The sequence below is a fragment of the Sturnira hondurensis genome, unplaced genomic scaffold (genome assembly GCF_014824575.4).
Source record: "Sturnira hondurensis isolate 20B ecotype Veracruz unplaced genomic scaffold, ASM1482457v3 Scaffold0004136, whole genome shotgun sequence".
NCBI lineage: Eukaryota > Metazoa > Chordata > Mammalia > Chiroptera > Phyllostomidae > Sturnira > Sturnira hondurensis.
The window spans coordinates 34,810,438-35,098,795 of record NW_028076767.1 but is presented as its reverse complement, the minus strand read 5'-3'; the positions used below and the strand labels follow the sequence as shown (position 1 = coordinate 35,098,795).

Here is a 288,358-nt window from a genome sequence, read left to right as displayed (position 1 = left end):
AGCAGAGTGGAATCTCAGACCCTTCACAGTTCTGAACAACAGATTTCCGTTAGAACCAAGTAACCCAAGTAAACATAAAGAGCTTAGAAGAGTGTCTGGCACATAAAGACTAAAGACTGAGTAACTGTTGCTTGTTAATATTGTTGGATAATTATACTTGCTGAATGTGCATGACTTATTAGTGGAGAAGCCAGGACTAGAATCTAGATCCGTAAAAACTCAGTTTCATGTTCTTTTTATCTCTGCATTCTACCAACCTTTCCTACCCCAACATTATATTCTCTGCATACTTAACTTACAATTAGTGTTGAAAATAATGGAATTTAAAAGGAAGAATTAAGAATTGTGTACCAACTTATTTGTTGAATGTGTTAAAATCACTGAGAGACAGACAATAAAGCACTAAAGTGTTATTTTAAGAGAAGAGTGGCCAAAACCATGAGAGGCTCTGATGCATAGAAAAAAAATTAATTCACTTTAAATTTTACACAAGCAAAATTGGTAAATTTTAAAATTCCCCAAAGGCAATCAATATTTTTAGTATGACTAAGTTTTCCCTCCCAAATCCACTATTAATTTTTGTTCAAGGCTCAAAGTAGGTTTCTAAAATGTATAAGTCACAGATAGAAATCTGAAAACAATAGCACCCTAGTACTAACTGCTGAATTTTGAAACCTTTCCCTAAGACATTTTCTACAAGTCATAGTTCAAGATTTGGTACCTGTATTTACCACAGGAATGAAAACAGCTTATATTAATCAAATAATTGCTTTATAGCTGACCTATACTTAGTATTTTGCGTGTTTTCTTTCACTGCATCTTCACCATAACCGTACATAACCATTGGTAACTCTGTCTACTGATGAGAAAATGGTGCGTAGAGAAATTCAGTTGTGTACCTACGTTACACAGCTAGTAAGATCGAATAGACTAAAGTGAGCTGAAGTCTGAGTACCAGTGACCCTGCTCCGTGAAATCCTAGTTATTACGCCATAAATCTTTGGTTGGATTTACCGAGTAAATGAAAATGGTGAGATGAAATGTTAAAATTAAGACACTAGCCTTTTCATCAAACAACAAAACAACTCTGGAATACTTATGGTAGACTGACAATTGCGAATCACAAACCAGCCCCACCCCTTCAAAAAGCTACTAATGGACAGCCTGGTGCCAATTGTTCACTCTTAGACAGAATGTGACGTTTTTGAAAAAATTGATTCATTTCATCTTAAAAGAAACACAGTTTTATAAATCAATCAATTTTCTTCTAGAGACACCTTGAAGATAATATTTTTGTTGTAAAAACAAATATTGCATGAAAATAATCAGCTTTCACAAACTTCTTTGCTTCCCTCGAACCCACTCGCCCTGCTTCACACACTTGAACATCACGTTTTCAATCGTGAGAAGATTAAAATCAGTGTGTCATGTGACTAGTGTTTACATTACACTAGAAAATTCAAAGCCTGCTCCAGTATTGCCGCCTCATTTTCAGTTACTCCTTTTCTGATTCACTTAGTTCATCACTGGGGTTTTCCCTCTATGTGTCCTTTATCCTATTTCCAGAGCTCTGTTTTCTATCTTTACATCTGTCAAACATAGTTACTCCATTTAAAAAAAAGAAAAAGCAGCATTTCGCCTGTTCTTTTTCTTTTCTACAGTGCACTTCATGCTTTGGAACATCAGCATGACCGTTTGTATTCCCGATCCACACTTGCGGTCTCAGCTCCCCCTCCCGCTGCACCCCAAAGGGAAAGAAGTCACTGAGGCAGGCGACAGGCAGAGTGATGAGCATGCGGGGCCCTAATCTAGCCTGATGCCCGATGGAGTCCTTGGCCACCTACTTTACGTAATTTTTATGGAATTCAGGGTTTTCAAAAACCCACACATTTCCAGATCTTTTGAACATTGATTCGCCATGATTCTGGTTCATCTCAGTTTAGAGAGGCAGGTCTTTGCCATTAGTTCACCGCTGGTGAATCACAATTATGGCTAGAAAAACTCCTTATCAACTCAGGCTATGAAGATAGAATATTTCACTCTGTAGTAAGAAAACAGAAGTAAGGAAAGAACATGTCAGGGGTGAGATCTCTATAGTAGCAGAAGGCAGGAAGGCACCAGGCTAGAGAGGTCTAGAGTTCTGCAGGGCCTAAGAACTTGGAAGGTGCTGGTCCTTTAATGGGGCGGGCCCTGAGAGGGTGATAATAAAGATAGAGAAAGATAGATAGGGTGCAGGCTCTGCCTTTAAAGCACTTCCCATCTAGATGGGGCGGTAAATCCCACACGACCTGTGTAGAGCACTGTATATAATTACTTTATTATGCCTTAAAGACAAAACTGTTATGAGTTCAAAGAAACACACTAAATACTTCAAGATTGCTAACAGCATTCTCTAGCGATAACAATGAGAAATTAAAGAGGTGAGGGAGAGTAAAGAGTTCCGAGCGTGTTTAGAGAAGAAAATAGCAATGCATCAGCAATGCGTCAGCAATGCACTCCACTGTCAGAAGGGCTGCATGGAAACAGTTCCCCAAAATTTTAGGCAAAACAGTTTTTTTCAGCACAATGTGGCTTTGAGCTGGAGACATCTTAGAAGGGAGGCCTGGATCCCATGTGTGGCCATCACTTATACAAAACTCTGTAATTCAATGTCTGTATTTATAAAAAGAAACTGAATGGAATTTGCTTGTTGTACCCTCCTCGTTTATAATGTGTTTCTCTCCACTGGGTTGTAGCAGGTATTATCTAGAAGCAAATTGGCAGTTACAGAACAATCACAGGGATATAAAACACAGAATAGGGAATACAGTCAGTGATTTTGTAATGACTATGTCTGGTGCCAAATGGATAATAGACTTATTGGGAGAATCACTACCTAAGTCATATAAATGTCTAACCACGAGGCTATACACCTGAAACTAATTAAATGTCAACTGTAATTGAAAATAAATAAATGAAATAATAGAAAAAATAATAATAAAGGCATATATTAAGCACCAGTTTTGGCATGGCATTGAGGACCGAATTAATAGAACCCCGTAAACCCCGATCTTGCCCGGCAGATCGTTATAATATAATACTGTAACCCAAGGAAACATTGATAATGGGAATAGCATCAGCACAAATTTTCTAAGGTAGCTGGAAAGGAGTGGCCTGCTCTGAAACGCCTGTGTTCTCAGCGACTTTCTCTTTGTTCCTCATCCTTTTCTTCTCGAAGTTCTTATTCCTTCTCAGACTTCCTAAGGGCACCTTGGCAGAAAATTTAACAAGCTATAACTAAGAGGTGGTAAAAGAGTGTCATTTAGCGACATGGAAAACCTTGACTTTGGCTTTTTTGAATCCTGAAGAAATATTGTCTTAAGGAGTAAAGGCCACCTCTGTTCTTGGAGCCCATGCCTGGGTAGCTGCGTTTATGTTACAATGGGACCAGAGTTTTCCAAGTTGGTTAGAAGCAATGAGGGGGTTCAGGGGGTTTCTATCCATTCCCAAAGAGCCTTCTTTCTCCGGGAAGTCATTGCCAGCATTGCCATGCAGAGGAATTGACTGTTATTTCATTAAAGAAAAAAGTCTCAAACTATGGAGTGAAAATTACGAGAACCAGAGACGGCTCCTCTCAATTTTGACTTGTTATTTTGCTGTTTAATGTAGAATTTTGGCTAACCTCTGGCCTCAGTGCAATGAAGAATCATCTGGTGAAGTGAAGCTCCAGCAAGAACAGACTTGACTTAGAAATCACCCGCTGGCTCATAGGGAGTCATCTACAATATCAACTTTGGAGGCTTAATGAGGCAGGATATTCCTGCTTGTTGTGTTTGTTATCTGGACTTCATTTGTGCAAACTGAGGTTGAATAAAAATGTCTTTAATATGAAAGCTCTGGTATTAACATAATTAGCTGGGAATTTAAATTTTATTAAAACAAATACCTTTCACCAGTTCTTTTTTTAAATATTTTTATTTATTTATTTTTACAGAGAGGGGAAGGGAAGGAGAAAGAGTGGGAGAGAAGCATCAATGTGTGGTCACCTCTCATGTGTCCCCTACTGGGAACCTGGCCTGCAACCCAGGCATGTGCCCCGACTGGGAATGGAACCTCGATCCTTTGCTTCACAGGCCCGCGCTCAATCCACTGAGCTACACCAGCCAGGCCCCTTTCACCAGTTCTTGCTTTGAATGTGTATATGTGTTTAATGCTTACTTGAGAATTTAGGATCTTGTTCACTATTGTTTTTCAGGATACTTTGAAAAAGTATTCTATGAATACATGAAAGGTATTAACATAGCTAATTTCCTGGGTGTTTTGTGAATATTTATGCATGAAGAGGCAAGCCTGTTTGAAATTTATTTTTACTTTTTTATTTTCTTAAATAGAGATTTCTTAATCTTTTTAAAAGACTTTACTAATTTTTATTTTAGAGAGACAGAGGAAGGGAAGAAGAAAGAGAAGGAGAGAAACATCGATGTGCGAGAAGGACATTGATCGGTTGCCCCTAATACTTCCCAAACCAGGGATCTGCCCTACAAGCCAGGCATGTGCCCTGACTGGGAATTGAACCAGTAACATTTTGCCTTGCGGGATGATAACCAATCCACTGAGTAATGACAGTCAGGGCTACACCCAGATCAGGGAAACATATTGAGGGAGAAGGATATCCAAATGAAGTGTGGGAAGAGACTCAGTAGGTATTTTCTGTAGACATTGAAGAGATGATGTGCTGGACTACTCCTGAAACATGGCTACAGCTTTCATGTTCCTGTTTTTGATTGATAAAATGGTTGTCCTTCAGAGTCAGAAGTGAACGTAGGATGTGAAACGTCAATAAATTCTGAAAGAGCAGCTTGTACTGCAGCATCTAATATTCTTTCTCTGACAGCATCGACCCCCTCATCACCTACCCCCCTCCCCATTTTCTAAAGTCTCCTTGTAGTTAGTGTGACGAAGTGTCAGGAGGAGGGAATAATGGGGTGCCTGTCATGGAAGAGATGAGATGAATTTCACATTCATGAGACGTGAAATGGGTGGGGCTCAGAGTTGGAAGCAAAAATTGACATGTGCCTTGTCAATTAACTGCTTGAGAAAAGTAGTGTACGTTGTGGGACTGAAAAAAAAGCAATATAAGAAAAGTAGAAGTGAAATTTGGGGATTTAGATCCAAATTGTACACACCACCGGCTTCTCCAATATCAGCTCTGTGTTTCCAAGCTCATGGCCAGGAAGAAGTTAGTGAGGATGTCAACTCATTACTCCCTCACCTGGGCAGCAGGAACGCTAAGGAGAAAAGCAGTAACTGTCTCCTGATACTGCATATCCCTAAGCTTTTCCTGCACTCTGATTTTTCTGTTCCATGGTAGGGTGGAGGGGCCCTTTCTGCGGTGAGGTTAGCTGTTCATGAACAGCTAGGAATCGCTAATTATTGTTATAAACTACCATTAAAGCCTAACAAAAAATTCCTTTGGTCAGAGCTTTTGGAAAACCAGAGTCTAATGCCAGCTTTATAACGAATGGGATATGTGAGTTATTGGACAGCAATCTGTGTGTGTCTCAACTGCCTCTCTTAATAAATAAATCTCCACTGATGTCCTGCGGCTAAGGCTAAATGAAACCAAAGAGTCCTTTGATAGAGGACCGGATAAAGAAGATGTGGTTCATATATAGTACAGAATACTTTCTCAGCCATAAGAAAAGATGACACACCACCATTTGCAACAACGCGGATGGACCTTGAGAATATAATGTTGAGTGAAATAAGTAAGTCAGAAAAAGTGAAGAACCTATGATTTCATTCATGTGAGATATAAAACTGAAACTCATAGGCACAGACAACAGTATGGTGGTTACCAGAAGGGAGGGAGTGGGGGGTAGTAGAGGGAGATAGTGGCAAAACATACGGCGACAGAAGATGACCTGGCTTTGGGTGGTGGGCACACAATGTAATATACAGATCATGTGTCATAGAAATATATGCTTGACATGGTCTTCTTAATCAATGTCACCCCAGTACATTTAATTTAAAAAAAGATTAAATGACACCAGATATGTACAACACTTTGAGAGGAATAAGAAGCAAGATGTGTGCCTGAGCTGTACAATTTATGCTATGCTTAGCATGGAAAGGGACTTGCCAGTGTATCTACACATAAATTCTGAAACAGGTCCCATGTAGGAAGCCCATCTTAAGTCTTGGTGCCTGTATTCATTTGTGGGAGGTACAGGGAGAGGGGAAAGAGTACAGGAAATGGCAAAGGGACCAAGTGCAGTAAAATGACAATGGAGACCAAAGGGTCTTCATAAGGGAGTTTCTTAAGCATTGTATCTGATTATACTTAAGTTTTCTATATTAAAATAAAATGGATCTTTAACGGGAATGCTCTTCCTTGTGACATAGTTATTTATGTCTATGTCTCTTTTTTCTTATTTACTTATGGACTCCTTGATGGTAGGAACTGTGTCTCATATTTTCTACTTGTATAAGATACAGCCTAGAGCTCTGCATACAGATAACCAAAAAACATCTGGTGAGTGGATGCTATTGGTTGATTTTCCAATATGATTTTCCAGATGTTATATGGAGATAAAGTTCTTTTCCCGTGTTATTAATGATACCTGTGGTAGCAGATAATTAAAGAGACTAGGTAGATGTTTTAAAGGGGTGGGACTTCATTTCCAAAGAAGTGCTTTGAAAGACAAAACATTTTAGTAGGTGCCTAAAAATTCATCATTTATATCTGGCCATCAAGCAAGTTTCCGAGAATTAAAAAAAATATTCAGGTGGACTGGGATGGGGTAAAGAGTAGGAGACTGTATTTGAACAACAATTAAAAGGAAAAAGAAAAAATATTCACAAGTATATGTTTCTCAACAATGGAGCCTAGGTTTCATTAATAGTAAGGCATAGAATGCCAGTTTTTAAAAATGCCTTTGAAAGACAGCCTGTTATGTAATCATAGTTGCAAAATTGTATCTCCTAGTTCAAAGGGAACTGTTGAAAGAAAAGCAGCTGCCTTATTTATCTAGAATGTCAGTGTATTATTTTTATGGGATGCTTCTGAGAAACACTAACTTGTGAAAGAAAAACATCCTGGAAGGCAGATTTGACTATGTAGATTCTGAATGTTATGAGGATCGTAATTAATTGAAAGATAATGAAAACAGAACCAGTGGAGTGACTCGGAATTAAATTTTCAGAATCTGAGAGAAGAAAGCGTGCTATGCTTTAGACAGGAAAACATAGGCTGATTAAGAAATCACGAAACGCTGATGAGCATTCCAAAGGCATTCTGGTGCGAAGTTCACCGGTTCTAGGCTGTCAGGATAAGCCAGACCCCTCCCCACAGTGAAAAACACGGACTTGGCGTTCCATTTTTGAGACAGACTTAAATATCATGTTGGTTTATGATTGCCTGAAAAACGATGCCAGTGAAAAGCTGCCATTTGGCCTTTTCGAAGAAATCAAAACGTAATCTTGTCTCATTGTGCATCATTTTCGGGAGGCTTAGAAACTAAATCAATTTGTTGGCAAACCTTAGGAAGTGGGATCTGCAATTTACACTGTGGAAGAGTTTCAAGAACCCAAATGCTCCTCCGGTTAAAATCGAGGAAAAACTGTGAACTTCAAGAACTGGCCTCTGTTACATGACTAGGATCATTTATTTTTAAGGGGTTTTGGTGGAAAGAGAGTATTTTGGACTTTTCTCTTGTTATTACTGGCCCTTGCTTCTCACCTCACCGATACCCATGGAAAAGAAGTAGCACTTTTTTGGAGACATTTAACTTTGGAGAGAAATTGAAGTTGAATTATCTTATGTAGATCAAGACAGTGTAGGGAGAAAGTTAGTTGTAGTAAAAATAACGTCAGTAGGAAACAGTTGGAAGAAACCAGCTTGAGTCTGAGAAAAATCTCTGAGTATAGGCCTTGCTAAAGCCATGGGACTGTTTCCATTGGCAGAAGGGGGAGAGGGCTACACAGCGACCACTGGGTGGGCAGAAGCACTGAGGTTAGGGGGCAGCGAGTGTCTGGTCAGCTGTTAGAGCTGCGGTGTGAGAGGATTTCGTTTACTCTGAATATGTATTTTCCTGAAGGAAATGACCATTGATAGTACCTTGCAAAACAAAGGTGATAAAAATGATAAGTTCAGTGAAGGAATAAGTGAATGAATAGAGACACCCCCCCACCTGCCATGGAAATTCAATTTTCTTCTATTACGACAATTTCATATAGTCAATCTAGATGTAGAATGTAACTTAAATGTATTTATTGACTTTCTGCATGCTCTCTCATATAGTTTGGGAATTCATTCAGTATGGATACGTTACTAAGGGAAACCCGTGGGTTTTAAATTACTGACTTAAAAACAGGATTTTATAAATAATAATAATAATCATTGTAATAACTGTGATTTGAATACTTACAGTCTCACATATTCTGTGATGCCTTGTACACGTATCACCTCTTTTTGTGCTCACACAGAACCAGCGCAGTGAGCATGAACACCCCTGCTTTATACACAGAACAGAGGCTCAGAATGTTAAATCACAGGCTCAAAATTGCACGGCTGTACGGGGCTCGGCAGGGGCTCTGTGTAAGAGACTCTTATGGAGTGGGACTCCAAGGCACACCTTACTAACCTCTAATTGGACTTATGAACACAGTCAATGAACACAGTCAATGAACTTTTTAAAAAAGATTTTATTTATTCATCTTTAGCCGGGGGAGGGAAGGAAAGGAGAGAGGGAGAGAAACATCAATGTGTGGTTGCCTCTCATGCATTCCCTGCTAGGAAGTGGCTTGCAACCCAGGCATGTGCCCTGACTGGGAATCGAACTGCGATCCCTTGGTTCATAGGCCCACGCTCAGTCCACTGAGCTACACCAGCTAGGCCTCAATAAACGATTTTGAGACATAAGCCCATTTCAAAATATAGATCCCCTCCTGTGACTAACTGTATGTGTGTCCAGGGCATGTAGACATACATTCTACCAACCCCCACCCACATTATTAATTGCATATTTAATCACATAAATACCAGACTTAAGAAGCCAGAAAATCTACCAAATCCTGTAGAGAATTAGAAAGAAATATGAAAATTGCAATAAAAGAAACTCTTAAAGGGCTTACCACAGAAATAAATATATGCCAGGCACTGTTTTTGGTGCTTGTGCTCCAATAGGAAAAAAAGAAAAAAGAACAAACACACAGTCCTCAAGGAGCTTGCATTCCGGTTGGAGGACACAGATGATAAAAGTAAACTAGCAATGGAAAATACATGGTATGATAGAAAGTGATATATGCTATGGGGAAAAAATGGGCAGGATTGGCACTATGGGAATAACAAGGCATGTTACACTTCTGAATAGGATGGTCCAGATAGGCCTCACTAAGAAAAGCATATTTAAACAAAGGTTTAAAGGAGGTGAGAAGGTTAACCCTGTGGCTACTGGGTAGGAGACTTTTCTAGACAGAGGTGCAGCCCCTGAAAAGCCTGAGTGTGCAGGTTATGCTTGAATAAGTGTGGAGGCTGTGTGGTGAATGCAGTGGGGCTGGGAGTGGAACTGGGAGATGAGGTCAGAGAGGCACCTGGGGCCAAAAAGTTCAGGGTCAAGTCGGCCTGTTAAGGTCTTTGATGTTTATACTAATGTTTAAAATGAATAGCCAATGTAGTATTTTTTAAGTGACATGATCTGACAGGATTTAAATAAATTACTCTAACTACTGTATTAAGAAAAGACTCTAGTGGACAAGTGTAGGTTCTGAAATAATCCAGGTGAGAAAGCAGGATGGATTATTATGTAAGACTGAGATGTAGTTGAATTCTGAATGTATTTTTTAATATAAGACTTAATGCTATAAATTTCCCTCTAAACACTGCTTTAGCTTATCCTACAAATTGATGTGCTGTGTTTTATTTTCTTCAAATTAAAAATATTTTCTAATTTCCCTGGTGATTTCTTCTTTTGGACCATGGATTATTTCAAAATAGTTAATTTTATTTTCTAATATTTGAGGACTTCCTAGATATCTTTCTGTTACTGATTTCTAGTTCAATTCTATTAAATCCTGAAACATACTTTATATAATTTGAATTCATTTACATGTATTAATGTATCCAGATTCGTTGTATGACCCAGAAAATGGTCTATCTTAGTGAATATTACTTGTGAACTTGAAAAGAATGTATATTCTACAGTTGTTGGGTAGAATGTTCTACAAATGTTAATTAAGTCAAGTTGTTAATAACATTCAGGTCCTTTGTATCCCAAGGATTTTCTATATGTGCTATCAATTATTGAGAGAGGAGTGGTAATATCTCCAACAATAATTGTGAATTTGTTTCCTTTTATTTCTATCAATTTTTACTTTTTGTATTTGGAAGCTCTGTTCCTAGATGCATAAACAAAAGTGTCCAACCTGTGGCCCTCAGACCACATGTGGCTCAGGAGGACTGTGAATGCGGCCCAACACAAACTCATAAATTTACTTAAAACATTATGAGATTTTGTTTGTGATCACATGTTGCAATATATTTAATAAGAGTTGGTCCAACACAGCTCTTCCAGTGTGGCCCAGAGATGCCAAAATGTTGGATACCCCCAATTATTGTAGAATGATGGTGTTTTATTGGAGAATTGACCCATTTATTATGAAATGTCCCTCTTTATCTCTGGCAATATTTATTATTCTAAAGTCTATTTTGTCAGTTATTAATATAGCCACTCCAACTTTCTCTTAGTATTTTCATTGTATATCTTTGTCTATCTCTTTACTTTTAACTTATCTAAGTCCTGTATTTAAAATGGGTTTCTTGTAGGCAGTATAAGGTTGGGTCTTACTATTCTCTGTGTGTACTAATTGGTGTGTTTATTTTATTTACATTTAGTATAATTGTTCTATGGTTAAGTCAAACTATTTTCTTGCTAGCTGATTTCTAATGTCCTATCTGTTCTTTGTTTCTTTTTTCTCCTTTTGCCTTCTTTTGAATACACTGAGTATTTTTTGTTCTAGTTTATTTGTAATATGGGCTTGTACCTTTTCTACAAATTTTTATGGTTTCTGTAGGTTTTAAAATATACATGTTTAAGTGTCAGGATCTACCTTAAAACTATATTATATTACTTTAAATGTAGTGTAAATGCCTTAAAATAGCATAGGCCCAATTCTTCCCTCTCATCTGCTGTTGTGTAATATATTGTAGTTTTATATTTGCGATAAAGATACACTATTTTTCTTTTTACTTTAGACAGCCAGTTATCTTTTAAAGTAATTAAAGTAATAAAAATAAATTTACATTACTTTGCTATATTGCATTTCCAGTGCTCTTCATTTCTTATTTCAGATCCAGGCTTATGGTTGGTCTCATCCTCCTTTTTGCCTGAAGAACTTCCTGAATTCTTAATACATTGTGAAGGTAAAGCCAATGAGATTTCTAGATGCATCAGATGTAGAGAAAACATCTGAATGCAGAAGCAAAATGCATCTACATTTTGCTTTTCTCTTGAAGAGAAAGCAAAAATGACATTATAATAGAAATGTTGATAATCACAATGACAATAGCAAATAACTAAAAAGAGAAGAATACATTTAGGAAGAGATACTACTGCAAAACCAAATTTGAATACAACTTGATCTACCTAATATATTTTGTAATCTAGGTACCTGCCATGAATTTTTATGTCCCTCAAAGTTTCAGTTCCAAGACCTGTAGAGGACTTGAGGGGAAACCATAGATCCTATGTGTGACTGCTGTATCTCAGTGCTTTCAACCTTTATCATCTCATGCACACATAAACTAATTACTAAAATTTTGCAGTACACCTAAAGTACTTTATATTTTTTGCTAATCTGACCAAAATAGTATGATTTTGATGGATTCACAAAAAATAATAATGATAATTATCAACTTTTTTGCTCCAAGTGACTTTTTTTAACTTTGAGGGTTTTTTAGTAGCAAGATTTTAGAATTTTTTTTACTGTATTTTTTCCATTACCATTTATTCTCCCTGCAGCTTCTGCTACCTCCACTATACCTCTTCCCCCAGCAATCAATCACCACGCTGTTGTTCGTGTCTGTGCCTTATTCGGTGATGTGAACAGGAAGATGCAACTCTAGTATATGATCTATATATTTATGGTTCAAGACAGGGCAATCATTCCAGATGGCTATCATTATTTTTTTAATTTGACAACCTAAAGAAAAAGAGGTCAGTGCTTCTGACTAAATAGTTGTGTTTAAAAAAATCTTGCATCATACCAGTTGAAAATTGCTGCTGCATCTACATATGCCCACCTCCTCTTCCCCTTGTTGACCTGGGTGTAAAACTTAGTCCCTTCACTGGGTTGACCAAGGAATCTACTCCCCCAACACACACTCCCACATCAGATTTGCTCATTTGTTTTTTTGGTCCCTCATGTAGTTTTTATTCTCTCCCTATGAAATTGCTTCCTGTGAATTCCAAACCCTTCTCCTTATTTCACGTGCAATGTAACTATTACTCTCTCCTACACTCAGCACTGTAGACACCAAACTTCTCAAGAAGGTTATCTCAATAAAGGAAGCTTTTGTCAACTGGCCACGTTATTCTATATGGTTATTGAATGCCCTTTCAATAGCAGAATCTTTTTGGCGGGAACTATGATGTGAATCAAAGATATTCACATTTCATGCCCAGATATATGTGTCAGTTCACATGCCTATTACTCGGACATCTTTGTTTCAGTCTTTTAATTTTTCTCCTGCCAAGCCTCTAACCAATAAGTCAAACCATTTGTCACTGCTGAGTCCGTAGGTACTTTTATATCAACATACTTTTCCTTCAACACAAAATCGATAATCATGCACACCTTGCAAACCTCTGCCATTGAGAAGATTGCCCCTCACTACTGTCTTTCAAGACCACCCCTGAGTGAGGCTATCATGAGAAAGTCCCAATTGTCTATCAGTGATCTGCTGTTGTGTAACAAACCACCCCAAACTAAGTGTTTTAAAACAACAACAGACAATTATTTCTAAAAGAGAAATGAAACAGAGCCAAGAATGGAGACATGAAGTGGAATGAAGGTGAAAGCAATAAAGTGAGATTGTCTACAATAGTGACTGTGATATTACTGTCAGGAAATGAGATAAAGCAACTGTGAGGTAGCTTATCAGGTTTTTAATAAATATGGGAGAGACAGTATGAAAAATGTTATTCTTTCTACTGCCCAAAGTAAAAATTCCTTACCTTGGTCTTTAGACCTCTCCCCATTCTGGTCTCCATTTGCCTTTTAAATATTCTCTTCTGGCTACAACTTTACATGATCTTATTAGAAAGTGTTGTGAGAAAATATTCTTCTATTTATTGCCTTCGTGTTGTTACTTCAAGCTGGAATTTTCCTCCTACTCCATCACATGCCAACCCTTTGTGAAATACTTAATTGCTTCTTATGATCCAACTCAAATTATTTTTGGAAGTCAGGGAGGACTTAAATAAACAAACAAATTGGATCTCCATGAGAAAATTGTTGAGAACAGATACTCCTTCACCTGAACACACTGAAATCCTTACTGGTGGGGCCCACATGTCACTGATCTTGCTGTGCAAAATCACACTGCTGCGCAAAGCATACACAGGTGAAGGTATCCATTCACATCGGATGAATGAATGCCTTAGCACCGTGCACTTAGGCCACACAGTATTATACTTTGGAGTCATTTATCATATGCATAAGTTAAACTCTCTTCCACATTAGAGACCACATCATGATTTTGATTTTCATAGCATCTACCAAGTTGTCTGAACACCAAGTTAGTATCACAATATTTAAGTTCATTGGTTGAGGAAATTGCTGCCAATTCAGAACATGTGAGAAGCAAAGCGGATCGGTGATGTAATTTCAAGAGCAGACTCCGTGCCATGAGGATCTCTGAAGGTGGAGTGGCCCTTTGTGGATGTCCTGGGTGGAGGCAAGGAGGGCCAGCATTGGGCCGAGGTCAATGCCTGAAGAAGAGCACAGTTTCAAGCCATCGGCATCCAAAATTCTAGTCAACTAGGGGGATGACTACTTTCATTCTAAAGGGGGATCTGGATGGCACACAACAGCATCAAATACGACATCCCCAAGAGGGAAAATGCAGTCGTGTTTACTTTCTACAAAAATCCTTTTCCTGAGGTATGGGTGAAAAGACAAGACAAAATTTGCTTTTAGTACACAAGCCCCCAAATCCTCCTCTAAGCTCCAAACTCCTTCTTTTCTTTGAGGATTTGAATTGGCACCTGAGGTACCTATTCATGGCTTTGTTCTGTGTCTTGGATAATGGGAAAGTTTCTCACGTTTCTCACACAGTGCTCACCACACAGTGCTCAGCACACCTGTTAGCACAGCCACTGCCCCAGCCTCCTCAGACAGGGTCTCCCTGCATCAGCTGACTTCTCCACAGCCTGTGACTTTCTGGGGACTATGTCACTGTCCCTAGCTTGAAGATTGCAACATTAGAGGATATGCCCCTGAGAAAAATTCTCACTAGTGTCCTCTATCACTTCCTCCACTCTCAGAATCAAGATTTCTGAGTTAATGATGCATACCTATTGGCATATCTCAGAGATACTGCAGATTCAGTCCCAGACTACTACAATAAAGTGAGCATCGTAATTAAGCTAGTTGTAATCTTTTTTATTGGTGCAGGATCTTGCCTTGAATTTGCAAAAACATGCAACCTCTGTGAATGAAGCTCAACAAAACGAGGTGTGTTTGTACAAGGAAGGAGCATCAGCTTTTGTTCTGTTCAGCCCCTGAATGCTTGATCTCTGCCTCCTACAAGTGGGAGCTAGAATTTCTATTGGGCAAGTCTGCTTGCAAGGATGCATTGTCTCTTTGGTTGCTCCTTGTTTTCTGATCTTGATTTCTGGAAGGCTAAAAAAAGTCTCCCATAACAAGTTGCTATTTTCTAGAAAATACACGTCCTTCTATAAATAAAATTTAAAAGGAGAGGAGAAGGAGATAATTTCCTTTCACTGGGTAATCCAATACATTGCATATACGTCATATAAATGAGTAGATCCCAAGTAAAGTGTGGTTTGTACTTTGATGGTCCCTGCTGTTCTGATATCAAACCTCACACACTAAAGATAAATTAGCAGACACAGTGTCTCAACAGGGCTCCCACTTCAGCTGGGTTTCAGACCACAGCTGGAGGTTGGAGACTACTTCCTGTGACCTTATTTGCAGGGAAGTTGATTTACTAGGCAGGCCATTAAACTGTCATGATCGTCTGTATTTCCCAAGTCTCAGTTAAGTCCTACAGTCCAACTCTGCCATTGGTTGGGTTTCATAGACACATCTGCCACCTTTCTCTTTTCTTTTCTTCCATAAAGCTTTTCTAAGAAGAATTTAGATCTCTCATGAATTCAAAAGCTTCTTGAATAATGCCTTACTCCCTGTTGCTCTTGTAATAACATGCTTTAAGTGCATCTGATTTTCCAAACTGTTCAATAGCACCTTGTCTTTTGGCTCATTGCAAAAGACTCTCTAGTATTAACACATTTCCAGGGAACATTTTCTCTTTCCTGTTGGTGCGTGGTGGGAGCATGGATGTACGAGTCCCAGCAACTCCCCACCATTATTATCAAGTACACTTTTTGGTGCTCTCAAGTATTTCATCACAGAGATGAAGTTCTGGCAGGACTGAGGTCATGTGTACCTACTAATGCCAAGCCCCTATTCTTTAATCTTCTTCACATCTCTGCCTCTGAAACCTGCCTCTATGGCCACCCAGCATGTTCTCTTCAAATTCGAAATCTTTCTGGCTGGTCCCTATATTAGACTGTCTGAGAAGGAAATCTAGTGTGTGATTAGTAAGTTAGCAGCCTCTACAAGGGTTCCCGTGCTTGCCTGATAACTGCTTCAACAGTAGATGTCCTGCATTCGACTCAGTCTCAACAAATGGAGCTTGGTAGGGGCGTTGGGTCAGGCAAAATCACAATGGCCATGTACACATTTCTGAAGAGAATGTTATATTATAGAGTCTAAAAAATTTCTCACCTATGACTTGGGATGGTTTTGGCTTACATAATAAGTCAAAATACCTTTCTTATTGCTTAAAATATTCAATCTTGGGTAGTGTATTCTTCTGCAAAAATTTAAAAGTTGACCTTTTCCTTGGGTTCTCTGAGAGATTGTTGTGAATCTGCTCCCTTACGATTCTTAGAAGGCTTATTGTTCATTTGAAAATAGAGGGTCTATGAGGTACATCCTAAATATTCATAGAAGGTTTTTTTGAAAAATTCACACTGAATCTTTTGATGTCTTAAAAGAGTTTTGCAGTCATACCTTTTTGCTTTATATTTACTCCAAATTCCCTTTATCTTCCTAACAGAAAGGGAATCTTCCCTTTATCTTCCTTCATATTTATCCTAACATTACCCTAAACACTTATCCTTCATACTTACCTGTTTCATGACGGCACCCTGGATTTAATCATTGCCCACAGGCTCTTTCTTACTTTTGAGAGTCTTCAGAATCTTATTTTTGAACAAGGGTTGTTGTTATTTGTTCTACATTTGGCTTGGAAATGGAATAACTTCTTCTTTACCTCATTATCTCTTTATCTTCATTTTATGACATGCTGCTACAATAAATTGTCACTTTCAACAGTTAGTCTAGAAATGTCCTTAGCCAGATTAGTTCATTCACAAACACACTTCTACTTTCTGCAGGTGATGGTTTTCCCAAATGTCCCACCACTCCGCATCTAAGAGCTTCCATCTTCTAGCCCGCACTAACGTGTCACTTACTCTGCTTTAAGCCTTCACTGACAGCCACTTGGAGGCTCACTGGTCCTGATGACACCCTGCCTTCAGGTAACAAAATCTGTTACTCTTGCTGCATAGTAAATTCACCTGAAATCTTCTAGTTTAAAACAACATTTGTTTTGTTTTTTCTTGTGACTTTAGCAGGCAGTAATCTTGGGAAGGGGGTCAGCTAAACAGATCCTATCTGAAGTCTCTCGTGTGGATGTTGTTGGGCAAGACTACAGTTACATGAAGGCTGGACTAGGCTGGGTGGCCAACAAGTCTCACTCTCACGGCTGGTGATGGCAGCTGATGCTGGTTGTCAACATAAACTCAGCTCAACCATCAGCCGGAGCGTATAGAAGGAGCCCCCACATAGGGCTTAACTTCCTCACATCTTGGCAACTTTGGATGGTTGGATCCCCAAAGTCCGTATCGACTCAGGACCCCAGATGGTAGTGTTCTTATGAGTGAGGTGAAAGCTGCACCACCCTTTATGACTTGGTGTCGGAGATCATGTCATATCAATTTTCTGGTACTCTTACAAAGCCACCCAGATCCAAACTGAGGGAATGAATACCCACCTCTCAATGGAAAGAATGTCTAACAAGTTGGCTGCCAATTAAAAAAAACTCACAGGCTTGCTTGCTGTCTTGCTTTCTTTTGTATCACCAGCCCTTGTGACAATGCCAGACACACAGAGCATGCTCTAGAAGAGCTGAAATCGTGGATTGTGGCGGGGAAGGGAAAGGAATTCTGTGGGCGATGCTAAAATGGGTGAGGCAACATTGAGGTCATTATTTGTGGGGTCTTCGAGACAAGAAGAGACACCTCTATTGGCTACTTTGGGAGATGTAAGCACCCCAAAAGGGTTTGCTTTTATTTTTCTAAAAGCTGTACCTTTTGGGGTCCTTTTCATTTTTTGATTGTTCTAGGCCCAAAAGGAATTCATATATTACTAGAGCTTTTATTTGCATTTTTAAACAACACTAAGGGTCTCATACTCCCCCAATGTATAGTTATGACACCCTTACAGCCGTCTCGAGAGCCATACGGCAAGCGAGTGGCCTGGAGGAACTGTGGATGCTCGCCGAGTGCTCTCCTTCAGGGCACCATTTTGGCCACACAGACATCCCACTGCCTGTCTTTCTCTGATCCGTGTTGGTCTGAGTAAAGAGTAGAGTGTTTTCATTTTCTTGTGCCACAGGATACAGAGAGATTCCTCATGGGGATGGGAGGAGCTATAGGAATATTATATACCAAGATCAAATACCCAGACACTAAATGCCTAGATCAAATGCTCATCCTAAACTAGGATGAAATTCAGTAAAAGCTGTTCTTACACATCATACAACATTGTAAACAGGACGAAAGCCTTAAAATTTGGGTTATTGTCCCTCAGCACCCCCACCTGGCATTTATTATATTTATTAGCGGAAAAATCTCTGAGCAAGACCGCATCTTGTTTGAATCCTCTGAAACAAAACGATTTCTGTGACCCATGCATCATGATGCCAGGAAGTCCATCTGCCAACCAGAGTTTTAGCCTTCAAATACTTGTTATGGCAGCATAGAAGAAGACAATAAATTTTGTTTTGAGTGTCAGTCTTCCACCCCTGGGTGAAAAGGATTAAGTCTAAATTGCATCACTACCTAGGACAGCATGAAAATGTTTGTTTCTTCAGACTGACAGCTGTAAGCAGGGAGCGGGGAGGAGGGGACTGATTGAAAGGCGGTGAAGGGATTAGTCAAAGAACATGTATAAAGCACCCATGGACAGGACAATGGTGAGGAGACTGATAATGGAAGTGGGGGAGGGTGGGGTGGGTGGGGGTGAAGGGGGAAATGTGGGACAACTATAATAGCATAAACAATGAAATAAAAAATAATAAAATTAAATTTTAAAAAGTTTGTTTTTTCTGTGCTTAAAAACTACCTTATGGTATAAATAGCCAAAAAATATTTATTGGACTAAAAATTTAATTCAAAGGATCATCAACAGATTTGCCAGGTATTCTAAGTTATGTGATTATTTTCTTAATTTTTATTGTATTTTTTTCATTGTCAGTTTAGTCCCCTTGCACCCCTATGACAATCACCCCCCCCCATTGTTCATGGCCATGAGTCCTTTTTCCTTTTTGCTCAATCCCTCCACCCCCTAACCTCCCCCCACCCTTAACTGTCATCCTGCTTTCTTTCTACAAGTCTGTCTCTGTTTTGCTTGTTGTGGGTGGAGTATGTGATTATTTATTTTACACGCAAACACCAGGGGACTTTTCAAGCATGATCATTTGTTGGACTGTGCAGGGGCTGAGGAGAAGCCACATAGTATGACGGTTAAAAGCATGGATTTTGGAGGCAGTCAGATCTGTTTCAGCCTCCCTGGCAGTAACCAGAAAGGCTCATTGTTCTCATTTGTAATGTGGAGATAAAAGTATTCACCACCTAGAGTTGGTTGAAGGGTGAAATGGAATAATAATAACATAAGTAACCACCTTACCTGTACTTGGCACAGAGTTGCACACATGAGAGTGAGCATGTATTTTTATACAGTGTGTGTGTGTGTGTGTGTGTGTGTGTGTGTATGAGAAAGAAGGAAAAACAGAGGTTAAGGGAGAGGGAAAGAGAGAATATATTGGGAAGGGCATATAGAGAACATTGTAGGGAACAGTATAGATACGATGGTTATTTGTTGATGATAATTTATTCAATGAAGGGATTTTGAATTTTGAATACGTTGTGATGGAACGTGAATGAAATGTGAGGAAACATTCGGAGATTTATGTTACTTTGAGAGAGTCTCTTGTGTCTTATACACAGAACAGAGCAGAAAGTCAGAACTATTTTCCTGCTCCCCGTTCTGCTCCCATTTCAATTCTACTTCTGCACCCCTCGCAGTGCTTGCTTGCATCCAATGTTAGACGTTTGTCCTTTGAACAAACCTGAGCTGCCCAGAAGGTGAAACAGTTGGAAAGCCACCAGGACAGAACAACGTCACTGCAAATAACAGAGGTATTTTCATGTTATTATGGGTGGAAAGCCCAGTGTAATATACACATAAACATAGACTGTACTGAGAAACACGAGTTGGGAAATGAGTGAAAAAAGTTTTGAGGTCAGCAAGGCCTCTCCTGCTGTTTTACTTTGAACTGGTGAGGTCATTCCTATTTCTCAACGTTCATATGTTAAAGCATTTGAAAAAATACATTCAGTAATAGAATATAGTAATCCTGACATTATTAATTATAATAATGATTTCCTTAAGAATTATTTCTCTAACGGTTTTGTTCAGAAAATTATATTCAGGTTTAGCCATGTGCGTGAAGAAATAGGGTACCGACAGCAAAGTTCTGGGCTTTTTGATTGCTTTCTCAAAAAAACCCATTTTTATATTGCCTTAATGCAAGTCTGTTTGAAAGCAATTCTAACACCCTTCAAATAACCTTTTACAATATTACTCATGAATCCAGGCACCTCAATAAAATGTTTCCTGTTTTTCATTTCCCTAAGGCTAAAGGGACACAATCATTAGCTTTTGATAGGGTTAAACAATAACTACCTATGCTTACGTTTGTGAAAGAATGGAAAACAAATATACTTTGAAATGTTGTAACAGTTGAAAAAATTCCCATACTTCAGTTCTTTCTTACTTTTCTTTTTTTCCTGGAAGAGCACAGAGGGATTAGAAACAAATCTTTTTTTTTAATAGAAAATATTTAATCTGAAAAAGAAAAAAATTGAAGAAAAATGAACAGGAATGAACCTGAGCCCTATGGAACAACATCAAGTATATCTACTGTGTGTAATAGCAAAGAAGAGAAGAAGGGTATCAAAATCTAAAATGAAAAAATAGAAAACTATCTGAAGGAATAACAGTCACAAAGACTTCCTGAATTTGATAAAATCCATTCATCTACATACTTGAGAAGCTCAACAGAAACAAATCTTTTAAACAAACTTTTTCTCTACTTCTAGCGCTGAATAAAGTTCTTTCTTTCTCTGATTGTTCAGACTACCATACTTTCTAATGGGGCCCTCTTTCATTCTGTGTAGTAGAAGTTACAATGTGCCAAGTAACATTCTACATGCTGAAATGTTCCAATGAACAAAACAGATCAAAATCCCTGCCATCACACGGAGTTCACAGTCTAGTGGGAGGAGACAGAAAGGGAACAATATTTGTAAACAGAATGTGGTAATCAAGGATAAGGAAGAATTTAAGGCAGGAAGGGAATAAGGTGTACCAGTGGGGCTGGGCGGGGGTTGTGTTTTCGGATAGGGTGGTCAGAGAAGGGTTCGTGAGAAGATAACGTTTAAAGAAAGATGTAAAGGGAGGACAAGGCAGTGTTTTAAGAAACAGCAGGCCAAGTGGAGCCAGCTGGGGGGAAAGAGTGAGAAGTGAGAGGTAAGGGGGCCAGTCTGGGAGTCTCTTGTAAGAGCTTTGGCTTTTATGCCATTACACTAAACGGCATTACAAGTATGAAATGAGAAGCCATTACAGGTATGCCCACCTCTTCTGTTTGTGTCAAGGTTCATTCACCAAGATTCATTCTCCATCTAGTTCTCTGACCTGGGGAAGCTGAATTGTATTTTTCTGTTTTTCCCCTAACCAATCACAGTTCTTCCTTTTGACAGCCTTCCCCTCTTTCTATTATCCAAGTGTTCCCTCCGGCAGAGGAGAAGAAGCTGAGCCACCTGTGTTCCTCAGCAGTTGTTAACAGTGGGCCTGAGCTCGCCAGAATGAGTGCCAGGAACCAACTGAAATGCAGATTCCTGGGCCCCACTTAAGACATTCAATCAGGGTCTCTGGGATTGGGGTCCAAGGATCTGGATGTTTAAAAATTTCCAGTGTCAATTTTTTCTTAATGTTAGGCTTAAAAATTACAACCCTGGGTCATAGTAACAGTACTCTTCCAATGGGCTTCCAATCAAAATAGGCTCAATATTTTTCTCAGCTCCAAAAAATAGAAACCCTTGACTTAGCGCTACTATATTTTGACTGACTATAGTCTGCTAAACTGTATTTATATTTTTATTCCATGCATATAAATATTTTATTTTGTGCAATATGTCATCATTAAATGTACCTGCAAAAATCATTTTGCATGGTTCTCATCAGCTTGTGTCTTATGAGACTTAATGTCTTGTTTCCAAATTTATAAACTGTGAGAGGATTTTCTATGACTTCTATGTATTTTTGTATAACAGTACTGATTTTGTTTTTATTTATGGTAATTCTAATATTTCCCATGATTAATCATTTTCAACATTATACTTGAATTAGAAATAAAGATACCCCAAAGTTACTTCTTTTTCCTCTTTTTCATAAAAATATTTTATATTTTGTTCAATTATAGTTGTCCCCATTTTTTCTCCATTGCCCTTCCCCGCCCTGCCCACCTCGCTTCTCCCACATTCAATCCTTCCCCCCTCCCCTGTTCTCCTTGTCTTTGGGTCCTTTATGCATGTTCCTTGACTTGACATACAGAGGGCCCACAGACGTATGAAAGGATGCTCAGCATCACTAGTCCTCAGAGGGATGCAAATTAAAACCACAATGAGATACCACTTCACACCATCTGGAATGGCCATCATAAACAAATCAACAAGCGCTGGAGAGGATGTACAGAAAAGGGAACAAAAGCCACTTCTAAGTGTATAGCATAGTATGTCTTTGTGCTGTTCAGCTTGGTAGCCCTAAACTCTGAGAACTACCTCAGAGTCATGGAAGGAAAATGCCTCCGTGACTTCGATTGCCACGGATCCGTGAGGAGGGATGCGCATCTCCCAGCAGTTTGTGCAGCGTTGCTTTCACGTCATGGCCCATCTTCTGTGAAGAGACCCTCAACTGGTGCTTACCAGACTATTTTTGTTACAAGTTTCAGAGTTTGGTGCCTTTAAACACATACTGTCCTTTCAGGTTTTTGCAGATTTCACAGGTTAATTTTCCTGTAGCAGAATTTGGTATTTCAAGATCTTGAGGCAACAAGAACATCAGAAATCAAAAACAAGGAAGGCGCTGCCATGTACTGAGCAGATAATAGTAAATATCTACCTGAGTAGCTGAATCTAATTCTTCGGAAGAAGATTGGTTCATTTGGCCTCTTACTAACAATTTGAAATTTTTTTCTGAGCAGAGAGAGGGTGTAGTATTTTGACTGAGGGAGCTGCATAACGGATTTGGCTAAGACCGAAGGCTACACCTGCCTTTTAAGCTGGGAAGGATCAGATGGAATCTTCATGGCCCATTCTGCTTGGACTGTTTACAACAAATACTCAAGAGCATGCATTTCCTCTCAAATATTAGTATTTTGCAGCTGCTGGTTAAAGATACACCAAAATGGATGCTAAAAGCTAAAACAAATGGTCCATACATTTTAAAGACTATAAAAGGAAAGGCTTGTGAATCCTTTAATAATTACATTGCAAGTAACAAAATATCTTATAATAAAAGATTCTTGCAGAATTTCTGCTTCCCTATGCCTTTGGTTAAATTGTTTAAGTCAATGCGTTTAACATGAGTGTATTTTTCAGAAAGATAAATAAATTTCCCTTTTTTCTAAGTAACTGTACATTTTCTTTTATTAGTGAAAGGGCATATAAAAGCTCTAAGTATTAGATGTATTGGATGGTGGACAAGAATCTATACAAAAAGGAAGAAACAGAATTTAATAGTATGTTCCTCAAGAGCCCTTGTTTATATTAATTTATATTTACCATAAAGATTATGTAGGATTTTGGAAATCCTAACCCTGAAAAGAAAGCTGAAAATCACTTAGTTCAGGAACACTGATGACAACAACCCTAATACTGTGCCTAACCTTTGTGCACTTACCATCTGCTGGGCCCTGTTTCAAGAAGCTTTGCCTCTGTAGTCAATCCCCGCAACAACCCAGTGATGTAAATGTTATTAACTTCATTTGACAGATAAGGGAACTGAGACACAAAATGTTTAACCAATCTTAATGAAGTCAGAGCTGGCAAGTTGAAGAGTCAGTACTAAAACTGAAAAAAAAAAACCACTTGTAAAACTATCCCAGCCAGTTCTATCCACAGAAAGTGTACACAGCTGTCCAGAGTGCGGTTGGACTGTGCCAGGTCTACCCAAATACAGCACCTACCACGGTTTACAGCACTTCTTCAAATTCCTGCCAACAGAGAGTACCTTGTAACATGAAGATAATACCTCCCAAAGGCTGAATCTTTAAAATCTTACCTAAAAACTGCCCATTAACCATAGCAAGACAAGGCTGACACACTTTAGGGAGATCTGGATGATAAAAGGAGAAAAAAACCCTGAGAGAGTTGTTGAGGGCTTTACCAGCCCTCCACAATACTTCCCTTGGCAAGTGGAGGGCTGGTAAAGACAAAAATCATCCCATTGGCTTCAGGTATATAAGTTACCCATGTTAAGCTGTCTTCTCATTTGGGAGACAGAACACTAGGTAGTTAAAACTTTACTAGTTGCAATTGTGAAATTTGGTTAACAACAAAAATTATGTAGAATGTATTTTTCTAATCACTTCCCTTTTTGAACAAAGATTTTTAAATAGGTGTCTCCTATTGATATGTGAGATTTCTGATATATGTGTGAAGATACCGGCACCCGAAGAACTGTCCAAGCAATATGAATTGCTTCATATTCTCATAAGTATGTATGAACCCAGAAAACAGCTAAGTTAGCACAGAATGAAACTAGCCTAGCCGCACTTCTTACATATCATCTAAAATGGGTGCTGGAGGTGGTCTAATTTAGCAGCTAAGAAAATATACAACTGCTTTGAATCATGTATCCTAATGAACGTCCAGGGCTACTTTCAAGCCAATATTTCAGAAAGCCAAATATGGTATGCAATATGACCAAGACCAGGACAGCATCACATACCCCAGTTTTGCTAGATGTATCTTTCACATCTTCACTGTGTTTCTGAAACAATGGATGCAACTATGCAGGCGTGGAGTTTTGAGTAAACAATACACAATGAGGAAGTGAGACAGGCATGTGGATAAAAGTTCTTGGGTTAGGTCATTGGAATGGGTAGTCAATGAATCAAAAATGCTTTTCAAAATGATTAAAAAAACTGATCGGACACTCTGGGTGAGCTATTAGTAGTTTTATTTGAGTTCTTAAAACATTTTCTTCACTCTGTGTTTTACAACAAATGTGGGCCAATTGCTGTGAACTAATTGAAAAGGATTGTTTTCTTGTTGCCAAGGAACGGGCACTTTCTTACATTATGCAGGCCATTATGCGCACGGATCAAGCTTCCTGATGTTTTTCTGAGGATGTAAGAATATAGGCTCCTGTGCTTTAGCTGTCCCCTGAGGAAGAAGTACAAGTCAAGAGTGCCTTTCAGGAGCGTCCATTCACCAGGTAAGATTTGGATTTGAGAGTGCTGCTTTCTTCCTCATGCTTGACTTTTCCTAAATCACTTAATGCTTTTATGTTGAGTGAATGAGTGAATCTAAAATGTTGATTTACTGGGGATAGTTCTATGTAAAATTTTTCTAAATCGATTTTTTTCCAACTGAAGTTTCTAAGAAAAAAAGTTAGAGACGAGAATAGACATCTGTGAAACTGGCTCTAGAGATTGTTTCTTCTTGATTTCAGAGGAGTAAATGCTCACAAATCAAGAAGTTGTGAGTGTGTTTAGGGTTGAAATAGTAAAATTTTTGCTTTGGAAGCAAATGTTATTTCTATTTGGAGAAAAGATTTCAAATCTTGTTTGAATAGGTCCAACCAAGAAATGAGTTTTATATTTGTTAACTGCTTAAGGAAAATTATTAATCTAATGTTTAAGTACATTACTTGTCTGTCTTTAAAAATCTGTATATACTTTTACTGGCTATTTCCTTCATGATCTTTTCTTAAAGATGTAGATAAAATCAGGACCCTTGTATTCCTATAGTACAGGGTTCTTGCACTCTGTCCTTGGAGCTTACTAATAGGTGTCATACAGACAAAAAAGTTGCCCTTCTTCCTGAGAAAGCATAATGGCATTTCTTGATTCAAAGTTAGTTGCTCCCAGGTTCACCAGTGTAGTGCTTATTCTGGGTACAAGTGCTTGAAAATGACTTTAAGGGCTGACTCTGTTGGGTCAAATCATCCTTCCACTCTTAGTAGTTCATATTCTCTTAGGCTTAGGTCGAACACTGCACTCTCACGAATTTACACTTACAACATCACCCAGTTTACATAGACTCTGTGTTGTAAACAAGTGTTTTCAAATTTGCAGAGGGAATATTTGAGTGTTGTTATCGGTACTTTCTTTCAAAGTCATATTTTATTTCCTCTCTTCTGTGACTCTGGGTTTCCTAGGAATATATATTTTCTCTATGGGGAAGATCATCAGAATGGATACAAGCCAGGTCAGATATCTGTTGTCTCATTAGGTAAGTTTCCATTTGTTCAGAGTTTGAAGAAACATGAATATACATATGACTTGTGTAATATGAATACTAGTTGAAGTTGGAAAGAAATTATTGTTGCATGCCTTTACCTGATGATATGATTTGGGTTTTCCACAGTGAACCCATATTCTGGTAAGCAAACTATTATGTGGAATGATGTCTATGAAGTAATAGTTGAATAGGTCATGTAATCCATCCATTTATTTTTAACTTGTCAAAGTGCAATCTTCTTTCTTGAATTTCTATACATTTTTAATTAACTGAAATAATCACAGTATCATCAGCTATCACAAGTTAATTTCACTGTATTTTCTATTTACATAGTAGTAAAACTGAAGCACCCCATTTAAATAAATGCATAGTTCATAGGTATGTATACCTGGTGTGACTTATTGCCATTTTTGTTGGAACTGTGTATTTGTTTCCAGGGAAGGTGTAATTAAACAATTCTCTTCTAGTTTATATCCCTTTCTTTACCTTTTCAAAAAATGTCCTTTGCCCTGAAAATATGCTTTTGATATTATTGATACTATGGTGCTGGAAATATCTATGCTGATAAAATATTTGCTGAGTCAGTTTTGCAACTATTAGAGAGCCAGGTGGCAGGTGAATACGTTGATGGGTGGAGTGGAGCACAAGTCAGACTGATACAGTGTCTTAGAGGCAGATTTCTTCCTGCATCTAGCACATCATTTCCTCTTTCAGTTATAAAGTAACTATAAAGGAAATACTTAATAGTGACCAAAAATATCTTGATTTTATGTCAGTGGTATTTTTGATTGAACAAATACTAGCTATTTGTTAAAATATTAATTTGCTTCTCTGCGGATTAAATATTATGCAAGAAAAATGATGTCCATCTAGGTTGGGATGAAAGTCAGTCTGCAACATTTTTGTTCAACCTTCATTAAGAGACTGAATTGCATGGATTGTAGATTATAGTGACTGGAATACTGTGACATGATAGACTTTCAAGGGTGCTTTTAAGGGCACAATAGTTACCTCTGATGCTAACTTCCTTCCTGGAACAGAGGGAAGATCAAAGATTCTTCCCGAGTCTTCTACTGTTCTTCCTTTTTAAAAAAACCACATGCCTCTTGTACTTTTCATTTATTTATTTAAAGACATGGGAAGGGAGGGAGAAAGAGAGGGAACGAAACACTGGGGTGAGAGAGAAGCATCTATCAGTCGCATGTCCCAACTGGGGACCCAACCTGCAACCCAGGCATGTGCTCTGACAAGGAATTGAACTGGCAATCTTTCACTTTGTGGTACGATGCTTAATTAACTGAACCATAGTAGTCAGGACTATTCTCTCTTTTTGAACACTGGTCTCAGTTTGGGAACATCTGATATATTTTTTGGTTGCTACAACAGAGGAAGTTGGGAACTCCTGGCACCTAGTAGGTAGAGAACAGGGATGCTGCTAAACATCCTGCAACGCACAGGACACTCCCCCGACAAAGGCGGATCATATTCCAAGTGTCAATAATGCTGAGGTTGAGAAACCTCATTATCTTCAAGCTCATGGCATGTCCATATTACTGAATAGTGAGTGGTTTGTCTGAATGACTCATAGAATATTTCCCTCATTGCTTTTAGATGTGGCTAAAGAAGGACTCATTAAGGCAAGACAATAGCATTTTCTGTTTAATTGTTGTGCTCCTGATTTCATGTCCAAAGTCACTCTTCAATCACCACTTATTTATTCTGTAAATATTTATTCAACACCTACCATGTTCCAGAAACTGTTTAATGCTGGAAATTTAGCAGTGAACAAGAAAAAAACCCTACTTTCGTAGTGATTACCTGCTACACTACACTTCTACTTTGTAGTGGAAAGCAGAAAATCTCAAATCCCCTTTTCCTTGGAACTTCTATCTTGGTCCATTATATGCTCACAACAAAATAAAACAACAGAATCTGGTGCATGATAAATAGTTGCAAACCTTTTCTTTTTTTCATACAAACCCTCTGTTTCTTGGGGAGTACCAAAAACCTTTTCATTAATTTCTGAACTTCACTTTCTGGCAGATGTCTCTACTCTTCACTTGCTCAGTGTGCATTCTAGAGAAGACTGACTTTGAAGTAAATTTTGAATGCATGGAAATATAATATTTGGTGAATTAAAATGAAGTAATAGTATAAAAAGTTGATCTGTCATTTAGGGGGGAAAAGACAAAAAAGTAAAGATGGAAAAGTGTGAGAGGAAGGCCAGTTGTGTCTGAAATTTATCTTACTTACTGTGCCAAGAAAAAAGGGAAAAGGAAAGAAAAGAAAGGGAAAAGAAATGAAAAAAAAAGAAGGAAAGAAACTTCCCAGTTTAACTGTAATTCTGAGTCATTCTTTTCCTCCATTGGGTATCTGTGTCTCTGGTGAATTCTGCAGAATGCCTTAACTCTTTTATAATTTATTCCTCAGTAGTTAGGTAATAAGAGGCACAGATGAAGCAAAGTGTTCTATTTTAATATTCTGATTTGATATTTCTTTTGATTTTACTTTGTAGTTTCTTTCCTTACTTAATGCCTATTTTCTCAGCATGTGCGGAATTGCTTTCTTAGTACGCACAGGAGTTAAATGTTCTACTAATATGTTAAAATGTGAAAAAAAAAGAATTTGTGCTCTAAATTTCAAGCTGTGTAGATTTATCAGTTTTAAGTAATCATTTAGCTCATCAAGATTACATTTACTAAAAGCTATAATTTCCACATTTCTCTTCTCTTTCACTGAAAATTACATGAAGATCTTACCAACTAGGGTGTTTCTGGTATAAAAAAATTTCCAAAGAGGCAATATAATGAGGGCTATATAAGATGTTTAAAAATTATGTGAGTATATTTTCTAGGGTTTACTGAGAATGAAGAAAATTCTAATACAGTGGCTTCGAACTGATTTTCTAGTGATGAATTTGAAGATAAATTAAATTTATCTTCAAAGTCTTAGTGGTATTGACAGATTGTAATGAAGCCATGTCTGCTGTCTCAGCAAAATAAAGAAGAATCTTTTATTCTTCCACTCTAGGCTTTCTCATCTATTAATACTCTGAATACAGGCAAGTTATACTTAGTCTCTGGAAATCTACACTGCTTCGACCAGGGTAAAAATGCTTATCCACAGCATCCTATGGAAAGTAAGTGAGGTAATGTAGTACAGTACTGGTCACAGAGAAATTTTGAAGAAACACAATGTGTCCATTTCCTTATAACTTTAGCCCTCAACTACCAAAATTTGCTTCACAGAAAAGATTCTAAAGGAAGCTGAAAGATTATCTGGTGTGTCACACTTCTGATGCTTGAATTATTTATATAATTTCCCCCTTGTCAGTAGCCCATGCTTTAATAGCGCTCATAAAATGAGTGTCACCTCCTCAGGCAACAGACATTTATAAATATTATGTCAAAACCTATGGAATTGCTACTTTTATAGGTCAAACAGTTCAATATTGGCCAGTTTCATACGATTTAACCTATAGTGTGTGTATATATACATATACACACACTATATATATACATACATAGTGCATACATATATACATATACATATACACATATATATACATATATATTCTTTTTATATATATACATATATACATACTATAGTGTATGTATATATACATATATACACATACACTATCAGGGTACATACCTAGGTTGTGTGTTTGCTCCCGGGATGGGGTACATATGGGAGGCAACCAATCAATGTTTCTCTCTCACATGAATGTTTCTCTCTCTCCCCCCTTCCTTTCTCTCTAAAATCAATAAACATACTTTTTAAAAAGACACTACTAGAAAAATAATATAGTCATTAAGAGCTCTGAGCAGGGGTCAACAAGCTATTCAGTGGGCCAAATCCAGCGTACCACGTGGTTTTATACAATTCATAGGGTAGGAATTGTTTTTACATTTTTAAAGTGTTGAAAAAATCAAAACAAGACTACCTTGTGATATGAAAATAATATAAAATTTAAATTTCAGTGTCCATGGATGAAGTTTTGTTGGAACGCAGCATGCTGGCTCATTTGCATGTTGCCTTCGGCCATTTTTCTTCTGCAAAGACAGAGTTGAGTAGCGGCAATGCAGACTTCATTGCCTGTAAAGCATAAGCTATTTCTGCTCGGCCCTTCACGTTTGACCACTCTGTCCTAGAGTCAAACCTTGTATATTCAAATGCCTGAGCCACCCCTTCTTGGTTCTCTTCTTTAAGTAAGTTACTTAACCTTTGTGAGATTCAGTTTACACATCTTAAAATAGGCAAACTTATAGCATGCACCTCATATGGTAATTATGCGTGCCTGGTCCATCAAAAGTACTCTATAAATGTTGCTATAATGAGTTATATTCTTCCAGGGTGCCATTGTACATGATTGAAAAAAGTAAAAAAAAAAAAAAATCAAAGCCCATAAAGCTCAGATGGGCAACAATTCTTGCATTACCATGTCACAATATAACAACAGTGTCAGCATTATGTGGCCTTAATAGTGAAATGCAACCATTTGCTCACATAAGTGGTTATAATATTTATCTCTCACTCATGCCACATGGACCATTTCAAGTGAAAAATATTAAAGTTTCTAAATTTGCAAGTGTTAAGCTGCAAAGTAGAAGCTGTTTTCTCCCCAGGATAATGAACATCTGCTAAAACAATTTGTCCAGCAGCCCATTTGCCTCTGCTGGCTTTTTTTTTTTAAGAAATGGAAAAAGGATCATTGTTTAACTTCAACTCTCTTCATCTTCTAAACCAAGAAACAGTTTTCTTAGGACTAGATGTTTCTAGGACTTAGAAAAGTCAAGGAGCCTCAAGTTTTTATTTCATTTTTCCTCCTTGCGAGTAAGGGTAAGTAGGATTTTGTTGAGAGTGCCATATTCATTTTTCCCCTTCTAATTTGAATATTGTCTGAAAGACCACAGGCTTTTCTAGATGATTTAAGATTTCTGCAGTGACTTGAGCTCTGCAGCACTTTCTGAGAGACTGAGAGGTGGGGTACTGGTTTATCACACAGCAGAAAATGGGTCAAGCTTCAAACTCAAAAGGCTTTTCAAGAATGGCTGAGATCTGTTACTTTTTTTGTATTCAAAGTCAGAGGGGTCTGGAGGGAAGAGGATCCAAAATCTTGAAAATGAAATAAAATGCTCCCCAAACTAAAATCCAATAGCATCCCAGAGATAATGGGTGGTTAAATAGCACTGCTGATAGACTTCAAGTCTAAGATTTATCAGTCAGGTTGGCCTCTCAGCTTTTGTACACTGGTTTCCCCCGGGAAGGCGGAAGAGAGGACACTTCGGGCACTCAGCTTTATAATGTGTACTTAAGAAGTCAGTGAATAATAATTATTAGCATTGTCTGGATAAACCAGGTCCAAATTAAAGGTGCTTCTTTTGTTTCCTTACTTTTAAGTAGAGCTTCTGGTCCCTGGGGGATTAAACCAAGAGCAATGAGTCATATCTGAAATGAGGAAGTAAAGTGTTGTCAAATTTCATGTTGATTCATAAGAATAAATGTGAGGGGCGGTTCACAGTATTTCAGTGCAGCAGGGGGACACGGGGGACACCAGATAATCAAATATTGAGCATTAAAGAGTTTCTATTTGCTATAAAAGATTGGAGAAGCTTGCTGTGTTCATACAGAGTGAATTCTATTTTATAGAAATTATTTCTGATTTTTTTTGTTTTCTGATTACTGTATTTGCTTATAAAATGGTCAAGTATGGCCCTGGCCAGGTGGCTTAGCTGGTTGAAGCACCATCCTGTACACCAAAAGGTTGCCATTTCGATCCCTGGTCAGAACACATACCTAGGTCGTGGGTTTGATCCCTGGTCTGGCTAGGGTGAGTATGGGAGCTAACCAACGAATATCTCCACCACCCCCTCTCTCTTCCTCTACCCACCTCCTTTCCCCCCTTTCTCTCTCTAAAGTCAACAAAAACATATTCTCAGGTGAGGATTAAAAAATACTCAAGTATGTAAATAAAAAGAAGAGGTTCAGCTACCAAGCGCAAAATATTTTGCCACCTGTTATGCGCTTTGCCAGCCGGTTAAAGGCTTTAGCATTCTTTGGTACAAAGCTTTGAGGTGCTTGTGGAGTGGAGGGAAGTTTTTGTCTGTTAGAATCTTTTGGATGATAGTCCAACACTTCTGTAATTTCCTTCACCATTTTTGACTCCTTTTGGCATAACTTATTTCAAGTATGCCTCTGAAATGGCAAAAAAATGCCAGGCATGATTTTGATGTTATATTTTAATACAATATCTATCTAAAGTTGTTCCTAGAGACTTCAGAATTACAGTGTGTCTTTCATACTTTTTAACTAAAGGAAAAACTTTAATTAAGAACCGAATGGAGCTTTTGGTCAGTCTCCTACCGGTGAAAGCAGATTAGAAAGGAATTTTTATCCTCCGGCGGCAGGCAGTGACAGATTTACGTGTGTGGGCATGAGGAGGGTTGGGGACTGAGGAAAACCAGAAGCCAGGATTATTGCTTGTTATCAAATGGCCCAAATATTTGGTTCAAAGCCATGACTTTATTGGAATTGTTTTGTGCTGGATATTGGCATTTGAATCTTCCTCATTCAAACCATCTAGAGTAATGCTTCTGGCAATACTGCAAAATACTTTCTATGGTTATTTCCCCAGTTGAGTCAGTTTACAATTAGAAATTCTGTCATTGCTGGATATTCTAATTCTCTGAAGCAAGCATGTAAAGTTTGTTGTGTTGGCACCAATGGGGAAAGGGCAGGGAGAGGCCTCATGAGATAATAGAACTCATGCTATAGTCATTCAAAACAGATAGCTCTTTAGTCAGAGGTTTCTGAGAAATTGTTTCACCAGCAATCGCAGAATGACTAGGCCCGTAACCAAAAGAGGCTTGCTTGCTTTGCTGATCAAGAATCAATATCAAACAAAGGATAAATTCTTTCCTAAGAAGCTTATGACTAATTCAGGTCTCTACAAGCATTCCAGGAACGAGATTCTTTCTGATTGGTTACCAAGATCATAAATATGATTTTGGCCCTGAGGCTTAAAAACCAAAGTGTGCTGCTCTGTTGTGGCTCACTTGTTCTGTGGGTCATTTCTCTTTTCAGTCTTATGTGGTAGGCTTTTTCTATCCTTATAATATTGAGAAACATCAAGTACAAGTACTTTTAGTTGGTTTACCTGAATTCATCTCTTACAGGATCAACATATTTGAACTAATAGAACACAATGAAAATAAAAAACTCTGCCCTGCTCTATATTTTATAGCTCCTATCTCATTATCTTTTTTTTAGCTTTGTGACCTGAGAAATGTCACTTAATGCCCTGGGCCTCAGTTTCCTCTTCTGTATAAAATAAGAGAATGAGTCTAGATAACTGAAACGGTCACTTTTAGCTCCAAGGGTCTATAAGCCAATCTATCATAAAGCAAAACTCTGACCTTTATCGTGAAGAAAAGACAGTGGGAAGCAGACATGTTAGGAATTTTTCCCATTCCTCCCACTCCCACAAATGCTACAATGACTGAAGTTGGTGACTTGAAACTGTATCAGATATGTTCATTATCTGGGTAACATTTCACACAAAGCTGATGTATTTGAAGCTGAAAGGGAGAGAGAACCTAAGCTATAATCTTATTTTTTACATTTTTGACCAGTTTCAGGACTTGAAACCTGTTCTATTTTAGAATAAAATGCTGAATAACATATCATGTGTTAGTTTCTCAGGAAATAACAGCTAACTGAAGTTGACATTAGTATTGACATCTTCCTTCTAATTAGTAAAATACAACTTTTCATTTTCTTACAATAAGTGTGCTTATTCTGTCTGCAAATGTCCAGTATTTCTTCCTAACACTTCTTTGTTGAAATCCTCCCCCAAAGTTCAAAAACACTCACACTCCAGGGAGAAAATATTACTAAAGATGTACTTTTACTGATTTCATTCCATATATACTCATAGAATATTTTCTCTGAGACTCCAACTCTTTATCTATGACTTTGAGGGTGGAGAAAAGAGAACACTTTATGATAAACCTCTTACTGCTATTCTTGACATTTGCTCAAATTCCAGACAGAACTGTGATATGAAAAAACTCTTGGAGAGGTCTGATAATAAAATATTCACTTTTGGTTGGACAGTGTAATTAATAGACTGGGAAAAGGAGCTAATATTAAAAAAAACATGTTGTGTTTCATTTCCTGAATTTTGATGTCTAAAAACAGAAACATTGTCCACTTCCCATTTTGTAAAGCTATTGCAAAAATTTTCTGCCAATGAACATCTTAGAGATAGTGAGTTTTACTTAAAAGCTGTATGTGGAAAGCCTGCTATATTTTTAGCTGAGTGTCGAAGTAGATGTGGTCTCCTGTGAAAAATCCAGGAGCGTATCTTTTCTGTTAGATGGTTCAGAACCAGCCTTGGTGACAAGTTGCATTTTTCAAAGATAAAGATGTTTCATTTCAGTTGTCACCTGCTCAGTAGGCCAGGCCATTGTAGGTTTGGGCTGGCTCAGTGACACCACTGACCTTGCAGATAATGGTGCGTGGGCGACAGGTAATATCTGCAAGAGCGGCTGTGGACCAATGGCCGTGTAATTAGGTTTATACTTTCAGCGGTAGAATATACAAATTCTGAGGACACTCTAAACCAAGCCTCTGCAGCTTTCAACTTAAAAAAAAACCTCTCACTTTCCAGTTTGTTTTCATGGTAAATTCTATTAAATCTTATTTGACATTTAAGAGAATATTACAGATCACATTTAGCTCCACAGGAGGAGAAACAATCTAATTTTTCATTAGAGTTGCTGGTGGTAACCATAGAGTTGGTGACTTGGCAAATACAATAATGTCTGTGAAAGTTATGAAGAAAGGGCATAATTTTTAAAAGACTAGCCCATGAGGATAATTTCCAGGGACATCATTTATCTTCCTAACTGCTCTGGTCCTAGGATGTTCATTTAGGGAAGTAATTCAACAATAAGAAAACAAACTTTCAAAATTTAGATAAGGCATTCCAATATATTTTCCTTAAAAACATATTTCACTGGCTGAGTAAATAGTCCAGGTAAGAAGTCACACGTTTTATACTAGAATTTAGACATTTTCATTAGTTCGGTAGTCTTAATCAAGAGAAATATATACCTTGCAGAAGCATAAAGAAGAGTCACAAGGCTAAAAATTGTACAATATTATTTTCTATTCCAGACAATATTATTGTCCTGTATTCCAACACTCCCCATAATAGGTATATCTCATATGTAATGTAGATAATAACTATTTTATTACTTGGAACCAATTAATATTACTTGGTGTTTGTCTCAGATAACCTACATTCACAAATAGAGAAGTACTTTCATGTTTGCATAGAAATCAAGAATGGGGAAATTCTGAAGTTAGATTTCTGAAAAGATAATTTAAAAGATTCTCGTTTAGGTGTTTACCCATGTATCAATTGCCTGGTGGCCCTAGCCTTCCAGTTTGCTCAGAATTAATTGCCTTGCCCTACAGCAGCTGACTGGAAATGCCCTGCTGTGACTCCTGCCCTGGCTCTCACGAAGAGCATGAAAAATAATGTTCTTGTTTCCTGGCTGCCAACCCCCATCTTCTACCCACTTCCCAGCAGATGTAGTGAATGCCAGGCAGTTTGTCCTCCCCACTTTACTCTTTGTTCTCAGTTCCTACTACTGCTGAGTTATCTCTCTCATACCCTTCCTCTTATAGCTATCCTCTTTTATCCATTCTGCATGGACACAAATTTGGAACACAGGTGTTTTTACTTATTTCCCTAAAATGAATTCCCACCAAGCAGTTGGGTTAAAGATTTGGGTATATCTTGGATTATGAAGACATTATAATTACCATATAGCATGGCAGATAATGGTCAACTGAACATCTGACATCCTGTTTATTGGCGGTACTTGCCACTAGCCAGCACTTTGCACGGGACCCAGCTCCTGATGTCTTGCTGTGTCATATTCCCTACCTCCTGTTATGCCCCACTGTGTTTCCTGGTCTTGGAACACTAGATCCATCCATCTCTGGCTGGAGCAAAACGTTGTTCTCACTTCATTATGCAGGCAATATTTTCTTTGTCCAATTTGTAGTTCATTTTAGGCAAGCTGCAAATGCAGAATCAAAGGAGGATCACTGAGATGTTTTTGCTAAGCAAAGCAGTTTTTTCCAAGAGTTCTGTTGCTTGCTTTGGAGTTATCAGCCCACACCCTACTTCCCCACCCCCTACCCACTATACAGAATTTTTTGTATCTTGCTCTACATTTTTGTAGGCCATTCAGCCAGCAGAGTACTAGGTTTTGAAGGACCCAGGAGAGAGACCTGAGATTCAGTCCCACTTTCTCCAATCCCTGCTGACCATATCCAAATCCTGTTGATTTCACTTGGTACATCTTCCTTCTTTCTGCTGCTAACCTAATCCAAACCAGCACTGTCTTTTCACCAGGGTTAGTGTAACAGCCTTCGAAGCTACTGCTGGGAGGGAAAACTTATCCTCTCCTGATTTAGGTTTGAGTGCCCTGGGAATTGCAGAGTAGTGGATAGTGGATTAACAGTGGAAACGTCTGTTTTCACATGCACATGGGAACACCCCATAAGAAGTAAGTCCCTGAACAGCTAGGAGTACAGGTTTCTATACCAGCTTAATGAAGGGGCTGGAGGAGTGTAGGGCTTTAAAAGATGGAAGGTTCTGAAGAGGCTTGTTTCAACAATATTTTGGAATGTCCCAGTGCCCAAGGTCACTCACCTCCCCAACTCTCACTTTAGTTAGATCAGGGAGGTTCAGAACAGATCTCTTTCTGCACATGGTTTCATTTTGGAGTACTTTTCATACCATTTCGCTGAGCTGTTGGCCCTTACACTATCTCCCTACATCCATTCTGGTCACACAAATCTACTCTCCACAATGGTATTTCTAAAACACCTGATCGTGAGACTCCTTTTCATAGGAACACATCAGTGGCTTTGCACTGCCAAGGATTATGATTTATAATTCCAGATTTACTGGTTGCCTACCAAAGCTTAAAGAATAAAAGAACAAAATGATATAAACCTAGTCTAAATGGCCAGAGATTTCATGGCAAGAAAGATAAGGCAAGGTGGGTTGATTATGATATACTACAAAATTAGTCCTCAGAGCCATCCCATTTTTTTGTGTTTATGTTTCTTAGATTTTGCTACTCAAATCAGTGCTTCAGGCCATGTACCAGGTACCAAAATCTTTCTCTCTCCCCTTTAACATCAATTAACATTTCATTCCTTTAGGGCTTTACTGAAATACCTGGCTAAGTAAGTTCATAAACTTATTCTTATGTGTGTTAATAAGTTAATGTACTGTGCATTTCCACATACAGTGTTTCTATTTTAATGGGGTCCTTTGTGACTTAGCCCACAGAATGACCGATAAAAGTCATTTCAGACCCTGAGGCAACAAGCTGAGGAGAAAGCTTGAGCAGGAACACCTCTTAAACCCCAGGCTTTTGGTCTGCCTATGAATAGAAATGGCCCTGAAAGGAAGAATTCTGTTGCCTTTGTATTATTTGAACCCTCTGGGAGAGGGTTTTGTGCTACTCATGAGTAACCCTGTTCTGTAGCACAACTTCAGTGTACCCATGCTGGGTTTTGCTGTCCAGCTGTGATGACTTGCTTGAATTGTCCATATAGTTTTTTTAAAGAAGTTTATTCAGATATAATTTACATGTCATAAAATTTACTCATTTAAAGATACACCTGAGTAACTTTTAGTATAAACTCAGAGTTGTTCAATGGTCACTGCTAATTGTCGAACGTTCTTATTGTCCTGCACACATCAACAGTCAGCCCCCATCCTCAGCCCGCTACCCCAACCTAACACTAGGTCCCAAACAATCTGTTTTCTGGCTCCATAGATTTGCCTGTTCTGGACCTTGCATATAAATGAAATTGTACAATACATGACCTTTTGTGATTGGCTTCCTTCACGTGACCATACTGTTTTCAAGATTCATCCATGTTATAGCATGCATCATAATACTTCATTCCTTTTTATTGCCAAGTAATATTCCATTATGTGGGTATACTAAATTTTTTACCTACTTATCAGTTGATGGACATTGGGTTATTTCCACTTTTTGTCTAACGAATAGTGTCTCTATGAACATTAATGTATGGGTTTTTGTGTGAACATATGTTTTCAGTTCTCTTCCATATATGCCTCATTCTGGAATTGCTGGGTTTTATGAAAATTCTGTGTTTAACATTCTGAGTAACTGCCAAACTGTTCACAAGTTTATACTCCCATCAACAATATACGACTGTTCCAATTTTTCCCAGTCTTCACCGATGATTGTTAATGCCGTCGTAGTGGGTGTGAAGTGGTGTCACATACTTTTGATTTTCTTTTTCCTAATGACTAATGATATTAATCAACTTTTCATGTGCTTATTGGCCATTTATATATCTTCTTTAGAGAAATGTCTGTTACATCTTTTGCCCATTTTTAATTGTTCTATGTATCTCTATTATCGAGTTTAAAGAGTTTTTTTCCTAGAAATAAAAAATAATGATTTTTTTCAAGAATCAAGAATTAGGGTTTGCAAACCAGAAGCATAACTAGGCAAAACCCACAGTGTTCTGAAGAAGAAAAAAAATGTGTTTTTTTTCTAGTAAAATGTACATTCTTGTCCTGACCAGTGTGGTTCAGGTGGTTGGAGTGTCGTCCCATGGACCAAAGTTTGTGGGCTCGATTCCCAGTCAGCACACCTACGCAGGTTGTGGATTTGACATGCGGTCAGGGTGTGTACAAGAAAGCAGCCAATCCATGTTTTTCTCTCACGTTGATGTTTCTCTTTCTCTCTCTCTCTTCCCCTGCCCCTGTTTAAAAGTAGTGAAAAAATGCCCTTGGGAGAGGATTAAACAGGAGATTTTTTTTAAAAAAATCAGACTAGCATTTTTAGCCTCTGGATTCATCCAATACAGTAATTCTCTAGAAGACAGTGCTTTGGATAGTGGGTGTCAGTTGGTATGAATCCTTGAACACTCTTTCCTTAGCTCTTCAGGGGGTAATCGGGTGGTTATCTGTGAATATGTCCCTGCTGTGACTATAGAGTCTAAAAAAAGGAAGAGCTGTCCTATCCCCCCTCCCAGTCATGATTCCTTTATGGGAGACTTTGTGTGACTAAGGATTCAGTCTAGTGACTTTTCCAGATGACAGAATTCTGTCCCAGGAGGGTTAAATGTTTTCACTGCCATGTACTCTTCTTAGGAACCATGAGAGGATGTAGGTCAGCCTGCCATCATATCTTTTTGAAGTAGAATGATCAGCTGTGTGTGTTCCTGAGCTCTGGAATTTCATCTATTGAGTGTTCCTTATATATTCTGGAAGAAGTTGTTAGATACATAATTTTCAAGTATTTTTCTCCCTTTCTGTGCTTTGCCTCTTCATTTCTTTTCTTGGTTTCTTTTGATGCACAGTATTTTTAATTTTGAGGAAATCTAATTTGTCTGTTTTTTTTCTTTTGTTGCCTATTTGTTAGGAATCATATCCAAGAAACATTGCCCAACCCAAGGTCACAAAGGTTTACTCCTATATTTTCTTTCAAGAGTTTAATAAATTTAGCTTTCAATTTTAGGTCCAGGATCCATTTGGGATTAATTTTTGTATGTGGTGTGAGGTTGATGTCTAACTTTATTATTTTTCATGTAGATAGAAACCCAGATATCCAGCACCATTTCTTGACATTGTGTGTGTTTTCAAACTACTCTATGAGCCCGTTACGTGCGCTGTCTATCACTGAATGTCTTAGTGGGCAAATTCAGCTCTGAAAGGCTTCAGGTATCAGTATTTGGTTTGGTACATTTGTATATATTCTACATCTCTTCATGCTTCTGAATATTTTCTGTGTTTTGTTCTGTTGAATACCTCAGATGTTGAGATGTATTTCTCTTCTCCAAAGCAAATATATCATTTACTATATTTAAGGATAAATGGGTGACAACCATTAAAAGTGATTAATATTGACCTACAAAGAGCTAACAGTTCTTCTATTTATTTCCTCAAGAAAAAAACTGAGTACCTATCATATGCTATGGATATAATGGTGGGAATACAGTAATGAAGAAGACATAGTTCATGTTCTCAAGGAACATATTCTAGAGAGAACAAGCAAAAATTATTACACAAATAGATGTATAGTATGTGAGGTATTAATAACAGGTTAGGAAGAAAATTAAAGTGAGTAAGAGGATAGGAGTGATGCAGAAAGGCGTTGCTGGTTTATGGAGAATGGTGACGGAGCTCTGACTAAGGAAACATTTAGTTGGAGGTTTCAGGGAACTATCTATGCAGGTATCTCAAGACAAAGTGTTCTGTGTGGAGGGAATAGTAAGTGCAAAGACCTAAGGTGGAATGTGCTTGGCTCAGTTCAATTTTTCCTTTCGCTCTGTATTTCTAAGGCAAACAGCATAATTTCTTCACACATTCCAATTTTACCACAATTTCTTTTCTAAAAATCTCACCATAAGAGAGTATATATTGTACCATACCCAAAAAGATTCATTTTAGAAAATGTTTCAAAATTAGAATTGTAATATTTGCATATTATACTTCAATAAAAATTTAAATGACTTTTAAAATTCATAGTAACCTATATAAGAAAATGTGCATATTAAATGATATCTTCAATAATAGCTTATATATTATTGAATATATACAGTATATTCAATACTATAATGAATATATGCAATACAATAACATTGAACAAGAAAATATTCAAAATAGAGTGTTAAGTGAAAAAGAGAATAAGAATTGGTAAAATATTTATAGCAATTTATAACTATTGGGATAAATTTTCAAAAGTTAGCTAATTCCAAGTACACATGTCTTTTGTTGGTGTAAAATCTGGATGGAAATACCATGCATCAAAATATATTTTGAAAAATACATAAAAAGTAGTTATCACTGCATAATTAGCTAATGGTAATATTAATCTAATTCTGTATCTTTCTATATATTTTTTAACTATCCAAAATGAGATATATTACTTTCTTAGGTGGGAGGAGAAAAAACTAGGTCCATTTAAAAGCAATATTAAAAAATGTTCTTCCATTATGTTTTGCTTTCTTGCTTAAGCACTATTTCTAATGTTACAACCTCAATCTAATTCAACAAACTCAGCTGAATGTGGCTATGGTGATATTTCTCAAATCATAATTTATGGACCATATTTGTGGTTCAGAACTTTCACCACAGACTTCACAATGGCTTGAGTGATTAATATAGTTAGTCAGGCCTCAGGAATTTATGCTACCTATGTTTGTATTCCCATAAGACCATGTAGTGAACGAACACCGCCCAGCTGACTTCATTCCAAGATGCTGGACTCTGAGGAATCTGGATGGCTCTGAACAGCCTACCTTGAGCGTCACTGGCTATGAATCACCAGGTGTATATCATTAGGCCAGCTCATCATTTATGCCATATATGGCTGTGGTAATGCAATGACTCACTAGCGTTAATGTTAGAAAATCAGATGTTTCTTACATATTATGTTCCCAGTGAATATCAATATCCAAGGAGAAGATAAAGTTTTCAATGCATTTTATGGCTATTACTTTCTTTCAAAAGTCATCACTTTTCAGGAATAATGCCCTGAAAATCAATGCCCAATTTTTGTCTATTTTTTTTTGCTATTGATGGTGATCTCTATTTCAGAATACCTTAGGCAGTTGGCAAATCTTAAGTGGCCTGACTGCAAGAGGCTTTAATACCTTCAATATTTAAATTTGGAATATTCCAGAGGCCCTAAACTATCTAAAATACAATTATGGAATGCCCTCTTGCCTTTTCTCCAAGCGTATTTAATTGCTATCCATTGTCTAAACTAAAATAATCCTTCTTGCCCCTGAACTTACATTAAAATTCTTTTCTCTTGCCTAGACTTCTTATATCTTATGTTCACAGTCTTGTGCATACATCCCTTTGTTACCAGACAGGGGCCTGGCCTTGAGCTGGTCTCCCTAGGGCCAGCTGTAAAGTGTGTGTTCTTGACTTTCGTAGGAAAAATTTCACAACATGAGTCCAGGTGATTGTGAGATACATTTATTAAAACTGGGGATAATGAAACAAGGAGGGCTTAGCATAGGGGAAGCAACGGGAGAGCCTAGCTCACTGGGAAGTCAGAGAAAAGGGGGCCTTAGGGATGGGTTCAGAGGATAAGTCTGGGACAAGCTGCCAGCTACCCATTGTCTTAGAGTTTAGGAGACTTGAGCCTGTGAAGAAAAAAAAAGTGGAGTTAGGGAGAAGAAGGAAAAGGAATGGCTAGGACTGCTTCCCCAGTGGGAGAGCTCCAGCTGGGTGGGTCCTTTGTCTTGAGGCTTTTATCTCTCTCAGAGGCTGGAATCTTAGGGGGCGTCTCAGAGGAGGGTTTCAGTAGAATACTCATCAGTCCTCTAGGTGTGCTGTTTCAGGGCCATCATCTTCACCGATTGGTCGGGGGTTCTTTATTCACTGCAGTTGGTTCCAGCATCCTCTCTCTGATTTTGCTGCTTTTCTGGAGCTGAGAACACCACTGAGGGCTAGATATTATCTCCTAGATGTTATCACCAGGGAGGAAAGGTCAGGGGAGAAGAGTTTATCCAGGACATGAGGTTCTTGTTTTCCTAGTTTTGCCCTGTACCTGGCACTTGGGGCCTTCCACCCTGGTAACTATCTCTACCTGACTGTAAAATTGCTTGGCTGTTGTATTCAGCCACCTGCCTCATTTTCCCTGTTCTACTCGCCGAGGAATTTTCCTGCCTTCTTACTATCCCATCTCACCTCGACTGCCATCATCTAGGAGTATGACCTAGGGCTGTAAAGGATTCTCAGTAGATATTCACTGATGTGTTATTATTGTGGCTTGCCAGGATTCGGGAGACTGATATTAGAATGACCCCATGGTGTTCAACTGTGTTTCTGTTTTCGTTTCTTAGGTTTTATTTGTTTGTTTGATTAATTTGTATGGCTTTGGTTCAACATAAGTAGGAGAGGATGAGTGGGAAGAAAAGTTTAAAGGATGTTATCCTTTTGGGGATATTTTTTCTTTGGTTTTACCTGCCCCATAGTCAGAAATAAAATTAAACTTGAAAAAACACCACCATTGTATTGAGTTGTAATGGCTATTTCTTTTAAATGTGTCTGGAATAATGGTATTTAGAGGGTGTTACCAGATTAAATCTTTGCCAAGCGAGGAAGGTGGAGCTGTGTGGGAATGAGGCTTTGTTTAACCAGGTTGTCTGATGTTTTGCTGAGACATGTTAGGAAAAGCAACCCCAAGTAATGTGGACTCGGTATGAAATCACAGTCTGAAGCATACCTTGTACAATTTAAAGATTTTTTCACCATCCTCTTGGAAATTTATATCCCAGAAAAACTAAGGAAGTTAACTCTATTCACTATGTCCATATAGTCCCTTCCCTCACATTTGTGGGACTTGAAAAATTATAAATAAAGGCTCACATATAATAAATCGAGTTATAAATCATGGTAAATATCTTTAAAGGAAGTGTCCTTTATCCTCCCACCTTAAAAAGCATAACTTCAGGCAAAGGTCAAATTCAAAATCCCTCTATAATTTGGTGCTTCCTGTTTAAAAAGTGGAGATACGAGCAGAGCCTGCACCAAATTCCACAGCCTAGCCCCTTTTCTCTTCCCCTCCCCAGCTTCATCCCACCGTTGAGAGGTCTCAGGACCGTGCCTGTGGCCAGACTCACAGACCCTGCAAACACTTGCTGGCCAGGGCATCTCTCAGTCTATCTAGACAAAATAATACGTGCCTGGGAACAGACCTGGGGAAGAGGATGAAGCCGGCTGATGGCCAATAGATGGGGAATTCTGGGATTCCTGGTACCCAGAGAAGGACTAAGGGGGCATGGCTCTAGGTGAGCACAGTCCTTCAGTTCCTGGATTCTTTCTCTTTTGCACAGGTCTGTAGTCAGAGGAAGTGTAACAATGGGAAATTGTAACCCACCCCACCATTCTGACATTGTGTCTGCAAGTGTGGGCTCTGACTAATATGTTGCTTTAGGTAAACAGCATGTTTCTATAAGCATTCTAGGAACTAATGGCTCAGAAAATACAGACTCTACCTTTAGGCATCCCAATTTCGAGAGATTTGCTGACCTTCACCTGTGAATCTAGGATGACGTGAAGCCAGATGACTAAACCAGGATGGTGTACAAGGGACCATCAGTTGCCTTATTGGAATGACTGTGCTCATCTGCACAAAGAGAACTTTCCAACCCCCTCCCTTGATCTTTGCTTTTTTCCCCTCCCCTTCCTTACAGGAACCTCTGTCTCCATTGAGAGGAGGAGTATAGGTGAGTCCCCCATCGTTCAGCGGGCCGCCACCTGGAAATAGGCCACTTTCCTTTACATCAACAGCAGCCTCTCGAGCACTGGCTCTCACAGCGGCAGGCAGCCAGACCTGCACTGGGTCACAGAAGGGCAGAGGGGTTCTCCAAGCATACGGTCCAGAACAGAGGCTCCTCTTGCCCCAGTTAAATAACCGTACTCTGTGGGTGTACATCTATGTGTGCATATGCCAAGGGCTGTCGCCTGCAAACGTTTTAAAGATGTATAAAATTTAGCATGTAGTCACATATCGATTATCTTATCTAAATGAGAGGTATAACTTTATGAATGATCTAAAAGGACGAGTAATAGGACACTTTTGTCTTTGGGTGCACTACAATGATTAATTGACTGGATATCTAAATACTTCAAACACATATTGATACATTATACGGTAATGAAATTAAAGCCCCTCTTGGAAAGACCTGGAAGGCTGTCAAGTTTCCCTCATTCATAAACTGAAGGATCAACTTCATCTCATCCCTTGTTTCACTGCTCTGCACTGTGGGGAAATGAGGAGAATTATCTCCTGCTGAGCAAAGCCTAGCAGAACGCGGACAGGATGCCTCCTTCAGCTAGGTCCCTCTGTCCTTGTTGGCGGCTTCCCATCTTCTTCCCTTGAGTGCCCTTGTTCTTGTTGAATGCACTTTGGAATAAAATGTTTTTAAGATTTATTTATTTATTTTTAGAGAGAGGGGAAGGGAAGGAGAAAGAGAGGTAGAAAAACATTAATGTGTGGTTGCTCTCATGTCCTCCCATCTGGGGACTAGGCCCGCAATCTAGGCATGTACCATGACTGGGAATTGAACCAGCGACCCTTTGGTTTGTAGGACTGCACTCAATCCACTGAGCTACACCAGCCAGGGCAAGAAGGAATTTTCTTAAAACCTTGTAAACCTTTAACCCCATAAGCTGCCAACTACCTTTGGCAATTGAGAACAGAAACTCCAACTTTAGTCTTTTGAACAAAAAATACTGAAGCCCTAACTATATTTACTTTTGCAGTATTATGATTTGGAAAGGACATAACCAACCAGATGAAGCAAGTGAATTAAAAAAATTACTTCTTCATGTGTTAACATGGCTTTTAATTTTTGAGAGGTGATATTTCAGCTGGTGTTTGTATTTCGGGAGCGAACAAGTCAAAGACTTGAGGGTAGGGAAAAGAAGCCATTGAGGTATATAAAATACAGTGAAGGATTATAATTCTTAGTAAAATGAATCAGATGTTTGAACAGATATTACAGATACATGTATGTGAACTACTCAGGTTTGATACTGGTCAATAGTCTTGGATGACATGAAGTAGTGAATTTAATCTGTTGTGATCTAATTTGCCAGAATTTATATGAGACAAATCTTTAAGATTTTAAGCGATCAGCCCTGTAGATAATTATCATGATAACTATTTGTGAGTGTCCCTACTAGCTAAGTATATTCTCAAATATCTTATCACTCCTTGCAGAAGAAAGTGATACTTGGCATACATCAACAGAGGAAGTGTGCAAGATTTCGAGCTCCCTGCAAACAAGGGCATTTCCCTGGCTCATCACCCTGTTTCCATAACCTAGAATTCAGACTGGCCCATAATACAGTCATTAGTAATTTTTGTTGACTAACAAAAGAGTGAGTGAATTAGTCTAAGTAATTATATCATGTACTGACTCTGGCCTAGTTAAATGTTTTCATTTGATTAGTCTTTTGTGTAACATATTGCCACTAAATCTTCTGTTATAGGTGAAGAAAAATGAGAATCGATGAGGTTACATAACCTGCCCAAGATTGTACAGCTTGTGAAATGATGGACTTACCTACCAACTGTCATTTTATTATTTCCATTTTTCTCATATTTATATGCACCAGAAATTTAAATCTTGTTAGCTCTAAATGGCATATCAAGAGTGTGAAGTGTACACGGTCAGTAACTTCCTTTCAAGGCTAACGGCACAGTCTGAAATAGGGAAGTCAGTAGTGATCTCAAATGGCAAAACCCTGTGCACTAATGATCCTGGTTCCTCTGCCCCAGAGAGAGGCAGAATTCCCAGGCAGACCTCTGACTTCTTTCTGGTAGCCTTGAACAATCAGGGACCTGTGTAGGCCACATACAGTAGGAAGAACAAAGTGTCACCTGTTCTCCAGAACTTTCTTTCCGACTTGCTCTGACTTCCTGGACTGGACTTTCTGGGCTTTGGCTACCTAGAACTATGGCCCGAGCCAGCTTCACTTGGCCTTCCCTGACTTCCCTGGACTCCAGCCTAAAGTATAACATAATAGCCTTTGGCCCTCCTAGGGCCTTTGTCTACCTCCCATGGCCTTCCTGGGGCTCTTGAAGTATGGTATCTGCCGGAACCTACCTGGCTAGTTTAGAGTCCTCTGTGTGTTTTCCTGACTTGCATAACCTCAAAACTGCCTAAGCAATAAATTGCAGAAAACCTTAAGAGTATTGAAAAATAATTGGAAAATAAATTAGATCTTATTCTAAACTTTCTTTTCTATCACTATAGCGTAATACTTATGCATTATACTATAATGGGCTTACCTCTGTTCAGATAGACCAGAGTGATGAATCCTCAATAGTATAATGAGTATTGGGTGGCAATTGTCTTTTATCTGCAGGTTTCTGATATTTGTAGAAGGACCGTAGAATGTGTGTGTGTGGGGGGGGGGGGCGCAGGGAGGGGTAAGTATGTGATGTATGAGGGTCTGTCCAGGGAAGGGTGTATATTGGGTCTACTTTGGCCTGTTTTCCTAAGGTGTTGTAAATGTAAGTTTGGAATGATATAAAATGGTCTTATAAAAATGAAACAAAATCTAAATTATAAATACTGATAAACACCAAACAACTCCACATCAAATATTGTTCCAACCATTAGCAACAAGAATCTCTTCCTGGGATAACAGTGACTACTATGATTTACAGAGAGCAGTTAAAAAACTTCCATGTGTTTTCAGTGGTTTTAAGGAATTATTGTACTTGTCATGGATGGAGACAAAGAGGGAGCGAGAGAGAAAATGCTAACTAGCTTTCCCTAATAAGAACTTGAAATAAAGTTCCTCATACTGTCTTACTGTAAAAGGATGTGCATTCAAAAAGATTTTAGTTTGTAAACCGTATTAAACCCCTTTCAAAGGCCCCTTGAGAAAGATCAAGTGTTTTCTACAGCCTAACCTGTGAAATTAAACAACAGGCAGATAAAATCTGGGAAGCTGTTCAACCGAACTAATTTGTTTTAAATATCAGATATTAAATATTTGATCAAGACTGTGCTTACCATGACTCAGTTTGGAATAGTAGAAAATATTAATTCTCCTATGTCTCAGACACTAAGGGACTTGCAAGTTTAAACTAGATTGATTTCTGTAGAAAAAGCTATTTTTAGAATATATCAGAGCTGAAACTACTGGCATCTGGAAATTCCGTGGATTAGCATGAAAGTGGTATGGCTTATAAAATAAGTGGGGCACTGGAAACAAGAACTACATTTGACTTCTGGTCCCAGCTTTGCCTGTAACTAGTTTGGTGAGCTGGGGTGGGTCATTTGACCTACTTTGGCCTTGCATTTTTTTTCAGCGCAAATGAGGGCCTGGGCTCTGATCTCTATCATCCATTACAGTTATGAAATCCTATAATATTTCTAGCACTTTCTTTCAAACTACACATCGCTTTTTAAATTTATGTCTGGGCCTATCCTAAAAGTATTAACTGGACCTTATCCAATCATAGCTTTGGCAAACAATACAGCCACAGAAAAGCAACTTGCGTCACTTGATTTTATGTTTTCACACTCAAACAATACCTGGCAAATAAAGAAAGGTTCCTGAGTTGTGACTGGCATAACCCATGGTCAGCTGCAGAGAGAATTTAAGCTAACTTTGTATATTGTCAGGGTGCAGACTGAAGATGAGGGCTGATCTGCCGTTACCTGCGTTTGTGAACCTAACCAGCGCTGTAACTGTGGTTTTCAGGACAGATGCCCAAAGCCCACTGTGTAACCGTCTTTATGCAGATATCCAGTTTTGTCACAGTAGCACAGTTCCCACCCTCTCCTACTCACTGGCTTTTCCACTAAAAGGCACATGTATGCAGCAACTTTTTTTCAGCCCTCCCACTCCTGAACCTTCTACTTGATTTACCACCATAGTCCATTCTTTATATTTTGCGTTTTCTCATTTCCGTGACATTACCCAACCCTTTCCCTGGACTCCCACTCTTCTCTCCATACCTCAAACTTAGTCATTAGACCAACTATATTGCTAGACCCTTTGCTCTCTTAGATTGGATCTCATTCCTTTAGAGTTTTCTTGAGAAATTATCACTACTATCTGGACAGCTCCAAAATTAACATCTTTATTTTTGATCACTTTTGTACACTTTAAAACTAACTGCCCACTTGGCTATATTCTCATCCGTTCCCCCATTCACTAGATAGAGCACATACTATGAAAGGGTTACTTTAGGGCCATCAGAGAATTTGAAGGATTGTTTTTAAAATATGTCATTTCTACAAAGAAGTATGGGATGTATCTTAATACTGGCTGAACTTAACAAGCACTCAGTTTTTCACAGGGCTAAATACATTAGACGTCCTATTTTTAAAAAATTAATGGCTCTTTATGATTTAGAAATTACGTAGGAGAAACAGAACTCAGGAATAAGGCTTTGAGGTCTTTAGAATATATTAATTTTCAACTCAAGCAGGCTTGCTCTTGCACATAAAATATAAGATGCAGTCATTACACGAAACACATCTGTAGTCAAATGAGTCCTCCCCTGCTGCTTCTCTCGTCCAGCACGCTAACCCACGTTCATGCCTGCTGCCCAAATCAGCCCCCCAGGCTCTGTTTATGTCATCCTCTCTCTGGTCACCCAGCCTTAAAATAAAGAAACCTGTGGCTTTTCTCTTTGTCTCTTCCCCTGGTTGCCTGTACGCTGTCAGACATTGCTCCATTATTTTCAGAAGCGCCCCTCTGCATTCTCTCTGCCCCTCCCTGAGTGAGAACACTGCACTTGAAAAACGGCAACAGTCTGCTCTGTGCAGTCCCCACTCCCTAACTCCCTTCCAAATGCCACCCACCACCTGCCAGCTGAGTCTGTGTGAAGCATTTCCACCAAACTCATGTATCATCAGCAGCTCTCCAATGACGACAGAACGAAGTCTAACCCTCTACATTCAAGGTTCACTCCAACTATCTGATCTCTTCAAGAAAAGTTAGACTACTATGTTTTGAAAAGGAAATAGAATTGTTTAGAGTTGAGAATTTTAATGGAAGGGGAGTCTTGAGTTTTAATCTCAAGTCTTGGTCTTAGGAGAGCTTATCTCCTATCTTCAGGTCTGTTGGGAGATAATCTTTCTCTACAAACAGAAATATTGTAAGAACCAACAACTTTGGAAGTCAATTTTTAGGACAAATACATTGACAAAAGGAATAAGAAGGGTGGACAGCAGAGAGGTTTGGCTTTCTGTCTGAGTGAGCTTAGAGGCTTCCTAGACAGACTAGGGTGTTTGGGGGCCTAAGGAGGTAATGTCTTAAATGAGAGCATTTAGTATCAAGGTCAGACTAGAAGCAAAGCAAGACTTTAAGATACTTATGTATTAAGACCTACAAGAAATTCTTGGTGTTAAAGTGAGAAAACTATAATTATCCTATTTGATATTGCTCCTTCAATTGGAATAAAATGCACATTTTTAAGAAGGAATTATCCACTGAACAACTGGTGGGTCAAAGAAGAAATCGAAAGAGAAATAAAAACACCTTGAGGCAAATGAATATGGAACACACTAAAGTTTACGGGATATGGCAGTTCTAACAGGGAGGTTCGTAGTCATAAATACAATCCAATTTGAACCTCTACAAAAAGGTTTGAATTGGTCTAAATAGAAAGCGAAAGTACTGCCTCATGAGACTTTCTCAAGGCTGAAAATACATGAAAATGATTATCCTCAGATACAATATACTTATGTTACGTAGTAGAATTGGCAACACAATCCAGTGATTTCAGCCACCCTCTAGAAGTTATAACAGAAAGCGAAATGCAGCGTAGAACTTATGAGTACTCTGGGGTCACACTACCCAGGTTCAAATCCCGGTTATGCCCTTTTTAGCTGGCTCTCTGTAGGCAATTTACTTATCTTTTTATGTTTCCTTCTCTATAAAATAGGAATCATAACACTACCTACCTCAAAGGATTGGGCTGAGGAATAAGTGAGATATTGCATGTCAACTGCTTAGAAAGTAGACAGTAGTGTATCTTTTACAGATGATGAAACCGAGACACAGATTGGGACTTACCTAAAGTACCACTGCTACTAAGCCCTGCAGCCTTGGCCAGCTCCAAATCCTTGCTTTCTCCTTGATTTGTATTGCTGGAGATATGATCATGGATACATTAGCCCTGTCTTCAAGATCAATGCATTGAAAAGGTACAAAAACAAGAAGGAAGTGGACAATTCTGCATAGCTACTGATAAAAGACATTTAACCCAGGCTGCAAGGGTTACAGCCAAATGAGGTATTGAAGTGTGGTCGGGAATTAGATCGTGGGCTTGGGGTGGAGAGTGTCCCTAGCAGAGGAAACAGAAGGCAAAGGAGTGGAGCAGTTGCTTTGTGTGCAAAGCGCAGAGCTTTGAGAGGACACAGAAGGTTTGGTATTTACAGCAGGTTGGCTCAGCTGGAAAGTGGGTTTTGGGGTAGGGAAGGGCCCTGGGTGTAAGTGGAAGAAGTTGAAGCAGTTCTTCTCTATCAGCCATGAAAACACAGGTGTAAAGAGGCAGCCCAGGTGCTTGCTTATACACGATGATGCATATTCACGGCCCAAACAGTCAGTACTCCTCGAAGTACAGCTGGTACTAGTTTACTTTAAGGTGCAGGTCAAAATCCTTCTAAATATAATGTTTGGCCCAGGCCTGGGAGGTCAGTATCTCTCTAGGTGCTGTATATTTTTTAGGGAAAACAACCTCTTTAACAATTGAGAGAAATCTCCCCTATTTCCCTCTTCCAGGTATTCTTTCCTAAGGAAACTTATCTACATTAGAATTATACATACAAATTCCTTTGTTTGGAATGAAAAGGCATCTTCCTGAGCTCTTGTGGGAAAAATACTATATTTGGTGTTTCAATATAGTCATTCTCACAGCAGTAGGTAATGTATAGAACAGGTTACACTCAATGCCCTCTCTATAGATGGGTTTACGAAGAAGTGCTGTTTAAGAGCCTCTTTAAACTCTGCTCCTAATGATAGATTATCTCGTGATTATAGGGGATTTCTATAGGCAGTGCACATTTATTATTAAGTCATTTATTTAAAAAATCATTAAAATATAAGCTAATTAGTCACCCTAGGAAAATTCAGCACAGGACCTTTTTTACCCTGTAAGGCAGTTTCGTCCACCTAGTGCCTCCATGAACAGGTTATAGAAAAGTTATGTGTATGATGCAAGCGTGTTGAGAAACCATCTATCTTAATTACCACCGATGACAGGGGAACTCCTGGTGGTTTAACCTTGTATTCAATTTAACCAGTGATGTGTGACTAAGTGCCAGGGATACTGTGAGTTAAGCACCAGGGATATTGTGAGGAAGGTATAGCCCCGCCCTTAAAGAGCTCGTCTTATATGTATAAATTATAAAATATCCATGGTGTAATGTAAGTACTAATTTAGAAGTATGCATCATATCTGGATCACACTTGAGAAGAGAGAGAGAGCGTCGCCAGTAAACCTGGAGAAAGAACTGATAAGCAATTCAGTGATTTTTTTCTCTCTCTGCTAACTAGATGTGGGAGGGGTGAATCATTTTTATATAGGTCAGAAAAACATCTGATTAGCACTAACTTGTCTGGTGTTTGATGCTAATTCAAATGAGTGATAATGTTACCTGGAATTATTATCTTTTAAAACACCCGGTCTCCCTTATAAGTGTCTAAAATGCACATTATGAAATATGCACCTGCTTCACTGGAAATGTTCCCTCAGTTTATGTAATATATCATAAATATTTTTAAAGTCAAGTCTCTACCTAACATGTGATAGTGTTCCTAAGAACACCATGTGGATGTCATAATTTAAGAGACTCTGAAAGGTGCAAAACATATTTCTGTAAAACTGTGAAGTAATACTTTTGTTGCCTTTGAGGCAGAAAAGTTTTTAGGTGAATCTGTGAGCTGTTTGTATCTGTAATCTGAGTTCTTTAATCTATTATGGATAATTTATTATAGATAAATCACAGTTTTTAACTGAATAGTGTTTACATTAAAATAATTTAAAGGACTGTCTTTTGTCCAGCCTGGGTCAGAGCATACAGACCCCAATCTACATGGAGAATATCAGGCTTAGTATTTTTTCACTCTTCCACATAAAGGTGACATCAGCTTCCATTGTCAACAATGCTGTTACTGTCACTTCTTTAACTTATTTCTTTTTTTCCTAACTTCTTCATCTCCAATAATCATATGGCAGTGACACTGATTTTATAGTAAATTAATGGCATTATTAGACATGGAACTTTGTATTTCATTGTAAAAATTAGTACCTTCCTCTTTTTTAAGTGTAGGAGAGAAGAGAAATAGTGGTGGATCCACGCATGTGAAATGTAATATTAAAAAATACCAAATTAGTTTCCTGAAAATTTCCTGTTTACAACAGAATTAATTGTAATAGATATTTCCAAATATCTCCAATGATGAGAAACATGACATAATTTTCATTCATTATAATATTAGAAATGGTATCCTGTATGTTTGAAGGCAGAGAATACCCATTTTACATATGAATATTTGAACATTTCATATTTGTCATCATATTGCCTTTTACTAATACATGAAAGTGTTTCTAGTTACTTTATAGCTTTACTGAGATATAAATGAGAGAGGTGTGTAAATTTAAGGTGTATAACATGTTGATTTGATGCTCATATATTGCAAATGATTATTGCCCATAGTTTAGTTAACACCTCTATCACATGACATAATTACCACCTTTTTGTGGTGAGAACATTTAAGATCTACTTAGCAACTTTCAAGTCTGTGATCCGGTATTATCAGCTATAATCTCCATGCTGTACATCAGATCCCCAGAACTTACTGATCTTTAACAGGATGTTTATGCCCTTTAAGCAATATTCTAGTTTTTATTTATTATTCATTGGAATGAGCATTTTTTAAATTTTTTATTAAATTTATTGGGGTAACATGTGTTAATAAAATTGTATAGGTTCAAGTGTACAATTCTTTTTTTTTATCTTTAGAGGGAAAGGGAAGGAGAGAGGGAGAGAAACATCACTGTATGGTTGCCTTTCGTGTGTCCCCTGCTGGGAACTGGCCTGCAACCCAGGCATGTGCCCTGACTGGGAATCGAACTGCGATACTCTGGTTCGCAGGCCCGTGCTCAATCCACTGAGCTACACCAGCCAGGGCTTCAAGTGTACAATTCTATAATACATAATCTGCATATCGTATTGTGTTTACCACCCGAAGTCAAGTCTCCTTCCCTCATCGTTTATCCCCCTTTTACCCTCTTCTATGTCCCCCACCCACTTTCCCTCTGGTAATCACTATAATGTTGGTCTGTGAGTTTTTTTATCCCTTCACCTTTTTTTACGCAGCCACCCAAACTCCCTCCCGTCTGAAACTGAAGGACACACGAAGATATGGAGGCTAAGTAACATGTTACTAAACAATGAAGGGGTCAACAATGAGATCAAAAAAGAAATCAAAAGTTACTTCTTGTTTTTAAAGTGATTTTCCATGAGTTCTTTTTATCTTCACAATTTTCAATGTCATATACTATATTATCCTATATATAATCATACATAATGTATAACTGTAGAGAGTAGGAAGTGTGGTTCCATCATCTTTGTTAAACATATTTGTTTAACAGAGAAAATGTAAAAACTTTATATGTTCTACAACAGTGGTCAACAAATTATGGCCCAGAGACCAAATTTGACCAACCATTTATTTTTGAAAATGAAGTGTTATTGAACAACGGCCCTGCTCATTTATTTACATATTGCATGTGGCTGCTCTTGTGCTATTGTAATGGAGCTGAGTCATGAGAGAGATCAATTGACTCACAAAGCCCCAAACATTTATTTTCTCATCTTTTCACAAAAAGAATGTTTTGACTCTGTTCTACAAAAATTTGTTCTTAAGGGCCATATTTAAACAACCAGATTTAAATAACTTTTGCTCACTTAATGATGTCAAATTAAAATGTGTGATACATTATAAGTACATTTTTATGAAAAATCTGTATACTACAAGAGATGAAATATAGAATCTCACAGAATTTAATGTTGATATTTTATTTTACAGTATAGGAAGCAGAATATTAAAATGTGAATGTTGACAATAAAATAATTAGAAAATTTTTAATTTCTTGATGATGTGACTAGCATGAACTCAGAGAAGTATAAAAAAGTTTTCTCTTAAAGTAAAACTAATATAATTCTGATTCAGTTTGGCATGCAGTGGCATCCCTACCCATATTTCAGGTTAGTTTGCCTTAGCTAGCTCTTAACAGAAACAATTACAAAATAATTTGTACAGTTTAAAAATATGCACAAAGGCTGTTTTTACCTTACTTTTAGACATCATTTCCTATTAGGGTCTTTTATACTTGAGCCCAAATATCTGTCTTTTTTTTAAAAAAACCATTCTTTTCAGCAAGATGTGCTATCATTCTACAATATGTAATATATAACTGCACCAGTGATAACACATTCCCACCACTCAAACATTCAAACGAACTACATACAGATAGACTTTATGAAAGGCACACGTAACTTCTAATTATTTCATGCCCCTTATTTTCCTACTCTGAAGATATTTAACTTCAGAGAAATTGGAAAAAACAGATTCCTCTTTATTATTGCTAGAAATTTGAGGATAATTTAATTGGGAGCATAAAATACAGAACCATTGTAGATAAATGAAACACAACTGTATATTAAAGTTGGAAATTATTTTTTAAATGAAACTGCCACCTTGTAACTGTAGAATGCTTTGCTTCTGGTTTTTATTTTGCTGTATTTGCACTGTTGGAAATGATAGGCTCTTTTTCCTAAAGACCCCAAAACTCAACCTCTTTCTAAATAGATATGTGCAGTGATGCTCAAATGCCTTTTTGTCTGCACTGTCTACTTGGGGGCCTTATGAATAGCAATTATATTTCATTGCTTGTGAGTGGCATCTATTCCAAAAATGTATTCCATAAATATATGTCTTCTGAACATTACCTTTATTGTCTCATTTTTCTTGTAACTTACAGCTTAATTAAACCATAAAACAATACCGACCAACTAAATTTAAAGCAAGAATACAATTTGAAAGTAATTCTTATTTGACAGTCTCCATTAGTTTGGTGCTAGGTATTCTCCCTTAAGGACTGATCAACTGGAACAAAGTTGAACAGGCCAAGATAAAAAATATTGTTCTATTTTTCCAGTTTCTAGTACTGCTTGTACCTGAGTGGTTTTGACAGCTTCCTAACTGGTTCCCTTTAAGAAGAAACATAATCTCATAATAGAAATAAAAGCTCAATTGCTAAGTACTCCATAAATGTTCGTTCCCTTTCTTTCTTATCTTAACTTTTTTTACCTCCCTCTCTCCCTTAGGCTTTCCCAAGTCAAAATCACTCTTCTCATCCTTGCCAGATTTTTTTTAAATAACAGTGCTTTTAAAGCTGGTTGTGTGGGTTCTGCGGGAGGTGGCGGGGGGGGGGGGCGGGGGGGCAGGCACGCGGCAGGTAAATGTGACCAGGACTCTGTCACTGCTTCTCCAGGCAAAAAAGGTCCCCTGTGGTTCATTTCAGACCTCGTTCCCTTTTGAACATTTTTGAACATTGATAATTTTAAAACACTTGCCTGTACCATTAAAATGATCATTGTCTTCTAGTGCAGTTCCTCATTATGGTACTCACTAGTTTTCTGGTTTCTGAGTATCAGAAATGAAATCTTAGTACTCAGTCCTATCTGGGTCATGTAAATCTCCCTGTATAAAAAGCACAATACAACTATTTATTGACTGAATAATAATGTGCATGGACTGAATGATTCCTAAGTTAAGTACACTTAGAATCTTACATAGTTTGTTAGTAATATAGGACACTGGTAAAATTAATTTTTAGTAAGTTGTATAAGTGTATTACTGTATTGGCAAAGTTTTGTTTACTAGAAATAACTTAAACAATAAATATTTCTAAAATTATATATGTGTACAGATGTATAGGTACACATACATACATACACATAGATAAATTTGATCTTTTATTGAGATTTTTATATTATAAATATTTTTAAATGAAAAAAATTTGGTCAAAAGATTGTAGTATCCAAAGTTACTTTGATCAAGCCAGATTGACAGCTAAGGCAATCTTGTTTGAGTAGCTGAGTCAAGTTTATCTGATGGGAAATCCAGGAATTAAAAAAAAAACAGTTACAGACATTGGCAGTTATATGTAAGTATTCTTCAGTTAAAAGCAGCACCAGTTTATTTAACAGGTTGCTCAGCATCAAGTGGAACTTACTATTTTGGTATTTTGCTGAACTATTTTTTCCCCTTTTCAAATGAAACAGTTTTTAAACACAGCCAAAATGCAATATCCTAGTTGTACTAATATAGTTTATTAACTGGAATGATAATATTCTTTAATGGTGTTTGTCTGACACTGAGTTTGTGTATTTTTTCACACATTCTGTTACATGAACCCTAGCCAAAGCAAATATCTGAATGATATTTATACCAGACTGTTTCTATGCAGGAACACAATGTTACACTGCATGCTTCCTTGAAAGAATACAGAAGATTAGAAGCTGTGAATGTTGAATACAAACTTTAGTTTCTTTTTTTGAAATGCTACCTTGAAGTAGAATTTTAAAAACTGAAATGTGCTACTAAGAAAAGGTACTCACAAACCAGAATCTAAACAAACCAAAAAATTTGCCCAGACTTTCAATCAACCCTCCAGACTAATATTTATCAAACATTAACTGATTTTTTCTACAAAATCATCTAAAAATATTGGTCTAATAAAATAAAAGATCATCAAAATAGTTTAGGTATGAATCTTTTTTTTCATTTCTTTTCAGTGCTGCCTGCATTATGTCTTTGCAGTTCACATGAACGTTCTCTGAACATCAAGTTCGTTGTTCTCAGGGTGGAGGAAAGAGACGTGGTTGAGTCCCTTGTCAGAGAGAAGACAGCAGAGCCACGGCCAGGGTTTCTGACTGTTCTGTCAAATGCCTGCAGAGTTCCTCCGAGGGGCCGCAGGAGCCACTGCTGGGGCTGTGGACTGCCCAAGCAGGTAGGACCCCTCACCTTCCCTCACACACCGCACTCTGTTGCTTCCCTTGCATCTCTTTTACATACTTGAAATTCTGGGTAAGAATGAGCTTGGGGAAAGAAAATAATTCTGTTCCTAAAAATCACATTTGAAAAACACTGTATTGCCTCATGTACCATGTGGGGAAAAGAACTATGTGGACCCAAATCTGAAACAATGTCATCATTAGTCACTATCGTGGAAATGCCTAGACATTGTGTGCCAAAATAAGGGAAATGGGATTCTGAGTGTAGTTTATATATATGTGCACATAAATACATGTATGCATGTGCACGCATGTATATGTGTATAGGCATGCACACATACACATGTAAGTGTGTATACACATGTGTGTGTGAACATGCATGTGTACCTACAAGTAAAACTTTGTTCAGTTTTTTCTTTTTTCTTGCACTTTGGTTGTTTACTTAGGTTTTTATAAATTTGAATTGTACAGAAAAGAACAATGATTAAATGATGTTTAGTAGAGAAACTTCCAATGTGTTTCAGAATTCAGGGACAGGCAGAGTGAGGGGGCGACTTTTCCCGCTAGTCCCCCTGTCAGCCACAGATGAAAGCAAACGTGACATGACATGATCTGCTTGGGGAAGAGAGGTGGCCAGTCCCTCAAGAGGGAAGGGCAGTGAGCAGTGGCCAGTTTCTCAGGGGAAAAAGGCCTCGAGCCCCCTCTGCCAGGGTCTTTTATTGGGTTGTAAAGCACAGGAATACAGAGTGGCAAGGATCAAACAGCAGATAACATTTCAAAGAAATCTGAGGGCTTAGTATGAGTCGGTGTCTGTCAGGAAGGGAGTTTTGCAGAAATTTTGGGAGACATACTCATTTCCTCTCGGACCCTTATCATATGAATGAAAGCACTCTTAGCAGAGCAAATTTCACAGGTTTATCAGGAAGCCTTCGTGATGCCAGATTTTTCCCCAGGACACACTCTAGCAAGGCAAGGACTATGTCACATAGCCTACAGCCTAGGGTCTATTGCTCACTCTTTGTTGCAGCCCCCACCCAGTCCTTCCATGAAGGCCTCCCAAGTGATTGAGTCTGGCATAGGTTGCCCCTCTCTCTGTGAGGAGTCTTACCCATCATTGACTTCCAACCAAACTTTGGGGGCAGGGAGAGGAAACTGAGGCAGCATTCGCTACCAGAGGCAAGCTTTGTCTCCCGGGGCTCAAATTCGGGAGGTCACTCGCTCATTCTTAGCTGTGGGTAGTTACAAGTCCTGAAACCAGGCAGAGCAGTCCACAACGGTAGAGCATATTAAAAAGAATAAGAATCAACTAGTTAACCACAGTCAGAACCAGGGAATCCTAAATGGACACACTGAGAGTAAAAGTTCCATATGATGAAAAGGCTCCGGAAGAGCCTTCTGGAAAGGAACTGCTTGAGTAAGAATAGAAGATAAAGGAGATGGCATTCCTTGTGGAGAGAACAACAGAGATTGGGGGTGGACACACGTTTTTCAAAAAGAAAGTAGATTCAAATGAAATGGGGTATTCTGTGAGTGGGGTACAAGCTTGAATTGGAAAAATTGAGTTACATTGAAGAAGCACTTTGAAAGCAATAGAAGATGTTGAATTTAAAGTACTCATAAGGGCAATATGGTACTAACTCTGGTACTCAACAAAAGTAGTGCTTATTGCTAGTCGGTTGGCAAAGCAAGTTCTGTCCAGAAAAAGTCCAACTGTTATTAATACAACAAGAACAATTTACATGGCGTCAATGTAGCCTGGCTGCCAAGGAGAGTGGACTGCAATGCACATGCATGAACAATGATGATTTCTCTGAGCTAGTCAGTGGGGGTGGTGGATACTGGTGAGTGAGCATGTGTACTGTGTGGCTCATTCAAACTGTGTACTCATTCAAAATGATTGAGCACGTAGATCAATGAACCTGCATCGTATTTTGCATTGAGCTTGAATATTCCTCTGTGGAAATTATTGGGAAGATTCAGAGGCCACAGTTATAGGCAACTGTTGGTTGGCAGCTTCACCATGGCAATGCACCCGCTCATGCACCACATCCTGTGCAGAATTTTTTGGCAAAACATCAAATCAGCCAGATGACTCAACCTCCCCTACAGCCCAGATTTGCTCCCCTGCAACTTCTGGCTTTTCCCCAAACTAAAATCACCTTTGAAAAAGAAGAGATTTCAGGAAATCGCGATGAGGTTCAGGAAAATTCTACAGGGCAGCTGATGGAAATTGGGAGAACTGTGTGAGGTTCCGAGGTGCCTACTTTGAAGGGGACTGAGGCATCATTGTCCTGTGTACAATGTTTCTTGGATCTTATATCTTCTTCAAAAAATGTCTTTATTTTTCATTTTATGTGGACAGATACTTTCTGGACAGACCATATATTCTGAGTATTCAAGGGACTGTTCTTTTATTGCATTAAATAACTGGTAAAAAAATTTTAGTTGATACTTTAAAAGGTGCTAGATTGCTTTCACAGATTTAAAAATCACATATATAATAGTAAGCATATATGAACATTCTATAGTGCTCTTACTATTAAGTTGGAAAAAAGGCTTAGGAAGGGTACTCCATAACGTACTCCATCTAATTCCAGTCAGATTTTTGTAACACTTATAATTTTTAATTTTTATTGTTCCTTTTTAAAGAATTTAGAAACCGATTAAATTTTTCCTTAATGTGTTATTTATTTGAGTAATAATATTTAAAATAAAATAATCTATCAAGGTTGTATCAAAATATTATTGGATACATTAGAAAATAACAGTTATTGCTATATAATTAAAATTGAAGAAATACTTTCCTTAGGAAGGTTTGACATAAATGAATTAAATGAATTAAAAGTGTTATTTTTTCCATTTATAGCTTTTATTTCTGTTTCTTCACTGTGCAAGATGTGAAAGCAAATTTCACCTATTACAAATAAATAAGAAACATAAAGAAGGAATAAGTCAACTAGAAATAACCTTCCAGGGTCAATTCAGTGAATGGCCATTAGAAAGAGTTTATTATATGATTAATTTTAAGGGAGGAAAAGCTAATCCATCTTTTTTTAGAGTAACACATTCTATTGTATAGATCTTAAATCAAAATTATTCAGAAAAATATTTTCTGGCATGCCAAAATCTGAACTTTGAATTCCAAAAACATAGATGTATTTCATATTGAAGAACTTCCACAAAAAGACCCATGAGGATACTAATTAGAATTTGTAAGTTGGCACGTAGGGATGAATACATTTATAATACATTTATTATTGACTCATTCAATGTGAGAGGTGGTAAATCTGCACCAGTCAGCATGATTTTGGCTCTAACGGAAAATGCAACAAGAACGGGCATAACAGTAAGGAAGACCTACCCAATAATGAAATGTTTGAGTTAAGGTGTTCCCAGAGTAAGTAAGCTAATTCAGCAGCTCAGTCATTTCGTCAGTGACTTAGGATCTGTTCAGCTCTCCATTTTGTCATCCTGAGTATCTAGGGTTGTTTGATTAAATTAAATTAAATATGAATATTAGTTAAACATTATATGCAATATTACTCATTATCTGAAATTTCAAATTTAACTCGGTGTCCACATTACTGTTTCCCGAGTCTGAGAAACGTATCCGCATCTTGGTTTTTCTTTTTAGGCTGGCTCCATTTATGGTCACGAGATAGCTGCTATACCTTTCAGTGTTAGGTGCGGATGCCAACATCCAGGGGTGTCAGAGGATTCTGTTGGTAGGGAAGCAGGTGAGGGAGTGGTGGTTTGGTAGGTAACCTACAAAGTAAGTCACCAAGGTAAATCAAAATTTTTGTTGACTAAAGCATAATTCCCTTTAATATTTGCTAGGTATGTCTATATATATATATATACACACACACACATATATAAGGGTGTATAATTTATCCTATATTCAGATTCAAGAATAGTATTATTTTTTCTGGCAAAAAGAAGGGTTTTTTTTCGAAGCTCTTCACTTAGTTAGAACTATGGAAGTCCTTACCACTGCATCAGAAATAATGAAAATAATTTTTATTGAGTATTCTGAACTGGAGGAAGAATGTGGCTCACCTTCCTGCTTTTCCACATTTCCCCTTTTCCACGTCATTCCTAGGGCAAGAATGAGAGGTTCTCTGTGTTTGCGGCTGTTGAGTTTTTCTTCCTCCTTTTGGTGAGTTCACATCACTCATGGCAAAATGGAACCTCCATTTCCTGTGTTCCCTTCCACCTTCCACTCTCCCACCTTTTGAAACGTACCCACATCCTTAGGGCCCTGTTTGTATTTTAGTGATAATGGTGTTCTATGGGCCAGGGAAACTAATCTGTGTTAATATTTACTTTGCTAATGTGTTGGACCTGTGAGGTCATTTAAAGCTTTAATCATCTGAAAAGTTCAACCCTTTTAAAAAAGCACCACAGGAATGCTGTCAGTTTAGGCATCTTAATAGTACAGGCACTTTTGGCCTCCCCAGCACAGTTACTGAGACAAATCGTTACAAGGTTTGACCTATATGCCTCCCTTGCTTCCTGGTCTCTCAATTTATGCAATCTTTCATTCCCTCATCGAAGCTACACTGCAATCCACTGGTTTCTGCAGTGTTTTCTCCACTCCACTTCCTGTCTCATCTTGAGTGATTCATATGGGACTTCAATATTTATAGGCAAGCCCCACCCAACACCCTAGACACATCATTTCTTGACCTTCTCTTCTGCACAGGCCTTTAAGCCCTAGACTTCAGTGATCTGCTCCCAGTGCCACACCCGGTACCACCTCGTCATCCAGTAACTCCTCAACTCTCCTCGTTCCCTTTTGCAATCATGCTGTCTTAATGCGCATTCCAGCCCCTTTCAACTATGCTTTCGCCTCACTTCCATCAAACTAACTATTTGACTTCGTAAGGAATGTAAAACCTTAAGAAAATAGCAAACGTGCCACAAGCTGCTTCCTTCCTTCTTGCCCTACCTCTTCCATCCAGCCTGCTGCATTCCGTGGTTCCTCTCATTAACAGATCCATCAGCTTCCATTGTCCTCAACCTCTGAACTTCTATCCCCGGCACAACTAAAAGTTTATCTTTTGTAATTCAATGCCTATTTACCTAAGCCTGCTAAATAAAGCCATACATCATTGTCGTCAGCATTGTGACGTGGTTACGAGCACGGACTCAGGAGCCAGAATGCTGCCGCTCAGTTCCTGGCTCCTCCACCTGCAAGTCGGGTGCCCTTAATATACAGTATGACCACTTTGGGCCTCGTTTTCTTCATCTGCAAAAAGGGGATGATAATCAAGCATATCATGGGTGTATTACGATGAATAAATGAGCTAATATTCACAAGATGTTTAGAGGAGTAAATAATTGCCAAATAAATCTTTTATTTTTATATTGTAGTTTTGTTTCCATTTTTAACAATAGCTGTTCTAACTTTCACTTTTTAATTCTCTAAACAGCTCAGGCTTCATCACTTCAGATGACCTGGCCTAATTTTCTAAATACATATAGGAAATTAGGTGTGAACTACTTTAAGTTATAATCCCCCCCCAAAAAAAAATCAACTACATTTGTTTCTCCTTTGCATCTAAGAGAAAGAAATTAATTCTAAAATTAATTTTCTCCCTTTTTAAAGATCTTATTTCTTCAAATGTCTAACCTTTTCTGTGTATATTTAACCTTTCTCTGTCTTGTTTGTTTTACTTCCATGAATTTCTCCTTAAAAATAACTCCAAATCCTTTTTCAACCTTACATTACCTTTTCTCCATCCTTTCCTTCGTTAGATGTCTATACTTACTATTTGTGCCTTTACCTCTCTCGTGACTGCATTACCCAGAAATGATAGCACTTAATTGTAAGGCCTAACATTAAAATTAATTGGGAATAAGTTCAGAGGGGTCAACCCTTTAAAACTGGCATTTTTTCAGCCTTAGCCAAGCATCAATATTCATGATTTTGAATGGCCATATATTTATATAATGGCTTTCCTGCTTTTTTGTTCAACTTAACAAATTGATTGTTCAAGTTTGAATACCTCATGCTATTTCCTGTTTCACTTTTCTAAAAGGAATCAACCCCACAGGTCGCCCCTGTAAGCAAGGCTCACTTTTTCACTATTGCACCACAATTACCTTCAAGGTCAGCAATAACTTCTCTACTGCCAAATCCAGAAGTCAATTCTCAGTCTTCGTCTTAATCAACTAATCAGGAAGTTGGTAGAAATGACCATTTCCTCCTCTTTAAAACCGTTTTTTTCTCAGTTGCTTTCTAAACACCACGTTCTCTTAGTTTTCCTGCCTTGCTTGTAATCTTTCTCAGACTCTCTGCTGGATTCTTCTCCCTTACCCGCCTCTAAACTCGAAATACGCCAAGACAATGTCCTGGAATGCCTCTTCTTTTTGTTCTTTACCAATTCACCCCTGAGACCACAAATGATTGTTTTTAAAGCTTCGGTTTGAAACCATCTATATGCTGATGACTTCTAAATCTGTATTTCAGTCCAGATTTTTCTCTTGAACTCTATATTCCTCTATTCAAATGCTCAATCAACATACCCACCTGGATGTCTAACAGGCTTTTCGAATGCATCCATCTGAAGCCACCGCAGTCAGGGAGAGTGTGTGAATTTAAGAGAGGGAAACTCTCAGGAACAACATGACAACAAAGCTGGTAAGAATGAAAGCCAGGGTGTGACAAGGCGCTGAACTTCAGGCCCCCCCAAATGGAGAAAAGCCCCACAGCTCTCATTGTGGGATGAGGGAAGGGAGCAGGGCCATTGGGAGCTACTTTGCATACCTGAAGAACTTGGCCAGTGTTTTAATAATGTTAAAAAGCTGTGACTGGTCCTGGCTGGTGTGGCTCTGTGGATTGAGTGCCAGCTTGTGAATGAAAGGGTCGCTGGTTCAATTCCCACTCAGTGCACATGCCTGGGTTGCAGGCCAGGTGTCCAGTAGGAAGTGCATGAGAGGCAACCAAACACTGATGTTTCTTTCCCTCTCCTTCTCCATCCCTTACCCTCTTTCTAAAAATAAATACACGAAACCTTAGGAGAAAAAAAAAAGCTGTGCCTGCTTAGAGCTAGGGAGATGAGCAGTGACTCTAACCCGTGATACAATGTAGCCAGAGTGTCTTCCTCTGCTGTCATGTGAGGCTTGGAGGCCGCTCCTACGTCATGGGGTCCCACTTGCTAGGACTAAGAATGGCAGCAGAAAAAGACAGAAGAAACCAGACTACTGGGAGGTATAACCAGTGTGGGGGGAGTCAGAAATGGGGTTACCAAGGAAGATCCGCTGTGGGATTTAAACCCAAGCAGGGAAGCCATGGGCGGGGCTTCACCAATTGTTCTGGGAGCAGACAGGGGCTCTCTTGACCACGTGGCTTAGAAAGTGGGGAAGCTGGATGTAGCAGTTATGCAGAACTCTCTCTCTTGGCCACAGGGTTTGAAAGGATTCAGAAGGATGCCTGGGCCCACCATGAGGAAGTGCTATGTGGTTTTGGACTAAGAATAGGAGCCTAGCTGAGCTACAGAGTTCTATTTTCTTATCCTGAAATAGGGTACCTGGACTGGCCTGGTTTGGCAAGAGGAGGCAGGACTGTGATGGGGTGGGAGGGTCTGTTTTAAAGGGACTTTGGGATTTAACAGCAACATTCCACCATTATTCTGAACCTGTATNAACCAGTGTGGGGGGAGTCAGAAATGGGGTTACCAAGGAAGATCCGCTGTGGGATTTAAACCCAAGCAGGGAAGCCATGGGCGGGGCTTCACCAATTGTTCTGGGAGCAGACAGGGGCTCTCTTGACCACGTGGCTTAGAAAGTGGGGAAGCTGGATGTAGCAGTTATGCAGAACTCTCTCTCTTGGCCACAGGGTTTGAAAGGATTCAGAAGGATGCCTGGGCCCACCATGAGGAAGTGCTATGTGGTTTTGGACTAAGAATAGGAGCCTAGCTGAGCTACAGAGTTCTATTTTCTTTTCCTGAAATAGGGTACCTGGACTGGCCTGGTTTGGCAAGGGGAGGCAGGACTGTGATGGGGTGGGAGGGTCTGTTTTAAAGGGACTTTGGGATTTAACAGCAACACTCCACCATTATTCTGAACCTGTATAACTTTCGAATAAATATTTCCTTCCTTTTTACCAAACTCTGGTATCGAGAGCCAAGATTCATATTGGCAGCAGACAAGAAACCCAGACAAAGACCCCCAGAGGCGGGGGTGGTTCTGTTACAAGGGAAGGAGACTAAAAAGGAGAATCAGCAAATATAAGATCAAGAAACAAAGGAGAATAGTCAATTCTGACAAAATCTATAAGGGTACCTATAAAATCAGGGCTGAAAATCATCCACTGGATTTGGCATTTTAGAGGTAATTGATGACTATTGCCTCCATAGGTTTAATTTAGAATAGTTTTATTAAGAAACAGGAAAAGGGCTGACCAGGGTCATATAGAAAGATGGCTGTCTGGTATTAACAAACCTGCCCACCTGCACACACCCCTATAATATTCAAACCAAACTTTTATCCAGAGTTCCAGCCCTGTACTGTATTTCTGAATGCTTGGAGCTACATTTCTATCAGTGTGTCATATAAGTGCCTCATACCCCCTTTCCCCTATTGTTCTCTTTGTTCCCAAACGAATGAACATCTCCTACATTCCACTTCTCCTGCATTCTCTTTCATGTCGAATGACACCAACACCTGCTCACTGACTTACAGGAGAAAACATACCTTGGGGCGGTTCGGTGTCTCCCCCCCCATACCCGTTTCTAATCTGTCAAAGCCGATTGTAGGCCCATCCCCACCGCTCTAACTCCTGGAGCCTTTCCCAACCACTTTACCTACTCTAATAAGCCTCCTAACTGGTTTCCATGCCTCAGGACTTCCCATTTCTCACTCAACTATATAGTTACTAGTTAATTTTCAATTAAAAAAAAAACTTCAGTTAAAAACTGACAGCTGCTTCCATTTCCCTCCTGGCAAGAACACACTCTTTTAGAACAGCAAGCACAGCGTGGCCTTTACAATTTGGTTCTCACCTCCCATTTCATCCTCACTTTATGACAGTCCCCTACTTGCCTTAACATCATCAGACTGAAGCACATTCATGCATATACTTCCTACATTTCTTCTCTATCTGGTACAAATACCTAGAGCTTTCAAAGAACATTTTTGCTCTAAGTTATAAATACAATATTTAAAAGTTTGTAAAGTCAAAAAAATTAGCCTTAACATTGCCATTTGAACAGAACATCTTCATTTTCCTTCTACTATTCCTCTATGAATGCACATACTTGTTCAGTAAAGATAATTTTGCATAATATTATAATATTTTATTTAGCTCTTCTTTTGTGTGTTGCAGAGCAGAAATATCAAAACTTGCAAAATAGTGTTTTGAGGAAAAGAAAGTAGTGAAAGAAGAAAGGAACAAAAGACAAGGGTGGGAACAGCATAGAGCTATGAATAGGTTTAAGATGCACACCCTTAGGGCCCACTCATCTACCATGAGTGAGCCACACACTTGGCTCTCAGTTTTCTAGTAACTAGTGTGAGAACAGAAACAACAGAAACTTTGTCGGTTATCCAAGTCCCAGTGCCCTTGAGACTTAAAAAAAGTCCCAGTAATTTTGACTCTTCTTGGAGCACACATCGTAGAAAGATATTTCTCCTGAGGTCTTCTGAAAGAGAACGCAGGGTGACACACTTAACTTCTGGGAAGATGCCGTATTAGCGAGAGCACGTCTCATACTGAAGAGCAATATAGGTGGGCACCACTGCCCAAATCACAGAGTGATTTTGTAAAAAAACATATTTGGGGAACTCATTTGACATTATCAAGGTTCCCAGCTCTTTGCAAGTCTGTTATAAATCATGGGTAAACACTAATATATTGAAATACATATAATATATATTATTCACAGTACTAGCTGGATTTTTATCCTTTAGAAAAGCTTTCTGAATATTGCTCCCTTTCAAGATTGAGTTTCAAATAATTCTAAGGTGAAATCTTAAAACTTTAGATCTCGTTTTGGGCAGTTGAGGCTTGCTTAGAAGGCCAGATTTTAGGTTGAGAAGTAAAAATCCTCACTCTCTGGTCATAAACATCATTCTCCTTGGGAAAGTCCTCTGAGTAAGAGAAGTGGCTGGGCCAGGAATGTGTCTCCCAAGTTCTGGGTTGCTCTGACCGAAGTGGGTGTGCCACAGCACTTGGTGGTCCTCGTGTGCAACCTGTATCACAGACAGCAAACCACTGTCAGGACAGAATGTGCAGTTTGAATTGGACAGAAACTAGAGTTCTTCCCTATACTTTTAACTAAAAGCAGGAAATTTGAATTTGTTATGACTTTAGTGCTTCCGTAGCCAAATCAACTTTCAAACACTAAGTTTTCGTTCTGTTTAACCAATAATTTTCACCCTGCCTTGTGGAAACTGATAATTTGAGAGGAGTTCAAGGAGAATAGTTGCATAATTACATTTTGTAAGGCCTATTGTGTCCCCACAGCTTGATGACAGACCCTTTGTGAACAGGGTACACTTCTGACTATAGGCCCCCTACAGGGTGTGCTCATTTGCCCATAGTAACTTGCTAGGTTAAAGGTTACTCCTTAGGTACGTGACATTTTACAGCCAAAGAGTTTGATTACCGTTATGTTTAAGAATGTCTCTTTCCTGATTCTAGGTTTTTCCTCATTCATGAGATGTGAACCTCAACTAAGAAGATCTATCACTTGTATTTCTGCTAGAAAGTTCTCTGCAGGATAAAGGGTGAGTAACATGCTCTACAGATAGATGAAAATCAACACTGTTTCATCAGTCTTGAATACTTACATGTAAATATCCAAAACTTTTCAAGCCATATATAGACTGTTATCACATCAATTCAGTTTTTAAAGTTTCTTAGGAATTAGCGTATTTTCTGTCCTATAACTGTATTTTAAAAAATATTTTGACTAACTCTCATAGAACTTCACTTATTTTAAAATCAATTAAAAACTGCATACAAAATTCATAACAGCTTTCTAAAAATTGCCTATAATTATTATTATTGATTTAACGAGAAGAGATTATTAAGTGGACACATCTTATAGTTTCTGAATTAAAGAATGACAAAAAGGGGGATTTAAAACTGTTGCTAAACTACAAGAGATCTACTGCTTTCGCTTAACTGAAATGGAGTGTCCCTGTTTTGATGTCCTACCTGTTCGATCTTGCACTTTTTGGTTAGTGATGGTAAAAGAAACTGGTGGAGTTGAATGTAGAGAACAGCCAAGAATGGTTCAGCAGGATCTTGTCAGCGTCTGGCAGACACCCTGCTCACTCCCCATTCTGTCCACCTGCAAACTTGCCAAGCCTTGTTCACTTTGGCTTTATTTTAAAAATGCATTTCTGGTGAGTGAGGAAAGGTTTTGTACTGTGTTTTCAATGACTCACCCAAAATAACTCCATTCAACTTGTGAAGGGTCCTGCTCTGAATGAAGATTGTGTTTGTTCTGAGATGGGCATGAAGGCGCCGCAGAGGGGAGGTTAGAGAAGGGGAGTGACATGGGAGAGGCCCGTGCAGGTCAGGCACGCATCAGAACGATTTTTAAAAAGACCTTGTGTGTATGTGTGTATGTGTGTGCACGTTTTCAAAAAAAACATTGATAAGGTCTGTACCATTTAAAGCTTCAAAAGATACAGTAGTGTGAGATACATGGTTCATCTAGTCACTAACTTCATGTTTCGATCCTCATAAAATGTAGGAGACACTTACATGTACATATATGATTCCAAAGGTATGCATAATGAAATGGTAAAAAAAGATTTAATAGTTCTGAGTGGCTTCATGTAGGAAGTAACCATACATGATATAAGAGCAGAAATAATCTTAAATTAGGAAGAAAATGTGTATTAATAAATTGATCTCATAATAGGACAGTGTTAAAACTGGGAAATGCAGTCATCCTCTTGTTTCATCGTGAACTGCAGAAAAATGTTTACTTTCAAGTGATATAGGTTGAGTACTTGATAGCAAGAAAGGTATCCTTTGAAAAGTTTATATGATTCAAAATGTCAGAGATCTTTGAAAGCAATATTTTAGGGTAGGGCTGAAAGGCAAAAGAATAAAGGACAGACCTAACCTTGGGCAGTAAGACTTCACAGCTGAATTAAAAGGATTTTGTCATTCCTGTGTGTAACTTTGTCCAGATACAAGGATTTCAAAACCTCTTTTGAGTTGTTTCATTAATTCATTAAACAGACCAAATGAAGTTTATTCTGTTATATAATCTTGCTTCATGCCATTGTTCATGAAGAATAGATGAGCCATTCTTACCTGTTGCTCAGAAACACCAAAGAATTGAACCACTGAAAAGAAAAAACTCTCTACAAGGCTTTACCACAGAGAGGGTAAATTTAGCAGTACGTAGCAAAACAAAGAAATTGCAATCTGGAAATGATGAAACAAGGGATAAAATTATAAGTTTTCAACATGCACAAAGTCAGAAAGTATATAAATGTACCCAGATTATGTAAATAATTTTTGAGGTAAAGTTCCTGTGGTATTGACACCTGCTTCTCCTTCTGTTGTGTACTTGGGAAAATAGGGAAATCAAAATAACGGATTGCTAGCTATATTAATGTTTCCTTATGAGGATGATGAACTAGTATAATAATCCTTGAATATTTGCTGATGTGAAATAATATATAATAGGTGTAATTATAGACCTTAAGTATGCAATTTTGTTACTTTAAAGTATATATAAAACCCAGCCCTGGCTGGTGTGGTTCAGTGGATTGAGTGCCAGGCTGTGAATCAAAGGGTTGCCATTTAATTCCCCATCTAGTGCACATGCCTGGGTTGCAGGCAAGGTCGCTGCCAGTAGGGGGTGCCCAAGAGGCAACTACACATTATTTTTCTCTTCCTCCTGTCCCCTCTCTAAAAATAAATAATAAACCTTTAAAAAATAAAATATATACAAAAACCCAGAAATATTTAATGATTAATAATGACTTAAAGGAATATGTCAAAAATCCAATCTAAGACTAATGGCTTTTCCTCATAGTTCAATTATAAAATTTATAAATAAAATTTTAAGAGTTTTTGAATAATTCACTTGCTGAATAACACATTTCTTTCATTCTCTTTTGTCCTATGGCAAATGATTCCACTGTTATCCTTGGAAATGATAACAGTTATATTGAGAGACCCAAAAGATTTCATGTTGAAATGCATTTCAGAAAGAGTGAATTAGAAAATTTGAAGCTTTTTCTTCTTTAAAGTAAATCTTGAGGACTTCTGAAGTCTTTGACATTATTGTGACTGGGTTGAGGTAGGGAAAGATGAGGATATAACATGTAGTGTTATCCAAACTTATTTTATTTTATTTTATTTTTTAATATATTTTATTGATTATACCATTACAGTTGTTCTATTCCCCCCCTTCAATCCCTTCCACCCGCACCCTTCCTCCCCCACCATTCTGCCCACCTTAGTTTATAACCACGTGTCTCAAGTTCTTTGGATTCTATATTTCCCCCACTATTCTCGCCCTCCCCCCTATTTTCTACCTACCATCTATGATATTTTCTGTGCCTTCTCCCCTTCTCCCCCTCCCACCCCCCTGTTTCTAACCCTCCATGTGTTCTTCATTTCTATGGTTCTACTCCTGATCTAGCTGTCCTCTTGGTTTGCTTTTGTTTTAGGTGTGGTTGTTAATAGCTGTGTGTTTGCTGTCCTTTCACTGTTAATATTTTTCATCTTCTTTTTCTTATATAAGTCCCTTTAGCATTTCATATAATAAGGGCTTGGTAATGATGAACTCCTTGAACTTGACCTTATCTGAGAAGCACTTTATCTGTCCTTCCATTCTAAATGAAAGCTTTGCTGGATAAAGCAATCTTGGCTGTAGGTCTTTGGATTTCATGACTTGGAATACTTCTTTCCAGCCCCTTCTTGCCTGTAAGGTCTCTTTTGAGAAATCCGCTGACAGTCTGATGGGTACTCCTTTGTAGGTGACTGTCCCCTTATCCCTTGATGCTTCTAGGATTCTCTCCTTCATTTTGGTCTTGGCTAATGTAATTATGATGTGCCTTGGTGTGTTCCTTCTTGGGTCCAACTTCTTTGGCACTCTCTGAGCTTCCTGGATTTCCTGGAAGTCTATTTCCTTTGCCAGACTGGGGAAGTTCTCCTTTATTATTTGTTCAAATACGTTTTCCACTCGTGGCTGTTTCTTTCCCCCTTCTGGTACCCCTATAATTCGGATGTTGGAACGTTTAAAGATGTCCTGGAGGTTCCTAATCCTCTCCTCATTTTTTTGAATTCTCATTTCTTCATTTCTTTCTGGTGGGATGTTTTGTTCTTCCTTCTGGTCCATTCCATTGATTTGAGTCCCCGTTTCCTTTCCATCACTATTGGTTTCCTGTGCATCTCCCTTCATTTCAATTAGTTTAGCCTTCATATAGTCCTCTAATTTGTGACTTTGTTCCTCTAATTTGTGACTATAATCTACCAGTTCTGTGAGCATTCTGATAAATAGTGTCCTGAATTGTGCTTCTGAGAGGCTGGCAATTTCTCGGTCGCTTAGAGTTATTGGCTCTGGGACTTTGAGTTCTTCTTGTGCCATCTTTCGGGTTGTTCGCGCCCGTTCCATAGCAGGATCAGAGCCCTAAAATGTTCACTAGAACAGGGCAACTAAGTCGCTGGGTTGTGACGCTGTATGTGGGAGCGGGGTCAAAGAGGGACTCTGGAGTCCCGTCTGCCGCCTGCCGCCCCGGCCCTCACTGGTGATGAAGGGCAACTAAGTCGCTGGGTTGTGACGCTGTATGTGGGGGCGGGGTCAAAGAGGGACTATGGCGTCCTGACCGCCTCCTGCCAGCCACGGCCCTCACCGGTGCCGCAGTTGCTGCCGTCACCTGGCCCACGCATTTCGTCCCACTGCTCGCGAGTGTGCCACCGTCAGCCCTCGCCCCCTGGGGCCTGCGTGGTCTGTCTCACTGTGCGCGAATATGCGCCTGCGGTCTGCCCCGCACCCCAGCTGGTTCTCGTCTGCCTGCTCGCCTGGGTCGGGGGCCCTGTCCTGCCGGACCCTGCTCGCTGCTGGCTCCGCCTCTCTTACCGTCCCCGTTGAACGGTTAGATGTAGTCGGACTTCCGTATAATTCAATTTTCTGTCCTTTGGTTGTGTCTTTGTTTCTCCAAACTTTTGTTTTATTCAAACTTGGTTGTGGGAGAAGGCACAGTGTTTCCACCTATGCCTCCATCTTGGCGGAAGTCTCCCCAAACTTATTTTATATAGAATTTTCCTCTACGGGTAATCCTATTGAAATATAAAATGCTGCTCTGCTTGTTTAATCTGCATTCTATTTTTGTACACCTCCAAGCTCCCCTCTGTCTTAATAAATGGTGAAAATTTGGTAAATTGTATTGCTACCACTTTCTGGTCACATTCTGAATTATTAAGATTTCCATGCACAAAATAAAATTTCGATTCTGTAAATATTATTAAAGAAATAACACCCTAACTAGAACCAAAAATCCTTTAGATTACCTAATATTAAATCTTGCTTTGTAATTTTGAATTATGTGTTAAAATCTGGAAAAGCAAAATATAACTAATGTAATTGAACTGAGCATAATGTTTCAGTTTTGATAAAAGCTTTCCCATTTAAAACTACCTAATTTAACCTCAGTATGTTTTCTGTCCTAACCTGAATTTATGGCATTTGAAAAATTCAGCTGTATATGTATGAAAATACATGTCATTTACTAGTATAAGAATAATTTCCCCCTATGAAACTGATTATTGCCTTCTGCAATATAGTAATTCCAATAGCTGTACTGAGCACCTACTTTATTCCATGTGACTCACATCACCTTGGGACTGTGTGTCACAGATGAGGAATGTGATGACATTAGCTGTCTTGCCCTAGGCCATACCACTAGAGAGACGGAAACATTTCAAACTTCAGTTTGATACCAAAGGCCCTACTGCCCCACTATATCACGCTGGGTGGAACTAATCACATGTACCAGAAATTTGTTTCTCCATCGTGTAAGCATCAATGACTTAGACATTATTTTTATGCAAAGCTTCTGCAATGTGAATTTGCAGTTGGTCTATAACACAGTACTTGTTTGGAAAAACAAACCTTGAAGGAGCAAATGGCTAGACTCTGGTATGGCATTCACTCTCAAATAAATGAAACCCCTTGCACATTTTTTAAAATCTCAAAGTTGAGAATACAGTTTTAACCTCCTAGTTTTTAAAATAACTTGCTCTTTCAAGAATTTTCTTCCCTATTATTTCTGTACTTAACATATTGCATTAAAAACAACATCGTAGAAGAAAACATACGATTGTGCTATTGGAAATTCAATAATTGCCATTACCTACTGGTAAGTTTTTCTTTTATTATTTGACTCAAGTGGTTTCATTTTTAAATATAAAATATGGTTCATTATTGCTTTTTTCAAGAATTCTTTGTTGTCTAAAAGTGTATTTAAATAACAAAACCAAATAAAAGATAGTAGGTCATAGAGAAACATCATGAAGCAAACATTTCACCCATTTTATTATCCATTCTGAAGAACATAAAGACTAGAAAACTTACTTTTGAAGAACTCATCATTTCTTGTGGGATTGGCACTGTACTAAAAATACAAGGGGTGCAGGAAGAATACTGAGAAATGCTCTTTACTCTCTCAGATTACAATTTGGCTGGGAAGTCAAACATACCCTCAGAGGCTAGTCATATTATTTACTGCACAATTCAGTCCCCAAATAAATGATATAGATGTTCAGTTGCATATCAGGAAATTGTGGGAGAGACGTGACTGAGAATGGTGGAACCGGGTAGTGATGGAAATGTGCTGGTTTAGTGGGATCTTGAAGATCATGAAGGTATAGAACAGAAATGAACTGAGAATTGAGAATACATAGCCAGCAACAGCCGGTGGCAATGATGGAATTAAAGATGGCAGCATCTGGGTAGGGTGGGTCCCACCAAGGTCCTGAGTGAAACTGATAATATACTTCGATCTCTGTGGCTTTTGACCAGAACCTTTGAGTGCCCCCTTCCTCACTCTTTCACCTTTCTACAGGCAGCTAGACTTTGGCCTATTTTGAATGCCATTCAACTGTTGGCTGCTTTTGCCAAAGGACTCCTGAAGACTGAAAAATCTTGAAAACTCAAAGAAGAGTAATAGTAAAATTTTAAACCAGTAATAAGAAATATTGTTCTGGCTCCCTTCATAATTCCTAGAATATATAAGGCCCAGAATGACATTAAGATGGTTCTGTGAAGTTAGTCTGGATTTTGGATATAATTTTATAGGTACCGGTAAATGAAAGTTCGCATCTGATTTTGAAGAGGATTTTATAGTCGTCCTGCCGAGAGTTTAAAAAATAACGAAAGGGGATACTCAAGCTCATTTGAAGAACAGTTCTGAACCTTGAGCCATTAATTTCTCGCAGCATCTTGTTGCCTCAGTATCCAAGCACATTTTCCCAGCTATTATTCCTCGCTCTATTTTTCTTCACCTCTCCATGTGAAACTTCAACGTGGAATTTCCAGACTAAATTTTCTTTCTCAACTCACTTGAATACATAACACAACCATATAAATAACTTTCTTCAGCACGAATGTAGTAGCATGGTCTTTCCCAGTTTTGACATTTTGAAAAGACAAGGACGACGAGGGCGCACTTTTCTTTCACCTTTTCCCACAATGCCTGGAACGCAATTCTTTGGACTCCTTGAATAATATCCAGCGAACAGACCCTTGTTTTGACGCGATGAAAAGTACCTTTAGGGAGACCTGGCCTTCCCACATTTTGCTTTGGAGTACAGAACTTGCAAGGAAGAAATCAAACTAACCAACTAGCAAACAAACCTCGCCCACTCCCCAGGGCGGCGGGCTCCGGCGCACAGCGCCCGCTGCGCCCTCCGCGCCCCGCCCCGCGCGCCCCCAGCCGGAAGGAGGCGTGGGACGTCGCCGAGGGAGGGGCGCGCGGACGCGAGGCCGCCGGCCCGGCCCCAGGCGCGTCGGGCGGGGGGCGGGAGGTGGGAGGCGGGGACCTGGGAGGCCGGAGGCGGGGACCTGGGAGGCCGGAGGCGGGGACCTGGGAGCCGGGACTGGCGGGCGCTCGGCTCCCAGCGGCGCTCGTTCGGGCCACTCGCGCTCCCGCGCCCAGCCGGCTTAATGTGAAGCGCCGGCCCTCCGCCTCCTCCCTCCCCTTCCTTCCCTCCCTCCCGTCCCCTCCTCCTCCTCCTCCTTCTCCTCCTCCTCCGGCGCCCGCTGCCCCGGGCCCCCAGCCCGGCCGGGCTCTGACAGCAGGGGCGGGGGTCTCCGCCGCTGCCTGGTCTCTCGCAGGCTCGGGCGGCTGGGGCAGCGGAGCCGCCGGTGCGGCCATGGACCGACCCCTGATGGCGTCGGCGGAGGCGGAGGAGGAACTGGAGTGGCAAGTGGCGAGTCGCAGGAGGAAGGCCTGGGCCAAGTGCCGCGGGTCCTGGCAGGCGTCGGAGACTGAGGACCTGTCCACAGAAGCGACGACGCAGGACGAGGACGAGGACGACGAGGAGGAACTCCCGGACGCGAAGCTGCCGGCGGCCCCGGCGAGAGGTCAGTGCGCCCCCGCGGGCTGCGGCGGGTGGGGGACTCGGGGAAGTGCGGGCTGGCGGGCTGGGGGGAGTCTCGTGCGCCTTTGGGCGATTCGGGACTGTGGTGGGAGATCCTCCGGGCCGAGAGGAGAGGAGACGCTTCCGACCTTTAAACACGCGCGCTTGGCAAGGCGTCCACGGCGTCCACGGCGTCCACACAGACGCCCCGGTGCCGTCTCGTTTCTCTTCATGCGGACCCTAAGACGCGTTGCCTAGGCTGCATTTTGCCCTCGGTAGATTTTCCTCCATGGAAGTGTCCAGGTTTACTCCAGAGTCGGAGTCCTCTTGGTGTCGGTAACGACCTGCCCCTTCCCTCTGCCCCGCAGGAAACGTGCCCAACGAGAAGATCGCGATATGGCTCAAAGACTGTCGGTGAGTCCTCGGTGGCGCCGCTCGCGTCCCGGAGGGAGACCCGCTTAGTTGGGATGCCTGAGCCCAGTGACTGGGGCCGCCGTCCCTGTGGGTCCTATGGCCCTTGTAAGCTGTAAACCGAACCGTGAGCCTGCGGATAGCTTCCTTTTTTAAGCGGTTAGAAATGGAAGTACCGTGACTGCTGACTGTTTGGTGACCGGGTTACCTTTACAGTTGTTGGGACTTGAGCTCCGGTGCACGATGTTAGTTTGCTTCAGAGATCGCATACCTAAGACATGATCACGGTATGCTGTTCTGCTTGCCTTGCTTTTGAGAGGGCTTTTCACATTTCATACAATATTTCATTTTGCTTTTGTTTTGACATCTGTACATCTGGCTTCCAATCATTTCCCTTTCGTCTGTGTTTTAAATGAGTTTACTTAACTGCAGTGCGCTAACTGGGCTTTAGGTTTTTTTGTGTGCCTTAATTCTGTTTGGAGAGCTTTTGAAACCCACTTTGTTCTTGTAGTTTACTTCTTGAAAATACATTTGTCAGATGGCGCTGGAATTCACGGAAAGGAAATAGAGCTTTGAAGGCATTCAGACTGCATAAATCTGTTAATTACATACTTTGGGAACTGGCACAAACATGTTTGATAAAGTAGAGGAGCTGAATCATATTGCAAGTAAATCTTACGACAAAGAAATGTGCTTGTTACACGTTTTAATTTTTTCCAATTTATTTGCCGCTTACAAATCTCGTGTGAAGAATGTTGCGGTTTAACTTCGTTTAAGATGTTTGTTTCTGCACGTATTTTTGGCCGTGTCATTTTGAGTTTTTCTTCATCTTTTGTTCAAGTACCAGGGTTTAACAGGGAGGGAAAAGTGATTCTCATATGTACCAGCTAATTTTTCTATCCCCAAGATAAATAAAATATTGGCCACTACTCTATTGATGTCCTGTTTTGATGAATTGCCTGGAGCCTTCCTGAACACTCTTTATTACAGAACTCCTTAATCTTTATTGGGGTGTCATAAACCCTCTGAGATATGATGAAATATATGGACCTTCTCTCTATAAAGATGCACAAAAAATGTTTAAGAGCAAGGGAAGAATCACATTTTGTTTGTAATGCAAAGGAATTAAGATTGTGTAAGAGATCATATCAAGTATCAGGCAGATCTCCTTGATTGTCTCAAGTATGTAGTAAATAAGTATATCTTTTAAGATAAATGCATTGGGCCAATGCTAGTATTTACCAGGACATACCATGTTTGAAAATTCCAGAAGTTTATTGCTAATCTCTCTTTATGTAGGCAGATTCGATAGTCTGCTGCTCCCTTTTCTCAAAGGTTTCCTTTTTGTTCTTTATAGTTGCACCTGTTCTGTACAAAGGTGGCATTCATTTGTACCTGGGAAAGCTAAACAAGTTTTTTAATGTTGGCTTTATTATCACAGATTTGACTTCTGGGATATATGCAACTATAATCTCTTTTCTGTAACAATTTAAGATCTTCCCAGAGTTGAGCATCTATCTACTTCTTACATTATATACAAATGGTCTGAAGACAGCATTTTTCCTGGCTTAGTTCTTTGTTTTCTTATTGCTGTCCATATCCGGACTAAAGATACCATGCTGTCTTTCCTTAAAGGGAATCTTTATTTAGATAACCTTTTTTTTTTTTTAGCTAAGTGGAAACAATTTGCTTGAATTAGCATCTAAGAAGGGCCAGAGTTTTTGATAGAATTTGAAAGAGAGCAGTTATGAGAGTGAGATACTTGTGTCAGAAGGAGAACCCAGTGCTCTTCTGCTTGTTTGCCACTTTGTGTCAGTGCACAGACCGGTGGATACATCTGCACGAGGACTGATACAGTGTTTTGTCCTAAGAAAGTAGCCATGGAGAAGAATGACTTTTTTGATGGCATAAATTAGAGTTTTATTAAAACATATGCAAAAACTTAGCTCAATTGTTTCATTAATCTTTATGGTAGTTTATGATTCTTTTATTAACAGAACCATTCTTTTATGAAAATATTCTTTTATTAAAAGAATCATAAAAGTTACTAATTTTACTAAAGAAGGATTGATTTTCAAAGAACTGCCATTGCTTGTATATTTGTAGAAAGTCAATATTTAATTGGCATTTCAATAACATTTAATTCAAAAACTGATATTTTTATGTTGATCCTATGTCTGATGGGATTTTTAACAGGTATAAATTGTTATGCAAGTAGACCTTTTAAAATAATCTGTTTCTTTAACACAGTTTTGAGAAAGAAGTGAAAAACATTTCTGCATTGCAAGAGAAATTTCACAGTTATCTGTGAACTACAAGAATGTGAAAAGGATTTTAATGATGGCTAGTTCTTAAGATTGATTCTCAAGCCCACTTTTTAGTAATTTTCTTTTCAGAGTTAAATGAAGAACATATATATACTTAAGTTAAAACTTAAAAAAACAAATCTCCAACTTCTCCACTTACATATATTTAAAAAAACAGTTGGGCTAAGGGAGTTGCCCAGTGGTGCTTGAAAATGCAAGTGATAGATGGAACAGATCAGGTTTAAGAAAACTGTTGAGCCTTATTTCTAACTAGAGTCTGACATTTTAATTTTTTGAGATAAAGATTTGCGCTTTTTTAATTCTGTTTTCTGTTTCTAGGGAGAGGAGTGAGGGAAGTAGACATTTTTTAATTCCTGTTGTCCCTCTCTTTTTGTGTTCTTTTAAAGAAACTGCCAGTTCGTATCATTTATAATTGTCATTCTTGCTGTTAATTGCTGGCAGATCAGATGTGTGATTAAATCATTCCTGGTAAACTGCCTTGACATAGGTATTTGCTTAGTTAGTAGCATATTACTTATGTAATGCCCTTGCATTCCTTGTGTGTTTGGGAGGAGACTAACACTGTGATTAGAATTTGCTTCGCTGTAACCTTTTAAGTGTTAGATTGTGCAGTGACAGCTCTTCAGACAGCTTTTCAAGACTAAGGTTTGTATGTTTGTGTGGTTTCAGTACCCCTTTGGGAGCCTCACTGGATGAGCAAAGCAGCAGTACACTCAAGGGTAAGGAAAAGTTGCCTTTCCAAGTCTGTTGTTTATGATTGTCCTGCTTCGTTTGTCCTCTGAGTGAAAGTGTGTGTGTATGTGGATCATAAAAGCAATGTTCGTGTTTAAAATATGTTCTTGTGCGATAGAAACCAAAAGGGAGAAATCTTGTCAATAAACTTTAAAACGGGTGAGTTTAATTAAGCAAGTTACCAAACCTTTGCACAATGTGAAATTCATATTTTATTGTCCAGGTTAAGGTATTATAAAGACTAATTAAATATAAAAATATGATATGAGACCATAAGGAAGATATATATTGAGTGAGCTGCTAGATCAGCCTTAGTGCTGTATATTTCTTTGCTTACCTTCATGAAATTGCCACACCTGAAACTGACCACCTGCAGAAGACAGAATTCTACAGTTCAAGGTACAACGGGAATGTGCAGGTAGGGTGGCGTATGAGAACGTTTAGAACGCGATCAGGAAAACCTGGCTAGAGCTGCTGACTTAATAACATAAGTGGTGTGAAAGGAATGATTGCTCTAGGATCTGGTTTTCCATGAAATTCTTGGGTAAGATGTTATCTGTTTGAACATCTTCAAAGGCTTAAATATTAAATGCCCTGTAGATCGTTTTCTAAGAACTTTACCTGACTGCAAATCATGGTTTCTTTATGATGAAGTTCATGCTTGCTTCTTGAAATTGTATATTCAGAATAGTTTCTGAGGGCATTCAGGTCTGAAACACTTTACTGTATCTTATATTTTGTTTGCTGAGTTTGGTTTACTAAGACGATGATTTTGCATAAGGGTGAGGAAGAATGAACACCAGGATGAACTTTCTGACGTTTCTTTCAGGTGTGCTTGTGAGAAATGGAGGAAGTTTTGAAGATGATTTGTCACTGGGAGCTGAAGGTATGTTTGAGGAGAACTATATTTTTATATGGTTGTACAATTAAAACCTGAAAGTTGATTGCTTTCAGGTTGTAAGATCCTCATGACTAAACTTAAAGGGCTTGAAAACGGCTCAGGCAGATTTTGTAGGACCTTTTATATGTTAATCCCGTCAGTCCCTATAGGAGACACACACACACACAGGAAAGGCTCTGAAAGACCATGTGAAATGTCCGTGTGTCTTCCCTGGACTTAACTGCTTGAAGGAGAACAGTGGTGATGTCACTGAGGGAAGAGTCATCCCACAGAAGGAAGGAAACGTAAATATTTATACACGAGAAAACTAAATTGACCCTTATTTGTAAGTTTTCACAGATTGTATAATCTCTTCCTGTGGGTTTATGATAAAGCTTTCTAAGGAAAATTAAGAGTTTATTATTTTACTGGTACTTGAAGGATATTTTAATATCCTTGATGCTTTGCTGTTTTTAAATCAATCTGTATGATTATTTAGAACCTTCCAATAAATATTGAAATATTTAGAATATAGTAGTTTTTATTATCACTATTAATATGCTTTCAAGGAGTAAACCTTTTGTGCAGAGCTTTAGCTTACTGCTTTCCAGTCAGTACACTTGAACATGTTGTCAACTCATTTTAAGTGCATTTCAGTGTTGTTGTAAATAACACTTTGACATTTGTCTTCGTTGTTTCTTTGCAGTATGGAATTATTTTTTAAGACTTCATTTTTTTAGAGCAGTTTTAGGTTCACCAAATATTGAAGGGAAATCACAGAGATTTCCCGTGTACTTCCTGGCCCCTTGTATACAGCCTCCCCCGTTATCAACATCCCCCCTGCAGAGGTATGTGTGTTACAGTTGATGAACCTGCAGTGAAGCACTGTAATTACCCAAAGGGCGTAGTTACATTAGGATTTATTCTTGTGCATTATTCCATGGGTTTGGGCAAATGTGTGATTATATATAGCCATCACTGTGATGTCATATAGTGTATTTTCACTGTTCTAAAATCCTCTGTGCTCTGCCTACTTGTCCATATTGAATGGTTGTATTTATAGGAAACCAGACCATAAAAGGGTGTCCTAGAGAAGAGTGGAGTTATAACTTTGTTTTACTGAAAATTATTTCAAAATTCTTTTTATTCATTCAGTAAATATTTGTTGGGTTGCTCTTTGTTAGGAATCTCTCTGGTTGATGTACAAAGAGACAAGAAATCATCGTAGGTTTTTACAGATAGGAAATAAAATAAATTTGATGTGCTGAAATAGACATTTTAAATTAATTTCATTCTTTATGCATGTCTTAAACGGTTAAATGAAGTAAACTTAACTTACTCTAAACTTAACATTAATGATGTTTATCTATTTAGAACTTGTGAGTCTGGGATAAACTAGAAAGGCTGTTTTTAAAAGAAAACTTACCATGAAAAGAGTAGGAATTTTTTCAAGTGTGCGCATTAAAAAGTGGTTGTAACTGGAGTGAGTGTCCAGCATTAAAAAAAACACATAAGAAATTGATACATACTATTGTCACACTTAAATAATGCTGAACCATGTTTTTGCTATTAAGATATTCTTTATTAACAGTTTTGACATTGAATAATTACATGTGGCACATGTGGCGTATACCTTCTTACCACTTATTTCTAAACTGTTGAAGAAGTTTGGTAATCTACATTATATCTTTTTATTTAGACATTCAGTGGGAGTAGTTTTACATTGCTCACTCACAAAAACAGCTTCCAAAAGCTACTGGTTCTTTTCTTATCAATCTGTGTATTGCTTTTAATTATGCAGATTTAATGAGTAAAGACCAGAGTTCGGCATATTAGGCATTTAGCAGTAGTATTCTGGCTAATTTGCTCTCTTGATGATTGTATCATAGTAGTTACTGTCCTACTAACAATCGTATTGCAAATTTATTCTTTTTACCTGCAGCCAACCAACTTCATGACACTGATGCTCCAATTGAAAACGGGTATGTAACTGTGTTTGTATTCTTCCTTTTCAAAAATGAAGGACATCTAGGAAAATAAGGTTTTATACAGTCTAATTTTGTTTACAGCAGTGATATCTTGGCCAAAGAGAGAAGACTACAGTTCCATCAGAAAGGGAGAAGTATGAATTCCACTGGCTCTGGGAAAAGTAGTGGGACAGTCTCCAGGTAACTCACTATGAAATTATGCTGCAAGTGTCTTGTAGATAACCTACTCTCGACACTGTCAAACTTGGATTTGGCTTAGTAGTATGAAATCCAAAGTGTTTCTTCGTTCAGCATGATTGACAGGAGCTGCTGCTGCTTTTTAAAACATTAATACTAAATAGAAAGCATCAAATGTGTTCCTAGTGCTAGTGGAACTCATCAGTACGTATCTTGAGCTCTGTCAACACTAGAAAGAGGAACTCTGCCGTGGAGTGGCTTCTGCTTTCCACATTCTTCATTCGGAGAGGGTCCTGAGTTACTCTGACATAAAAAGCAGAATAAACTTTTCTAATTTAAAGCTTGATATTTAAGCATAGATTTTTTTCTTCATACTAAATCAAAGCTCTTTAAAAATATATATATATATAATCAAAATAAGCAGATACAAGTGCCTCTGGAAACAGTTATCCAAACTATTACATTAGAACTTGAGCATTTTATCTGAAACAAATAGAAATTTCCTTCTGTTCAAGTTCTCTCTGTAACAAGTTCTGTTTTTCTCAGTGAGTCTCAGCTTGGATTGTCAGTGGTATGAGATGATGGGTAATGAATGTTCAATTCCCAATGGCATTAGTGTAAGAAGGTACCTTTGTGTCACCCATACCCTTCTTGCTCCTCCTATTCCTGAGTGGAAGTAGTTAGGAACAAGTTGAAAGTAAGCTCCTCCCTCACTTTCCTGAGGTCAGGTTGTTACCTGCATTGCTCTCCTGGGAAAGCTAAAGACAGCAGAAAAGTTCAAGTTCTACAGAATGTCACTTGGTACCCAAGTTCTACCAGCTTCCTAATGTGTTTCCCCTTTTTCATTTCTTCTCTAATCTTTTTATTCCTATTCTTCTCCATCTTCCCTCTTACTGTTTTAGCTGCTTTATTGGGAATCTCTTAAAATGACAACAAAAATAAGGTGAGGAATGACTAGAGAATCTTTTACTGAGTGCGTTCTTATAGGTTAGTTCTTGTTTCTAGTACTGAGAAACCTGAGAGAATGGACCTTTTTTAAAGGGATATTTATCACATTTAGTACACAGTGTAGAAAGATACAGAAATAATGGTTTAAAGCTGTAGAAAATGATTTTATCACAGGGAAGCAGGAATATGAATTTATAATGTAATGTGGACTTATAAACTTATTTTACATATTGTTGTTTTTTTTCCCCCTTTTTCATAGTGTTTCAGAATTGTTGGAACTTTATGAGGAAGATCCTGAGGAAATTCTTTATAATCTTGGATTTGGACGAGATGAACCAGATATTGCTTCTAAAATTCCGCCCAGATTTTTCAGTTCATCATCATTTGCAAGAGGAATCGATATTAAAGTATTTTTGAGTGCTCAGATGCAACGGATGGAAGTAGAAAACCCAAATTATGCCTTAACAAGTAAGGTCTTTAAATGCATATTGCTTTAAGCATATTGCTGTAAAAATTATAGCATCCACAGCAAGATGGTCTTATTTTTATAAAGCCTTACTAATTTCTAGGACTACCACTAGAGATTTAATGATAGAGGTTATCACAATAGCTATTTTACTTATTTGAAAATTTTATTATTACTAATTTACCTATTCTTCCCCTCCTCCCAAATTCTTTTTTTGAAAGATTTCATTTATTTATTTTTAGAGAGGGGAAAGGAGGGAGAAGGAGAGGGAGAGAAACATCAGTGTACGGGTACCTCTTGTGCGCCCCCTTCTGGGTACCTGGCCTGCAGCCCAGGCATTTGCCGTAGGCTAGGAATGGAACAGGTGACCCTTTGGTTCATAGGGCAGTCAGCTGAGCCACACCAGCCAGGGCCCAAATCCTTGACTTAAGTGTTACCTTACAGAGTGACACTTGCTACCCTTGTAGAGCAGAAGTTACTTGTAAAACCTTAGGCTCATAGCTGTCTTCAGATGACTTTTGTTCAAGAAGGAAAGAAGTTGGGGAAGGGCCTTGTTACTATTAAATGAGGTCAGTATCAGTTACTTCTCTGTAAATCTAAAATAGCATGGTTCATTTGGTAATTTTTATTCATATCATATATTTGCTTATTTTTCCTCAGTTGACTAGAAGTTCTAAAAATAGGATCTCTGGTTAGTCCTTGGATTGGGTCTAAGAGATCTATAGATCTACCCTGCTCCCCGATTAAGATGTGTGCTTCTGTGTACTTTATTAGGAGAGCATTTGGAAGAGGCTTGGTGGAGTCCAAGTCCTAAAAACCGAATCACAGCTGTAGATCAATTCCTCGTCCTTTTCTGTTTTATTCAGTATTATTATGCTTTGTGCTTCTTTCTGATTTTTAAAACTAAATTCTAGTGCTTAGAGTGAAAAATCTTCTCCACAGTAAATGCAGAGAAGTTTTAAGTGTTCAGTAAGGGAAACGCTTTTTGGTTTCATAATCTTTTTGATCTAAGTGCAGTTATTGGAGTTCTGAACAATAGTAATGGTTTTACATGTAAATGTATAAAATTAACACCTTTGTTTTCCCTTGGTAGGCCGTTTTCGTCAAATCGAAGTGCTTACTACAGTGGCCAATGCCTTTTCTTCTTTGTATTCCCAAGTCTCTGGGACACCTCTGCAGAGGATTGGAAGCATGTCCTCAGTAACCTCTAAGGAGACAGACTCACCTCCACCTTTAACCCGAAGTAACACTGCAAATCGCTTAATGAGAACACTATCAAAACTAAATTTGTGTGTTGATAAAACGGAGAAGGGAGAAGGTAGTAGTCCTTCCCCAGCAATGGAAAAAGGAAAGATTCTGAATGTTTCAGTGAGTGAAGAAAGTGGCAGTAAAAATGATCAAAAGCCTCAAAAAGTTGTAAAGAAGAAGGACTCATCTTACATGTTGGCTACAGTTAAAGAAGAAGTATCAATTAGTTCAGCATCTATTATGGAGAATGCTGACATCGATAGACTTTCTGATGAAGCAAACAGTAATTCTAACCAAGAAACTGAAAGTGAACAAAGTAAAGAAACTCAAAGTCATGATAAACTGGGTCAGGAATCTGGTATTACGGAATCCGACTTAGGTAGTGGTTTAAACATGGCCAGCCACAGTGAGCTGGAAGAGAGCAGTGAGGTGAAAACTGTTCAGATGTCCACAGCTGAAAAAGAGCCATGTGCGACGCTGACGATCCCATCCATCAGAAATATAATGGTACAACAGAAGGACTCCTTTGAAATGGAAGAGGTAAGTAAAATGTTACTAAGACTTGTTTCAAGTAGTAAGTTAGGAAGAAAGTGCCAAAAATATCCTTAAAACAAAAGGTGGCTAATAGATTTATACTTGGAAAAAAATCTTAATTTTGACTTCTCAGGTTTTTTGTTTTGTGTTTCACAAACCAGTAGGTGGTCACAGGAATATGTGAAGTCAAGGTCATGGTATTTTATCAGCTCCTCTGGATCCCCTGTTGTCCACTTCTGATACAGTACTTGAACTTTAACCCCTGTCTCTCAGTTTAAGATTTTGATACCCTGAGAAAGTCCCAAGAGAATATTCATATTCAAGTCAATATTGCATACTAGTTAAAAACGCAGGCTCAGGAATCAAACAGGTGTGAGTTCTGTCTCTGCCACCGAGTGGCTGTGTGCCATTGGGCAAGCTTTTCTTAATGTATCTCAGTGCGAAGGGTAACTGTGAAGGGGACTTTGAGGGTGGGTTTCACTACGGCACTGGGAAGAGTAGAAAGGTGGGTACTTCACGGAGGAGGTTGCAAAGGCCCCTGAATGGGATTTCTGCAAGCCCAGAAGGGCGATGTTTGGTTGCTTTTTTCTTTTACCTTTGATAGTCCTGCTAGTTTACATAAACTTTGAGTTGGACAAGATAAAAATAATAATTTTGATTGGGTTCATATAACACTGCTTTTGAATCGTGGGAACTGATTCTCATGAGCTGGAGCTATATAGCTTGGGGCAGAAAACTCAACTTTATCAAGCACTGATCCTACCGTGCGGCAGGCCCCGTACTAGGTCCTTGAAGTACTTTTCTCTTTCTAGTGTGGGAGGCAGGCAGTGATGGTCTCATTTTACAAAGAGGGAAAGTGAAGCATATATATATGTATGAGTTGTAGCTATAAAGGTGCAATTTTTCCTTTACAAATTTATTACACAATAATTCTACCTGGTTCACAGTGGGTTTAGAACCATGCGTTATTATGGTAGGGAACTGGAACGTGGGGTAATTGAGTCTGCCTGTAAATGCACTGTTAGGTGAGTGGGTATCTCTCATTAGTGAAGGTTTCTTACTTATGGCAAAATTTAGTTGTTGACGTAGCCATTTACTTCTTTGAGGCCTTTTAAAATGAAACTAAAAGGGAGCTGGAACAGCCCTTTGAAATATTTACAGTATTTTGGTAAGCTTTATTTTTTACATATTTTCATATTTTACTCTTTAATTCCTAATATATTATCATCATGAATTGAGAAAATGACTGCTTTAATGAAAACTTCTTTTTGTTTCATTCCGTTGTTCAGTTTCTTTCGGACTTCGTTGTGGTCAGATCTTGTCCTAGCGCTCATTGAAGTGTAACTGCCTTCTATTAGGGGTCATCTCTGTGACACTCAGATATGACCATTTATTTTTTTGTTTTAATACAATAGAGTATAAAAATTTAAACAGATTATGTTAGACTTCTGCAAATTAAACATCTGTGACTGAGATGAGAAAATACTCTCTTATGTTGTTTTTAATTTCTAGAATTCTTGAAATCTACGCTGTAGTTTTTAAAAAATTATTGATGCCATAAATATAAAAGGTCTTTAAAAGGTTTATAGAGTGCTAGATAGATGCACTTTGGCCACAGTTAACATTTAATGACAGGCTGGGTGTTGTGTTTTTTTTGCTCCCTCTGCTGGCAAAAAGCTCTTAATGAAAAGAAAGTAATGTAACACGGAACATTCTTCTGAGATACAAGAGTACGTACACACATAGGTGGATGCATAATAGTGGAATGTTTTATTTTCAAATAAAGAATATATGATCAAACATAGCTACATTGTCAATATGGGGAATTTTAAGTATGTTCTTCAGATATGTTTGAAATGGATAAAAAGCTCCTAGAATTGTGTTTTCTTCTTTTGAGGAACTTTAAAGAGAGCTTGTAGAACAATGGATAAAGAAGGGAAATAATGTGTTTCTTTAATTTCCTCTCCTCCCAAGCGTGGTTTGAATCATACTGACAAGCTAAGAGAACAATCTCACTGAAGCAAACTATCAGATCCCATTCAAAGTGTTGTGACTGTTTTTCTTTGGGATTTTTTCCCTGGAGGTTTGATTTCTACTGGGAAATTTTCTTCTTGTAAAAACAGTGAATAACTAAAAGTCAGGGTACGCACTCTCTTTCCGTCAGTAAGCCAGTTTTCAGACAGATTAACCGACTGCCAGCTGCTTTGGGAGCGAGGTAGTAGGAAATGTTGCAGACGATGAAGCTGCCCGTTCCCTTCGAGGCAGAAGGTAAGATCTGACAGTCCCCGGGAGCAAAGAGGGGAAATGTTTATTGTAAAGAGAGTTAAATAGATGACAAGAATGACCTGGGGCTTGGAGAATGAAAGTGATTATTTGTTATGTTAAGAGAAAGAAAAGGACCGTAGACTATTTTCTGTGAATAGTCAGTTTACCTTATAAAAAATGTCTTGTAGACCATTTAAAATGTTTCAGTGTGTCTAAAAGTTGTAAAATCTTACTCTTGAGTTTTCTAATGGGTAAGACTTGCCCGATAATTCTTGTGTTTTTAAAATGGTTTGTTTTGTATAAATAAATCATAATGACTCTAGAACCATAGATTAGTAGTGTGGACAATTCACAGTTAAACCAAAATGATTCTATTCATTAAGCATTTGTTCATCTGTTAGGTGTGATGGTAAAAGTTCTCATACTTAAATGTGAGAGGGAGGAGGACTTTTATCTGTACATTTTTGCAAATAGAGTGTTCTGTATCTCTTTATTCTGTAAATGAATTTATATTCAAATACAGATATTATTGGAAGTATACATAAATTTTTAAGCTCTCAGAGTTTTTGTTTCTAATTCCTGTCTTCACACTGACTGTTGATTTAACTAATGTACGTCATTACAGCCGGTCCTCGATTAACATCATTTTATTCAACATTGTTTGGTTATAATGTTGATGAGGTACCATAGGAACTGAACTCTTGTTTATATCAACTAGCTAGCCTATGGGGTGTTTGGTTTTGTTATGCATTATTTTGCTTAAAGTCACAGAACTTTTCAGCAATGTTAAATGAGGACTTACTGTACTTATTTTAGCCATTGAGTTTAAGGATTCCTTTTATTATATTTACTGGCCTGAGTTAAAGTGACCCCAGATCAATCAGTTATGTTACGCCTTTGACCTTTCAAATTTAACTGTATGTGTTTTGAAAGCAAGTATTGTTTCAGCAATAAAATGTGAACTCTAACCCATGGCATTGTACCATTGTCTTCAAAGCCCAATTAACCACTAAGCTTTGTTATTTGTTATTTATCTAAAAGTAAGTTAGCTTTTTTTTTAAAAAAAGCATTTGCCTAACAGTGAAAGTAAACCATATATGTGTATATGTTTTTATTTATTTATTTTTTATTTTTTAAATTTTATTTATTTATCTTTAGAGGGGAAGGGAAGGAGAAAGGGAGAGAAACACCAATATATGGTTGCCTCTTATGTGTCCCCTGCTGGGAACTGGCCTGCAATCCAGGCGGGTACCCTGACTGGGAATGGAACCATGATTCTTTGGTTTGTAGGTCTGTGCTCAATCCACTGAGCCACACTAGCCAGGGCTGTATATGTGTTTTTAAAACTAAAAAGGTTCCTCTTTAAGATAAAAATCTGCAACTAATCGTAGAATCATAAATTAGCACAGAATGGGTGCTTTGAGTTCATTTTCTGGTTTTCTCCCTTTACAGATAAGAAAGCCTTTTTCCCTCCCTGACATTTGATATTACATGACTGATGTGGTCCCCCATCACCTTTCTGAGAGTGATTATGTTCCCTTTGATACCAGTGCCTTACAGAAGTGAGGCGTGCAGGGATGTCTCTATAGAGAGTTCCTGGAGGGTGGAAGAGAGAGACCTGTTGTAAATCATTCTCACTTTACTGTTTCAAACACGTACAATAACATTCCATCTTCCTAAGGGCCTGTGAGACTGGAATTTCACTGTTTAGTTTGCAGTTAAGGAAACTGAGATAATCGCACAGACAATAAACGAGAAGTCATGGGATGGATGCAGAGCCCATAGTACTCCTTTGGAAAAGTCATGCTTTCCTCTGAATTTTTTGAGATGTCATTAAATATTAGACAGAACTGTAATTTCTAAAGCTCCAATTTTGATTTTCTTTTTTAAAAAAAATTTCTGTACAGGTCTTTTTATACCTGAGAGGAAGTGTTATTTGAGTCAGAACATTCCATGTATTGTTGCTCTGTAAAACACAATACAGTAAGTAGTATTGTGCCTAAAAGATGTGACAGGTATTAAAAAAACAAACAAACAAAGTATGTGCCTGCCGTGGCAGCAGGACATTAGTTCAAAAGGCATGGTCTTTGTTTTATTAAAATGTTTTTTAAATGAAGTAACTCAAACGTGTGGGTCGCTTCTAAAGCCTTAAATCCCAAAACACTGAGACCAAGTGGTTTTGTCATTTTGGTTTCGTGAGGGACGGGCTTGAGGGTTTTTTTCATCCTGGTCATTTTAAGTATGAAAAGTTTCACACAATATAATATATAGATGATGTGGTATAGAATTGTACCTCTGAAACCTATATAATTTTATTAGCCAATGTCACCCCAATAAATTCAATAAAAAATAAAAGTTTTAAGCTTACACAAAGATTAGAGAAAATGGCCCATGCTCTATCACTCAGTTCAGTTTTCATTACTGAGCTATAGTTAATTGAATGAAAGGCAACCCATAGCAAATGACCAGAATTCTACCTGGAGTGGAAACCATTGAATAGGGAAGATCATGCCACGTAAATATAAGTTCTATGTTTGTGTCATAATCTTCTGTTGTGCACCCCATGTGGAATACGACTGCTTTCCTTTGCGCACCTGTGACCAGTAGTAGAATGTAGTCCGCTGTGAAATTGAGCCCCATTCTTCCCAGTGTGCCTGTTTCTGCCTTCCACAAAGTGAGTGATGATTTTGCTGAGTAGGTGTGCAAAAGGATCCTGACTTTAATAGTTTTATTAGTAAAACATGACACTTTCTTTTTCCTTAAGGGCCATTTTCATTCAATTAGTTGTGGGGTTTGTGATAAAGGAGAGAGGGAATAGAGTGGTTGATTGATACAGTTTTTTCTGCCATAGAGAAGCATCTTGACGGATAGTATACTGAGGATACCTACTCATTCATGTCATGGGTTTTTGTTTTGTGATTAATTTTGTAAATCTAAGGAACAAGTATGTGACATATCTATATTTAAAACTGAGAGTTTGTAATTTGCTGTATCATCTCGCTGTGCCTAAATTGAGATTCCTAGAATATAATTAAAGAGACATTTGTATTTGTTTTATACTTTTTGCTCTGTTTGATATTTACTTTATAGAAAACTCTTTGAAGTAGGGTAGGCCTACCTAGAGACTAATAATAGACCCTTTGTTGAATAGAAAAAGAAAATGCATTTTGTTTCCTAGCACAGAAAACAATGGTTTTCCTGTTGAACCTTAAGTCTGCTGCTTTGAAGAATATATTATAATGTTTCAGTAAGAAAAGTAGAAGCTATTTTATATGTGGTTTGTAGGAGGTGGTTTTAAATGGTTAGTGTGCTTTCAGTTTTCAGATTTATAAAGTTGGCTTCATGGAACTGTTTAGAACAAAGACGTGACAAGTCAGATCACTTTTAAATTAGGTAATAGCACATTTAACCTCTGAGCTTTTTTTAATGTGAGTCATTCCACTCTCATTCATATGGAGTATTTCTTACTCTTGAATGGATTTGTAGCTCAAAACTACCAGGGTTTTACCTCTAAAACCTGTTTGCTAATTGCTCTGATTTGTTCAAGATTTAAATCCCATATATTTGGCTAGTTTGCCCTCATTACTAGGATTTTATTTATTATTTTAAGTACTAATCATTACAGGGTGTAAAGTGTTGGGAATTAGTATTCCCCCCACCAACGGGTCAGCATTCAATCTTCATATAGAGTTAGTTATGTTAGAAGGGATAGAGGGTTTGGAGGGTGGGTGCAGTGAGTAAGGAATCTGAAAATTCCTTAAGTATGTGGTTGTCCAGGTGGGGAAAAAAATGACAGTGTAAAGAGACAGCTTTTGTGGATTTGATACCTTTTTTGGATAGTTTTCAGGGAAGATTTACGGTTAAGGATCTTTCAACATTTTCATTCTGTGATGAAACCCGCTTTTCCACTTAGAACTCTCAAGTTATGTCTTGAAAGAACAGTTATGTCTGGACAAAGAAGACTTACACACAGGCAATTTTGGTCTTCCCAGATTTGTGGGATTTCATAGAATTTTGCAGCGTGAGCGCAGTGTGCCCTGTTTCAGAGATGCAGGGCTTGCACTTGCCTCGGTGGTGTGTCGGCGCCCCCCCCTGGTCTGTGGCGGTGGGTCAGTCAGTGCTGCCTCGGGGATTGGCCTTGTGCTTGGAAGTTCAGCATTTAGAGAAGAACTTTTTTAATGGGTCTCTGTTTCATATAATAGCACCTTTTTTTAATGAGGTAGTTTATATGTGTAGTCATTTATCTTTCCTAGCTTTGAACTGCATTCTTGTTCTTCACTGGAATATAGATTTGGGGCATTCTAACAATTTTGAGATACAGTGTCTTGCAATTTTTAAATATATGAAGCTTTGGTACTCTTTTAGTTAGGTTGGTTTGCTTAACAAATGATTATCAAGAAGTATTCTTCTTTGCCATAGATTCTTTAAGTTTTAATTATTCAAAATTCTTTTTTAGGTTCAAAGTACCGAGGGAGAAGCTCCTCATGTTCCCACCACTTGCCAGCTAGGTCTTACTAAGTCAAAAAGAGGTAAGTAGACCAGTGTCCATCAGACCCCTAACACATTACCAGGTATCAGTTGGTTTGGAAAAGGGATTTTACCCACCAGTATTTGTAGTACATAAAAGCGTAAAAAGACAGTTAACACAGGTATGCACGCTTCATTATGGTTTGGTTACGGAAGTTTTTGTATTCTTGAAGACTTTTGTGCTCCTAAAGTAATTTTAGTCTGCTTTTCCTCTAATGACCTTGTCACACAGTTCTGTGTAAATATGTTCCAGTTCTGCATAGGGATAGATGGGAAGTGATAGAAAGAGCAGCAGATTCAAGCTGACGTTTTTACATGGTTATGATTAAAATATACACTCGTATTACCTATCTCTGGGCTTTCATTACTTAAATACGGCTCCTAGGTATGGTACATGAATATGCCTCTGGCAGAAAACACCGACATCTCAGCACTAGTTAACGCTAGTTAAATTAAAGTCAAACTGTAGATCAAAGGTGAGTGGCTGGAGATGTCTTTCTTCTTTTGAATTATTAATTATTGACCAGAGGACCTTTGCATCCATTTCTTTCACTTTTAATTTACAATAAGAAAAGCATGTCTGATCTTCTGTGAAGTCACAAAGTTTTGAGATTTAGAGAAAAGGAAAGAAGTTAAAATGACCACTGAAGGTAAGACTGTTTATTTTTAAAACTTTGCACATGCTCAACCACCCTGTTTTTTTAAAGTAAAGATTCATATGTATGTGCCTGGAATAGGAAACCACATGTTTGTTTTCTTCTGATCTCTGAAATGACTTCATAAGGGACAATTTGCATATAATTTTTCTTTTATTGCAATATGGTACTAAGAAAAACATGAGCTCTGCTTACTAGGTCACCACAGTTCTCATCAGACATAGAATGAAATTTGCTGTTTACTTTTCCTCTCCTTATAAGTGCCTAACTATGTGTATGTGTTTCTGAGCCGTAAGGTGGAGTCCACAGCCACCAAGGAATCTTCACTGTAGATAGTAGACAAGGGGTACGTTGGACACAGCAGATTGCACTGTGCCCAAAGGGGTAATAGAACTTTGGTCATTCCACTCTTATGTCTGTAGACTATTTCTTATTCCTGAATCCTCACAGTTCAAAAATTCCAAGATGCTACCTAAAACCTGTTTGCTGTTTGCTCTCTGATTTGTTCAAGGTTGAGATCCCTTACATTTGGCTGGTTTGTCCACATTACTTGGATGTGGGCAAATTTTGTACATTTAAATAAAAACAGTATAAGTACTTTGAGATCTTTCAAGCATAAGCTTTCTGTAGGAAAGATGGAATGTGGTTTGTATTCACATCTGGGTTTCTTCCTCTTATGGTGTAGGGTCTTGTATTTCTGGTGGTGGAAGTGAAAATGTTAACATTTTTATGAATCACACTTTTATTAATTAACAGTAAAATGGTTTTATGAGAGAAGGAAAGAGAACAATGTAGTATTGCAGTCATTTTTGAAGGTGGCCATAAAAGTTTGGTAATGTATTATGCTGAGCGAAATAAGCCAGGTGGTGAAAGACAAATACCATGTGATATCACCTTTAACAGGAATCTAAACAACAAAACAAACAAGCAAGCAAAATACGACCAGTGACACTCAAATAAGGAACAGGCTGACAGAGTCCAGAATGGAGAGGGGAGAGAATCATAGGGGAAAGGGGATGGACTCACATGAACAAGTATAAAGGACACATGGACAATAACTAAGGTGGGGGGCAGAAATGAGAGGGAGGTGGGGAGCACGGGGCAGGGGGTGGGCAGGGCTGGGAATATAAGACAGAAAACTGTACTTGAACAAGAACTAAATAAAAATAAAAAATGATAATGCAAATATGTACCATAGATTAATCGTAGTTGCAGAATTAGAATCATTGGCAATGTATTTATTTTACAGCTTTAATAAAAATACATAGAGTATAGATATAAAAATATTTTACATTGTATTAGTGGGACTTTTGAAATTACTAGTACACTGAGAAATCTTCCACACTGAGGCCCAGAACAGTTGAGTGGCTGAACTCGTGGCATAGCCACCAACTCGGTGCATGTTTTAAGAGCATTGCAAAATATTCCTGATTACAGAGGAGAAACAGTGTTTTCTTTAGCAAAGTATACAGGCATTCTGTTGTGTTCCTTTATGATACCGGTCAAGTAAAATTTCCAGATTTTGTTTTGTTGTAAGTTTAGTTGGTTTGCTCTAACTTCCCAGTTTTTAGTGAGAAGTGTCTTATCTCTTCAGCCAGGCCAGAAGTCTATTTCTTTTTAGTTCTACCTTTTTCTGTGGAGAGCAGTGCTTTTTGTGAAACTGAAATAAATGTCTAACTAGAGAACCTGGATTGTGATTTACAGGTTGAAGAATAGTTTTACCTACACTGTGCTTAGTTCCTAAAGTAAGCTTTTGAGATAGAGAGGAGAATTATTACTCTGCTTTGCAGAGGAGAGAAGTTATTGCTTGAGGCAGTAAAGCAGGAACTTGAACCCAGGCCTCCGTGTCCTTTCCACTGCCCGACACCTGCTTTGAAGTCTGGGCAGTCTGCACTCTGACCACACCTGTGTGAACTCAGGGCTGACCACAGAGAGCTGAGCCCAGCACACGCTGTGCTCCACTGCAGATCAAACCGGCCTTAGCAGAGAGAACCTGAGCACAGCTGGTCACTCAGACTTCCCTGGACTCCCCGGCAGCTTGCCTTTTGCCCAACCAGATAGGCAGTTTCACTGCTAAATCCTTTAAGTGATTGCATAGTTCTGTTGTTTCTTTAAAGAGAACGGTTATCACTGATTTCATTCAACAAGCATTTTTTATTGTTAGCTTGTGTTAGATACTGGGATACAAAGAAGAATAAAGAAGGCTCCTGTCTTCAGCATGCTCACAATGTAGTTAAAAAAAAAGAGACATGCCTAATTAAGGTGATTTGCTGTAACGTAAGATGTTAATCCTTTTCTCAGTTAATATAGTGCATAATTAGTACCTATGGTAATAACCGCTTATTCCAATTCAGTTTCACAATTACTCCAGTCTGCCTAGATTTGTCACAGATATGGATCAATTTCTTATACTTTTATTATGCAGTCTGATTAACTTCCAAATGATATTACAGAATTATTCTAAATTATTGATGAGAAAAAAATTACTCCATTCCATGATGCTCTAGGTTGAAATTGAAGCTAATGTAGGGTGTTTTTCAAAGTCAGGCAAACTTTGATTGACTTTGGATTTTATCCAGACATATTGTGGAATTTGTTACTTCTGTTGTTCAACTCTTAAATGAATGTGACTTTGGAAAGCACACTCTGTAGCCTGCTGCTTTGGGAGTGCTACGGAGCTTGACCACCTCGTGAAGCGTCTCCTCTAGTGAGTGTAAGGTTGGGAAGCCTCTCCCCGGTGGGGCTGGCGGTGTGGGTGGGTGTGTGATTGTGCAGGCTGTGTGCTCTGTTGGCCTTTCCGCATACTGAACAGTTTGGGTTTGAGGTTATGCTAACTGGGAATTAGAGTTTGGGGACCAAAAACAATCAGGATTTTTATAAGATTAACAATATGATGTAATAGTTGAACCTGTTTGAATTTGATACGGTTGTTATGAAAAAACTGTTTCATAACTTAGACATGTTTGTATCATTTGAAACATTAGCAACATTTCGGTACCCTTGCACACATTATTTAACTCATTGGTCTTAATTATATTTTTATTTTCTTATTAGCAAGGTAATAGAAGTTTTTATATACTACATTTAAATTTCTAATTTCACCCACTCCTTATTTGCATATGTCATTTTAATACATTTACATACTGGAAATGACTTATTTTGGGACTTTTATTGTACTAGGGCCATTTTTTTATTTCAAGTAGTTGTCCTCCAAGGGTAAGACATTAATTGGATGGACCAAAATACATTATAATTAGAGCGTAGTTAGCAGCTGAATGTGGAGAATCTCTGGTAGGTCCAATTCAGTTTTTGTTTGAATCTGACTTATCTCCTGTGCTTTGAAGCTATAATTTTGCATAAGTGATGCATATTTTCCTAAGACAGAATCAGTGTTTTGTATCCTATGTCTGTTGGGAATCACGTGTTTGTTATGTTGTTCTCATTAGAGTCCTATTTAGTGGTGTCACATGACCACGTTTCCTTTGGCAGATCATCTGCTGCGTTCCGCAAGCCAGCATTCGGATAGCAGTGGTTTTGCTGAAGACCCCACAGACTGTGCCTCCCTTAACCACCTTCAGGTACCACGCTCTGCTGTATAAAGACTATGACTAACTCCTTCATATTTAGGCAGTTTTTAGTACACATGTATTTTAAGACTGATTCTGTGATATCTTTGTATTTCAAATGAAAATAAGAATAATAAATCTGGGATGCAGACTTAATCAATCTAAGTTACAAATTTTAGGTTTCACTAATTATCTCTCTCTGACTTGGTATTTTTAAAAAGAGCAAACATAAAAGCTTCCTTTATTTTTGGCCCACTAATCAACAGATTATTTTAATTATTAACCTAATGTCTGTTATTTTTCTTCTTTTTACCTTCATTCTTTTTAATGTTTTCCAATAATTGTGAATAATAACTAATATTAAGTGTGAATACATAACTTACTGATTATTATATGGCTTTTCTCTGAGAATATGTTAGATAACTTAGAAGTTAAGCAAACTTTTATTCTGAAAAAGAATATAATCTGTGGGTGCAGTACACAGAATGTGTATGAAAAGTGTTCAGAACACCTCTATGCAGATTTTAAAGAAAATTGGATAAGAGGAAAAGAACCCCCAAAGAGTCTCTGGAAATAGCATTAAGGTAGACACATAAGAAATGTCTAAGGCGACTCAGAAAGAGTAATTCACTGGGCAGAAACACTGGGAGGTAGAGGAGAAACTTCTCAAGGAAAGTTGTGACCTTTGAAATGCAAAGATGAGAATGTGGTGGTTTGGAAATGAGTAGTTGAATGATGGTTCTGATGGGTTCATGAGGCAGAGGCAGGATTGGACCGTAACTGGATGATAAGGAAGAGAAGATTGGAATGCTCAGTGTTTTTTCAAGGAAGGATTATAGCTTAAAGGTGGCAGGTCTTTTTGTGTTCATACAGCAGTGACTTAGGGAAGTGGGTAGGGAAGGGGCCCTAAGAGGAGAGAGTTGGATGCAGAAAAACCTGGGATGAAACTTTGGGGAAATACCCTAGTCCTGGGAGGACGTGATCAGAAGGACAGGTTGGAAGAATTAGTTCTGAAAAAGGAGACAGTTTCCTTTTCAGAATATAAAGGAGGGAATGATGGGAAGAGATGGAAAAATTTGTAGGTGTCGGGGAAGAAAGTTAAGCAATTTTTGTCCGTTTTTTTCTTAGTGTCATGTATGGGAAGAAAATGAGATGGGTGTTGACAAGGGAATTTAAGGAAAATAGTAGAGGTCTAGAATACATGCAGTGAGAAGGTGCAGGGGTCGCAGACAGGAGCAGGAGAGCAAGTCTTGACCAGCACCCAGCTCACAACAGAGGTGGGAGACCCCGAAGGTGTAGGAGCATCGTATCTCCCTGGCATTTTGTTGATGATACTTATTTGAATTTTTCATCCTTCCACCCGTTTTCCCCACAGGTTCACGATTCCTTGCAAGCCATGGGGAGTAGTGCTGACAGCTGTGACAGTGAGACAACAGTCACTTCATTCGGGGAAAACCTTGCCACACCAACAGTACACGACCAGCCTTACTTTAATGAATTAGAGGAGGAGTCTCTCGTTCCTCTTCCGAAGGGAGGAGAGGCGGCAGCAAGAGCTGCTGACGAGAGAAGGCCGGATAGCCAGGCTGTCCCCCAGTGTGAGGCTGTGCAGAATGCAGGAAATAAGCAGTCGACCTGCAGCGCGGGCAGTCAGGGTACTGAAGTCACCGAAATGAAAGAGGATTCATCTCCAGCACAGCCAGAGGAACTGCTGAGGGAAGCAAGTGGTGAAAGTGATGTGGATAAAAGCGTTGACTGTGAATTTGTCCAGTACACCACCCACCATATTCTTAAATCATTGGCTTCTATCGAAGCGAAACACAGCGAAAAGGGCTCTGAAAGTATAACGGGGCCTCCCTCTTCTGTGGACAGAGTTAATACAGCTTTGCAAAGAGCTCAAATGAAGATCTGTGGTCTGTCAAATCAAAGAGTAGGGCGTAGCTTGATAAAATCTAAAGACCTTTTAAAAAAGAGATACTTACTTGCAAAAGCTGGCTATCCTCTAAGAAGGTCTCAGTCTTTACCAGCCACCTTACTGAGTCCGGTAAGGGTTGTGTCCTCTGTCAATGTTCGATTGTCCCCAGGAAAAGAGACCAGGTGCAGTCCACCTTCCTTCACCTACAAGTACACACCGGAAGAGGAACAGACATTAGAAAATGAAGTGATTGAGCCTGATGGTCAGTCTTCAGTTAAATCCACTATTTTCATCTCTCCGTCTTCTGCCAGCAAAGAAGAAGCCCCGCAGAGGGAGGCGAACCAGTTGGAGGAGTGCCATCTTCGAAGGACTCCTTCCTGTTCGTTGTATGCGCCAGCACCTATATCTAAGTCCACCTGCTCCCTTTACTCTCTGCACTCGGAGTGGCAGGAGCGGCCCCTCTGCGAGCACATGAGAACTCTGAGCACTCGGAGTGTCCCCAACATATCCGGTGCCGCCTGCAGTGCCTTCACCTCCCCTTTCGGGTGTTCTCACTCACAGAGACATGCTGCCTACCCTTCCCGAGGAGGTTCTGTGAATCCCCCTTCTACCATCGAAATGCAGTTGCGGAGAGTACTGCATGATATTAGAAATTCACTGCAGAATCTATCACAGGTATGAGACAAAGCGTATGTTTCTTAATGTTCTTTTTTTCTTTTATTGATCTGAGCACCTCTTCATTTACTGAGAACCTAAGACCCATTAGATATGAACTTCCTCAGCTTCATTTTCTTCCATGCCTAAACTTATCTATATCTGCCCTCTTCCTGTACCCTTCCCTTCTGTCTCAGGAAACGCCGTAACTAACGCTGAATGAGGTTAGTTAAGCTCTCTGTTTATAATCTCCCTTGTAGAGAAGAGATTTCTCCTTTAGGTATCCTCCCTTTAACCTCTGCTCTATTCTCTTTGCCTTGGCCAGGTTGTCCCTATTATTAAAAAGTCTTCCCTCTCAAGTACTCTCTCTCCGTTTCTCTGCCATTCGACAGCGTGCACCACCTCTTCCTCTCTGTGTTCCTCCCCTTGGCTTCAGTGTCGCCGTGTGCGCTGGCTCTGCTCGTAGCTCTCTGACTAAGCTTTCCTCTTCACCTACTGACTCCTGATGCTGTCTCCTGGCACAGAATTAGTCTGCTTCCACTGGGTTCAGAGGCTGAAACTACCCCGGAAAAGGAAAAAAAATCAGGTAAAATGTGAATTTGAACAAAAATAGTCTATGTATCTTGTCACTTTTAAAGTGGACTGGACAAAATCCCCCCTAAAAAGCTTTGAAAATAAGTAAATTGTTCTTAGGTTTCCCTTTCATATTTCACCTTTCTAACTCTCTTTGTAACTGCTTAAGTTTAGACAGTTAAGGAAATGAAGAAAATGACAGTGTAATGCAATGATCGCAGAGTTCAGCTAGGAGTGAGGAAGCCTTGAATGTGTATAATACGTGTCTTATCATGGTGACAATAGACAGGAAGACACTTTGAAAGTAAAAATTAAAGTTACGACTCTGAGTTATGTAGTAAAATATACCTTCTTTTAAATACAGATTTTTTCCTCATGACGGTTATCTCCTCATGGTTTTCAGTCTAACCAGAATGTGGGTGTTTTTCTTCCTCTTTACAAAGTTCTTCTCTTTGAGTGGGACATTTAACCTTTCAGCTGTGATTTTGTGAAGCTGCGGGTTCCCAGGGTTCTGTCTACCTGGGCCTCTCTCTCTAGGCCAGCTTGTTCTTCTGCTCTAGGTGTGGTCTTGTCCTCTTGGACGTCCCACCAGTAACTCAGCTAATTCATTTCCATGCCCCCTTTTAATAGACTGGTGGTCTTCATGATTGGGGCTCTGCCTGTCTCTCCAGACTTACTCCTTGTGTGTGTGCTCCAGCCACAATTGGACTGCGTGCAGGCCTCTAGATAGTTGTGCTTGCCTAGGTGTCTGTTTTTACACATGGCACTTTTTTTTTTTTTTTTACCTGGAATGCCCTGCCCTTCTTTGCCTGACCAAGTCCTGTTTACTGTTAGGGCTTATTAGCTCAGGCGTCAGCACCTCTGGGAACGCATACTCCCCTTGCCTGGATTTTTGTGTGTTTTCGTCGTAGCACTCTCCTCCACCCCAATATTGTAATAATTTTTTAACTTCTCATTTACTCCTTTCTCACACTGAGAATGCTTGAAGGCTGGGTATGCCTTTCATCTTCTGTCTTCATTGAGTGAAACAATGATGCGGTAGATGCTCAAGTGACCAAGAGTGAGTGTGATGGTTCACTGCTGCCCAAGTCAGTAGTCTGTTATTTCAGAATGATTTTGAGTTTTATTTTTCTACTTTCTCAAGGCAAGAGGCAAGTCTTGTAAGACCCAGATGAACTGTGTATGTTCCTTTGCTTCAGCCTTGTCGCAAATACTGACTTATACCTGAAACAGATAGGAGTAGAAGGGTAACAAGGACTGATTTATTTAGCTCTTGCTTACAATACAAAGTTTTCTAATGTTTTTTATCATTACTTTTGCCCCAATGAGAAAGATGAGGACGTCAATTTCCACCTTTTAAACACTTTAAATCATTTGGCAGTAGTCTCTGTAGCTCTGATTGGTAACCGTGCTTTTACTTTTTTGAAGTACCCTGTGAGAGGACCTGAGCTCGCTGCTGCTCCCTATAGCACTCAGAAACCATCCGTTCTACCTCTTTATGAAGTAAGTGCTCGCTGAAATCACTGTGTCACAGAATAATCTGAGTGATTCCGCAGTGTAATTTTGTTGTGTTGTGCTTTAGAATACTTTCCAGGAGCTCCAGGTAATGAGGCGGAGCCTGAATTTGTTTAGAACACAAATGATGGATTTAGAATTGGCCATGCTGCGTGAGCAAACCATGGTTTATCATCATATGACTGAGGAGGAAAGGTAAAAATTTATTTTGTGTCATTGTAACTCAGTGTTTTTCGTTCTAGAAAGCATTGTCAAGTTTTCAGCCAGGTTTTATTTCTACTGCTGGGCAGTTAGAAATAAAACAATTACTACCTGTTTTGTGAACCCATGTGAATAAAATTAGGCATAGTGTTTTGCTAACTAAACTTCCTGCCTTCAGTGTGTTAAGGAAGACAGTGGCTGTCAGTTGTTTGTAGTGTTTGGGATATTTGTGAGGAAGGGTAGAGGGAGGAACGCCAATTGTCCTGGGGGTCACACCCATTGCAGTTGCTTGTTGTGCCCATTTCTAGAATTTGTGTTTCACTACTTGCTGATGACCACTTGATTCTAACTTTGTGCCTGTCACCGTGCCAATAGGTATGAAGTGGATCAGCTGCAGAGTTTGCGAAATTCAGTCCGGATAGAACTTGAAGATCTGGAACTGCAGCTGGAGGAGCGGTTGCTGGGCCTGGAGGAACAGCTGCGCACCAGGCACCATCCTTTCTCCTTCCGCCCTGCAGCGCTGGCGGTACGTGGGTGCCCTGGGCGCTGTCCTGGTCAGTGAGGATTTTACAGTGTCCATAGGATATAAAACTGACGCCTCAACTTAAAAACTTATTTTAATGGCATTAGAGGCACGCAGAATGTTTAAGGCGCCTTTCCCCCAAATCAGTTGGATGTACACGTTGTGATTCATGCTCTTAAATATTTAGTATATTTAGAAATACATTGAAAAATTTTAATCATAATTTTTAGTAATAGAGAATAAGAAACAATGCAAAAGTTTAGGGGTTTTAAAGGAAGATGATAGTGGGTTACTGTATGACGTTTAGATTTTAATTACTATATGTAATTACAAAGCACAAAAATATATATTTCACTTTTTTTCTTGCTTTGAATAAATGTTTCCTTAAAGCTTTCCTTTATTTGGGATTCTTTTCATTATTCTTTTTAAGGAATCAAATGAGAACTTTGTAAAGGCAGAAAACATGTACCATCAAGAGAATAAAAAGAAACACTGTTTATACTTGTAAAAGTACTACTTTTTTATACTTCCCATTTGCCTTTCGATGCAATGTGAACTTCAATAGTTGTATTCTTATTTTTGCCAATATTTTAGCAGTTGTAGAATGTACTGTTTTGAAGTGTTGACGTAGTGAAGTTTCCTGTTACCTGAACAACATACTTGATTTTGTTATAAGTAAGTGGGTGATCACACACACACGTGTGTGCACATATGGAGTAGACTCAGTAGAATAGAACTGGGTGTGTATGTGCACACAGGTATGGACAGCAGAGAGTACGGGTGTCCTATATCACTAATGACTGTCTTTTTCCATGGAGGTTTTGTTCATTCTGGGAAGTGTGTGTTGGTGACCGTGGGTGTCATGCACCTTCTGTCACAACAGCACATTTTATAGGGTCCCATGACAGTCGAGGGTGGCCTTTGTGACATAAAGGAATGCTTTGGGGTCATAATTAGCTAGTTTATTTGACTGTAAACCAGCTTTGGGTTGAAAAGTAGGTATTCATAGGCGTATTCTTTCTTTTTCAGGGGATGTGTGGCAGTAGGAGCGCCGACAACTTGTCGTACTCTCCTCCGTTGAATGTGATGGAGCCGGTAAGGCTCTGTCTCCCTTTAAATTGCTGGGGAAGGGAATGATACAACATCTTGTAAACACACAAATTCCCTAGTGTAGATGAAACCTTTTTTTAAATACAGGATTTTATTTAAATTGATGGGAAGTGAGTTTGGCACTTCTGAAAGTCCCTTGCACCTTAGGCCATTTGAGAGCCAGTTAAATGCATAATTGATTTATCTTATGGCCTAAAGGAGGTACTTCATCATAAAAAGTATTTAAGTTTTACTTCAGGGAAAATGTCCTTTTAAGTCTGATTTCAGGTGCTTTAGGTACTTGGGTCTATAAGGTGACTACTTCTTGAACAAACGTCTGATTTTTATTATACATTAAACAAATTATTTTATTTGGGGGCAAAAGCATTGTAAGTAGCTATTTTGTTTTTCACTACTCTCTCTTACAAGTAATTTGGACACCCATGTGGCAACAAGTAAAAGTTTATCCAACTAGATATTCTAGTTACACATTTTATGACTTGATCTCACCATGAATTTAAATTTTCTCTGGTATTATTGCAAATGAAATTGAGTAGTTACTAAGTGAATGAATTAGAATCATGTGTTTATAAGGAAGTGACTTTTAGCAATACAGCTTGGATTTTAATTTTTTGGACTACCAATCTTAACTTCAAGAAAGAAAATTACAATTTTTCTGATCTCCAGGTCACTGAACTGATGCGGGAACAGTCATACCTGAAGTGTGAACTGGGCCTTGGAGAAATGCGATTTGAAATTCCTCCTGGAGAAAGCTCAGAGTCTGTTTTCTCCCAAGCAACATCAGAGTCCTCTTCTGTGTGTTCTAGCCCCGCTCATGCTAATAGAAGAACTGGGATACCTTCAAGTGACTCAGCACACAAACGCAAGGCCCACAGGGTACCACGCAAGAAAGTATTCCGAGCGTCAGTGGCCCTGACGCCAACCGCTCCTTCCAGGGCAGGCTCTGTGCAGACGCCTCCAGAAGGGGAAAGTTCTGAGGAAGTTGGAGCAGCTGAAGAAGCCTCAGAGGCTGTAGGACCTAAACCTGAAGTGGAAGAAGGGTATGCAAAAACCTCGTTCACTCCAGCTGCTGAAGAAATGCATCAAAATGTGGAGCAAGATGAGTTGCAACAAGTCATACGCGAGGTGAGTAAAATCTGTGCTTAATAATTTATTTTATGATACGTGTTGGAGGAGGTTTTATTTAAACATTATTGATAAGATATTCCTTTGATTCACTGTATTCAGTAATTTTTCAGAAAGATTTTAAATGAACTTTCTCTTTGCTCCTGCTTATGTCTATTAAGATTTAAAGAAATATTTGTAATGGCATTTCTGTAGATTTCATAGTACAATGAAATTTCAGTTCTGTATCACTCACTTTGGTGAAGATAGGGTTTGAAGATTTTGAAATATAGAAACATGTTAAAACGTTTTAGATCTCTGTTTCCACATTTATATTAATGAGGGGTTACAATTTAGATATCTTCCAGGATTGAATGTCATTTTATAATGTCAATTGACACGAAAAAAGGGTGTTGTCGCTTTAAAAAGTGTCAATAATTTGATCTGTTTGGATTAGTGGGTGGACAAATATGGAAATTATATGAATTGCTCAATGATAGAAATGTAGCATGAAAAGGTTTACCCTGGAGGATAGCAATGTGCAAACCTGAAACATTTAACCATAGTTCTAGGTAACCAAAGGACTACAAAAAATTAGGAAGGTGAGTAGTAAAAGATCAAAATTTAAGAAAATTAGCAAAATATTTGTTTTTGGCACTACAATCAGGTAGTAAGAACAAATAGTATTTGTGAGGTCCGTCTGGAAAAAGTCCAGCCATTGTTGGTCTAATGAGAATGAATGGTTTGTACAACACAGATGTAACCTGGCGGCCAGGGAGAGTGGACTGGATTGCACATGTGTGAACAATGACGACTTCACTGTACTAGTCAGTGGGGGTGGTAGACAACTTTGAGTGAGCATGTGTACTGTGTGGCTGTCACATTCAAAATGACTGAGCAAGTAGATCGATGAATCTGCATCAAATTTTGTGTTAAGGTTGAACATTACTTTGCGGAAACTATTTGTATGATTCAGAAATCCACAGCTATCGGCAACTAGTGACTGGCAGCTTTATCACGACAGTACGCCTGCTCATGCATCACGTCTTATGCAGAGTTTTTTGTCGAAACATTAAATCACTCAGGTGACTCAACTCCCCTGTAGCCCAGATTTGGTGCTCCGTGACTTCTGGCTTTTCCCAAAACTAAAATCACCTTTCAGAGGGAAGAGATAATCACACCATCAGTGAGATTCAGGAATATACGACAGGGCAGCTGATGGCAACTGGGAGAACTGTGTGAGGTCACAAGGTGCCTACTTTTAAGGGGACTGAGACATCATTGTCCTGTGTATCATGTGTCTATGTACCATGTATCTTGGATCTTTTTCAGTAAATGTCTCTCTTTTGCACATTACATGGTTAGATACCATCTGGACAGACTTCGTATAGTTAAAAGTGGGAACCAAGTCATTTCTTAACAATTTCAGTCAAGTTTGATAAGTATTTTAGCAGAAGAGACTGGATGTATGTAATTTCTTTTCCTGACATGAGATATCAACTTAAAGTTTATTTAAGACAGGTCTTATTTCTATAAAGTTATTTGTCCTACAGATATAATTATTTTTGTAAGTTGGTTGTGGCTGGCTAATGTTTATCCAGCTCTGTATGTGCACCTTGCTCAGTTAGGAATGACTGATTATCTATCTTTATTTCTGTTTCATGTCAAAGATCAATTTTTGAGTGAAATTAAGTAATTGTTTTCTTCATGCTATTATTTGTTAACCAAGGACGTAAGTTTTAAAGTACTTTTCCCTGTAGAAGTGGGATATTTTTGTTCCCTTTAGCTTGCTTTGGTTTGAAAATTTTCCCTGAAAACTTAATTCTGTGTTACCCATTTACCACAAATTCTCCCTTAATGCGAACTGGAGTCCTCAGTTTTAAAGCCATTAATGGATGGCCTGATGTGTGCTGTAAGTGATTTCCTAGGACTGAGTCATTTCCAGACAAGAGCATTGATTCAAAGACTCAGAATATAGCATGTATGGAGTTGGTTGTTTCCTGGTCCTAGAGAATTACCTGAACATCTCAAAGAACCTCCCATTAAATAGGGGAGATTTTGTAATTTGAAGACATTTAAACTGACATGCAAGACAGATGTTTCATAAACTTTTCAGAATCTGTTGCTAAACCTATTAATTAGAAACTTCCTAAGTCGAATTTGGCTTAAGTTGGAGGAAATTGGGCTTAACATTTACCCTTTTACTGTCTACAAAAAAAGAATGATTTACTGAACAAAATATATAGATCAAACAAGGTGAAAGAGGAAATTGGTGTACTTAATAAAATAAACTATTTTGAGGCACTTTAAAGCATATATTAATTGATCAATTAGTCTAATGCCATCTGTACTTAAAAATCTGTTACTATCATCTTAGCTTGGTTGCAATGGTATTCTGTTAAATTTTGTTTGCAGAATATTTAAAATTCAAATTATTTTTGAATCCATTTTTTTCAAATCCATAATCTTTTTACCTAAATACACTTGGTACTGAAATCCAATTTTTTAAAGCTTATTGCTTTAGCCACCAAGAAAATGAAATTAGATTCTATTCTGTCTTCCCAGTAAATTCTGGGCCCCTGACCCTGTTAACAAAGCTGCTATTCAGGAACCAAGCTGTGAGCTTGGGTTGAACAGTTTGGCAGGTGAGGATTAAGCATGCTTGGCAGACACTTTCTGGGAAGTTTTCTTATTGCACTCATGGGTGCATGAAAACAATGATGTCTGTCAGGCCTTTGTTTCCACAATTTTACCATATATAAAGTTTTTTAAAAGAATGCTTTCATTTATAATTTGTTAATACAGTATAATTCTTTTGAAGGACAGTATTGGATGAAAGTCGTTTCAGACAAATGTTTAATACACTCATTCAGTAAGCTTTTGTCGATTAAAAGATACCCCTTTTCTGTGCAGAGTGTGTATGTTGTAGTGGGGAAAATACACTCCTTGCATTTGCCCAGGTGTTTTGTTGTATATGTAATCAGTGGCCTGGACCTGTTTAGTTACTTGTTTTTTTAAAAGTAAATAAATAAAAAGATCACTTAATAGAGTGAACAGACATATGCCCATAGTAGCAGATTCAACAGTATTAAATGATCAAAGTGTAAACATAGATTGCTTTGTGTTTAGAGAGTTGTTCTTCATTTACTGAAGTTCCTAGGCTTGATTCATGCCATTTAGTACCTCCATTACAGTTCCTCTGACATGCTTTAAACATGTGTTTTGGTAAATACCCAGTTTGACTGGGTTCTTCTTATACCCTCTGCTAGTGATGGGTTGCTATAATGGCTGCCCTGAAGTCCGCTCTCAGTGGGTGCTTTTTAAATGGCTCTGTTGCCCCACACTTCAGAGTTGCAATCAGTCTGTTTATATTGCCGGTGAGCATTCCTCTCTTCATCTCTAGTTCCCTGTCTTTGGCCTGTATCACTTTGGAAATTGTGCTCATAAAGGCAACCTTACCATCCATCCCAGTAGAGTTTTCTCACCCCTAAACCTTCCAGCCTCTCTGTAGCATTGGGAACTTTAGAATTAATTTATTTGTCCACACATTAATTCCTTCAAGAAATCGTTAAAGGCATTTACTGTTTTCAGTGCTAGTCTGGAGCCTTCTCTTTTTCTACTTTCCGTTTCTTATGTGTGATATGTTTCTGATTCTTGTGCTCTCTCCCTGTCTCTCTTGCTCTGTCATTGATTCATTCAGACATTAGTTGAGCATTTATTTTATGTCAGGATATACTGATAAATGACACCCAGTCCTCTCCCTGCAGTAACTCACAGTAAACACTTTGCATTTGACCTCACCCTTTCCATTCTAATTTCTTTCCACTCCCTAGCAGCAACTATCTCGTCAGCCAGATTCCTTTTTGCTCGCACCCTCGCAACTCGCACCCAGGGTGCTCCTGCTGCAAGTTTCTGTTCTCACTGTCTTCTAAAATCTCTCCTTTTCATGACCTGCTATGGGAAAGCCTGCCATTTTCTGAGAATTTTTATTTTCTCCTAGCCCAAGTTGGTCTCTTTTTTCAAAATTTGTTCTGTTCTCATGCCATTAATACATTATTTTTCCTCTTAATATTTTATGAAACAATGTTCATTTTTGTGCCCATTTAGATTATAACATCTTTAATGGTAGAGACTTTTCTGCTTTACTCCAGTAAATGTCTGTACTCTCCAGATGTGTTGGTGCACATTTTTGGTTTATAATTAATACTTTTTGACAAGTTTGTTTTCTGAATGTTGAAGAGTGAAAAGATGTAATAAAATTGCCATATTGCATTGAACAGCAAACTAGAGAAACTTTGCTACTAACTGTCTCTTGTAAATGCAGATTTGCAGTGGTTCTGATTCAACACACATTGTGTTTGTGCTTGTGTATTGTGGCTAAGAGATTATGTTTTCCGTTACATTGTATCTAATAGATGCTTGTTTAGAAAATAAATCTGTGTGCTTTACCCATGGACATGGACAGTGGTGTAGGGATTGCCTGAGGGAGTGGGGGCTGGGTGGAACGCAGCAAAGGGGAAAAAATTGGGACAACTGTAATAGCATAAACAATAAAGTTTAAAGAAATGATCCAAATTGCTATGAATGTCAAAAACTTTTGATGATGTTTAAAGTTTTAAAAGATTGGTGGAAGGTAAAATGACAAGCTTATATTTCTTTGAATATATTAAAATGGAATGATTGGTAGGTAAGGAGCATTTATTTATTTGTATACTTAATATATAAGTCTATGTATTATGTACCAGTTTTCCATGACAGATTAATACTGAACCATTTTTGGAAAGACTTCAATTGAAATGTGTTCAGGATGTACTTAGAAACGTTTTAGGAAATAGATCAGGCTGACAGGAAACTGTGGAAATGTAGAATTTTTAAAAGCTGGTTGAGTGTCTCAAGTGCTAATTTAGGAAGGCAATATCAGTTTATTTCAGGAAATACACATTTAAACTCTTCACAAAGAGCTATTTGGATGTGATGCTATATCATAAGAGAGAAAAGGGCACTCTAGGCATGTGCAGTGTTTGGGCGTCTGGAGAAGAAAATCTCAATGGGGTTGTCACCGACTCTAGGTCTGTTTGCTTTTTCCAACAGTGAGTTTCAGAAAGGTGACAAACATACCAGACAACTGAGGAAAATGTATTTCTTTAGAGTTTATGGTCAGTTAAAGAACGGTTTTCATGTTTTAAAATAATTTGTAATAAATAGTCATTTGTTTCCACTTAATACATGTGTGTTGCGTTAGAACAATAAATAACTACTTTAGATACTACACTTTTGGTTGGTATAAAGAAACGCTATACCTGTGTAGTATTTTGCCACTGATGGGTTTTCTTAACAGTGAGAACACTGACCATCATGCTGATTACCATACAATGGTGGACACGAATAAAAACAAAAATGAACCTAACACTTAATCACTTCTTCCATGTTACTTTGTGCCATGAAGCAAGTGCTTAGTAGAAGTTTTTAATCTATAAAATAAATTTTCTAATGTTCTCAGTTTCAGTTGATGTTTACAATGTAGCAGCTGTCTGAGTTGTGCTGGACAAGAGCTAGAAGTCGGGTCTGGGTGTGCGGGTAGATGGGTGTGATTCCCGACTCCCTCTCTGTCCTGCATGAGGGTTCCCAGGAAGGCGGTAGCCGTCTTAGTGTTGTAGGTGATTGCAGAAGCTAAGTGCTATTTGTGGCGGGGGTTTTTGGAAAACAAAAAATGGGTTACAGTCATATTGGTAAATGCTCATTTTTCTCTTTTTCCATTCTAGATTAAAGAGTCTATTGTTGGGGAGATCAGACGGGAAATTGTAAGTGGACTTTTGGCAGCAGTGTCTTCAAGTAAAGCATCTAATTCTAAGCAAGATAATCATTAAATGGAATTAATAGGTAAATTTACCGAATTCCTTTGTTTAGATAAATGTAAAATAGTACTTAGCTTTTAATGCTTTGTTTTCTTACTACGTAGGTCTCTTTCTCTAATGAAATTTTGATTTTTAGAATGTATCTAATAACATTATTCTAGAGTATGAAAACCTCAGACAACCCCTTCTGAAATGTAAGCAAATCAAATCTCATAATACTAACAACCTTCATGGGAGGTTAGGGGCAAAGTTGGTTTACAGTTGTTTGTATGGAAAATAATACAGTAATTAGTAAACAATAATACAAGAATAAACTGTGTTTCCCATACTCACATCTGTATCCCTTCTTTTGCCCCGCGCTGTATTATGTCATTTTCCTGGATTTTCATCATAGTAAATAAATGCTAGAATTGGGAAAACTCGAGTCTTACTGTGGTTGCATTGGTTCTATATAGTATTGAGATGGACAATTTATGGGCCAAGATTTTGAGAATTAATCACAAATTCTTAGTATCTTTGTCAACTTTTGTCTTTTAAAGACAGATATCCCATAGATCCCTGTCTAGTCATGTCATAATATATGTAGAATTGTTCTCTGTGTTTTATTTATTAAAATTAGTTACTTTAATTTTATCTTATAGCTCTGGCTACATTGTATAAGATATATGTTAGTAGTAATACTTGATGAATGCCAAAGTCAGTAATACATTTTTATAGAATAATGCATTTAATGCAACTAAAAATATGCATTCAGTTCAATATGAGAAACAGATATATAATTTGAAAAACATAATATGTAATTTCCATTGTAGAAAGTAGGAAAAATATTTTTATAAACTATTTCATAAAATAAGTAATGAGTTTTTTCAAAGCCAGGGATAAAAGAATGAACTCTCAACAGGTTGTATAGCGATCACCACAGGATCTTGTGTGTGTGTGTGTGTGTGTGTGTGTATATACATACACATGTATATATATATGTATGTATGTATATATATGTATATATCTTACATTTATATATAATATATGTTCACATTTATAAACGATATACATCTATTTATAAATATATGTATTTAGAGGATATTCTCATTTCACTTTTAGAGATCTTTTCAATAATATTTGAAAAATGTTTAATGTTTACTTTTTCTTTTTCAAGGTTAGCATGGACCATCTGAGCTCTGCAATACCAGAGTTATCAGTGACATACACTGGTGGAGGTGTTATTTCTGCTTCAGAAGACACTTGCTGCTCAGCTGGGCTGCTGTATTCATACAATGTTTATTTCTTCTATGCATATCTTTATTAAAACATACATAGAAACTTAGGCACTTTGCTTACTTTATTTCTTTTCTAAACTGTCAAAACTGTAGCCATTTGAAAATCCTAATATTTATTTGTATGTCAATATTTTCCAATCAATTCCCTACATAGAATTAATTTTAAAACTTGAAAACTTCCGGACTTAACCAACGTATAAATAACATGTTTCTGCAGACTAGCTTTCTTAAACACTGACCTCTATGAGGTATTTACTGTGCAATAACTGATTCATTTTTTGAGAGCTTGAAACAAATAATGATTTTCTCTCTACTGCTGTTAATTAGTGTCACTTCCAAGAAGAAAAATCGTTCTGTTGTGAAAATTTACTGTTAGTTTTTAAGGAAGTTATAATGGCAGTAAGGATAGAATTCTCATAGGAGGTTTCCTACAACTACTTCACGTTCTTACACTGTAGGTGTTGTCACTTCACCCGAGACAAACGGAGTTTCCTTATAGCTTATGTAGTATTTTTCTTTTGGAAATGTGCCTTACATTAAACACTATGTACTTTTTGCATTGTCCAGACTTCTTTATTATAAGGAGATATTTCTTCTGTCTTTTAGACAAAATAGTAAAGAATTGCCAAAATAATGGGGCCTGTGACTTGAATGGGTAGAAATAAGCTTTTTTTATTCCAAAATAGAAGTAATTTAGATTTGTTCTCCTTATCATAGATGGTTTTAGTTCATTTTCAACCATTAAGAACTGCTTGTTTTTATGGAAGATGGTATCTTACTTGGTTATGTATGTGTTAAATAAAAGTGTAAAGTAACAACCAAATGTTAGTAGAATTATTTCTTTGTCATTTATAATTTTTGACTCTATTCTTTGGGTGAAACTTTAATCAAAAGTGGTTGAAGTGTTAACATATTATTTGAAAAACTATCTAAAAGGTTTATAAATGTTTGAATTATCACACAAAGGCCTGATTTCTAAAAAAAAATTAAAACAATAAAGTATTTATTTTGCATAAAATGTTTTTAGTGCTTTCTTTTCTGGAACTGCAGCAAAATGAAATTTGATTAGCTTTCATGAGTAACAAATAAGGTGCAAGAAAATTATAGCATATGACCCAGTAGGTTGATGGTCTCCTTTCCTGGATAAGCTAAAATGCAGTTTAGACCAGACCACCCTGGAGAAAAAGTATCCTGATGCCTCTCAGTCTCATCTAGTTCTGTGGTCTTCATAATTGCCATCTGAAGCCAAATAAAACTTTGCTTTAAAATATACTGTTAAACTATATAAAAAAAGACACAAAACTGTTATGTCTTTTTTCTACCCACTTATTCTTTGGTCAAATTATTCAGCAATTTGATTAGTTGATTCTAATAACAGTAATGATACGGATAAACCAAACACCCTGTATTAATAGTAGTGTAGGCATCAATGTTTTTTACTCAGCTCTGTAGCTGCTTTTAGTTCGTTTCTGACAGTACAAGCTACCCAGAATTTGCTAATCAAAATTAGAGTTATAACAGTTGCAATAAAAGGCTGAGCCAATGGGCAAAACACTTAATAGTACACAAATAAAAGGAACTTAACAGTATTGGAGTTTCATCTTTCCCCGTTTTAAACCTGTGCATTTCAACCTTGGAAGACTGCTGTATTGAAGCCACCATGCTAGCTGCTCTGGGGAAATGAGTGTGAGATGCTTACCTAGCAGGGGAGGTACTGTGATCACAAAGGTGGTTTTCCCATGGTGAAACATACCCATTGCACTTCAGATGTGCTAACTTCCACCATTTCCCCAACCGTGGGAAACTCGACTGCGTAATTTGGGGTAGTGGGGGGCTGTGTTCATGCTTTCCCCTAGGGAAGGAAAAGGAATGAGAGGGTCTGTGAACTAAGTGGAAAGACGGGCCATATTTTTATTTATGGGTGAGTTTGGAAGTACCACATGAGTAGAATGAAGAAGAATAAAAAGAATCTGAGACCCTATCCTTGGGTGGTCGGAGAAGTCTAAAGATGCGTGGTTTGAGTAAAGTCTTAAAGAATGGGAAATGGAAAGGGTGGGGCTCAAGGGGTCAATAACATTAGCAAAGAGTGTCCAGAATGCATAAACTCAGTTTGAATTACTATGTGCAGCATGAGAGAACCTAAGTTGTCTATAGTTTGTGCATATCGTGCTGAGAGCATAAACGAAGAAGGCACAGAAGAAAAAGTACCTTGCCATGGTGATTTGGAAGTTGGGATTCACTGAAGGATGACAAACCATTGTCAATAATGGGCAGCTTCTCAGACTTGATGTATTATTCCTCTAAGAATATCCTGTTGAATTTCAGTAACAGTTAAAATATGCATTACATCAGTTGAGACTATTTGCTCAGCTGGCCATCTTCAACTATTTTTTAAAGACTATATTTTTAGGGCAGTTTTAGGTTTATGACATACTTTTAAAAAGAAAAATAATGCATGTAAAATAATGTAATGAAAAAGTATGTCTGGGGGATTCCTGAAGATACCTACTGCCCGTACCCCTCACCTGACCAAGTGGAAGTGGTGTTGGTGGAAGAGAACCTTGGAAACTGAAGAACCATAGGTTCTCTCTTTTTTTTCTTTTTCCACTACTGGGAACAAAGGGTTTATAGCAGTTCTAGGAAGTGGGAAGGGGAAACATTCTATCTTGTAAAGGAAGCTAAGAATCTAAATTTTGTACCATTATATACAACTGCTGGTGTCATTTATGAGAATATTGAAAGCATTTAATTAGCACTTATTCTGGCTGTATTCTAAATGTATAAAGTTAAGTTGTATCTAATAGCTCCTCTCCTATACGATTTTTAAATTTCTATTTATTACAATGAAGTCGTGCCCTTTGCTGTGTTTTCATTGTTCTCGTGATCACAGCTGATGCTCTGATCACCACATTGAATAATAGCTTGCACACACAGTGTAAGTGTGCTGAGCAGTGAATTGGAAATGTACTCAAAGATAAACTTAGCAACCAAATATCAGGGTCCATTTCCCTTGTATGTTTTTGGTACCTCAAAGGAGACTAAATATTTTGTGAACAAATATTAACTAGCTTACTTGCTCACCTCATTCACTCACTAAATTTTACTGGATACCCTTAGAGCACAGGTGGCAAACCCAAGGCCCTCCACCTTGTTTGATTCCGCCCGGCACCTTGTTTCTACCTGGCGGCAACACGGAGCTCCTTGCCCCTGGTTAAGGAGTAGTTACATTTATCCAGTCCTAAAAGTACACTCGGCCCTTTGAAGGCCACCTCGAGACTGATGGCCCCTGGTGAAAATTACAGGAGTTTGACACCCCTGCTTTAGAGGATAGACATGTAAAGAGATTGAATAACAACATGTTCTAAGGGAAGGTAAATAAAATACATTGTTTAGAACTTAGAAGAATCTGTACATTTGGAAGTTAGATTGTCTCTCTTTGGTAGCAAGACTTCAGAAGAGCAGGTTTTCCTGTCTGTCAGGTGCTTTGAAGGAGAAATGTGTTAAGCAGAAAGAGGACATTTTATCTTTAAGGAGATAGCATCTTAGAGAAAACTTCTCATTATAGCCCAAAGTTCAAAATACAGAACAATTGTAAGCACAGCACATGGAAGGAAACCACAAGAGAAACTACCTAAGTCCTATGGGAACGTGCGGTGGTCAGGAGAGGCCTGGGTGGCAGCAATCAGAGCCTGAGCACAGGGCTGCTTTGTTGTTAATGGTATAGCAGGTAATAAGTCTTTACACTGTGTTGACTGGACATTGAGAAAATGCAAAGACAGTCTGAGTCAACCAGTCAAGAGCAAGAATGAGACCAAAAAAGGAAAGAACTAGCTCTGGAGATGCTGCAGAAAGAGATCAGCTGTATCGTGGAATTTGTTTCAGCCATTGGTATTTGGAGTTGCTTACTGTTCCCTAGGAGAAGGGATTAGCGATTAAAAATAGTTACACCTGTGTTGAACACACTGCCATTCCTTATTTGTGTTCTTGGGTTAGGTTAATTGTTTAGTAAATCCGTTCACAGGTGATTCATGTTTTGTTTCAGTACATCACAAATAATTCCTTTTAGTATTTATCTGGTCCCAAAGTGGAAAAAAATATTCCTTGAGGTATTTCAAAGGAGATTATCTGATGAGTCAATTCACAAGCATTTATCAGGATTTTGTGTCTGGGCAGGGACTGCTCTTGACTGAATCATAAACGGTCATCAGATAAATCTCAATTATGAATGTTTTTATTTGTGTTTGGTTAGAAAGTACTTATATCATTACTGACCTATTGAGACATGTAAAATAAGATCACTCACACAAACCTTTGAATAAAAAATGGAGTGTGTTTCGCCAGGTCTCATCAGCCTGTGAGGACATGTGGGATTGCATTAATGATGATAGACGTATTTTTAAAGATTTTCCCACCATCTACTGAGTCACATTGTCTCCCAAATCTCATACATTTACACTGAGGGGATCCCCTAGAGTTATTCATGAATCTTCATGACTATTTTTATCTATCAATCCCAAGTGATTTCTTCTTCACAATTATATTCATTAAACACAAATGTAATGAATAGCTCTTGAGTACAAAGCACTAATGACAAAGTTAATATTTTTATGACCTTATTTTACTATTTGCTAATTCTGCTAGCATTTGGGTCAAGTTTTTTTTTAATGATTCACAAAAGAAAGTTTTTATTTCAGTGCAATTTATTGTTGTTGTTTTTGTTATCTTTTAATTGCCCTCTGGGAAGCCAAAAACAGACCACAAATGATATCACAATTCTGTTGGGTATAATGCTAAACCTTTTTTTAGAGTGGATATTAATTTACCAGAGGAATCTTAGCTTGATCTATTCTGCCTGTGATGTCCATAATAGGAAAGGAAATAAATGAAACTGCCTGTGTCTTGTGAGATGTTTTACTTCTTTAAAATCTAGATATACATTTCAACAGAAATTACTTGTAATGAAGTACAATAGCAGTGAAGAAAACTTTATCCATGACCAGAAATTATGTGGGCTATAAAATACAGTTGAAGTATCGCTCACAATTTCTCTAAACTAGGCTTTACCTCCCAAAGATTTTAGACTTGTGTCTACCCGTAGGTAAATTCCTTTTATTTTAAAAGAAATCCAACCTGGATTTCTTTTGTAAAAAACACCCTGGAACTCGATGTGGAACATCAGTGAAACAACTGTCCATTTATAATACAGCTTGGTTCATGGATGAGCTGCATTGTAGCAAAGCTGGCAGCAAAGCAACTTTCCTTAAAGTACTTCTTTCTTGCCAATTAATAGCAAACATAATGGGAAAGAGGAGAAAGCAGTGGGGGAATCAGTAATAGCCTGAATTTAAATCTGTTGGTGAGGAAATATTTCTATGATGGAAAAATTGTAACCGCAGATACTGTTAGAGTAGTATGTATTTCTTCCATAGCATGTTCTCAATTTTAGCATTTCCTGTGTGCTTTTTCTTACCTCTCTTTCCACAAGACCTAGAAATTATTTCCTTATGGAATGATTTCTGCTTAAAGAATATTATTTTCTTCCTTAAATCTGTGCATCATATTATCTGATGGAGCTGGATAAAAATGTCATCTTTTGCCAACATATGTCCCTTTCAATGTCATTCTAGTCTGAACACTGTTAAAGTTGGAGATCTTAGATTGTACAGAACAAGTTCATTCTTATGTGATCTGGCCTATATGTTTGAATCTTTACTGAGTTTGCTAAAAACCAAAAACATCTATGATCACTTCTTTTTACAAGAAAATATTGCTAAAATATATATATAACTGAACAGAGTGGAAGACATAAACGTAAGTGGTCCAGTCTAGAAGCAGACAGGCCTCTGTTCCAGGCATAGATCCACTACTTTCTTGTTAGTCTCACTCTCCTGAAAATAACAATAGCACCTACCTCTGGTTAATTGGGGGAATTAAAAGGTGTGGTAAGGACATTTAGCATGCTGCATACCATATGGTAAAAGCTCAATAAATATTAGCTATTGCAAGAGATAGTAATAATGATAATAATAGAAGACAAAGCAAAAATAAATAGCAGTGAATTAAAGTATCCAGAATACATACCATATTGATTATCGGAGTTAAATATGAGTGAAAATACAGTTGATGTTATTCCAAGTTTATGTTAAAACACTATCAAAATTGTGTGGTTTGTCCTGCCTAAGCTTTATTTAATTCAGAAAATTCAATATTAGATATATTTGTCAGAATTTATCTTTCTTATTATTTTTAAGAATATACTTAATTGGCACCACAATGGAAAATGAACCAGGGTGATTGCCAGGGATGAGATGGATCATTTAAGGGATCTGAACGAAGAAGCTTCAGAAAACTGGAATCCTCAGTGTTAGCTAGCTGTAGGCCTTTATTGTTATTTTTATAAAAAATGCCATTGATAATAATATTCTTTTAGCATTAACCTCCTGCCTCTTTTTCTTTAATTCCCATTTTTGAAAACAAACAACTGAGTTGAGCTTTGAAAACCCTCTAAGCACAGAGATTCTCAATTGGGCAAGGACAGTGATCAGAATATGTGTTTGTGCGTGTGTGTCAATGCACACAGAACGGATGGGTGTGTTATTTCTGTTTAGTTTTAGTTGGGCAAGGACAGTGATCAGAATATGTGTTTGTGCGTGTGTGTCAATGCACACAGAACGGATGGGTGTGTTATTTCTGTTTAGTTTTATAATTTCACATTTGGAGAAAGATTCCTTTGAAATACAAACTACAGAAAACACAGCCTTTTTAAATTTTCTGAACTGGTGAGGTACGGGTTAAAAAAAGTTGAGAAAAAAGTGACCAAGAAATTAAGCCAATTTTGTCACCAATATAGAAATACTACAAATAAAATGTACTATATACAGAGTGCCTTATAATTATTTGCTTCTGAGGGGCGCTTCTATGCAGAATAGTGTTCTAATTGATTTGTATCAGTCAAATGATTTCCAAGTTAATATAATCCTGAAAGTCCAAAGTTAAATAAATATTCAATTGGCAGAAATTGCCAGTAATTTGCACAACAGTATTTTAAGGCACCACAGTGGGACAGTCAGCATCTCTCTGTTGGGAAGGATCTACAGTTCTGGCTCAGGAGGAATGCCGAGGGACTGACACTTACTCAGCTACGACTTTCATATCTTAGAGGCTGAAAATCAGGAAGTGTGGACATGAGTGTGTCATGCCCTTGACATCTCGTTACAGGCAAGAGAAAGAAGAGGCACTTTTCAGAAGTGATGGCCACTGCCAACTTCCTGGTTTCTTCTTTAAACAAGGAACATTTAGATAACTCCACGATCTTCTGGTACAATTCTAGAAAAACATCCCATACGCCAAAGGTACTTTTTTCCAGCAACTATTTTATAGTTACTGGTACAAAACTTCATAGTTATCTTTTTAAAAACATTAAAGCATTTCTAAGTAGTGACGATGCCGATCTATAAAAGTAACTATAAAAAGAACTTCAAAATATTTATAATAAGCCCCTGGTTTGGCAGTTAGGCATTTGTTGAACTACCTAACTTCTCCGTAAGAAGAATTGTGTGAACAGCTTTATAGACTTGATTCCTTTAACTGATAGATTCTAAGCACATAAACATACATTTATAGATAATGTCATGTTGTTTCTTTTCCTTCAAAAGAATATTATATACAAAGATCATGTCATATGAAACATTAGCAATTTGAAGTTATTTCTTACATTTTTCCATTGTTGAAATAGCCAACAGCCCTGGCAAACTTCCAGCTCTGCTTAGCAAACCTTGATTGTCTTCTTTGTGCCAGGTGCCTTGCTGCTTTCCACCAAGTCCTGAGAGTCCAGTTCTTTCATATCAAGCGACCTTCCCCGCTAATATCTCTTCTAACTTCTTGCCTGAGATATGGCACTATTTCTACCTAGGCCTTCCTGCCTACAGCAGTTCATCTGAAGCCCACATGCCCCCTATCGTGAGAATGATTATGCTGCATGCAAATATGGTTCATTCACCCCTGCACCTCTGTGGCTCAAAGACTTCCACTGACTCCCCATTGTTTTGGAGTTCATCTCTTTTTACATCTCCATCTGTGATTGGAATATTCCCCCAAATATTAATTTCTGTATGCAGTCCTTTTTAACTCAGCTTATCAGATTATGTTTTCCAAAGATATGACCTGACCCACATATTCTTCTCAATCCTTGCAACTCTCCCCATCAAGAGCTGAAGTTTATGTCTCTTTCCCTTCAACCCGTTGAAAGTTTATGGCTGCTTCAGACAATAGAGTGTAGTAGAAGTGATTACCTGTGATTTTCAACATTAGGATGTAAAAAATGCCACGCACTGCCTTTTGGTTCTTTCCTGGCGCTTGATCTCAGAGCCCAACCCCATGTGGTCAGGAAGGCCAAAATACCCAGGAGGGAGAGGCCTACGTGGAGAAGAACGGAAGCTTCAGCTTTTGGGCCTGGCTGATCTCCCAGCCAACGAAGAGCATCCAGTTCCCCACCAGGTGAGGAAGAGATCCCGAACGTGCATTCTCCGGTTGCCAGTTGGGCCACACCAGATGATGCCACATAGAGTTGGGACAGGTTGTCCTGGCTGAGCACCATCCAAATTACAGATTCATGGACAACATAGGTAATCATTGTTGCTTTAAGCTGCTAAGTTTGGGGGGCTAATGTATGTATCAATAGGTAATTGGTACTATTTTTTAAATTTTACTTGATTGGTGGAAACATCAATTTGTTGTTCCACTTACATATACATTCATTGGTTGATTCTTGCCTTGACCGTGGACCAACTTTGGTGTGTTGGCGCAATGTTCTAAACCAACTGAGCTACTCAGCCAGGGCCGGTAATTGCTACTAATTTTGGTACCTAGAAATGGAATGTTGCCTTAACAAAAACCTCAGCTGTGGCAGAGGCTTTGAAACGGTACTGTGGGGAGAAGTTGGAGTGGTGTTGAAGAGATGGGGAAAGCCAAAAGGGTCTCAAGTGGAGTGTTAGTGGAAGCCTAAAATACCTTGAGGAGGCCATCAGAAAAGCCTTAAAGGAAAATATTATTGAAAACTGAGGGAAGGGGACCCTAATTAGGGGATGGCAGAGAGTTTGACAAAACAGTCATCTGTGGCAAAGAGGAAAGGGACCCAATAAACTCAGTGATCTAGTTGAGAAGATTTTCAGACAGATTCTTCAAAATGCCACTTGATTTTTTCCTCATTGTTTATAATAAAATGTGAGGAGAGAGAGAGAGATGAGTTAAAGAATAATCATTAAATATAAAAGAATCAGAACATGCTGGGTTTGAAATAGAATTATTTCTCTAAAAGCAATTATTAAATTGAATAATGGCTTCTGAAAAGGATCAAATCCAGATGAATCTCTAAGCTCTTTAAAAATCTTGATGCCTACCTGGCCACCTCATTTCTGTTAAAAACAAGGCTTCTAAGATTCTTAAGGGTGTTCTACTCTTCATATTTCATTGCAAACACAATACTTTTCTTGATGACCGTGGATGCTAATTGTGTTACTAAATTTGGAGTGGCTGAAAAGTTATATAAATAACTTTAGTCACCAATCCCAGAACAAGGAAATTACAGTGTTAACTCCCTCTGTTAAGGAAAGTTCATTGGTTATGGGAAATAAAGTAGGAAGAAAATATCCTATTGAGTGTGGTCAGCAGAAGCAGTAAGGATGGAATTCTGTTTCCTTTCATTCATGTCAATTATGTTAAGCTTAAGGTGGTGAATTAGAGTTTAAACACTTTCCTTTTAAATACTTCCCTTTGGTTCTGGCATTTGGGGATTGGAAGCCAGTGTCGCAGTGAGTACATATTGGGGATCGTCCCCCTCCCTGTGTGGAGTGAGAATCCCCCGTGCAGCCTGCATCTGCCCCGTGGTGACTGTGACTAAGTAAGCAGCAGTTCGGCTCCACTCCTCGTGAGCCCAAAGTCTGTAGCCCTGGTGATCATTTCCAGAGTAAAGTGTTCACAAGGTGAAACGGAAAAACATCAGCAGTTTATTCTTTTCTCTGTCATCTTGTTTATGGAAAACCGAAGTATGCGAATGAGCTTCCCTTGTTCGCGCTTCCAGAGCTGTGGTGGAGACATACATGGGATTCAACCCAGTGAATTTGCATTTCTATGCAAGTCCTGTAGGAATGGCTTTCTATTGTAAATGACTAGTCACTTTTTCTGATTTCAACGTCATTTCTTTACAAAGAAAGCCAATTTGATCCAATAGTTCATGTAAGACCTAACATTGAGTGATGGTGGGATTTCACTTCTTAGGTGTCTGTCATTTGATTAGTCAGTTTGGATAATTTAAGAGAGTTAATGTCTGTCCGATGTTTATTCCTCATTCACTCCGGCAGGTTATCTTTCTCATTTGAATTTATGTTTATTTCCTTAGCACTTTTCTCACTCTAGTAAGAAGACACTGGCCCAAACTGACACTTCCTTGCTGCAGGGTTGTGATGCAAGGCTGCTTCCCCAGCACTAAAGGGAGGTAGCTGTCCGGACGCCACTCCGGAGGGCTCCGCTGTGGCCCTCATCTTTTTGGGAGAAAATCCACTACCACCCCATGACAGTAACCACAGCCGTTCCCTATCAGGGTCCCTGGAGAGACGGGTATGGTGCACGATGGGTATCATCAGACTGGACACCAGCTGTTCAACCACGATGATTTTCATAGAACATGGGCTTTTATAGAAGGATTTTTTTTTGCAGAAAGTTCATATAAAAGGAACCAGTCTGAAAAAAAAATCCTATCACTAGGTCAGAAGGAAGTTGGGAACTCTAGAAAGAGGATGATGGCCAAAAGAATTTGGGGATTTTTTTTAGGTTTGTTGTTTTTTTATTTTTCTTTTCACGTTCATCTGCTTTCCTAAAATGAAACTCTGTGACACACATACATTGAAAAAGACCTGTGTACTTCTCTTGGGGGTCGACTAGTGAGGCTGTATCCAGTGTTTAAACATTCTTGGGAGATAGACTAAGGGAAAGTGTGGACAAGACCCCGACCTGTTGAAAGTAGAAATTCCCGTGGAGATCAACTAATCCTGTGACACAAAGGAGGTGAGTTTTTGACTCATTCATTGTGAATTAAATGTGCAAAAAGGTAGATCTTTATTGCTCTAAATCTGCGGTTGCTCACCGTCTCCCACACTTGATGCTCATCAAATTATAATTTTCCAAAAATTAAAAACACGATTCTTCTAAAAATGTAAAATAGTGCATGTCAGAGATGCATTTAGTTAATTACTGAGACAACCAGATTAGTGATAAAGTTAATTTAAAAATGTACTGGACAAATAGAAATATTATCACTGAAAAAAAGAATACCAGAATAAGATTGTTATATTGAAATTTAAAACCTTGTGTTTTAATCTTTTCAACCATGCAGAAACCATCTACGCATCTACAGAAGGAAATTCATTTGTAATGCTATTGAACAAAAATAATTTGAAATGTTATCAGTTTTCAAGATACTGTAGATCCAAGATCAGTTTATAAGATACCCTAATTCATGAATATAGAAAGTCAAAACAAAGCTGTACAGCTATAAGTAATAAATCTTTTGCTTATTCCCAATTTGGTATTTTTTTATGATAATGATATACTTAATTATATTTTTGCTCAAAATGAGAAATAAATATAGAGCAAATGATTCCTCCTGAGTTATGATTCTGAGGGAGTGAAATTATGACACAAACATTTTGGTATTTTTTAATGTAAAGCTAAAAACCATTGATGTGATTATTATTTTTTTATTTTAAAAGTGTGTTTGAAAGGCAAAATAAAATAATAGATAAAGCAAAATGCTTAACAAATTTAAAAACGAAGTGTGTGAAACATTACACATCATAAATATAAAAATGAATTTATAAAAACACAACTGTCACACATTTTGTCACTTTGGTATAACATATAAAATGTAAGAATAAAAGTATTATATCAAAAACTCATAAAATGGTGGAAGTTTAATAATTATAAGAATAAAATATTTAATTTTTAATTACAATTAGGGAAAATAAAGCCCCTGAATACTGGAATAGTTGTGCAAGTCTGCTGTTGTATAAATTGTTACAGACACTGTGAAGGGTTTTTGCTTTTGATCAGTCAATGTAATGTGAAGGGTTAACTCTAAATTGGTGTTGTTTGGAGATGTACAAGGATGCCCTCTAACTGAGGACACTATGGCTTAATTCAAAATTTTAAAGGAATGTCATGACTCTAGGGAATATCTCAAGATATAAATGATATGGATTCCATATCCTTCCACTTCACACTGCCTGCCTTTAAGATTTTCTCTTTAATACTGGTTTTCAGCAATTTGCTTGTCATTTTCCTTATTGTAGTTTGAGTTTCCCAGATGAGATTCTTGCATCTGTAGGTTTATACTTTCAGCAAATTTGAAATTTTTAGTCACTATTTCTTCCATTTTTCCTGTCTTTCTACCTCTCCTTTCCTTCTCTGACCCAAATATATATAATTATATATATAAATTACTTAATAATATGTACATAAAATTTTTATATTATTTCTCAGGTCCCTGTGGTTCTGCTCTCCCCCATGTCATAGCTCTATGCTTCATTTTGGATAGTTCTCTGTCTGTGTCTTCAAGTTGATGGATTAGATACTGCTGTTAATGATATTAACAGCAGTATCTAATCTGCTGTTACTATCATTCAATAAAATATTCAATTCCAATATTACATTTTTATCTCTAGAATTTTCACTTGGTTCATTTCATATCTTTCATTTCTCTCTTCCCTTTGTTTCCGTTTTTCTCTGAGTCTTTGAACCTGTCTATTTACATTATTTATAATAGCTGTTTCATAGTCTCTGTCAGCTCATTCCACCCTGTCTGTCATTTTAGGGACTATTTGCATTAACCAATTTATCTCTTAGTTATGGGGTACATTTCCCTGCTCCGTCATATGACCAGTAATGTTTTTAATCCTGATTTTACATCACTGAGTGCTGGATTCTGTGGTATTCCCTTAAAGCAGATACCGCTCTGCCAGGGGAAACTGCTCGCAGATCAGCTTGGTCCTCAAAATGCTTGCCTTCCCATTTTTCACGTGGGTCTATAGCAGCCTTTAATTCCACTACAAACCCTGAAACTTCTGGTTTCTAATGAAATACCATGTGTATTCAACAACATTTCTCCACCCTGACTGATGCGAACTGAAATGATTCCCAGGTTTCCATGAGTTCTGGGAATAGTTTAGTTCACAGCTCCCTAGCACTTCTTTTCTTCCAGTAGGTGTTTTTCGTCTGGCCATGCTGAGTTTCACCTTACCAAGACCGGTATTCCCCTAAAAACCTCTATGCAGATTTCTAGAGCTCATTTTCTGCACAGCTTCCTTCTTTTTGTTAACCTTCCCCGAAAATTCCCGCTGCCACAGGCTCTCTCATCCCTGAGCTGTCTTCCCAACTTGGTGTAACTACGAGGGTCTGTGTGGGACTTCTCCCTGTGCCGCAGCCCAGCAATTGCTGGGGTGATCGTAGGGTTCATCCTGCTTAGTTCCCTTCTCTAAGAGGGCACAGTTATTCAATCTATAAAAACATTTGTTTCATCTATTTTGTCTAGTTTCCTAGTTGTTTGCAGTAGGAGCGTAAGCTCTGTAACCAGTTGTGCTTTTCATAGAGGGATGTACCCATTTAAAAATATCCGGAATAACAATACTATACCAACAAAAATAGTGTGTCCTCTTACTTAAATATAGCATGGCATATTGGAACAGCAAAATGTCAACAAGTGGTATAGCAGCCACTACGTCCGGAGGAAGGAGACCAACTACCATTGTGGACTAGAGCCCCACCTCAGCTCTTGCTAGTGTTGTAGATGCAATGAGATTTTCTGTGACTTCCATTCAATGTCTGGTTTAGGGTACTCTTCCTCACATTGCTCTGCTAGGAGCCGCATCAACTCAACTTGAACATGCAGAACTCTCTGCAGATGGAGATGAAGGGGCTGTGCACAGGGCCCTATCCTAGGTCTTTTCAGTCTAAACAGGCCCCACTGCCTCCTATTTCATGGCACCCATGCGGGTGTGGCATGGAGCACTCTTTGAGGATGCCTCTAAGCAGGACTCCGGGCCCCAAACAAGTGAAATTTCCTTCTGCCCATAGAACTGAGATATTTGAGCGTTTTCTGCCACCTAGTTTATTGCCTAACTCACCCTCCTCTATACACGGGGAGAAGGCACGGCAGAGGCCTCTCTGGAAACTCATGTACGACTCATTTACTTGCTCTCCCCACTCTCAGGATCCTGCCCACAAGTTTTGCGCTGAACTGTTTCCTCTCAGATTCATAGGCTGAAGCCCCAACACACCCCACCCCTTTGTGTAGCTGTGTTTGGAGTAAGGGAGTACAGGCAGACCACAGAGATGTTGAGAGTTCAGTTCCAGACCACAGCAATAGAGCGAGTACCACAACACGGTGAGTCATTATCTTTTTGCTGGTGGAGGCTCTTGCCCAAGGTCACCCTCTCTCTGCCATGATAGGACACAGAGACAAGGGAACTATCTGCCAGTGGGACCATGGTCCTCATCAGGAACTTCGTTGGCTGACACCTGGAGCTTAGAGAACTCAGCCTGAGAACTGTGAGAAGTAAATTTCTGTTGTGTAGCCACCCAGTCTGTGATCTTTTGTTATCGCCGCTCCAGGGGTGTAAGACACCACACCTAAGGGAGCTTGTGTTATTTTTTTTTCTTTCCTTTCCTTGGGCTAGAAAACGGCCCTCTTGTCACCTGCTGTATTCTTCATATTTATAGGTTTTTAGTAAAAACTCTGTTCTCGGCCATCTAGAATTTGTTTCTTGATATTTAAAGGAAAGGTTGTGAAATTAAAAACAAAAACATACACAGACCCCAAGACCTTCTTGATCTCAAACTCTTGCCTGGCTCTTGAAATTGAAAACTAAATTCAAGTCCATTCTTACTGAAATTGATCTAAAGAACCTAATTTTGGAATCCAAAAGCCAAACTCTGACTACTGACTCTTTCTCTTTTTCAATTGTGACAGTCTTAATCCTCCCAGAGGTAAGGAAGAGCTCCAGTTGAAAAGGAGTAAGATTTGAGAAAATAAATAAAAAACAAGGAAATACCAGAAAGAAAAGCATAATAATGTATTTCAAAATATTATTTCATTACACAAGTATAAAACAGGATTGTCTACCCATGCATAAAAAAATAACTGGGAAGAACTAGGTAACATCAAACAATGGTTTAAAGAAAATACTATTCTGTTATAAGCTCTCCTCTTTCCCCTCTCCATCCCATGGTATCACCAGAGCTCAGATGACAAAATTCTTCTCTTCCTTGACAGAGTCTCTGGTGCATGCTTGGCCCCTACATTGGTCCCAGGATTACTGCCTGTCTGACATTTTCCATGTTTTATCCTGGAGTGTAACTCTGCCATTTAGTGAGGTCTCCCCCTTGTCCTCTTGGTTCTGGGTCCTGTTGGCTAAGAAATTCTCCAGGTTGGGCTTAAAACTATGCTTTCCTCCCATTATTATTATTTTATGTGGTTTCTTTATAGAGTAGTTTATTTTATTTTCTCAGGTAGCCCCAGGTGATATGTGCTTCTTGATGTTCTCTCCAGTTTCCTGAAAGATTTAGAAGAGGGGTGTCGAGCTCACTTTCCCCAGGGGCCACATCAGCCTCGCAGTTGCCTTCAAAGGGCTAAATGTGATTTCAACTCCTTAACAGTTAAGAGGTAGCTGTATTTATACAGTCCTAAAGTTATTTTGGCCCTTTGAGGGCAACCGTGAGGCTGATGTGGTCCCCTGTGAACATGAGTTTGACACCCCTGATTTAGAACCATATCCTCCAAGGTCAGAGTTGGAGGACAATCCATATGGCATCACATAGCGTCACCTTGAAATAAGGCCTGTTAGTACAAAATCAGCCACTGGTTTCAATCCTATGGTTCAATTCAAACATCTTCCTATATATTTCTCTGAGTCTTTGATGTATCTTTTATATTCCCCGAGAGAGTCAAAGGTTTCCTTTAGCCTAATCTTTCTGGAGAATTGTAATTCCCCTTTTTTTCCTTAGAGTCCATTTACAACTTCCCCTCAAGGAACATCACACTCTTTTGTAAATATATATACTAACATGTTAGAACTTTGAGTTAATATACACATTTGATTCTTCTGGAATCCAGTCCAAGCCAGTTAACATGGCAGAAGAGATTTATTGGCTGATAAAACTGGAAGCTGACAAATAAGGGTTGGTTTGAGTCAACTGTTCAATCATGTCTTCAAAGACTCAGTTTCTCTTGTCTCTCCTCTGTCTCTTATATGTTCGGCTTTTTCTTAAGCCTGGTTCCACTTTGTGGTCGACTTTGATGGCTGTGTCCACTCCCAAGGCAATGTGCTTCTCTGTGCACATCTATGGAGGAAGAAAGAATTGTTTCCAAGAGTGTTCTCAGAAGAGGGAGGGCACTTTTTCTCCTGAAACCACAAGGAAATCTCTTTGATCTCATCAGCCTGACATCATTCACCTGGGAACAAATATCTGTGACCAAGAAGAGGGATTATGTTCATTAGTTTGGGCTTCAGCCACTTGCCCCAGGGCTAGTTAATAAACTCAGGGGAGGTGAAGATAACTGAATTAAAATCTGGGTAGGATGAGGGAAAGGGAGAGTAGTGTTGGAGAATAATGGCAATGTCCAGTATATCTAACTGCTCAGAAGATAATAAATGTCTTGGAAGTGAAGAAAAACATACTATGGATTGACTAATGCTAGGCCTTGTGCCAAGCAATGTATGTGATTCTGACTCTGTTAGAGTGTATCCGTCCAGCCTATTGCCTCCTCTCTTTGAGAATTTCCCTGCCCTCAGGCATGAGCTCTGATAGCCTGCTGTTAGACACCTGGTACAGATTATGCCAATTGTCTTTCTGGTCCAGGAATTTTGTTGTGGGATTCAAACAGCAAAATGGTCTTTGGGAGCAAACATACGAAACTGGAAGCTGTGGAGTGGCCATTGTCGTATGTGCCAGGAGAAACAAAGAAAGCCAGTTTGGGGAGAGGGAGGAGAAAAAAGTAGCTTATGAACAGAGAGAAGCGGAGTTCAGGTAGTTGTCTGAACTGACAGAAAGACGGGAAAGCTTCCTGGGTTCCCAATGACTTTCACATTCAGTGACTGGTTCAACCACTCCTAGACCGTGTAACGGGTTGTTAAAATAGAACCCAAAGACAAAGAACAATATATTAGATTACAGACAGCAGTACCTCCCCCGGCCCTGGGCCCCAGACACTAAAGAAAAGTGCCAGACCACCGGTGCATAATTTGTTAGAGCAGGGGTATCCAATTCATTTTCACTGGGGGCTGCATCAGCCTCATGCAGTTGCCTTCAAAAGGCCGAATGTAATATTAGGGCTGTATAAATGTCACTACTCCTTAACTTGGGACAAGGAGCTCACTGCCTCTGGGTAGAAACAAGTACCTGGCCAGATAAAACAGGGTGGAGGGCGGGATTTGGCTCGAAGCCCGTGTGTTTGCCACCTGTGTGTTAGAGGATAAACAATTCTTCAGCCAACTTGATCAGTACCCCAGCTGATGTAACGAGAAAAAGCTTAGAGAGTAGAGAGATTTCCTTGGGTGAGTTTTATGTGGTGTTCTCTGCTCCCTCATCATGGGAATAGAAAGATGTTTTACCTTCACCTGGAGCCAAAGAATGAAGATGAGGAGGGGGTTTTGATATTGGTGTCTTGGAGACTGAAGGTGATAGACACTGGTGTTTGACTCGAGTCTGAGAGTCTGAGGTCAAGAGGTGCAGAGACAATCCGCTGAGGCAGTGTGCACTTCCACTCAAGTTGGCTCATGGGGTCAAAATGAGACACCTTTCCAAAGCGAATTGACCTGGAATTGTTATCTTTAAAGGAAATGTCTTCCGAAAGGACAGCTTCAGTGGGTTATGATACTTGAAGAAANGATAGACACTGGTGTTTGACTCGAGTCTGAGAGTCTGAGGTCAAGAGGTGCAGAGACAATCCGCTGAGGCAGTGTGCACTTCCACTCAAGTTGGCTCATGGGGTCAAAATGAGACACCTTTCCAAAGCGAATTGACCTGGAATTGTTATCTTTAAAGGAAATGTCTTCCAAAAGGACAGCTTCAGTGGGTTATGATACTCGAAGAAATGGTGCGTGGTTGCTGAATGAGCCTAACAGAGTTATCCAGAAGAGGGCATTGCTAAGGGGGGGGGGGGGGTCATTGGCAATTCTAAGTGAGCATCTTTGAAGAATGAACACAAGTGTCCAACACAGGAAGAGTCAACGATGCTTCAGTCCAGAGGGCACTGAGGCCAGGTTACATTACACCAACCTGTAACTCATGCCCTTTCTTCTCATCCCTTGCTTCCTAGGCTGACTTCCCAGAGATCAGAACTGTGGTTTACACAGGGGAAGAGGCGGCAGAGGAGAAACTGCTTGAGAAGCCAGCCATGGCCCTCTGTCCTCCTGGCCTTGAGGACCCCACTCTGGGAATGGGGAAATCTGTACATCAAATAAGAGTTTAGACATTTCATTTCTTTACTGAATTAGACTCTAGTTTTGCGATTATTAGGCTAGATTGGAACTTTGAATGTCAACACATTATCTAAGAGTCAGTATAAAACCTGTACAAGTTTTATCTTTAACAGAGAGAAGTAATATATTTATTTTCTTTTTTACATTTCATTACTGACGGAGGTGTCATACAATCTTTTTAATGACTCTGTGAGGTAGATATGATTATCCCAGTAAGAATTCTTTCCTCCACTTTGTACTTGAGGAAGCTGAGCTTGCAAGAGCCTCATGGAAGGGCCATGACTCATGAAATGGACTTTAAAAGGAAGAACAGGTTTCTAGTAAGCAGAGATGAGCCCCAGGAAATTCTAGGAGAGGAAAGAATAAAGGAGCCAAGGCTGGGTAGGGTGTATCCCATGAACTGCGGGGGTCTAATCCACGTGCAGTAGAAGACTCAGGCGGTGTTAGGGTGAGGTAAGTCTGGAAACATGTGAAAGTAATGGGGGGGCAGTGCTGCAGCCTCCCTTTACCCCTGTCCTCCTCTGCACCTGCCTCCTTTTCATTCTCTGAAGAAAAACGAAGGCATCCTTTCCATTTGATCTATATGAGTGTGCAATTTAGAAAGCAGGGGTTATGTGCTAGACCCTACAAAATAGAGAGGGACATCGAAAAAGCTTTTGAGATAGGCAGACCTAGTTTTGAAGCAGTTACTGTTGTAAGAGCTTACTATTCCTAAAACTCAATATCCTTGTCTGTAGAGCAGGGAAATTACTCCCCAGGGCTACTGTGAGGGCTAAATAAAATGAGAGCAAGATAATGCAGAAGATAATTTTGTGACCTTAATAAATCACAGATGTCATAGGTCTCGTCCCTCAGTTTGCTCATTCCGTCAGGTTGATGATAACACTTCATTCGTGCCAAATTGAAGTATATCACAGTTGAGATTTTTTTTTTAGGCATAGCAAGTTATTGTTTTCTTGTAAATACTCAGTATCAAATTTAACTCTTTATGGGTCCAAAATTATTTTTTTTTGTTTTAGACATAAGAAAGGTCCTTTTGGTGAGGGTGAAAGGACAATTAAACTGAAAGTTATGCACGTATTGGGCCTGAAAATTTTTACTGGTCTTATTTAAATTGAATACAAAGATACTTAAGGACACAGTTGTAAGCTTTCTTTTCTTAGGAAATCAATACTTATAAAACTCTAGGTTGGAATTGAGAATTAAAAACCACAGTGAGTTTATTTTAAAACATGTAGTCTGTCATCTTTATTTTCCCTTTGGATAACATAGTGTTTATACCCGGAGGCCTATTTATGTGGCTGCAGTTCTTTCACTGACTTTGAAGTGAACTTCACAGGGTGCTAGAATCAGACCATTAAGGCTTTGAGATTCATGTAGTTCAACTCCCTCATTTAAAAAGAGTAAACTGAGGTCAAAGAGGAATGTGAACTGCTTGGCCACCCCTGCCATTTCCTCTGAGGTGGACCATGGAGACTCCTGTCACCAGGACGAGCTCCGTGAGGGCAGGACTGGTCCTTTCCCTGCTCAGCCCGACCACCACTGTCATTGCTCTCCCACTAAACCTAAACAGTACCTGACACTTAACAGGCCCTCTAAGGCCCTCTGAGTAGAGTTCTTTTTCTTTTTTTAAAGATTTTATTTATTTATTTTTAGAGAGAGGAGAAGGGCGAGAGAAAGGGAGAGAAACATCAGTGTGTAGTTGTCCCTTACGCGCCCCCTACCGGGGACCTGGCTGGCAACCAACCTGACTGAGAATCCAACCAGCGACCTTTTGCTTTGCTGGTCAGCACTCCATTCACTGAGCCACACCAACTGGGTCTCTCTAGAGTTCTTGAAAAAAATTCAAGGAATTGTATTTAAATCAGGTCAGAGTACTTCATTCTCACCGAGCCCAACTAGAAACTGTGGCATTCTTGGGGTGGCTTAGATGAGTCACTAATCACAGCTTAAAGAAAAAAATCCCTGCTGCTCTTCTCCCAGATGCGGGCTTCAAGGAGCTGCCTGTGTGAGAAAGGGCTCCATAGCTGATCAGCACCTGCAATACACCAGTAAAGCGTCCTACTCTTCTAAGTTGTCTTCTGCGATTCATTTAAAACCACCGTTTCTTCTGTCTAGGTCATCTTACTAAGTACAGCGCCTCTTATTCAACTGGCAAGCTCACAGGTTTATCAAAGCACATTCCCAGAGGCAGTTAGAGGACTGTGTGTTGAGTGTCCCGTTCAGGATCCCAGAAACAAAAAAATTTATTTATGCTTATGTTTAAGTTTGCCTGTCCCAAGCAAAGTTTCACTATATACAAAAAAAAAAAAGTTTATGTCTTTTGGTATTATTCAGATATAGAGGCTGATTTGTTTTGTATAGTTATCTTTCGGGCTATGTGAATGGGAGAATGATTCAGAGACAATGAAAAATGGTTGAATAGAACGAATCAAATTAGATGGTTTGTAATCTTGGAGGTTTTTGTCTGGAGAGGAGATAGCAAAATCTGATACGGCAACAGGCTTGTTCCACTGGAGAGGCCAGCTGTTGGCTGCACCTTACTGGGGTGAGCGCCATAGTAATTAAGCTTAAAGAGTGATGATTCGGCATTTTTTATTAGAACCAAAGAACTTTCTGCAATTCTTATAAAGGAAGAAAGGCACCTCCATGCAGTCACGTTCGCTTGTTTCCAAATCCCATCTACCAAGGGCAAATCTGCTGCTTACTCCACCTTGTGTACAGTCGACTTGGAGCCGTGGTTTGCAGGCTGAGCCCAGGGGCCCAGATGCCCATGTGCCCAGATGCCCCTTGCAGAGAACCCGCAGCAGCACCGTGGAGTGCTTAACACTGTCGAGAGAAAAGCGCAGCGCCATCTTTCGGAAATCACGCCAACCGCTAATTAAGTTGTTTGGATCTAGCAACTTAGTAAACGGAACTACTAGGTATTTCTTTTGCTCCAGGTGTACTGTGAAAAATTTACTGAGACCTCAGGGAGCCATCAACCAAGAAATTTTAAGAACTCCTGAATACGTATTAAGAAATATCAGAAAGATCACAATTCACAAAGCCGTTAAATTAAAAAAATCAGAAATATTCCATCTTTCTATTTATTGCCTGCAGACTTCCCCATTCTGCTCTCAGCTATGTAAACAAAGCCAGATATCAACGGCCAGACCCCACCTTCTTGCTTGCAATCAGTTTACTGCCACTTTACTGGCTATGAATTCCTTCTACGTGTATCTTCCTATCTGTATCTATAGAAAGATGGTATTTATTTGTACGTGCATATATAGATTTCTCCCTTTGACAAATCTTAAAAATTATTTTAGAAAGGTTAAAGATAGGGTTTCATGTTGCAGAGCGTGCTAGTGTGGAGCTGTGGAGTTCTCAAAATCCAAACTGAGGGCCTGAGAAGTGTTGATCCAGAATCACTCTCATGCCAACTTTGCAAGTTCTTTAATAGCTTAGTAGTCCACTTATAAAACAAAGAAAAGAAGCAGATGTTATTGAGGTTTTTCTGTTTATAAAATATTCTAAGATGCTGAGGCGAAAGGTTTGCCCCACAGGAAATGCCGAGTCTGAGATAAACTGCCCTACAGATGCCTGGCTAATCCCTTTCACTGTGATGGAAACTTGATTTTTGACAAATCCCTTTATAAGAATCCTGTTCTCTGTATGAATGACTCTAGGACATGGACAATGGAGAGAGGATTGACTATAGGTTAGAGGGGTGAGCTGGGTGGAGGGGGGCAAAAGAGAAGACAATTGGGACAATTGTAATAGAATAAACAATAAAAAAAGAATCCTGTTCTCATCAGCTGTGCCCTTTCTCTGAAATTTGTTTCCTTTTTCTTTTCCCTTTACAGTACCTTCAAATAGTTTAAGTCATTAAGCAATTACTTAGGGGACACTTGCACAAATGTAATTTTTTCCCAGCAAGTAGAGGTCATACATGCGTGTTTAAGTGTGTACATCCCTTCCCTTTCAGTATTTGTTCATCAAGGAAATAAATGTTTAATCTAACCACTACCAACAAAAACAGTTCTATTTTGGTCTGCAACACTCCCTTATTTCAAAACATTTTCTAGGCAGTGTATACACGTTAATTAAAGAGATCAGAGTAAATCTCTACTTTATAATAATGTACTTTCATAATATTCTTAAGCTCAGGTGACATTCACCCATTAAGCCTTTATTTGGAGAATGTAGAACTATAGGGAAGATGCTTTATCTTTTCCATAAACAGCACTTTTCCTGATGAAGAAAATGAAATGATCCTGAATCCTAGCACACAGAGATGAACATTATTATGTGTTGGTGACTTCAGTCCAGCCTTCATCTATGCACATTTTCCTGTTAATACGTTTTTTACTTTATTCATCTCACTGTGTATCACAGTTTATCTGAATAATTTTGAATCCTATGCACTCCAATTTAATCTGTCATTTAAGCTTAACACCTTTCTTTTTGCACAAGCTATTTATAAAAGCCAATTTGAGATTATTTTAGATATGAGTAAATTGAAATTGTGAGGTATAGTTTTAAAGTATATTATTTTTAAATCTGTCTGAAATGTTACATAATTTTATGTTTATTGACTCCCTCTGTAATTATTCTAAAGCTTATACCGCCAGCTGTTTATATATATATATATAGTTATAGTTATAGTTGTATATAAATTTATATATATTTATAAATATATATATATATAGTTAAAACTTAAGGTGGATTTTGGGCAAAAAATAGTTTGATCCACGGTTTGAATTAGAATAAGCAGTACTGATGTGCTTTCCCCGTGGGTAACTGTGCTCTTAGCCTGTGATAAGAGATTTGTTGGATCATATGATTTGTATGTTAATTTTTCTCCTTACAACTGAAAAAGTCTTCAAAAATAAAAAATACTGTTTTTATTAAACACTGTCTCGAAAAATTGTAGTCATGTGCCACTTAACAGTGAAGATATGCTGTGAGAAATACACCTTCGGCAATTTCCTCACTGTGTGAATGTCACAGCATGGACTTCCACAGACCTGGATGGTATAGCCCATCGCTCTTAGGCTACAAAGGCTATATAGCATGTTCCTGTACTGAGTACTGTAAGCAATAGTAACCTATCTAAACATTAAACAGGTACAGTAAAAATGCAAAAGAAAAGATTAAAACAGCACACCTGTATAGGGGGCACTTACCATGAACTGGGCTCGCAGGACGGGAAGTTGCTCTGGGTGAGTCAGTGAGTGGTGAGCGAATATGAAGGCCTGGGATCTCACTGCATGCTACTATGGACTACAAATCCTGTGCACTTAGGCTACACTAAGTTTTTTTTAAAATTGTTTCTCCAACAATAAATTAACCTTAGCTTACTGTAACATTTTTACTTTATAAACTTTACTTTATAAATTAAAAAACATTTTTGACTCTTTTAATAATGCTTAGCTTAAAACACAAAACATACTGTGCAGCTGTACAAAAATACCTTGTTCTTCGTATCCTTACTCTATGGTAATACGCTATGCGTCAGCTGTTACTACCGTTGTAACGTTAGGAAGGCCACGACTTTACAATGATGATTTGTGATGTCATCACTAAGCAATAGAAAATTTTCAGCTCCACTGTCATCTTGAGGGACCATTCTCATACCTGCAGTCCTTATTCAGTGTGTGACTCTATATAGCTCTATAAAGTGCCTGCCCTCAGCCCTTATCATTTAATGTTTTATCAGAGAGTAGTAGAATCAGCCACAAAACAAAAATGGTGGTTAAAGGAGAGAAAAACACGGACAAGAGTGTCTGAAGAGAAAAAGATGGAGGCTCATAAATTGCAGAAAAAAAAGAATAAGTTATTTACTGTTTTGTCAAAGCTATTCAAATTTAACAGATACATTTTAGTGATCATTATTACATCCTCTACAGGTTTTTTTTTTTTGCAGGTGGGGGGTTGGTACTGATTATACGTTCCTACAGAAACCTTCTTTAACATCAATTTCCATGTTACTGTTCTTTCCTGGCCTGTCTACCTCTCTGACTAATTTTTGTTCCCATTTCGTCTTTTCATTTATCTTTTAATCTTTGAGTTCTTCAAAATCGTAAACTTCCTTCTCTTTGTATCCTACATAATTCTTGGATTTATTTATCTACTCCCCCATCTTCAATTACTTATTTGACAATGACTCATATGTTTATGCACATATCTTCAAGAAATACCTCTCTTCCAAGTTATAAACTTAAATATAAAATGTCCAGCCATTGTGAAGATAATTATAATTTTAAAAGTAGCCAACAATGACTGAGTTTTGACTATCTATGTCTGTTCCAAATTTAGTGGTATAAACAACAACTTACATGTTACCAAATCCTGCAGGTCAAGAATTCAGACAGGGCACGGTGAGGACAACTCCATGCTATCTGGGGCCTCAGCTAGAACACACCAACAGCTGGAGGTGACTCATATGGCCGGGGGCTGGACTCATCTGGAGGCTTCTTCACTCACATGTCTCAGGGGATGGCTATGATGACTCAAAAGCTGGCCTTCTCTGGGGCTGTTGTTTGGAGTCAACATATGACCTCTTCTTGTCACTTGGACTTCTCACTGCCCTTAGGTTTTGAAAGAAAGTGTCCCAAGAGCAAGCTCCTGGAAGGTACACAGACAAGGCAGAGTAGGTAGGCTTTCTTTTGCACCTTTGTGTCATAAGCTCCAAAAAGACAAGCAGCTGGGAGGACTAGACCACTCGGGGACGAGAGTGCTCTGGGGCTTTTTAACTTCCATGTCTTCATCCTGGTAAAAAGACTCTAAGGTTAGGCTTGTTGCAGCTGTAGACCAGAGCGCTTACCTGTACCTTCCATGTGGCTTTGGCTTTTTCAGAATGGTGGCTGGGTCTAAGAGGGAGTGTTCCCAGATGGAGGGACTAGAGAGTAAGTTGTTGCAAGCCTTTTATGACCTAGTCTTGGCAGTTGTGGGGCATCACACCCTCTGTATTCTATTGGTTACTGATGGGTGACTAAGGGGAAACGAGACTTTACCTCTTGGTGAGTGAGTAGTAAGAGCACATCGCAGAAAAGTATGTGGGGTGGAAGATGCTGTAACCATCTTTTCAAAATACCATCCACTCAGGCAATGTGGTAAGCACTCTCCGTGAATTATGATTCTGACTTCTCACATCCCCCCTGTTAAATGATTATCATTTTCATCTTTATTTTAAATTTTAATTTTGATTAATTTTAATAAGGATAAAATGTAAGGAGTATTACCATTTAGAAGGCTCAGTGGGACTAACCCAAATCTAAATCAAAAATAATTGATTTTTTGCTTTATATCTTATCATCCTCACATTCCTCTCTAAGTGAGTATACCCCCAAATGCTAAGCTACTTATCTGAAATCTTGGATCCATCATTGTTCCATTGCCCTCTTTCCTTATCACCACTCAATTCCACTAAATATTCTCTCCCTCTCTCCACCATCACTGCTACTACTTTAGTTAAGCCTTTGGCATCAGTTGAATAAATTTTTATAATGTCCTCGAATGCTCTTACATTTGATTTTGACTCCTTCAAATCTAAGCTCCACACAGGCACACCAGTGACTGTTGTAGGACTCAGATCCTATTACGGTGCTCTCTCACTAAAATCTCTCTACTTCTGTGTGCTGCCTTTCCAGTAAGTCTTACATTGCTTCGGGTGGTATAGAAGGTTGTCCCGCCTGCCTTCCTCTGCCTCAGGGACTGACGGGAGCTAACTGGGTATGAATACCCTGCACACACTGTGCAGAGTTGATAGAGCCCGTCACCCTCTGTGGAAATCACTATCAGTATGTTTACAGAAGGTAACTCTATGGGAAGTTACTGGAGTTCTGGGAACCTTGTGGATATGAGAACCCAAGTTTTCCAGACCTTTTATTTTATCAAGAGAACCTGGATGTCTTTACTTTTATATGTTTCAAAATGTCATCTCAATTTTAAATAATGTTGTATAGGCAAACAAAAAGTGTCCGTTCCCCAGAGTCAGCCATCACATGTCTACCCAGGTCCGATTTTCTTGCCTCTCACCACTTCCTACTCTAGCAGGTCGAGTTCTGTGATGTCTACTTGTTTAGGTTTGCCTTCCATTAGTGGTAAGTCCTCCGGAGGTTGGGAGTTTATATTGTTCATGTTTATTTCACAGTGTTTGGCATAGAATGGAATGATCAATAAATATTTGTTGGATAAATGAATAATATTTATAAAACATTTTGTAAACCAATATGCTTTATGTAAACTCACAAACTATAATTTCTATATTTCATGCAAGAATTATCTCTCCCCACCAAGGCAGGAAAGGTGAAAATTAAACTATGGAAATGCATAAAACTGAAAAGTAGCAAAACAAATGGAAAGGAAGGATGGGTAAAGAGCAAACCCCATGCCTTTTCCCCATCACTCCTGTGCCTTCGCTGGACCGGAGCTAAAAATCTCTGTGGCAGCCCACACAGTGTAAAATTTCAAAGGCTGCCGTCCATACTAGACCGTGTGTGACTCTTTCTCTGCTTGGTTCTCCCCTACTTGGATGGTCTAATGAACGGCTTCCCCAGTGGTGGAATCAACACATCCCGCCGTGCCAAAGGACCCTCAAAACATCCTCCGGCTCCACAAGTCCCCGCTGTTCCCGCTCCCTGATATGAATTCACTGCTGAAGCCACATGGCTGATATAAACCTGCTGAAAATCCTTTCTGGGTTCCTGGGTCCTTTAGTGAGCCTACCTGTCCAAGAAATAAAGATTGAATGCAACTAAGTGATGACCCAGAAGAATATTAGACATTGAACAACACAGCTTGTTCATAATTAGGAAGGAAAAATCCCGAGTACTTATGTAACAGTAGTAATTCTTCAGTTCAACACATTATAAACACAGCGTTCATGGATATGGAGATTCTAGAGTAAATCAAGGTTGTTTTGAGTTAGTGAAGACAAGAATATGCAATCATGAAAAACTGACACAATTTCAAAGGATATGGTAGGCACTAAATAAATGAACCAATGATGTCAGCCTTTAAACGTGAGAATGACTGCAAATACACTGTTGTACTTAAGTGTGTGGGGGGTTGGATTGTACTGAAGATTGCAATTTAGTGACCTTAGTCTGAGTAGTCTTCTTATAAGTGCAGAACTTGAAAATATAAGACTTAAAATGGCAAACCTTTCCCTCCCCTTCCTTTCCTTTCCTTCTTCCACAAATAAAGCACTTATTATATGTCAGGTGAATGCGGTGGACTGAATGTTTATGGTCCCGCCAAATGCATGTGTTGTAATCCTAATCCCCAGTGTGATGGTTCTAGAAGGTGGGCGTCTTTGGGAGGTGATTAGGCCACGAGGGCCGAGCCTTCATGAATGGGAGTAATGCCCTTCTATATAAGAGACCCCATAGAGACCCATGCTGCTTCCACCATGAAGGGTTACGGCAAAAATGTGACTGTTTAGGAGGCAGGTTCTTAAGGGACACCGAATGTGCTGCCAACATGATCCCGGACTTCCCAAACTCCAGAACAACAAGGAATGATTGTTTTTATAAGCCATGGGTCTCTGGAATTTTGCTCTGGCAGCCTGAAAAGATTAAGACAAGTGACAATTAAAAAATAACTATTGGGCCCAGGCCACATGGCTCAGTTGGTGAGACTGTCACTCTGTGCACAGAAAGGTGCCAGTTTTTTTGTTCGTCTGGGCCCACGCTGAGGTTGCTGTTGGCCCCTGGTCAGGGTGCATATGGGAGGCAATTGATTGATGCTTCTCTCTCTCTTTCTCCCTTATTCTCTCTCTTAAATCAATGGGTAAGGAAAAAATACTGTTGGCAATCATCAGATAAGAAAATCAGATAAGAAACACTCAAAAACAGTTATTAGAACTGTGTTGATGGAAGGCGGAGCCAGCTGGGGTAGCAAGAAATACCAATTAGCTTTGATTGGCATCTTTGTCTATGACAGAGTTCAATGATTGATGTTTTATATAAATGCTACAAAGTAAGGAAAAAGGACAAATAATATTCCCTTTTGCTATATTCTCTTTTAAAGGGCGTGAAAATAGAATATATTTTAAGTGCCCATTGCCATATTAAAATAAAAGCAAGGTGTGGCTCTAAAAAGAATAAGCTGCAGTTCTGGGGAAATTTCAGTATATGGGGGGACACCTTATGTTTTCTGACAATATCAGATAGATGAAGCCTAAGTGGAGTTCATAGCTACTAAGTGGCTGATACCTTGCTTGCTCTGTTTATGTTTAAAGTAGGATGGAAAAGGATTTGCAGTCTTGGGGTGGAGGCCAAAGGAATACATAAGAAATTGTTATAGCATTACATAAAACTTCACAAAATTAAATACCAGGAGAGGAAAAAAAAGAATGATTCCTCTTCTTTGGAGAATCTGAGTGTGGCTTCCTAAAGAGGTGGGGGGTAAATCTGATTTGGATATGTAAGGGACTGGTTTGTTTTGGCCTGGCAAATGTGACTCAGCTCTGAATGAAAAACCTGCAGAAGCGAAGTGGTGGGCAGGAGCCAGATCTTCAAACTGAGTTTTCCCATGGGAATCAGGCCTAGAAAATGCATACAAACTGTTATGGCTTGCTCTTGCTAAAACTCCATCACCCTGGTCTAAAACAATGAATGTGTATTGTCTGTCTTCAAGGTAATTTCCAAAGCCTGTATGAGCTCTCCCAAGGACAGAGCTAATTAGCTCATCGCCATTCCCCTCTGCATGTTATTTTCATTTTTTTGATTGTACCTAGAATGTAGATAATAATATTCTATGTGATAGATAATAAATCTTTCTCATTAAGAGCCCAGGTAAACAATAAAAGCTGTCTAGGCAAGGGTCAGGGCACTCCCCTCTTGAGGGAGTGGCCGAGGCAGCCATAGGCACTCTCCCCTTGAGAGAGTGTCGTGCCTGTTCCCTTTTTCTCCATAGGATTATTGTCCCCTGTGCATTCATTCTCGCTGTCAGCCACAACAGGCAGACTCTGCTGGCCGGAGTCCGTCCGCCACAGGATAAAAGGGAGGAAGGCAGGAAAGCTTTTCAGGAAAGTAGGAGGAGCCACAGAAAGGCTGGCAGAGCGTGGCCAGAATTGCAATCTTTAGAAACTGTGGGAAATAGGGTCAGGTAGGAATTATAGAGTAAAATTGGAAAGGCCTAATGGCCTAGTTTCCTAATGGTTTATCTTCTTTAATCACAGTAGTACTTAGCTTGAAGAGAAACTGCAGTTATTGCTTGTTCTGTAGATATTTTTAATCTTTAATGATAGAAACTATTACTCCAAGAGAGAAAAGGAAAGCTGCCTTCCTTTAAGTCAGCTTGGTGACGTGATACCAAACTCTAGATCTTCCATTCTACACTTACAGCTAACTTGAAATGTAATTTTCTCTGAGTTACTGGAATTCTAGAATCTTTTTTTTCCTTTTGTTCATATATGATGTCATTTTAAGATTTTTTTTTAACATACAGCTCTCACGATGTAACCACTGTAGAGATTCTGGTGCCTTGCACCAATCTCTCTACAGCTCCTTTTGCTATAGCCGTCATCATGATTGAAAGCCAGGGTTCTAGGCAAAATTGCCTGGGTTTGAAACCTGGCTCTGCTGTGTGTGTGTGTGCGCGCGTGTGTGTGCGTGCGTACACGTGTACCTGGATGACCTTGAGAAAATTCCTTAAACTCTGATTCTCAGTTTTCTTTTTAAATTAGGGATGGGGTGGCAATAACATCCATCTCCATAGGTTGTGTGGGTATTAAATAAATCAATGCAGGTAAAGCACTTACAATAGTGCCTCCTACCTAGTAAGTATCATCTAAGGGTTAGCTGTTACTGTTACCTCTACTAGGGAGAAAAATGTACACTTAACATTTAGTATAGTTATCCTTCCCATATCAACACATTAAAAATTTTAGATTATTTCAAATTTGTTTCATTTTAAGTGATTCTTAAAAAAGAATTTAGCTTTAAATAGACCTTAAACACCTTTGAACACTATCTCTTCTCTAATGCCATAGACCGTAATGTCTACTCAACAAGTATTTACTATGGGAATCAGTGGCATTTCAAAAGACTAAACTGATAAAAATAGACAGTTATTGTACTAAGTGCAGGTATGCTGGGTGTTTCGGGAACACAGAAGAAGTGGGTGTAAACCCGGTGTGGACAGGAATAAAGCTATGGAAGCTTCTTAGAGACAGCAATGCACAGCTGAGTCCTGATGGGTGTGTAGGAGTTGGCCTGGTGAAGAAGCAGCTTAAAGAGTCTAGGTATTCCCCTTACAACATAGTATCTGTGCTCAAAATACTCAAAATAAAGCAATTAGTCAATGAGAATCGTTCTGTGAATATTTATACCATAGTGCATACATGGAATTTCGCTTTGTATCACCAGTTATCTTGATATCTAATCATTTCAAAAAGGTAGAGATGGAGCTTAAAAATATACGCCTTGTGAAAAATCTAATTGAAGGAAAAACAATAGCTATCTTGTACTGGGTAACTATCATGTACTGGGCTTGTAATAAGGTCTTATTAAAAATTAATGTATCTAAACTTCACCAGCAGAGTGCTCTATGACCGCCTCTGCTGATGAACTGAGTCAGTAGCAGAGCCAGGGTGTGCACTCAGCGCCCCCAGGTGCGCTGTGCTCTTCACGACTGCACTAAGTGAAGTTTGGAATTCACTCCTCACCGGAAAGGCTTTCCTGTTTTCCTTTTATGTAATTTGAAACCGTATTCGGGAAAATAACTTCACTAATAATGTTCACTTAGATTTTCTTGTAGGGCCATTCTAAGCTGTTACATGTCTTGTAATTCATAAGTTTTCCTTCCATACTACAAGGATGACCCCGTCACAAAATTTCTTGCTGGTCAGCACTGTTCTTCAGCTGAAAGTGCTTTCACATCCACCTCTTCATTTGCCTTTTTCCCTAGTGGCTATAGGAATCAACTTTAATAATGCATATGACTTTCTAGAGTCCCTTAAAAGAATGTTGCATACTTAAATCATTAAGAGAGATTCCTGGTATGGACTCAATTAAAAAACAACAAACAAACAAAGAAAACTTTATTTGTTAATAATTAGAATAGTAGTCAATGTCGAAATGCATTATACAAATCCAAAAACATATAAGAATTCTAGTCTTTATTAAACACTATGTTTCTAATAAGGTCGTAGAAAACTCAGGTGTTTTCTTCCATTACATCTGCTTCATTTTCAGGCTTCCATCACACAAAGGAGTCGAATGCATAAAGGCCATTGAGCTATGTTATTGCCGCCCCTTCAGTGTTCACTGATGTGGAGACCAGGCAGCGTTTCTCCCTCTCTCGGTCTTCACTGCTTGCCACTATGACCATCACCCTCTATCAGTCTGGAGATTACCCCTTTTATGCTTTTTTTCCAAGTTCTTCTCTTTACACATATCCCCACTTTTTGACAACAAAACGCAATATCAGATGCCATTATGTTTCACTAGTGTTTGCTAGTCACCTCTGTATTCTTCCAAGTCAGAGGAAATAGCCAGCCCTACCAGAAAATAAAATGAAGGTCGTTGCGGAAGCAATGACTTCCAAACTGTTTGCTAAATTTAGCTGCCCAATAATTTCCACTCTAATGAAAACTGTGAACTACAACGACAGAATGCTGAAACGGAGCAGGACCTTAGAGGTCATCGAGTCCAACCCTGTGTTTCTGATGAGCATATGGGGTCCTAGACATAGGCTGTGGTTTGCTTAAGGCTACAGAGCTTGTTAATGGAAGAGATGGAACTTGAATTGAGATCTGCCTAGCCGGTGGCAATGCTGTCCTCACTACACCCCAAATGCTCGCTCAGCCAGCTATGATCAGTCTCACCTAACCAGGTATACCATGTTATTGGCTGTGGCTTCCCCTCTGCAGCCATTCATCTATTTGGTGGCTGAATATAAAATAGCAAGGGTGTCTGAATTATAAGTTGCTGCAAGAAAAATGAAATGATTGCATACTCAAACCCTGCCCCCAACTCTGAAAACTTCCTGCTTTGTGTTCATCAATAATGAATGGCCCATCCTTGCCCTACTCAGAGGGAGCTTACATTGCACTTTTGAACAGCCAGCTAGTAATGCACAGTGGATAGAGCCTTTCTTGCAAATCCCAGGGCACAGGTCCTTCAAGGCTAGCATTGCATTTTCAATTAGCTGCTGAGTGAATGTTTGGCATGTGTATTGGTGAAGAGGCACACAATTAGTTTATTATTCTTTTCTGTATTGTGCTGAGAAGATCTGAGGGATTGGTGAGGAAGCAGTCAAACCAGACATCACTGTGGATGTTGAAGAGGGAGTTACTCAGACCACGGACATCTTCACTTGCTCACTCTGGATTACAGCTATTTAAGCCCTCTGTGTGGCTGGGTAGAGTGCGCCTGAGGAAACACATCCGAGACACCACTTGGGGTTGGTCTTTCTGAGCCCTTCAAGTCTCTGACTACTTCTCGCCATTACCATGGAGCCCAACAGTCCAAAAAAGATACAGTTTGCTGTGCCTTTATTCCAGAGTCAGATAGCACCCGAGGCGGCAGAGCAGGTAAGCAGATTTGGGTGGGGCCCGGTTATATAACCTAACTCGGACATACATTCTTGTGATTAATTGAAAGGTTCTCATGGCTTTTCAGAATATGTGAGTGAGAAATAAATTGGTTTCCATGTGCACCCGTACTTGAGTTGCACTGGGAGACTCTGGGTTTAAATGCAGCATTTCATGTGATACAAAAGTAGCACCTGACAGGGAAAAATGATTACACCAGTGATCAGATTTCGATCCAAAAGTATGTTTGCTTTTGCTTATTAAAATAACTGGTTCAACATTTAAAGAAACTTTAAAAACTCTAAAAATTAATGACATTTTATTTCATTATTTATCAAATAAAAAGACTCAGTTAACAATGAAAGCATTAAATCTTGGAATTATTTCAGCTTATAGACTTAATATTTTATTTAAATGTTTTTCATTGTTTACACAGAAGAGGAATGAATTATAGCACATGTAATGTATGATAGATAGGATTTATATGTATATGTATAATTCAAAACACATTTTATTCAGATATTAAAAAGTGTATTTAATGTTTCTTTGATTCCTTTGTCATGCATAATATGTCTTACATGTCTGTATTTCTCTCTTTCTCAGTCTCTCTCATGTGTGATTGGTTTGCATTTGTATTACTTTTCATATTCAGATTTACTTAGATTCCTGATGCAATGGAACCACTTAAAATGTCATTTGTATTAATATTGTAGCAATGGAGAGGCAAAAGCAAAGAAATGTACAGGGTCATCAAACTAATTCACTAATTTCTTAAAACCTAAATTTTTCCTGAATCTTTTTTCAAACAATACATACAAAATTTAAAAAAAATTCTTAAATCTGATGCTTATAACTTTCTAGGATGTTTTGATAATCTGAAGTAGGTTCACCTACATTGGAGCCAAATAAATACAACCTTGAACATGTATCTGTGTTGAATGAGTCATTGGTTCTATCTTGGGCAACATATCATTGGTAAATTTTGTCTGCTATCCAACTGACATGTATTTTAGGAATTTACTTGTATATTTAAGGAATCAAGGACACATTAGAGATTCTGATTATAACATGTTTCTATAACTCTCAAATTAAGAAAAAAAACACCCCAAACCTATTACTTTTAAATGAATTTTATATTCTCATAAGATCCATATTTATTCTTTTTAATTTTTTATTTTAATTGTTGCTCAAGTACAGTTTTCTGTCTTTTATTCTTTGTTGATTTATTCTAAATATTATACTGAAAATGAGAAAAGTTTTTACTATTAATTAAAATAAAAAACACGTGCTGTTAAATTTAACCTGCTAGAAATTTGAGTTTTCTAGATTTCTCTTGTTTAGAAATAAGGGTAATGGGTCTTAAAAATGTTATCAATATTATAAGGCTCCAGGAGAGACATAAAATTAGCAAGTCATCCCTGTACCTTCAATGCATATTAATTTTCAATGGTAGCATTTGATTATATCCAACTAATTCTCTTCTGTGGAAATGTAGCTTTTTGGTCAGCACCGGTGATGCTCATATATGACAGTTGTACTGTCTAATTTCCTACATTTCCAAATAAAATTAGTGAGCACCTACCATGTGCTCTGCAGATACTGCTTTTGTGTGTTGGGAACAGTTGAAGATGAAAGAGCTTTGCAAGTTATAGGGTGACCTGGAGCATTGTTGGACTCGCTGACCTTAGCTGGTCCTTTGTTGTTCACAGATCAGGAAGAGAAGACCTACACCTGCATCACTGGTGATTCTCAATGAACATAACCCCCCAGGTAAAGGCGCGTGTTGTGATTCGCCCTGATGGAACACAATAGAATTGTTAGAAGAACGTCAAAGAGCATGCCACTGACAAAAGATTTCAATTCTGGGTTTCAGTTAGCAATACAATTTAGTTAGTCTAACAAGTTAGTCCACACAATGGATTATAAATAAAACTGGAAATAAATATTATAGGCACCGTCTCAGCTCATAGCCTGCTTTTCCTCTAGAATGACACGTTGGTGATGATATGCCATGAAATGTTTTGTGAGTATTCGCTGGCATGTGTTCAGGTGTTTGTAAAGAATTAAGTTCAGTGCTTACTAATGAGGCTGGTGGGAAGTTGTTTAATTGGGTTTCAAGCTCGAATTACAGCTCTTGAGATGCTTGTATCTTTACAGAATAGGATTTTTTTAAATTTATGAAAGGTTGTCATGGTGTGGGCAGTGAGCCAGCGTTGGCTATACTTTGCTGCTGATGTCATCTCTGAATAATTCAATTGTCAAGTAACCAGATCAATTTTCATCACTGTCCATTTGAGAGCCATTCTGAAGGATTGCATCCATTTCTTGAGGTTTTATTTTCCATTTCCCATAAAAAGTAAACCTGATTCTTATTCCTGATAAAGGACTATGATCTGCAATATGCAATTATTTACTTACTGAATGGAGCCGATTTTAATCTCACATTTAAGTGCTGTTTCTAGATACAAATAAAGGGTGACAGCAAAGGTCATGGCATTAATTTGTAACCAGGCAGGACTTGGTGTTGGATTTTTCTGGGTATAAACAATAAGGATGGAAGAAAGTTTGAATAATGGAAACATGAGTCTAAGTATAGGTTGTAGTAAATGATTCATTATGAGAATATCAGGGCAAAATTGTCTGACTTTTTCAGATTTCTTACTTATTAGAGAAACATACAGAAGAAAAAAAGTGAAATTCTAATAGAATTTTCATCATTAAGCCAAAATATAAGAAGGTGTTCAGGTGATACAAAACAAATAGGCAAATTTATTCCTGCTGAAAATAAAGACTTATAATTTGATCCTCTATCTTTAAAGCACTATAGCATTTAAAAATCATTTTCAAATATACTATCTCCCTTAAAATGTTAACTTATATTTGGATGAATAAGACATGCAAATGGTATGTACTCACAGTTTACAAATAAATACAAGTAAGTAAACATACGAATGAATCTCAGATAGAAGGTGATTTGGGAGCAATTTTTCTTCAATGCCTCTGCTCATAGTGGCAGACTTTCCCATACGTCCTAGAGCTCACCTCCGTATGCCAGCTTTGAAAAGGACTGGCCGACTTGGTTTCTAGGTGTCCTCTGACTACTAGAGAGCAGCTTCCCGGATTCTGCAGGCCTTGTCACTGTGTGAGCAAAGCAGAGAGAGCCATGTAACCTCTGTGACTCTCATTTGAGCTCCCAAAATAGTAACTACTGCTTCTTGAATGCCAAATATTTGCCATTTACAGATGAGGAAAGTGAGTATCAGAGCAGGGAAGTGATTTTTGCAGAAGTTTTTTCCAGGAGAAGTTACAGATTACACAGAGAGTTGCTTCTAGAGCCCATGCATTTCTAATGGCATGATTCTGGCCCTGGGAGTTTCAGTTTGCATTTCATAGTGAAGGCCTTGTAGATGTAAGCAAACATCCAGGTGCTATTGACAAGTAAACCCACATGTTAAATAAGTCCTTTTTCTAGACCATTTAGCTTAGTAGATTAGGAATTATATTTTCATATCCCTGTGAATAAAATTTAGATTTTCTCTGGACACATTCTAATCAGACCTCCTAATCGCTAGATGGCATTGCACTATTTCCCTTATTGACTGTCATTTTCTTTTCTTCTAAATGAGCACCTTTGGAGAGAACTCAGATGCAGATAGCATCTCACAGAGAACTGTGTGGCTTTAGTGGTGTTATCTCTCTGTATCGTCATCCTCTTTGTAGAAATTAGGTGAGATTACAAGAGACTGATTAGCTTTTGACTGTGTATAGCAATGTGTAGGGCAACCAGGGATTTTTTGACTAGTGATGGGTTGTTGCAGCAAAAAAATCTAAATGCTTATACAGTTTTTTTTTTAAGTAAAAATGATCTGGAACTATGCTTACTGAGCAAATAAATCTAAGGCCCCAACAAACAAGCAAATGTCAACAAAAGAATACTGTACGAAACCCACCCAACCCTGGATACTGGTCTTTATTAGCCGTGTGTTCTTAAATAAGGAACAATATCTCCAAGCTTGATTTTCACATCTATAAAATAGGGATATGAAGCCCATCCTTTCTACTTCACAGGATTGTTGTCATTATTGAAAGAATTAATGTAAGCACTCTTTAAAAACTTCAAAGTGCAACAAATCTTAGGTGTCACTAGCTTATGTGTTCTGGAATACAAAGTTTGCACATGATATTTGAGATTTAAGAAATAAAAAGTAGGGTAGATTCTTCATAATTTCCTCTGTACTGAATATTTCTGCCCTACCCACCAATTGTTAATGTTCCAAATATGATCTGAACACTCTCTATCAAACAAAACAAGATAAATGACAACAAACTTCATTAAGTGTTAAATGGCTTTTTTGAAGCAATTGTTTCTTCTAGCTCTCAAAGCAATGTGTTCTTTTAGAAATAAAAATTGTTTGCAGCTTTAAATCTTGACAAACTAAATAAAACTCTTAAATTTATTGAAATTGCCCAGGAAACAAGTGAGTGTTCTTGAAATTACCTATCATTAGTGTTCTTTAAAATCCCTAAAAAAACCTTTCACTACTGTCAATTCATGAAGCAAAGACAATTAAATTTCCCACATAGAGACAAAATTAACAAAGACTTTGAGTTCATTTGATTAGATTTGTGTATTGCAATCTTTGTTAAATGATTTAACAAAAATTAGACATAGCTAATCTTTTAGCCTTTTCAAGAGTTTGCAGAAGTAGTCAGTTATGAAACAATATTTGAAATGATGCTCTAATTTTAAATTTATAAATACATATGTATTCTGTTTACATTTGATAGAGGAGAAATAGAACAGAAAAATATATCTACATGTAAACCTAGATTATGTGTTTGCTAGTTCACCTATGTTTGTCTAAACACACAGATGAGGCAGGCACCTGACTGGTCAGATTCCAGGGGCAACAAAATGCCCCACCAATCCCTCTCTGACCGGTGACCTAGAATTCTCAGCAATAGAAGCACTACAGAAACAGCTATGGAACCTGTTAAAGATCTCCCACCCTCTGCCATAGATTAAGCAGTTCAACTCAGAATAATGGAAAACAGAACCAACATTTTTCAGTTGAAGACATCATACCTACAAAAATTTAATAGCAAAGGGTGTGTGTTTAGGGTGGACAAGGGGAAGAACTATGTGTTTGCTCCCAGGAATGACTCTGAACAGCCAAAGGCAGTAAAAAGATACTGGGAACTGGAGATGTGAGGGGTGGAGAAGCACGAAAGGAAATTTTCATCTTTTTAAAAATGTTTTCTGGGGTTAACAGTGTGAATGATCTTGCAGAACACTGCTTTATTTTCCTGTATTTTCTGTTCATCTTCTGTTAAGGGCCTATTTATGATAAACTCTCTGAGACTATACAGTAGAACTTCATTGTCTGTTCTGGTAATGTAGGCTCTTTGCTTTAACTCTCAGATAATCTACAGTTAACTAGTTTGGTTTTTATATTTTTTTTATTTAAAGGGATGACTATACATAAATCTTCTCTATTTAGAAAAAGTGGCAGTGCCATTTTCTGTAATTTATTTCATCACATTTCTAGATTTACTTAACATGCTTGAATTTAAGTAGACTTATGAGAAACTATATATTTGATTACCAGTATTAGAAATCTAGAATTGGAGAACTTCGGAAAATACCTAATCTAGCCACACATCTTCATGAAAGATATATAAATCAACCCAAGTCCCAGAAACTCACTTGATTTTATATGTGTCAGACAAGAATTCATTGTTACCCCTACTTTTCAATTCCAGATACAATAATTTCAGGTGTTAGAAAACACAGTTTCTTACACTAAACTTGAGTAATGTCATACTTTATTCTAAGGTAACTACTCTCTTCAATAAAGATTTATTTACTCACTTTTAAAATACATAATAGTAGTCTTTATCATTTGCTTTTCTGGATGAATATTCCCAGGCCCCTATTAGGTTGTAATGAACTGTATCCAAATTCTCCTGGTCTGTCAACCTTTGGAACCCAGAGCTGGACTCAATCTTCCAGGAAGTAGCCAGCCTAGACCAGGCCTTCTGAGTGTTCAGGTTTGTGGCATCTGTTCTTTTCCACTTACAGTTAAGCAGAGACAATATGGTTACAATTACATTTAATGGACCTGATGCCTGTCAAACATGAGTGAACAAAAAAAGGTCTGGAGCTTAGTGAAATTTGGGTACGTACTCAGGAGCTTGGGCATCACTTAAAATCTTGTTGTACACAGAAAAATTGGAACCAGAAATACAAATGTAAAATGGCTGGGGACAATATTTATTGAACTTTCTATCACAGTCCAAATTTGGAGAGATTGACTTTCTCTTTGATTGTTTTAGCTCCAAAAAATCTTAGAAGCGAGGAATAAAAAGAAAAGCCTTTTCTTACATGGATCAGGATCCTAAAATTAGTTACTGTGAGCCATAGGAATTAAATATCTCACTAGCTCCCTTCAACCTTGATAGTAAGTCTAGTCTATAGGAAGAAGTGGACTTTCCAGTGGATAGTGCTAGTCAGCTCCACAGACTGAAAGAGAATCTGCAGTCAACTCTGGATGTAGCGTAGGACTTTCTACACGAAGCTGGCAGTTTAGAACTCTGGCACTGGGTTAACTAATGAGGCTTTGAAGACTCTACATCTATAATCCCGAGGCATCAGATGATAGCTAGAGAATAGTGCTGGGCTCAGACTGAGTTGTTCCAAACAGAGAGGCTCCAGGAAATTCTGATGATGGGAAGTTTTTCAGGGGCAACAAAGGTAAAGTGGAAACCCCTTCCCAGTATGAAGGCATTCATGGGCACACACTATATTGCTTTTCATGAAGACCCCCAGTGTAACAAAATGGATGATTTGTGGTCAAAGGCAATGCGCACCTTGAGTGCAAGCTCTAGAAATCACACCGAGGAGTTGGATTCTGAAGCATGGGTAAGATATCTTCAGGCCAGACCTGGAGGTGCCTGATACCCTTGGGAAACGCCAATCAAATGTATTGAAGTAAAAGCTGTAATGGATCCAAAATCGAGACAGTTTTGTTTCATTTTAGGTTTTTTCATCTTCTCTGGGAGTGTGGTTGTAATTCATTCTGAATCACAATCCTTGTTGATTGTTTGGCATTTATTTTGCCTTCTTAGTATTAATGAGGGTATAACACAAAGAAATATCAGTATTTGAAGACCATTCAAGAGTCAAATGGTATCGATTTCTAAGGAATTTCAGAAAAACCTGATTTTTTTCCTCAGCATTTATTTCTTCAAGTTATTTAATGCCAAACCATGCCGAACAATGTAAAGACAAGTGATGCATGTGGCTTTCAGATTCATGTAGTATGTTATTAATTGATTAATTTCCCCATAACTATTTAATCTGTTCAGCCAAATAGCCCAATCAATTGGAATAATCATGAGCCAAAGATTAGGTTCTAGTTCTTCGTAATGCCAAAATTTGTTATACTATTGGTATAAGGAACTAATCTACTCCTCAGATAAACGGAAGAAAGTGAAATGGCCAATTATAGAACTATGAGAGAATTCTACTTTATTTCAGCAAGATTACTACTTTTGCTCATTTTGAATAACATCATATACTTTTCACCTTTATTTTTATTTTAATTAGAAATAGTTTAGTCTAACATGACAGAACAGTGGTGGAATCAATTCACTTCACTTTTCTTGGTCTCTCTTTTTCTACTTGCGGTGGATATGACACATGAAAATAACTTACCAAGGCAGTGTTGTTGCAGAGCGCTGACTTTGGAGTAAGTCCAGGGTTTGAATGCCTGCTTTGCCAGTTACTAGTGCCAATACAGTAGGTGTGTACCTAACCTCGATGGGCTTGGTTTCCTCCTTTCTCAAATAGAATATTGAGCTGTGAGACAATGCCATAGTGCCTGCAATCGAGTGATACTGAAGACATGCAATTGCCCTGTGTCATATATGCTAAGAAAAGCTGAGTTCTCCTAAAGCCTGCATTTCTTATTGTTAGATGGCTCAGCTCTTTTCCAGTCTTGACTGCATTAGGCAGTGTCCAGCAGTGTCCCCTAGAGATGGGTTTTGTTTTTTGATAAGAGAAAAAATGTACCATACTTCCTAATTTATCAAGATAAGAATACACAATTAAGAAGTTTTTATGTATCTAATACTGTGGTATTTGTTCAAGTGAGTATGTTTACAAATATCATTTCTATGAAATATGAGCCTTTTAGAGTTTTTAAATAAGCATTTATAGACATTGATGTCTATAAAGTTATCAAAATAATATTGCAAGCATTAAAGATGTTGGTGGCAAGTTTGCATTTGACCAAAAGTGAAATACATATTCTGATAGTATGTGCAAAGAAAGAAGGTTGAGTATTGAGTATAAAATCCTTTGGGGATATCTATCAAATGCTCATATTAATTGCTCACATTTGATTCCACTCCATTTGTTCCCACTTACTTCCATACACCCCCTCCATGCTACATTCTGGATAAGCTTTCGTTCTTTGGCTCCTTTGTTTGGTTCTTTGCCAGTTCTTAAGACTGTCTAGACTTGCTCATTTGTGTAAATCTGTCTCCATGTTTTCCACCAATTTCTCTTATTTAAAATGTCACATGAGACTCACTTATGTGTCAAAAGTTTTCCCTGATTAATCTGACCCACGATCTTATTTTGCTATTTCAATTCAGTCCATCCTCAACTCTTGATGCTATTTATTGGTTGGTACATTCAGTTCAGTTTATTGGATTCAATTCAATTCAATAAATACTAATCTAGTTCTTACTCTAAATCCTCCAGGAATATATGGTGCAGGTAGCAGAGAAAAATATGTCTGAATGAACCAGGGTGCAATTGTAATAATAGAAATTGCAAGTTCTCAGACAATGGTAAGATTAATTCCGGCCAAGACATGAAAGCAATCTTTTATCAAGTGCACTAGTCTGACATAAAGCATCTGTATGATGCATTTCGATCTTTTTATCCAAGCTTTTAAGGATTGGGATCAGAGCTAAAATTTTACTATTTATTTTAAAGTAAGAGAGTAGGTATATCTATTCAAACTGGCAGAGGGAATATCTAGTGGAGTAGATATCAGATGCCCATGTTATTACATTTAAAAAAGTTGAAATATGTCCTTAAATCTAATGGCAATCCATCAACCTTTCTGAGCACCTCCTCTGATTAAGGCATACACAGTGCTGGATCCTTTAGGGGATGAAATAGGTGAGCCACTATTGCTACCCTCATGGAGACACCTACCTGAGACATAGTTTTACTTTAACATGGGTAAATCAATAGCAAAACCAACAGCTTGTATTGAAAAAACAAAACATAATTTAGTACAGAATTGTCTACTGCAGAACATGTTGGGGGGATTAGATTATAATACTATAAAGCACAGTGCAAAGATTAGATGCTTGATAAGTGGTAAATATTTTTTAGGGGAGGCAGGCAGGTAGTACCTAGGAGCAGAAGTAAAGTTGCTCAGGCCTGGGTGTGGGTCTCAGTGGGCTGCTTCCTGCCTGTATTATCCTTGGAAGGTGGCTCACCCTCCTAAGGTCCACTAAGTGAGAAAGCTAGATCCATGTGATTCTGAAATGCATGTTTCTTCCCAACACTACCATATTTCCTAAATATAAAATATATTCATTAGAAAGAAGGCTATTCTGTCTTCACTGAAGAAATGGATGTGCATGTTTGGGTCTGTGTAATAATGCACATGGACCACATCATTGTCAGCTGTCCTGGGGAGGTTAAGGCCACATTCTCAAAATTTAAGATTAAGAAAGTTTCTAACAGGTTTTTCTAAGTGTTTCTAGTATGTAGTCACATTCAAGAAAAACAGTATATTAGTGATACTTGGTGACCTCTAACAATAACAACAACAAAAAAATCTAGCCAAGCGATATAATTAATGGAGAAGAGTTATCTCCATAATTCTTTGTTTTAGAACTGCTCAGGAGCAAGCCTGAAAGTGTTAGGATTTTCTACCCTTTCTCCCATCCTTTTCTAGTCACGACTTGACCAAATAGTTATCTGACAATGTTCCAACAATTTCATGCACACTCAGTAGCATAATTTACCAAGGACTTAAACTAAAGTGCCCCTGGGGTCTCAGCAGGTGATGTGGAGTACCCAGGTTCTATGTAGGACATTGTGATGGGCCCTGCGGTCTGTGTGGAGGGTGTAGGCTCCATTCAACCCTTTCAAGTTAAACAGGCAGAACTACAAAGAAAGAAAAAAACATGGACAAAACCAAGATGGTGGTGGGATCAGAGGTGGGAGGTGGTGGTGGCTGGGGTGGGAGAAGTGGTGGGGGGAAAATGGAGACAACTGTATTTGAACAACAATTAAAAATAATTAAAAAAATAAAGTTAAACATAACAAAAGTTTAGCAAAAAGAATCCAAATATATATATATTGGATGGGGGCAGCAAAGTGGTGAGATTTTAAGATGCTGAAAAATATATCTCTAAATCAGTGTTCATACTACCTGAAATTCTTCCCTTTGATGTAGTTATTACTGTTACTATATCTTCTGATACGTAGGTTCCCTGACCAGATGTACCACGTTGTCCCAGACAATTTAGAGACGTAATCTACCTGGAGCTCAGAAATGCCTGAGGTGGAGGGAGAGGAATGTCCTGGAGTGCATGGCCCCGCTGCCAAGATTAGTGACCTCAGAGTGATCTCCTCCTTCCCAGTTTGTTTGCTGTCACTTTCTTCCTCACACTCCGCCCCCTTCAGATCTTCCCCAATGTTCCGGGGCACCCAACAATGTTGGAAATTGTTAGCCTATATCTATGTCTCCACTGTGCTATGAATACAAGATTATCTTTCAATTTAACTCAATGACTTTGTATCACTTAGGGTAATTTGATATAGTGACAATGATAGTGCTTAACAGAGCTGTGAAACAAGTTGCCAAAGTCTGCATCATCAGGGGAGAGACATTGACAGGCTGGTTGGAGTGTGACTGCAGTTCAACCTTGGCAATAGTGCTAAGGAAAGTGTGCTGTGCAAGCTAAGAAAATCTAGGAAGTGTGTAATCTTTCTATTTTTCATTGAGAGCAATTTTCAATCACTGTGGAGAACATTTTCCGAATCATACTCTTTATGCGTATCTACTGACACATAATACATATTGGCCTGCTCATAAAAATAGACCAGAGTGCACAAAATAGAAAAACAAGAAGTTATTTTGGAATTTAATTTTAGAATAATTTGTTTCAATGATGCAACATTACTTTGTGCTTTTAATCCCTTCTGATAAAAAACGGACTATTAGAAAACATATACATATATATTCCTAAACACACATACACATGCATATGTAATTCAAATACCCAACTATGTGTAAAAATATGACAGGTTATCAATCTACCTCTATTAAGTGATCTGACTTACAAGAAGTCCAGGACCTAAGAAAGTATCTAGAATTCAGGTTATAAATGGAATAATACTACTAATAATAATTTAAAATTTTAAGCCTTTGAATTTAAGACCAATGGATCAAAATTTAATCACAAGACTTGAAAAGCCTATAAAAACATTGAAATGACTGACACAGATTCAAGTAGTGAGATTTATTAAATTATTTTTTATATCAGAAATGTATTTCAAAAATAAGTTACATTCATTAAGTAGTAATTGCTTTAAGGGTATTTTCTCATTTGCCTGGGTTTTCTATGCCCGTTTTCATAATTCATGAATATCCTAAGTATGATAATCAGGTACAGAAACTAAGTTTCTTCTCTACCACCTGAAAGTCAATGTCCAACTGATATATGTCATCCAGTTTGAAATCAACATTTTAACTCCTGACCTCAGCATTTCTGTTAATGCTATCCCCATTCTTCTAATCATTGAACCACATGACCTTGGAATTATCTCTGACTCCCTTCTTTCTCTCTTGCCCTCTGTATCTATCAATGGCTCCTGCTGATTCTATTATACAGGATGAATCTATCTTGCTATATTTTTATTGGCTGCTCAGTCCAGGACACTATTGCTTTATTTCAAAATCATATAGTAACTTCCAAACTGCTTTTCCAAGACTGGAACAGTGGGAGGTGGCTTTGTGTGGAACTAAAAGCCCTAGCCTCAGAACAGGTGAATGTGGCACGACTGTCGTTTCTGAGTTTTGGCGTCCAGTTCCATGGAGCACAGATCACGGTAACCCCAGAGTCTGCTGCTGGGATGGAGCAAGGTGATGTATGCTAACAAGGTGATGTTTACTACTGGTGGTGGATTTTTTCTTGTCCCACTCTGGGTTAGGTGAGAGGCTTTGGCAGCCTTAATTATATCATAGTTGATTGACTAGGGACGATTGACTTTTCATAATTGGTTTGCTTATGACCTTTGATTTGTACCCTATAATTTATCTGTCCTTGCTTTCAGTGAACTATAATAAGGCACGTGAGGTCTTCTCATGAAGAGCTCATGTGAATAATAATAGTTCATCATCATCTCCACATCCTTCCTGTTTCTTGCTTTAAGTCACTCAGTCTATGGAACCTTCATCACACAAATGATTGATAATTGTGCTACAGTTGAGATTTAATTCAAGGAAAGAAATAGAGCAAAGAAAAATAATTGTTTTAGATGATGGTCAACATCACTGCCTTATTATTTCTTTTCTCCTCCCTCATTTGTTTTTGGCTGAGGGTTCTAAAGCTGAATGCAGGAACCTTGCTCATTTGCCATAGACACATTCTTATGGCAGGCAGCTTTTCCCCAGATGTGCAGGGACTTCAGATGAAGCAGGACAGACCTAGACTCCATTTGCTGTTCAAAGTGCTCCAGAGATGATCTACTCTCCCTTCATGGATCCTGAACATTGCCTACCTGGCCCAATGATTAAAGACTCTCAAGAAACAATGCCTGAGACCCACTCACCACAACATTTCAGTGAAGAAAAATGTCATGAATGATTGAGCTAAAATGGTTCATCTCAAGTCCTGCCACAGGTCATTTTACTTGATGAATAGCCCAGAATTCCTGCTTTACTACATCAGTGAAGGGCTTAGTTGGAGTCAAGGCCAACACCAGGTGTACTATTTATATAGAGAGTGTCAGTATAAGGAACCTACTAAAATATATTTTGGAATATATTAAGGACATACAAGACAAAAATACCTTTAAGCTACAAATAAAACAATTTAAAAATAATATAAGCTCAAAGGTAAATTTAAAAGGGTTAACAGTAATGTATCTTATCTTTGATAGTTTTATAGTTTGCAAACCTACTTCACCTATAATACACACCCTCAAAAATGCTGTGAGGTGAATGTTATTACCTTCATTTTACAGAAAGAGAGTGATAGGTGAGCTGCTCAGGGTCTAAGAAACCAGTTTTTGGTATGTCTAAAAATTAAACATAGGTTGTCTACCCAAGGTCAATGTTTTTCCCACTATATTAATAACATTTTTCTTTCTACAAATAAGCAATGTCATGTTCTTGCTATTTTATTTCTATCTTCCTCATGGAAGTAATTATAACCAAGTTCATCATTGTAACTTGGCCACATGAAGTTCTGTTTGATGTCATACCAGAATGCACTTCTTTCTAATCCAATGTAAATGATGTTATTTTGGAGTGACCATTCTATACCTTTTTCTTTTCTTTGATAATCTATGCAATAAAAATGACTTTAGAATTATTTAATACTAGGTTTTTTATTATATAAGCAAAAAATTAGATAAACAGAAAAATAAATCTTACTCATTATTTCATTCTTAGACCCGGTTATTTGTCTCTTTGTATGTGTATGTATATATATGTGTGTGTGTGTATATATATATATATATATATATATACATGTGCATGTGTGTGTATACATATGTGTATATGTGTGTACACACACACACACACACATTCCATCTGGAAAAAGACCAGCCATTGTTAATATAACAAGAACAGTTTGCATGGTGACAATTTAACCTGACAGGCAAGGAGAGTGGACTGGAATGCGCATGTGTGAACAATGACAACTTCACTGTACTAGTCAGTGGGGGTGGTAGATGTCATTGAGTGAGCATGTGTACTGTGTAGCCATTACATTCAAAATGACTGAACAAGTGGACTAATTAATCTTCGTCAAATTTTACATTAAGCTTGAACATCCCTCTTCAGAAACTATTTGGATGATTCTGAAGGCCACAGCTATGGGCAACAGATGATTGGCGGCTTTATCATGACAATGTGCCCGCTCATGCATCAGTATGCTAAACACTCATGCAGAGTGTTTTTTTGAAACATTAAATCACCCAGGTGACTCAGCCCTTTTACTTAGCACCTTGCGACTTCTGGCTGTTCCCCTAACTAAAATCAACTTTGAAAGGGAAGAGATTTCAGATCTTCAGTGAGATTCAGGAAAATCTGGTGAGGCAGCTGATAGTGATTGGGAGAGCTGTGTGAGGTCCCATGATGCCGACTTTGAAGGGGGCTGAGGTATCACTGTTCTGTGTACAATGTTTCTTATATCTTGGATCTTCTTCAGTAATGTCTCTATTGTTCATATTACATAGTTGGATACCTTCTAGGCAGACTATATATATATAATTATTGTCTTGAATTAAAATATTAGTTGGAAGGCTAAAAGTTTACATTTGGATTCCAGTTGGCCAATATGACTGATTTGTACATATAATGAGATGTCTGTCATCTTCCCTTCCACTATAGTTCTTTCTTCTTTAATTTTTTAAAATTTATTTTTCCAGAGATGGGAAGGGAAGGAGAAAGAGAGTGAGGGAAACATCAATGTGTGGTTGCCTCTCACATGCCTCCAACTGGGGACCTGGCCGCAACCTAGGCATGTGCCCCGACTGGGAATCAAACCAGCGTCCCTTTGGTTCACAACCCCACACTCAATCCACTGAGCTACACCAGCTAGGGCCTATAGTTCTTCTTATCCTTCTAGGCTAAGATAAAATCCCCCTTTCCCTATAAAACTTTCATTGACCACTGCAGGTAGAAGGCTTTACTCCAGTAGCAGCAACAAATCACTGGATCCATTAACTCATTTGCTCCAACCAATTATCAATGATTTTCTGTCACCATGTAGTGTCCCAAAGGAAAGAATTATAGAATTATTAAATTTTGACATGAGTCAAAAGAGCAAACAAACAAACAACAAACAAACATAGTGTCATCAGGCCTTTCCATGTGTATCAGGCTTTAGTTACACCTACTCTGGGTAGCAGAAGTGCCGAATGGGGCTCTGGAGGTTGGGAGAGGGACTAAGAGGAGCCCTTGCTCTGGAAGGGGAATAGAGACCAAGTAAAACTAACCTGACTATTTCAGAAGGTTTATCTTTGCCCTCACATTCCACAGGTACCTACAAATGGTAGCCCATTGAATCCACAGGAGCTCTTACATTAAATATTTATAAGAGTAATTAAAAATGGCTTTTGCAGCATATACCATGATGAAAAAAGTTCTTGGAATGATCTCAGACAGGATACATTTTAGTAGAGGACAAAAGTTGGTTGTTTCACTGTTTTAGTGGAGTCATGCTCTGAATTAGCACCACAGGCAATGGATGACTATGTATAAATAGACACTTTTGCAGAATGATGATATTGAGACATACGTCCCAAAGCCTGAGTGTATTTGTCTAGTGAAAAATGTTATTCTTTTGCTCTCTTTAAATTATTTGAATATGATTTTTAAAAGTTAGTAAAATGGTGATAGTAGAAAACTAAATATGTAATCAATGTGGCTGCTTTCTTATGAGAATATAGGAGTTCAAGAGTTTAATTCAATACCATCATAGAAGCAGCAGTATCCATCCCACGAATGGCCATTTACCCTTCTTCTCAGTTGACTGATGTATGGAGACAGATAAACTGGGGCTAGGTTTTAATTCATTTCCTGTGGGTTGTGAAATAAACACTTTACCCACTAATATTCTTAAACTTTGTTTTTCTTTGTAATAAACTATTAGGGAATAGTTAGTAACTTATAGTCAATACCGAAAATTAAAGTTCATGACTTATTAAAAACATTTCAAATTACATACTTCACCCAAAAATCCATTTGGCTTGTGTGTAAGATTTCAACATAAGTGGAACTTAATAGCTATAAGAAAAATAATTTTAGAGTGAACCTGGTACCTTATCTCTTCTTTCCCCTATTTTTACACAAGGAAACCATAAAAGCAAATTATTTCAGCCCCAGTGAATTATTTGCAAGTATAGCATCACATTACAACATTCCAGTTGCTTTATTCTTTTCTTAATTGAGATAAGATTGAATTCTATGTATTTCTGTTGCCTGGGCACTTACTAACATAGCTGTCATTATGGGCATACTGCTGGTGTTTACATAAATGTGAGCTCATTGCAGGCATCAGCTCCATCTTCTTATTTCTAACTTAGTTTGACGTTCTTCTTGGCACTTTTTCCAGACATGACACCAGCTACTTTCCATTGTGATTTCCCCTCTTTTAATATTACATTTTTCTGTGCAACAGCTTGAATTTGAAGTTGGCCTTATTGTTTGTAGTGTTATAGGCCTATACGTCACTTCAGTGTAAAACGTGAAAGGCTTTATTTAGCATCAAACTCCTAATGAGAAAATATCTTTCTTACTTGAAATATACTTAAATCTTTGACATAAAATAAATTGAGAAGCCATAGAATATGACTTTCTACTCCATTTCACATTTTAAGGAGCATATGAAAACTGAAGTTAAACAAGGCAAAACAAAAATAAAAACAATTAAAATATTGTTTGTATATGTCATTAGATTCATGTTTTAATTAATAATGTAATTATTATATAATAATGGGTAAGATCCCTTTTCTGAAAGTAGAATATTTGAATTTTATTTTTTATTTATAATTTCAGTTGACTGTTTTGATGAAAGGAAAAAATGACTAAGACTAAGAACACCAAAATAATATTTCAAAGAACTGAAATACAAAATTATATTGGCTTCGAACATGGTTCCTCAATATTCTTTCTGATCTAGACTGCTTTAAGCACTCCAAATAAAATGATATATACAGTAATATTTACACAAATTGCACTCCAAACATTTGGTAACACAAAGCATATATGAAAAAAAATGTGCTTATAGGATCGTATCAAATATCTGTACATTGAAATTGTCACCTTCTTCTTCCATAACTTGTGGACCTATTTCATGGAGATCTATAGTAAAAAACCAAAACCAAAACAACCAGCTCCACCAACTGGAGCTGTCCTCAATCATCTTTATCTTCTCCTACAGCCAAGCAAATAACAAGGAGCTTCCTTCGGTGAGTGGTAGTGGCAGTGGTCAGTAACATCATGACAACTAGCAGCATGTCTGAATTATAAAGGGCTGAATAAGTTGTCGATGGCTTCAACTATTGTGATAAAGATATCTGTAATTTGTGTTATATTTGAGACCTATTCTATATATTCCTGCCTTATCTTTTCCAATTTGCACCCTTGTATTTCACTACCTATGTTCTCTTTCTGCTTTTTATGGATTAACATTTGGATTCTGTGGTCTGATATCCAAGAGTCTTGACCGTCTGGGTCAAGACAAACTCTCCAACTCGACTTTATTGCCAGGCCTGACCCTGCATCTCTTACCAGTCTGGCTACTTCTCTAATCATTTCCACCTTAAATCTTTGAACAGAAATGTTTTCCTACTTAGAATGCCCTCATCACTTCTTTATTTTACAAAATACATTTCTAAGTTTTCAGATCTAGTTCATTTTATTCTTTCTGGACATGGACATTTATCAGAAATGCCTTCTAGCAGCCAAGAGATGGAAAATACCGTTAAGTAGAGTGCAGTTAGGTACTGGCTTAAATTCACAAGTTTCTTATGCTCTACTACAGATGGCCCTTAATTCAGTCCTGTGGCATCCAGTTTTTTCCTGAAACTGAACCTTACCATTTGAACTTGGCACAAATGTAATTAATTACCTATTGAACAAAAAAGAATGGTCATTAATCACCCTACTTTCCACTAAAAGTGCTTTTTCATTAATTTTTTTTTGGAAAAGATCATTTTTGACACTGAAAGAAAGCATGCAATGAAATTGGTAAAAGCCGTAGCATTAGTTCTGTTTTGGTTTCAAATTTATGCAGAATTACTTTCCCCAGAAATCCCAACTGCTGGTTAGTCAGATTCCCCTTGATCATTTCCTGATGAGGAGGTTAGCTCTTTTTGATAAATTATGGTTATGAGAGGTCAGGTCTAATTGTTAGAAAATTCTGCCTTATATCTAGTTGAAATATTCTTCTTGAATTTTTCAGTTGCTTATCTTGATATATCCATCTAATTGATATCAAAAAAAGTGTAATACTTCTTCCAACTGAGATCCCTTCATATATTTAGGGATATATATCTTTTTTCCCCTTAGTTCTGACCGAAATTTTCAGTTACATTTAGCTTTACAATTATGATATGGTTTTCAGATCTCACCATTCTGCTGCCCAGTGATACCCAAATTTTTCAGCCTAGCACCTAAATGTCACTCACTTAACAATTGATTAGTTAGCATCTACTATAAGTCAGGTAGCATGGTAAGTGAGAGGATTACATTGAAAGGTGATGGGGTTTGTGGGAGCAGAAATATTGAAAACTTTAGAAGCACTCAATAGCAGTACCTAATTGTTAGTAAAGGCTTAATGGAGGGAGAAAATTGTGCTGAAACCTGAAGGAAGAGGCAGGGAAGATTATTCAAGATAACAGAAAAAACAGGGACAAAGTTTCAAAAGTAAGGCAAGGCACTGCCGATTCAAGGAATTGTTTGAAGTCTAGTATGATGTAACATGGAGTGACATCAGGTCGGGTGGAGATTAGGCAGGCACCATGTTGGGGACATTGTAAATGTTTTAAAGGAGTTATGATTAGGAACCACAATATGACTTCAAGTAGGTGGGGTTCACATGCTCATATTTTTTTTCTATAAGGAACCTGTGGCCACAGATAAAAAATAAGTAGGAAGGAGAATGTCTGAGTTCATGGAGTGTCAGTGGACTTGATTAAATGAATGATGATGGGGAGATGATAAAAAAGAGGTTTGTGTTAAGACTACAGATACGAGGGCCTTTTCTAAGAAGGCAGAGCATGTTTGGAAAGGAGTGGTAAAAGGGGATGAATTCAGAATGAAACATTATTTTAGATACAGTGGATAAAATCTCTCTCATTCTAATTTCATATGAAATATTTAAAACATTCCAGGAAGTAGTGTCTCAATAATGGAGCCACTGGTATCAAAAACCAATTTACTAGGGCCTTTTAAGAGTAAGCAAAATGTGCTTATAAAAAGAAAATGTTTACTTAATAATTATTACCTTAATAATGGTGGCAATTTATCTATGACAGGCTCAGCATAACTACCTGAAAAACCATTATTGCTCTTAATCATTAAAGAACTCCAACCAGACACATACAAAATTAGCCAGGCAATTAAAGTTGTCTGCTCACATCTACTTCTCTGCTGAGTCACAACCATGCTGGCAGGCAATCTGGGGCATGAATGTTTGCCTACCTCTCCGACAGCTGTTTTATAAGTATGGGCTCAAGGAATAGCTAGTTAATCCTGAAATGTATGATCTCAATGCAATATGTCCATTTAAATTCAGAGTAAAATTGAAGCAAAATTTTTATCCTTCTTTGATGAGCTTTATATCCTTCTCATTTTCAATGTTTAACAACATGGGCGTGTGTGGATGAACAAGTTATCCAAGTATAAATGTTGAAGTTTTGAAGGTTTGTGGTCACAAGCTGCACACTGTTTCAACCTGTCACTGAGGGCATTTGTCACCCTGCATATAAACACTCATATGTTCTATCATTTATGTTATTAATGGCAGCATGTTATTTTTAGGTCCCAAATAAATACCTGCCTACACAATCTACTCCGTCATTCTTTTGTTCAGTCCCTTCTACCTCAATCTTAGACAAACCATAGTTCTAGAAGTATGGTACAGTCAGAAGGTATAACCTTTGAAATAGAAACACCTAGACTCGAATCCCAACTCTGTCGCTTAGTAATTCTGAGACTTCAAGCAAACGACATAGTCTCTTTGAGTTTTAGTTTGTTCACACATAAAATATCATGAACAGTATCTACCTTATAGAGTTGTTTTGAACATGAAAATAATGAATGAAAATGTTTGGCATTATGGCATCATGACATTCGAAGTCAACAGCAGTAAGAGTAAAACGTTAATTCTTGGAAAGTATTGAAGCAAAGAGTCATGCTCTTTCCTTAACTGGAGATGCTGCCAACTGGTCACTGCACTCATTTTGTTTGACGGTGAGTTATGAGCCATGGGACAAAGTGTGCCCAGAGAGCACTGGTTGAAATTCAGGAATGGGCCACTTTGAAATCATTGGAAGGAAGTTTAAATTATCATTGTGTCTTGCTGCCTAAGATTTTACCAAAAAAGATAAAAAACAATTGTATTAGGAAGTTAGGGTTTGGTTATAAAAGATTAAAGACACTTTGATCTTTACTGAAACTTGAAAAATTAAAAAACTTTAATTTCTTACTTAGTGAGAAAAGAAAAGTTAGATAATGAAGACTAAAAGTGAATTTCAGGTTAATTAGATCTGCACAAATGGGGTAGAGCATTGATAGAAAAAAAAGATTAAAAAAAAGTGATACTTTACCCTGTCTGTATCTGCTAGTGATACCCTGAAGGATAAATGTTATTGTTGAACATGGTTACAATTGTGAGCAAAATTACATGAACTAATTAAAAACTGTGTTTAAAATTTCCTGAATTTTTATCTGCCATCTTTTCTTTTGTTAAGAGTGGCCTGGAGTTTCAAGTAGCTTCCTCTTGTAGGACAGATGTGTTGAAACATGCATGTAAAGTCATGTGCCATTATTGGTAAAACACAAAGAAGTTAAAACACAGTCCTACACATGAACCATTACTGAAATACTTGAGGTATTACGAAAAAAGCAAGAAGCTTAAAGTTTTGAGCAATGATCAAAGTTAAAACCATGGACTGAAGAAAGATTGCAGTATCAGGATTCGAACTGGTTAACCCGGCTTCTCACTACTTATTAATGACTTTCAGAATACTCCTTGTATTGGTCTTCAAAATGAATATGTAAGGAAGGAATTTATTTGTTTCAGAGGAATATGGTTAGGTTACTATCTTAATTATCATGTTTTTATCTACAGGAATTTCTTGCAGCAGCAACATGAAAATAGTTAAAAACAAAACAATAACCTGTGTACCAGTAGTCAGGATATATGTACTTTAGTTTCAAGTCTTCCATGATCAAGCTGAATAAAAGGGTTAATTACCTCATGTCTTTGAATGTCATCATCTGAATTTATGAAGAGATCTGATGAGATAAAACCTTCAGTCCTTTCCCTGTACTGAAATTTAACAACTTGCAGTTATAGTTGGACACATACACAGATGCACACACGTGTGCACATGCATTCAGTCTCCAGAGCCACTCCACCCATGGCATAGCTGATGGCTCATGATGTCCCATCATCCTATGACTGTGTATTATGGATTATTTATTTTATAAAATACTAATACCATGACTAATATTGCCTTCCCTACATTCCTTTCAAATCTAAATGTCATTTAACATCCGACTTAAATTCCACTCGGAGTCTGAACTTCATAGGAGAGACTACTGGGCCATGGACCCCCAAAGGTGCCTTGTGCACAAAGCACTGTGTGTAATTCTATGCATATTGAGCTGTATCATGGTGAAATAAAAGAAAATTAGATCACAGGGTCTCTTGTCCTGGCATCAACTGAGTAATTCAGGTGAGGCACCTTGCCTTTCTTTTCCTGGGGCCACCCCCCCCAAATTAATGAAGACTTATGCCTGGGAGCGCTGAATTTTAGTGGACCTATTGAAAAATATAGGGCCTTAAATTTTTAGGTAGACTTAGTACTTTTTAAAATACTTCAAAATATAAATCAATGTTTTATATAAATACATATAAAATCTGTTTGTTGGGCAGTTATTTAAAGCTATTTAAGGTTATCTGTTGGGCAGTTATTTAAGTTATTCAAAGAATGTAGTTATAAATAAATTGTATTTAATGTGTGCTAGGGGTGCCTTGTGATGTGCTTGATATGATATAGGACAGGCCAAAGACACATTGGTAAAGAGGGACAGAGTCTGTACTTAAAGATCACTTTCATCTTGAACATATTACATGTTCGCTGTTTCTTAAAATACTTTTTAGTAGAATTCTCAATGGTTTCCATCAAAGAAAACTTAGAAAATGTGCTTTTGTGATGACTTTACTTTTGAAGTAGTAGGGCAAAGCATAAGGGTTTTGGGGATAAGAAAATGTGGGTTTGTATCTCAGTTTTACCATTTGGCAGTCACGGGATCATGAAAACAATACAATTTTCTCGTCTCCGTTTCTTCACCTGGAAAATAACACAGGGGTACACACCTCACGTGAGTGTTCTGTGAGGGTCAGATGAAGTAAGCTATGGCACTGGCAGGTTCTTAATGAAATGTTAGTTCCTTCATAAAAATGGTTGATTTGGCATTTTTAGAACTGATTCCTACTCTTTCCGTTGCCATGCTACCATTCAAGCTGCTCTAAATGACAGGTGCCATTTAGTCAGACTAGGCATCAAATGTTGGCTTTGTTTCTGAGAAATAACTAGGAGAGTGTGGGTTCCTGCCTACGTGGTCAAGGCACTTGTCCCTCTATTAACTACTTAGAAGTGGTTAGTCATCTGTTTAATTTTTGTATCATTTTATAGGCTAGGCTCTAAAATATTAAGTTTGTGTGATTTGTAGCCAAATTTCCAACTATAGAACTAAAGTTTTAATCTCACTTTCATCCATGATCCAAAATGAATCTTTCCTTGTCATCACAAATACATGATAGCGTACAGTTTGTCTGTCTTTGAAGTCTTTGCCAAATACTGAGTAAGCCAACAGGTTTTATGTTTCCAGTAATGGTAGACTTGTCAAGTGAATCAACTCTATCTTTAGTGTGATTATGTGTTTGTCTAGTATGAATTTTGAAATAAATTAATAAACTGATTTTGAAAGCTACATTTCTGGTAGGACATATATAAAATACATATACTATATATGTGTATAAATATGTGTGTATATGTACACATATCAATGTATGTAATTAAGACATGTCAATACATTCTGGAGTTAATAATTCATATTTTAGACAATTCAGTTAATAGACTTCTAGTCTAAGTCTGTTTCCAATTTGCTCTATTAGCATGTTGTTAAACCTTTCTGGAAATTTGGTTTGTTGATATGTAAAATGAAGGAGAGTTCTATCTATTCTCTTTAAGGATATGAGACAATGTAAGCTTTTGGAGTTAAGGCTAAGTCCAAATCTGCCTGGCTAGGGTTTAGGTGCTAGGTCACTGTGAGAAGGTAGTGGAAGTGTGTTGTACAGAGCACATCTGAGGTATGAGCAAAGCCAGGAGAGAGAGCAAAATGTTTGTGCAAGCCTGGAATCACCGCTCATACCTGTGAGGGGGGTGCGTGTGCACATGTGGGCACACACAATGACTCATAATCAGGAGATGAAATGGAAGGAAGGATTTTTGTTTATTGATTATACCTCAGTGAAGCTAAAAAAAAAGCACCCCCCCCAAAAGAAGAAAACTGAAGGCCTAAGTTTCCAGAAGCTAAGATAGATCCCCAAAGTAGAAATTGTTTGCTGCTTCTTAGTGAATGTTCTGTTTTAGCTATAGGTGGAAAGGAAAACATTTTGTACAAAAACACACAGTAGAACTAGGTAATGCAAGGTAAATATGCCATTCTAGCAATTCTTTAAATGAACTTTTACTATTATATCAAAGCATTCTTGAATCTTTGATAAAACTATGTATTTTGACTCTTTAGCCATCATACAGTTACATTTTCACATTGCTGAAGTTACTATCATCAGAAAACCCTTTCTCATTTCATCCTAATTTTTATGCTGCTTACTACAAAATTCATAAAAATTTCTTCTTGCTCACTATTTTTGCCCATGTGGCTCTAGGTTTTCATACAAATGGAAAATGAGTGATAGAATGAAATAGGTTAAAGGTCTTTCCATCACTGAAATACCATGACTTTAGGACAGATTTCAGTTAATTTGACTTGATTGTAAACTTCTGAGAAAGAGTTTTGTATACTGTTAATCTTCTCATCTGTTGTTCACAGAGTCTAGCATGGCACTTACATGTTAGAATTGTTAACATTTAAAGACAATCAGATGGAATTGAAGTAATTTTTTATCTGCTCTTTTATTCAATGATCTAATAGGCTTTGAGCACTGACTACATGAGAAATGCAGTGGTGAAGAAAACAAAGTCCCCATTCTCTTTTTTTAATTTTCAATGTATTTTTAAAAATTCTTGTTCAAATAGTTTTTTCCCTTTCCCCCCCAACAACTCCTCCAAACCCCAGCCATCCCCACCTCCCACCCTTGATCCTCCCCCTCTTTGGCTTTGTTCATGAGTTCATTATACATATTCCTTGAGAAGTCTTCTCCATTTCTCCTCCATTGTCCCCTCTCACCTCCCCTCTGGTTATTGTCAGTTTTTCTTAATTTCAGTGTCTCTGGTTATATTTTGCTTGCTTGTTTGTTTTGTTGATTAGTTTCCACTTATAGGTGAGATCATATGGTATTTGTCTTTCATTGCTTATTTTAATTATTATTAATGCTTATTATTAATGCTTATTAATGCCTATTAATGCATTATTATTAATGCTTATTTTACTCAGCATAATGCTCTCCAGTTCCATCCATGCTGTTGCAAAGAATAGGAACTCCTTTCTTTCCGCTACATAGTGTTCCATCATGTAAACCTACCATAATTTTTTGATCCACTCATTTACTGATGGGTACTTAGGTTGCTTCCAGTACTTGGCTATTGTAAATTGTGCTTCTGTGAACATTGGGGTGCATAGGTTCTTCTGAGTTGGTGTTTCATCCCATTAGAATGTGTGCATTAAAAGAATGGGGATTTAATTTGCATTAAATCTTTTGATACACACATTCTATTGGGAACTACTGGGAGAAGGAGTCATTGATCACTAAGTGCTTATTTACCACATGAAAACTTCTATAAATTTGTGTTCTATCAAATATGAGAAATATGTTATAATGTATGACTTGTATCATATTTAGCAAAATACATTCATTTACCATTGTGTATTTAATAGTAGTTTAATACAGAACATACTGTTTTCATTGAAACTGTCATACTGTAAATGCTTTGTTGCCTCAAAATAAACATGTGATGCTAAACTAGATGTCTGGGTTAAGTCAGCAAATGAAGGAAAATCATGCTCTTTTGTTTTGCACTGTAAAGCAATGTGCTGTTTATATTGATAAACGGTCACTACTCTAAATTAATGCCAGTTGAAAACCTTGATTATAGTTCAAGTTCTTTGATGCTTTATGTACATTTAGGCTAATCAACAATAACTATTTCTATTGATTTGCTCAATTTTAATTTTTGTGATCCCATCTTCCTAAATATTAAAAAAATGAACAGAAGTGTGAAAAATTGACTCCATCCAGTAGAGCTCTCTGGGCTGTAATGATCTATCCCGATAAAGCCAAAGTAAAAACATGAAAAATATGATTCTGAATCCAGTTTCTGTGCTACATGTGCTAAATAAAACAAATTGCAAGAATCTTATTTGTGAGCTCCTAGGCAAGAAATAAGGCAAGAAAATGAAAAGAGTAACTTAGGCAAGAAACAACAAAAGGGAGTTATGGTCAGACAGAAGATGCCTCATTATTTATGAATTAAGTCAACAGTAAATGCTGTAAGAGTTCGGAGGAATGAGGATGCTCAAAATATTGGTGATTTTAGAGTTACTTTATGAAGGAGATGGAGTTTCATTCCAGGCATTGATTGAGGTAGAACATGCAAGGTTAATGGCTCAGGTCAACTGGACTGGAGGAGGTGGTCAATTAACGTAGGAGAATTTAGTTGTGTGGGAGCCAATGGGTGGAGGGACTAGAATGAGAAGTCCTGATATTGTCTTTCCAGGGGGAAATTATTGACACTATTTGCGGTAGAAATGATGCAGTCAGGTGAAGCTCAGTCTTGCAGCAGGTGGTGTTGAATGAGCAATGGCAGCAAGATCAGCTGGAAGACCAATGGGATCATCTATGAATGAGTGATAAGGATCTAAACTGCAGGAGGTGGCAAAGTCATGGATTATGAAAAACAAGCATGTGGGGCATTAGGAAAAACGAATTAATTTGTTGCCTAAATGGGTATGAGATGAGGAAGTTAAGAGAGTAAAGCAGGACTCCAAGAATGAGTAATGGGATTGGGAAACAACCCAAAGGAAGGAAATAATGTTTTGGCAAAAATTAAGTTGCTTATAAATGCAAAAGTAATGGTTATGTTGCTAACTAATAACATGTTAAAGAAATTCATATTGATTTATATTGTGTATACAACATATATTACTGATGTGTAATTTTATATATTAGAGTTAAAGCATATTTGTACCATGACAACATGCTTATACACAAAAACTCAACTTCAAAAGTAAAACCAAATGATAGCTCTATTTAAAAATGATATTTCTTTAAAAGAGTAGAGGTTCATATTATCATAGATGCAAGTTAAAGTATAGCAGGTCTTGTTAACATAGATATATGAGGTCTGTCAGGAAGGTTTCCAGTGATATAATATTAAAAATAGAGACATTTATTGAAGAAAATACAAGGTATAAGAAACATTGTCCAATGGGCAATGACACCCCAGTTCATTTCAAAGTAGGCACCTTGGGACCCACACAGTTTTCTCAATCACCATCAGCTGCCTGTTGTATTTTCCTGAGTCTCATTGACAGTATGAAATCTCTTCCCTTATTTTTAAATTTGTTTTTGTTCAGTTACAGTTGTCCCGCCTTTCCCCTTTCAAAAGTGATTTTAGTTTTGGGAAAAGCCAGAAGTTGCAAGGTGCAAATCTGGGCTGTAGGGGAGCTGAGTCACCTGGGTAATTGATGTTTTGCAAAAAAAAAAATCTCTGCCTGAGACATATGAGCAGGCGCATTGTCATGATGAAGCTGTCAATCACCAATTGCCCATAGGTGGGGCCTTCTGAATCATTGGAATAATTTCTGTCGAGAAATGTTTAAGCTTAATGCAAAATTTGATGCAGATTTGTCGCTCTACTCATTCAGTCATTTTGAATGCAATGGCCACACAGTACACATGCTCACCCAATGGCATCTGCCACCCCCACTGACTAAAACAGTGAAGTCATCATTGTTCACTCATGCAGATTTCAGTCCACTCTCCTTGGCTGAATGAATGTTGCACATTAACAATGGCTTGACTTTTGCTGGACAGACCTTGTAGATACAATCTTATTTATAAGAATCCCTAAAGGTCCCTGGTGTGGTAATCATTACCTGTTTATGTCGGCCTTACACCCAGATGCAAAATATTCCCTTATCAAATATTTTCTTGGATCCCTTGGATGAAGTGTCACATTTGTACCACTTCCTATTTTTACTTCTCTGTCAGGCACAGCTCCTACTACTTTGAGGTCTTTCATCCACCAGGCACATCATTTTTCAGTGTGTAGCCACCCTCAGCCCCAGGCCTCTGGGTAATTCAGTGGCACCCTGCTTTGTCTGGTCAAGAATGTATCTCTCTTCTTGGTATTAGCCCATTAGTGGGGACCCTAAATACTTAGGAGCAAGTTTATTACAGAGTATGATGGTTTTATTTACAGCTCCTTTTCCCATCTTTTGGATGAGAAATTGAGTTCAGAGACATTAAGTAATGTGGCTGATACCATATGACAAATCAGTGGCAGAGCTGGGGTGCAAACTTACATCTATCTGACTGCAAACTCTACTCTTAAACTATGACTGTCACGCAGTCTCATAAGATAGCATTGAAATAAACTCCAGGGATCAGAGCCCTTGTCTTATCAGAGAAGTAAGATAAAAACAGACATCTCTGAACCAAAGCCACACTTAGTAACTAATGTGGTGAATTTTTCAATAAAGAAGGCAGCAGCATATAAATATATCTCTATTCAAGCAGCTCAAGAATATCAGATATATTAAATAACAGAGATGCTTAAAACATTAATTCCCTGGGAATAGGAACATGTTGAAATTGGTTTAAACAAGTTAGATGTTTGACATTTAATACTGAAGATTCATTAGAAACATAATTAGTTCTCAGAGCATGGAATTACGGACAACTGAAGGAGAGAGTTAAAGAACTACAGTTTCCTATATGTATGTATGTATGTATAGATGTATGTATGTATGTATTTATAAAAGAGTGTATTTATTTATTTTTAGAGAGAGGGGAAAGGAGGGAGAAAGAGTGAGAGAAACACCGATGCATGGTTGTCTCGTATATACCCCCAACTGGGGACTTGGCCTACAATCCAGTCTTGTGCCCTAACTGAGGATTGAACCAACGACACTTTGGTTCACAGGCCGGCACTCAATCCACTGAGCCACACCAGCGAGGGCCTTATATGTATTTAAGTGAAAAAAAAGCATTTTGATTTTTGATTTGATAAATTGTTTTAATGTACTTATAAATATTCATACTGTGAGTAGTTAGGAAAATCTGAGGTAAACAGCTTATGTTTTAATTTCCATATTATCATTACATAGAATTAGAGGAAAGGAAAGTGATGTCTTACGTAATAAAAAATTATTATACATTATATGAATCCTGGATTTGGGGGATAAAGAATGTGAAAGAATATGCAACCCGCACTTTCTCTTTTTCTGAGAACATACAGGGTTCTTCTTGCCTATGAGGGATCTACGGGCAAAGGCAAATATCTGAAGAAAGCTGAAGTGGGATCGGTAGTCCCTCGAGGCCCCTCCAGTCCCGAACACTGTTTTGCGTGTGCTCCCCTAATAGCCTCGTCAGAAACCACAGCACTTCTCAAAATGTAGTTTCTCCTTCCATTCTTGGATTCCTTTCTCCTCTCTCCCTCAGAGATTTTGGTTCTGCTCCTCTCTGATATCTTCATCCTTTTCTTTTCTTCTGCCGTGTAATACAAACAGGAGCCATATCTTCAGGGGAAAACGAAGCAAGCCCCTGTCCTGCCCTTGCCAATCCCTTCTATAAAACCACTTGATTTCTCCCTGGCTATTTGTGACTCAGCTTTTCTAAGGTTAGCCTGTCCTTGCTTTTAGATTCTCATTAGTCACTCAACCCGCTTCAATTTGGCTTTCACTGAACCTCCTCTCTCAAAGGTCACTTTATGGAAACAATCTGGTCTTTTTTCTATGCTTATCTTTTTTGATCTGTCAGCTGCTTTTGGAACTGCTAACAATTCCCTTCTTGAAATTCTCTCCACCTTTGTTTTTTGGGACTCCGTGCCCTCTTATTTCCTCAGCCAAGGTGACTTCTCTTTCTCAGTATTATTGCCTAGTGGCTCCTTGTCCCCCCACCTTCAATAAGTGACGGCTTTCCAAGGGGCAGCTGTTGTCCTTACTCAGAATTAGTGTCACCAAGTGCATGTCTGTCAGTCGCCTCTTTCTAGTTACTTTGCATCCCTTCAGCATTTACTGATCTAAATAACATTATCTTGATACTGTAATAGAAATAACTAAATATGTTTTTGCATTTAGTAAAATTAAAACAATTCCCCAAGATATTTTAATTCTTGTTTTGCAGATTCATACACTGAAGTTCAGAGAGGAGAGTCCAAGGTCTGGAATCAAACTTAAACTTCTATACCACATCTTACTTAACCAAGCGGCTTTTCTTTAATTTACCTTTCTGTGCAAGGCACTTCTATATTCATAATATCATTTGTTGCTCTTAACTTTGCCTTTAGATAGACAAGTCACGTGTTCTTATAATTTATGTTTTGAAGGCAAGAACACTGGTTCTAAACAACTTTCCTTTTTAGCAGACACCAGGGTTGTTTCTCAAACCCAAGTGTTCTGATTCCAAACCCGTTTTTCTTTCTACTGTTCTGGGTTGTGGATGTGTTGCTTTGTACTCCTCCACTAGTTGTTTCATGAGACTCTACTCTGTGCACTTCAACAACAGAGTCACAGGGTGAGGTTGCTCTATATACGGCAAGAGCCGACCAGTGCTTGTGTACAGTGTTTCCACTTTAAAATAATCTTGGTTATTGAGAAAGCTAAATTTTCTAAACACATTTGAACTTAGAGTTTTATAAATGAAAATTTATAATTCAAATTGCTTTTATTACTTCTAATTTTTTAAAGATTTTATTTATTTGTTTTTAGAGAGAAGGAAGGGAGGGAGAAAGGGAGGGATAAAGAGAGGGAGAGAAACATCAATGTGTGGTTGCTTCTTGCATGTCCCCCACTGGGGACCTGTCCTGCAACCCAGGCATGTGCCCTGACTGGGAATCGAACCAGTGACCCCTTAGTTCACAGCCCACACTCAATCCACTGAGCTACACCAGCCAGGGCTATTACTTCTAATTTTTTTCCTGGAATATTTCTGGCTGAAAGATATGCCAAACTCGCATGGTACCACAAAACTCAAAGATTCTCACAAAATATTTTAAAAATAAATTTAAAAACACAACTTCCTAATTTACATTAAGGGCATAATAGAACTATATATGAATTTTGACAGTTTTCTGACAGTGACTGTAAAGAATTTGTCCTGATAAAATCAGTACAATCTTATCGCTTTCCAATTAGTGAAAATCAAGTGTCCTAAGGGAAGAGCATAGTAAAAACTAGCTAGAGACCTGGAAGGACAAACAAGAAAGTTTTTAAAGATGCAGAAGGGTGTTCTTCCAATAATCTAAAAACGTATTTAATTTATAATAGAGTCAGCAAAGTACACAGTTTTGATGCAGACCCATATGGGTTGAGGCATGGAGACACACTTTGTATTGCAATATAAAGTTTTGCATTATGACAACCAAAGTCTCCACCATGGGGTAGGTGGACTAGAATGTAAATGAAACTTCCGTAACTCAAACAGGGTCTGAATGAGCATCTCTCAGGCACATGGTAGAAAGGGCCCTCCACTGTTCACAGAGAAGCGGGGGAGTAGACCCTTTAGAAGTTTCTTCCAACCGTCAGAATCTCTCATCATGGCCCAAGTCATCCAACCTTGTCTAGTGAGTGACTGTTTGTTATTTTCCTATGATTTTAGAATCTCTAATGTAGGAAAGCAGCTGTTAGTCATCTCTCTTTGCCTTTTCTAAACTTCTTCCAGAAAAAACAATTTGGCAGAAGGGAGCTAATGAAGTAAAAAGAAAGTCTGATGAAGCTCTAGAAAGTATAAAGAAGATATTTACCCTTTCCCAGAAAAAAACAGAAAGTGGTCATTGTGAACAATTCTGCCAATACTTTTGTTTGGATATGAGAGCTACTCACCTGGCATGTTGTCAGTGATCAATAACGATCTGTGAGTTAATCAGAAATAGCTAAGCAGAGGAGAGACCACAGTTGAAAACCATAGGTTAATATCAGCTACAATCAGGACAGGATGACAAGACAGACTACAATGGGTTGTCAGTGAATAGCTCGTAAATAGATATTTCTTTCCACTGTGATCTAAATTGCATGTTTAATAAGATATTGAGTAAACAGCAAAGCCAATACCCATGGGTGCTCTCTCTCTATTCCTGACCTACTAAATCCTTAGGTTATGCAAAAGTGGACATAAAAAAACACCCATTCCTCAGTTGTAATTTGGCAAGAAGGTAAATAAGTCAAATGTAAAGTGGAAATTGTATCAAGAAGAATGATCCACAGTTTATCATATGAAAAAAAATAGGATGGTGATTTTGTAAACATAACACAGAGAAGAAACAAATATCACAATGCAGCTTGCTAAATACAGCTGAAGAAGCCAGAATGGAAGGACATATTATGTAAGGGTCAGAACAAATTACTTATCAGCACCTAATGATACAAAAATACTCAATAACATAAATATTGTAGTCCCATAACTAAAACTTGAAATGATGAGAGGGAGTAAAACAAATAAGATACTGTAGACTAAAGTAACAGCTCTACAGGATTGACAAATTCCAAACAGAAATAAAACATAATAGGCAAGCTGAGAGTGGAATTACTTATATAAAAGATTATTTGGGTTAATACAGAGGGGAAAAGATATTGAAACAACTAGGAAAAAGGTAGAGAGGGCAAAGACAATCCAGTTGAGGACAACCAGTCTCTCCCTTCCTCCATCAAAGGAAAACAAACAAAAGCTCCTGAAGTTATAGTAGCAAATTTTTCATCATAATAATGATAGAAATGAATGAAGATTGATAGAGCATCTGATAAGCCAATAAAAACTTGTGTGGTGTGACTAAGAAAAAATAATATTCATGTTAAATTATTTAAATTTAATAATAGCCCTGGCTGTCGTGGCTCAGTGGATTGAGTGTGGGCCTACGAAGCAAGGGGTTGCTGGTTCGATTCCTAGTCAGGGCACATGCCTGGGTTGCAGGCCAGGTCCCCAGTGAGGGCCATGTGAAAGGCAACCACACATTGATGTTTCTCTTCCTCTCATTCTGTCTCCCTTTCCCTCTATCTAAAAATAAATAATGAAAAGAAAAAAAATATTTTTCAAAAATTTAATAATAAATTATTTTTAAATATGTAGGCATAGAAGCAAACTGCTCTCTTCCACAACACTAAATTACAGAAGATGGTAGGGGCCATATCTACCTAGTTCTGAAGGAAAGTGTAACCCAATGCACTTGCACTAGCCAAATTACCTTTGTATCTCAGAGTAGGGATATTCTCAAACATGTAAGCATTCAGAAAAGAGTTTCTATGAGGCAGTCTGAAAAAATAATTATTAATAACATTTAGCTATCCCAAATGGAAATTCAAACAAAAAATATTCAGGATGAAGAAACTGTTTTACTTTGTGAGTATCTTAATATAGTCTTACAATTAAGGTTAAACAGTTTTGTTTTAGAAGAGAATGTGAATATTATAAATCCTGAAATATAGGAATTAGAACCAAAAAATTCAGAACTTAGGAAAGAAAAATGTTTGATGAAAGATAAAAGTACCAGTATCTTCATTTTTTATCTTCATAGTATAGTCAATTAATAACTAGAAATATTAGTTAAAATAATCTTCTTATGACTTTTTCCATAGTGTTAATCTTTAAAAAGCTGTTACATCATTGATGAACAAAAATTTATTTGAACCTTACCAACTTCTAAAATTTTATGTCAGTGTCTTTTCCTCCCATAAGTTTGAAAAATACCAGAGTATTTTTAAAACTAGACAATTGTCAAACATGTACAGATGACTTCCAAATGTGTGTCTAGAACCAAAAATATGGCCTGATCTTTAGATGTTTATGTTTAGAAATTGTCTGGACATTTTATTTTGGATGTCTCAGGGGCACAACAAATTTAGTATGTCAAAAAGTGAAAATATCACTTCGTTTACTTCCCCAAATCCACCCCTTCTCATGCATTCTTTAACATCCAACCAAATCCCAATTGCTGCCAATGTTACCATGTGATGTGTCTCAAGCGCAGCCCACATCCTCAGTGCTTACTTAACTCAGGCCTTTTCCACCTCCTTTCCTTTGCCGCAACCATTGTGCAAACTTACAGTGTCTCCTCTTTTCCAACAGAGTGATAGTCTTAAACTATATATCTGACCAGATCCATGCCTACTTGAACATTTTATTTTTTTTTTAATTTTTTAAAGATTTTATTTATTTATTTATCTTCAGAGGGGAAGGAGAGAGGAAGAGAAATATCGATGTATGGCTGCCTTTCGTGTGTCCCCTGCTGGGAGTTGGCCTGCAGGGAACCGGCCTGCAACCCAGGCATGTGCCCTGGCTGGGAATCGAACCGCGATCCTCTGGTTCGCAGGCCCGTGCTCAATCCACTGAGCTACACCAGCCAGGGCCCTACTTGAACCCTTTAAAAAAATCCTCCCTCAAAATGCAGAAAAAGTTCCAAGTTTCTTAGCATGACATTCAAGGCTCCCTATGACAAGAGCTCTGCAGATCATTTCCTTCTTATCCATTTCCAAACCATCCTGAACTGCTCCTCATCCCAGGACACAGTTCACTGTTCTAAAAATGTATCCCTTTATTCATACTGTTCTCTCTTCCTGAAAGGTTTTTCTAATCCTTTTCCAGGGGCTTACTCCTCCTTTGTCAAGATTCAGATTTGGGTTCAGGAAGCTTCCCCCCACCCACCTCCCACTCCAAGTTAGAGCGAAACCATGGTCCTCGGCACATCCCAGGATTGCAATGAAAAGTTTGTTGTATTAAAATGCACTCTCATGGTCCCTTATGCACGTTAACATGCTAATTATTGCTGTATACTGTGAGGTGTTCTGTCTTCTTGAGAAAAAGGAGTGCATGGACTTTCATTTTGTACCTAGCCCAGGGCTTGGCCCTAGTGTTGCTCAATAAACACTTGGAGAGAGGATGGGAGATGACTATATACTCATGTACATGTTTGTTACGTGGCTCAGCAGTCTGATTGAGAATGTGGGCTTTTCATCATTATATCATGTTGCTTCTTCCCACACGTAGCATGGGGCAGAATACCTGATTCACAAAGTTTATGGAAGGAAAGAAGAGAGGGAGGGAGGGAAGGAGGAGGGAAGGAAGGGAGACATAGTTGTTCTGATACCAAGATAGGTTTTAAAATTAAATGCCTAAGTGAAATATTTTTTATAATATTTCATCAGCTTTTAATAATTGCTTCACTTATTCTTATTTTTTGAAGAATAAGACTCTAGCCATATAAGTGCCTTAACTATAAAAATAATTGCCATGAAAACTTAAGTACATATATATTTTCCGCATAGAGTTTACTTCTTGGCATTCTTGCTTTCAACTCTGAATATCTTAGGGAGACAAAAGAAGCTTAATTTGTTTCTGATAAATCCCATGGTTTACTGTAGAGACCTATGCTGTCTGTATTCACTCATTCACTGTCCTTTTAAACACGTCTCTTTGTGCTTCATCACATACAATGAGCATGACTAAGTGGTGAAAGGGCAACATTTTTCAAAACAAGTCTTTCAAGAAAAAAAAAAGAGTTGGATGGCTAGAGCTACAAATTCAGTGCAAAATTGGGTTAAGATTTATTTGGCAGCACAAAAGCTACCAAATAAGAAAGGCTCTTCTCTCCCTCTCTCTCTCTCTCTCTCTCTCTCTCTCTCACACACACACACACACACACACACACACACACACACAGTCTCTGTAACTCTAGGTTTGCTCAGACCTGGGTTTCAAGTCCTGATTTCACCATTCATTGTTTGCTGGTCTATTTTTACTGCCTGTAAATTGAGGACAATGAAAACTACTCAATAGTTGTTTGAAAGATTAAATAGGATAACATATTCTAAAAAGTTTAACATAGTCCTGATTCCAAAAAAGTATTCATTAAATAAAAGTTACTGAATATTTATTAATAGTATTTACTGCTCATTTCCATATGCATATTAAAAATTCACAAACATTTTAAATGTGAAATTACTACACAGTGATACAAATACTTAATTCTGCTACTCAGTATAAATATAATTTTTAGTATTTGGACAGTTACAATAATCAACTAGGACATATTTATCTAGAAGATGATACTTAAGATATTTCTATGCATTCCACTGTGAACAGTTTATAATTCTAAATTTGTTGAGAATAAAGACAATGTAATAATTATAAGTTACACTGCCTGTCAAAGTATTTGTCATAGACCCACAATCTGTATTATTGAAACACTGCTTTAAAAGACTATCACTGTGTGTGTGTACACATAAATGTGTGTGTATAGATGTGTGTTAAGTGACACATTCATAAGTACTTACATTTATAAGTTACCTTTTCAAGGTAAGCTCACTAGAGGCCTGGATTTCTATCCTGTCATTTTGTTATGTTAGCATGTTTTTAAATTAAGAATAAAGTCTTATATGTTTTGTTTCAAAAACAACAAAAAGATGAAGCAAGGAGCATATAGCAACACCAATTTCAAAGAGTTTTGTGGATGTGTAAGAGTTATGTCAGAGAGGCTGAATACTAGAACAAGTTGAGGATCAAAAATAAAACACCTTGAAATGTACACATGAAATAGTTTTCACTCACTTTAGGAGTGAGAAATAAAGAGTATGTCTGATGCTGTATTCTTAACTTAAAAGCAAAGGGAAACAAAACCAGAATTCTTCAACTTCTATATTTCTTTCATCTCTTTCCTCCAAGTGAAAATGTACTGTGAGCATTATTTAAAAAGATGAAAATATATTTACTACAGTAATAAGAGAGCTTTTTGTTACTTTAAGTGCAAGTTCCCTGGCTCAGAAAAAAAGTATATCACAAGATAATAAAATAATAGCAATGATGGTCAAAGAGCTGTTGATATCAACATTCAAAGATGCAAGTAAAATTAGTGAGTTGCCAGAGACGTGCAGGGCTGTCCGACCTTTTGGTGTCTCTGGGCCCCACTGGAAGAAGGGTTGTCTTGCTCCACACATTAAGTACACAAATACTAACAAAAACCGATGAGCAAAAAAAGAGGTTTTAAATAAATTTACAATTTTGTGTTGGGCCGCATTCGTAGCCATTGTGGGCCACGTGCGGCCTGTGGGTGGCAGGTTGGACACCCCTGCTAGGAAATTCTGATGTGTATAGCCTAGAAAACATTGGAATTTAGAAGCTGTGAACTGTTAGTTAGAACTTAACTTGAAGCAAAATCTATTACAGACTTTTGAGTAATGTAAAATGTTAATTCTTAGAACATAAATAGAATTCCATAATTAGAATGAAGAATTCCATAATTCTTGGAAGTAGGTTCATGAATACAAATCATGTCCCCACAACTTCACTTCTACTCTTTTATTAGATTACTAATCCTTGTTTGATCAAGGGAAAAGCTGAAACCACATGTGTATGAATAAGATATTTGGTAAATAACTCCTCATATATATATATATGAGATGGAAAACACTTGGATTATAACACATTGTGAGAATTCATATTTTTTTACCTAACCTAAATAGCAGTCAGCATATGTGGGCCTGGAGTGAACTGTCTTGGTGATTTGCCTTTTGTTGAGCCATTTTGTTTGATATTTTTAAGTATTAACTCTAAATGAAGTTTTGCTAATACTCCAAAGCTGGAAATATACATGTAGGCTTTGGATGGCAGAATCAAAGTCAAAGACATCCTGCCAAGGTATTTAGATGGGTTGAAAGCCTTCAAGATTAAATATATTAAAGGAGAATGTAAGATCCTGTATTTAACTATCTGAAGTCAAATACACAAAGAAATAGTTCATGTGAATCAAATTCATGGATTTGAAGGGACAATAGGCTGTGTGAACCTATCATGTATGGAGCTAATACAGTCTTTGGAAGCATTAAGGGAACCATGATATACCCCATTTGGAATGTGGTGTTCAATTCTAAAAAGAGTTTCAAGAGGATCATCAGCTGACAAGAGTAGTGAGAATGTGAGCTGCAGCTTCAGAATAAAAGGATTTAGCTCAGAAAATAAAATAATTTTCTAATGGTTAGATTTTATGTGGATTGTATTTGAAAATTTCTTAATCCATTACCTTTCACTGCAACTGTTTGAAGTAATATTGAGAGACAGTATGTTAGAACACACTGGAAGAATTCTTGCTTTGAGTAGAAATTTTTCAAGCTTTATTGAGATATAACTGACATATAACATTGTATAAGTTTAAAGTGTACAACCTGATTATTTGTTACATGTACGTATAGCAAAAGGCTTACTACAGTAAGGCAATCTATTGCCTCACATAACTACATTGTGGGTGTTGAAAGAAGACTTAATATCTGCTCTCATAGCAACTTTTGAGTATATAACACTGTCATTAACTACAGTTGCTGTGCTCTGTGTTAGATCCCAGAACTCATTCATCTTATAACTGGAAATGTGTACCCTTTGATGATCTTCCCATTTCCCCTACTCCCGACCCCTGAAAACTACCATTCTGCTCTCTGTTTCTATATCTTCCACTTTTTTTAGATTCCACATATAAGAGAGATGATATTGTATTTATTTTTCTCTGTCTGACTTCTTTTACTTAAGTATGATGCTCTGAAGGTCCAACCAGAAATTTTTCCAACAGTCAGCATTGGGACTTGATTGGCTATGGGATTCGAGTGACAAAGGAAAAGGAAGTCAAAGATTTGATCATTTTGTTTATCATCAACCAAGGACATTTTCATTATTGCTTTTTGTTTCAGAGAGAGAAGGGGAGAGGAGAGAGAGAGAGAGCGAGAGAGAGAGAGAGAGAAACATCAACTGGTTTCCTCCTGTGTGCACCCCAACCAGGGATTGAACCCATAACCTTTCAGTGAATGGGATGATGCTCCAACCAACTGAGCCATACTGGCCAGGGCAAAGATTTGATCTTTTTTTCCTATTTGTGGCTCTCTTTCTCTTCCACTTACCTGTCGGCATATACCATACTTAACACAGCATTTTACCTATGTTCAATGGGACTATGTAGTTATATTCACTGAAAAGGAATTGCTGGACTGGAATAAAAATTATACTCATTTTTTCTATGAGTTGGTGAAATTTCAATGAAAAATAGAAATGAATACTTCCTGATCTTTGTTTAAGTCCAGTATGTCCTATTCCATGTCACAGATAAAATGCTAAATATAAAAAACTTAGTTTGGATCCTCTGAAATGCAGAGCCTGGGAAAAGGATTTGGATGAAAGTACTTTTTTCTGAAATGTACTCCAGTAAACAAGAATAGTGAGACAGGGGAGAAAAGGAAGAAGGAAAGAAAGACATTACTAAGGCCATTGCTGTGGAATGGAGGGACAGTTGTGCTGGGATCTCTTGAGAAGCTCATAGATTGGCTTTCTAGAGCTGCCTACCTGTAAAACAAAAAACCAGAGCTGGTATCCACCGTCTTCAGTCACCCAGTTCTTATGCATTGTCCTCCAAGAGCACTACACCAACAGTTGGTTTTCCTAGAGCCAGAGAATGCCCTAGGGAGAAAGAGGGGAGAGGGATGTGACATGCCTCTTTGAGGTGGGATGCAGAAAACAAGAGTATTTATAGCCCTTCATTATAACAACAGCATTATAATGTCTTGCGCCTTGATCGGGAATTTTGTGCTCAGTCCTGCAGACCAGCTTTTAAGAGGGAGCATGGCACAGTGAAAACAAACAGGATAACATAAGTGATAGAAACCATGTCACATGGAAAAGCACTAAGGGGGCTGAAGATACTAACTTTCAGTTTAGATAGGAGAAAAAGATGGGTTCTGTCAACCAGAGGTGAATCTGGGCTTCTCGGGTTCTTGCCTGCGGCCATGACTGAAACGAGGAATGGGCTGGTGGGAGGAGAGGCAGTGTCTCAGCAGCATCTGCTACAGTTGTCGATCTTTAAGGAAACCTTCACAAAGAACGTTTATTTTGAAACTTTGCTTCTAACCTCAAAATGATGTATGCTACTCAAATTAATGAGCCACCAGAAAAATCGAAGAAAGAGTTGATTGGTAAATGTTGATAGCCAAATATTAGAAGGGCAAAAGAACACACAAATTAGCATTTGTTCAATTCAGTGTTCATAGCTGTTATATTTAGATGAGGTCAAAATACATTTGGTCAACCGTTCATATTTAAATGCGTGTGTGTGGAAGTAAATTTGATCCATCTGTTCCTGAATAATTTTCTTAAACCACCAACATTTTATTTTACAAGAACTGATTTCCAAGAAGTCTTATGATATCCTCAATCTCCTGCCAAACCTGCTTAAAAAGTCTGAAATATGGTTATTGCACCAAACCTCCTCAAATATACTGTTGTTTTAAAAAGTAAAATAAGCAAGGAAACAAGCAAAAACTTTTTATTTATCTGCTGAAATTAAGCATAAAACCTAGAGAAGAAAGCTACATGTATCTATTTTTACTATATATACACACCTAGATATGGTACAATACAAATGATCTACATAGCAAGCCATGTGTAAGCAGTTTACACATGTGCCACTTATTTAAATGTGGAGTGGATGATCCAGAACAAATTCATGCCCACTCTGAAGAATGACTTAAGTCATAAGATTACCCCCACTCCCCAACTCTTGGCTACAATTTTGTCTACTTAGAGGCCTTTCTTCCTCAGCCAAGCCCTTAAGTGCCACTATAACTCGAGGTTGCCAGTAGGCTCCCTGCTGGTCTGGTCCACCACTCTCTTCCTGGGCAGTACCAACCTCTCCCACAGTACCACTGACCACTTGGATGCTGATAACTCCAAGACCTGTATCTTCAGCTCTGCTTTCGCTTCTGAGAGTAAAGATTTTCTGAACTCTTCCTATTTGAATTCTCAATAACTACCTCAAACTAGCATTTTCATAAGTATCCATGAGCCAGAAACTGGGTATAATCTTTGAGTCCCTTTGTCACTCCCATTCCATAGTCAGCCAGTCTCCAAGTCCTGTTCATTCTTTCTCTTAACTCTCTAACCTGGTTCAAATTATCATTTTCCATCACTCAAATGACTGCAATACCTTCCAAACTGAACTAGCTATCTTTAGGATGGACTCTTCCAACCAATTCTTCATATGGTGCCAATTTTACATAGTTTTATTTGAGACATCACATTTTCCACTTTATAATGCCATGCTTATAAAGTACATTATTTCCTTTCCCTGTGTACATAGTCCATACTCAAGTATCAAGAATGCTCAGTTTTATTATACAGCAGGTCAGATTTTAAAACCATATGGAATTTGCTACAAACTTGGGTCCTTCAATATTTTTGTGTGGAACGGCGCTAAATCTATGTAAGAGGGTGGCTTAATCAACCTCTTCAATGCTGGGCCCAGAGGAGGCCTCCCGAATGGAGGGGCTCCACCACCAGGGAAGCCCCAGGCATTCCTCCTGGCACTCGTCCTGCACTCTCTGGTACAGCTTAGTGAGGACTGGGTTGCAGACCTTTTCCAGGTCTTTCTGCTGATGTTCGAATGCTTTTTTTCCCTGCAGTCTGACTCTTATCAAGCCAGTTGATTTCATTGTACTTGTCAAGAATTTTCTGTTTATTCTCATCATGGCTTTTGCCTGGAAATTTTTCATCTTCAACAGTTGCTTTCAAGTTGAATGCATGGAATTCAAGTGAGTTCTTGGAAGAAACCTTGTTTTGCTGCTTCTCCTCTTTGGCCTTGTACTTCTAAGTTTTCAGAATCATGTGTTCAATGTTCACCTTGCTCAGGTGACCCTTGTCATTAATGATGGTGATCTTATTCTTATTCTCTTTTCTTTCTTTTTTAAAAAATATTTTATTTATTTATCTTTAGAGGGGAAGGGAAGGAGAGAGGGAGAGAAGCATCAATGTATGGTTGCTTCTCGTGCATCCTCTGCTGGGAACTGGCCTGCAACCCAGGCCTGTGCCCTGACTGGGAATCGAACCGCAATCATCTGATTCACAGGCCCACGTTGTTCTCTTTTCTTATACTCTTGTCCACAGTAGAGACATTAAGGATGCCATTGGCATTGATATCAAAAGTTACTTCAACTTGAGGAACACCACAAAGTGCAAGAGGTAAGCCTGTGAGTCCGAACTTGCCTAGTAGATGGTTATCGTTTGTCGTGGCACCATCACCTTCATAAACCCGAATGAACACACCAGGCCGACTGTAAGAGTAGATAATGAAGGTCTGTGTCTACTCGGTAGAAGTGATAGTATTGCACCTCATGAGGACAGTCATGACTCAACCAGCGGTCTCAACACCAAAGAAAAGAGGAGTGACGTCCAACAGCAGCAAATCTTGAACATTTTCAGATTTGTCTCCAGAGAGGATGGCTGCCTGGACAGCTTCACCATAAACAACAGCCTCATCAGGACTGATGCTTTATTCAGCTCTTTTCCATTGAAGAAGTCCTACGGGAGCTTCTGAATCTTGATATGGGCAGAACTCCCCACTAGGACAATATCATGGATCTGAGACTTGTCACGCTTGGCATCCAGAAGGGCTTTCTCTGTGGGGTCCGGGGTAGCACTGAAATGGTCAGCATTCAATGCTTCAAATTGGGCACAGGTGACAGAGGTATAAAAGCGGCACTCAATGCCTTCGTAGAGTGAATCAATTTCAATGCCGGCCCCCGTGCTGGAAGAGAGTACGATTACCATGTTCACAAGCAGTGTGAAGGCAATGAACAGCTCTCTTTTTCTCACTGATGTCCTTTTTGTGTTTGTGTTTGAACTCTGCAATGAAATGGCTGACTGTTTGCTTGTCAAAGTCTTTTCCACCTAAGGGGGCATCACCAGCTATAGATTTGAAGATGGAATCAAAGATTTCATCTTCAGTTGTAAGAACTGACACATCTAAAGTGCCACCTCCCAAGTGAAAGATCAGCACATTTCTTTCAGCTCCAAACTTTTTGTCTAAGCCGTAAGCAATAGCAGTGGCAGCTGGCTCATTGATGATTCTAAGTACATTAGACCAGCAGTAGTTCCAGCATCTTTGGTATCCAGGTGCTGAAATCATGGAGGTAAGCAGGTACTGTGACGGCAGCATTGGTAACAGTCTTTCTAAGGTAGGCTTCTGCGATTTCCTTCATCTTTGTCAAAGCCATAGATGACACCTCTTCTGGATAGAAACTTTTTGTCTCTCCCTTCTCTTCTACTTGGATCTTGGGCCTGCCAGCATCATTCACCACCATGAAAAGCCAATGCTTCATATCAGATTGGACAGCAGCACCATCAGATTCACATCCAATTAAGTGTTTGACATCAAAACCTGTGTTGGTAAGATTCATTGCAACCTGAGTCTTTGCAGCATCACCTATCGATCGTCCTGTATCAGAAAAAAAAGGTGACATAACTTGGGGTGTCGCTGATTCTACTTTTCCATGCTGGAAGACACCCACACAATAGTTGGTGATGCCAAGATCAATGCCAACTGCAGGTCCATTAGACATGGTTGCTTCAGTGTGTGCATGGCTCACAAAGACCCAGATCAGAAAAGCTCCCCTGTGTTCAATGAGCAGAATATCTTTTCTAGAAGAGAAATCTGATCAGGTTTATTCCAGCTTAGAACCTGACGATGATTTGCCACCACTTTTAAAGCCTAGACTTCTTACTATCATAACAATGCCCTAAATTATCCAGCTCCTTCTTAAGTCTATAATTTCTCTCTGAACTCACCCCTTGCATTCTATGTTCCAAATATTTGTTATTTTTTAATTTCTAAAACATTGTCATGTGCTCTCACACTTCAGGGACAGTACCACCAGCTGTTTCTTCTGATAAATATACCTTTAATTACCATCCCATCAACTTTCCTTTGCCCCTCTACCTTTGTTAGCTATGCAGCTTAGGCCTCCTGTCCCCCAAGCTTCTTTTGGACTCTGCCAAGGCTAAGTTACATGCCCCTGACATGTACTTCTACATCTCTTTGTGCTTCTTCTGTTATGGCCCTGATAAATCACATTGTACTGTGGTTGTATCTTTAATTACCTGTCTCTTTCAATAAAGTTTATCATGCTCCCTAGGAGGGTTGGATCCAAGTTCCCAGAAGAATGGCCAACACATGTTATACAATTGATGCATTATTGTTATGATGTATATTAGATGCATTTCATTTTCCTTTAATTTTTAAATACATTTTATTGATTATGCTATTACAATTGTCCCATTTTTTTCTCTTCTTTGTTGTCCTCCACCCTGTACCCCCCCATACACCAGAATTCTCTCACCTTAGTTTGTGTCTGTGGGTCATACATATATGTTCTTTAGCTTCTCTACTTCCTATACTACTCTTAATCTCCACCTGTCTATTTTGTACCTACCATTTATGCTTCTTATTCCCTGTAAGTTTTTCCCCATTCTTCCCCTTTCTCCTCCCCACTGATAACCCTCCATGTGATCTCCATTTCTGTGATTCTCTTCCTGTTCTATTTGTTTGCTTAGTTTTTCTGTTGTTGTTTTGTTTCATTTTAGGTTCAGTTGTTGATAGCTGTAAGTTCTGTTGTCATTTTACTGTTCATAGTTTTCATCTTCCTCTTTTTCTTAGATTATCCCCTTTAACATTTCATACAATAAGGCCTTGGTAATGATGAACTCCTTTAACTTCATCTTATCTGGGAAGCACTTTATTTACCCCTCCATTCTAAATGATAGAATGGAAGGGTAGATAGAATTGCTGGATAGAGTAATCTTGGATGTAGGTCCTTGCCTTTCATGACTTTGAATACTTCTTGCCAGACCCTTCTTGCCTGCAAGGTTTTCTTTTGAGAAATAGCTGATAGTCTTATGGAAATTTATTATATAGAGAGGAACATTTTAGAACTTTATCTTTATATCCCAGTATCTTTTCTAGAAATAAAAACTATTACATTTTCTCTGACTGACTGATGAAAACTGCAAAGCAGATTTAATAAATTCCTGTCAACTTTGTACCTTTAAGATTCTACTCTAATAACTATTTATAGGCTTAAAAATACAGAAGTTAGCTTTTGTCACTAGATGATCTATAAATATTTACTTCACATTTTAAGTAATATTTCTTTTAAATGATGCTTTATTCATTCAGTTTTCAAGATTAAATGATCAAACATCTGTGTAATCAGGTCTTCTTTTCATCTCTTGGTAGTTTTTCTATCCTGGCGATTGTTACCTTCATGAAATTTCTCAATTTTCTTTTCTCAAATGTAATTTACTTGAGTATTGCACAATGTGCTCTAAAAAGCAATGACTATTTATAGCAGATATATGGAAGAAGTATTAAAAGACAAAGTACTGAAATCAAATACTAGTTCAAAATGTGTAGCACCAATATCTGACATGAAAACAAAAAATATATACATGTGTCTACATCAAGATAAAAATCTCTATATTTGTATAAGATTTAAAAATTATTTGTTTCTTTGATGCTGATACAAGAAAGAAATTGAATAAAAACATACTTGAATGCAGTTTATAAGTAAGCGCCTACTATTGCCCATGTTTTGTATGTAAGACTGTCACCATAGATTAAAATGCACCTAATATCAAGATGGAGGTGTAGGTAGATACACTGTGCCTCCTCATACAACCAAAAGAAGAATGGCAGCAAACTTAAAAACAAAAGACCACCAGAACATTGAACTGCATGGAAGCCTGACAATTGAGGAATTAAAGGAGAAACATTCATCCATACTGGTAGAGGGGGTGGAGATGAGCAGCTAGGACAGAGAATATGCAGCAAGGCAGTGGCTGGCAAAGTCCCACATTTGCGTGCAGATAAACTGGAAGGAACAACTGGGGAACAAGAAAGATTGTGCAACCCAGGGTTCCAGCATGGGAAAATAAAGCCTTAAAACCTCTGACTATAAAAACCTGTGGGGTTGTGGTGGCAGGAGAAATTCTCAGCCACACAAGAAAGTTCACTGGAGAGACCCACAGGGTCGTACAATGTACACAAACCCACCTACTTAGGAATTAGCACCAGAAGGGCTCAATTTGTTTGTGGGAAGAGCGGAAGTGACTGAAAGCCAGCCTGGAGCTAAGCAAACAGCATTGTTCCCTCTCAGACCTCTCCCCTACAAACAGCACCATAATGCAGCAACATGGGTTGCCCCACCCTGGCAATACCTAAGACTCCACCCTTTAATATGTAATAGGTACACGGCAAAAATATATAGTCCAAATGAAAGAATAAATCAAAGCTCCAAAAATAGAACTAAGCAACGAAAAAATAGCTAACCTATCAGGTGCAGAGTTCAAAACACTGGTAATCAGGATGGTCACAGAAATGGTTGAGTATGTTTGCAAAATAGAGGAAAAACTGAAGGCTATGCAAAGTGAAATAAAGAAAAATATACAAGGAATCAACAGTGACAGGAAAGAAACTGGAACTTGAGTCAATGATTTGGACCAGTGGGAAGAAATAAACACTCAATCAGAATGGAGTAAAGAAACAAGAATTCAAAAAAGTGAGGAGAGACTTAGGAACCTCAGGGACAACTTTAAACATTCCAACATCAGAATCATAGGGGTGCCAGAAGAAGAAGAGGAAGAGCAAGAAATTGAAAAAAAATCATTTGAAAAAATAATGAAGGAGTACTTCTCTAACGTGGCAAAGGAAATAGACTTCCAGGAAGTCCAGGAAGCTCAGAGTTCTAAAGAAGTTGAACCCAAGGAAGCCACACTAAGGCACATCATAATTACATTACCCAAGATGAAAGATAAGGAGAGAATCTTGAAAGCGAGAAGAGAAAAGAAGATAGTTACCTGCAAAAGAGTTCCCATTAGACTATCAGCTGATTTCTCAAAAGAAATCTTGAAGGTAAGAAGGAGCTAGAAAGAAGTATTCAAAGTCGTGAAAGGCAAGAGCCTACATCCAAGATTACTCTCACCAGCAAAGCTATCATTTAGAATGGAAGGGTAGATAAAGTGCTTCCCAGATAAGATGAAGTTAAAGGAGTTCATCATCACCAAGCCCTTATTATTTGAAATGTTAAAGAGGCTAATCGAAGAAAAAAAAGATCAAAACTATGAACAGTAAAATGACAACAAACTCACAATTATCAACAACTGAACCTAAAATAAAACAAAACAACAACAGAAAAACTAAGCAAACAAATAGAACAGGAAGAGAATCACAGAAATGGAGATCACATGGAGGGTTATCAGTGGGGATGGGCAGAGGGGAGAGAATCATGGAAAGGTACAGGGAATAAGAAGCCTAATTGATAGGTATACAATAGATGAGTAGATTAAGATTAGTATAGGAAATGGAAAAGCCAAAGAACTTGTATGTACGACCCATGGACATGAACTAAGGTAGGAGAATGCTGGAAGGAATGTGGATGCAGGGTGATAAAGGGGGAGAAAAAGTGGTACAACTGTAATACCATAATCAATATAATATGCTTTTTAAAAAGTCAATGTATTTCCCTAAGACAGTAATAGGAAATATTGGCTATATTCTCTCAAATAGATTAGCATTATACATTTGCTTTGTTAGAGTTTTTGGTGTATACTAGAAAATGTATTTCAGTGGACTGTGAAATATCCATGAATAGAGATGAGAATGTCAAAGATTGTTTCTCAATTATTGTCAGATACATCAATTATTTCTTTCATGTAAAATAATTTTAGTACAACACAAAGACAAGCAGAAATGCAAAATGATTTGAATTGCTATTCTTTGTATTGAAATGTTTTAAAATGTAAAATAGCTAATTTTACATTTTACATCAAAAGCTAATTCTAAGTTAAGTTTATCTTCACTTACCAGTTTTTATGAAAACTGTAGTCCCCCCACTTAACTAATAATTCAAATTAGAAATACATTAATTTATGATACTTAAAGAAACAGTTTGTATGTTTATCTTTATATCCCAGTATCTTTTCTAGAAATGAAAACTATTACATTTTTTTCTGACTGGCTGGTGCAAATTATAAAGTAGATTTAATAAGTCACTGTCAATTTTAGCAGCCAGTGTGAAAAAACAGAAAGCAGTCTATGGAATGAAAGGAATGCTAAATATTCCAAATATTGGTCAGTAGGTAATTCCATTTCTGACTCCAGTGCCTCTCTGACCCACCTTTAAGCGGTTGTTCTCAAAACTCCCTGTCATCACCATTCAAATGCTTAACTCCCAAATAATTTTTCTCATGCTAACCTCAGTCATTTCTCTTACTCTGACTTATAAGGCACCTGGTTATGGGACTTCACTTGGGTGCTCTACTAAGAATACCTTTGTAAATATCCTGTGTAATAGGATAATGAAGTTTTAGAGTTTTTAATTGGTTAAAACCTAAATTATTCTCATCCTAACTATTAAAGAAATTAGGTTTATTAGATCAAAATGACAAAGAACACCTTGTTGCAAAAATAATATGTGTTCTTTAAATAAGTAATTGGTTAGTTGTTCACTTGCCTGAAACATCTGACAATTATTTAAAATAAACCTATAAAATTGGTGTAAAAAGTATGATTTACAACCAGTTCTCTAGATAAGTCTATGAAAAGGAGATGGGAGTTTTAAAATTAGAATTTCTGGAATAAGTGTGGCCATTTAAACTGATGTTATTCCAAAAGAAAACTCATACATTAAATGAACCAATATATTTTCTTGGGGGGGAAATGTGGGAAATTCAAACTTCAAATAGGCAGAAAAAAAACCTTTACCAGGGATTGAAAATTACAACAAAGTAAGATGATGCAACACTTCTTTGGCCCTCATAAAAGCTGGTTTTGTGGTAGGATGGAATGGATTTTACAAGAGAAACTAAGTTTAAAAAATCAAGAATACTAATGAAAAGCAGATTGTTGAGGTTTTAAATAGCCTATTTTTCTGTTCTTCTTTTGCTGTGTTTGGAAGTGGCAGCAGAAATTATGAAATATAAGCATATTATGGTAGTTTGAAAGATATCAAATCTCTATCACAAGACAATTACTGGTTGAGTTCTTTCTTAATAACCAACATAATCTATCTCATTCCTTTCTTGCCATCTCCTTCACTATTTCCACGTACCATACTTTGTACCTGGCCCTTATAAACTCACATGAAAATAAATCATTTATATAGGGTTCTGAGAGATCCAAATCTATTTGTTAATGGGATTATTTCTTTTGGGGGATAAGGGGGAAAGAAGGGGAACATGGTCTTTTATACATGTCCCTTGATATGTATGGGAACATGTATAAAGGACATATGGACACAAAATACAGGGAGGAGATTGGGCCAGGGGGAGAGCAATGGGGAAAAAATTGGCACACCTGTAAATGAGCAACAATAAAAATAGTGGAAAGCTATAAATAATATAATAATAAAAATACAGCTGCATGAATATTGGCACAACAGGGTGAAACTATTCCTACTATTTGCTTCTTTTCCCCATGGCCCCTTTTCAGTGCATATAAACTCATTCCTCTGGTGGTTTCATTTTGGGCCCCAGCTATGACTAAATATAAGAGCTCAAAGAAAAACACAGCTGAAACCACTGCCTGATGGCTTAACTCACAACCCCAAATGATAGGCATCCAAACAAAGCTGAGCAGGCCTTCAGCAAAAAGGCCGACGACCGGAGGCCCTAGCTGGGTAGCTCAGTCCATTAAAGCATTGTCCCAATACTCCAAGGTTATAAGTTCAATTCCTGGTAAGGGCACATACAAGAATCAACCAATGAATGCATAAAAATGAGAAGAATAGCAAATTGATGTTTCTCTCTCTCTCTCAAATCAATAATAATGATGAAAGACAGTCTAGTAACAAGAGCTTGTTTTGGAAAAGTGGAGTATTTGATAGTAAGTCAGAAAGAAGGGCTTTATCATAGCTCTCTTAGGATATTTTTCATAGCCCTACTAAAAAGAAACATTGAGAATTCTAGTCCCCTACTGTAAGAAAAACATGATAGATTTCTCTGGCACTTGAAATGGACTGATTCTTTGCTAGCATGCTGAAGCCACAAAACAATGACAAATTTACATGCAAAAATGAAAAGCTGAGCTGTGCACAGAAATTTCTTTCATCTGTATTTGACTTATTCAGGTCTGAAAGCTTGTGGGTCAGTGATTATTCTTGAATTGGTAAACCTAAAGCCCAAGAATTGTGATCCCAGGGTCTTGAGAAAGAAACATATTCTACCTTCAGATATGTTAGGCATAACAATGAAGAATCTGCTGGAATACGATCATTTGGATTTCACTGCTCTTTTTAGAAATGGTAAATGCCTTCTGAGACTGTCACGGATGGTGCCAATGTTCTCGTGTTTTTAATCTCTAGGGCACCTCAGAAAGAGGACTATAAATTGCTTTTCTCTGTTGCCATTCTTCTACGGAACAGAATAATTTTTTTTCTGCAAAGTAGTGCTATAAAAGATGAAAAAGAAAAGCTGAGTACAAATATACCAAGCCAAAGAACACATATGCATAACTCATAGACTGACCCAATAGTGTGCTGACAGCCAGAGGGAAGCGGGTGGGAGGTGGGTGCAGGTGGGCGAAAGGAGGGGTGGGATATCTGTAAAAGTGTCAACAGTAAAATTAAAAAATTTTAAAGAAGATATACTAAGGACTTAAGGGAGTATCTCCATTTTTGGCAAAGGTAGAAAATCCCATTTATTATAGGAGTGGAATGAAATAACTGGAAGATATGCTAAGCATTCTTAATGGTGCTATGCAAATAAAGTTATAACACACTTTCTTCCCTGAAATATCTTGGGTATTACACTGCCACGACCACACTCAAGGAGACATGAGAGTCATAGGAGATTGTGAAACGTGCAGTGGTCCAGGCACCATGAGAGGGTAACTCCCACCTGTGTCTGTGTTTCTGCTCTGGTCCACTCTCTGGAGTTTCTGTCAGTTCTTGAAAAAACAAGCGTTTTCAGGGTAGTCACCACATGTAGCCTTGGTGGCGAGGTCCAGAGATGTGTGTGTTGGTGAAGAGAAAAGACGAGCAGTGGTATTTTTAAATTAGAAAGTAGACAAGGAGCCTTACAAATTCAGCTGTGATCCAAAGAAGGAAATATATAAAAATCACTTATCTTAAAAGGGGCATAAGTTAATATTTAAACATTAGAACCTACACAAGGAACTTCACTACTTCCCTTTCGAACCAAAGAAAGAATATATATATTTTTTAAAAAACTAGTGTCTTAGAGCAGGCATGATTTGACATTTCATCTTCATTTTGGAAGAATAATTTTACTGCATATAGAATTCTGGGTTGACAGATACTTTCTTTCAGTGCTTTAAATGCGACCTCACGGTCTTCTGGAGTCCATTGTCCTGACCATTTTATTACTGCTTTTTGGAAACATTTTATTTAATTGGCTGCTTTTAAGACACAATATTATCTGATTTTAGCCATTGGAAGTTTTGATATGATATGCCTATTTGTAATTTTATTTTTCCCTTTCTTTTATTTTCTGTTTCTGTTTGTAGTTTGTTGAGCTTCTTGAACATGTATCATTCAATGTTTTATTTTTTATTTTTTAATTCTTGGCCATTATCTGTTCCTCTTCTACTTATGAGACTCCAATTACCTTCATTTTATGCCTTTTGTCTGTGTCTCAAATATCCGTTATGCTCTGTTGCACTTTTCCATTCTTTTTTTTTCTCTGTGTACTTCTGTTTGGATTATTCTACAGAACTGTGTTTTAGTTCACTAACGTTTTTGTATCGTCAGGTAGGTCCAATATGCCTCTAAACCACTCATGGAATTCGTAAATTAGGGTGCTGTCTGTTGAAATGTATGAAGTTGTTTCTTTTCATGGATTATATTTCTATGTTAAAATTGCTTATTTATAAGTTTATTTTGTTAATGCTTCCCCGTCTCTTTATTAAACATATTAATGAGAGTCTTTGACAGCTAACTTTGATAGCTGAATTGTCTGCCTACTTCTATGTCCTCCTTTCTCTTATTCATCCCGTCCTTGTGAAAAACCCTATTATCTTCATTGAATGCTGGATATCTATATTTAAGAAACTTCAAAGGCTCCAAAATGTTAAATAATTTTTTCAAGTGTTTAAAATGTTTACCTTTCTTATCTGCAAGAGGGAGTATGGGACCAATAACTTAACCCCATCATAAACTATGGCAGGGTGAGGTCGGATTTCAGTTTTGCTCTGACTCGGTTTACTACGTTTCATACCAGTTCTAGTCTTTCAATTAGGAATCTGCAGGTCTTTGTTTGTTTGAAATTTATGGTCTGTTTTTAAGAGGATTTGAATGATTTCCACCCTCTAGAGTCTCCCAGATGTCTTTAGCGGGGACAAGTCGTACCTTTGCAACCCCTCAGGCCTTCGGTTTTCTTACTCTCATCCCACACAGACACTGAACTCTCCCCCGGGCCCCTGTTGTCCCGCAGCAGCCCTCTGCCAGGGCCAAATAGGACTTGTCCGCCTCACTCTCTGAAATGTCTCATATGTGTAGTTCCTTTTGCTTCTGCAGGTCTTCCTGCCTCCTGTAATTCATCTTGTTTTTCTAGTTCTGATAAGCAATGGCATTGGCATGCTGTGACCTTGAGCATACTACCACAAGCAAAACCTTAAAACCTAAGATGAAGGCTGTTTCTTGTTTTCTGATTATGTCCTAGTTCTGTGACTGTCCCATGTGACTTCCACTCAGTCTCGTCGTAACTGTTCTCTTCTCACAGCCCAGGCTGTCAGTGGCAGTGTCTTCCATCTTAGTACTTAGCTTCATCAGAGGTGATCTTTGTCACCTGTTTATGACGGCTATAAATCTTAACTCTGGTTCCTATGGCCGAATTGTCTTTTAGAACTCCATTCTATCCACTGACTATGTTTCAGTTTGGTGTTTTGGACTCAAAATTGCTGCCTCTACATCCACCCCACACCCTGCAAGCCTCTGCTTGTGCACGTGTTAACTCTGAGCGGTGCCTCTGGACCACCGGCTGGGATGCCACCCTGACCTGTTCTCTGATCGTCCTGCCACAGTGGACATAAGTTATGAACAGCCTCGCTTAATCATTTTATCTTCCCAGAGCTTTGCCCCCCCAAAAAAACACCACAATTTCGTTTCACTCAGTCATTCTGTCCACCTGTCATCCAGAAACCAGTACTTATTTTTACAATAAGTGGATTACAAAACAAATGTAAAACAAAGAGGAAGTTTTAAAATAAAAACACTTAACGTAGAAGATTTTTTCCCATTTCATTTATTAATTTCGGTGTGCTTTGCTTACATTTCTCAGAACGTAAGTCCCACAACACATTTGACTGTAATTTCAACCAAATTTCATTATAGCAATCACAAATTTTTTTCTTGACTAAATTTAGAAAGAAGGAAATTTAAAACATTCTGAATGTTTCAGAGAAGCTGCCCATAGAGGTGGAGCACATTCTGCTTTTAAACAAAACCAAAACCACGGCCACACCCATCATGATCCAGCAAGACACACAGGTTGGACGGGAAAATAACCCACCTTCCCTGAATATTTTTAATTTTACTGAGAAAATTGTCTGAGAAAACGCAGCTATTGTTTCAAGCACTAGCTGAACAGCATAGAAAAAAATGGAGAAAGAACATTTGTGTGATTGAGACCTACAGGGGAGCCACAAAATAACCCAGAATTTATTTATAAAAAATATGTATTTATTCTTACATGTTTTAACTTCAGTTACCATCAACGTGCTCTCCATTTGATGCAATACACCTATTCAGACATATTTTCCTACTGCTCAAAAGAGTTTCTGAATTTGTCGATTTTAATGCCTTTGATTGCTTCTGCCATTTTTTGTTTCAACTCTTCCATATCGGCAAAGTGTTTCTTTTTGAGGATTTTTTTCATTGAAGAAACAAAAAAGTCACATGGGGTAAGAGTGTGTGTATGGAAAAGGTGAGGCACGGGGCTCATGCCTTTTTTTGGTCAGAATCTGTTGGATACTCAGAGAGATGTAGACAGGTATGCTTGTAAATCACCCACTATAAAATGGGCAAACATGTTGAAAGAGTCTCTGAAAATAATTCACTGAAACCTAACGGAGCCTCTCAGAACAATGCCAGCTGGTACCCTGATACAGATGAATTCCTAGAACACTCACCTAGTGGGGAAGCCTGTAGTAGAAGGAGTCCACCCTCTAAAAGATAATTCCACTTTTTAATCCCCCCTTGTATTCTGCAACTTTATTTTTCATGCAAAATGCATTAGCAGAGTCTCCTGAAGAAAGGAAAAATACTTTATACATTGGCTACTGAATAAAGTCTGTAAAGTTGTAGCGTTACTTTCCTGTTAGGAGATTAAAAGAGGTGAAAAATCAAACTCTAGTAAATAATACTGTGGGAGCTGGAATAATCTGATTTAATGAGAGACTTTTTAAGTCCAGAGCTATATGGGGGGAAATGGTTCTATTCATAAGAGTTAGTCATAGTTTTTCTTGGTAACTAAATATCACCACAACATCAGTTTCAGTATTTTCATGATCGACATTTACAAAAACATAAAAACAGGCAAGAAATTATTTTGTCAGCACGCTTTGAAAACTTACATGGCCTCAGTTTTTCAATTCAAACTGTGGTGTGAAAACATGAGGAATTGTAGCAACTATAACTAGATGATGATTCTCGCTGCCTAAGAAAACATTCAGAAAATAGTTGTGAATAAAAAGTTTGACAAGCATATAGGATTAAATATTGATAGGTAAATAACAAAATGACCTCTACACATTGGCTCCCACTCTTTAAGTATATTTAAACCATTTATTTTTAAATATAAAGATGCACATGAGGTGTTTTAGGTTTATTTGAGATGAATGGTTAATATTTTATAAAACTCTTTTTAAAACTGCCCATAGAGATGGAGAAATTATTTGCCCATAGAAATTATTTTGTTTTGTTTTTGAAAAACTTGTAATGACATTAACTTTAGATTGATAATGATAAATTTATAGATACCTGGTATTTAACAAAAATGTTAGCAATATAAAAATTTTAGTTTTTTTAATAGTTGAAGATAATTCGGGAGGTTAGACCTCTTTCCAAGATTTGTTTTGAGGGCTGGTGTTGAATAATTCTGTGTAAGTCTCATTGAACTCTGCCATTCCCGTCACTGCCGTGCGAAGGATCTGCCTGCAGAGGACTCTCTTAGATTCCCAAGGTGGTGTGGGGGCAATACTTTTTTTAGTTATTAGCAAAAACATAATAAACATGGAAAGTGCTATAAGTTAATGATTCAGTGCTTAATTCCAGATACCATGAAATTTAATTGGCAAAAAATTAAGAAGGCTTGAGTCAATTTTCGCTCAGGTTTTTGTTACTGTGACACACAGAGTCCATTCACCGTGGGGGATGGGCCTGCGCAGCAGAGGCTCGGGTGGTACCTTGGTGTGTCGGTCAGCTAGGCGTGCCACATTTTCCTAGATCTTAGAATTTTTTCACTTGCCCTATAGCCATTTCCCTAGGTAGGCTTTTAACTTATACTACTTAGAGAATGAAGAAAGTGGGTGGCAATCTTGAGTGTATCTCTATAAAGAGACAATCCAATGGAGGCCTCAATGTGAATGACAGAGACATTTAAAAGAATCCATCGCAACTTCCTGAAGTCCGCTCCTGAACTTCCCTCTGGGACTGACAATAGAGATGAGAGGGTCTGATATTTCCTAATCTATTACTGCAAACAAAGCCAAGGGTCGACTAACAGATTAAATCCTGGTTGTTATGACAACTGCAAGGAAGAAAATTCATGTAAACTAAATTTATCATGGTGCGGTTAAATGATAGGGTGGATAAATTGGTTCAAATGAGTGCCATTGACCACAAAAACAATTAAAATATATTTATAATAAAGTTTTGCATATGCTTTTGGTGGCCAGAATCCTGGCTCCGTGCCAAAGTCGTCAGATGAAACAAGTCTGAATGAAAACAAACCTATATCCTCCATAGAAGAATATTGAAAAATCTCAATTTTCTTTCTTCTGTTAGTGCAGGCATTCTTGGCTCTAGCCCTATCAGTTCATATTTATGTTTAGAAAATGCTAAAGGAATGCTCTGCTAAATGAAGTAATCAAGCTTGTTTCTCTTGTGTGACTTGCCACCACAGAGTGTTGGTGGTTCTGTGAAATTCAGTACTGATGTGGCGAATTCTACCGACTGGTTTACAACCGGTCACACTACTTTCTCTTCTGCCGTTCTTCTCACATCAGTAAGACAAAGGGGAAGAAGCTATTGCCACAGCACAGCAACATGTCGCTTTGCTGCTTCCACCTGCCGTTTTATAAATAAAGGGAAGAAAATTATCCATTGCATTTTAGAATTATTTTTGTTTTGTATTCTCAGCATGAAATTAACTGAAATCACAAAATATGCAGCCACTCATGTGTTATAATGTTTTTAGTAAAATAAAATATGTGATTATATAACAGACTATAATTGTAATTTGTTGACAAGTAACAAAAATCGGCTAAAGTCCTAGCAAATAATTAGAACAGCTCTCAAATGAGTGAACTAGAAAAAAGCCATATAACATATTACTAAATAAAATGTTATATTATGCATCTGTTTTTTGATATTCCCCAAAAATTCAGAGTAGGAAAGATATGAAAGTTATTTTGGAATCATGCAAAAGAAGTTTATAAGATAAAAGAAAATAATATATTTTCTAAAAAGGACTTTCATTTGGATAATCTAATAAACTCAAGACAGACATTCATAAGGAAAACTAACCAATCTCTCCAAGTCCAAAAATAATCAGAGCTTTGGAAAAAATTGCCTGCAGTTTCCACTTTTCACTCCATTTTGTGATGTGTAATATAATTTTTGATGAAACACATTTTCAACTAAAACACATACGTGTAAGAATATTCATCTTAATTTTGTTTGTATTATGTTGTATCTTTGCTTTTATTTCTATATACTCAGGAATGTATAAAGTTGATGTTACTCATAAATATAATAAAGTATAAAAATTGATCTTATTTCAATGTCTGAAAATGCCTATCTTTTTTCCTTTAGAATACAGTTTTGTACATAGAAAAACAATTTTGCTTACTGTGCTTTTGTCTTCTGGCATTTCTTATTGTAGGTGAGGTATTTTCCATGGTAAATAATGGTAAATAATTTTTTGCCAATCTGACCAAACTTTTTTATTGATTTGCAACAACAACAATAGTAATTACCTATCCGTTTTGCTCCAAACTGACTTTTTAAAGAATCAGGTGCCTATACTTGTATATAAGATTAACCACTAAGATGCAACCTTATAATGAGATGTGACCAATAAGATGCAACTTTATTATTTGACCCTTGTATTTATGGTTCAAGACAGGGTAATCACACCAAAGGCTACTTTTGTGTTAGTTGTTGTAATTTTTTTTATTTGACAATCTGAGGAAAAACAGCCAGGTATTTTCTATTTTAAAAATGATTGTGGTAAGCAGGTTGAGAATTGTTGCTTTATAGTGATAGCCACCCTATTCTCTCCCACCATTCCTAATCTCTGACAACTACTGAGCTGTTCTCCTATAATTTTTTCATTCGGGATTTTTATATAAATTGAATCATCTAGCTTGAGACAGTTTCCAGTTGACTTTTTTTCATTTAGCATTTTGTGTATAATTAGATCCATTTAATTTTTTGTTCACTGTGCCAATCTCTGTCTTTTAATTAGTGTGTTTATACCAATTTTAGTTAATGTAATTATATGTTAAGTCTTAAATCTCCCATTTTATTTTTTTGTGTTCTGGTTTTACTATTTTTTCTTTTCCTTCCCTCCTGTAGGTTACTTAAACATTTTTCAGGATTACATTTTGATATATCTATAGTTTTTGTGAGTGTTTTCTATTTGTATAGATTTTTTTAGTGATTGTTCTGTTATATGTACATAGCTTATCAAAGTTTCCTGGTGCCAACATTTTATCAGTTTGAATGAAATATCTAAATTTTATCTTAACCTTTCTTTAAGACTCTACACTTTCTTTCAGTATAATATAATATTCTTAAATATTTCCTCTATAGTTACTGGAAACCATATCAGACAGTGCTCATTTTGGTTTCAGTTGTCAAACATAATGTAGAAAACTCAAGAGGAAAGAAAATTCTATGATATTTACCCGTATTTGTGCTCTTTCCATCATTCTTTCTTCCTTGTGATTAGAGAAATTCCTTTAGCTGATTGTTTTAGTGCAGGCCTGCTGGTAAAAATTAGTTTCCCTTCATTTGAGGTTGTTTTTGTTTCCCCTTCATTCTTGAAGCATAGCTTCACTGGATATGGTATGCAGAGTAAATAGTTTTGTCCAGCACTAGAAAAATGTTGTGTTGCTTCTTTCTGAAACCATGGTTTCTGGTGAAAAACATGCACACTGTTCTTCCCTGGTGGTAAGATGCCATTTTCTCGTGCTGCTTCGTAACCACTGTCTGGTTGTGGAAGTGCCAGGGTTCCTCTGGCTTCCTTTAAAAAGAGGGAAGAAGAGGAGTAAACATTTAGAAGTTTTCTGTCTTTTAGAAAGTAGCTGTCTCTTTCCTGGTCCTTTAGTTAGAGAAAGTGGGCTTTTTTTTTTGAAATTTCTTTTTTGCTGGTTTCTTTCAGCGTTTCTGGATTCCCAGGTTTTCCAGCATTCAGTCCCGAATACGAGGGGGAGAAAGCCCAGGGAACTCGCTGATGTGCTGTGCCTCATCTCTCGAAGCCCCAGCTGCTCTGTTTTTTTCTCTATGCCTTTAGTTTCCTTATGTTTGTTAGGCATAATTCTATATCACACATACGATGTAAATATAAATAAATGCTTATATATATAAACAATTATATATTTATACATAATATCCAAGGTTTTAAAGCCATACTTAGCCCAGTCTAGAGATTTTCACTTTTATTGAGTTTTTTATTTCCGTGATTTAGAATTTTGCATTTCTAATTGTTTCTTTTTATATTAACCTGTTCTCTTTCTACTTTAGCCAAATTTTTGTTTTAACATTTTGTGAGTTTTTAAAACAATTAATATACTTTTTTTTATCTCTTGGTGGGTTACAAATATTCTCATTATAAAGACATTTTTACACTGCTCTTTTTTTTATTGTTGTTCAGTTACAGTTGTCCTGCCTTTTTCCCCCTTGCTCTCCCTACCTCACCCCCCACTCCCACAGTCAATCTCCCCCATTGTCCATGCCCATGAGTCCTCTGTCCGTGTTCCTTTGCTTGCCCTTTCCCCTCATTATCCTCTTTCCCCTTTCCCTCTGAACACTGTCAGTTTGTACTTTATTTCCAAGTCTCTGGTCCTATTTTGCTCACTTGTTTGTTTTGTTGATTAGGTTCCACTTACAGGTGAGATCATATGGTATTTGTATTTCACCACCTGGCTTATTTCACTCAGCATAATGTTCTCCAGTTCCACCCATGCTGTTGAGAAGGGTAGGAGTTCCTTCTTTCTGCTGAGTAGTATTCTATTGTGTAAATGTACCTCAGGCTTTTGATCCTCTCATTTACTTACGGGCACTTAGACTGTTTTCAGCATTTGGCTATTGTAAATAATGCTGCTATGAACACTGTAGTGCATAGGTTCTTTTAAATTGGTGCTTCAGGATTCTCAGGGTATAATCCCAGCAGTGGGATTGCTGGATCGAAAGGCAGTTTCATCTCTAGCTCTTAAAGGAAATTCCATACTGTTTTCCACAGTGGCTGCACCAGTCTGCATTCCCACTAACAGTGCACTAGGAACTGTTCTGTTTTCATTTCATGTGGAGAAAATTTGTCTTAGAGTTGCTTTTCTGGCAGTCATCCTTACATTTTTCTTTTCTTCTTATGTTTGGCAATTTAATTTTCAAGTCATTATGAAAGAGAATCCTGTCCCTCACCACTTGTGCTCACCTTTCCTTATTAATGTTCTTGAGTCTTCCTTCATTCAATACCACAGACTTTTAATCTGGAATCAGACCTTACTTTGGATCTCAGGTCTCCTGTTCCATGGTGATTTTAGAAATAGAGTGAGTATAGTCACTGAGCCCATGGTGCCTTGTTCCAAGTTGTCTGCTTTTTCTTGTCTTCCTGGATTCAGCGATCAGTGCCTTTTCTCAGCCTAAATTATAGAGCCCTCCTCTAGTTTAGTCAGCAACACTGCCTTCTGTCCCTTTGTTCTCTTGAAGTTGGTCCCTTTACTCAGGAAAATAAGTCCCAGCTGTCTTCTGCTCCTACAGCTGAAGTATTTCAGGCCAGTAGGTTTTCACCAGCTTATTGCATTTTTGTTTTTCTTATGTTTATGATCCATAGAGATATCTGACTAAACTTTGACTTCCGTTGTATTGCTTTAGTCATCTCTTTTTACATTTAATCTGTCATTATTATTGCTTTTGAGCAGAAGAATCTTCAAAGCATAAACTTATAACACTTTTTATTGGAAGTACTCCAGTTTCCTCTAAACTGACTTTCCCCCTCATATTTCCAAAATAACTGCCTAAAATAGAGATTCGAATGGCTCTGCTATCTAAATTCATCAAAAGTCTGTATCTTTTGGTTTATTGCTAAGAAACTACATCTCTCCTTATGAAAGCATTCTGTATATGAGTCAGTGCTTTTCTGAAGCCAATATTCTGAATAAATGATGCATTTCCACAATTGTAGTAATTGTCTGAGGCTGATATTGATAAAATAGTATACTAAATTTGACTATCATTACTTACTTTTATTTTTTGATATACGAAGTCTTCCCAGAAGGTATCCAACCATGTAATATGAAAAAGTGGAGGCAGTTATTGAAGAAGATACAAGATACAAGAAACATTGTACATGGAACAATTACATCTCAGTCCCCTTCAAAGTAGGCACCTTGTGACCTCACACACTTCTCCCAATCACCATCAGCTGCCCCATCATATTTTCACGAATTTCATCAACAGTCTGAAACATCTTTTTTTTCAAAGGTGATTTTAGTTTGGGGAAAAGCCAGAAGTCTCAGGGCCCCAAATCTGGGCTGTAGGAGGGCTGAGTCACCTCACTGATTTGATGAGGTGACTGTATGAGACATGATGCACGAGCAGATGCATTGTCATCATGAAATTGCCAGTTACCAGTTGCCTGTGGCTGCAGCCTTCTGAATTATTTTGTGGAGGAATGTCCAGGTTTAATGCAAAATTTGATGCACATTTGTTGCTCTACTGTCTCAGTCATTTTCAATGTGAAGGCCACACGGTACACGTGCTCACTCAGCAGTGTCCACGTGCCCCACTGACTAGTAGAGTAAAGTCATCATTGTTCACCCAGGCACATTCCATTCCACTCTGTTTGGCTGCCAGGTTACATCGATGCCGTGCAAACTGTTCTCATTATATTAACAATAGCTGGACTTTTTCTAGACAGATGTCATACATTGTTCTTGATCCAGATACCTTCTCAAAATCTAAAAATCAAAAATATAAAATATATACATCCTTGTTTTTCTGCCAAGGTTACCTTTTAAATGAATGGGGCAATAATTATAAGAATTCTAGTGCCTGTAGTAACTTGGACCTGGTAAGCTGATTTAAGAGGCTTGTTAAACACAGCCTGTGTTTAACAAGTTTGCAAATCAAATACTTATTTGTTTGTATGTATTTATTTTTTTCAATTACTGTTTATATTCAATATTATTTTGTATTTGTTTCAGGTGTACAGCATGTGGTTAGACATCAAATACTATTTATTCAGGACTTAGTATGAGTAACTAATTGTACTAGTATCGTATTTTGTAGTATAGAGAAGCAGCAAGCAGAAAGTCTTATATTAAGAAACATAGCTTTAAAATACTGATATAGTTATTTGGCAATCTGTTATTATGTGTCAGCTATGCTACTGTGCTAAGAGCTGTGAAAAAAAATCAAACATGGAAGCTAGTCCCCATTTCCTTCCAGGTTATTTGAGAAGGTTAAGCAATAATGACCACAGTACAGGGCATACTATGGTGCGCACTATGACACAGGCATAGAGGAAGAGGGCTGCCAAGTGAGAAGAGGGGAGACGTAATTTAGGAAGAATTCTCAGAGGATATGTCATTTGAACAGAACTTCAAGGAATGGCAGCACAGTATTTGGTGAGGGAGGAACATTCTGAGTATGAGGAGCGAACACACAGAAGCAGCAGGCGGGGGGGGGATGGATAATCAAACAGGTACTATTAGTATTTTCTTTTATACTTTGTTCCTCTTTTCCCCAACATTTAGTCAGGAAACAAATCAAAGCTAAGAGCTCTCTTTATTTATTGAACTTATTGGAAATCATTTCACTCCTCATTTTTCCACGAATATAACCTTGCCTACCTTCATCTTTCAACAACTTTAATTGAACATTGAAAATTTCTCTTCATAACCTTAATCCTGCCTTTTTCTCTCTAGCTCTTTAGTTGTCTCCATAACATTTTTTAAAAAATCCTCACCTGAGGATATATTTATTGATTTAAGAGAGAGAAAAAGAGAAAGACATCAATGTGAGAGAGAAGCATCGGCCTCCCACACATGCCCCAACGTCAGTAAGTCCCCTGATCATGAATCAGATGCACATCCTGTACACATTTCGGGGGCACAGAATGATGCTCCAACCAACTGAGCCACCCAGCCAGGGCTACCATTTTGAAAAATTATATATTTTCCATGAACTTTCTTTCAGTTGCATTACCTACCATTTTAATAATGACTATCTGGTGTCCTTCAAATCATATGTAGAATCCCAACAGTAAAAACAGAGCATATGCACAGGGTGAAATCATATTCACGTTTTGTGATTTTTATTTATTTATTTTTTGATCAAGTTTTTATTGATTGATGATTTATTTATTATTTTTAGAGAGAGGATAAGAGAGGGAGAAAGAGAGGGAGAGAAACATTGATCAGTTGCCTCTTGCATATGCCCTGACTGAACCCACAACCCGGGCAAGTACCCTGACCAGGAATCAAACCAGCAATTTTTTGTCTTATGAAATGACACCCAACCAACCAAGCCACACCAGCCAATGTGTTAATAGATAATTTTTTAAGAAAAGTTTTAGATTTACAGAAAAAAACAGAAGGCACGTTGAGTTTCCATTTATCTCCCTCATTATGATCATTTCACATTAGTCATTGAAGTATTATATTGTTGCAATTAAAGACCAACAATGATATATTATTATTAATTGAAACGCATACTTTATTCAGATAGCCTTAGTCTTTACCCAATGCTGTTTTCATGATACTCCATTACATTTAGTTGTCATGTCTCCTTACACTCTTTTTAGATATGACAGTTTCTCACTTTCCTTCTTTTTGATGATTAGGTTAGCTCAAGTTCTCCAGAGAAACAGAGCCAATAAGATATAAAGAGACATATCAAAAGAGACTTATTATGAGGGATTGGCTCACATGATTATAGAGACCATTAAGTCCCACAATTTGTCATCAGTAAGCTAGAGGCCTAAGAAAGCCAATAGTGTAGCTTCTCTTGAAATCTGAAGGCCTTAGAACCAGGGTGGGGGCAATAGTAAAAATTTTGGTGTAATTCTGAGGTGTTAAGGTTTTATCGGGTCTTTTCAGAGCTTGCATCTTTCTTTGGGCATGCATAGTTACTTTCTAATTTCTTCTGATGTGCAGAGGCTTTTGAATTTCATAGACTTTAATGTCTGGCTCAGAAAATGAGAAAAAGAAAAAAAACAAAGGGAGGGGGAAAGGGCACTAATTTTTCAAATCTCCAGAAGTCATTTCAGCCTGAGGCTGAGGAACTTCTAACTTGGGCGGGGGGTGGGGGGGGGCAACCACAATGGCTGCTCTCCTCCGAGATCAGAGGAGCAATCAGTGGTCAGAAGACAGATCTCTCGTATTTGGAGGACAGGATCATCTTTACTTGCCCTGGCACCCACAGACTGTGTGCAGGCTTCTGTACTATGTGCCTGGCTGCCTGCCATGGAGTTGGGAGTAGGGCAAGGGTAAGTTGACTAAAATTAATTAAAATTGACCTTCCAAGTCTTCCCCGGAAATTGCAATTCTTCAATAGTCTCCAGAGTTCCAGAACAGTTACATCAAACACATTTTTCCAATACAGTTGTTGTCTAGTATTCCTGGTGCTTCCTGTTCCATCTTTCCAGCATCACGTCTCCGCTCAGATTTGTCTGAGGTTTGCCTATGAGTAGACTGAGGTCATGGGTTTTTGGGAGGCAGGTCACTGAGGTAAAGTGCCATCTTCATCACATTGCATCAAGAATTCATACTATTAAGATAATTTCTGACTGTTGGTGTCGGCCTTGATCATCTGGCCGAGGTAATGCTTGCCATGTTTTTCTACTGAAAAGCGTTTATATCCACATTCTCCCTTTTCAAACTGTGCTCTTTAAAAGGAATTCCCTCTGATGTCAGATGGGCACTACATTTATTAGGGTGATCATTTTGTAAGTTATATAAATGTTGTATTACTATGGTGTACACCTAAAACTAATATAAATTTTATGCAATCTGTAATAAAAAATATAAATAAATAGAAATTTACCCTGTGCACCCATACTTAAAGACTGAGGGGTTAAGCTCTCATTTTTTCATATTTTTAATTCCTAAAAATAGGCTTCGGATGAAATGAGGAAGGCAGAGATGGGAAAAACATTGAAGTTCATGAAGATCAAGGGAGTTGTCATGACAGAAAAGTAGAAGAATCATATTAGGAATTACGTGTGCACTCCAGTGACTTCTTCATTAAACAAATTCCTCGGCTACAGTCAAGACTCTCTAGGCTTTCTATAGTTTTCTATCTGTTTGTATACCTTCCACCTCTTAGTTTCTGTAGTTCTCATTCTGTTGTAGTTCAGAAAGTTTTCCTTGTTCTCATAGTCTTTTCTATTTCCTTTTCTTTTAGACTTTATTTTTATCACAAGTAGTTTTTTTCAAAATCTGATGAAATTGTATTGCCTATTTTTAAATATTGATTTCAATTAAATTAAAATTGCACCCTTTAAAAATAATCAGACAATTGTGTTCACAGCTTGTGTATCCATATAACCTTCCCAATTTAATAATAATCTATTAAAGTAAATGGAAATATCCTTACATCAGTCAGTGAATCTCAAGAAAGTCCATGATCTATTCTTGTCTTGTTTTGTACTTTTGTATGAGTTGCTTTGACTTGAGTTAGTCCTATTCCTTTTGTGAATTTAAATGTCTTGAACGCGTTCTAACTAACCAATACTCGGACCTTTCCAGACCATTTCTATCTCCATCTCCATCTTCAATGACAATATTCTTTGAATCATTATGCTTAGTTGACCTTTGCATTTGTCTCTCAAAGTAAGGAATTTCTTCTGAGATCAAATGATTGTGCCAAATGAAAAAGGTTTGCTCTGTGTAAGGGCAAACTCGAGGAAGTTCGACACAGAGGCTACAGTCTGGAGACAGTGGCAACAAAACCCATGAGTAGGGGAGGTTGTTCAGGCCTTAGCGCTGTAGGGTTGAGGACGCCAACGGTCGTTCCAAGAGTCATTTCCCTGTCCCCCTTCCTAGACTGCTGGAAGGTGGGCAATTTGGAATTTCAGGCAAGATTTTTTTATTGACTTTTTCAAAAGCTTTGGGAGAAGATGATCTCAGGAGGAAACCGCCTCTTTCTGCTCCCCTTTCCTTCTCAGCTGTTAGACTAGGCCACAAATGTTATATAAGCACAGGCCATTATTAAATCATGTCGCTCTCTGTTGTTGAAAATATTAATGATAGCATAAGAAAGAATATCACCTTTCTAATAAATTATACCTACTTCTCTTGCAGAAATAGATGACAAGAGGGTGACCAACACACAAGCAGAAGTAAGTTTTCTTACAATTTGTGTAAACAGGTGTTCAAATCAATAAAAAACACTTGCTTGATTTTTTTGCAATATAAAATGTCAATATAACTGTGATGCAAAATTATTTAGTTTGCTTTTCCTGACTGAACATGCAGTATAATTTGCAATGAGATCTCTGCCTGTAGGGTGCCTTAATTCTCAGTGCAATCTAACCCTTGAAAAAAGTTATAAAATAAACCATTGTCTTTAATGGTAACAAATGCTATCGATAATTTCAATGTAGTGCCTGCTGGCATATGGCCATCACGGGTTGGGGATAGCCAATGCTGAAATTCTGAAGCAAAAGTATGGGGCAGGCACTGCTTCCAGCGTTCCGGGGTGTGGAGGGAAGAGCACATCATGAGTCTCCAAAAGCACACGTGGGAATTCAGATAGAGAATAGGAGCCCGGGGAGGCTAGCAGAACTGATAATATAGAATAGAGAGAGCGGAAGTAGGTAAACTTGCACCCAGAAATGAAGCAAATATTTAATGAGTTGCATGCCAACTTAGTTAATTTTTATGGCTACATAAATAGGCATATAGTAAATATGCAGAAAAATGTAGAAAGACAAAATATCAAATACTATAAATTTAATGAGATTGTGTGTGGGAAAATGTTTTGGAAATTAAACTGTCACGTACATATGGTTTTTATTACTTAGGTTTTACTACTGTTATATAACAAATAGTCTTTTCTAAAGAGTTAATTTCCTACTTACCATTTGAATATGTGTGTACAAATAAATACATAAGAAATCCAGAAAAATATTGCTTTGCAAAATCAGCCAGGTGTGACTGAACACAGTAGAGGAATGGCAGAAATACCAACCATCCGCACATTTATGCTGATGTAGACTCACCCTGCCCGTACCTGTGTGTAATACACTGGTACCAAAACATTCTATTCTGGAAAAATTTTCTTGTACCATTTGTTTGGTTGATACAAGTTTGGCAATTGTTTGATTTTGTCTTTTTATTTAAAAAAAATATTAGTACTTATTTAAGACTCACTTAATTTGCTAAATAAACTAATGTTAAAACATCATTTATCAATCCTGTTTTCCCTTTATTTGCAAAAAGTTTTGGTTTTAGTATATTTTCATGTTCTATATTTTATTCAAATATATCTTGCAGTGACAAGATAGAATTTTAAATTAATTAATTGAGTCAATTAAGTAATCTAAATTTATTGATACCTAAATACATTTTATTAATTTTTTTTTACTTCAATGGATTGTTTTTGTGTCAGGTAAAAAACAATATCTTGATTACACTTTGAGGACAAGTAAACTTCAGTATGAACCAGGAAAGATGCCTCAATTTCTATTTACAACTTTGTGAAACAGCTTCTAGGAGTTTTTTAGACTGTACATTATATTCTTTCTAACATATGTGACAAGCCTAGAGTAATTCCCCAAAAGTATCCTCTAACTATTTATACTTGAGCTTCTCAAAGCAAAAATTATTGTTCTAGATATTAAAGCCCCCACATCTGACATACTGTAATAAAAATAGACACCATTAAAAGGGAGTATTTGACATAATCTGATTTGAGTATAGGCCACATATATTATTACTATAAATAATATTATATATACATACACAGCATGGGTATAAACTAGACAGGTGCAGTTATATATAGATTTTCTTCAATAAATGCAGTTGGCCCTTCCAATCCATGGATTTTGCATATACAGATTCAACCAACTGTGGATTCAAAACAGTATTTTCTCATTCTCAATCTCAATTCTCCAACTCCAGATTCCTCACCAGGGTTTGAAAATACTTGTTTCTTTAAGTGGTTGGTTGAATCTGCTCCTGTGGAGGGCTGTTTGTGGCCAAGTCAACTGTCTGGGGCTTCGGTGTTCATAAATCCTGACGCAGTGCGCTTAGATAAGAGTGCTAAATAACTGTTTTGTTAGATTTATCTTTAGAACATAGAAAAATGTAATCTTAACACTGTAATTCTAAGTAAATGTGCATATGAACCTATCAATTCCAGAGGGTTGTACATTGGTGTTACTGGCCAACCACCCTCCTGACCCCTCCAGAACCATTTGACAATCCTGTGTCAGGGTCATTATCTCATGGGCATAACTTTTGGAGTATATTTTGTCCTGGCACTTATGTTTTCGTTTTAAATGGAAGAGATTAGTGTCTCCTGTTCTCTTTCTTTTAGCATGAAACAATGTTATTAGGTGAGAAAATAAAAAGCAATTTTAAGACCACAGTGGATGAAGAGTTTTATAAGATACATGCCATAGCTTCATTTGTCCTTTAACACTTTATTACCAGTGAACAAGTATATAATTTCTCATTGATTAGAGTTCTGTTTTATGAGGGGGACATCGGAAAGCTTTTTTAAATACAGAACAGTGTTTAATTCCCTCAGACAACTGATGGCATTGTCTTTGTATGCAAACATAAGACTTTCTTCTTTTTGTCCACAGTCACAGAATGCATCCCCTAAGCAAAGGAAGCAGAGTGTGTACACACCGCCCACCATGAAAGGTACTGTTCAGGGACTGTTTCGGGTACTGTGTTGCGAGTGTTGAGTTCGTAGCTGGCAGGCTGTTCTCAAGGGCTGTATGCTTGATAATCACTGAGATCTACTGTGATAATCACTGAGATCTCAGTGCTACAACTTAGTAATGTGAACTTTAGTAAGATGCTGTCTATTTCAAACTTGGTATCAAGAGTAAAACAGGTGCTTGAAGAGAGGAAAACTAGAGTCAGATGATCCAAAATAATAACTAGAGTCAGAGGATCCAAAATAATAACAAAGACTTTTCTTAACCCTTCCTCTCATATTTTCCTTGCGGTTATTTTCCCAGAATCCCTAATTACTCTTTCCAATATTGGCAGATGATTGTCACTTTTTTCTTGGCTTAAACAAAGTAGAATTTGGGGCAGATTTAATGTAAAGTGTTGCCTCATTGCCTTGTGTTGGGAGCAGCTCTAAGAAACCCAAACACCTGTTAGTTGTACATATAACAGCTGTTAGAATAACAACTAGGAATGCTAACTTAGACTCTGGCTTTATTGCAGAATTTTCTCCCCAAATTGGAACTGCTAAAAGAACATCTAAGTGCATCAGAATTTTGACCAACATCAATTCCAAGAAAGGCTTCTTTTATTTCTCACACCCAAATGTTCCTGACATAAGGCAGAGTGTGTCTAGTCCAGTAGCTCGTGTTCCAGTCTGGCGTGGGGCCGTTGGCCCAGTGGTTGATTGTGTAGTCATCCAGCGTGGTTTCAGCTGCAGGAGAGGCCAGCTGGGCATCTTCCTCTGGAGTCTGGAGAAACGTCTAAATTGAGAGTGCTGATTTGCACTCTGTATTCTCTCTAGATTTGGGACCTTTATAGGGATGTGGGATATAAATGGACACATTAAGAGCTACTTTCAGTAAACTTCCTTCCTGTGCAGCTATAAAACATGTTTGCTTATTTGTAAGACTGTGGTACATAATCCAATCATCAGCATTGTAGTTTATGCCATTGTAACTATTGAGACTATCAGGCATTCTTCTCTGAAGATAAATGCATCACTTTGAACATACTTTCCCTATTGTAAGTAGGGAAAGTACAAGTATATCTTGTCTTTCAAGACATATCAGTTTTGGTAGAAATGGGCAACAATGAAAGATACATGTTCAGTAACTTAATGATTTCCTCTGTTCTATTTTTAAGCTTAACTAACTAAAGTATTACTGTTCTCATGTCCTCAGAGAATAATTATTTTTAAAGGGAAGTATTAAAACCAAGGCCCCAAGGGCTCATGGTTTTTATTATATTTAGTTCTTAAATGTCATAAGAATGTGGGATCCTAACATTTAGGAAATTTAGTCACATTGAATGTTTTCACATGTACTCTTACTATGGTCAAGCTTTCCAAGATGGTCATTCAATGATAATCATTTTTGGCCATGAGTTAGGGCTTGAGGGACCACAGTAATTCTTTCAATAGACTATCAAGGTGTTATTACAAGCCACTTAGATAGATCCTCATCTATAACTAGTAAGTACTTAAGTAAGTCTCTTGCTTCTGACAAAAGAAAAGAGGAAACTAAATCAACATGTTTTTTTCAGTTCACCTGTCCCTAAGAGCTAGAAATAAATTCTGTCTTTCAAGACAGAATTAAGAAATGGTAACATATGGTACTTGTGAGCACATTGCAAAGCTTCAATCATAAGAAAGATGAATTAGCAAAGGAAATGTTATTGAGGTACTGAATATAACACTATAATTGCTCTGAAATGTATATAATTCTTCAAATTGCATTGGAACACACAATTGTTGAGTGTAAAACAACATTTGCTGGCCAAGCAAAATAGCAACAGATATGATTAAGAGTTCTGAAAAAATAATCACTGACAAAAAGGCCAACTAGAGCTCATGAAAGACTCAGTAAGTAACTGCTTTAACAAAATAAAACCAAATTAGCAAGACTCCTTTAATCTCCTCTCTTATTAGGTTATGAAGAGTTACTGGGTACAGATGCCAAAGTGGCAGGAAAAGAAAGATGCTACATCCCACGTATGTCATTTCAATTAATGCAGAGTGAGGCTACTCTCTGGTCTCTTACATTCATTTCTTCTCCCCTCTCTCACTTGCTATGCTACTTATGACTCCACGAGGTTTCAGGAAACAAACATGTCTAGGTTACATCTTATAATGTAAGTGCTATATGAGGGTGCATGGAAAGAAATAGAGCAGAGGAAGCCATTTAACAGGCATACTGTCAAAACTGATATGCTGATGACTCCCAAATTTCTACCTGCTGTCCTAATATTGTCTCCTGAACTTCACACCCTCATTTCCAACTAGCTACCAAAATTCTTCATTGACTTTTACTAGGTTTCTAAAATGCAATGTATCTAAAACCAAATGCATTGGCTTTTTTTGGTTTGTTTTTTTTCCCCATCTCAGTAAATTGTGTTCAGCTGTTGAGAACAAAAACCTTTGTGTGATCTTTGACGCCTCTTCCTTACCCAACCTGTTAGCTACACTTGTTAGCTGTAATTTCATAGTGCATTCTTTACCTGATGACTTTTTATGTTTTCCAAAGCTACTACTTTGTGCAAGCCAGCATTCTTCCCTGCCTGGGCTTCTGCAGTAGTGTTCTCATCTGTCCAATTTTGCGCTTTCCCCTCTACAATCTCCACCACGTAGAAACCAGAGTAATTCCTCTAATTCACAAATGTGATCACGCCACCCCCTTCATCAAAATCCTCAGTGGCTATCTGTTACATTCAGAATAAAATTACTAATTTAACCATGGCTTACAAGTGCCAGAATGAGTTGCATTTGTGTCCTTCTTTGATCTCATCTTTCTTCATGCTACTCTTTGTTCATTGATATCCAACATTATGGATTTTTTTTTTTTGCTGTTCTTAAGAATGCCAAACAGAGTTGCATTTCAAAGCATTTATTACTTCCCATTTGTTCTTCCTGGAATGCTCTTTACCCAGTGGCCTTAGATGTGGCTCAGCTCATGTTACCTCCTCAGACAGGCCTTTTTATCCTGGTAATTAATTGCTCCTTCTACCATCATTTTCTACGTCCTTGCACACAGCCTTTCCCCCCCCCATAATACTCAGTGTAATGTACCTAGAATGAGGTGTCTATGCCAGGCACATAGTAGGGGCTCAATAAATACTTGTTGAATAAATAAACGAATGAACCAAGGAATTCAGCCACATTGCCATCTGATCAGAAGAAGGTATCTCTTGAGCTTTGTTCCACTGCTTGTCATACCCGTGTCTCTGCTTGTTTCTCTTGCTATCTGATTCTCCCTTAACTTTGAGTTGTTTCTACCCATCCATATGTTTTTGTTTTCCAGGTATAGTTTTTACCACTCCCCCCTCCTCTGGCCAAAGATAAAATCTGATTGGGTAAATCAGTACTATCCAAAATGATTAAACATTGGGCTGGATTCTTAAGAAAGGTCATCACACAGACCGACCGACCACTGGAACAATTAAGTTGTTGCCTTTGGCAAGGGTCTGTTTCCTGAATCAATTAGTTCATGGCCAAGGTGGCAGCATCCTATGGCAAACATGGAAATGTAAACAGAAAGATTTAAATATAGCTTTCCTTTCCCAGGGTGTTTCATGGCTTGTGTAACGCATTTGCTCCTAGAAAGTAATAATAGATTTAATACTCACTCTGGCTTCCTATTCATAAACTTATAGGCACTCAAAGTTGTCAGGGAGCTTAAAGTTTAACTAGAGCAACTATCCAGTAATGACTGAATATTTTCACTGCGTTTAACCTGAGGGTATTAAATTGGCTATATTTTCTTGAATAGTCTAATATTTTAGGCCTGGGGTGAAGCTAAATAATGAAATGTTTAAAGCGATTCTGTGGCAACAAATCTAAAGATCGACCAGACTCAGGTATCTATCCAATCAACTACCAGATGTGTCTTTCTTGGGTCCTGGGTAGATATCTCATGGACATCAAAGAAATCATAAGATCAAAATTAACATGTTCAAAATTTACCTTTTGATCTGCTCCACAACAAGTCAATTTGTCCTCAAGGGTTTCCTTTCACAGGCAGTGTTTTCATCTTCCCGGGTATGTTCCTGAGTTCTGGGAGCCTTCAGTGACCCGCTCCAAGGTCTGTGATTGCATCCCATTAGCGTCTCTTCACCTTTCCTTCCTCTTCTTTTATCTCCAGGGCCACCACCGAATTTCAAGTCACAGTCATCTCTTTGTCAGGATCTAGTCTTTCTCTTTTCACCTCGCATTCATTTTCTACATGGTAGCCAAAGTGAACTTTTATTAAATGTATTTTTCCCACTATCATTTATCCCCCCTAGACCCTCTTCCACCTCCACCCAGCCACCTATCCCTAGCAATCACTACACTGTTGTCTGTGTCCATGAGTCCTTCCTTTCTCCCTTTGTTTTCCTCTTTGGTCAAGTAAACTTTTGACACACAAAAATGCCTAAGTTGCTTTTCAGTTAAAACTCTTTGACAGCTCCCCATGGCCATCAGATAAAAACTCCTGTTCCAGAGTGAGGTTTTCAAAGCTTACTGACCACCCCCTACCCCCACATACCCACTAAATCGAAGCTATTTTGGCATTTTGCTGGCTACTAAATGCACCAGGCCCTTTGTGATTCACGGAAGAACTTGAACCCTCCTCCCTTCACCTAGAGTGTCTTCTCTTGTCCACTTCTTGTCATCATTCTTCATTTGGCTCACTCCTACTGACTGATTATTCAGGTCCTGTATTTAAAGGTCAGTTTCTGAAAGAAGCGTTCCTTAACCCTCCACTCTGAATTCTCTATAGCTGTACTTCTCTATCGATAGTTAGAAATTGCCTATGGTTATTTCATTGCAAATAATCACGATGTCCAATATTTTATTTAGTGACTGTCTCTCCAGCTAGACCAGAAGTTGAGTGATCTATGTGGCAGCAGTAACAGGGTCTACTTTGTCCTCAATCATATCTGCAGGGCTTAACATGGTTATGTAACCACGCGTAAATGTAAGCCGTGCTTACAAATATGCTTTCCAATGAATTTTAAATATATACTCAACACTATTGTTGATGAATGAATCATTTCCTTAGGAAAACCACTTTCTCTCCAATCTGTATTAGAAACATCTTTTCTCTATCGAAGTCCCTAGAAATTTATACTCGTGGACTCTTGTTCTGTATCATGTTACCATTTGTGGCAATTTTAAAAATGAGAACTATGCAAGTATCTCAAGATATCTATCAAGTACTTGCTTCATCCTTCATTTTCTTCTTTCCAGGTTTTAATTATCCAAAAGTCAATTATGTTTGCCATTTAGTCCTTTCACATTCATTCTTGAGCTTCTAATAAGCTCAACTTTGTCTGTGTCATTCTAGACATACATCATTCAAAATCAACCTAATATTTAAGGTGTGGTCTGATCAGACCAGAGTCAGACTCCAGTTAGGCCTGTCAGTGTCTTCATCCCAGATCATTTAATTCTGTTAATGCAACCAGAAACCTTATTAGCTTTTTCTGACAGTCATATACATTGGTGACAAATGATAGCTTAGTATAAATTTGAAACTTTCAAGCCTTTTTCATGCACTGCTATTAAACCATATTATTCACCAGGAATTTTACCTTTGAAAATTGTTTGTTTTTTTAAACCAAAAAAAGCAATTTCTTCCTCTTGTTAGAATAAGGCTTATCACATAAACATGTCATATTTCGTATCATGATTCTATCATCCATTCTCTTTTCTATTATTTCAATTGTGTGTCATCTGTGGACAAGATAACTTATCTTTGGTACTTTTAACCACACCGGTTATAAACTTAAGAAACAGCAAAGGGCAAAGAGAGGGTCCTGAAGCACACATCTCCCTGTAGTTGACACTGACCACCACCCCAATGTCACCACCTCACCAGTTATCAAGTAGACACATATATTCTATTCCTTGAAACCAGAGGGTATTATGAATGCTCTTGTTAGATACATTGTTTTATTTCAGATATCTTGTGCTGACTGCACTTGTCATCTATATAGATGAGTCATAAGTTTATAATGCATATTATGTAAAAAATGGCAAAAGTTGAAGTTCGTATAGATAACAGACTCACTTCTTTATTATTCACTTTTCTATTATAGTGCTTTATAATTATATAAGTAGAAAGTTCCGAACATTATCAGAAAAATGATAGCTGGTTATTGTATACCTATGTGCATTTCTCTGGTGTTTACATGGTGGTCAGCCCTGTAATTTGCAGAACAGCCAATTAAATTATTGTTGGGTAGCTTGAATCATGTTTTCGGAAAAGCAAAGTAGGTTTTAATCTTGGGACGGGAAATGACTGACTCATTTCAACCCCCATTTCATGTTTATGTGTGTTTTACTGGAATGCGATTGCCTTCAAATTGAGGAAAGCAGAGCCAAGTGCTATTGATTTAAAAGAAAATCTGAACATAAAACAAAACAGCTGACTGAAAAGTGATCTTGTATGGCAGGGCCTCTTTGTATTACATTACCACTCTTAATGCATAGCAAGTCATTTTTCTTCTCTTCTGAAAAACATTCTCTTCCCCTCATTCTTCATAGTTGCTTTAATGGAATATTTAGCTGCATTAGTGTCCAGAGGTGGTTCTTTGAATGCTTGTGACAATAATTTCTACATTTTTTTACTTCAAGGGTGGTTGTGATCTTGATATTTTATCGCCATTTTGCCTCTTTTCATAATAAAGCAGTAGATGCAAAGAAGGAACAACCCAGGGAGTGAAAAGAGTCAAACTGGCCCCAATAAGAGGTTGATGTGGCAAGGACGTGACCGGTAATATTAACTGAAGGATGATCTTCAGATCGGGGAAGGCTGTTGATGATAACGATTTCCTGGACCCAACATAAAAGGACATGGACTTTGGGGTCAAGTGACCAGTGTTCAAAGTTCAGCACCACCACTTACTAACTGTTGTAATTGAGCAAGTCAGCGAGTTTAACCTGTCTCTGCTCTCTCCAGTGAAGAGGAGGTAACAGCAAACATCTAGAATTGGGACAAAATGAAACAATATATGTGAAGAGAATACTTACAACAGGCATGCACTATGTGGGGAATAATTTGAATAATGGTTTGAACCCTGGATTGAGTTAAGCAGACGCCTCCTCCATTTCAGAATGGAGGAAGGAGGGGAAGAATGGGGGAAGGAGCCTCGGGAGAGAGATTAAGGAGGGCTGATGAAAGCCCTTGGAGGAGAATGAAATATCTGATGGAGCTGTGCTCTCATCCCAGTGGGGGTTGAGAAGTCAGGTTTAGAGGTGCCTGGCCCTAGTAAGCATGTGGTTACCAAGCCTGGTGACATTCACTCCACTTTCATTTGCACCAGTCTCGGGTGCATTTGTGGAGTTAATCTTTTACCTTGCATGTCCCTTTAAACAAAATCTGGCTTTTGCTTCAATTCACCTAGCTTCTCTCCTCAAACACAGCGTCCCTTACTTTCCAGGTAACTAATAACCCTCTCAGAGGTGCTGATATATTTAAATAAATAAATCTTGTACTATAAAGAAAGCTTAAGAACAAAGTGATGGTTAATGGTGAATTCGGGGATACTAAAGATTATATAATAAATATTTCTAGCCAGAAGGATGAGCAGGGAATCACATCAAAAAAATTCAGCCTGTAACTAATCAACGTAGGCAGATTGATGATAATTATATTGAATGTCTATTTTACTCTTCCTGATTTCAAGGCTCTTGTAATTATGCCAAATAATATTCAAAATGAATAGACCAGCCTGTTCTCATCACTCTCCGCACACTGAAAATCAAAGGCAGGGAGAGAGTGTAGCAAGATCTTTTAGCTTCTCTTTTCACAGTGCATTCTTTTTTTCCTTCTTTCTTTTTTTGAGAGAGAGGGGAAGGGAGAAAAAAGAGGAGAGAGAAACATCACTCATCACTCAATACTCAATACTATATTTTGTTGCTCCTCACACACCTTCAGCTGGGGGCCTGGCCCATAACCCCACACTGCCTTCTTTTTTAAACATTTCTGTCCCTCTGTGGGTGTTCTCTAGGTATTCATCACATTTGCTTTTCTAAACCATGTTTTTTGTTTGTTTGTTTGTGCTGGCTCAGTTTACTTACTGTGTAGGGTGGGGCTTACTTATGCAACTGGAGACACATTTTCACAGATTTCTAGATAACAAGGAACATTCTAAATATATATACAAGTCTTGTTTATTTAAAAGAAAACAAGAACACACTTCTATTTTGAGATCCACTTCCTTCACTTGTTTAATTTCTTCCACTAAGTTTTATGTGCATCTTTCCTTCTGTCTTTGAATGCAGAAGGCAGAGTCAGCTTGGAGACCTGATCTGAGTGTGTACCTTTTGGAAAGTCACTAAGATGTCCTCTTATTATGAGATCAACATCAAGAGTGAAGCAAGAGGAAAATGCCAGCAAGTATTAGTGAGCTTCTTATTTTATGTAGTATTCATGGATTGGTAGGCTAAAAGGTCTCAAGGACCTTGAGATGAATTAAATTGCAAACTTGAAATTTGGAACAAGAAACTTAATCTCATGTAGTGCCACTTACATTTTGAAAAGGAGACCACTATTTGTGAGTATAGTTCTATTCATGTGTCTATATATATTTACCAATTTCAAAATTAATCTTTTAAATTTGCATCACTCTGTATAAATAATATACAACTTTTAAAATGCTTCCTACCACCCTGGCCAGGTGGCCCAACTGCTTGAGCATTGTCCTGTGCTCCTAAATGTTGTGGGTTCAATCCCCAGTCAGGGCACATGCCTAGATTGTGGGTTTGATCCCTAGTCAGGGCGTGTAGAAGAGGTAACCAATCGATGTTTCTCTTTCACATCAATGTTTCTCTCTCTGTCTCTCTCTTTCCCTCCTTCCTTCCTCTCTAAAAAAATCAATGAACATATCCTTAGGTGAGGATTTAAAAAATTCCTTTCTATTTTAGAAGCAAGAGAAGAGATGAACTTTTGGATTTAGTTTAAACAGTGTCTTTAGGTCTTTCCCAGATATGCAAATAGTAAAATTCATTGGTCTAAGCACTAATAACATATTGCCACAAATCACATATGAACCTCCACTGTCTGTCGAGTGCCACATTAATGTGGTGTGGCTGCAGAGAAGAGTGAAGTCCCTGCCCTCTGGGAGACCAGTCTAGAAGCAACTGCAAGCAGGCAGGTAGAGCTGACTTCATAAATCCTTAAACAAGGATTTGACAGGAATCAGGGGATGTGAGGAGACACACTAGCCTCGGGGAAAAGGAGGGGGAGTCCACTTTCCGACCACAGTCATGTTCACACATGTGTCTGCAGAGTGCCACAAACCAAGTCATGGAAAAATGCAATATACAGCTCACTTTCAATCCTCCCTCCTGCTCCTAATAACTTGCAAAGCATTTAAGATGACACCATCATTTAGACAGTTAAATCTTGCCTGGATCATCACAAGGACTTCTGCTGCCGTGCAAAGTCTAAATTCGGCCCACTAATGGACTATGTAGACATCACTTTTTGAAACATTTGGAAATTCTTTTGTATTTGATTACATTTGAGAAGTTCTGGTTCACAGCGTTGTCTTCACTCTTGAGAATGTTGCTTTTTAAAACAGCTCAAGTTATACTTTTTAAAAATAAACTTTACAGAACTCAAGAGGAGGAAAGACTCATTTTATGAGGTCAGCATTATCCTAATTCCAAAACTAGATAAAGACACTACAAAGAAAGAAAATTATAGGCCAATATTACTGATGAACATAGATGATAAAATCTTTAACAAAATATTAACAAACTGAATACAGCAATGCATCAAAAAGGTCATATGCCATGATCAAATCAGATTTATTCTGGGAATACAAGCTTGGTACAACATTTGCAAATCAATAAATGTGATTCATCACATAAACAAAATGAAGGATAAAAACCACATGATTATATCAATAGATGCAGAAAAAGCTGTTGATAAAATCCAGCACCCATTTATGAAAAAAACTCAGCAAAGTGCAAATAGAGGGAAGTTACCTTGACATAAGAAAGGCCGCATATGGCAAAACCACTACCAGCATCATACTCAATGGGCAAAAACTACAAGGGTTCCCCTTAAGATTGGGAACAGGACAGGGATGCCTGCTTTCACCTCTCTTTTTCAACATAGTACTGGGAAGTCCTAGCCACAGCCATCAGACAAAAACAAGAAATAAAAGGCATCCAAATTTGAAAGGAAGAAGTAAAACTGTCTTTATTTGCAGATGACATGATACTGTACATAGCGAACCCCAAAGATTCCACCAAGAAAGTACTAGAACTGATCAATGAATTCAGCAAAGTAGCAGGATACAAAATTAATATTCAGAAGTCAGTTACATTTTTTATATGCCAATAATGAACTAACAGAAAGGAAAATTAAGAAAACAATCTCATTCACGGTTGCTACAAAAAGAATAAAATACCTAGGAATAAACCTAACCAAGGATGTGAAAGACCTGTACTAGAAAAACTATAAGACACTGAAAGAAATTAAAGAAGATACAAATAAGTGGAAGCACACACATGTTCATGAATAGGATGAATTAATATCCTTACAATGTCCATACTCCCCAAAGTCATCTATAGATTCAACACAATCCTATCAAGATTCCAATGACATATTTCACAGAACTTGAACAAACATTTCAAAAATTTATATGGAACCACAAAAGACTCCACATAGCAACAGCAATTCTGAGAAAGAAAAACAAAGTTAGAGGAATCGTGCTACCTAATATCAAACTATAAAATACGGTTGTAGTAATCAAAACAGCCTGGTACTAGAATAAATACAGACACATAGGTCAATGGAACAGAATAGAGAGCCAGAAATAAATCTATACCTTTATAGTCAATTAATAATCAGAAGAGGAAACAAGCACATATAATGGACTAAAGATAGTTTATTCAATAAATGGTTTTGGGAAGATTGGACAGATATGTGCAGAAATATGAAATTGGACTCCTTTCTTACACCACACACAAGAATAAATTCAAAATGTATCAAAGACTTAAATGTTAGACCCCACACTACAAAAATCCCAGAAGAAAACACAGGCAGCAAAATCTCAGACTGTGCTCATAAAACTTTTCATCAGATGTATCTCCTCAGTCAAGGGAAACAAAAGAAAAAATAAACAAACAGGACTTCATTAAACCAAAAGCCTTTTGCATAGCAAAGGAAATCATCAAAAAAATAAAAAGACAACCCATAGAATTGGATACATATGATAAGGGATTAATATTAAAATTTATAAAGTACTTACAAAACAACACCAAAAAAAAGAAGCAACCCAATTTAAAAAACGGGCAAAAGACCTGAATACCCACTTCTCCAAAGAGGACATAAAGATGGCCAATAGACATATGAAAAGATGCTCAACATCACTAATCATCAGAGAAATACAAATAAAAACCACAATGAGATACCATTTCACATTTGTCAAAACAGCTATCAACAATAAATCAAAAACAAGTGTTGGCAAGGATGTGGAGAAAGGGGAAACCTTTTGCACTGTTGGTGGAAATGCAGACTGGTGCAGCTACTATGGAAAGCAGTATGAAGATACATTAAAAAATTAAAAATGGATCTGCTTTTTGACCCAGCAATTCCATTTCTGGGAATATATCTGAAGGATCCCAAAACACTAATTCAAAGGAATATAAGCAGCCCTATGTTCATTGCAGCATTATTTACAATTGCCAAGATATGGAAGCAGCCCAAGTGCCCAGCAATAGATGAGTGGATAAAACAACTATGGGACGTTTACACAATGGAATTCTACTTGGCCATAAAAAAAGAAAATTTACCCTTTGCAACAATATGGATGACCTGGAGGACATTACGCTAAGTGAAATAAGCCAGTCAGAGAAAGACACATCCCATGTGATTACACTCATACAGGGAATCTAATGAGCAAACTGAACTAACAAGCAAAACAGAGACAGACAGACTCACAGATGGAGAATAGATAACAGCTGGTGGTGGAGGAGGAGGTTAGGGGGTGGAGGGATTGACTAAAAAATAGGATTCATGGATGTGGACTGACTCATGGGTAGTGATTGCTAAGTGGAGGGGAGTATTAGGGGACTAAATAGTAATGGGAAAATATAATAAAAATTACATATTAAAAATAAACATTATATTTTAGAATTTAAAATTAGTTTTTAATTAACGGAATAATAATGATGATAGTATAGAGAGTTCCTATATACTCTACAGTCAGTTTCTCCTGTGATTATGTTACAGAACAAACCTGGGGTGGGGGAGCGAATGATACACTACTACCAAATAGGCCCACCCTTGTGCTCTAGGGGTCCCCCATCCTGTATTAGGTTGTCCTTGCCTGCTGCCAGGGAAGGACATCTCTCAATGCCAGAGATTGGTGAAAAGGAAAAGGGTTATTTATTTAAAGAGTTATACAGACTTACAAGTAATGACCTAATGTCTCAGTGAGATCCCAAAGTCCTTTAGAATACCCACACACACACAGCCCTTGCTTCCCCCTCTGCCCAGTCTGGGGTACCGTATTTCAGAAGAAGCAGAAGTCCATGGTTCTTCTCTGCCCAAGCTGCATCGTCCCCAAAAGAGCTGTGGTCCCCAAAAGACGCTGCACGGCTACCGTGCCTGGGTTTAAATCCAAGTGCCAATTTTCCTCGGCCGAGTCATTTCCGACTCCTCCCACAATTGGCCACAGCTGCCCAAATTCCTACTAAGTCTGGGCAGGTGTGGCCCTGTGGTGTGGAGCCAATCATCTCCAAGCTCTTATACAGGCTCTGTAATAATGGGGGAGTTGCCTCCTAGTTACACCTTGGGTGGAAGTCCCTCCCATCCCCCTGGCTCAAAGCATGGCCACAGCTGTTTAACATATCTATGAGACCAGTTAAATGTTATAGATATGTTAACCGAGCATTCCGGGAGGTTATCTGCAAAACTGTTGCTATGCAAAACAACTCTCAATGGCCCTGCTCCGTGTGTCCCATCCCCCAACTCAGACTTGTGGGGGTGAGAACATGACTCATATACATATATTTCTAAAATTTTCTGGACACCGAATTCTGACCCGATTAGAAATCCCTATTTGCACCCTCCCACCTTTGGCTGCACCCCATTACAATGATATCATATATAAGTATGGTAAATTTGTTACAATTAATACACCGACATTGATATATTATTATTAACTGAAGCCCATATATACATTATTTGTATTTGTTTAGTTTCTGTCTTTTTCTGTTTTAGAAGCCCATCTAGCTCACCACATTGCATTTAGTGTCATGTCCCCTTGGGCTCCTTTTGGTTGTGATAGTCTCACATCTTTCCTTATTTTTAATGAACTTGACAATTTTGAGTAGTGCTGGGCAGGTATTTTCTCAAATTTGCCTCAGTTGGAATTTTCCTGATGTTTTTCTAGTGATGAGACTGAGTTTACTGATTTGGGGGAGAAAGACTATACATATAAAGTGACCTTTCCATTATACGATATGAAGTGCAGGAACTATTGACCTGACTTACTACTCTTGATGTTGATCTCGATCACCTGACTAAGGTAGGGCTTGTCAGATTCTCTGCAGTTCTCTTTGGAAGGAAGCACCATGTATAGCTGACACTTGAGTGGGAAGTTATGCTCCATCTCCTGGAAGATATGTACCTACAGAAATTACTTGGAATTCTGCACAGGAGAGTCCTCTCTTCCCTCCCACTTATTTATTTATTTATTCAATCATTTATTTTTTATTAGTATTGACTCATGATATTTTTTTACACTTGAAGTTTCACTCAGTACTCTATTTTATTGCTCAAATAATTCTAGCTTTGGCTGCTGGTGTTACCGAAGAAAGGTTCCGAGGAGGGGGGGCAATACTTGGCCCACTGAGGGATGCCAAAAACTGCTACAGAAAACAGGGGCCCCTCCCAAGGACGATACTCTAATATCTATAGGGCTCTTCTGTCCGCCGCCAATTGGAAACACATCTCTCAATGCCAGAGATTTGTGAAAAGGAAACAAAATGTTTATTTAATGCTATTTAGGCCTAATGCCTTCCTTAAAATATTAAAGTCTTTAAGGATATACACCTACACAGGCACACACAGCGCTCCCTTCTCCCACTGTCCCAACTCCGGGTACCGTAAATCAGGAAAAGAGCACACGTCCGTTTTCCTCCCAGGCCGCTGGCACATGAGCTGTGTCGCCTGCCTGCCCAGGCAGGATCTCCAAGTAATCCAAAGTCATGCGGCACCTTCCACTGGCAAGAGTTCTTTGTACCAAGTTCCAGTCAAAGTCTCTCCCGCTTTCCGGGCCACTCAGCCAAAGGGAGCACGCCAAAGCTGCGTGGGCCTCTTCTACCAAAGCCGCACTCCACCAAAAGCGCGTCTTTCTTCTTCACCGGCCGCAGGGATCTCCATTCTGGCAAAGCTACGTGGGTTTTCCCTTTCAGGTGGCCAAGAGGGGGGTCTGCACTCTGCTGAAACCGCATGGCTCTCCCTCCTAATGGCTACAGGGGTCTACATCTTTCTAAATAGCGTGGCTCTCCCCCTCACCTGGCCAAGAGGGGTTCCTCACTCTGCTAAAGCCACATACCTCTCTAGCCGGCACTCTGTCTCAGAGAAGCAGCCCCAGTTCCAGCCTGGTTCTTTCCCCCACTCTGCTAAAGCCACATGGCTCTCAAGCAGGCACTCTCTCCGAGAAGCAGCCCCCAATTCCATCCTGGGTAGCCGCCACTCACTTCTCCCTGGCCCAAAACTTGGCCACAGCTCTTTAACATATCTATGAAACCAGTTAAAGGTTATAGATATGTTAAATGACCATTCCAGAGGTTAGCTGCAAAACTGTTGCTATGCAAAACAGCTCTCAATGGCCCTGCTCCATTCGTCCCTTCCCCCAACTGACACCTGGGGGGGGTGGCGGGGAGGACATCTTAATATTTCCTCCAATATTCCTGTACACTTTGAGTTCTGGACACCATTCCAAATCTTTTCTGGGCCCCCCCTTTGGCTGCACCCTGTATCACTTGTACACTGTTTGCCCTTTAAAATCCAGAGATCCTTCAACTTCATAAGTAAATGGAAAGTTTTTACAAGATATGTTATACCAAAGTTCCTACATCCAGAAAATGCTTAGTACCTTTGTTTTTAATCATTTTGGTCTATTAACATTATAGATCCATACATAGTGACAACTTTGTACTTCAGCAGAGCTTGCTGTTCATCTTGTCCCTCTCTAATCCACCTTCCCAGTGCCCTGACAGTTGACCGTACAAATCAAATAAAAATACACCCTATATATTTTTGTTTTACAGCCCTTCGAAAGTGTGCCAATTCCTTTCTAGAATAAAGCCCTGAAATAATGCGCAAGGCTGTTTGCAACGTGGCTCCCCCCGTCTGTGTAGCCTCACCCGTCTCCTGCCACGGCCTCCTTTTATTTCATGGTGCGGCAATGCTGCACTGTATTTAGTCTCCTGAAAATAACACTTGTTTCTAGCCTGCATGTTTGTTTTACAGCTTTACTTACACATAATTCCTTTTTGGGGTCCATTCTAATTCTAAATCCTTTTTTTAAACATTTTTAACTCTTTAACTTATTTACTTTGGAATTTATTTATTTTATTATTTTATTTTTTATTCTTGTACAAGTACCCGTGTCTCCATTTTCACCCCACCATGCCCCCCACCGCACCCATCCCTGCCTCCCACCCTCGAACCTACCCCTTTGGCTTTGCCCATGTGTCCTGTCTGCACGTTCCTTGAGGGCCCTTCCCCCTTTTTCCTTTGAGCCGTGCTACTGCGAGACTGGGAATGCGTTATGCATACTTCTGTGTGTTGTAGGGGAGAGAAATAATTTTTCTTCTCCCCTTTTGAATTCTTCTGGCTGATGTGACTGAATCAAATTGACATGAGGCAGATTAACAGGAGAAAATGACTAAAGGTATTACACACGTACGTAGGGTGGTGCCGTAGAAGTACAGGGCCCTAGAAGAAATCTGGCAGTCGAGACTTTTATGCCACCTTTAGCTAAGGAGAAGAGGGTCTGAGGTTGGGGTTAGGAACTTCAAAAAGAAGGAGGGCAATTGATGTGCAGACGGAAAAGTAAGTTTTTGTTGAAGGTTATCTTGCGCCATCTTAACTACTGGACACAGAGGTCCTTGATGAAATGGGCCCGGCTAGGTTTCTCTCTATCAAACAATAATTCATATTAAACTGTGGTCATCTCTCCTATCTCCCTTCCTGGAACGGAACCTCTAACTTCTTTTAGGCACTTAGGGGGAAGATAAAAGGTTTTTCCTAAGTCTTTTGTGTCTTAAAAACTTGCTTAAAATAATCAATATTCGAAAAGCCACATTCTGAGGTGGCAAACTCTGCTCTTCCTCTGCTCCCCCCAGCCCCCCCCCCCCAATCCTGCTCCCAGAGTGCGTTACGCTGGGAGAGACCGAATTCCTAGATGACAGGGCCAACGTCTTATTCGTTTTCCAGGACGAGTCTTACTTATCTTCCATTTGTATTGCAGAAGGCTCTTAGAAACTGCTGAGTCAAGAGTGAATAATCTTTCTGATTTAAAATGTGAATTTAATGGCTTACGTTTAGCCATATTGAAAAAGTATTTAATTTTATTCTCTCATTTATATGCTCACTCTACAAACATTTATAAAATGCTCACTATTCGCCAGGTCATGTGTTTGGCTCTTTTAGGTTAAGATGAGATAAAGTGCAGTCTTTGTCCTGAGGAAAAATATAGTCAAATGGAAAAGAAAGTTACAAAAAGAAATAGGTTCTATAAGATTGATACGGACAAGGATATTTGAACGCAGAAACTCAAATCACTAGCTGTACTTGTTACAGTTAGTAAAGACATAACAGAAAAAGGAAACACCTGGCAGGTGAGGGATGGGTAAGATTTTAAGAGGAGGCTGAGGGGTGGATTCCCAGCGCAGGGTCGAGCAGATGCGGAGGCACAGATGTGAGAGTGTTACCGAACAAGGGTCCGAGGGGGGGGCAATACTTGGCCCACTGCTTCAGAAAACAGAGGCCCCTCCCAAGGATGATATACTAATATCTATTGGGCTCTTCTGTCCGCCGCCAATTGGAAAGATATCTCTCAATGCCAGAGATTTGTGAAAAGGAAACAAAATGTTTATTTAATGCTATTCAGGCCTAATGCCGTCATTAAAATATTAAAGTCTTTAAGGATATACACCTACACACACACACACACACAAAGCGCTCCCTTCTCCCACTGTCCCAACTCCGTAAATCAGGAAAAGAGCACACATCCGTTTTTCAGGTTGCTGGCACTGTGAGCTGTGTCGCCTGTCCAGGCAGGATCTCCAACTAATCTAAAGTCATGCTGCACCTTCCACTGGCAAGACTTCTTTGTACCAAGTTCCAGTCAAAGTCTCTCCTGCTTTCCAGGCCACTCAGCCAAAAGGAGCACCCCAAAGCCGCGTGGGCCTCTTCTACCAAAGCCGCACTCCACCAAAAGCGTGTGTCTTTCTTCTTCACCTGGCCTCAGGGATCTCCATTCTGGCAAAGCTGCGTGGTCTTCCCTTTCACCTGGCCAAGAGGGGGTCCTCACTCTGCTAAAGCCACATGCCTCTCTTGCAGGCACTCTGTCAGAGAAGCAGCCCCCAATTACAGCTTGGGAAGCAGCCACTCCCTTCTCCCTGGCCCAAAACTTGGCCACAACTATTTAACATATCTATGAAACCAGTTAAAGGTTATAGATATGTTAAATGACCATTCCAGAGGTTAGCTGCAAAACTGTTGCTATGAAAAACAGCTCTCAATGGCCCTACTCCATTTGTCCCTTCCCCCAACTGACACCTGGGGGCGGGGGGTGAGGACATCTTAATAATATTTCCTCCAATATTCCAATACACTTTGAGTTCTGGACACCATTCCAAATCTTTTTTAGGCCTCCCCCCCCCCCCCCGGCTGCACCCTGTATCAAGAGGGCGCGTGAACCCAGCGCATGGTGAGGCCAGGGGGAAGGCCTGTGGAGGAGAGAACTCCGGATGGATGCCGCACGCTTGTCAAAGGTCCTGTGTGTCTCGTACTCGGGAGTTGGGACTTTATCCAGGGCACTTTTGGACACAGATTACTTGATGTGTTACAGTGTTCTCTCGACTGCTTTGAAAATATGGGGGAAGGGGAAAAGGACAAAGACGACTCACAGAGTTCATTTTTGAAGATTACTTTGCCTTAGATTTTATTTGTGTCATTTTATCTGCCAGTTTCCAGTGTCCTTTTTTGTATAAGAACGACTAAGCACAACTGTGAACCTTGTGTTTTTCCTTTAATGCACTTACACCTTCTAAATAACATTTATGACTTGTGAGAAGTTGAAATACTCATATTATCTTCCAAAATAAATGAAAGGAAATCCAATTAAAAATGTGTTATAATATATAAATGTCAAGAAAATTGAGAAATTGTTCTTTAGTGGGGCAAATTTAAGATAGGATTACATTCTTTACCAACTTGAGTTGGTCTATAAAAATTTCTAAATATTTTCACTTTTGAAAGCTTAATCTTCTTGACTGAATCTCAAAATAAGGTCTAATTTGCAAGATAACTTTAAGAACAATTTCGTTAATTCCTTTCTCAGTAGGTCCTCATGACAAAATAGCCTACATTTCAGTCTCCAGAGCAGGCTGCCCTCTTTCCATGGCGTGTTTATTGTGGGATAATAAAAGTGTCACCACGCTGTCAATCAATGTGCAAATATTTATTAAACTCATACAAATGAAAATAAAAATGCAAAGCCCTGAGCTATTGTTATTTTAAACAATGGACTATCAAGTTCTAAAGCACCCTAGGTCAAATTTGAGGAAAGTTTACAATTTTGTTTTTTTTTCATAAATAGACAAATACCAAGTTGACGTAAAAACATCCAAACATTAGTTTCAGGACATTACTAGGCCCCCAAGATAAAAATTACATGATAAGCATTGCATTTATGGTCTGTATCTACAACCCTTTCTTTTTGTTATAATTACCAAGGGAGCCATCCTATGCTTTCCTCATGCCCTATAGATATGCTAAAGCTATCTTTATTTTTTAACAGAAATTTTATTCACTGCACACTAGAACTTTCTAAAATGCTATTCTCAAAACGAAACTTAAAACTATCTTAGTGACTTCCATCAAGCTATGTTAGAGCGAGATTTTCACATGTTTCCATCACTACAACAACCAAAAGACTATCTCAGCTTTAAATAACTGGACTAAAATTGATAATGGTCTTTGAGAGTTAGAAATGGCATCATCTTGCCTCTTCTGAATCTGAGGCCATTGCTCAGTCTATTATTGAATATTTAATTCTTAAAACCTTTTGGTCCTCCTAGACCCTGGCAATCCAGAGGCAAATGAAGAAAAGTGGAAGTAACAAGTAAAATGACTACCAGAGAAGTGAGAACTGGTTCTCTCAGGGAAGAAGCAGAAACACCATGAATTTCTACTACATCACTGTTTAAACAAAAGATAATCAAAACAATGACCTTGAGTCATTCAGAAAAAATGTTGCACTATTTTTATTATAATATGTATTTTAAAAGGCAGGAAACTGAGAGCATACAATGAAAGATTTAAAATCCTACTTTTTTTTTAGTTTCTACTTAGTGTGGTATGTGCTGCACATTAAATGAAAATACAAGTTCTGATGTTCTCTCATTCTTTCTTTTTCTGAAGGCTTGATGCCCACTCTTCTGATTCTACAGTGGCCACTCAGTTAGTGAGGGTGCAAAACAACAGAAAATAAGAAGTGGCCTTGAACTTGGTAGCTCAAGTCATTCTAGGCTATGAAATCAAACTTGCCTACTTAGCAATTTTGCCCAACACCTTACCAACACCTTACCTCCTAAATGCAACATAAATTTCAGTTAAAATCTTTCTCAGAAACAAAAAGGTAAAGACCAACTTCCAAGATTTCTTCCTTTTCCCACAAAGCATTTCACCTGTAAAGTGGGAAGGATTGCCTTAAAATAATAGAGGCTGTTTTTATTTTCTGTTTTGGAGTGGTGAACTCTTGAGCCAAGTTACCAGTGCCACAGTGATTCATTGTCATAGATAACAGCATCGAAATGTTTTTTTCAATGTACTATTTCAAAAAATAATCAATAATTAAAATAATAATAAATCATTCTTCCATTACCATGAGACTTGGAGGAATATTTCACCTACTTTTAAAATCTTGTGACTGTTGACCCTCTGCAAGGCTCTACATCCATTTCATGCGAAATTATGAAGTCTAAAGATCCTAGTTCAAATTTGATGTTTATTTGATTCCCATATTATTAGTTTTTCCCCTTAGTGTTCGGTGAAATATATATATATTTCACATATTAAAAATGACCACTGGGTGGTTATGCTTAACTTGTGCAACAATAGGTCTTAATATTGATTTTTGTCTGGCAAAAGGAAACGTTTTGAAAAGTGATTAAAAAATATTTTACTTTGACGTATGACTATGTAATGAGTGTTATTTTAATTTTAGGTTTGAAATTTAGTTCCACTATTTCTTATTTTGGTGTTTGGCCCACAGGCTTTATTCTATTACTATGGAAATTAGACAGTTCTTAGTGTCTCTGTAGAGAACTAGAAATCAAGCATTTTGAACTTCTAGAAGAACAAGGAGACAAGTCCTCTCCTTCCACCTGTTCATCTTTCATTTTTCCATCGCAAGCAGGGGGGACTGGTCCTTACCACTGATGTGACAGAAGTAATAATGTAAGGAAACATTAGGTCAGGGGGATGGAGGAAAGAAGTATGGGACCTGAGATTTTCTGCTCCGTTGCCCTGCCGGGCTTCCAGCCTTGCTGGCGAATGACCCCGTCGGGGCTCCCCACATCTCCCAACCCTGCCATTCCTGCTTGACGGGATTTCTCCAACAATGAGTTAATTAGCACGTGTGCAATCATTTTCTCCAAAATAGTTTTCTATTGATCTTCCCCAATTACGTAGGCCTGTAGTACTTTGCTTATGCTATGTTCTTCAATGTTACATTTTTCTAGTTTTAAGTATTAACAATTCAGCTGGATTTTGATGACACACCTGTAAATCCTCACTTGAGGTATGGGAGAGAGATTCTTAAGCTTATTTGATATTCTTGATCTCCGCATACTCTCTTGTACCAGTCTTACTCCTCCTAAACATTGAGGAAAACAATAATAGAATTGATTCTACTTTGGGTTTTCTTAGAAGATTGGCAGAGTGTCATTTAATTACTATTTGGTTTTTTTATAATTAACCTTCTATAATGCATTCCAGAAGTAATAAAAACTTTTAAAAAATTTTAGTCTATTTTCAAATTTAAAAACAAGTACGAACATCAATATGTACTTGACAAATTAAAACTAAAACTCTTTATGACCTCAAAGAGCCCAAAATATAATTTGAATATGTCCACCATAAGATGTTTGTTTTGGAATAACTTGAAGTGTCAAGGAATATAAATGATTTTTTCTAAGAAATGAACCAAGATCAATCAGAGAAACATAGCTTTTATTTTAATGCAAATTGACATATTATTAGCAATAAAAAACATTCCCAAAGTCAATATCCCAGGGCCTTGCTGTCAACACCAAACTTCCTTTCATCTTATTAATCATCGAATCACCACAGGGCCACGTTTTACTTGAAAGACCGAACAAGTTAATTCTTTGTATATATATCAGCATCCCTCCTTTTCCAGACAGGCATTTTAATCTCTTCCAATCTCTGAGATAAATATATTTTTTCGTGTAATTATATGATTAGTCAACAGACCAGAACAGAGCCCACGGAGCCGCTCCCCTGTGCGTTGTATAAACAGGTCGCCTTCCGCCCCCAGCGATTGGCCCACAGATCCCGCAGGAGTGTTTTGATCCTTTAAATAAACACGGCTCGGGAAAGGGAAGGAGGAGGTGTTGTATTTTCTATGTTGGCAGTGAAACCAGGAAGAAAGCTTCACGATCAGTGCATATTAACATCATTTTAAAGCAAACAAATTGCTTGTGACCGTATAGCTCCCTCTGCTGTTTCACAAAATTTAAAAAGTGCAAGTAGAAATAATGTTTACGAAGAAATGATGTTTATGAACTAGGGCCTCTTAGGAGAAAAATAGCATTTTCAGTATGCAATGAGGTTAAAATAAAGAAACAAGCAACAAAGAGGCTTCTCATTGTCATATTTCTTAGGTTGTGAGGCATCTTACTCATTGTCTTCAATCGTTTTACCATTACATATGCGTGCATTTTCTTACTTTTTTGCAATGAAAAGCAGTCCCTAGAACACCTGGCAGGCAATTTTTCTGAACAACTTCTACCAAAGTGAGCTTCAGGAGTCTATCAGCAACCCCTTGAATAACCACTCCTCCGTAAGGCAGGGCGTTGGTTATCCATGAAAGCATCAGGTTACCTCCACTCCATCTACAGGGGTAGTAAATGAAAGGTGTAAAGAAGTAGATTTATTTTGCAGACTGACCAGTTAAAACCCTGCCCATCTTATCTTTATGGTGTTAGTGACTGTCACCAGTTGGTATAGCCAAAGCAGTCAAAAAAGAGAGGGAAGCCAGAGAAACATGATCTGGAATCCCAACTCTGACAAAATCTGTATAATCTTCAGGTTATTTGTCCTCACTGTGCTTTCTCGTTCACATCAGTAAGTTGGAGATGAAATCGTCAGAGTTGTTGTGAGGGTACAAACAACAATGCATGTGTGACACAAGGCGGGTGGCAGCTGCAGATTGACTGTAGTTATCGCTGTTCCTGAGAAATCTAGGTTTCTGTTCCAACCATCCAAATGAGCCAGAGTATAAAGGAGAAATAACTTCCTTTCGAAATTCTGAAAGTGTAACACATGTTCAATCACATAAAACATGTACTTTTCATTGAAAGAAATTACTACCATTTGACTTCACCATACTTACACTGTGTACAATGCAATCATTTATTTGTTTGTTTGTTTGTTTGTTTATTTATTTGGGGTGACATTGGTTAATAGAGTCTTTAGGTGTCAACATATTTATTTTTTTTGATACGGAGACAAGATCAGACATACAGTTGACCTTACAGAATTGCAGGTCCCAAAAAACTATTAATTTAAGCTGTAAAGAAGGTAGGTAAACAGCACATTGTGGTGAGGGGGTTTAGATAGTGAGTTGAAAAGGTTGTTACAGATTTTCACAAATGAAAAAAAAACAAAAACAAATTCAATCATATTGTTGATAGCTCTTCTCCTGTGCATATAGTAAATGTGTTTATTCTAGTGTATTAGGTCTTCATAACACAGTAAACAATGGTTTTATAAAATAACACAGGTAGGTAGGAAAATGGTTTGAGCCTAAAGTTTGTAGAGTCGGAGCGACAGCTTGCCTCCAGAGAATGCTGTGCAGTCTCTGGTTCTATGTACACAGTCTACGTCACTCTTTATTATCAGGTAATAAAAAAATAGACACAGTATAGACAGTGGCTCTGTGCGAAAATGTGAAGCCAGGAAATCTGGGTTTGAATTTTTGCTCTCTTAGCTGTCTGACCTTGGGAGAGAATGTGGACTACCACGTCTGTGCTTCCCTTTCTTCACCTGTAAAATGATGCTATAAAAGTGTATTCCTTGTATCAGCTTCCTAGGGCTGCCGTAACACCTTCCCACAAACTTGATCGCTTAGAATGACAAATTTATTTTCTCCCAGTTTGGAAGGCCAGAGTCTGAAATTGAGTTATCCCTAGGGCCACGATCTCTTCAGGAGCTCTAGGGAAAAGCCTTCTGTGCCTGCCTCTCCCAGCTTTGGTGGCCGCGATGTTCCTTGGCAGGTGGCGGCACAACTCTGACCTCTGCCTCCATCTCCTCGTGGCCTGCCGACCATGACTCTGAATGTCCTCTCCTCTTTTTATGAGGACTGATCATTGGGTTGAGGATATTGGGTACCTAATCCAGTATGACCTCTTATTAGTTATACCTGCAAAGACCTTATTTGTTTATAACATAATGTCATATTCTAAGGTTCCAAGTAGACATGAATTTTTGAGGGTCACTATTCAACCCACTATATCCCTCACAGGGTAGGAAGTTTTGAGGAAAAACTCATTTGTTGTATTTTCACTTCCCCCTTTCCAGGTCAGACCATCTTTAGTACTCACTCAGATGAGAAATAGCATAACATGGTCACATGCCAAATACACACACAAATGTACACATACATACACATTTCAGGGAGCAGAAAAATAATTACCTTTTTCTTAATTCAGAGAATTCATCTATTTTATGATTTGATAAAAATACGGAATATAATATACTACAATAAAGTAACCTAATTACTGTCTGTCCTTGTGAGCTGACTATTATAGAGGAAAGAGAAGGCTGCAGGGAAGACAGGAAAATATTTACCATGTGTCTAATTTGTAAAATATTTAAAAAGGCATAGAGCCTTGGCTGGTGTAGCTCAGTGGATTGAGTGCGGGCCTATGGACCAAAGGATCGCAGTTCAATTCCCAGTCAGGGCACATGCCTGGGTTGCAGGCCAGTTCCCAGTGGGGGACCCATGAGAGGCAACCATACATTGATATTTCTCTCCTTCTTTCCTTCCCTTCACCTCTAAAGAAAGATAAATAAATAAAATCTTTTTAAAAAGGCATAGAGATCTGGAATGGATTTTGTCCAGACATTTTACAGCTTTGGCCTCAGTTGGCTTATCGGTAAAATGTGACTTTGAAAAAAGTTATTTAAATTCACCACTCCTATAGAAGATAATATTTTATTATCTGTAAATTGAGGTTATATTTATCCATAGTTATACTTATGACAAGGTTGTCATAAAAAATTAAAGGAGGAAACTATACATAAAATGCTTCAGATGTACTATGCCCCTAATATATGCTCAATAAACATTAGCCATTAGATATAATTTTTTATCATGTAGATGCTACTTCTCTAAAATTCTTGCACCTGTTTGTTTGCTGCTTCATTTGATGGCTCATTGCTTTGATAGTGTATTTGCAGGTTCTGTTTCATTTTCACAAGTCAGTGTGCTTTGGGCGCAGTGCACACCACTATTAGGAGGAATTTGCCTTCTGAGTCATCAGCTGCTATTGGACAGCTCCTTAGGCAAGAGGTGTACTCTTTTTGAGCCTAGTGTCCTCTGATATCCTTATCTCTAACAGGTGGGTAAGTTGTATTATGAGAACTAAATGGCACACAGTAAGCACTCAGTAAATCGTGGCTATCTGTGTTATATAAGGGTTTTTTTTCCAGTCTCGGATTCTGCATGAATATCAGTGTGTGCAATCCACTATGGTATAGATGTTATATGAGGTATGTGGACAGAAAACAGTTGAGCATTGTGATAGGAGGTCTTGAGATACTTATGTTTCTAATGCCAGAATAATCTGTAATCAGCACCTATTGAAAGTTGAGGGTCTGACGAATATTGGATCAGATGAAAGTGATCACTCAGTAAAGTGAATGAGAGAGCCTAAATTCTGAGATACAATTAGCAGGGTTATAATGCAGGTGAGCTTTCCCATGGCTTACTTTAAAAGCCATATGGATGGCTTCTTGTAAAAATACTATGCGATCAATAAAAACTGTACTTAGTGGCAACTACATTAACTGAGTGTAATGTGTGTGGTTGAAAGCCACTCAGACAACTCTTCACATACACACTGTGTAAGGCCATGCTCGTCTTAATATAACATATTTTATTATGCATATTACTGATATCCCACATATTGTCATACATGTCCAGGACAGAAGTCTCATGTGCAGAAACTTTGTACTTAATGGGAAAATAAATACCAAAAAAAGAGTTCTAACTACATACTTTAAAAAATGTATTTTTTAGCAGCATAAAAAATAAGCACAAAACTATGACTTTGACAAAGCAGATACAAACATACTGAGATCTGTGTAGGGTTATGTATTACCTTTAACTGTTATTCTGATGTTTTCTGTTTATAAGGAGCTCATGAGCTAGTTAGGAATTCTCACTGCACCCACAGGAAGGACAGATACATAAAGTGACAGGTGAATGCATGTCTGTGATATTGGGGGTCATTTGCTTTTAATGTGATAGTACTTAGATGCATGGTCAGAGGGAGCAGAGTGGCGAAAGTGTTTTGCAGCAAAGTTTTCACCAGGTTTTTAAGAATGATCCGGATTCTACCTGACAAAATCATGATGCGTTGTCTCTGAAGAACATTTGCATGTGTTTGGCTTAGAAAACACAAGTGAAAAGTTACTCAGAAGGACAAAAGGACCAGGCTCCCTGAATAGGAGAGCCTTAGTCATGGAGGACTGATTCTGAGCGCGTGGTTCATTCTGTCACTCAGTTTCTTGCTCTCTTTACTGGCCTTCTGTCTGGGTCCTAGAAGGATATGCGCTAGAAGAATATAAGTGCTAAATATATGATAACTCTGCTGCATTAGAACTAATATGAGGGGCTAGGAAAACAAAAGAGAAACTAAGAATTGAAAGAGTTGTTTCAGTAAAGGCTCTACTGGACATTGAAGATCTAAGCAATCTTTACCTGGGGGGCCCTCTAACCACTGCACCATGAAGGGAAAAAGGATTCTTTCCTGCTTTGCCCCAAGCAAGTCTGTGTGCCTCGCTGTCAGGAGCACCTTCGCTGACAACACTTTATGAAGCAAAGATGTACCTGATAGGAAGCAGCACCACTGAATGGAGTCTGGTGACACCCAGTGGGAGACCACAGTACCTGGTAGGACAAAATCAATGCAGTCCAAGAGGAACCCACTTAGGCATGAACGTGGCTGCATCCTCACACCCCAGAAAGCCCTGAAGGCCCCAGGACAGGGCCAGGGCAGAGTGGGTCTTTAAGGAGGTCTTAGGGGGTTTCAAGAGTCAAAAAGATCGGAAATATTCCTGATTTTAAGATGCCATTAGTTTCTCAGGTTGCAAACATCTAGGACAAATGAAAATAATTTTTTTGTATTTTCAATCCTTTGTAGATTTTTGGCTTGAGTCTTCCAGTTGACAGAGTTGAAGAACTACATTAAAGATAAAATTAATTTTCCTTCTACATTTTATTTTGCAAGTTTTATATGTACTTATCTCCTTTCACATAAGCACATAGACACATGTACTTCTATCCAGTAAGATGAATATACTCTGGATATTAGTCCTTAACTGCAGGAAGTAGGTAGTTTCAAAAATTGTTTGCTAAATTGTGCATCATAATTTATGTAGCTTTACCCTCCAGCCCCCAAAGGAATATAAACATGAATGTGGGTGCCAAACGTGATACTTCTAAGAGATAATTCAATTCTAGTTCAATTCACTTTAGACAAAATGGAAAATGTCTTGTACTGTATTGCCTTTAGCTTCTTACACTAAAAACAATCCCTAAAGAATTTGCTGCACAGAATGTTTTTGGTGCCCAAGGCAAAACTGTCTTCTCTGATTGTAACAGAATTGACCTCATTTATACTTGTTGAAGTTCAAACGTTTGGTATTTCTTCAGTGAATAAGGTACACTGCAACACGCCACAAGAGAAACTGTTTTAAAATAGAGAAGAGACAGAAAAGAAAGCTGATCACATAACATGCATATTTGGCCTACTTTGCCCTCCAGCATATTTTAGTGTTTTGATTAAATCAAATGTATTGATGAATACATAAAAAATAAACTCAGATGGATCATAGAGTAAAAAAGTTACATGATGGTACAAAATCACTTAGAAGATAATGTGGATACATATGAAATATAGTTATAAAATATATCTAAGACACAAAGGAAAAGTTAATAAATTACCAAAAAAGTGAGAAAGAAGACTAGAAAAAGGAGAAGAAATAAATTCTGAAAGCCAAAACATCATTGAAGAATAACTGGCTGACTGGAAAATGTGGGGGACAGAATGTTGTCACCATTACGTTAAGAGCTCTCATAGAAACCTGTACTTGAACAAGAATTAAATAAAAATTATATTTAAAAAAAAGAGCTCTCATAAATCAAGGGGAAAACATGTTAATACTTTTTTCAAAAAGGAATTAAAGATCTGAACACATTATAGGAAAATATCAGTGCCCCATGAACAAACAAAAAAGTTAAATCTCTTTTTTAATTGAAGAAAGAAAAATAAAACAACCTATACATGTTGAATTTTCTTTAAAAAGATAATATTCAAACTTTGGGAAAGTATAGGAAACATTCATACATTATTATTGGAATATAAGTTGGTACCATTTTCCAAGAAACAGAAACATGCTCAAAACTCTTGTTTCAGAATTCTGTGCTTAGGAATTTGTTATATACATGACACAGGTGAAATAACCATTATAAAGTGTTAAATAAAAGAGGTTGGATTTACAATGATACTTGTTTGATCCCTCATATAATCTCAGTTTTGTAGTGAAAATGGAAGAAAATACAATATTAATAATGGTTTACCACTATGGGAGGCTATTTGAAATGAAGACAGGATCTGAAGGATTAAAACAATAAAGTCCCATGTGTGTACACTTTATTAATGAATATATCTATGCTTATCTCTCTGTATATATCTCCACAATATTACACAAACATAACTTCATTAACTAACACTGTAACCACCTATGTAAGCCGTACTGTATGACTAATCTAATTTATGATGGTGATCTTAGGGAGTAAATTTTTCTTCTAGTTTCCTTGTCAGGTAAAGAACATAGTCTTCTGTGAACAAATTGAATGGTCTGTAGTGATACACAAATAATATAAATAACTTTTTTCTTTCTTCCTCTATTGAGATGAGTTTAGATAGCATTAACTTGGATAGTACTATAGTTAACACTGTACATTCTGAATTGAGATTAGGCTGTTAAAGTTTACATTGTTAACAAGTTAATATTTGTAAAATTAGAAGAAAATGTATTGCTAGCAGGTTATCAGCCACTGCATAGCACTAAGATCTATTTAAAAAGGGTCTCTTGTGACTTTAATCAAATTTTTCGTCATTTTTCTGGTCTTTCTCTTACTGTGCTTCCCATGAGATTTGTTACCACAGGACGCACTCAGCAGGGATTTGACACAGTTGATCACGTCCTCCTCCATGATGTGCTTCGTCTCCTTGGCTTCTGGGCACCAAATCTATCAGATTTGCTTCTCAACTCACGGGTTTCCTTCTCCTCCTCCTCCTCCTACTTCCTTCCTCCCTTCTCCTTCTCCTTCTCCTTTTATCCTTTCCTCTGAGACCTGTCAATGGTGGTGTCATCCATGAATTAGTCTTCATCCTTGTCTCTATCCATATTCACCCCCTTGGTAATCTCATCCACTCTAGTGGCTCTAAATACCTCTACTTGCAGGTGATTCTCAAATTTATATCCTTTAAATTCCATATTCACATATCAAACTATCTTGGAAATACAAAGAATATTACTATGGATAGGTAACGGCTCAAACTTAACTCATCCCCAACAGAAACCCCGATCTTCTCCTGCCTCTATCAACTCCCCACCAAGGAAAAACAAACAAAAGAAACCTGCTTCTCCCGCAGTCTTTCTTCTTCCTGCCAGAGAATAACATCTCCATTTCTCCAGTTGTTCAGGCCAAAAACTTGAGTCTCCCTGACTTCCTTTATGCTCTCACATTTCCCATGCAATCTATCAGGGAATCCCATTGGCTCTTCTAGCAAAAGATATTTAACCACCTCCTCCAACCCCTATTGTTAGCATTCTCACTTGAGCTATCAGTACTCTTCACCTGGATTAATGCAGTTACCTCTTAATGGGTCTGTTTTTACTTCTGTTCGCCATAGTCTACTCTTAATATATCAACCACCATGATTCTTTATAGCCCTCATAAGGCCTACGAGGCCCAGGATCTGGACCCCCACTGCCTTTCTGACCTCTCTGCCAGCTCCTCTTCCACTAGCTCATTCTGGAGCATAGTAACTTCCTTCTTGTTGCTTGAAAATGCTAGTCATTCCATTGCCTTAGGGTCTTGGCACTGTCTGTTCCCCCTACTCTAGTATGTTCTTCCTCTAGGTAGATTTATGACCAGCTTCCTAGGTTCCGTCCAGTCTTTTCTCAAATGTGTCACTTTCTTGATGAAAGTTACATGGATTACCCTATTTAAAATTACAGCCATTGAACTGAACTTTTGAGTCCCCTTCCCTGCTCCACAATACTTTTTAAAAAATTCTTGGTCATTTGATTTATTTGTTTGTTTGTTATTTTTAACTTTATTTTTATTGTTTACACTGTTACAGATGTCCCCATTCCCCCTCTTTGTCTGCCTCCACCCAGCCCCTGCCCCCATTCCCTCTGGCCATCACCACACTGTTGTCTGTGTGTATGGGTTATGCATATACATCTTTTGGCGAATCCCTTCACCTTCTATTATCCCGTTCCCCCCTCCCCCATCCCCTCTGACGGCTGTCAGTCTGTTTGTATGTATCTGTGCCTCTATTTCTATTCTGTTGGTCACTTTAGTTTGCTTATTAGATTTGTAAATGAGATCATATGGTACTTGTGTTTCACCAACTATTTCACATTATTTTACTTAGCATAATAATTTCCAGGTGCTGGCAACGATGCAGACCAGTGCAGTCACTGTGGAAAACAACAACGATGCATGGAGTTTCCTGAAAAAATTAAAAATGGAATTGCTTTTTGACCCAGTGATCTTATTTCTGGGAATATATTCAAGGAATCCAGAAACCCCAATTCAAAATAAATTTTACACCCCTATGTTCGTAGCCGCATTATGGATAGCAGCAATATCCATAATACTTTTACCTTTCTAGCATATTTTCCCATTTATGTGTTTATCATGCTGTGTGCTTATTATCTGGACTTTCTCACTAAAAAGAAGCTCCACAAAGTCAGGAATTTTTCTTTGTTGTTTACTTGGCTTTTACAGTACACAGAAGAATGCCTGGCGTGCAATAGGTAATCAAGAAGTACTTATTGAGTGAATTAATGGAGTCTGGATGCCTATTAACTCCATGAAGTAGTGGTCATGCCTCTGTTGGTCGATACTGGATCCCCAGAGCTTAGAATGCCGTTTAGCCCTTAGTGTACTATATAAATATTGCTGAATGAATGAGAATGAGAAGTGGGTTTATCAATCATGACACAACTTTTGGTCACACGTCCGTAGTTTACAATGCACATATTTTTGTCTTCGTTGCTCAAAAGTAGAAATACTTCTAATGCTTTATAATCTACACAAAGTTAATAAGTATTTGATGAGCTCCATAGATGTCACCACAAGCTAGGACATGGAGCTGTGGTAATCAAATGGCTGCAAATAATGTCATTAAAATAACTTGGTCACCTGGTCCAAATGGGAAGATTGTGCTCGAGGAGAAGAGTAATCTCTTGCTTGCTGTGTTTTACGTGATATAATTTTTTCCTAGTAGTTCTTGTAGTTGCTCTTAACTTTTGTGGAGGTTTCTCCACTAACTTTTATTTTGAAAAATTTTTAAATCTACATGCATTCCCTAATTGTAAACAGACATCACGTGGAAGATTTAAAGCTTTACAGATAGATCTCTTAGACCACTGCCTTGAATGTTTTTTTTCTCCATGGTTTCCCAGGGTAACCAGTAAGAATGAAAGAATGCAAGCAAACCTTGTAACAACTCCTCATTCATCACATACTTGGAACTTTACTTTTAGTAGGTTCTGACCACCATGACTTATTGAAGACAGGTATTTCATGCATGGTTTTTGGACACTTCCTATAAAAATTTTCTAGTCCATGCTTAAATTTCAAGAAACGTCTAAACTGTTACTGAACTAGAAATAACAGCTTGATAAAGTTTGGAGGAGGGTTGTTGGTGTTCAACCATAACAGCCCCTTAAGTGGTATTTATCTGCTTGTTGGTCATCAGAGCTCATGGGTTACTGTCAAGGTAATGGGGACATTGAGTGAGGCTCTAACCAAGGGATATATGTGATTTCCTGTGAATAGTCTGATGCTGACAATCAGGCCATGGCCTACTGAGGGTTTGGCAACTTTCTTATCACTCTACTCCTCTTTCCTGAAAAGTTGTGTAAATAGTTTAACTATATCTTTTATTATTATTATTTATTATTATTATTAATTATTATTTGTCTCTACTCCTTAGCAATGTGTTCTTTTCTTAACTCTACATATTTGGTTTAACATAAGAAAGACTCAGACATACAACTCTGCTAATAGACTACTAGCAAGCATGCTATAAACATGCTATATTTATATGAATCACAATTATTCTTTGGTACATACAACACTTATTTAAATGAATTTACACTCTTAGCAAAATACCAATAGGAACTAGATATCTAGGCCTTTTTTAATAAAGTGAGACAATCTTAAATGCTGGAGAAAAAGAATAAGCTGTTGGACTTTCTTCTATCTAGACAGCCAGGTCAAACCAGTCCTGTGCAGAAACACCATTTATGTCTTAGTTTTGTAAACTGAATTCTGTGATTACAGTGAAAACCCAGCTCTGAATAAGAGGGGTTTTTTTTGTTTTTGTTTTTTCCTTTTCAAAGGCAGGTCCAGCTGGAGCCAGAGAACTCTGGAAATAGATCCCAGCTGTTTAGATTATCTCAACCAAAAAGCAACTAAATACTGCCATGAAAAGGGCTATCAGTCATAAATTATGGTTTGAAGTATTAGGTAGAAAGCCAAATCCTTTAAGACCACTCCCACTCGGCAGTAGCTTGGAAGGTAGGAAGAGGAAGAGATTAATTCTTGCTTGTGGTTTTAACTGGCCTAACTACAAGAGGTCTCTTGGTATCTTAAATTGTTTCAAACATAAATACAAGCATTTTCTAGATGTGCATATTTCCAAGTTGGAAAAGCTAGTCTTTTTTCAGGAAATGTAAGTTTTGCCTGTTTTGAGATAAATGTGTCCTGTGTCATAATTGTTTGTGGGTTGGATATTTGGTTTCACATTTAGCTTTTTTGTCTTTTTATAAATGCAAGCAGGTAGATATTTCTGTAATAGAAAGTCTCATTGCTATTTCTAAATCTCAGTACACAGCATAAAGCATGTGTTATTTAAAGCATATACAGGTATTGTAAAAATAACATGGTAGACAACCAGATGGTAATTGCTTTTGACAATAGGCATCATTATATTCCTATGTAATTTGGTAGTAACCTGTCTTAGTCATCATATATTGAGTTGGCCAAAATTTTTTTTCTGTAAGATGGCTCTAGTAGCACTTAGTTATCTTTAACTTCATTCAAAACAGTTTTGTTAGATTGTATTGTGACAGCTTCATGTCAGCATGCATTTAAAAAACTTACCAAAATTGGTGAATTTTTGTGCAGCTATTTTAATATTGAAGATGGAAGAAAACACACAACATTTTTGGCAAATTATGCTTTATTATTTCAAGAAAGGCAAAAATGCAACTGAAACTCAAAAAAATATTTGTACAGTGTTTGAAGAAGGTGCTGTGACTGATCAAAAGTGCTTTGAGAAGTTTTGTGCTGGAGATTTTATGCTGTAAATGCTCCACAGTCAGGTAGACCAGTTGAAGTTGATAGCAATCAAATCGAGATATTAATTGAGAACAATCAAGATTATTTCACACACAGGAGAGAGCGAACATACTCAAAATATCCAAATCAATAAAGTTATTGATGAAAATGAAAAATGTGTCTTTTATTTTTAAAAAACCCATATGGACTTTTTGATCAACCCAATACTTTACTACTATTAAAATGAATAATAATATATATCAATCTCTGAAAATAAGATTATATAATTTTATTCTCTAGATAAATAAATCTCCTCAGTTTTACCTTGTGTCTGGAATGATCTCTCAATAAGAAATATATTTTAAAATAATTTATATTTATTTAATATAAATTAATACATGTAAAATTAACATGCATCCCATTGCAATTTTTACACACACTTGTAGCATATTTTGTCAGTGTTCACATATTCATTAATTATACATTTGAATTTCATTTTTGTTTGAACACCTGACCAACAGAAAGTCATTTCAAGTACAAACAATATTTGGTCTTTCAAGAAAGAAGGATTTATTTTCCTTAGTATAGGTGCTGTATGTTTTATGTAGACATTCTTGTCTATGGAATATTAACAAACCTATCTAATAATAATATTTTATACAAAGATATATGCTAATTTTGATTGGGTAAAAATTTGAAACCATATCCAAATTCATTTTCTACCTGATGCTATGACATATGACTATGAAACAATTCTCCTGAACTATAAATCTGTGTTTGTGCATATGTGTGAGATGAAGCTGTGTAATTGAATATAACTTCTTAAAATATGGCTGCAGAGAGTTAATTAGCAAAGGATGTGTTTTCAACCTTAAACAAATGGTAAATTGTGTGACATTTGCTATTTATAGCAGATAGAAACCAGACAAGAATTTCTTTCTGCTCTAACCTCTGATAAATAGATAAATTCAGTTTCTTTATATGTGTTCTTAATATTTAAAATGGATCTTATTTGAAAAGATAATCTAGGATGAATAGATAAAAACATTTTAGTGTGATCTTCCAGAAATGACAATATAATCTTAGTTTCTTAAAGAATAAATTTAGGCTGTATGCCAGGTTTTGAAAGTCAAATGCTTTTAGATGATAACTAGTAAGTTTCCCATAACATATAAAGTTACAAATTAAAGTTTTAGTACACATATTTCCTATTCATACATGCCTTGTCTTCATAGTTACATGAAAATATAAACTAGTATTTAAAATTGAAACACTTTAAAATTTGAAAAGAATAGAAAACAATCTGTTTCCCAGGGTAGGTGAAATTGTCCAAAAGTTTTACCTTCCTTTCCCAGAAACAAATACTCAGAGCAGTTCACCAAAATGAGGATTAAAAGAGTATAAACGAGTGCCTGGTTTTGGATATATCGAGTTTATGGTGCCTGTATTCCTGAAGGACTTTTTCTAATCTTAAGTAATAAATTACTGTGAGGGAATACTACCACTTAAGGAGATGGTAAAAGAAGAAAAGTAGAACACAAAGGAGAGAGAGGAGGATTAATTAAATGCTGTGGGAAGACCACCAGTGGAATTGTATTTCAGAAGGCAAGAGAAATTGAATCCTTAAGAATGAGTAAATATTTAACAAAGCCTGAGGTATGGTGAAATAAGATTAAAGCTTAATAGAAGCCAGTTGGATCTGGTCAATCAAAGGTCATCTATAAAGAGCATTGGTAAAGAGACTGGAGTGCAAGTCATCTTGGAGTTGGTGGTTGAGTAAACAGGAAGTGAGACCAGCAATGTAGACAGCTCCTTTCTTAAAGTATGAAACATAGCGAGAAGAATATGCATGGTTAAAGTAGGTTTTTGTTTCCTTGCTTATTTTGGAGATAGAAGATACAGGAGTGTATTTTATAAATTCAGGGAAAACAAGCAGTGGAGAGTGAATAGAATGAAGCTCTAGATGAGGGCAGAGGCAGATCTCAAAGGAGACTGAAGTTGGGGATGTGTGCGGAAATTCTTCCAAGACCATCAGTATTCCAAATCCTCCCAACCTGCTCTGTATTCTTTTCTCTACAGCATTGATTACCTTCTATGACACTGTGTAATTCTGTATTTATTACATCTATCGCTTGTCTTCTCCATCTCTCTACCCTTAATCTCTTCTGTGGTCTTTTTATTTTCTACTATTCCCTCTTACCCTTAAATGTAAGTATGCTCCACTTTTGCAGGGGGAGCTCACTGTATTGAGTGTGGGACTGTGAACCAAAGGGTTGCTGGTTTGAATCCCGGTCAGGGCACATGCCTAGTTTGCAGGCCAGGTCCCCAGTAGGGGATGCATGAGAAGCAACCAAACCTTGATGTTTCTCTCTCTCTTTTTCTCCCTCCTTTCCTCTCTCTCTAAAAATAATATAAATAAAATCTTTAAAAAGATAAATGTAAGTGTGCTCCCAGGACTTTATAAAGTTCACAGAGGCAGAGATCTTTATCTTTTGTTCATTCATATATTTCAACTACGTATAACATGGTTGACACTCAATAATAAATACTTGTTGAATGAACAAATTTTGGAATGTAGAATAAAAAATGTTGGGATTAGCTTGAAAATTTTAATTTTTTACAAGAGAAGTAGCAATAACTAATTATATGAATTTTACAAGAAAGGTAGGGGGAATAGAGATTTCATACATACTGAAAGTTAAACATTTCCTATATATGTCAGAGGTTATTTGTGGAAGCCCATGAGGCCCATTTGAGTTCGTGGTTTGTTTATCCCATATAATAATTTTTCATTATTATTAGCTGTCATCATTTAAACATAGATTTTATACAAAGGTTCAGGTGTATGTCTTGTCTTGGAAAGCATGAGGATGGGGCGACACATGACTCACATTTCTGCATCACAGCAGTTGCCTGACTCTGATTTGAGGCTGTCCCCTCACTACTTTCCCCCAGCACGTAGGCACACAAGATTAAGCAAGTGACCTTCATTTGCCAGAGTCCTCACCATTCACTATAGTAGCCTTAACTCTTAAGTCTATTATCAATTGTCATTTATCATTAAACTTGAGTTATAGCTTTATATAGTACAGCTGCTTTATTAATTTACAATATCTGCTTTGCTTCTTTAGGCAGATGTGATTGCAATCTATGATACTGATATTATTCAATGGGCAAATAATTTGTGTTCCAATGAGGTTTTCTGATGTCCTCGAAAACATAAGCATGCTTCATTTTATTATGCTTTACTTCATCACACTTCATAGATGTTAAATTTTTTATAAATCTAAGGCAAAATCCTCCACCAGCAAAAAGATTACGACTCTCTTTATTGCCATACTCACTTCATGGTAGTTGTTTGGAGCCGGATCTGCCGTATCTCTGAGGTCTGCCTGCTTACTGAACTTCTCACCAGGGCTAATCAGGCCCTATATAACCTGTCTTACCCCACTTCACAACTCTCCACTTGGCTTTAAATGCACTCCTATCCCAGACTTCAATGTCCTCTTCCTTTTTCTTGAGTGTATCAAACTTCTACCAGCCTCTATGCTTCTATACCTCAGGACTCGTTGTTAATTCATTCCAAAACTCATGACGAGTGCCAAAACTGATGAATTACCAGACCAGCAACAAGTGGTGAAGCATGTTCTCTCATGGGGTGGCATCGTGACTCATACAACTTCTGCCAGGTGCGGAGAGTCTGAGGCAGTGCGGAATGCTGCAACGTACAGGCTGGAAGAGTTCTGAAGCTGACAAGTACAGAGGTCTGACTGTATTTGCAGTTTCCTTTACTGCAATTTCTTTCTTTTTTATACTCAGCATGGCTGGCTCCTAATTTTGCCACACATGCAAACATTTTTTTTTTTAAAAAGCATCCAGCTCCTTCTCTTAAAACCATACAAGACGTTCTAAAATCTCAGTGTTTTGAAATACGTTGTATTCTGACCTTTCAAGTCCTCCAACAAGGACCTTCCATGAAGGTTTATTCAAGGCAAGGAGATGATTTCCTAATAGAATTAATTTAAACTCCTAGTCAGAATCAGGTGACAAAGAGTGCACACAGAACAGCTTGGAATCACAAGACTATATTTGATTTTGAAGAATGTATGCTATTTGGTAAGATTTTAAAACCCCATTCATGCACATACAAGGTTACTCATTCAAGGGACCTAGCCAATAGACATATCTTGAACATCATTCATTTTCCTGAAGAAAACTTATTTCTAGCACATTATATGCTAATTAATAAACTTTCTGGTGTCACTTAGAGTTACAAATGGTGCCCCTCTGACATATGTTTTCCATCTGAGTCCTTTAAATGCTAACAAACTATACCTGGAGTGTTAGTCCATATTAGCATATTTAAAATATTAATCAACCATTTCTAAGAGGTAGATAAAATTAACACATGCTCCTATACACATGTACTCACATATGTCATGTCCTCTATACTGGTATATTTTAGAGTAAATCATAGAAAAACATAATAATTAAGGAATCACTCACATACAAAACAAATGACCGAGAATATTGTCCTCGCTACATACCCCCCATACCATTTTTCAGTGAATTGACATGGGATTGAAAATTTGCTACTGAGACTAAGAATGCCTGTTTCACCCCTTTACTCTTTCCATGGTTCAGATGGAATCTGAAGAAATTATTTCTGGTGCCTTCCATTGTAACTTGAAATGTGCTTGGTCACGGAGACAAAGCCCATCTTGATCTGGCTTAAAAATGGATTCGTTGGTTTTGCATTTCTAGATCTTTCTGGATTCAATAGGCATTGCAAGCTTTCCTCAATAATTATCACAAAACCCAAATAATGTCCCTCCACCTTTTCCTGCTCCACAAAAAAGTTTCATTTCATACACGTGTAGGTAGCAACATAGAATTTACTGAATTTCACAACATATACTGAGGAGAGGGTTTAGTGTCAAATATTCCAAGTTCAACATTCTTAAATTTCTCATGAGACATACTCTCCTTTACCTCACGAGTGATCAAGCAGATGGCCTCACTCACTCTTCCTTTCCCTCAGAAGCTGTCCAGCTCCTGCTGATTCCTTCCCTTCTTCTCTTCCAAAAGCACGTGTTACCTTTTTTTCACACACATCATAGCCCTACCATTTACTTTGAATCCTAGATACCAACTGATAGCACAGACCCCGAAGCCCCAGCTTTCACTAAGAATGAGTTTATTGAAGCACTAAATGTAGGTATTTTCCTTTGGAGAATTTGTATGTCAGCAGCATAGAAAAAGAAAGTGAAATTTCCCACATTGTTACATCTGTTCTTAAGGAAAAATAAATGCACTTCCGAACAACTTACGAACGTATTTTTGGAATACAATCTCTCCTTAATTTGGAGAGTTCTTGAGTAATGAAAGTAGGAACACATATTCATTAATTTTAGATATTTGTCAAATAAATTCAAATTGAATTAAAGACTTACATGTTGGACTTAAAACCATAAAAATCCTAGAAGAAAACAGGCAATAAAATCTTACACATTTCTTGTAGTAATATTTTTTTTCTGATATATCTCCTTGGACAAGGGAAACAAAAGAAAAATAAACAAATGAGACGACATCAAATTAAGAAGTTTTTGCACAGCAAAGCAAGCAATCAACAAAATGAAAAGACAGCCCACTGAATGGGAGAACATGTTCTCCAATAATATATCTGATAAAGGGGTTAATATTCAAAATCTATTAAGAACGTACAAAACTCAACACCAAAAATCAAACAATCCAATTAAAAAATGGGCAAAGGACCCGAATAGACACTTCTCCAGAGGACGTACAGATGTCCAACAGACACATGAAAAGATGCTCAATGTCACTAATCATCACGGAAATGCAAATTAAAATCACAATGAGCTATCACCTCCTACTTGTCAGAATGGCTATCATCAGTAAACCAACCAACATCAAGAGTTGTGGAGGATGTGGGGAAAAGGGGACCCTCATCCACTGCAGGTGGGCATGCAGACTGGTGCAGCCACTGTGGAAAGTAGTATGGAGTCACCTCAAAAAGTTAAAAATGGAACTGCCTTATGGCCCAGCAATTCTACTTCTGGGAATATATGCAAAGAAACCAGAAATACTAATTTGAAAGAATATATGCACCTCTATGTTCATTGCAGCTTATTTACAATAGCCAAAATTTGGAAGCAGCCCAAGTGGCTATCAGTAGATGAGTTGATTAAAAAAGCTAAGGTACTTTTACACAACAGAATACTACTTGTCAGTAAAAGGAAAACTTATCTTTTGGGACAGCATGGATGGAGGACCTGGATAGTATTATGCTGAGTGAAATGATCCAGTCAGAGAAAGACAAGTACCAATGATTTCACATATATGTGGAGTCTAATTAACAAAATAAACTAACTAACAAAATAAAAACAGACTCAGTTATAGAGAACAGAGTGATAGCTGTCAGAGGGGAGGGGTTGGGGTACCGGGTGAAAAAGATGAAGGAATTAAGCAAAAGATAATCAACTCCCTAGACAAAGACAACAGTATGGGGATTACCAGAGGGAAAAGGGAGTGAGGGAGGTAGAAAGGGTAAAGGTCGGGTTAATGGTGATGGAAGGCGACTTGATCTGGGGTGGTGAACACATGACACAATGTACAGATGATGTATTATAGAATTGTACACCTGAAACCTATATAATTTTATTAACCAATGTCATGCAAATAGGTTCAATTAAAATAAAGAAAATTAATTGATTTTTCAAAGAACTTAAGAAAACACACAGTACATTCAAATAAGAGTATTCTACAATATTCTACAATATTCTCAAATAAGAATATTCTACAATATTCTACAAAACCATCAAAATGTATTTATTAACAAAGTTCTTAATGATTCGTCATATTGTGTCAAAGTGAAATTTTTATGATATAATATTAAATGCAAAAAGTAAGAAAGCTGATTGCATTTTGGTCTAACATAATAAAAATGCATCGACAAGAGCTGAGGGGAAATGGTAAAAGGTTAATAGTATTTTTCACTAAGTAGAGGGTCATGAATGATGTATTTTCTGCTTCATACTTTACTGGGTTTCCAACAACAGTCACATGCTTATGAAATAAATAATAAAGTACTCCTGCATAATCACAAAAAATTTGGATTTTCGTCAAATATGATGGATGTGGCTTCTTATGATGATGTCTGGTATGTAACAAAAAGGTACAAGCTGTACTGTCTCAACACACACTGATCTGCAGTTATTTGTGTGCCAAGTATTAACCTAAGAACAAATATCTAAAAATAATTGGGAGATCATAATAAGTTCCCTAAAATAACTTTGTTGTAAAAAAAAAAACATAAAAAATCTGATTCTAGAAATCGACTCTTCAACAGATGTGATCTATCTCTCTACATTCTTTTGGTGATCATAATTTCTAGGAAAAAAATCAGGACAAAGGTTATTTGCATTGTTGCTGTAATATTGGTGCAGGAAGTAGTTCAGGAGAAGTTGGAATTCCTAGGACATTTCCATAACTTATGGTGAAAGCAATTCAGCATATTTGAAATTACAACTGCCTTACTTCTCAGCAGCATTGGTCCAACAAACAGGCAGAGAACAGGGCCATTCTCTATGAGATGCTGTAAGGAGCAGCTCGAAATCCTGGTTTCCTGAAACATCTTCACCTAGCATGGTTTTTCTTGATTCCTGAATTAAAATTGCCATTACTTGAAACTTTTGTTGGAGATATGTTGAAGAAATGTACATTATTCAGGAAAGATTGTTAAAATGTCCACTGTATTATGTTGCAAGGGAATGAAGAAAATCCTTAATTGGGAATGGTTTGTTATAAGAAGAATGCCACCTTGGCCCAAAGGGCATGAGGAATTAAGTTCCATAGTGGGAAAAGAAGTAGATTAGAATTCAGGAACTTTGAGTTCTGGTGCCATTTGTGACATTGACTCGATGAGGCACCTTGGGTGACTCATTTCATTATTGGCAGTCACAGCTTCTCCAACTGTGAAATGGGCATCACAGAAGAAACCCTTCCTGCTTTACAGTATTATGCTGAGGATGGAATGATCTGAATTCTTGTCCTTTAAAAGCTTGAGAAACGCTCTAATAATATAAAGTATTACTATTACTAAACAGGATGATAGAATTAAGATCAGGAAAACAATATGGACAGCAGATGGAGCCTCGTTTCAGGTTAGTGATAACTATAAATCGGTATAGAATGAAAGTGCAAAGGAAGGAAAGAGGACAAAACTCCCAAAACAATCATACAATCTAAATTGGACTGTCCGCCCCAGGAGGAAGCTGGGGTAGGCCACGCTTAAACGGAGCTTCGCTTTTACCTAGAATTGCCTATGCTCATAATGCAAATATAAAGTGAATGAATGGAAATATATATATATATGAACAAAAAACAATATGACATTAAGAATATAGATCCTATTTACTTGTTTTTTCAAAGCCCAATTGAAATAATGGTAAGGTAGAAGCACAAGAGCTAATTTATTAGAAGATTTTTTTAAGTTGCTATGTTTTTCTAGAGTCTTTGGCATCAATATCCAGTATGCTGTCTTCATAATTTATTAAAGTAAATGTTTAATCTGAGAAAAACTGACAAATTATAAACCTAGCTTGGGACATTTCTGTATAAAACACATCTTTTACAATCATTCAAATTCCTTTATCTGGTCGTTTAAAAATCCACACAAGAACTATCCATAATTGTTCAGGGCTTTGTAGTAATAAAATTATTACCTTGGTACCAAAGAAAGCATGAAATCAGTTATAATTTTGACCTCTGGTCTGAAAGTTTATGATATTTATCCTTCAAATGATACCTTATCTATAGGGAAACAATTAATGATTTTGTGAAAAAAAATCCTAGATTTTCTTATTACTCTAATTTCAGTAATGAGTCTAAGGTTTAGATGCAACTTGAAAGATATTCCTGAGACACAATGAAACATTTTCCATTTTCATCTGGTCCTCAGCTCAGCGTAAGTTTCATCCAAAGCTGGAGGTATAGATGATAAACAACAACAAAAAGAAGAAAAATGTACTCCAGCTGCCATTCATTTCCCCTTCTGTCTTCCATCCCAAAAGATTCCAAGGAAGATATAAGACAGAAAGAATAGACTATTCAGGACACTTTGGGTTTCATGTGTCAAAAACTATCCTAATTACTTCGGCAAAGGGAAATGTGTTGAAGGATTACTTGGTTTCTTCATGTTATCGAGGGAAGACAATAAGATAGCAGTGAGCTCCAGGAAACAAAGAGAATGAAATGAGTCTGCCATCTTTCCCATTTTATTCCTTCTGCCTGTCAGTTTCCTTCTCCTCATGGCCCCCTGCAGACCAACTGTCTCCTTAAGTAAGAAACATGGTTATCAAGAGCAAACAAGTTTAATATTCTATACCATCTATAATTTTGAAAACTCGCTCATGATGACTTGGTTTCAGACAGCAAGATCATGGGGGAAGGATTATGATTGGTCCAGCCTGAGGCAGGTGCATCTGGCCTTGGTGCAATGGCCAGACGGCAGGGTGATATGAGAATTAGGAAGTGCTCATTCATACCCCATGTTGGAGTGTGGAGGTGACTGGATCCTGAAGGAAGGTGAGTGGGGACAATAGCCATTCACTACAAGAAGGGGCAGGTAGACTAAACAATAGACTAAACAATAGACTCTTGTAAAGAACAAATCAGGAATCAGGAATATCTCAGCAATAATGTTATTTGTTGAGTAATTAACAAATCTTTCTTAAAAATTATCTCTCTTATTTTTGTCCTCTTCTTAATTATATTGTGGTAGTACTATTGGTGAATTTCTAGAACATGCAGCCTCTGATTTTCACAATAGATTGTTATGAAAATTCACTTCTAAGGGATTTGGATCTGAGGATACATAGAATCAATACTACTAGTGGTATTCTTTTCAGGTCAGTTTATAGAAATGAAATCCGTACTATGCCGCAATGATTCCACTAACAGTCCATTTGAATGCTGTGGAACATCCAAGATAGCATCTTTCTAAAGAGCACAGCTTCTGCTTTTTACCTCTTGGTGGTTTTACATCAGCATCAGGCAACCAGGTCATGGTTGGTAAGAGAAGGCAAGAAAGAGAACTCGGCTGGGACTCCAGGCACCAGCGGCTTATTCACTCTCTGCCCGCTGTGGCACGATGCAGGGAACATGGAATAAAGGTCTGACAAATTATGTTCTTCATTGAGTGACTGCTCCTTGCTGTGGGACTTTAGAGAAGACATGTTGGTTTTCGCCTCTTAAAGTAAAAGTGCTGGTGGTGTGTGCATGCCCCTGTGCTGGGACCGCTGTTTAAATTCAGGACTACCTTCGAGAGCTCTCTGGCTGTAAAAGGTTATGCTTCTATGATTGAGAAACAGCGCTTTTCTAAAGCATTGTAGCTGCTTAAGGAAAGGAAGCTCTCTAGGCTAATAGATATGTGGGAAGGAGACTAGGAGAGAGAGAGAGAGAGCAAGCTTTACCCCTTCCATCTCCATTGGTTCATATAACCTCTTTGTAAGGTCTTCTGGAGGTCAAGGGGAAGGGAGGTCCAGCCAGACTCCTTTTTTTAAGGTTCCCTATATTAACCAGTGAAGATATTCCAAAACAGAATTGCAAAAATGATGGAATTGTCAGTACTTTCATTTGACAAAACAAACTTAAAAGGTGCCATCATTAAGCTATTCACAGTCATGATACTGATAACAAATGAATCATTCCTGGTACAATCCAGGTAGTTTGGTCCAGCAATCGGATGTATGTGTGAAGTTTTGTGAAAGATACTTTAAGAAAATGTCAATAAACTTGTCAATAAATACATCTGTTATTGTATACATGAACTCATTTGGCAGTTGTATCAAAAGTCAAATTCACAGCCAGTTTTGCAGTAAGAGGCCATAACCAAATGACCCTTGTTGCATCTACTCTATGAGGTCTTGCTCATTTGTTTAGGTAAAGTGGAGGCTGTTTCTAGTTAGTACATTGAAAATTCTAAGTGTAACAGTGCTGTTCATTCTCAATGATTTCATTTTACCCCCAAGAATCTGCTTATATATATCTTATCAGATATATATATATTTATACATATAAATATATCTAAAGCATATATTTTTTCTCAGAATAGTATATATTTTTCTCAAAGTAGTTTCTATTATTTGAGGGAGAAATAGAGTAAATATCTAAGCAAATGTAAATAAACAATACACAAGAAGTTTGGGGAAAAAGTTGAAATCATTTAAAATCCTTGGTAATCTACAAACATACTTTAGGAGAATTTTTCCCTTCAATCCATGGGTGTAAATAAAATTCAACATGGGCTTTTAAAAAATCTTACATTAATTTCATGAATAATTTTAAAAAATTCTGATACAAAAATGGTTGTAAATTTTCACAAATTGAATGCAGTATATATATACTCCAAAAGTGATGTTGTTTCCTTTTCAAGAGAAAACTATTTAAATTCAAAAGCCATGATTTTAAAACAATTAATTTATAATGTCTGAGAGAGTCAGAAGGGGTTCAACTTTGATATAAAAAAATCATTTCCCAGGTAAGTGATACTCTTGTGCCGAGATACTAAGTAAATTAGGTAAGTAAATACTTTTTCCCCCTACTTACCACATTTGAATACTGTAGCACAAAAATAATAGAAATATTTTTTCTTTCATATAAGGTATATAAAATTTCTACTCCTTGTAGAATTTAAGTGTATAATTGCTTCTTTGTGTGAAGTATCTTAATAAAATCAAGAATTAAAAAGGAATAACTGGAAATAAAAAAATGATATCAGCTCAGCTAAAAAGAGTTTGTTAAATCTCTATCTAAAAACAAGAGACTGTGATTTTACTTGTGGACAAGTAGACCAACTGTTGGGCAGCAAATCAAAGAAGAAAGTGGGTCAGTGAGCCCCATGGCAATGAAATAAACTGCTATTATTTAAAAGAGTGGCCAGAGAATACAACTGCCTGTGAACGAGAATGCCTGCGAGAATAATGATAAATTGAACAGAAAAGCAGGGTCAGAGCAAAACAGTTGCGAGGCACAGAGTGTGGACTCTGAGTTCTCGAGTCAGGCAGAGGAGGAACAGCAGAACAAACTCGTCTTTGAGAAGCTTCCTGGTGACCAGCAAGCTGGTAACAAAATGAGGAGCCAAGGGAGCCCAGGTCCTCCTCAGAGAAAGGACAGGAGAGCCCTCTTGGGGGATGGAAAGCACTGAGCAGATTTTGAGAGTGAGTGTAACCATCGACTCAATAGGATTGGCAATTTTCAATTAAAAAAAAAAAGTAAAAGGAGAGTCACTGGGGGAACCAAAATCCGTGATCAAATCCGTGTACATTACTTATGTTGTGAAAGCCACAGACCCAACGGGGATTGTTTAACTGTTTTGTGACCAGAGCAAAATGAGAGTGGGGAAAGTGCCATTTCTTGTTTGCATCTTTAAAGATTTATTTTACATTTTCTTGAACTAGGTGGAATTTCAGAGTCATAATTGCTAAGTGAGTCTAGATTGGTAATCTAAAACAGTATAGGAGACTGGGAAGAAGAAACTAACTGCATATGAAAACTGCCGGGCCCTTTTCTATTTATCATGGGAGATGTGACAAGTTTGATTGGGCAGAAGTTCCTTCGTCTGAAAAAAAATTGGCCAGGTTGAAAATTATTTATACTTTGAATAGGAAATATTTTTAATGAAAGTTGAGATTGAAGCCAGTCATTTTTTTAACTTAAAAAACATTGAGCACCTATGATATTTATGCATTGTTCTAGGCTCTGCTAATCAGTGAATAAAATAATATATTGGCTCTAATTTCATGGTGCTTCCATTATAGGAGGAGGGGCATACTGTAATCCCATAAATAAATATGACACCAGGAAGTGATAAGTGCTCTAAAACAGCAATTTTCAACAGGTTTGCTGTAAAAAATTTTAAAACATCTAATATCTGACATTTTAGTTGGGGACACTGACCTCTTTTCCCTTAGGTTGTCAAATAAAAAGATGACAACAGCCAGCATAACAATAGCCATTGGGTATGAATGAATCAAAATTATACGTATATAATTTTCAGCAAAAACATGATATATAGTGTTGGTGTGCCACAGAATTTTAGTAATTTATGTATGCCATGAGATGAAAAGGTTAAACACTGCTGCTCTGGAGGGAGGAAAAAGTGAGATGAAGCTTGGCCAGTAGATAGAAAGTAAGGGAACAAAACATGGGGTGTTTTAGTTGGGATGGTCAGTGAAGGCTTCTCTAAAATGCTGCCATCTGAGCAGAGACCTGATGGCTCAAATTGAGGTGAAGGAAAAAGGCACGTGGGTCTCTCAGAGGAAGAAGAATCCAGTGAAGAGAGGGAGGAGGACTAGGTCCTGGGGCTGTTTCATGTCTGTGTGTAAAAGATCAGTCAGTGTAACTAAGCAAGTGAGAAGAGAGTTGGAAGGAGACAGGTCAGGAGACAGGACTGAATCATGAAGGCTCTCAATGACGATGAGGTGTTGGAAATCCATTTTTCACCTGATCTCAGCCAAAAGGCCAAGAAGCGATGGAAATTCATTCTTAAGAAAATGGAACTCATTAAAGGTTGTCATCAAAAGAGTGATGTAATTTGATTTATTTTTAAAAATACTATTCTATAAATTATTTGGGGAATTAACTATAGGGTGACAGAAGAAAAAGTGAGGAGACCAGTTACAATGCTGTTGAGGTCCTCTAGGTAGAGATTAGTGATGGACTGGATTAAGGTGACAGTGCTGTAACTGATGGAACATGATTAGATTTGGGATATCACTTTGAATGTAGGACCTTTAAAATTTGGCCATGCATTGGAACAGAGCATGGAAGGAACAAGAGGCAAAAAACTACACTTGACCTGATAAAATTCTATTAACTAAGATGTAAAAAATTTTGAAAGAATACATTGGTGGGAATAGATGCTTGCTTATATTTGTTTGTTGGAAGACTGGGAGCAGAATGAAGATTAGGTTTGGGGTATCCTAGGTTCGGAATGCCTATTAAGCATTCAAAATTTGGAACACAGTTAGGCTGTTGGTTATGTGAATCTGAGCTCAGTCCTCAAATTGGGACTGATTACATGTAATTAGGAGTTATCAATTTATAGATTATATTGAAAGCAATGGTGCTGAATGAGATTATTTAGGGAGTGAGTGTAAATAGGGAAGACAAGTCTTGAAACTGAATGGCATGTTGGGTTAAACATTAGTAAAATTGGCTAGCAGAATAGACCAAGAAAGAGGCAGGTAGGAAAACAGGAGTGTTACCATCTTGAGGTCAAATTAGTGATTCAACGAAAAGAGGTAACCAATTGTGTTGAATGTTGCTAAGATTTTGTCTAAAATGAGTGTGGAACTGACCACTGGATTTACCCAGATGAAGTCTTTTGGGAAATTCGATAAGAACTTTCAAAAAGATTGATGAGGCTGACTGAAGTATGTCGAAGAGGGATGATAAAGTGATGTAGTCTCTTCAGTATACTCTGAGTTTTGCTATAAAGGGGAAGAAAGATTGGGGCAGTGGCTAGAGAGGGCTCTCGAAATGGGAGATATTAAAACATGTTTTGTGGTTAGGGGAATATTTTTGTGGAACGGAAGAAATTGATGATGTAGGAGAGAGTGGTTGTACTTTTTGGAGCATTCTTTGAGAGGGGAAGGGATATTATGAAAAATGAGGGGTGAAAAAATGAGGGGAAAGTCCTATGAGAGAAGGCTGAGGTAGGGACAGATGTAGATGCATTGGTGGATTTGGTCATACCGATGTCAATTCATTACTGATTGCTTCAATTTCCTCTGTAAAATCAGTCAAGTGTGAGGAGAGCCCTGGCTGGTGTAGCTCAGTGGATTGAGCACAGACCTGTGAAGCAAAGGGTAGCCGGTTCGATTCCCAGTCAGGGCACATGCCTGGGTTGCAGGCCAGAGGCTCAGTGGGGGGACACATGAAAGGCAACCACACATTGTGGATGTTGATGTTTCTCTCCCACTCTTTCTCCTTCCCTTCCCCTCTCTCTAAAAATAAATAAATAAATAAATAAATAAATAAATAAATAAAATTTAAAACTATGAGGAGTGTATAGGGTTTTTGGAGATTTGAAGAATAAAATAATTTTAAAATGACTAGAAAAATAAAGTAGATCTTCCAAGAAATCTTGAAGCCCACTTTAAATAAGTGGTTGAAAATTTTATATGAAAACAGCCATGGTGGTTTCAGCTTTTTGTCCACACAGTGCCTGAACTAGAGGTTTATAATGATAGTGAGTTGGGTTTCATAGCAACTGTACTTTTGTCAGGTGTGATAATTTCCTTTACCTCAGATGCCTTTCCTTGCTTTGAAGTCTGCTCTGTCTGAAAGTAATATAGCAACTCCTGCTTTTTGCATTTAACATTAGCAAAGTATATCTTTCTCCACCCATTTACTCTTAATCTATCCATCTTAATATTTAAAGTAAATTTCTTGTAGGCATTTGATTGTTGTGTCTGTTTTTTTCAATCTACTCTCACATTTTTTTGTCTATTCATTGGTGCATTTAGACCACTGACATTCAAAGTGATTATTGCTATAGTTGGATTATTATCATGTTTTCTATTTATTACCCTTGTTCTTTGCGCCTATTTTTGTCCTCCACTCCTTTTTTTTTGCCTTTCCATTTTCTCTCTTACCATATCTATTATACTTTTTAAGCTTGTTTTTGGTGGTTGTCCCAGAAATGGCAATATATTATACAACTAAACCAACTTTACTTTCAAATAACACTATACCACTTCAAAGGTAGTGTGAGTACCTTAAATTAACAAATGAATTGCATTCCTTTCTCCTGTTCCTCATATCATCACTGTCATTTATTTTACTTATATGTGGGCATACATATGCATACATACATTAAAATCTATACATTAGTGTACATAGTTGAATACGTTGTTGTTATCTGTTAGATCAATGAAGGGTAAGAAAAATTGAAATTTTCATTTTACCTTTATTTATTCTGTTATTGATGCTCTTCCTTTCTTTATGTAGATCCATGTTTCTGATGTATAATTTTCCTTCTATCTGAGGAACTTCTTTCACCATTTTGCAGGGAAGGTCTACTAGCAACAGAATTTCCTTTATTTTTCCTTGTCTGAGAAAGACTTTATTTCTTCTTGACTTCTGAAAGATAATTTCAGAAGGTACTGAATTCTGGATTGGTGGAATTTTTTTTCCTCAACATTTTAAATACTTCTGTTCATGCTCTTCTTCCTGGGCTGGGTTCTGAGGAGAAGTTGGATATAATTCTTATGTTTGTTTTTCCAAAGGTAATATTTTTCTTTGGCTTAATTTCAGAGTTTTCCCTCCTTACCTTTGGTTTTCTCTAGTTTGAGTATAATATGCCTAGCAGTAGTTCTTTTGGCAATTATCCTGTCTGGTGTTCTGAGCTTTCTGGCTTTTTGGTTTCATCTCTGACATTAATTAGAGAGAAATTCTCACTCATTAGTGTTTCAAACATGATCTCTGTTTCTCTTTCTTTTCCTTTTGGTATTCCTGTTACAATTATGTTACACCTTTTATAGTTGTCCCACAGTTCTTGCATATCCTGTTCTGCATTTTTGTATTTTAGCTCTTTACTTTTCAGTTTTTGAAGTTTCTATTGTCATAGCATCAAACTCAAATATTCCTTCCTCACCCAGGTATAGTGTACTAGAGAGCCTATCGAAGACTTTTTAAATTTTTATTACAGTGTTTTTGATTTCTAGTGTTTTTTATTCTTCCTCAAATTTTCATTTATCTGCTTATACTATCATCTGTTCTTGCATATTGTCTATTTTTTTCATTAAAGTCCTTAGCATATAAATCATAATTAAACAAAAATCCTGGTCTGATAATTCCAACATTCCTGCGATATCTGACTCTGCTTCTGATGCTTGTTGAGTCTCTTCAAACTGTGTATCTTGCCTATAGTCTGCCTGGCAATTTTTGTGGAAAGGTGAACGTGGTGGACTGGGTAGAAGGAACTGCAGTAAATAGATCTTTAGGAATGTGGTGGTAAGGTGTGGGGAACACGTGTTCTGTAGTCTATGATTGGGTCTCAGATCTTCTAGGGAGCTTGTACCTTGGGTCTATGTATGAACTTCGCCAGCGTTTCTTAGTCTCCCCCTCCCCCACCAGGTGACACAAAATGACTAGAGGGGAGTGGAATTGCTATTTCCTTCCCCCAGGTAGGTTAGTCTCTGATAAAACCTCAGCACTTTAGGCTGTAGTAGAATAGTTTCTTCCAACAGCAGACCTTATTAAGAAGAATAGAGGGGACTTCCGCCAAGATGGAGGCATAGGTGGAAACACTGTGCCTTCTCCCACAACCAAGTTTGAATACAACAAAGGTTTGGAGAACTAGGACACACCCAAAGACCAGAAAATTGAATTATACAGAAGTCCAACAACTACGAACCGTTCAACGGGACGGTAAGAGAGGCGGAGCCAGCAGCGGAGCTGGGTCGGGCAGGACAGATCCCCCAACCTAGGCGCGCAGGCAGCCCGGAACCAGTCGGGGTGTGGGGCAGACTGACCGCGGTCGCCCACTCGCGCACAGTGAGACGGACCACGCAGGCCCCGGGGGGTGAACCCAGTGGTGGAGGGCTGATGGCGGTAGCACACTCGCGTGCAGTGGAATGAAACCCGTGGGCCTGGTGACGGTGGTGGCTGTGGCGACGGTGGGGGACGTGGCAGCAGGCGGCAGAGGGAAGCCATTGTCCCTCTTTGACCCCGCCCCCACATACAACGTCACAACCCAGTGACTTAGTTGCCCTGCTCTAGTGAACACTTTAGGGCTCCGATCCTGCTACAGAACAGGCATGAACAGCCCAAAAGATGGCGCAAGAAGAACTCAAAGTCCCAGAGCCAATAACTCTAAGTGACCGAGAAATTGCCAGCCTCTCAGAAGCACAATTCAAGACACTATTTATCAGGATGCTCACAGAACTGGTAGATTATAGTCACAAATTAGAGGAATATAGTCACAAATTAGAGGAACATATGAAGGCTAAACTAATTGAAATGAAGGGAGATGCACAGGAAACCAATAGTGATGGAAAGGAAACTGGGACTCAAATCAATGGAATGGACCAGAAGGAAGAACAAAACATCCCACCAGAAAGGAATGAAGAAATGAGAATTCAAAAAAATGAGGAGAGGCTTAGGAACCTCCAGGACATCTTTAAACGTTCCAACATCCGGATTATAGGGGTACCAGAAGGGGGAAAGAAACAGCCACGAGTGGAAAACGTATTTGAACAAATAATAAAGGAGAACTTCCCCAGTCTGGCAAAGGAAATAGACTTCCAGGAAATCCAGGAAGCTCAGAGAGTGCCAAAGAAGTTGGACCCAAGAAGGAACACACCAAGGCACATCATAATTACATTAGCCAAGACCAAAATGAAGGAGAGAATCCTAGAAGCAGCAAGGGATAAGGGGACAGTCACCTACAAAGGAGTACCCATCAGACTGTCAGCGGATTTCTCAAAAGAGACCTTACAGGCAAGAAGGGGCTGGAAAGAAGTATTCCAAGTCATGAAATCCAAAGACCTACAGCCAAGATTGCTTTATCCAGCAAAACTTTCATTTAGAATGGAAGGACAGATAAAGTGCTTCTCAGATAAGGTCAAGTTCAAGGAGTTCATCATCACCAAGCCCTTATTACATGAAATGCTAAAGGGACTTATATAAGAAAAAGAAGATGAAAAATATGAACAGTGAAAGGACAGCAAACACACAGTTATTAACAACCACACCTAAAACAAAAGCAAACCAAGAGGATAGCTAGATCAGGAGTGGAACCATAGAAATGAAGAACACATGGAGGGTTAGCAACAGGGGGGTGGGAGGAGGAGAAGGGGGGAGAAGGCACAGAAAATAGCATAGATGGTAGGTAGAAAATAGATAGGGGGGAGGGTGAGAAGAGAGGGAGAAATATAGAATCTAAAGAACTTGAGACACGTGGTCATAAACTAAGGGGGGGGAGAATGGTGGGGGAGGGAGTGTGCGGGTGGAGGGGAATGAAGGGGGGGGAATAGAACAACTGTAATGGTATAATCAATAAAAGATATTTTAAAAAAACAAAAAAGAAGAATAGAGTGCTCCATTTTTGAAAATGGCCACTATTCCCATTCTCTGTTGAAGGATGAGATTTTTTTTTCAATGATTTTTATTGTGAGCAACCAATAGAGTTCCAGGAGGTAAAGTTTACAAAAGTGTGAGGTCCTTTTATGGATGACCACCTCCTGCCCCACCCAGAGTTGTGGGGTTTTTTGTTTGTTTGTTTTTAATAAGATAAATTTTATTTAGAAAGTTACAGATGTAGTAGAAGTAAGCCAGCTGGGCTGTGTAGGCTCAGGAAACAAATTGCGGAAGCAAAAGAAGGGCCGTTGGAGTTTAGGAGAGAGAAAAGCAAAGGCAATGTGCGTAGGAGGAAGACGAGGGGACAGGAAAGGTGTGGGCATGCTCTCAAGAGGGAGCATGCGCCTTTTATTCCCCCACCCAGAGCTTTTAATCTCTCAACCTTGTCTATACTGAGCTTCTGGCCATTCACCATTTACAGTTTAGGTTACCCCACCCTGGCACTGCTTCCTGCAGAGGTTTCTGCTCCAGTAAGTTGCGTTGCTCTGTATTTACCTGTCTGTCTCTCCATATTTTTGCATGTTTTGTCAGTGATTTGCCCTGTGACCTTACTTCTGTAATGGATCTAACAGTGTTTTTTTTTTTTTCAGTTTTTTCAGCTTTTTACTTATTAATTGAACAGAGTGGTGACTTCTAAGTTCCTTACATCTGAGATCCTAGAGTGATTTTTTGAAAATGTAGAACAGATCGTTTTGGTCCTCTACTTAAAAAAAACAAATCTGTCAATGGCTCCCCAGAGCTAGCGGCCAAAGCTTTTATAATGTCCTATAAGGTCCTATACACCGTCAGGCCCCTCTTCCTTCCTGCCTGCACTCAGTTCTCTAAGCTCACCTTCTAATGCCCATCATTCATGTCCTTCCTGACACTCCAGGCTCATTGCTGTTCTTTGACCATGTCAGGAGTGCTCCAGACTTAAAGCCTTTGCAATTCTTGTTCCATCTGCCCGGGATTGTCTTTTCCCAGATAGATCCATGAGCTATCTTTTAGTCTAGCCAGAGTTTTTTCTTCTTGGGAGCAAGCTCTGTTGTTATCTAAAGATTTCTCCATGAACTAGAATGATTTGGTCCTGAGGTTGGGCATACACTGGCATCAGGCCGTGGTACCTGGTAATGACCAGGTAATGACCAGGCCTGACAAGCAATGACCATTGCTTCAGCAGGAAAGTACCCTGCCTGGAAAACAGCCTTGAAATACATCAGCACAGGACATCTTCCTGTGGACACACTTGAAAAACACAGCATTTGCTTCCGTGGCTGTAAGTGCAATTCTTGTTTCATTATTTTATTTTTAGTGCTTTCAAGGCTAACCACTGACTCTTGCTGATTGATGCATTCTTTATTTTAGATATGCTGTTGTGTTCAATCAATGGCAGCCAAGTCTTGTGGGCTAGGGAGCCATTCTTTCTCCTTTTAAAGTGAAATTGCCCAACACGGTTTAGCTCCATTATGTGTAGGCTTAAAAATTTAACTCTGCTTCTTAGTTCATGGGGAATGCATTAGCTTAGAAGAAAAAGAAGGTGTTGAAAGGGCACTTGACTGCAGAGGAGAAAAGAGACAGTCTATCAAAGTGATTCTTATGCTAGTTTGAGTAGTAGGATTCTCACTGTATATGAAAAAAAAAATATATATATATGAAAAAAATATATATATATATGAAAATATTTGGTCTTGCCCCAACCTCAGACTGTCAGACTTACTGCTAAATATGTGGGCACTTTACAGTTTGTTAAGTGAGATTAGATTGTCTTCTAAAAATTTTATCTGAACCCACACTTCTAACACTTGTATGTAAGTGTACTTCCTCCCCTACCTTCTCCTCAGTGTTTGCTGATAAATCTTTCACCAAGTCTTTCTTCTTGGGCAGCAACCTTGGTAAAAAAATATATTATAGGTATAAAAATATACTTAAATATATAATACTTATGAATATAAAATAAACATTCTGCCTTTATTCCTATGCATTATGAATGGAGAAGAATATTACTCATTGATTCTCCTGTAGAGTAAATGCTTCCCTAAGTAACAGGGAGTTAAGTGAAATGTGTTTATTTACAGTGTGTCTTAACTGACTAGTCACCATATCAGAACAGAGAGTAACTATGTTGTGTTTACTTCATATAATATACTTTGAAAGAATCTGATAATAAAAAGGGCCCCATAATTTTGCTGCCCATTTTTTCTTCAGGTTTTAACTTATAAAAAGATGAGTGACAGTGGAAGATTGAGTCCTGGTGACTCACATGAACAGTCCCTGGTAGGAATTGATGACTCTGGTTTCTGTTCCAACTTAGCCAATGATTGCTCTGTGAATCTCAGCAAATCATTGTTATCTGAAATTGTTCCTTCATCTTTAGACTGAAGACATTAGACTAGGACTCACACTCACATTCATTTGTGGGTCAGGGACCTCTCTACAATTCTGCTGGAAACAATGGCCCTTCTTTCCCGAAAAGGCACAAGTACAACTATAAATAGAATTCCAAGTGTGGTCAGAGGTTCTCTATTATCCACCCACAGATTCCTTAGCGGGCTTTAAGATGACTTCTAAGGTCTAAACTATGTGGTAAAAAACATTGAATCCATTAATTTTGCTACTCCCTATGTGAATTACTCTTAAAATGTAGATTTGGGCCACTCAGGTCATTTGAAAGTTATAATTACTTTTTATAACTTCTAGTACTCACAGCAGGGCAAATTTTTCAGTTTAAAAAACCTCTTTTGGGCATTAATAACATCTCAGGGTAGTGGAGTTGTTAGTCTACACTGTTACTCAATGCAGTGTTCCTTCTATAGCTCACCTCAGAGCCAACATCTAGCTTTGACTTGAACACATGCAGCAATGGGGGGGCTCACTCACGTGTTTGTTGCTGGACACAGTTCAGAAATTTCCTTCTTTTTATTGACCTATCATTGGTCCTCACCACGTAAGTTTTAGCCATTCACCTATTTCTTCCCTCAGGAGCTACATAAACAAATGTGTTTCTTTCTTCAGACTTTTAGGAATTCTGTGGCAGCCTCTTTTACCCTGTATTAGTTCTCTCTATGCTAAACATTCCAGTATCATATATAATTCTTCTAGAAAAGTTATTCAGTAAGATTACTATTAATCCCAATTACTTTCCTCAGTAGAAGTCTTGAAACTCAGAGCCCGGAATTAGGCTCATGATCCAGAAAAGTTCTGACCAGCACATGGTTAGAGAATACTTCCCGTGCTTAAACTGCAGCCTCTGCTGTCAGGAAGGCCACCAACACTGCCGGGAGCTCCGTTTCTGGAAACAGGTGACTCTACTGGTCGTTTTGAAATTGTGGTCACCTGAAACCCTTAACTATGATCAATCTAGCTTGTCCTTTTTATTTACACTTTAGAATACACTTTTATTTACACTTTAGAAAATAATCTTTCTAAAAATAAAACTTCCTATGGACCTCTACCATAATTGCGTAAGCCATCTTTCCAGCTCTTAGAAACCTTTTGGAATACTACCAGTCTTGCCATTTACTATGTCCTTTTTTCTTCCAAGTTTCTTCCAACTTTTGTGTAATCTACAAATGTCATAACCCTGTCTTTTTCACCAAAATGTATTGGTAAACATATTGACCTGTGGTTTGCCAAATATAAGCCTCCCTCTATGGATTCATTACTCATAATTCTTCACTCAGTCACTTCTTCACAACTTCATCCAACTATTTAACCTCCTAATCTACAGAATGGAGAAGAGCATGAGTATAATGTTCTGTCTGGGGGTAATGCTTCTTTCCTTTTCCTTCTTCTTTCACTCAGTCTACTTTCTTTTCTCAAAGTCTGTTTTTTCGTTCTTTCATGTATTCGTACTGCATAGCCTGCACTTATATATATGGTACCCTTTGCTGTGTGTTCATTCGCTGTGGAGAAAAGCACCTACATTGTGTTTTTTGAGAGCCCTTTGTCTTTCACCTGGGTGCAGGGCTGGCGGAGTCTGTGCTGGCTCCAGAAGGCCCTTTGCCCACGCTGAGCATCAGCCCTTGAGCAGGTGTTTCCTACCTGCTCATTAGTGCTTGGCAGAGGAGGCAGCTCCAAGAATTTCATCACCACCGCCAGACCAAGGTATTTTCCTCCACCTCCAGAATTGCTCAAACAGCAAATGAGGGTTTAGAGAAAATTTTAAAACTAAGTAAATGTGCCATACAGTTCAAAGATTCCTTTCTGTTTTTCCAAGCCCCATTCCCTCATGATCTCCAAGCTCTTTCCTGTCTCTATAGCTATGCTTCCTTTTTTACGTGAAGGTGTACCCACATATGTCACGTCCAAGTGACAGAGCGTCATTATTCAATTGTTTGTCTTAACCATTCCATTGTTTATTTACCAGTCTTATGTTACTGGCACCAACTTAATAACATTTCATATGTATAAGAGAGGAAATTGCTGCCCTGGCTGATATAGCTCAGGGGATTGAGCACGGGCCTGCGAACCACATGATCGCGGTTCAATTCCCAGTCAAGGCACATGCCTGGGTTGCAGGCCAATTCCCAGCAGGGGACTCACGAGAGGCAACCATACATTGATATTTCTCTCCTTTCCTTCATCTCTAAAGATAAATAAATAAAATCTTTAAAAAAAAAAGAGAGAGGAAATTGCTTTGATTTCAGGGATTAAATACATTTGTGTACATTAGTTTGATTTCTCAAATGTTACATAGGAATGAGATTTTGCAGATCCCATTTTTCTGTTAGTGTATAAGTAACTGGCCTACATTATATATTAACGGAATAAAATGTATGGACTAGGAGGGAACCAGTGGTCGAATATTCCACTTAGTTGCTAGGAGACCGGTCATTTTGTGATGTCATAGCTCTCCGGCTGAGGGCCACTGTGGTTTGAACTGCCTTTCTGTGTAGGCCTGCCAAGACAGCCTTTGACGCTTCAGGCTTGAAATTATGCCGATGTGGAAGGCAGCTGAAGAAAGATTTACTTGACATGGCCCACATTTCCTCAGAATGTCAAGATGTTTCCCCTAATGTTGGATCTACTGATTCAGAAACCTCCCTTACATCTGCCTTGTGTGATGACCCATACCCTGAGGACTTGGACTTGAGGTCTCTGGTTGAAGAAAACGCCTTTCAGGCTTTGTGTGAAGTGACCTTGATAAAAAGACCCCGCTACGCAGTCTGTGCCTCTGAATCAGATGAAGATAATGATTTTCTTTCTATGACTTTTCCCAGAAAACTGTGGAAAATAGTTGAAAGTGATCAAATTAAGTCTATTTGGTGGGATGAGAAGGGAACTTCCATAGTGATTAATGAGGAACTCTTTAAGAAAGAAGTTTTGGAAAGAAAGGCCCCTTTCAGAATATTTGACACTGATAATATGAAAAGTTTAGTCCGGCAGCTTAACCTGTATGGTTTTAGTAAAATGCGACAGAATATTCAGAGATCAGCTTCTCTAGCTGACTTTCTGGCAGAAGAAAAAGTACTCTCAGTCTTAAACAAGGTATGTAGAAATTCTCAGATACAATTTATATAAGAAATGTATAAACTTTTATTTTGTAGAAAATAATGTTCATTTATCGTTGGGAACTGCCCTGCCTGGTTTCAGGAGCTGTAACCCCCTATGGCTAGGGCTGAGTGAGCGACCTTGGAACCATAAACCATTAAGGAGACAAAGCTTATCTCCCTGGCAGAGGTGCTGCTTCTGCTCCTTTTACTTCACCCTGATGGGCCCCCAATGCTTGATCGGTTAGCCAATGATGGGTAAGATTCCTCAAGGGAGGGATGACCTAAGACTGGCATGATTACAGGGGGGCCCAGGGAAGGACTTGGGGGTCTGTAGAGAAAGGGTGTGATGGACCCTCACCCCTTGGCTTTGACATAGCCTGAGTCCTCATTCTGTCTGCAAAAAGACTCCTAATCTCTTGGCTGCCTTACTTCCCCTGCCTGATTTAAGCCTGAAACAATGCTGGAGGTGGGTGCTCTGAGCTGGAAAGGGTAGGTTCCCTAGGGGATCAGGCCTAAAAAAGAATATGTAAAATCCTGTGAAACCTACTTTGCTAATATCCTCGATTTAAATGATAAGGGACCAAGCAGGAAATGAGTTTGTTCCCCAAAGTTTTATGGCCATTTAACTATCTGACCCGGACTCAGAGTTCTTTGAATGTTTGTTATCTAATTTTGTTCTGCCTGACAATGATTGATGAGCATTATTCCTGTGCAAATTGAACCCAATAAAAGCTTGTCAAGGCAAGGGTCAGGGCGATTTTCTCTTGAGAGGGTGGCTCAGGTACTCTGAGGCTTTTTCTCCTCTTGAGAGAGAAGGCTCTTTTCTTCCACAGGACTCGGGAGTCCATGCGAATTTCTTGTGCCTGGTCCATAATGTGGTGGATCCCATGAGCCGGGGTCTGCATCAGTTTATAAGAGCTAAAACACATCTTTGAAATCATGTTAAACACCATTCAAATATTTTGTCTAAATGTAGGACTACTTGAGCACCAACATTCAAGATTATAGGGAATTTTCCTCATAACTTTGAACCTTATCAATGAACTCTATTTCGATAGAAGTCCTAAAACCTTTTGAAGTAGCATCCCTAGTTACTGGAAATATACAACACATTTTTACTTGGCAATCATAACTAATGATTTGTGCTAAATAAGTACATTTTTAAACATATTAGCAGTGTAGCAGTGTAGCATATTAGCAGTGATTTAAACATATCAACAGGCTTCAACATTTCTGGCACCTATGCCCAGTTTCAAGCGAGGTAATTTATCCTCATGTTGGGGGTTAGGAGGTTTGGGATAGGGCCTGGAATGGGAGACAGGGATGGGGCTCAGGCAGTATGGGAGCAATGTGCTGCTCACTGGCTCAGCTTCTGCTGTGTGGCCTGAACCTAACAGGTTCCAGGTAGTCTGAGGCCCCAGGTTTGGGGACACCTGGACATGTATTGTTCTATGACATTATATTTTTGTAATGAAACTGAAATCATAATTCACAGAGTTAGGTTTGTTACGGTCTTATACCTTGGTTGAAAATGTCACTAAAGTACTTTCTCCTTTGCTTTTAGCTACAGTGCTATCATAATCCCAATTTTAAACGAGGGTGTCCCCAACTTTTAGTAAGAATTAAAAGAAGACGTGGGATTAAAACTGCTTCTTCAGCAACTTCATTAGTTCAAGACTTCAACAAGAAGCACTTTGGAGCCGAGGGTCTTGTGAATAACCCCAATTCTGGTCACGTTGCTGAAAGAAGTGGGGAGAGTATATTTTCACACGCCACAAATTTAAATATGCCTCTACTAAGAAATCCTGCTACCAGCCAGAGAATGGCTAAGACAACTGAGCCAATCAGAACTGCTATTGCTCCTCCATCATCTACTTTACTTCGACCATCAGGACAAATTTTAATGAATCAAAATGCTCTTTCGAGGCATTTGACCTCCTATCCTGTGCATTCACATAGCAGCTACACTCCAGCCAACAAAATTCACATTCGGAACTTCATAACCACCACAACCGCTTCTGAGAACCACAATATTTCTCCCTTACACAGAAGTTATTTTGATAAAATGGGGAAGCCTTCCCTTTTTCCAAACACATATCTTTATTCACCAGTCATTGATGGTCTCCCTATGAACCTGCAACCAGCAGGCAACCCAAGCTTCCCAATGCCAGTGACTGCTGATGCATCTGCTGCCTCCCCTTTAAGGTCAACTCCTCCTCCACCTGTGTCAGAGGTACATCATTGTAATTACAACTGATCCACCAAAGAACTCCAAGATGAAGCCACAATTAACATTTGTATTGGCAAATCCGTGAAATGCCAGCAAATCTTTTTGAAAAATAAATTCCCACGTTCATCTTTAAAAAACAAAACAAAGTATATGCGTGTTTGGAGATGGGAGGAGGGAATGGGGAGAAAAGTTATTAGTTTTCATCGACTTCACACTTTAATCTCAGCATTACTGACCTATAACCAAATAAATATTACTCATTGAAACAAAAAAAATATTTAAAACACAAATTTACCAACCATCCATTATTCCATGAAAAGATGACATTAGTGTAAACTGCATAGGGAGCCAAAACATTCATTGTTTTGTAAAAATGTTCTATAGAACTGCTCTGTGATGTCACCAACTCTTGCCTCATCAAAACCTTTTACCTGGGAACAGTTAATGTCACACAAGAATAAGGCTAAGAAAGGCACCTCCCAGAGTTTGCCCAAGTGAGTGATTTTACCTTTAACAAGCCTTGCTTATGCGACTTTGTGACCATTAGGACTTTAAAATCAATTAAATGTGGCTCAATTAGTAGGGTGGATCAAGTAGATGGCTACCCAAGTATGGAAAATTGATCATTAGTCAGTGGTGGTTTAATAAGTTGGGTATTTTGGTAACTAATTGTGTTAATGTTTAACCCACTAATATAGACAAGTTAATGTTGGCATTAAGTTATTAAGCCTACTTTAAAGGAAATTTTTTTGAACACCAGTTTATTACTCTGTATTAGTTACCTTGTGGATGAGAGCGATAGGCTCTGGAGGCCGTAGGACCTTTGCAAACCCAGAAATGTACAGACAACTTCACCTCAGGAAAGAGAGTAGAAGACAGCTGAATGATTGCTGTGCTTTACTATTTCAGAGAGAGTCCTGAGATCATCTGAGCCAGGTTAATAGGTACTGTAAACCTCTGATAAATCCTAGAGAATGTTAGGAAAAACTGGTCAGCGTCCAAAAGGCAAAAGGTGAAAATAAGTTGGCATCTTCTGACAGTGGAATTTTTATGCCTCAGTCAGTCTATACTGAGGACTATGATGTGTCAGACCTTCTCTTAGAACCACTTCATCCTTATAACCTTGGACACATTTTATCCTCTTGGAGTCTAAATTTCACCACCCCGGTATTTATCTCATGGAGTTGTTGTGTGGTTAGTGACTCCAGAATGTAAGACTCTAGCAGTGATTAACTGGATGCTCTTTGAACTCTCTTCCTCTTTCCTTAGCATTCAGACCTCTCTTACCCATGTCATTTGTAATAATATGAAGTAAGTTCCATTTGTTAATAATAAACGTCTCTCTAGAGTCTTGGGTCAACAGGAATTGTGAGTGATCTGTGTTTTCAGATCAAATTAAAGTATTTAAATATTATTACAACTGATCAAATATTTTTGCTAGATAATTCACTAAGCCCAAGGATGTCCTTCTTTGCCAAACAGCACTCTGAGACTTGCCAACTGCACTACATGGAAATCCACACTTTGTTCCAGTTTTTGTTTCATACCAAGTATGAGCAGTGACATTCTTTCATTTATCTGTTCTCACTGGTATGTTTCTCAGTAATACATATAAAAATCTCATAAACAATTTTCCAAAATAGAAAATAGGTATAAAATTTCCCATATGCCCAGAGTTTCAGGTAGTACGATGTTCTATGAGAATAGAACTCCAGTGAAACTAAAGATAATTTTATGGTAGTTGTCTTCTGATTTATGACTATATTTCATGTTTGATTTAATTAAAAATATGAATATACATCATTGTGGAATGGCTACAAGTCTATACCAAATTGTTTGTTACTTTATCAATTCCATCAACCATTTATGCAATAAATATTAATGAGCACCAACTGTTTGCCAGGCAATGTGTCTAGGACCACAAAGTAAGACTACATAATCATGACATCAAAAAGTTTGCCCTAATGAAAAAGATATGTGAACAAACACAGTTCTGTAAGATGACTGATATAAGAGACAATGATCCCAGAGTAGTGGGGAAATATGGGAAAGGTCTAGGTCATTCTACTTGGGGAATTAGGGAGCCTTCACAGAGGAGGCACGCTGAGACAGAAGGATGAGTGGGAGATTACCAGGTGGGTGAGAAGGAAGAAGCGATTTGTCAGAGAATAGAACAAGAACAGCATGGAGGCTTGAGGGAGTGTGGGGTGGTCAGGGAATATGGGAGAGTGGGTTGTATTGTTAAAGAGTAAATTCCTGTGAAAGGCAGAAGCAGGAAGGGCTGGTGAGAAACGAGGCCAAACAGGTAGGGAGAGGCCAGATCATACAAGCCTGTAGAGCAGGCAAAGGTATGCCAATGTTTTTTCTCTCTGTAGGTGGTGGGGGAAGTTATTGAAGACTTTTGAGTACAGAAGTTTCATAATTATATGGGTATGTTCCTTTTCCCAATAACAATATTATGATTCTTTTGTTATTTACAAGTTACAAAAATGGCAAACACCAACCCCTTTGTTCCCAGGAGTTTCAATGGTTCTTGTTGCAACAGAGTTCAGGAATGCCAAAAGAAATATTTGAACTAAAATGATATATCAGAATTACAATAAGAGCCTGTGAGCAGAATTTTAGTTAACAGGTTTTTAACAGGCTGTGATGGAATTCTTAATGGAGAAGACTAAATTATAAAAGGTAGCCTGCGTCTAATGGAAATTTGGTTGCGTGTGTTTGTATTTCTCGGTGAATAAAGGCTTATACAGGATTAGATTGTTGAGATTCTTAGAGAAAATGCATATACACGAGTGAAAACTTTCTATTTATTTTCTTTATCTCTAGCAGCAAAGCAGCGAATCTGTCCAGATAAATTTCACTTAAATTGAGCATATTTTTTTTTTGTAGTTTCAGGGGTTAAACACCTGAAAGGCCAGAGTAAATCAGCATTCCCCGAAGAAGAAGAGGGCGTCAATGAAAGAGAAGAGCAATGGGACCATTAACTAGGGGGTCTGCAGCAAGAAGACTCCTTGGGAATAACTGAACTTGACTTTTCTGAACAACCCATGGAAAGCCTCCGCTTGACTTCCAGAAGCATTCTCTGCCTCTGGCCTCCACACTCACACAGTAGTAGCTCACCTCCTCGGAAGCCCCCCTTGTTTGGACCTTAGAACTAAGTACAGGTTGTTCCATATCATTTACAAGTGAAAACAAGCATTTATTTTAGAGCAATTTTTCTTTTTAATGACATTGATATTTGCAAGTGTGTGAGTTTTCTAACTTTAATATTGCTGAGCTTAATCCCTGATGTTCTACTGATATAGTTTGCCTTCTAAGGTCAAATGTAAATAGCATCAATTTAAGAGTAAAAAATAAATATTAAATACATTTAGACATGAATATGTGTCTGGTTTAACTTATAGAGTAATATTTAATAAATACTAAAATTTAATTCTTTTTGTTAACTTTTAAGTTAAGATCTATACATGGTATTTATTTCAAAACGATGAATAAATGCCAGATTTCCTGATTGAAAGACCACGATATATTAGTGTTTAGACTAGATATTATTAAAAAAAATGCTAAATCTAAAATAAAATATGCAAAGTCTGCCTTGGCACATTTTTGTTATTATTTGAAATATGAGCTATTTCCTACTGCATTTTAATGAATTATTATCATTTTATAAATCTTCTATTATCATAAAATAAGAAAAGCCATTTGTTCATGCCTATAATCATTCATTAATTGAACAACTATTTTTTGTGAGTTTATCTCTGGAAAGACACTTTGCTGAGGATTATGGAAATGAAGAAAAATAACTTCTAGAACTGGCAGAGAAGATGAAGCGTTAGAATAAAGCAAGGTTTTCTAAGACAGCATGTATTTATTAAACATGGCTTTTGATAATTCGAAGTTCTGGTCTCCTAAACAATGTTAATTACTTATGGCATTTCATTGTAAAAATTTAGTGGGGATGGAGAAATGCCCAGCTTGGTTTCGACACTGATGATATTAGTGAGGTTCAAATGTTTCATGGATAAAAAAATGAAAAGATTTCTGAAGTCAGTAAAAAGAGAAATTAATATAGGGAAAAATCAAATGTAAATTCCATTGTGGGATATTAATATCAAGATTAAATGAAATAAAACTATTGTTTTTAATCTTGAATGTGATGTTTATACTATAGAGATTAAGAGGAAATGTGTGTGAATTTTAAGACAATATAGTAGAGATGATCATTTTCCTTCATATATTTTACACAAGAAAATAAATGCAAAACTCAGTGATAAGTAGTATCTCAAGTGTGAATGAGTAATCTATTTCCAAGTTTCTTCTTCCTTCTTCCCTTTCCTTCCTTCCTTCCTTCTTTCCTTCCTTCCTCTCCCCTCCCCTCCCCTCCTCTCCCCTCCCCTCCCCTCCCCTCCTCTCCCCTCCTCCCCTCCCCTCTCCTCTCCCCTTGGCTTTTTTTTGTTTTCTTTTCCTTTTTAAGCCAGTTTTACCCAAAACTTTTTGGAGTTTTTAGACCACTTGCTTTGACTATCAGATTTCCTAAGTTTCACTCTACCTAGAACCCAATTAAGGCACATATCTGCTTTACACGGTGTTGAATTATTTGTGTTTGGAAAATGTCCCGATACCCCTTGAGATTATTTGAGCACCCCGAGGTGCTTAAATATAAAACTGTCCTTTGCTTTGCTTTCCTTGAACAGACACTTTCATTGATGTTTATTTGCTTTTTTTAAGATTGAGACAAACAAAAGAAATCAAAGTTTTTGCTGATTTTATAATATTATTTGGGAAATAAATGGCATGGCTTCTGGATTCTTCTCTTCTGCTTCCATTCTTAAAAAAACACACAAAAGAGATAAAATTTAAAAGCATAAATTTTCCTTGAAAATTTTGGTTTCTTCTATTTTATTCTCTACTCTCAAAACACAGGGATCACAATTAAAAGCATAAGTTGTCCTTGGGAAATGTGTTGGTTTTCTCAGAAATTTGAAGGAAACCAGATGAGATAATGGCTCTTCAGTTTCCTTTTCACACAGTACTTACAGTTTACAACAAAATTTTTTCAAGAAGATAACTTGGCTTCAGTTTGGCTGAATGGGCAAAGAAACTTTCGGACCAAAACAAAAGAAAAACTTTATCTTTCCCAGACCACATTTACAGTGTGACGCAATGGATAGTAGATGGGCTTTGAGTCACTCTGACTTGGGTTCAGATTAAACCTCTGCCAAATTTAAACTCAGTTTTTCTAGTTGTAAAATGGATACACTCATTCTTATCCCTATTGTTTTTCTTGGGGGTGTGTGCATGAAAATGAAATAAGGCCTGTAAAATGCTTTGCTCGGCTTAGTGAGCATTTAATAATCGGTGCTTGTTATTATTATTAGAGTGAGAAAGGACCTGAGGCTATGTATCCAGCCCTCATCTGATACATGATGCTCTTCAACATCACAGACAAGTAATGGATCACTTCACTTATTCTTGAATAACCCAGCTGAAGAGCTCTCATTTTCCTCTTGTGTGTTAAGCTCTCTTTCTCTTGTCCTTTCCCTCCTTTCCTATATACCACAGCCATTTAGACACTGATGCCGTTTCCTAAGTGATCTCATCTCTGTGATAAAACATCACCAGTTCTTGGCCACCTACATGTGGATTCTCTTCAGTTGTGTACTGAATCTAAGAAAGGTTATGTCTGGGTGGGTAAGTTGAGGATTATTTTTTATCCCCCCAAACATGAGAAACTGAAGTTTAGTGTGTGGCAGAGCAGAGGGGGATTCCAGGCCAGAGTTCTTTCTATTAGACAATAATTTGGTAACTCCTTTTTTCTTCTCAGAGTTGTCCAGGGTAAGGGTCCTCATAAAAATCAGAATTCTCAGACTATTTTCTGTTCTCGAAAATGTTTTCACCATCCATTTTTAATTACAATCAATTATGCCAACATTTTCTACATTATGGAAATAGATTATTTTAGGTTGGCCAAGAACAAAATATTTTATTTTTTCTATTTGTACATGCTGTTATAATATGGTACAAAGGATACATAATCAGCAACCCCAGATTTATAATTTTATAGCTATTGTTGCTTAGAATGAGGTAAACTTAAAGTATGAGTATATTTTAAATCAATTTAAAGACAAATATTAACTAACTACAACAGAGGTGGAACTCAAAATCACAGAAGGGGTATACAGTTGAATGAAATTTTGGAAACACTGATTTTGATATCATCATAGCAAGTAACTTAAGTGTAAACATTTCAGACTTCATTTAAGTATAATATGAATTGATGAATTTATAAACCACATATATTACATTAATTAAAAAATTCTGTTTCTTTACCTGCATGTAAAAACTGTGAAGTTAGGCTGGATGAGGTTTTGATAGCCTCACTCTAACAATACAAATAGGCAGCAATTCTGAACAGTGAAAGTGCAAACTGAATAGAAAAAGCTTGTCTAACTACTTTGAATGTTCACGCTCATGCATAATTTTGAGTTCTTGTTTTTTCTGAAGGAGGAGGATGGGGGAAGAAATGTCTTCCCTTTTCTAAGTTCTTGATTTTACAAACCAGTGTTCAAAGTGCCAGCAGGTATATTAATCATTAACAATGTTTACATTGCTGAAATGTGAAATGTGTTAAAGAAATTAAATTATTAGAGTTCATATCGTCATGACATTCTGAAGTACTAAATATCAGAGGAAGAAGGGATCCAAAAAACGATGGATCGCATCGTGGTTTTAGATGACTCTGTAAGTACTCACAACACAAAACTTTGCAAATATTCCACATAATTTACCCAGAAAAGGGGGTAAGTTTTCTACTTTGCAATGTTCTATGAATTAAATGAAATAATCTGCATGAATGCACAGCTGCCTCACTGCATTTTGTACAGAGGCTACCATTCAAGTACAACTCTTTCCTTGACATTTATCACGATAAAAATGTCAGAGTGGCCCTTTCACTCTGTGGACAGACATTGGTTCAGCCACGTTCCTCCTTGCAGTTTGTACTTAGGTTATACAGGCAATGCAGCCTTGGTCTATAATGTGAAGATATACGTGAGAGTGGATTAGAGAGAGAAGTAAGTGAAGAAGAGAACTCAAAGAATTCTACAAACTTGATGAAGAAACTGGAGAAATATTAAAATGGTATGAATTCATCTTCATTTTTTGTTTCCCTCTCTACAAATACGACTTAGCATTTCCCTCCTTTTCTCTGACTTTTAGTAACAATGAGGTTAATTTGAGGGAATGAGCACAGTGAACCCTAGGAGTATGTTATACTACCACGTAAAAATTGTAAAAGTGATAGAATATTGGAGTACGTTCAGCATGTGATTTTTTCATTATTATCCAGAATAAGCATTTGGCAGCAGGTAATAGAAAATGCAGCCAACAACGGCACAAAGGTTTGTTTATGTCACGCAGTAAAGTGCCTAGGACTGAAATTCGGGCTCAGGATACTAATGGACATCCAGATACTTTTCATTTTTCTTACCACTCTCAAATTTGTTCCTTTATGGTCCCAAGAGAACTGCTGGCTTCTAATCTGTCCCAAGCAAAGACTGGTGGGAAGAGAAAGGGAAAGAATCCAGAGCAGAGGAGCAGAGCTATCCCAGAACCCTTCAACTAATGTCTCACTTGCCTGAACTGCATCACAAGACGATCGATCCTTGGTGCAAAGCAATTGGAGAAAGTGAATATTTTCAAGCAAGCTCTTTACCACCTTCTAAGTAAATGAAGGGTCTCTTTGTAAGTTATAAAGTGAGAATGGATATCAGTTGAGCGGTCCACAGTATCTGCTTCCCCAGTGAACAGGATTCAGGCACTTTTTCCCTGGGGCGTCTAAAGGAAGCGACTTAAACATCTCAAGAAGTTGAAAATATGAATACTCTCTGGATACTTTTTACTTCTTAAAATGCATAAATTTGATAATATTTATGATAGACCTGAAGCTGGGTAGAATAATTTGGATATCCTTCATTATTCTGCACTATTTTTAGTATTGTAATTTGTTTTTAAAAGTGTATGTTAAAAACAAGAGACCAATATTGTAGTTCATTGTTCAATAATTATACCTGAAATCCTATGGCATGCTAGACATTGTTTAAATGCTAACAATTCAGGTGTTAACAAGGTAATTAAAGTCCTTAAATCCATGGAGAATATATATATAAATACAAACACACATATAAAACAAATATATATATTTATTAGAATATATAAAAGTATATATATTTGTTAGAATATTATTATATATATATTCTAACAAAGTTTTGTATATTTTCTAACATATATTTGTTAGAAAAATTATATACATTCTAGTGTGTGAAGACTATCAATATATATGCAAATGAACAAACAGATGAGATCAATTCAGATAGTGATGTGACAGAGGGTGGCATCTCTTGTTTCATAGCCATGTGACACTGAGCAAGCCCTTTGATGGCTCTGGATCTCAGTTTGTGGATAATGATATGGGGAGGGGGTTGTGACCAGATAATCCTGTGAGGCTCCTTTAACTCTGAGGTCTGTTTCTCGGCTCTGATTCTCTCCCAGAAGTGCAGGCAAGTAGCGAAGGAGAAAAGGACAGATAGGAATAGACAGAGAGCAGCAGTAGCAAGAGAAGCCGGGATCTGGAGAGAAAGGGGGTACACAGTGTGCTTGTATGACAGCCAACAGAACGGAACTGTTTGTGCTAGAAATACACACTCATTTGTATGTGTGCGCGTGGTAAGAACAGCATTGTGCCAATTATGTTTTCTGTCTTTCAAAACTTCTCCTTACAAAACGATCTAAAAAATATCCGTTTTTCTTGGGATTTGTCTTTCAAGATTTGAAAGTCCTTCCAGAAAAATGTCCCCATCCTGTTCACTAATTATTTCTTCTGTCCTCGCGCACGAGCTTGGTTGCCAATAAGTGCTGCATACCAGGTTTTTCCCTTTACAGAGATTTACGTGACACAATGCTACGCTCTCTGGAACATTTGCACTGCATTTTGGAGTACGTAGTTATTCTGTTTTTCTCCTCCAGGTGCAAAAGGGGTTGATAACAACCAGAAGCAGGCCTGTCAGCACCGTGCTCCTACTTGAGCTTGGAAAAACACCAACACAAAACAAACATCGCCGCCACCATCGCCTGCAACTCCATCCGATGTGTTATTTTCTCCCGCCCGGATTGCTTTCTGAAGCACTTTAGATATTTTATACATAAATAGTGACATGTGTTTCAGAAATGTTCTTCCATTTTATATGTATTTTTAATCATGCATACTATTCTATTTGCCAAGAGTCTCCTCTTGGATTTCTTTCTTTCCACAGCTAAAAGGAAGATCTTGAATTTGGGGAAATTTTGAGTAATTCATTTTTAGTTTTCTAATTTTGGAATTGAACTTTTTCTTACAACAGAGAGTCTTTCGAATAGATTTCCTTTGTTTTAAAAAGTTTGTCATATCTATTTATTCCTTTGTTTCCTTTTTAGATTTAATTGGTTTTGAATAAGTTAAATTCCATAGATATACAAGGTCTGTCCAGAAAAAGCTCAACCATTGTTAATGGGATGAGAACAGTTTGCGTGGCATTGATGTAACCTGGCAGCCAAGGAGAGTGAAGTGCATTGCACATGTGTGAACAATATGATTTCACTGTACTAGTTAGTGGGGGTGGTAGATGCCGTTGAATGAACATGTGTACTGTGTGGCTATCACATTCAAAATAACTGAGCAAGGAATCAGCATCTAATTTTTTGTTGAGCTTAAACATACCTCCATGGAAACTATTTGGATGATTCAGAAGGCTGCAGCTGTGGGCAACTGGTGATTGGCAGCTTCATCATGACAATGTGCCTGCTCATGCATCATGTCTCATGCAGAGTTTTTTGGTGAAACATCAAATTACCCAGGTGACTCAGCCCCTCTACAGCCCAGATTTGGTGCCCTGCTACTTCTGGCTTTTTTCAAAACTAAAATCACCTTTGAAAGCGAAGAGATTTAAGACAGTTGATGAGATTCAGGGAAATCTGATGGATCAGCTGATGGCAATTGGGAGAAATGTGTGAGATCCCAAGGTGCCTACTTTGAAGGGGATTGAGATGTCATTGTCCTGTGGACAATGTTTCTTGTATCTTGTTGCCTCTTCAGCAAACGTCTCTGTTACATAGCTGGATACCTCTGGACAGACCTTCTACACTGATAGTGGACTACATGCCAACTAGTAATTTAAGCATCAGAGTTATAAAAATGAAAAAGCTACTATTGCTGCTTCCCCTGCTAGTAAATGTTTGTTTGATCCTTTATGATGAATGAAATGGCCTCACCTATATATCTTAGTTAATAATTGCATTAAGTGGTATAATATATAGGATTTATTTTATAGATCAGGAGGAATTAGTGGCCCTAGATGAACCAATAACCTAAGAAACCCTTTACCAGCTTATGATCTGTTTGAGAAGCTGCGATAGTTTTTAGGATGAAACAGTCCACCCCATCCTCCCCAGGAACCATACATAGGTTTTGCACTTTCTTACAGTTCCTTACAGATTGACCTGAAACTAAATTTTCTATGTTTCAGATAAAAGGCATAAGGGATAATTTTGCTAAAGAGACTGGAGTGGGAAGAAGAACCTGAGTTCTGTTCATTTTTTGGCATGGACTTCAAATTAAAATGGCCTATGGCCCATAAAAGAAGCAAACTTAAACTCTTTCTAAACCATTTGGTTTAGTTAAAAGCAGTTTAATCAATCTTTGTTGATTGCGCCCTGTACATGTTCAACATTCTCAGGTGTTTTGCTTGTTGCAGACCTTCCAGTATGTGGATTGCATTCAACAGACTCTTGACCATCTTTGAAGCATTTGTGCCACCCGTTTATTTGTGCTGCATTCATTGTATCGTCCCCAGAAGCCTTCAGAAACATCTGAATGGTTTCCGTGGAGGAATGTTCAAACTTAACACAAAATTTGATGCAGATTCATTGCTCTACAAGCTCAGTCATTTTGAATGCAGTAGACACACGGTACACATACTCGATGGTGTCTACCACCTCTAGTGACCAGTACAGTGAAGTCATCATTGTTCACACATGTGCACTCCAGTCCACTCTCCTTGGCTGCCAGGTTACATCCATGTTGTGCAAACCATTTCCACTATATTAACAGTGGCTGGAGTTTTTCTAGACAGATTATATATGTATAGTCTGAAATTAAAAAAAAAAAAACTTCTTTAGAGGGAGAGATGAAATGTAACCAATTTGCTATTTACTTAAACACAAAAAATTAAAATTTGGTTAAATAAATACTTTCATAAGTCATCACTTCTGAAAGTATTATCTTCTATTAAGGAAAAGCTAGATGAGAATGGAGGGAGATGCCCAGGACACACTAGACAAAGGGAAGAAAGTGTGGACTCCCTACAAAAAGGGGAGAGCTGTGGCACAGTGCAAGGTGGAAAGAGAAAGGCAGCCAGAGGGGGGGAGCCTGAGGGCGAGGCAGGGCCAGTCCCTGCTCCTCCCTGCCCCCGGGCGCACACTTGCTCCTAATAAGTGCCTGCTCACACTGCCCAGTCCTCTCCATTTGAATGTGTCTTTTGCACCGTGGCTATTTCTAGCAGCACTGCCACTGTTTTTCTGGTGTGTGGAAGACTAGGGTTTCAGTGGTGACCCACTTGGCTTTTAGATTGCATATGACTTACCACATTAGGGGACAAATCTGTTCTTCTCACAAGGGCAATTGCCACATTGTGAAAGATCCTCTTCTTTTATTGTTTTCTTCAAAAAAAAAAAAGCCTTTCTTATTTTGCTATTGAAGATTCTGTGAAATTAGTGGAATTTCCTGGGGTGTATACCTGTAGTTTCCTTTTTTTTTTAAACAAACTGCTCTTGTTGCCTCACAGTGTACCTGGATGTCTAACAATGTGTTTTATTTAAAAAGCCTTTTAGAAAGTCTGCATTTTTATGCTGATATCTTTCTCTTTAATATTTGCATAAAAATTGTCTCACAATCCAATGTCTACATGATATACATTGACATATATATATAATATAACTCACTCTCTCTCTCTCTCTCTCTCTATATATATATATATCAACCTATGTCTCCATCCATCTATATCTATAAATGTAATTTTGCCTTTCCACTCCTTAAGGAAGAACATAAATGCTGAAGTCAACAATAATGTGATCTTTATTATAGAAAGGCTGGCTTCCCTTTTACGTGGAAGACAGCCTCTCCATCATGTGGACTTTTAGGATATTGCTACTGAAGTGAAAGCCATGTAGTGTTCCTGCAACAAAGAGCCTGGACCGATTTAAAAGGAAAAGAATGGAGCTCCTGGTAGATTCTTAATTTTATAGCTCATACTATTTCACTTTTTCTTATGTGTCATTAAACAGTCTCACCAACTTCCATGAGCCCTTCCAACAATCCTGTAAAATAGGTGCTCATACTCTCTCCATGTCATAGAAGAGGAAATTGAAGTTGCCCAAGACCACAGAGACCATTTGTAAAAAAACTGAAATTGGACTGAGAGCCAAACTCAGTCCTTGGGTGAGATGTTTCTTGCCTTCGTTCTTCTCCAAAAATTCAATAAGATATAGTAGAGACTGGATAAATATAAAATAATATCAATTTATGTTCACTGAGAACCAACAATATGTCAGGTACCATCTAGCTCCCTTAAATATTCTTCATTATCCTTTTACTGTGACAGAATATTAAAAAGCTAAGAAAATTCCTAGGCAAGTGGAATGGGGAAACTGAGACAAGAAAATTAAAGAGGCCAAAGAGTCTGAGCAATTGAAAGTCAGTTGGTGGATTGCAAGACCTTATCTCCCTTCACCAGGGACACTCGAGAGCAAATGGTTTATACCCCTCCTTCCTAACCAAAGGGTATGTAACTTAAATCTCCCTGGCCTGGGAAATAGAGAACAGAGACCCAGTGAAGGTCATATGTGCCAGCTAAACCCAAGGACAGATGAAGTCAGAGAAACAAATATTAAAAACTCCATTAAAATCCAGATGGACCCAAGATAAAAGTAAAACAGTAAAGCAGACCAAAGTATACTCCCAGACTCCACCCCCTGCACCCGGGTGTGTTCAGTTTAGCACATCAGCGTCTTAAAAAGGCACCTGGAAAGCTGATGAATATTCTGCTGAAAACCTCCCCTACGATTCTCACCCACAGAAGAAAGATAAAATTCCCCCAGACAAAGATTCAATTTGAGCTCACTCTAGAGTGAGCTTGCCTTTCCTGGTCATGAACTTGTTATTTCTTCCTCAACTCTAAGGATCCCCAGGAGGCTTTGCCCCAGAGGAGCAATGGGCAGCAGCAGCCTGACCTGGGCTTACACCACCCCCCATCCTGTCTCCCAGGACCCTTTCCTCTGACTTCCCAGTGAGCTGACAGCAGCCCCACCTTGGCTCACTCCTTTCCTGTAACATTTCTAGGGAGCCAAAGCAGAGCGTGGCCTAGGCTGCCTCCTGTTACTTCTTCTACCCTAAGTCCTTTGTTTCATTCTTCCCAGCTCTAATAAGTGTACTGTCAAAATCACCTGGACTCATGTTGTGAAATCTTTCCTACTCAAAGTCAAGAACCCACACACTACAGGCCGGCCTGAAGCAGACCCACTCCAGGCTGGTCCCTGTCTGGTAGCATTCCCATTCTATCAAAGCCTTCGTGGTGAGAGATGAGGAAATGTTGAGATCTATACCTACCAAACACCAAATATATACTAGGAATGGAGTTCATTCTTGCTCCAAAGTTTGTATGGTTCCCACTATTACTAAGGCTGTAGGAAATCACCTTGGAAATATGACCTTTTCTCCTCAGCAAACTTGGTGAGATTACCTACAATTAATACATCACTGTGCCAGCAGACTCATCTCCCCAAGGGTAGACCAGAGACAGATGGGGAGATCTGACTGTTTCTCGTGTATAATTCAGGTTTGCTTTTAGTGTGCTATTAAGAATTAATTAAGAATTAATGCACTCCCCATTTGCCTGCTCTGAGAAAAAAACACAAATGGGTTTTTGAAATTTTGTGGATCTAAAGTGCTTGAAAAGTGAGTCTCATTTTGATTCAATTAACTAGGGATGTTATCTGAAAAGAATTAACTCTGCCATATATCAAACACTTAGGACAAACAAGAATAACTTTTCTTTCTGCTCTTCCTTTATTCATATTCATTTGTTCAACAAATATTTACTGAACACCTACTATGTGTCAGGATCAGAGTTTCTTTACCCCAAATCTGACAGCAGGCATAGGACATGAAGAGCTATAATTTTCCAGCACAGAGGGATAGCGATCAGTGTTCACCCAGAGAAGAGGGTTTGAAAGTTCTGACCAGAGAAACGAGAGGAGCTGTCTGGGGGAGCCGGCATGTGCTCAGATCCTTGGAGGAGGGCGGAACAGTGACAGCTTAGGAAGGCAAAGCAAGCGGCAAGATCCACAGGCTTCAAGGGCATGGCAGAAATCCAAAAGCAGTGAATGTGGGGAGGCTAAAAACATAGGCTGGGGTTCGACTGTGAAGCACTTTGAATACTGTGTTAGGGAGTTTAAATTTTACCTGGATGTCAGTGGTTCTCATAGTGAGATCTCTGCTCCAATAGCATCAGCATCGCCTCAGGCCCGACCTCTGGCATACTGAATCCGCATCTCAGGGAGGGAGGCTGGCTCACCAACCTGCAGTTTAGCAGATCCTCCAGGTGATGCTGGTGCACATGGTAGGTTGAGAACCAGTGCTGTAACCACGCCTTCCGAGCTCTGTGTGCTGGGATGGCTGACAGGTGTGCTAGAGACACTGACTTCCCCGGTTCTTTGGTGGTCTGGACCAAACCTGTCACGTGGACTGTTGATGAGTGCAACCCTCCTCAGCCTCGGCTGAGAATGGCTTTTACATTTTTAAAGGATTGTCAAAGAAGAAAAGGAAGAAGAGAAGCAGGAAGAAGAAAAGTATGCGGAATAAGGAGGAGGAGGAAGAAAAAAAAAGAAAGTGGAGGAAGGGGGACAGTGTGGAATGTAGTCTTCGAAGCCTAAAATACTCACCATCTGATCCTTTCCAGAAACCCTTTGCTGACCTCTGGTGGAAATAAGGTGAAACTGATTTTGAGAAGAGCAATAGGCCCTTAGGACGGATTAAGGACATTTAATGTAATAACGGTGTGCAGAAAATAAAAAGTAAAAGGAGCTGGAAGCCGCGAAGCCAAATAATGAACACAAGTGAAATGGTAAAGGTCTAAACAATGCCATAGTAAGGTTCTCAACGACTGAAGAAATCACCCTACTATGACCAGTTTAGAAACTCTCGGGATTCCGTTTGCTCCAGTATTGAGAGAGTAGTGCAATTTTGAGAGCGTAGAAGCCTCCTATTTAGTGTGGAAAAAAACAACCTCATTGTTCAAGGAATAATGGGTGTTTGGAATTACCTCCATACTATTTAATTATTGTCTATGTACATAATATGCAAGTAATATGCACATAAGCGCCCCAGTTGTCTTTGACACCAGTTCCAGTTTAGTAGGTCTGGTTGCACCTGAGATTCTTCATTTGTAAGAAGTTCACAGGTGGGGACCACACTTTGAGTAGCTAGACTGAGCTCCAGTGGT

The 288,358-nt window shown here is 38.0% G+C and overlaps 3 protein-coding genes, 1 non-coding gene and 1 pseudogene across 5 annotated transcripts; 4 read left to right on the top strand and 1 right to left on the bottom strand.

Annotated features, from left to right (window-relative positions):
• The first annotated feature begins 75,914 nt into the window (after positions 1-75,914).
• Positions 75,915-112,507, top strand: ITPRID2 (ITPR interacting domain containing 2). 2 transcript variants are annotated; one of them, XM_037044342.1, is made up of 18 exons: positions 76,183-76,393; positions 76,758-76,803; positions 79,797-79,846; positions 80,689-80,745; positions 82,682-82,721; positions 82,809-82,907; positions 84,112-84,320; positions 85,412-86,106; positions 92,822-92,894; positions 97,038-97,126; positions 98,490-99,701; positions 101,682-101,756; positions 101,836-101,963; positions 102,345-102,495; positions 103,522-103,587; positions 104,269-104,727; positions 110,469-110,586; positions 111,718-112,507. In XM_037044342.1, the coding sequence occupies exons 1-17, from the start codon at positions 76,183-76,185 to the stop codon at positions 110,571-110,573; spliced, it is 3,765 nt and encodes a 1,254-aa protein (XP_036900237.1). In that variant the 3' UTR covers positions 110,574-110,586; positions 111,718-112,507. The 2 variants fall into 2 exon arrangements, with proteins under 2 accessions (XP_036900238.1, XP_036900237.1); XM_037044343.1 differs by lacking the exon at positions 110,469-110,586 and having other exon boundaries at positions 75,915-76,393.
• A 1,022-nt stretch (positions 112,508-113,529) lies between these two features.
• LOC118986071 (U1 spliceosomal RNA) lies at positions 113,530-113,693 on the top strand. Its single transcript, XR_005066301.1, has one exon. It is a non-coding gene; the product is annotated as a U1 spliceosomal RNA (small nuclear RNA).
• Positions 113,694-144,436: 30,743 nt separating this feature from the next.
• PPP1R1C (protein phosphatase 1 regulatory inhibitor subunit 1C) lies at positions 144,437-276,347 on the top strand. Its single transcript, XM_037044341.1, has 5 exons — positions 144,437-144,898; positions 146,608-146,668; positions 209,928-209,965; positions 212,438-212,498; positions 275,664-276,347. The coding sequence occupies exons 1-5, from the start codon at positions 144,818-144,820 to the stop codon at positions 275,750-275,752; spliced, it is 330 nt and encodes a 109-aa protein (XP_036900236.1). The 5' UTR covers positions 144,437-144,817; the 3' UTR covers positions 275,753-276,347.
• Positions 185,605-187,761, bottom strand: LOC118985633 (heat shock cognate 71 kDa protein-like; annotated as a pseudogene).
• LOC118985828 (heat shock transcription factor, Y-linked-like) lies at positions 270,018-272,792 on the top strand. Its single transcript, XM_037044681.1, has 2 exons — positions 270,018-270,530; positions 272,100-272,792. Exons 1-2 carry the CDS (start codon positions 270,018-270,020, stop codon positions 272,790-272,792), a joined length of 1,206 nt encoding a protein of 401 aa, XP_036900576.1.
• Positions 276,348-288,358: the final 12,011 nt, after the last annotated feature.

Coding starts and splice junctions, on each gene's coding strand:
- PPP1R1C (XM_037044341.1), top strand. CDS start 144,818: ATGGAGCCCAACAGTCCAAAAAAGATACAGTTTGCTGTGCCTTTATTC. Junction 209,966..212,437: donor TGACCAACACACAAGCAGAA/GTAAGTTTTCTT, acceptor TTTTGTCCACAG/TCACAGAATGCATCCCCTAA. Junction 212,499..275,663: donor CACACCGCCCACCATGAAAG/GTACTGTTCAGG, acceptor TTGTAGTTTCAG/GGGTTAAACACCTGAAAGGC.
- ITPRID2 (XM_037044343.1), top strand. CDS start 76,183: ATGGACCGACCCCTGATGGCGTCGGCGGAGGCGGAGGAGGAACTGGAG. Junction 84,321..85,411: donor CCCAAATTATGCCTTAACAA/GTAAGGTCTTTA, acceptor TTCCCTTGGTAG/GCCGTTTTCGTCAAATCGAA. Junction 92,895..97,037: donor TCTTACTAAGTCAAAAAGAG/GTAAGTAGACCA, acceptor TTCCTTTGGCAG/ATCATCTGCTGCGTTCCGCA.
- LOC118985828 (XM_037044681.1), top strand. CDS start 270,018: ATGGCCCACATTTCCTCAGAATGTCAAGATGTTTCCCCTAATGTTGGA. Junction 270,531..272,099: donor TACTCTCAGTCTTAAACAAG/GTATGTAGAAAT, acceptor CTTTGCTTTTAG/CTACAGTGCTATCATAATCC.